The sequence below is a fragment of the Phascolarctos cinereus genome, unplaced genomic scaffold, assembly GCF_003287225.1.
Source record: "Phascolarctos cinereus isolate Bilbo 61053 unplaced genomic scaffold, phaCin_HiC Scaffold_2;HRSCAF=192, whole genome shotgun sequence".
Taxonomy (NCBI): Eukaryota; Metazoa; Chordata; class Mammalia; order Diprotodontia; family Phascolarctidae; genus Phascolarctos; species Phascolarctos cinereus.
This window is the reverse complement of record NW_027555625.1, coordinates 58,136,833-58,401,191: the sequence shown is the minus strand read 5'-3', so window position 1 is coordinate 58,401,191 and position 264,359 is coordinate 58,136,833. Positions and strand designations below refer to the sequence as shown.

Here is a 264,359-nt window from a genome sequence, read left to right as displayed (position 1 = left end):
GTTTTTACCACACCCCAGAATGTCTCCAGTAATCTCAAGGGGAACCACAATTGTAAGATTAAATTCCCTGAACCAAATTCATTTTAATTTACTCTTTCAAAAAAAATCTGCCATATATATGGAATAGAGTACAGGCATCACAAACCATACAAAAGCACTTATGTTCCTTCTCCCATCTTGCCCCATCTTAGAGATTATCTACTGTTAATAGCTAGCCTTTATATTGTTCCTTAAAGTCTGGAAAGTGCTTTACATGGAATATCTCATTTGATCCTTACAGTACTATGTAAGGTGGGTGTTATTATTATCTCTGCAACTAAGAGAGGTTAAGTGATTTGTCCAGGGTCACACAACTATTAAGAGTCTGAGGCAGGATTTGAAGAAGTCTCCTGGTCCCACACTCTATCTACTGTGCCTCCTAGCTGCCTGTGGTATGCTACCGGGTTCTGTCCTTGGTCCTGTTCTGCATTTACATTTGCCTATTTGAACATCTGCCTGCTGTTCCTAGGTTTGCCCTCAGGAGTCAAAAAGACCAAATCTAATCAATCTTCCAGGGGTATCCCTTCAAATACTTGAAGACAGATCATGGTCCCCCTAGATCTTCTTGACTCCAGGTTAAACATCCCTGGTTCCTTCTACTGATTAGACTTCATATGGCATGAACTTGAAGTCCTTCATGCACAGTGGCTGCCCTCTTCTGAATGCTTTCCACATTACTGATGCTCTTCCTAAAATCTGGTACCACGGGCTGAATTCTCCAGCTGCCATCTGGCCAGACTGCGTTAGGTACTATCATCTCCTTATTACTGGAAATGATGCTTTGCTTATGTAGCGCAAGATGACGCTAACCTTTTTGGTGAGTCATATCGCTGTTATCTGTTGACTCAGTAAGCTCATGATCCAATAAAATCCCCAGATTTTGTTCTCTACCCTCAATTCTGTGTCTAATCCCTTGTCCAACCTTAATTCAGCTATGCCTTCTCTGTCTTGTACTTCTGAAGTTAATTTTGAAAACTTAAGTGTAAAAGTTAACATTAAATTTCCTTTTATTGGAATCAGCTCAGTGCTCTAGACTGTTGAAGTCTTTTAGGATCCTGTCTCTGTTACCCAACCTGCTAGCCATCCCACCAGCTGTGTGTGACCTGAACATTTGAAAAACCACCTAAGACTTTTATCCAAGTCATTGGTAAAAAATGGTACACAACACAGCATTCTCTGTGAAGAATGGCACTTCACTGGAGACTTCTTTTCTTTTTTAGGCAATTGGGGTTAAATGACTTGCCCAGGGTCACACAGCTAGTGTCAAGTGTTTGGTCTGAGGCCGAATTTGAACTCAGGTCCTCCTAACTCTAAGGGCAGAGCTCTATCCACTCACCACCTAGCTGCCCCTGAGACTTCTTTTGAAGTTAACATTACACAAACAGTGACCATTCTCCCAATGCAGCCATTTGACTGATTTCTGAATCATTTTCATTTACAGGGGCTGCTAGGTGGCTCAGGGAATAGTGTGCTGGACTTGGAGTCAGGAAGACCTGAGTTCAAATCTGGTCTCTGACACTTACTAGGTATTTGACCCTGGGCAAGTCACTTAACTTTTGTCTGCCTCAGTTTCTTCAACTGTAAAATGAGGATAATAATAGCACATATTTCCCAAGGTTTTTATAAATATCAAATTATATAATATTTGTAAAGCACTTAGCACAGTGCCTGGCACATAGCAAGTGCTTAATAATAAGAACTAACACCAATACAGCTTAACAAATACCTGTTTCCTTCCTAGACTGCTGTTAAGTCTCTCCATTTCCCCCCACCCCTGCCACACCCATTGCAAACATGTATAATTCAAGGCAAATTTCCATATTGACAATGTCCAAAAAAAATTTCCTGTCTCATTCTGCTCTCTGAGTCCTTGACCTCTCTATCAGGAGGTGGCTAACATGTTTTATCAGTAGTCCTCTGGAATCATGGTTGATCATTCTGCTAAGAAATCAGTGCAATAATATTCCATCATAATTATATACCATAACTTATTTATCCATGCCCAAATTTACAGGCACTCCTCAGATGCCCATTCTTTGCCATCTCAAAGAGCTATAAATATTTTTGTGTGTCCTCAGAGTTTGTTTTGCTTAGGACTAATCTGCCCCTCAAATCTCCCCTCCCCATTTCCCTTTCCTTCCTAGTTCCCTTTGGAGCGAAATGTATTCCTATAAACATCTATGTGTGTGTGTGTGTGTGTGTGTTGTTTCTTCTTTTTTTTCTTTTTTGGAGGCAATCGGTGTTAGATGACTTGCCCAGAGTCACACAGCTTATTCTTTCTTTTTTTGACTAGTTTCTTAAAGAGGCCTATTTACTGAATGGGGGTTACTTTACTCAAAGTGAGAACCTGAAAAGACCTTAGCCTAAAAGGGCCAGCATCTCCCATTGTGTCTTGGGCTATCTCCAGTTGACCTGACGAATATCTGGCCCCTGGACCCAGAAGGCTCTGGAGGAGAAAGCGAGGCTGGTGACCTTGCACAGCCCTCCCTCACTCAAATCAAAATCAATGGCAAGTCATGTCATCACCTCCTTGACATCATGGTCCTCTTCAAGAATGAAGGCAAACAGAACAACAATCAGGTGAGAGCAAGGCTCACGTTAGCCTCTTCTCCCAACAGCCTCCTTATTTGTGTAGATGTCTATTTGTTTACCCTGATTATGGAGGATCGTTTTCCTCAACCTTCCCCTCCCCTCCCCTGCAGTGTATTTCTCTTCCCCTCTCATTCCCTTCTTTTCTTAAGATCCTCAAGACCAGACAGAACCACTCCCAGGCCTTGATGCATTGAACTCCTTTTGTGACCCTTGAGGCACATGTATCAGCTCCCTGTTCATCCTTGCTTAGTCCTTTATCGCTGTTTATTCGTATCTGCCTTTTTATGCTTCTTTTAACTCTGCTGTTCACACTTCAAAATTTCTATGCAGCTCTGGTCTTTTCATTAGGGATCCTTGGAAATCTTCTATTTCATTAAAAGTCTCTTCCCTTCCCTCCAACCCGAGGATCATACTCAGTTTTGCTAAGTAAATCATTCTTTGTTGTAAGCCTTAAGGCCTTCGCCTTCTGGAATATCACATCTCAAGTTCTTCACTCTTTTATATTTGTGGCTGCTGTCTTGTGTAATCCTGGCTGTGGCTCCTCAGTACTTGAATTCTTTCTTTCTGGCTGCTTGCTATATTTTTTTCCTTTGACCTAGAAGCTCTGAATTTTATCTGTGATGTTTCTGGGAGTAATCCTTTTAGGGTTTCAGGGGATGAGTTGGTGGATTCCTTCTGTTTCCACTTTGCCCTTTGGCTCTAGGAGATCTGGGCAGCCTTTCTCACTCCTGTAACACTCTTGAGCAACTCTGCTTCAGGAGCTACCATCCCCACCCTCCCTCCTGCCCTGACACTAGCAGATCTCTGAGCTGCCACGATCTCTCACCCTTACCCCTTAGCTGAACATGTAGCCGTATGAAAAGCTCAATGGCTTCAGAGTCAGAGGACATAATTCAAATCCCTAGTCACTCAGTTTCCTCATCTCTAAAATGAGGGTTTAGGAATAGATGGCCTTTAAGATGTCTTTAGGTGATACAGATCTTGATCACCCCTGTGCTCTGGATGAGCCAGGGAAAAGTGCAGGGGAAAGCCTGAGATAGGAATAGAATCTTACTTCAGTTGGACAGGGATCAGGGATTTCCTTGGGGTAGGTAATCTCTCCACTGATGGAGACTAATTGCTCTAGAACCTAATAGAGGGCCCTTCTAAGTTACTGTGGCTGAAATAATCCCTTACCTTGGTGACTTTGCCTCTGGTGCCAAACTTCTGCACCCTTCACTAGTCTGATCCCCTAATAATCCGTTTTTAGACTTTCTAAATTGGTAGGACCTGCCTAACTCTTAGCATCAGAGGACGTCTCTTTTACTAACTTGAAGAGGTGTTCTTCTTCCTCATATCTCCACCCTGTCCCTCTTCCTCCCCTTGCTCCCTCTGTGACTTATCCCTCCCCACCACCCAGCCCCTGGAATTCCAAACTGGACAACAGGGAAAGAAGCTAAGGAAGTCTGTGTGACTTAAAAAACTGTTTCAAGCTGGCCATCTCCTGGTGTTGTGCTCATAAATAAGTACTTAGGGAGAAGTAAAGAGATATAATAGCAGGGAACTTGGGCAGCAGTGACAAAAGCAGCTTTCAGCCCTCAATCCAGACACCGTGAGAGGCTGAAAAGATTTGTCAATGAAAGAACAAAGGATGGGAGAGACAGGTCTCTGAGCTTTATTGTCATTTCTTTACTAACTATGGTTACTAACTCCTATACATTTTTTGGAAGAACAATTTTTTATTCTGCACGTATGCATCAAAAAGTAGCATCTCCATACATACAAGCAGATAATAAAAAGGAGATTCTATATGAATCTGTGAATCCTCATTTTATATCATTTGCTTTTTTTTTTTTGGTGAGGCAATCAGGGTTAAGTGACTTGCCCAGAGTCACACAGCTAGTAAGTGTTAAGGCTGGATTTAAACTCAGGTCCTTCTGAGCCAGAGCTCTATTCACTGAACCACCTAGCTGTCCCTATTTGCTTTTTTTTTTAAAGTATATAATATATTCTACATGTTGCTTTCAAAACTCTCTTCTTTGTGCTTCTTTCTGAACTTTCTTCTTTCTTTTTCTGTCAATTAAAAAACCATTACACTGTCCCTTGTTTAGATGGGGCATCACTATTGTTAATTCCCTCCCCAGCCTTCTTCCCCACCCCAATTAAGAACGGAAGAAAGAAGAAAAATAACTCTAGTAACAAAATTAGTCAAGCAAAATGAGTCCACGCAATGACCATGTCCAAAAACGTGCACCTCTTATCCTTCAATCCATCCCCTCTCTGTCAGGTAACCTATTTCATCATAGGGTCTCTGGAGATACACTTGGTGATTTCATTGATCAGGGTTTTTAAGTCTTTCAAAGTTGTTTTTCTTTACAATGTTGTTATTCTTGTACAAATTGTTCTTTTAGGTTTCTCTGGACTTGTGATTGTATTTCAGAGTTTCTGCTCAGTCTGGTCTTTTTGCCAGAGATGCTTGAAAGTCATTAATTCCACTAGAGATCCATTCCCCCACTCCCAGCCCTATAGTAGGATTTATAATCAGCCTTGCAGAACGTTACTCTTGGCTAAAAGTCTATCTCTTTCACCTTTTGGAATATAGTGTTGCAAGATATCTTATTTTTAGTGGAAGCTACCAGGTCTCATGTTCCTCGATACTCAAACTACTTCTTTCTGGATGCTTGCCATATTTTACATGTGACATGGAAGCCCTGGATTTGGGTTATCACATTCCAGAGGCTTTTCCTTTTGAAATTCCTTTCTGAAGATGATCAGTGGATTATTTCTATCTTTTCTTTGACTTGTGGTTCTAGTAGATCTGGACAGTTGTTATTTATGGTTTCTTGAAATATAGTGTCCAGGCTACTTTAAAAAAATCATGATTCCTAAATGATCTTTCTTTGGCCTATTTTCCAACTCAGTTGTATTTCATATCAGGTATCTTACATTTTCTTTCTGGTTTTTCAATCTTTTAAATTTGTCCTATTACTCTTTGTTATGGCATGGAGTCATTGACTTCTCTTTCATCTCTTCTAGTTTTCACAGAATTCATTTCTGAGGGGCAGCTAGGTGATGTAGTGGTTAGAGCACCAGCCCTGGATCAGGAGAACTTGAGTTTAAATCTGGCCTTGGACACTTACTAGCTGTGTGACCTTGGGCAAGTCACTTAATTCCAATTGCTTCCAAAAAAAAAAGGCAGAGAATCCATTTCTAGGGTAAAGTCTACCACTTGCTTTTCTAAATAACTTTTCTCCTTCAGATTCTTTCCTCTGTGGCTATTATTTAATTTTTTCTCTCCCCCCCAGGTATTCATGTCATTTTTGTAGAAAATCTATTCTTTCTTTTAGGTCTCTGCTTGAGTTTATATTCATTCTTACTTTTGAGAGATCTTTAGATTTCCAATGTATTTTCTATACTGGTCAGTGTTTTCTTTAATCTACTCATTCATTTACATATCCCTTCATCTTTAGTTATTGAATTGGGGTTTTGCTCCAGGACCAGGCTCTGCCCTCTGTCCTGCTTTTGGTCAGGGTGGTTCTTCCTGCTTAATCTCACCCTGTATCGCCTAAAATCTTGGCAACAGGAATGGGCTTAGGTACAATGGTCTCTCTTTGAAAGCTGTTCCCCGGCCATCAGCAGCCCAGGAATGATGAGGGCAGCGGCATTTGGACAGCACCATCAACACAAGAAGATGGTGAAACAGTGATGCCTTGGCCTGTGGGCTAATAGCCTGTGTTAATAGCCCCACCAAGAGTAAGATAATAGGAAAACAGTGACCCTCTGGCATTGGCAGCAGTGAGACATTGACCCTGGCAGTGATGCCCAGCCTGCAAACAGCTGCTCTTGTCGCACTCGTAACAATAAAGTGGAGGGAATAGTAGCAAACAATAAAATTACAGAATTTTAGAAGTAGAAGAGGGATCCTGCCCACACATTTTACATGAAAGAAAATAACTAAGGCTGAGGGGAAATGGCTTGTCCAAGATGTCACATAGATAGGAAATGGTATAGCCAAGAATGAGAGTCTTTGCAGAACTGCAACCTGTCAGTAGTGCCTGAGGCAAGCAACAGTAGGGACTCCCTCAGATTAGCTTCTAAAGACAATTTTACTCGGTTGAGGAGCACTTTGAGACCACTGCTAAGGAGGCCTTAACTTGGGAAGGGATTAGGGTGGGGCCAAAGTGCTAAGGAATTCATCTGAGGTGCAGGGTGCAAATGAGGCCCAGAGAGAAATCCCTTTCCTAAAGTATCCAGCTTCCTATTTTAATTAGTTATTCTTTCTAAGTAGGTGCTAAGGCAAATTCTTTCTGTTTGATGGAGTGGGAGTGCTTTAAATTTCTGTGCCTTGGGCCAAAGCCCTGCTTGCACCACCCTAGTTATGTCTATGGTCTTATGACTTCTTGTTGTTTTTCCATTAAGCCAAGATCCCCTTGGGGCATTTTTAACCAGGCCTTTCCTCACATGGCAACTCTGGCTGTGGAATTTCAGCTTTGCCAGTAGGTGGGGAGTGCTTGGAAGCCTTCTCAGTAGTCCCTTAAAATAAGTGCCACCAGAGTATGCTCAGGGCAGCTAGGTGGCACAGTGGGTAGAGCACCAGGTCTACAGCCAGGAAGATGAGTCTTCCTGAGTTTAAATCTAGCCTTTGACACTTACTAGCTGTGTGACCCTGGACAAGTCACTTAACCCTGTTTCCTCAATTTCCTCATCTGTAAAGTGAGCTGGAATAAGAAATGGCAAACCACTCCAGTATCTTTGCTGAGAAAATCCCAAATGGGCTTATAGAGAGTCAGACACAAATGAAATGACTGAACAGTAACAACAGAGTATGCTCAACCCTTGACCTATAGTCCAGCCAGCTCCTCTTTATGCCCAAGGAAGGGCCTTCATTCCACAGGCTCAGCGCTTTTAGAGTTGTGGTATTTCACAATCTGTAAAGCCTTGATTGAACAGCTTCTCTCCTTTATTACTTACTTCTCAAACCCCCCCCCAAGTAGCATTTTCATCTGAGTCATCCGTTTTGAAAATTAACAACCAGGCAGAGTATCGAATCATTCCAGTAGCAGACAGTGGGCTAATGGGAAGCAGGCTCCGGGGCTCTGCCACAGAGTGAGTCATTGGGTCCCCACGGAACTTGAAGGGAAGACAAAGGAGCCATCATCCTTATTAGTACCAAGCTTGGCTCTCACTCTCAGGTTGTGCCCCTCAGGACTGTGGACCACCCAGGGCCCTTGCTGGTGGTTCACCGTATCTCCCTGGACCCCAGCAGTGGAAGGAAAGAAGGAATGAGGTGCAAGTCCACTGCAGGCCTGGCATTTGGTGACCTATTTCAGCTCTTAGTCTGGGGCTGAAGGAATAGTTGACTTCATGGTACAAGATGGGGGAGACTTAGTTACTTGGGGGTTTGAACAGACCACAAGTGAGTCAAAAGCATGACAGCACAATTAAATGAGAGAAGATTTGCAAAGCGTCTGGCCCACAGTAGGCACTTAATAAATGCACGTTTCCTTCTTTCCTTCCTTGACCTCTCAGCATTCTAGACTAAGACTCCAAACTACAGAGATGATGCTAACCTGCGCTGATAAGAGTTTCTCCCTCCAGACCCCCTAAGCTGATGAAATCACAGATTCAGATAAATCACAAATCAAATGAGTCTCCAGCTCCGCCAGACTGAAATGTGTTTCCCAATAACTTCCACTCATCACTTCTCCGTCCTGCCTATGTCTGGAAATGCACAGAATAAGTCAGCGTTGTCTCCTGCCCTTTAGAACAGCTGTAATTTGCCGTATTTTTAAGGTGTGATGCTGTCGGCTGCATTTAGGCTTTGACTTCATCTTCTGCCCTGAATGTGCTGAACAGTCTCCAAGCAAAGGGGAAGGAAAATGAGCCCCTGGAGGGCTGCACGAGGCAGACTTATTTTAGGCTAGGGCAAATAGGATCCCTTCAGCCAAAGGGTTTCAAAGTGAGTGCCCAGGTAAGATAAACACCAGAAAATGCAGCCATATGACTCACTCCCACACAAGGAACTCCTATACTATATATTTAGCTGTAAGTCCCAGAGGTCTTTTATACTCCCTGTAAAGCACAGGACTGAGAGGAACCACATGGGGAGGTTTTTTTCCCTTTTGATTCACAAGTTGACATCAGCCAACCAAGACAGCAGTGGTGGGGAGAATCATGAAGTCACCAACGAGGCAATGAAATTAATTCAGTTCAATAAGCACTCATTAATCACATACGCAACAAGATTCAGCCTCAGCCTGGTGCTGGGGTTCTTAATTTGGAAAGAAAGAAAGGTGTGGGGGAGGGAAGAAAGGAAGGAAAATGGATGGATAGATAGATAGATAGATAGATAGATAGATAGATAGATAGATAAACAAATAGATAGATATTGATATCTATATGTAAGGGGAGGTAGTGGGGGGGGTTGTTTTGTTTTAGCCCACGTAGGTCATGTAAGTCTACATGGGTCTCTCTAGAAGTGGCTCACAGGGAGGCAAGAATAAACATCTCTAGTATCTCTTTACCTCCCCCCAACTCTTCTCCAAGGGAAACTTTGATTCTTCCCAGGATGGGAAGTAGGAGGTTGGGGGGTCAGAGACTGGCTACTGTGTTCTCTTCAGAGAAAGGGGGGATACTGGACTAGAATGATATCTGTCAACCCCTCAAATATTATTACTTTAGGGGAAGTAGTTTTCAGGTTTAATGATCATAACAATAGCTAACATTTATATAGTGCTTCATAATTACTATCACATTTGATACTCATAACAACCCTGGGAGGTAGGTACTATTATTATCCCCATTTTACAGCTAAGGAAAAAGAGGCAAACAGACATTAAGTGACTTGTTCAAGGTCACACAGAGTCCCTGAAGCCAAATTTTAGCTCAGGTCTTCCTGACTCCAGGCCTGGATCTCTATCCACTGTACCATTTCAGCTCCCTTTTTAAAGCTACATTTCTAATAGTCATTAATGGGGAAGGAACGTCCCAAGCTCTATATCCAAGGTTTGCTACCCCCCCATACCAGTTCCACAATGAATTCGTGTAGCAAATAGCAAAGACCCCATTAATCCAAATAAATAACAAAATGGAAATCAGAGAAAGTACGTGTAAGAGAATGCATACCAAACAATACAAAACAAATGAGTTCTCTTCTTGGGAGTGCGATCATTCAGCTCAAACAAGAGAGAGTGCGACGTCTCCCGAGGAGAAATTCCTCAAAGTTTCTAATATAGTACACTGGGAATAGGGACATGATCAGTTCTATGTCTAAGCTTTTTCCCAGAATCTTTCTCCTTTCATGGACCTGAAGAGAGGTTGGAATTGCATGTCTTCTCTCTTGATGCTAAAAGCCAGTAGAGCCCAGATCTCTCATTTCTCCCACTCTCCTCAACTCCAACACCAGTCAAGTATGGAGCGTTTGAGTAATCAAACTCCACCAAAGAGGAGAGTCTCATGCAATTGCTCTTTGAGCCAAGGGTTTTACACACACACACACACACACACACACACACACACACACACACACACACACTCACACACACATATACGCATGTAATATATGTATATATAATTGTATTGCAATTTCCTTTGTAATCATACAAATTTTATTTTATGAATTTAAAAACATGATTTCAATAAGGGCCAGAGAAAGGTCTGAGGTCACTTATACTTACACATTGCAAATATATCACCATATTTCCATTTTGTCACCTGGGGAATCGCTGTATTATTAGCCTCAAACTTAATGTTAGAGAATCTTCTGATGAGCAGAGGGGGAGGGTTTTTGAGAGACAGAGCACCTTCCCAAGAGTCCCTGATATGGCAATCTATAGGAGCAGAGGACTGAGAACCGGAAGGGACCTTTGAGATTATCTAGTAAGGGACTGCCACAAAGTGAGGTGGTATAAAACACACACAGGCATAAAACTAATAAATGTCAGAGCCAGAATTCAGACCTTTGACTTCTGACCCCAGATACAATATTCTTTTCACTATATCATGTGGCTTCCCATAATTGTGATAACCCAGAGAACAATGTGTGTGTGTGTGTGTGTATGTGTTTTCTTCCAGAAATGGCAATGATGGACATTAAAAATGATACACATCTGACATAGCACCTACAACATAGCTTCTAACAAAAACTAAGCTGTCATGAACGCCAGGTAGTAAAATAGTTTACTTTTATACCAAAAAATTTGGAAAAGCCCCCAAATCAACCTAGAGGTGTTTGTGCTATGCAGTAAAACCAAAAAAATCATATGAGACTAAGACAAAACAATCGTGTCTTCAGGGAAGATGGTGGTTCCACATGGGCTAGCTGCTAAGGCATGCTAGAGTCATTTTTTTTCAGGCTTAGGAGAGCTGATTGTTAAATTTCCAGTGTGAGCCTTTATACCTTGGAAATTGGCTAACAACAAATCAGAGCTTGATTTATTGTTTCATTGATTGCCTGGCTTGAGAAAGTGATAATAATACAAATTAAACATGTGCTGTGCATCCTTTTTTTTTCTCAGAGAGCTGGTTGTTAACATTTACAACACACCCCTGGCTATATATGTCTGTGAAAAGTTCAAGAGTGCTTTCCTTATTGAGGAGCACAACGCTGTTGGGAAGATGTTGAAGGCAAAAGCTCAGAGCTTTAAAAAGTAAGTAGAGGAGATGATTTTTAAATGATAAAGAAAATCTTTTTTCAAAATTTTAAGAGAAGAAGAGAGATGATTTGGAGAGGGAGCATGGAACACTGACTTCAAATACCTTAAAGTACTTTCTGTTCATATTACAACTGCCCTAGTTCATGTTCTCACCACCTCCATTCTGGTGTCTTTTTTCCAAAATCAATTTTATTTTTGTTCAACAAACATTTATTTTTACTTTCTCCTACTTTTAACTACCTCCACGTAACAAAAAGAAAAAAGAAAAACCTCATAACAAATGTGTGCTGTCTTTTAAAAAATTTAATATTATTTTTTCAATAAGGAAAAATCTACCTTCTCTCTATCCTACCTACCCCCTCCAATTTCAAAAGAAAGAAAAACTAACCCCCTGTTACAAACATGTTTTAGCCATACAAAAGAAATCTGCATTGGCCATGTGAAAAAAAATTCTTCTTTTGAACTCTGAGTTGTTCACCCTTCTGTCAGGAGATGGGCAATATTCATTGTCAATATTCTGGAACCATGATTGATAATTTCATCGATCAGAGTCCTTAGGTCTTTCAAAGGTGTTTTTATTTATTTATTTTTAAATTTTTTTTAGGCAATTAGGGTTAAGTGACTTGCCCAGGGTCACACAGTTAGTAAGTATCAAATGTTTGGTCTGAGGCCAAATTTGGACTCAGGTCCTCCTGACTTCAGGGCCAGTGCTCTATCCGCTGCACCACCTAGCTGCCCCTGTTTTTATTTATTTTTTTAATTATATTTTTCTCGGTTGTCAAGCATCTATTTTTTTTTCTCCTTTCCATTTTTTTTTCTCTCTTCCCCTGTGGAGGACATAGAGTAGGAAAAGACAAAATACTTAAAACAAGTAAGTATAGTCAGTAAAACAAATGCTCACAATCACTGTGTCCAAAAAATGCATGTGTCATCCTGCATATTGGTCCATCATCTCTCTGTCAGAAGAGAAGTAATGTTCTTTATCATTAGTCATCTGGAATCATGGCTGATTACTATGCAGATCAGGATTCTTAAATTGTTCCAAATTATTACAATGTTTATGACATAATCTAAATTGTCCTCCTGGTTAGTTTACTCTGCATTGGTTTATACATATCTTCCCAAGTTTCTCTAAAACCATCAATTACATCATTTCTCATGGCACAGTAATATTGCATTCCTTTCTTATTCCATAATTTGCCTAGACATTCCTCAATAGATGGACACCCCATTAATTTCCAATTTCTTTTTGCTTCTACAAAGGAAATAGTGGTCCTTTGCTTCTTTCTTTGTTCTCTTTGGGGGTGCGGTTCTAGCAGTCACAGCTCTACGTCAAAGGATACTCACGGTTCAGTAACTTTTTAGGTATAGTTCCAAATTGTTTTTTAGGATGGAGCTGGAACCATTTAGGACAGAGCATATGCACCATTTGCCATTACATATGCTAACTAGTATGACAGAAGCACCAATCTGATTTATACTTTTTGATGCTAGCAATTGAACTTTATTAATCAAATGAAGGCAAAAATTAGTTTATGTTATCTATTAGACAACCTAAGCATCTAGGTGACAAAGTGGATAGAGCACAGGGCCAGGAATCAGGAAGACTCATCTTGGTGAGTTCAAATCTGTCCTTAGACACTTCCTAGCTGTGTCACCCTGGGCAAGTCACTTCACTCTGTTTGCCTCAGTTTCCTCATCTGTAAAATGAGCTGGAGAAGAAAATGGCAAACCACTCCAGGGTCTGTGCCAAGAAAAGTCCAAAATGGGATCACGAAGAGTCAGACATAACAAAAACAACTCAACAACAGCAAAAAAGACAACATAAACTTCAGTCCCATAAGGAACAAAGCACCAATCTGATTTCTTAGGGCTTCCTAGGAAGCATGGCTCATACTGTCATTCAATAAGTTTCTCTCTCTGCTCAGCCAGAGGCTGTCTCCCTGGGAGGTAGTTGCCTGGTGATTCAGTTCTCCATAAGTCAGTTGGCACTGCTCTTGGGTGAATGAGCTGTTGCTAGAGTCTCAGGTGTGAGGGTGGCAGGAGGCAGGCCTGGTGTGACCCAGGAGCAGGCTGAAAGCTGGGGCCTCTGCTGGTTTCTTGGAGCTCTGGCTACAAGCATTAGCCAGTTATATCCAAGTTCCGACTGGTGGTCAGTGACTTAATTTGTTTACCAATTCACTGGATTGGGGCCTGAAAAAATAAGTTAATGACAAGGTTGTTTACCAAATTTTCCAGTTCATAGTCTGTCCTATCTGAGGGGCCTGTATTCTTGCCCACTGTTTATTAACGCAAACGTGCTATTTACCAACCTATGCCACATGTATGCTTAGGCTAATATTGAAAAACAAATCATGAAAAACAGACATCAAAACACTTCATCATGAAATGGTGGTCCAATACAAAATAGAGTTGGTTATGCCCAGGCAAAAAACTTATTCTCATCACAGATGGATGAACCAATCTGCCTCTCTACCAACAGTGCATCAACGCGCTTATCTTTCAGTAATCTCTGCAAAAAAATAGGCATTTTCCTTTTTTGTTATCTTTGCAGAACCTTAGAGTTGCCTTAAAATTTTTATTTCTTGAATTATTAGTGATTTGGAGCAGTTTTTCGATAGCTTGGGTTTCTTCCTTTGTAAGCTTCTTTGACCATTTATATCAATTGGGGATCCCCTAGACTCTTCTAATTCTCTCCTAATTGGTCTCCCCAAATTCAGTTTCTCTTCTGTCCAATCCATCCTCCACACAATTGTCAAATTGATATTTCTTTTTCTCTCTTTCTTTCTTTCTTTCTTTCTTTCTTTCTTTCTTTCTTTCTTTCTTTCTTTCTTTCTTTCTTTCTGTTTTTGGTGAGGCAATTGGGGTTAAGTGACTTGCCTAGAGTCACACAGCTAGGAACTATTATGTGTCTGAGGTCAGATTTGAACTCAGGTCCTCTTGACCCCAGGACCGGTGCTCAAATTGATATTTCTAAGACGTCAGTGTGACCACCAATCAACAAACTTTTATTAGGTACTTGCCATGCTCCCAGAACTTTGCTTGGTGTTGGGCATACAAAAGCCAGAAAATGAGAGTCCTTGCCCTCAGTCCATTCAACTGGCAAGGAAAATACGTATAGTGATAAGCCAAAGTGATACACATTAAAAGTAAGTACAAAAATGACTAATATGGAAATGGTTTACATAATTGCACATATCTAACCCATATCTGATTGCTTACTATCTCAGGGAGGGGGAAGGGGATAGAGGGAAGGAAGGATAGAATTTGAAACTCAAAACTTTAAATAAAAATATTAATACAAAAGAAAGTAAGTATAAGATTATTTGTGGGGAAGGCACAGCTAGCAGCTAGGGGAGATTAGGAGAGGTCTTAGGGAGGAGATGCTCCTGGAGGGGGTACATTTCAGGCGTGAGGAATAGCCTGTTCAAAACAGCGATGGAAGATAGAATGTTAAATGTGAGGATCATAAGGTGTTCAGTTTGGATTTCTTAGCTTAGGAATTTACAGTGGGGGCAGCTAGGTGGCGCAGTGGATAGAGCACTGGTGTTGGTGTCAGGAGGACCTGAGTTCAAATCCCATCTCAGACCTGACACTTGACACTTACTAGCTGTGTGACCCTGGGCAAGTCACTTAACCCCAATTGCCTTGCAAAAAAAAAAAAGAATTTACAGTGGCTTCCTGATGCCTCCAGGATGAGAGAAAATTCCTTTGATTGGCATTTGAAGCCCTTCACACACTGGCCTCAGCTTATGTCTCTAGCAGAATTGCATATCACTTCCTCCTCCTTCCACATTCTATACTCCCAGCTGACCTAGGCTTCTTGCTGCTTCCCATCCTGGACATTCCACTTATATAGTGTTTGCACAACACTTTAATGTTAACTCATTTGATGCTCATAATAATCCTTTGAGACAGGTGCTCTGGTTATCTCCATTTTACATATGGGAAAACTGAGGTACCGAGAGGTTTATGAGGGAGTTGGACAAGAAAGCCTCTGAGGCCTCTTCCAGGTCTAGGACCTTCTAAGTGCCAGAGCCAGGATTCAAACTCAGGTCCTTTGCCTCTGAATGCAGGTCATTTGCCATGACAGCCACGCTTTATTGTTGTCTGACTTTTTGTGACCCCATTTGGGGTTTTCTTGGCAAAGATACTGGAGTGGTTCATCTCTTCCTTTTCCAGCTCATTTTAGAGATGAGGAAATTGAAGCAAACAGGGTTAAGTGACTTGCTCAGGGTCACACAGGTAGGAAGTGTCTGGTCCTCAGGCCAGACTCAGGTCCTCTGATTCTGGACCGGGCACTCTATCCACTGCACCACCTAGATGCCCCCAAACCCAGCCTACTTCTCTGTTGAATCAAGGCCCCTTTGCCACCACGGCGACAGATCTATGACCAAATGGGAGGGTATCCAAAGAGCTATCTTAATCAAAATCTTGGGCCTTGGGATGGAAATTGCTTCTATATGATTGAGAAGGGGGTGACTGGACCCATTAGAATGTAAGCTGCTAACTAGTGAGGAGGGATCATTTTGTTCTTTGGACTCATAGACTCAAAACCTAACACAGAGCCTGGCAAATAGTGGGCACAGAAATGCTTACTGACTGATTGATTGTATTCCTGGATTGAAGGGACAGCTGTATTGTTCAAATGTTTTGGCTGTCTTTAGGTAAGTTTGCAGGGGATAGGGTGAAGTGAAGGACTCAAGTGGGAAAAAGGATCACTTTTGTGAAATAGATGTTTAAAATTATCCATACCCCTTCCATCAAGACAGGGAAAAACCATCCTGCCATTTTGTGGACTGAAGCCTTGAAGTTGTAGGCTCAAAAAAAAAAAAAGAAAAGAAAAGAAAAAGGGGAAAAAAAGCCCAAACTTGAGCTGAGTTTAAACAGAAACCCAAAAGGTTTGTCCAAGGAGGGCCTTTGGCTACCTCTTGGACAGTGAGACAGCAGCCTCCAGGAGGCCTTCAGGACAGGACAGCTAAAAAAAGACTTTTCTAAAATAAATTCCAGTGAGTCACCAAGTTTCAGGGAAGCCACACTAGAACTAGTGATGTATAATTTGGTTAATACAAATATTAGCAATTTCTCTAAGACCCAGTTCTTGCACAGACAAGCCATAAAGAAAAGGGGGTGTGTATATACGTGTCTACTTTCTCCCTCCCTCCCTCTTGCTCTCTTTTTTTCTCTTTCTTCTTGTTTCTGTCTCTGTCTCTACCTCTCTTTCTCCCTCTCTCTCCCTTTCTCTCTCTCCATCTTCCTCTTGCCTCTATCTCAGTCTCTCTCTGTCTCTCTTGTTTTTGTCTCACTCTGTCTCTGTTTATCTCTCTCTCTTCTCCCTTTTCTCCTTTTCTCTCTCCATCTTCCTCTTGTTTCTATCTCTGTCTCTCTCTCTTCCTCTTGTTTCTGTCTCTGTCTTTCTCTTCTTCTTTTTTCTGTCTCTGTCTCTCTGTCTTTCTCTTCTTATTTCTGCCTCCATCTCTCTTGTTTTTGTCTCTGTTTATCCCTCTTCCTCTCTCCCCCCTTCTTTCCTCCTTCTCTTGTTTCCATCTCTGTCTCTTTCTCTTCTTCTTGTTTCTGTCTCTGTCTCTCTCTCTCTCTCTCCTCCCCTCTCATTCTGTTTGCCTGTTCCAAGCTGCTCCCTCTCTCACATCAGAGGTTGGCACTAGCCCACTGTCTCTGGTGAAATGGGTTGACCACGTTTGAAGTCCCTAGAGGACAGCGGTCAGTTCTGGAAAACTTCTGTGTCAAACGTAGTTCTTCTTGGCAAAGCCAAGGAAATTTATTATACCAAGGCCTAGTAAGACCCGCAGACAGAGCGGTCAGCCCAGGTTAGTAGGGAGGTCAGGAGCAGGACAGGCTAAGGAAGAATGAAGAGCCTGCCTCACAGTTTGCTTGGTTACTCTGAGACAAGGTATATATTTTGGTCTTGATCCTAGGCTGAGTCATGATTTCATGGATGGAGGTATTCTCTCCGTGGATACAAATTGCAGCCCCTCCAAGCCATGCAAGTAAAGTCATCCTATGTCACACTTGTCCACATTTTCCTATGAATCCCTTAATGCAAGTCTAGCCAATGGACATCTTCTCATTCTTTTAGTAGTTCAGGGTGCTTCATGACAATCCTCTTCTTTTTAAATTAAATCAATTTTTTTTTATAATCCTCTTCTATTACTTCGTCATGATGCAAATGTAATCCTGGCTTCAGGGTAGCAGGAAGCTCATTCCTATCTAGCTGGCTATAGGGGGATGAATTTTTTTGCCTGAGCAATTTATTAAGGCTGTGATGTTGAGGTTGACTTATGTCAGTAATAAGGGTCTCCATACAGATGGAACCATTGGATTCTTAAAGCCTTGAAGTGAAGTACCTCAGGAGTACTAATGCATCTCTGTCCACCTGTTGCTTTATATTCTTGTTTCATAACCAGCCTATTTTATCCTTTGTCACTCTGTTTCTAGGGCTAACCATCTTTTAAATCACTGAAGTGATTTTTTTTCACTTGCCTTTCCTTCCCATTTCTGCCCCCTTTCCCCCTCTTTTATACTTCATCCCATCAAGTGAGCAGTCTTCACATGGTGTCCCATGATCCCTGTTAGGAGAAGTTGTGTTTTCAAATCCTGACTCTACCACTCCTATTTGTGCAACCTTGGACAAATTACTTCCCATCTCTGGGCCTCAGTTTCCTCATCTGTAAAATAAGAGGGCTGGCCTGGGGTGATCTCTGAAGTTCTGTCTAGCTCTGATCATATGATCGTATGGAGGTGCCTATGAAAGGTAACGTGACTCACAGAAATGAATCACCAATGGTGGAATATGGGTTGGGAAGACATTTTGGGGTAAGGAGACCACATCACTAGAGTGGCTGCCTATGCTTCCTATGCTGACTGCACTGTAGAATGCCCCGTCATGGCCCAACAGTTAGATCAGTAGTGAGAGTTCATATTCATTTACATAGTATACAAAGCACTTTTGGGAACATTATCTCATTTCACCTATACTGTTGGGGGTAGGGTAGTACAAGTGCAGTTACTATATCTTTCCTTTACTGATGAGGAAACTGAGGCCCACAGTGGCAAAATTATTTACCTGAGACTGCACAGCCAGGAAATAGCTGAATTCAGACAGGCACCTGGCTTTTCTTATACATGACACACATAGAAATGATCAGGGTTTGGATGATGATTTAAAATAGAATCAGAATCAAGCAGAAAGAAAGATGAGATTAACTTAGAATTGGAGACTTATACAATATTAGAGCTGGGAAGACCTTAGAACATAAAATATCAGGGCCTGGAAGGGATCTTAGAATGTAGAATATCAGATCGGAAAGAAGCCTTAGCACAAGGAATGTCAGAGCTGAAGGAGCCTTAGAATACAGAATGTCAGAGCTAGGAGGGTCTTTAGAACATAGAGTGTCAGATCTGGGAGGGTCCTTAGAATAGGGAATGTCAGACCTGGGAGGGTCCTTAGAACATAAAATGTTAGAGCCAGGTAAGATTTTAGAACATAGAAAGCTGGGACGGAGAGGCGTCTTAGATATCACTTCACCCAATTCTCTTCTTTTATAGGCAAGGAAAGTAAGAGGGAAAGAGATTTTCTTCCTTCCAGAGGAGGGAGAGTGACTTGATGAAAGTCACACAGCTACTACTCAAAGGAAGAAGCAGGATCTGAATCCCGATCTCCTGCCCAAAGGTCCAAGGCTCTCCAACATGGCTCTGTCTGTGAGAAGAGCTTTTCCACTGAAGTAAATGGGATCTTTTGATGGACAGAAACCTCCAGGAAGGGGAATGGCAAAGACAATAGAATCTCAGGGAGGTTCTTAATGCAGAGCAGGAAGGATTTAACATCCCTATTAACAGCATTGCAAAATCCAGAGGGGATATGGAGCCAGGCGCTAGCTGAAGCCAAACACGGAATTCTTGGATCCCTTGGAAAACTGCACTGGGCCTTGCTCTGCCACCACATGGGTGGCCCTTGGTTCTGTTGGTGTATTGTGTTGATACATTGTTGTGTTGTGTTGTGTTATGTTGTCAAGTTGTGTTACATTATCTTTCCACCTTTTAAAAATTTCAGGCCAAACCACGACCTGTCCTCAGGCGCCATCAGAACCTAAAAGCATTAAGCCACATTAAAAAGTAATAATAAACTACAAAAATATTGGTACAAAAGGCATAGGTTTGGAAAACCTCAAGTTTTTTTTCCTTCTTCTTCTACTTTCATCTTGGCAAAGTGGATTGGTACCTTTCCAAGAACTGGGGAGATGTTCACCTGAACAAATTTCTTCTGTCAGCCCCGGGAGGGCTTCCAGGGCCAGAGAAAGGCCTCCCTGTATGTCCTTGAGCAAACATACCCGTGGCCACAGAGCTGGCTGGGGAGAGAGCCTGGTGTCAGGAAGTGTGCTCTCAACTGACCTGCACTCACCTCTATACCCCATTTGGGACTTAAGAACTCAAGAAAGCTTCTTCTGCTAGTTCTGCAACCAACTTGGGTTAAGACCTCTTCTTATCTCCCCAGCCTCCCTGACAAGCTGCCCTGCACATGACCACTAGACTGTTTAAACAGCTTAGACTTAGGGCTGGGAGGGAGTATGGGGGTCACCAAGTCTAGCCCCCTCAATTTTACACAATTGTAAAACTATGTCCCATGGGCCAAGGTCGCATAGCTAGAAATGAACAGAATCAAGAGTTGCACCAGCACCTCTGAGTCCAAAACCACTGCTCTTTCCACAGATTGATTTCTCCCACCCATTTCTATTCCTTCATTTGCCTACATATGCCACTCTGAAGAGGGGAAAAGGAAACCCACACATTAAGCTTATGGGTACAAAGGAAATTTTTTGGTACTACTGGCTGAAGATGGTATAGAGTGCTTTGTCATTGCTCAGTTTCAGTCATGTCTGATTCTTTGTGACCCCATTTAGGGTTTTCTTGGCAAAGATGCTGGAGCAGTTTTGCCATTCCCTTCTCTAGCTCATTTGACAGATAAGAAAACTGAGGCAAACGGAGTTAAATGACTTGCCCAGGGTCACACAACTATTAAGTGTCTGGGGCCATATTTGAACTCCTAAAAATGAGTTTTGCTGACTCTAAGCCTGACATTCCATCCACTACACACCGTAGCTGCCCCTGTATAGGATGCTATAGGCAGATGGGATTGGTGTGGCATCTCCAAAGATAGTTTCCCAGATTTCTTTTTTTTTTTTTTGGGGGGGGAGAGGGTGGGCCAAGGCGGATGTACAGAGAAAGTCTCATCTTTGAGATATATTAGAGACATTCACTCTTTTTTTAGGAGGGCCCCAGAAAGGAAAAACCCTGGACTTTCCCACATGCCCAAATCTCTGGCATTTGCCTGAGGCTATAATCCTCCCCTCCATTGTCTTGCCTACCTATGGCCCCAGGCCATTTCCCACCCTTGGTAATTCTATTACCTCACCACTACCTGGCCACTCCTAGATCCCTCCCACAAGCTTTCTGTGTATAAGGTCCATCTTGTCTCCATTAAGAGGCTCTGATTCTTAAAATCTAGCCATTGCTTACCTGTGTTCAGACTCCTTAAGAGTCTGCCCAATATGATGGATATTCTAATAAACATTGTCTTTGGCTGAAAGAAGGCTTGGGTAGAATTCTTTTGGACAGGACCTGCGTGTTGTGATTTTGGGGTCCCAGGATCCCCTGAAACCCTAAACTGCTTCAGAATGATGTCCAGGATGGTGATTAGTAGGGAGCAAGATATTATGTGATCCTTTTCCTTCCAAGTCTACGATTTGAAATTTTTGAGGATGGTAATTGGTTGAGAAGAATGGAAGTAATAAGAGTATAATATTCCCTGTTAAGGGGAACATGGCACCCCATATCAATGTCACCAGATGGTATGAGAACAAATTCTAAGAGCAAAGCTATACAGGGAACCAGATAGATACTTTAATTATGAAGTTAGCATTGAGGAAAGAGGAGGAGATCTTCTGGACTGTTTTGGGAGGTGAAAGCAAAAAAGAAGGGACAATGAACACATAGAATACATGCCAATTATCTGACAAGATTCAAGAGAATTGGCCTTGGGTTATTCTCTCAAGTGAACAAACACCTATTGTCAATTTAGAGGTGTTTAGGGGATTTCCTTTCTCTCCTTTGGGATTGTAAATTGCAAATTGTTAACTCAGATTCCCTAGGGAAGGGGAAAATCAATTTCCAATACACAAAAAAACTAGCAAGAGAATAAAAATCTTACTTATTAATACAGTGATATATAAGTATACTCATGTATAAATGTTTGTTTGCATGTGTAACACCCTATTATAATAATTATTTCATTTAAGTCTAGAGAGCAATATGATCCCTAATGTCCACATAGTTCTCTCCTCTTCAGCTTTAGGTAGTTTATTTTAGATGAAAAATTATGAGTTCAATCATAATTGCACTGAAGCTGCAGTAAGGAAAATTCCTAATATCTAGGCAGAGGTTGTATAATCTGCCTAACTTTATATTTCTATTTATTTATCTCTAGTTAACGCCTGACTTCTTTGGGATGGAGGCAAAATTCCATTCACTGGAAACATTTGAGAAACAACACATCAGATTATACTAGAGTGCCTATGGAGAGACAGACCTGGAAGGACAGTTAAAGAAAGAACTTACCTTTCTTTGGGCCTTTTCTCAGCTTGGATTTCCTGCTCTTAGATACTTGTAGACCGGATGATCTTAATAGCTCCTTTCTCTGCCATATCTAAGTCCAAGCTTTGCTCTCAGAGTTATACCTACTCCTTGCTTGCTCCAAAACACAGAGGGTAGGAGTAAGTAATTGACATGGGGGAGGTGGCAAATCTGGAGAGGTGGCAGCATGGGGTCTGAGAACTCAGTCCACAAACATTTATTAAGTGCTTATTATGTACCAGGCAATGGGCTATGTGCTGAAAATAAAAGGAGAAAGACAGACCCCTATTCTTGCAGAGCTTATATTCTAATGGGAGAAGACAGCTTATAAAAGGGAACTTAAAAGGAAGAGGAGGGGGCAGCTTGTGTGAGAAAGTCTGGAAGGCTAGGAATGAAACCTGGAGAGGGACAAGGCTGACCTGAGCATTTCCCTTAAAATGGAGGCTCTGGGAGGAACCAATCCGAGGAAGTATCTGTTGCAGGCTGAGAGGTTGAGAGATTGTGACCCCTCAAAGACCGGAGTACAGGACGGGCTGTCTGGAATGAATTCACAGACTCAAGCATTCTTTAATTCAAGGTGGCAAAGATTTATTGTTACACTTTTCAGCAGGCAAGGATTCTTAAAGAATTCTGCAACCTTAGAGAGGTACAGTTAAAGTTTATATAGGATAAAATACAATGAAACATGTGCCCAATATGCTAACTAGGTGAATCAGGGTGGGATGAGGGAGTGGTTAAGGAGAGGTTAGTTCTCAATTGAAACTCAAGATAAGAAAAATCCCATTATTCAGGAGAGTATCTGGTCCCAGACATCCTGGGCCCAGGGATAACAAACAGGAAGAATACTGATCAGCTCTATCTGGTCCTGGAATTTGCTTGACACAGGAAGGGGTGTTTTAGTTCACTCAGAGAGAAAAAGATTAATTTAGGTTTTTGGCCCTTATTGGAGCTCAATTGATCTTAAATGATCATCAAGGGACAGTGTTTCTGAGGCTAGGGAGAAATTGGGGTCTGAGTACAAGCACCCAAACATAAGCACCCAAGCATAAGCACCCAAGCACCCCAACATATCCACAGGGGTGAAATGTACTTCCAGGGTGAGGTGAGGTACAGAATGACTTGCCAGGGTAGGAAGGTTGCCATGGCATGGTAAAGAAAGTCCAGAGACTTAGGAGTGGAACCCAGGCAGAAAAGGGTATGATAAGGGTGATTTGCTATATTATCTAGTCTCTGAGACTAGAGGAAAGTGGAAGGGGAAGAGTGGGAGTGAGGACCAAGGCTTGCTAGGATGAGGAAGGACAGGACCAACCTGTGAGATGAACAATATGGTATTGTATATGCACATCAATCTTTCAAAGAGCTATAATTTCTTGGGAGGGGACACTCCAAAGTTGCAGCTTATGACACCTCTCTGACTTAGTGGCTGGTCTCTAGAGAGTTGTTGTGGCCAAAAAATTCATCACCTTGGAACAAATTTAGTGGTGAACTTTCTCCTGTTTAACGAAGTCATCTTGTCCTAAGTTGGTCCTCTGACCACGGACACAGAGTTTGCTTCTTAGCCAGAAAATCTCTCTCTCTCTCTCTCTCTCTCTCTCTCTCTCTCTTCTCTCTCTCTCTCTCTCTCTCTCTCTCTCATCTACCTATTTAATCTATCCATCTATCCATCCAACTATCCATCCATCTATCTATCTGTCTGTCTGTCTCTATCTCTTTGTCTGTCATATAGCTAATCTGTCCATCCATCTTTCCATCTATCTTTCTATTTATCTATCTCTGTCTGTCTATCTAATCTGTCCATCTATCAATCCATCTATCTATCTATCTCTAACCATCTTTCTGTTTATTTTTATATTTATGTATTCATTCATTTGTTTTTTTCTGGCTTAAGTTGGTATTGATGTCTTGTGTTTCCACACCATCTGCATTTCTGAATATATCTTTGGCATTGTCCAGTGGTTTAACATGAAAAACTGATATGATCTCATCAGTGGAGATGACAATGAAGAAGAGGCATTAACGTCTGCTTTGCTGCTGCACCCTAAGGACCATGGGACTTTTCCATCTGACTAGCAGCTGAAACCTTCCCAGTGTGTTGTCCTTAAACCAGGGACTGGCTTATTTTCTATTTAAATTCACAGTGGGAGGCTAAGGCGCAGTGATTTGCACTTAGTAAATACTTAATAAATGTTTAATATATTTGTTATCTCTCTTCCTTTGTCATTGTTGTCAGCCCTTATAACAAAGAATAAAAAAGAAGGGAAAAACTCATTCAGCAAAATTAACCAGCATATCAAAAGTTTGACAAATGGAGTGTTCTACCCCCATAGTTCCCTACCTTTTCTTTTCTTTTCTTTTTTGGTCTTTCTTTTTATTTCCAGCACTTAGCACAGTGCCTAGCACATATTAAGTATTCAATAAATGCTTATCGGCTGCCTGACTGACCTCTAAAAAGAAGTAGAGGGGGGACATCTATTTGTATTTAATTTAGTATGCCTGTAGACAGAAAATCTTTCTAGCCAAACCCAAAGAAATGACACTGCAATGTTAGGCAGGTGGGTGGAGAATGTAAGTGCTGGGGGGTCCTTCTTGGCCACCAGAAGGGCACCCAATGGCCCCAAAAGGCAAGAAATTGTCCTCATGTAGGATTTTGCATAGGGGTAGGGTCTGGACCTGCAATTTCATTGATGTCAGAAACTTCCAGATGAGGAGACTCCCTCTCCTGATGCAAGTCAGTACCTTTTCAGAAACCTATGGTCTTGGAGCATTGCCTGGCTAGATTTCTGAGAAATTAAAAGACTTGCCTGTGGTCATATAGTTAGCAATGGGGTTAGGATCTGGACCCCAGAAAGGAAAAACCATGGACTTTCCCACATGGCCAAATCTCTGGCATTCCAGCTGAGGCTATAATCTCATCAACTGACCTTTCATTGTGGCTACACCCAATCTCCCAATTCTTTGTTACCCTTAACCTAGCCAAGCCCTCCATTGTCTTATGGCCCTATGACCCTGCCCATTTTCTCACCTTTAATCCTGGCTAGGCTCCATTCTCCTTTGGCCATGTGATCCAGGTCCCAGGAGTTCTGTTCACCTCAGCTTACAGGCCATTTCCATCCAGATCATCCTTAGACCCCTCCTTCAGTCACCCCAAACTACTTGGCCACTCCTAGATCCCTCCTACAGTCTTTCTCCATCTTGTCTCCATTAAGGGGCTCAGATTCTTACAATCTAGCCAATAGCTCACTAATATTCAGACTCCTTAAGAGTCTGCTCAATATGATGATTCTAATAAACCTTATCTTTGGCTGAAAGAAGGCTTGGGTCAAATTCTTTTGGACAGGACCTGCATGTTGTGATTTTGGGGTCCCAGCACCCCTAAACCTTATCAGTTAGTATGTGTCAGAGCTGAACCTCGAGCCCAGGTTCTCCTGGCTTTGAGGCCAGATCTCTATCCACTACAACACCTTCTCACAGTTACATATATGATCTCTGCATAACTCTGTCAGGTAGCTAGGACAGATAAGGAAATTGAGACTAAGGGGACCTGAGACCCTATTTTACAGGTGAGGAAACTGAGACCAAGAGACCTAGATTACCCAATTAATAAGTGATTCAGCTGGGACTCAAATCCAGATATGGGCACTCCCAGTTCAGTGGTCCTTTTTACCACATCACCTTGCTTCCCATCTACTCAGTCTACCCATGAGGCCATTTTGGGGTAGGGCAACTTCACCAGCTGTGGCCCGCTCTGGGTGTGTTCATTAAATCATTTCACTTGAGCCATGAGAGCTGAGCTCAAAACGACAGGCAGCTGGTGTCCAGCTTGCTGGAGCAGGGCCTCCAACGCCCTCTCTGTTTTGACATCTCACCCGTGGTCAGCAGCCTGGTGTAACAAGTCGGAGAGAATGAGAAGAGGAAAGAATGAAGAGATGCAGAAGGAGCAATATGGTTTGTATTACTTTGTTTATAAGGAACACCTTCCAGTGGCAAATAGCTGCACCCTTTGAAAAGTGTGGTTTCAATTTTCCATTTGAGATCTTGAGTCTTCCAGGGCTGCCAATGCCGAGTGACTTTTCTGGAAGGGCGGAATTTGTGGCAGAGTCCTTGAGCAGTTCTGGAAAGTATTGTCTTTTGTATTGACAGAGTGAGCACAGGCACATGGCCAACTTTCTAGGACCCAAATCATAGGCAGTTTGGTGAGTTAAGCTGACCTGAGTAAGAAAGGAGGGCTAGCAGGTGTCAGGCAAAGATTTCTCCCTCTCCAAGCAAATTGAGATCATTGGGACCCCCAATGTTTCTGGGCAGTAATCCTTGCTCAGCTGTAGGGAGCTGTCTTGAGGGACACAGGGGTAGGGAACCTGCAGCTTTGAGACCACATGTGTGGCCCTCTAGGTCCTCTGGATCCTATTGACTGGATCCAGACTTCACAGACAAATCCTTTTATGAAGGGGGATTTGTTTTGTGAAGTTAGGATTCAGTCAAAGGGCCACACTTGGGACCCAGAGGGCCACATGTGGTCTTGAGGTCACAGGTTCCCTCCCCCTGAACCAGGTCAGTACTATGTTACCATCCAAATTCCTAGGACCACTGTATTTGGAACTGGCAGAGGCTTTAGGGTCCCTTTAGACTAGCCCCTCTGTTTTACAAAGGAAGAAACTGAGATATCACTGTCAACTGTTGTTAAAAATACTTTTGGCTCATACACATCAGACTAACTCTGGGGTCAGAAGACCTGGGCTCAAATCCTGGTTCTGATGCTTACTGCCTGGCTGACCTTGGGTAAGTCCCTCAGTTTCCCTGGGTCTCAGATTTCTCACCAGTAAATGATAAGATGACTTCTGAGGTTGCCTCCAAGTAAAGATTTATTATTCTATGTATAGCCCATAAAGGACTCTGGGAGCCCTTCTCCCAACTCCTACTTTCACCAACAAGTCAGGTTCCCAGAGGGCAGCTGCATCTCCTTCTCAGGGTTCTAGGGTTCTAACCTTTAAGGGTTATAAGATTCTTCTAATGCAATCATCTTGTGTTCCCATTCTTGTGTGATCTCCTCAATATCAATCACCAGTTAGAACTAGTATCTCTCCTATATCAACATAGTGATCAGCAACCCACCATTATTTAACCAACTAGCATCAATTAACTTTTACAATATATATATATATATATATATATATATATATATATATATATATATATATATATATATATACACCAAATAAACTGATCCTGTTCTAGAAAGAAAGAAGGAAGAAGGAAGGAAAGAAAGAAAAAGAAAAAAAAGGGAGGAAAGAAGGAATGAAAGAAAGAAAGAAAGAAAGAAAGAAAGAAAGGAAGGAAAGGAAGGAAGAAAGAAAGAAAGAAAGAATGAAAGAAAGAAAAGGAAGATACGCTAAGAACCAAAATACAAAACATCCCCCGAACCAGGTGGGGCATGTTCTTCCTTCTAACCTCTCTGTCCTTGGAGACAGTGAATTTGAACTCAAAGCAGATGGGCCCAGCCAGAGACTCTCTCCCATCCAGTGGCTTACAAGAGTTCATCATCCTTACTGGAACACAGCCAAGGAGTGAGATTAATGTGGCCACTCGGTGCCTTTTCTTTGCACGATTCTGGCTCAGCAACTAATCAAAAGATGTCTCCTTGGTAAAACAGACGATTTTAGAATATCTGCACATGCTCTGAAGGAGAGAATAGAACCTTCCATCATACATGTCCAGAAGAAGGCTCACTACCAAACAACCCCATCAAAGATTTTCTCATGAGACTGAGAATGCTAAGCATCCTTCTGATGACTGGGCTCTCGTTGGCCAGTTCCCCTCTCCATAGGATACGATGATGCTATCGCCAGTACATAAAGGTCACCGAGGACTCTGCTTTTGTACGCACACACTCATCTCTGTCTGACTTTTCCCTTTCAAAACCGACCTTGGTATTGCTTTTAACCAATAGGGAAAAAAGAGGGCAAATATTTTTTCACAGTTCAGATCACAAACCACTTTCCCCACAAGATATTTCCTGATCTTGGCTTGTCTACCCTCCCTAATTACTAGCATTTTATCCCTTATGAAATTACTTCATACATATTTCTATTTACTTGCTTGCGTGCATGTTATTACCCTACCCCCACAATCCCTAGTAGAAATATAAATTCTTTGAAGGCAGATACTGTTTAATTTTGTTTTTGCATCCTTAGCACCTAACACACTTCCTTGTACTTGGGATGAGAGGAGAGGAAAGTATAACAGGGAACAAGGGACTATTGAGAGTGTCTCACAACACTTTGTGAGTAATTTGGTAGGTCTATTTGGAAAAGCTAAGTCATTTCCTAAAAACATATAATATTTACTTAACTGAAAAAAATTACATTGATCTTGCTTAGTTTTTTTAAATAGTCCCTCATTTGTCTGTAAACCATTAGGTTACTATGAGATAGCACATAGCAGGTGATAAGGTTTCCACATTCTTCCAGAATTTAATGGTAAAATGGACTCTTGCTGATAGAATGGGAATTGAACTGAGTTACTTTTCAGACCTCCTGTTGAATGGCTTTCAACATTTAATTAGTTCATTTGAATGTTCATGCATTCAAAAGACATTTAAGTGCCTACTATGTTTAAATCATTGTCCTGGGTCCTGGGGTACAAGAAAGAGGCAGCAGGGCATTAGAGAGGAAGGGTGATATAATGGGAAGGATTTGGTATCAGAGGATCTGATCCCCTGCTACTTGCTATCTGGGTGACCCTGAATAAGTTTCTTTATCTCATTTCCCTCATTTGTAAAAGAATGGGATTTGAGTCATTCCTAGAATCATATGTTTAGATCTGGAAGTGACCTCAAAGCCCATTTAATCAAACTCATTTTCAGATGAGGAAAATAAGGGTCAGGAAGGCTAACGACTTTTGAGATCCTTTCCAGCTTTAAATCTATCATCCTTAAAGTAAGCTCATAGTAGTCTCTGTGTAGCAAATAGGGAGGTTGACCAATACACATAAACATAGTTATAATGCAAACGAACATGCATGAATAAGAAGTTATGGTATATAATTAAAATAACTTTATCCTGACCTATTTGAATAAACTGTGGGGGGAGGGGAATGAGAAATGGATAAAAGAATAGAAATTGACACAGACTAGCACCATTTCACAAAGAAGTTTAACTAACATAAATAAATAGCCACGGCAATGGAGTCAAAACAATCTAAAAACCATCTTATCCAAAGATTTAATCCTGCCAGATACAAGATATGGCATCCAAGGACAACACACTGGTTTATAATTGTATGCTTATTTAGTAAAAATCAACAACAACAACCTTTTTGAGGGAGGAAGATAGAGGATTATGAACAGCACCACCTTATAAAACAGTAAGAAAGGACACCATCATCCTCTTCATTAGCCAAGTTCACAACCTAGGTTTCACTCTTGACTCTTCATTCTCCCTCACCCACAATATCCAATCAGTTGCTAAATCCTGTTAATTCTACTTTCACAACATTCTCTCTGATATTGCCACCACCCACGGGCAGGCTCTTGTTGCACCACATGTAGACTACTGCAATAGACTTTTTTTTTTGGGTGAGGCAATCAGGGTTAAGTGACTTGCCCAGGGTCACATAGCTAGTAAGTGTCAAGTGTCTGAGATCAGATTTGAACTCAGATCCTCCTGACTCCAAGGCTGGAGCTTTATCCACTGCACCACCTAGCTGCCCTTCCAGTCCTTCTGCTGAGCTATCAAATTGATCTTCTTAGTGCATAGTTTTAACTATCAATAAATTCCAATAACCCCCTTTTAACTCCAGGATCAAATATAAAATGTTCTGTTTGGCTTTTAAAGCCCCTCATACCTTAGCCTCTTCCTCCCTTTCCAGTCTTCTTGTACCTTCTTTCTTCTTCCCCTTATGTACCCTTGCAATCCAGTGACATTGGCTTCCTTGCTTTCCTCAAACACCATTTTCATTGGCTATCCCCATGCCCAGAATTTTCTTCCTCATCATCTCTACCTTCTGGATTCCTTGACTTTCTTTGGATCCTAATTAAAATCCCATTTTCTGCAAGAAATCTTTTCTGGTCCTTTGTAATGCTAGAGCCTTGTTTCTGAGACTATCCCTAAGGTATCCTGTGGATAGCTTGCTTGTTCATTGTTGGTTTCATGTTGCTTCCTTAAGAGAAATGCTTTTTCTTAGTATCTCCAGTGTTTAGCACAGTGTCTAGTATACAGCAGGTACTTATTAAATTCTTGTTAACTTTACTTGACTCTCAAGCACTAACCATATTAGCAATCCATTGCCTTTAGTTTCTCTCCAGGCTCCATTTTCCTCAGGGTATTGACAGTCTCACTATTTCCAGAGACGATTCATGTAGACAAGAACACAGGGAACTGGCATACACACACACACACACACACACACACACACACACACACACACACATACAGAGAGAGAGTTCTATTGTGTTTTTGTGCATTGACTATTTTTTTAAAAAGTGATTTATTACAGCAAAATTTCATCTTACAGGTTATCATCCAACAAAGTATATTCCATATGTATGTTAAAATAATTTGAGATTCCCTGAAAGATGCAAACACGGAGATAACTTTGTTCAATGGCTGGTTATTAATATCAAATGAGGCCATTCTCAGTTAAGATATCCAGCAAAATGTCTGAATAGAAAAGAGATTTCCTATACAATGATGAAGTCTTCTAGATGCTCCTGTTCTGTGACTCATATTATCTTGATTTACATCAATCCTCAGAATGTTGTAGAGCTTCTTAAAAGAAATTCTTATTCACTTAAAGTAGTTCAGCTTAACCACCCACAGATATCAAACCAAATAGATGAAAAATACCTATTGTCCAGACCATGATACATAATTGGACAGACAAATCATCAGTATCGTATCTTAAATAGGCATTGAAGTGGAACAATTAACAAGGCCCAAAATGAATAAAAGGAAGAGGAATTTGAGAAAACATGTCATCTTTTTAATGATCCCAAGTTTCTCCTGGAAAAAAAGGCCCATCTTTTTAACATCAGTATTCTTCTAGTTGTACTACATGGTTAAGAATCATTGAATATTACAGTTTCCAAATAATTTCAGTTGCAGGTCATCCAAAGGGCTAGGAAGAGACACATGGTAGGGGTAAAAGGACCACAACATATTTTCAACAAAGTGCTACAGTGTTAAAGATGTCATTAAAAAGGTAGGGACTTGAGACAGCTAGGTGGTGCAGTGGATAGAGCTCCAGCGTCGGAGTTAGGAGGACCTGAGTTCAAATCTGGCCTCAGACACATGATACTAGCTATGTGACCCTGGGCAAGTCACTTCACCCCATTGCCCAACCCCTCAAAAAATGCTGTCTTACTTACAAGAAAGGACGTATTTAGACTCCTGAGTTCTTTGATAAATTCTTGTTATTTCCCTCTGTTTATTACTTAAGTTCTTCAATGAATAAAAGGAACCATGGTTGACCTTGAACAATATGAAAAAAACAACAACAACCCATTCTTTCCCCCTGTTATATGCTGAAACATGAAAGGGATGTCTTGATGAATAATGAATAAGGTGATATCTTTTTTTTTCTAATTCCATTATGGATATGACTCACAATTCATGTAGTATTTTTAGTTTCTTGTACACAATGGGTACCATATGGGAAGGGACTTGCATATTAGTTTATTGGTACTTGGAGGGAGGGAACTTTACAAAAAATAATTCATCGCATTCAAGTTCCTTTCCTCCAACCTAACCCTTCCTTTCTTCTAACCCCAACAGACCTAAGATCCCCCACCCCTGGGGACCCTCCTTAGAAAGCCTTCATATTCTAGTTCTTTCGTGACGTCTATCCCCATCTTCATCAACACTGATTCAGCTGGCATCTCATTCCCTTATTAGAGCCAGCCTTTTTGACAACAGCAGCAGCTAGCATTTATATTATATCTATTATGTGCCAAGCACAATGCTAAGCGTTTTACAAATGTTATTGCTTTTGATCTTCACGACAATCCTGGGAGGTAGAGGCTATCATTATCCCCATTTTTTACAGATGAGAAAACTGAGTGGATAGATATTAAGTGACTTGCCTAGGGTCACACAGCTAGGAAGAATCTAAGGCTAGATTTGAACCCAGGTCTTCCTGACTCCAGGCCTAGTTCTCGGTGCACTGTGGCACCACTTAGCTGCTGTTTAGAGCTAAAAGGAACCATGAAATCCAATCCTCTTCATTTTACAAGTGAAGAAACAAACCCAAAGAGAGGAAATGATTTGTCAAAGACCCAGTAGGCCAAGTTGTGTAAGGGGGCAGGGAGGAGATTTTTTTTTTCAGATGTAAGCAGGAAGTAGGTAGACTCTATTCAAATCCTGAGATTCTGTGATTTTGGAAGAACTATGGTTGGAAACCAAGTGTCTTGGTTCCAAGCCCAATGTTCTTTCCATGATACCAGTTGCCTCTTTGTCTAGTATCATTGTCTTTGCTGTATATTGATTTTAGATCCACCACCCCTTCCTCTTCCCCACAACAGCCAGATTATGAGTAACTTGGTAGCAAGGACTGTCTCATATCCTGGGAACATAGCAGGCACTCAGTCAGTGTTGTTAACTAATTTATCATTTGTTCCCCTATTTACCTTGTAGTTCAGAAGAGTATGACAGGACACTGGCCAATCAGCCCAGTCCTTACAAGCATTTACAATGAGCACACAGACTTGAGCAGTCCTAGGTACAGTTCCCAGTCTGCTTACCTACCACGTGAGAAGAGGAGTATTGGCTACTCAGCTGGAACTGAGAATGTGTTCAAAGGGCTGAGTTTGAGGGAGAGAGAAATATGCTATGAGCCTCCGGATGAGGGGAGGTCTTTGCACCCTCCCTAGTCAAGACCAGCACGTGGCCCATGAATTTGTTCTTTCCTTCTTTTAGGTGAAGGAATATTAGAGATGGCTGTGACCCTGTGAGCTTTGAAAGGCTAGAACTGCTGATGCTAGAAGTCTAGAAGCTAGAATCTATGCATGGGTGAGGTGGCAAGAAAGGCCCTGAAATGGCTAGCATTTTTATCTTGTTCAGTCGTTTAAATCATGTCCAATTCTTCATAACCCCATTTGGGGTTTTCTTGGCAAAGGTACTGGAGTGGTTTACACTTCCTTCTTCAGGTCATTTTACAGATGAGGAAACTGAGGCAAACACGATTAAGTGACTTGGCCGGGGTCACACAGCTAATAAGTATCTGAGGCCAGATTTGAACTCAAAAAGACGCATTTTCCTAATTCCAAGCCCAGTGCTCTATCTGTTGCGCCACCTAGCTGCCGTTCCATATCCCAGCACTGTGCTAAGCACTTTATAATTATCTCATTTAATTCTCACAACAAACCTAGCGTGTAGGTATTATAATTTTCCCCATTTTACAAATGAGGAAACTGAGACAAGCAAGTTAAATGACTTGCTCAAGGTCACATAGCTAAGAAGTATCTGAGGCTAGATTTGAACTCAGGTCTTCCTGACTCTAGGTCCAGTCCTCTATCCACTGCAACATCTTTCTATGTACACAGGTTAAACCACAGATTCACTCAAGCATCTACTCTACATAGTTGTTCACTTGTTATCTTCCTTATTAGACTGTGAACTCCCTAAAGGCAAGAGTTGTTTTTGCATTCCTTTGCATCCGCAACACTTAGCACAGTACCTGGCATATAGAAGATGCTCAATAAATGCACGTCAACTTCACTACAGCAGATCATGTCTTTATCCTCACACAGTTAACTGAAAGGTATCGTTCCATACTGCTATTGTATGTTGGCTGTAAAAAATCATTTGGTTCAGTAGAGGCAACAGTGGCCTTAAGGGCTTGTCTCAAAGAAGATCTATCCATAACATATGTTAGAATCATGCACAATTCCTCGCAAAGTGAAATAAAAGAAATAATGTTTAGTGGTGGCCTTATGGTAATTCATGTCAAGTAATGCATTAAACCAAGAGAGAAGCACTCACCGGGTGTTTGCCGCTGTCATGGAAGACATCTAGTACAGATCCCAAAGGGAGAAAGATTTCCCTAGAGATGGTGAAGCCCTTCCAACCATCCTGATCTGATTTTTATTGTGATGATTCCATTCCAGCCCAAAACATTTCAGGACCAGTAACTAAATCTACAGTTACTCAAAAGAAGTCAGCCTAATTATCCATACAGAAGGGAGGAACTCCAAGCAGATGAACAAAGAATGCTTATTGTCGAAAATGTGCCCTGCTATGTAGTTGGGTAGGCAACTCATTAATGCAGTCTATCAGCGTGGATCTCTAATAATAATAATAATAATAACACTAATAATAATAGCTGGCATGTATACAGCACCTTAAGGTTTGCAAAGTACTGTACCTGTGTCCTCTCATTTGATCTTTAGCCAGACACTGTGATGGATGATGAAATGTGCCAAGAATTGAATAGGAAAAAGAAAGTAGTCTAGATTGCCTTTGAGCAATTACTTTGTGCTTTTCATGACCCCAGCTTCTCACTGTAGCAAAGACTTATTATTTTAACATCAATATTTTCTGATGATATGATATGTTTGCAAGTCAAAAAATACCAGTTTCTAAAGAACTAGTCTCAGGTCACCTAAAGGGTAATGGAGAGGCAGGTGGTAGGCATGAGTACACTCTAACATACTACCGATGAAGAATTACATGGAAGATTTGGCATAAAGGTCATAATTTGAGATACTTATGATGTGCAAAGGGGGTGGGTAGGTCGTGTAGCAAGAGTAAAGGCTAGCCAATGGACGGCCTGAATGTTGCATTGGTAACCATGTGATGTCAAGAGATTTTCATGTAGGCATCATCACATTGGGCGTGGACAAGCATCATGCTGGATGATGGTGGGAACGAGGTGCTATCCTGCCAGCGGAAGCATTAGAGGGAATACCCACATAAATGAGATCACAGATCCATTGAGTATTGAGATGGGTGGGATGGGATGGGTGGGAGCAAGGAAATGTATTTGTATATTTTTTACTTACATTGTAAGTAAGCATTTCACAAAAACTCCTGCTATTCCTTGTATTAGGTAGGGAAATAGGACACTAGATAGTAAAACTAGGTAGATTTGGATGGTTGGATGGCCAGATCCAAAGACAAGTCAATGGTTTAATGTCACCTGGGAAGGAGGTTTCTAACAGAGTGCTCCTGAGATTTGCAGTAGGTGCTGTGCTAGTTAACATTTTTGTCAATGCTTTTGATACAGACGTATATGGTAGGCTTATGAAATTGGCAGATGATACAAAGCTGAGAGAGAATGAGCTAACATACTAGATAATTCAAAACAACCTCAACAGTCTATAATATTGAATCAAATCCAATAAGATAAAATTTAATAGGGATACATCTAAAACATTACAATTGGATTCAAGTGTAACTTCATTAGTACAAGAAGGAAAAGAGATGGCTAACATCAGTCTGACAGAAAAATATCTGGGTGTTTTAGTGGATTTTGAGTTCAATATATGTCAATAGTGTGATATGTCACTAAAAAGAGGATGCAGTTTTAGGCTATATTAAGAAAGGCACAGAGTCCAGGACCAGGGAGGTAATAACCCCATTTCCTTGGGTAAGGAAATAAGGTAATAACCCCATCTGCCTTGCTTAGACCACATCCTGAGTCTTTTCATTCTCTTTTCAGAAAGACATTAATAAGGTGGAAAGCATACACAGGATGGTGACCAGCAGGTAAAGGGTCTTGATACCATACCATGTGAGGACAGGTTGAAGGATTCAAGGATATTTAACTTGAAGAAGATAAGACCTAAGGGAAACATCATAGGTGTCCTCAAGTTCTTGAAGGTCGTTATTTCAGGAGATACTCGGGTCATCCAGGCTTGCTTCTCTCAGTTCCACTCCTGACTCTTTAGGCTTTTCCACATCCTTCCTAAAAGGTCCCCCAGCTCTTTCCAGCTCTCTTCTTATGTGTTGTCTTCTGCTATTAGAATAGAAGCTCCTTGAGGGTAAAAACTATCTTGTTAGTCTGTCTTTGTGTTCCCAGAACATAGCACGCTGCATGACAGACAGTAAGCACTTAATTCTCTATCTACCCATCAAATGAGATCATACTTGTAAAGCACTTAGCACGGTATCTAGTTCATACAAAGTACTTAATAAATGTTTATTCCCTTCCCTTCTCCTCTCCTCCTCATTCTTCCTCTTTCCCTCCTTCTCTTCCCTTTCCTTCTGTCCTCCTCCTTTCCTTCCTTCTTTCTTTCTCTTTCTTTCTTTCCTTCTTTCTTTCTTTCTTTCTTTCTTTCTTTCTTTCTTTCTTTCTTTCTTTCTTTCTTTCTTTCTTTCTTTCTTTCCTTCCTTCCTTCCTTCCTTCCCTTCCTTCCTTCTTCCTTCCTTCCTTCCTTCCTTCCTTCCTTCTTTCTTTCTTTCTTTCTTTCTTTCTTTCTTTCTTTTCTTTCTTTCTTTCTTTCTTTCTTTCTTTCTCTTCTTCTTTATCATCATCATCATCATCATCATCATCTTCTTCTTCTTCTTCTTCTTCTTCTTCTTCTTCTTCTTCTTCTTCTTCTTCTTCTTCTTCTTCTTCTTCTTCTTCTTCTTCTTCTTCTTCTTATCTCCTCCTCTCTTCTCCTCTCCTCCTGTTTAGCTCCAACACCAGAAATAGGAACAATAGTGGAAGTTGCCAGTAGGAAATTTAGGCTTGACATATAATTTCTTAATAATCAGAGTTATCCAAATGTGAAATGGACTACCCTGAGAAATAGTTAGATGCCTCCTAAATGGAGAATCCTTTGTTGGGTACACTGGATAGACTTGATCATATATGGGTTGGATAAGTGACCTCTAAAGTACATCCTTTCCAATTCTAAGGTTCTGTAATTTTGTGAATTATTAGCAGAGGTAATAGGGATGTGAATTTTGAAAGCTACCATGTATGATTCAGACAACAATCAGAATTATCTGTTACAAATATGAAACAGATGTTTGCTGGCCATATCCAAATAAGCTCTTTAGTTCAGGCCGCAGTAAGTGGAATTTGAGGAGTAAACTACTTTGTTACCAGCGAGTTGGAGAAGGAGAAACTTATTTCACTCGATTTACATCAGCTGCTGAATTTTCCTAGAAACAGTTGACTTACAGTTCAGTCGAATAGCTTAGAAAACAGCACTGTTTATTCAGCTTTCAGGAAATAATTCGACCTTTCCTGATGCAATCACTGACCCTGCAGGTGGTTGACCATTATGCCAATGGATAGAGCCCAAAAATGACCTACCTAGTCCTATTCACCTTATTCTGGGTTTGCTCCAGTTCAATTTCTTCAGATTCTGGATGTCAAGCCTTTGGTGTTCTTACCCTTCCTTTCATCTCTGTGGGCCCTGTGTTCTTCAGCTTTGAAAAGGGAAGACTGGACTAGATTGTTACTCTCCTATTTAACAAACTCTAATAGCTCCCTATTGACTCTCTATAAAATATAAATTGCTCAATTTGGCTTTTTAAATCCTTCACAACCTGGTTCCAACCTACCTTTGGAGACTTAGTGTTCATTACTCCCATTTTCTCATTTTATGGTCCAACCAAACTCATCTTGTTGCCTTTCCTCATACAATACAGTCCTCATCTCTCACCTCCTTGCCTTTGTACTTCCTGTCTCTCATGACACCCTCGTTTTCTCCACTTCTTGGAATTTCAGGTTGCCTTCAAAACTGAAGCATTCCCTTCTCCGTGAAGTCTCTCCTGATCCCCCACAACTCCTGGTAATTGCCCCACAAAATGACCTTGCGTTTAATTGGTTTATATTTCATACTTACTCATATGTGTATTGTTGGCTCTTTCAATAAAATGCAACTTTCCTGAGGTAATAGAGATAGATATGCATTTATGAAACACTTGCTGTGTGCCAGATGCTGTTATAGGTGCTGGGGGTACAAATGAAGACGAACAAGGCAGCCCCTCCTCTCAAGGAGCTTAAACTCTACTAAGGGATGACAACCCATAGGGTAGTTCTAGCTGAAAATATCCATTTCTTGATGCACAACCTTGAAACCAAGTGAGATTAGGTCAAAGTTGGTCTTAAAAGCCCAGAATGGTGCAGGGGGGCACAGGCCAACTACTCTATGGAAAAAGAGTAAAGATGCTGGCCTGAGTGGAGACCACATGTTCTAGGTATCCAGAAACAGTAAGGAAATATTTCATTTTTTTCCCTTTGTATACCCAGAACCTAGCACAGTGCCTGACACATAGTAAATGCTTCATTCAATAAACACTTATTAATCACCTACTATGTGCCAGGCACTGTGCTAAGTGCTGGGGATACAAAAAGAGGCAAAAGACAGTCTTTACCCTCAAGGAGGTTACATTCTAATGGGTGAGACAACATGCAAATAAATATATACAAAGCAAACCAAATACAGGATGGGATAAATGGGAAATAATTGAAAGAGATAAAGCACTGCAATTAAGAGCTGCTGGAGAAGGCTTTCTATGAAAGGTGGATTTTAGTTCAGACTTAAAGGAAGTCAAGGAGGTCATTTGTTGGAGCCCTCTTAATTCTAGTACTTCCCTTTGTTAATTACTTTCTATTTATCTTATACATGCAATCAGTCCTCAACTTTGGGAGGGGGTAATGTTCCTGGAAAACAGCAGAAAAGTAAAAAAAAAATGTGAATGTTGATATATTGAACCCCATGACCACCAAAAACTGTCATCTTTTGCTAGAGATTGTTGAAAATATACTTTTCTGCATAAAATTATTTCTAATAAAACATTAATTCTGATATGCGCTTTTACTAACTAGCACACTAACCATAAAATAACCTATAGTAGTACACAAAATAAAATTGGTAACATGCAAAACATGTTTCTTACTACTAATTCCCTAGAATTCTATGTTGTTTTGTGGTAACATCTCAATTTAAAACAAAACAAAACATTGATTTCAGACAATACTATACTGCTATAAATCTCTACCTTGGCCATCCTCTGAAAACCAAGGGGGGGGGCGTTGCTGGGAGTTTAGTCACTACTATTAGAAATTGTTGAGACTGGCAAGATCTTGACATTACCTCAGACAGTCGAAATGCACAGGGAACTCTTTACAATGTTAGAGTGAGTAAAGTGAAAGGTAGAGAGCTGGGGCAGAGAGCAGTGAAGCACTTAGTAGTATTCCAGCCACTCCACAAACTTGCACATATTATGCCTTTTATTTTTTTCTCTGTTGTGCGCAGCCAATTGTGTTCAGTTGCCAACATGAAAGTGAAAATGAGAGCAAAAGTTAAATGCCTGAATATTAAAGATTTATTGTAGCTTGCTCGCATATATTTATTTGCTTGTTGCCTCCCTCAATTATATTGTGAGTTGCTTGAAGGCAGGAACTGTCTTTTGCCTCTTTTTGTATCCCCAGCTCTTAGCACAGTGCCTGGCATATAGCAGGTGCTTAATAAATGTTTGTTTTCTGACTGACTGACACTTCTACTGTCATGGTTGAAGCTTGAGAAGACAGAAAAAAGAAGGTGAGGAGTTCTTTCTTGATGAAACTGCTTTAATGAAGAGAATTCTTGAGGAGAGATTTTTCTTGGTATCTGGAGCGAATTAAATGGTGTTTCCATAAGTAAAGAGAAGTCACCTGCAAGTATAATGATGGTTAGAGGTAACTCAGGTGGCTCTTTTTCTCACAGCTACAATATTGTAAATACTCGTCTATGCCTTTTTTTTTTTATTACTGAGGCCATAGTGAACAAATTACATTCTCAGTAATTTTAGTATTGATTTAATCTTAGAAAATTAAGGCATTTAATATATAGAGAGATATGCATAACTGCTTTGGGGGGAATCTCTCATTTATTTTTTCTCATTTATTAAATAATATTTGATGAACTAGATAAGGGCTCAGAGCTTAGTTGATTAATTGAATCAGTTGCAATTTAAATAAATTAGTTGAATTAGTTGAAATTTTATTAATTGATGAGGAAATAGCTAAACATATTCCCTGGATTATCCTAGAGCTCTGGATAATGAGGTTACACATGGAAATTAGTCAAGTAACGGAGTGAAGGATGACTTGCACGCGCCCATGGCATACTTTGATCAGCTTTCTACACATAGGGCCCATGCCTCAGATTTTGGAATACTTTCTTTTCTCATAGAATCATTCATGCAAAGTGCCTCAGAGTGCTGCAGACAATTATTGTCAGGAACTTGTCTGGTTTACTATTTCATTTAATGCATATTAATTGCATATAACTATTATTTCATGGTTTATTATTGCGTAGGGTAACTGTTTAATGATCAGTTTTCAGCATTATTACTTTACTAAATATGGATTTCATGTTAACACTTTATTAAAAATGGAAACTATCACATATATTAACTATTGTAGTGTTTTTGAATAGGAAACTAATGGCGGTGGGGGGTATCTTCTAATTTTGGAGTTAGATATAGAAACTCAAAATGCAGACATTACAAGAATATTGAAAAGAAAGATAAAAGAATTGGAGTTCAGGGTAATTCACAATCATGTCAGGGCTAGGGAATCCATTCATTCAGTACTCTGAATTATCTGAGCTACTGCATCTCTCTCTTGTACATATAAACACACACGTATGTGTATTTGTGTGTATACATATATATATATATATATGTATATATATATACATATATATATATATGTATATATATATATATATACAGTTATTAACAACTCTCTATAGGTGGACTTGGTCTTGAATATTACATATTACTACAAATATATATTAATATATATTATATTAGGACAGCTAGGTGGCACAGTGGATAGAGTGCTGGCCCTGAAGTCAGGAAAATCCTGAGTAAGTCATTTAACCCTATTTGCCTCAGTTTCTTCATCTGTAAATTGAGCTAGAGAAGAAGAGGGCAAACCACTCCAGTATCTTTGCTGAGAAAACCCCAAATGAGGTCACAAAGAGTCAGAAATGACTCAACAAGAAAAACAATATCGTATTAATGTTATGAATGTAATATTATTAATACATAAATGTATTTTTTTCCCCAAGACAAAAAGATATAGTTCACCAGGAAGGGAGGCCAGAGCTAGGCCTATTGCTTTGGAAAAAGACATTTCACCCATCGATGGGTCCCCTACAGTGGAAAGACAAATCTTGCATATGTGCAAGATGCAGGTTAGTTCCTCCGAGATAAAACCAATGTGAGGGCTGGATCTTGCTTTAGCAGGCCCTTGATAAATATTTCATCATAGACTGCACAGAAAAGCTCAAGGTAGGAACTTTCTTAGAAAAAAACTTTCTTGTCTTCTTGAGGAAAGACTTAGCCAGTCACATAATAAACTTTCTATAGGACTGGTGTACTACTGATAGGGATGAGATGAATTATTTCATGTAAAGCCTTGAAGGCCATACTTTTTTAACCATCAGAGTCTAAGGAGAAGGAAATCTAGACTCACATATCTGGAGTGCATACAAAGACCTGAGTTGTTCTACGGCACTGTGGCCAAAAGACCACAGTGATGATGACTAATTTTGGTGATGTAATTCAGTCCAAAGGGGAATTGCCATCTGGACTTCTTTTTTAGCTGCACATCGAGTTAGCCAGATTGGTAACAAAGGGAATAAAACTCTCTGAAGCTGCAGATGTGACCAGAATGATCCAAGAGGTCAATGAACTTGACTTAAGGATATTCCTAAAGAATATCTAAGCATTGAAACAGTCACTGAATAATGGTGACGTGATAGACACCTTGAAATCATTTGAGTGCTATGAAAGAGTCCATAAAATAAGCAGTATTTCAAAGACCCTAAGCCTAAATATCACTGGGCCATTTTCTTATGCATGGCCCAAGAAAGGATCAGCTGAAGGATCTCACAGAAAATCTGATAAGGGACCTATGATCAAATATTTTACATCTGGAAAGGGAATTGGACAAGGGAATGGCAATCACAGACTCAAGACGTAAAAACAATACAAGGAGACCATCAGACAGTCAGAGTCACCCATCGGAATTGCAGAATGCATTGTCAAACACCGAAAGAACACACCTATGAAGAGAATTCAGCATTAGTGCCATGGATGTGAGGTCAATAAGACCAACATCAGGAAATAAAGATGAGGATGGAGAGCTTTCCAGAGACTGGAAACAGTAAGAATGCTCTCATCAAGAATTGGATCCAACATTTGTTACAAGAATACTACTGTGCAGATATAACCAGAGGACCAGAACTGTTGTCCTGTTACAAATGTGGATTATGTGGCCATAAATATGACAAGTGCATTTGAGAAGAGAGTTTTCATTTGGTTCAGAGGAAGCCCAAGGAACTAGTATTGAGTAATCATGGCTAGCGTTTATATAGCACGTTAAGATTTATGAAGTGTTTTTACAAATATCTCATTTTATTCTCACAACAGCTCTGGGAGGTGGGTGCTATTATATTACCCCCATTTGACAGATAAGGAAACTGAGGCAGACATGGGTTAAGTGACTTGCCTAGGATCATACAGCTAGAAAGGGCTAAGATTATATTTGCACTCAGGTCTTCCTGATTCCAGGTCCAGAGCTTCAGTCACAACACCCCAAAGCTGCCTCCTAATTTCTCCTATCGAGAAATAAGTTGCCTGATGCAGCTGAAATTTGCTTTCAAAAATAGAAGCAAGGTGACTAAATCTTGCTGAAAAATGTTAATGCTTAGAAAGCATTGGAGAGATTTAAACAGAAATTAAGCAGAGATTTAGTGACTAGATAGGAAGGTTTAAATGTAATGTGTATCCACTGAAAGAAAAATTGGAAAAAAAGGCAAAGTCAAGGTCTACCTTTACGTGCAATGAAACAAGTTACCAGCTTGATACAAAAGAATTATGAAAAGCTTAACCAAAAGAAATCGCTACAATAAGGCAGCTGCTTCAGACTATGGACGACCAGAGGGTTTCCCAGTCAGCACCAAGAATGGCAGAGGAGGCTGTTAGCTTAGGGTAAAGTAGACAAGAAAGAAGAATTCAATACCTTTGTCTAGAACTAAGGACCCCAATTCAGATAAGGAGAAGGGGGAAGCTGAAACCAGAGGCAAAGCCCATCTTGTTTAGAACCCCACCTACAAAGCCCCCTAGGACTCAACAACAATGCTCAATACCAAGATTTTAAACTTTTGGGGGGTCATGGGCCCCTTTGGCAGTCTGGTGAAATCCACAGTCCTCTTCTCAGAAGAATATTCTTGCATGCATAAAATAAAAGGCAGAAAATTACAAAGGAAACCAACTAAATCGAAATGCAATTGTCACAAAATTGGGGAAAAGATGTTCACAAGCACTGGCCCTAGAGTCAGGAGGATATGAGTTGAAATCTGTCCTCAGACACTTGACATTTACTAGCTGTGTGACCCTGGGCAAGTCACTTAACCCCTGACTGCCTCCTCAAAAACAAAACCAAAAGCAAACAAATGAAAAAGACACTCAAGTCCAAAGTTAAGAACCCTAGCCATAGAAGTTAAAAATGTTGGAAGTGAGTGATGAATTCTTTGGCTGCAACAATTCACAAAGACAAATTCCCAAATTTACTCACTGTGGAGAAGTTTGAGATGATCATTCATGGAGGATCTGGCTCAGGGCTTGTACTATTCAACACCCTTTTGTTAGTACCTTAGATGAGGCAGAGATATCAGGCTCCTCAGATTTGCAGATAACATAAAGTTGGGAAGGAGAATTAACAATCAAGATTCAGATTACAACAGATTAGAACAATGATACAACCTTACTAAGATGAAATTTAATAGGAATAAATGCAAAATTCTCTACTTGGTGCTGTCCAGGCACACCCTGGACCTGGAGTCAGAAAGACCTGAGTTCAAATCCAGATTTGAACTTACTAGCTGTGTGACTCTGGGCAAATCACTTAACTTATATTTGCCTCCATTTCCCCAATCGTAAAATGGAAATGATAACGATACTCACTTCCCAGGGTTGTTGTGAGGATCATATGAGATGATAAATTGTAAAGTACTTTGAAAGCCTTAAAGTACTACATAAATGCTGTTGTTGTTATTACTAATATAACTCACCAGAATTGCATAGGGGAGACATAGATATGCAATAGTCCTTGTGGGAAAAGATCTGGGGTCTTATTGAAATGCAAGTTCAAAGATGAGTTAACGTCATGACCAGGCAGACCCAAAAAAACCAATGCAATTATGGACTGGATGGAGAGAGGCATATCATCCCCAATGAGGGATATGACTGCCCCACATAGTCCTCTGGCCAGCAGAGACCACATCTGTAGTTTCATATAATATCCTGGGCACCACATTTTAGGCAGGACATTTACAAACCAGAGAGCCCCCAGAGGTGGGTAACTAGGCTAGCAAGAGGTCTAGCTTAGCATACTGCCTGCCACATAGTAGATGATTTGGTTGTTCAATAGTTCTTCACACATGTCCGACTCTTTGTGACCTCATTTGGGGTTTTCTTGGCAGATACTGGAGAAGTTTGCTATCTTCTTCTCCAACTCAATTTACAAATGAGGAAACCTAGGCAAGTAGGGTTAAATGACTTGCCCAGGATCATGCAGCTAATAAGAGTCTGAGTCCAGATTTGAACTCAGGAAGACTCATCTTCCTGATTCCAAGCCCAGTGCTCCATCTACTGTGCCACCCAGCTGCCACAGTAGATGCTTATTAAATGTTTATTGATTTATTGAGATGATATCATACATATATCAGTTGAAGGAACTGGGTTTGGTTTTTGTTTTTAACCCCAGGAAAAAGGCTATTTAGGGATAAAATGGGAGCTGTCTTCAAGTATTTGAGAGGCTGTCAAATAGTAGAGGGATTAGGTTGGTTCTGCCTGGCCCCAGAGGACAAAACCAAGAGCAGGGGGCAGCAGTTGCCAAGAATCAGATTTGGGCTGGATGTCAAGGGAAATTTCACAACAAGTAGAGCTAGCTGTCCCAAAGTGTTAGCACCTTCTCCTCAAAGATCACCTTCCGGCTGATCTGTACATATCTTCTACGCACCTGGTTATTTACCTGTCTGTCCATTTAGAACGTGAACTCTCTGAGGGCAGAGACCACGTTTTTGCCTTTCTTTGCCTCCCCAGTGCTTACTACAGTGCCTGGAACATGGTAATTGCTTTCAATGAATCTTTGTTGATTAACTGTCTAACTGACAGAATGGAATCGTCTGCCTTGGAAGTTAGTTCAATGGCCCTCACTGGGGGTCTTCACACAGGGGCTGGAAGACCATTTGTTGGGGATTTTGAAGAGGGATTTTCTGCTCAAGTCCAGGTTGAATTGAATAACTTCTGAGGTTTCTTTGTACTTTGAGATTCTGATTCTCTTGGAATCACTGGGGGGAGGGGGCAATCACAAAACACCATACACTGATTCCTCCCTGGTTTGGCTCTAGGAGAAGCCCAAGACTGCTGACTTCTTAAAAATGCCCCCTCAAAGTGCCAGAATTTTCTTCCTTTGAAGACAGTCAAAAGTATGTGTCATTAAGTGAAGGCCCTGAGCTGGCCCCTTGTCATCACCTGCTACATGGACCCATCCTCTAAAATCACCTTCCATCTCCTCTGAACATATCTTATATACACCTGGTTATTAATATACTGTCTCCCTATTTCAAATGTGAGCACCTTGGAGGTGGTGATCAGGTTTTTGCCTTTCTTTGCCTTCCTCAGTGCTTAACACACACAGTATCTGGAACATAGTAAATACATAGTAAGTATGGTTATCCAAATGGAGAGCCAGGATATGTGGTCTGGCAAGAGATAATTCCTTTTGGAAAGCTTTGGTAAAGCTGTACCTTTTTTTTCTTGAAATTGGGCCATGTGGTCACCATACCTCTTACATCTTGAAAAGAATTTTGGATTTGGCATCACAGGATCCGGGTTTTAATCCCATCTCTGTTATTTACACCCTGTTGGACGTTAACATCTGTGGGTCTCAACTTCCCCCTCAGTAAAATGAAGAAGCTGGATTAGATGATCCCTAAGGCCTCTTTTGGCTGTGCCAGATGGTGAGGATGTTGGAGGCCATTTGGAAAATAAGGAACAGCTGTGTGGCAGTGGCTGCAGGGTATGCAGCTGCCTGCAATGCCTGGGGCACAGTTAAGGCCATTGGGCAGTAGCCTAGGGACTGCTATTGGTTATGGAGTGGAGAGAGGTAGAGGGGAAGAAGGAAGGAGCTCAGGCTGGGGGTTAGTATTCATCTGAGAGTTCTTTCAGTTGGGTTGAGGAAGCATGGGGAGAGGTTTAATTATGGGAGCTTGAAAAGAGTGCATAAGGGAGTGTTCAGAGTAAGAGGATTCCGTGTTTAGAAGAGAGAGAGAGAGTCTAGGAGAGCGTGACTGAGTCATGAGTGTCTCCCCTCCTCCCTACCCTAGTATATTTAGCAACATAAAGAGGCCACTGATGAGAAGCTGTTAATCAGATTTGGGACTCACAACTCTAAAGGGCCCATGCTTCCCAGGATCACGTATTTAGTATTAGCGTTAAGAGGTTATCTCTATTTTGAAAAGTCAAATAGGATGGTAGTCCTAATAAAGTCTGAGCTGCTGCATCAAATAATTGCAGATGTAGACAGGACCTAAGCACTCTGAGTAGTGAGTCCCTTTTTCCACAAGGTCAGCTGAGATTTCCCTGGTCCCTATGTCTCCTAGCCTTTCCTTTTAGAGACAGGCTAGATTTCTGTCTAGGGATATGAATCACTCAAAATTTTCTTATGGCTTAGCCACTATCCAAATGAAATTCTGGTCACTTTCCCGATTTTTTGTGACTTGAAATGATTAGTCATTTACTTTTTTTGTTGTTTGTTTTTTTTTGGGGGAGGGGAGCAATCAGGTTAAGTAACTTGCCCAGGGTTACATAGCCAGTAAATGTCAAGAATCTGAGGCCAAATTTGAACTCAGGTCCTCCTGACTCCAGGACCAGTGCTCTATCCACTGTACCACCTAGCTGCCCCTGATCAATCATTTACATGGAGCTTAAATGGATTCTTTACTATACCAAAAAACAAAATCAATAATGTCAGTTTTAACATTCCCAAGCAGGGTGATTCTGAAATCTTAGTTCCTACCATCCAATCTCCTACGTCTGCTATTTCTTGGGAATTCTCAAAGACTGTATTGGTAGAGGACTGCTTCTTGAGCATTGTGATCCTAAATGTAATGCAGGATGAATTCTGTTTCATGTTACAATATTCATCTAGCTGGAGCTTTAGTGATGGACACTAAATCCATTACAGGCTCTTCTAGCTGTAAGTTAGAAATGTCACAGACTGGTCATCAGAAGTCCCTCAGTTATGCCATCTTAGTGTCTTCTCTTGCAGGGCTCTAATGTGTTTCTCATGCATCCTCCTCTTGGGGCCATCTTCAGTCCTCCTGATCTATATCTTGCCACTGGACCCAGATGGCTCTGGAGGAGACAGTGGGGTTGGTGACTTTGCACAGCCCTCCCTCACTTAAATCCAATTCACTTGCAAGCCACGGTATCACCTCCCAGATCTCACAGTCCTCTTTGAGAATGAAGGACAAACAGCGACAACATGCATCCTCCTATGATGTATCCTCCTATGATGCATCCTCCTATGACGCCTTCCAGTGACTTCTCCATAAAGCACCATGGCTCTCTTTTCAAATGCCCCCCATTGCTTGACATTAAATAACTTTATGCAACTGCCTTAACATTAAATATCCCAAACAATTCAATTTTATACTTCTCACTTTTCTCTGTAGAGATGGCAAGAAAATGCAGAGGGAAAAAAAAACCAACCCTGGCCAAGGGAGGTTATTTATCTCAACTAGGCATTCTCTGCGCCTCTTTAGTCATGCATGACTGTGAATGACAGTTTCCTGACACCAACATTCTATGATGGGTTTAGACTATGTCATCTCTCAGACCTTGTCAAGTTCTAAATCCTGTCTTTACTCCCCAAGGGCATATGTCCTGAAGAACTCATCTCACACTGACATCATTCACTCCTCCCCAATCTACCACACCCATCCCTTTCCCATTTCTTCCTCTAGTATCTGAGGAAGACATGGTCCTTAACCTCTCCAAGGCCAATCTTTCTAGTGTGCCCTTGATCCCATCTCCCTCATCTTCTTTGGCAGACTGTGCTCTATCATCCCCCTCTCTGGTCCTTCATCTTTCTACTAGTTCCATCTACTGGCCTTCTTTCTACTTTGTATTGATTCTTTCTTTGCTCTCTACAGACACACCAAAATCTCCCTGTTTATAAAAAACTCTCACTAATTGACATCATTCCTGACCTCTGTTAGTTACCTTACTATATCTTTACTCCCTCTCTCAGCCAAACTCATAGAAGTTGTCTGTATTCAGTGTTACCACTTCCTCTTGTTTCACCTTCTCCCAGACCGTCTGCAACCTGGCTTCTGATGTAATCATTAAACTAAAATGCCTCTCCAGAGTTCCCATTGATCGCTTCATTGCTGAGTCCAATAGCCTCTTCTCAGTCCTCATCCTTCTTGATGTCTCTGCAGCGCTGATCTGTTGACCAGTGCTGTTTCCTGCCTCAGTTTCCTTATCTAATCTCTCCTCAGTCTACTTGCCTGGATCAGCATCTGGGATGATGTGAAATATGGGTGTTCCTGTAGATGGTGGGATTTTACTTAGAACTTACTTATAGGAAGCCAAGGAGGTCAGTAGTTGGAGCAGAGAAGAAAGAATGTTCTAGGCATGGAGGCCAGCCAGAGACAATACCCAGAGCCAAGAGATGGAGTGTCTTGTTTGTGGAACAGCCAAGAGGCCAGTGCCACTGAATCAAAGAGTACTTGGTGGGGATTCATGTATAAAAAGACTGGAAAAGTGGGAGGGAACTAGTTAATAAGTGGATTAGAATGCCAAACAGAGCATTTTGTATTTGCTCCTGGAGGCATTAGGAAACCACTGGAGTTTTGGGGTTTTGTTTTTGTTCATAAACACTTATTTTATTGAAAAGTGTTTATTCCTCAATAACATAGTATGGTTTTGGACAATGAACGTGGTACTCAAACAGATAGACGAAGTGAGAAGTGGCATTTCTTGGGCTCCCAAGCCACACTTTGCTCCTCCTTGGCTGGATAGGAGCAGCCTTGGCAGGACACTGGTCCAAACGATGTTAGAGGAGCAGGAAGGGCAGCCAGTGGTAGGAGGAGATACTCTAGGCGGAGGCCCTTGGCAAGATTCTCCAACGCCACGTTGAAGCTGGGAGAATCCTGATAACCCAGACTCTACTAGGGAAGGCTGGGGACCAGCAGGGACTCTTGATAATAACATAGATCCTTCCCACACCCAGAAACAGCCCTAGGCCCTGCACTATGAAAACACCAATTCCTCTTGTATGTACTCAATAAACTATATATAAATACACACATATGTAATATAAATATATATATATATATATATTTAGATAATATATGTATATGTATATATATGTGTGTGTCTATGTGTGCATATATATGTATACACACACACACACACACACACACACACACACACGTATCTTCTCCATTGTCCTTCAAACTCCCTAAGGAATTTCATTTTTGTCTACTTCCAATGCTTTTTGAATGATTAATTGGTTGAATTGGTTGTCAGTTCTCATATTTAGTGAAGATGCCCTCTCAGCTCATTTAAGAAAGCTTGACCTTAATTCTTTTCCTAATAGTCAGGGCTCCATGTCTGCCCTGTTCTAAGGAAGGGCTCCCTAGCTCTAGTATTTAGGAGTTACTAACAATCTCATTCCCCAATCTATAGCCTTCATCATTTTATAGATTAGAATTATGTTCTCCTTCAAACTTTTTGTATTCCAAACTAAATGGACCTCATCTTTTCAGCCTATCTTAAAAGCCAGTTTTATTGCTCCCCCCATCTAATTTGATTACATAAGACTTCTCACTTCCCTTGACCTCCCCCTGCTACAAAGAAATAAGACCTACTCCTGCCATTTTAGCTTGGGCTAAGATATGGATTTGTATAAAGGATGGAATTATCCGTTTTGCTTTCAATTCCTAAAGACACCTGGCCTTTTTTGCCTCAACAATAAATTGAAACCATGTTTTTCAGAAACTGCCAACAGTGTTTCTAAGTTCGGCTGGTCTTGGAGGGAGAAGACATCATTACAAATCCCAGCTCTGTTACCCACTGCTTATGTAACATTGGGTAAATTATTTGACTTCTCTGGCCCTTAATTTCCTCCTCTGTAAAATGGGAGGGTTGGACTAGATCAGAGGTATCAAACACCTTGCCCAAACTGGACTAAAATTGGGAAATATTTGATGAAATAAATAAAAACACAACAGAACATGTTGTTCAGTTATCTCAGGTTTTCATGGCCCCATTTGGGCAAAGGTACTGGAGTATCCTTCTCCAGCTCATTTTACAGATGAGGAAATTAAGTCAAACAGGGTTAAGTGACTTGCCCAGGGTCACATTGCTAGTAAGTATCTCAGGCTGTATTTGAACTCAGATCTTCCTGACTCCAGGAAGTACTCTATCCACTGTGCCACCTAGCTGCCCACAATAGAATATAGATAATGTTAATATGTAATTTTCTAAGTCAATATGCAGCCAGCAAGCATCCTCATGTACAGCTTACTGGCCCAGTTTCTGTTTGAGTTTGACACTGCTTCCTTACATGAGCTGTGAGAGTTCTCCCAGCTCTCAATCTAAGATCCTATAATCTCTTTCCTGGTCATGCTGGAAAGTTCAGAGTCCATCATTTTGCAAGTATAGTTTATGCTACTTTTCCCTAAAAGAGTTAGTTTACATGGAAACACATTTGCCACTTTTCTTCATGCTTATGAAATATTATGAGATTTTTGTCTAGTTAGCATTATCCACAAACTTGGAGGATTTTTAATTATTTTTCTGAACTCCCTTTTCCAGAGCTTTACAAAAATCCAGAAGGATTTCTGGGTGACCCCACTATTTATATTTCTCCATCCAGAGAATTGTCCATTTATCTCTCTCTTTTTTTCTCTGAGCCAGATCCTTATCTTTAACAAACCAGTCTCCCATAATTTCTCCAAAAAATTCTCAATACTATTAATTCCCTCCAAAGGGAGGGAAATTTTGCCAAAGTCTTCATAAATATCTAAACAAAGTGTTCAGCTGTGTTGGTTGGACTGTTGGAAATAACCACCAACCATATAGAGCCAAGTGTGGTGTTTATTCACCACAGTCAAGAGAGGACCAAGAGAGGAGTTTGTTCAAAAACAAGGTATAAGGTCATTGAGACTAATTTTCTTTGTTTTTTGCACTAGGAGGTCCTCAACAAATACTTCTTGGAAAGCTGAACTTTCCACTAAAATCCCCCTCCAGCACCTCCTTGTGGCATGGAAGGTGATTTTTAGTTCCCAAAGACTATATTGGGAAAGCAAAAGGTCTGGTAGATTCCATCAACTTACTGCATTTTGACAAGTTTTAAATCAAAAAAAAAATTAACACGCATATTCTTCTATTCCTCCCATTAGAAAAGGAAAAAAAATTGTGAGAAATATGCAGTCAAGCAAAACAAATTCTCACGTTGGCCAAGTAAAAATACATGGATCATTTTGCTCCCTGAATCCATCCCTTTTCTCCAGAGGTGAGCAGCATGTTTCAGCTTGGGTACTCTGCAATCCTGATTCATTACTGCATTGATCAAAGTTCTTAAGTCTTTAAAGATGTTTTTCTTCATGTTGTTGCAATATAAATATAAATTATATACAATGTAAATAATAAATTATAGTATAAATTATACAATTATAAATAAATTCTGGTTCTATCCAATTCACCATGCATCAGTTATATTAATCTTTTTTTCTCTGAACAATCCTTTTCATCATTTCTTGCAACACAATAGTATTCTATTAAATTCAAATCCCATAATTTGTTCAGCCATTCTCAGATCAATTAGCACCCCTTACTTTACTGTTCTTTGGCATCACAGAAAGAGCTGCTACAAATATTTTTGTACATATAGGTCCTTTTCCTCATTCACTGAACTTTTTAGGGGATAATAGACCTATATTGGTATCACTGGGTTCAAGGACGTGCACAGTTTTGTGACTACTGGGTCATATTTTAAAATTGTCTTCCAGAATGGCTGGACCAATTTATAATTCCACCAACAGTGCAGTAATGTGCCCATTATCCCCAGACTTCTGCCAACAGGCACTTATTAAACACCAGTTATGGTTCAGGCACTGTGTTAGTTACTAGGGATAGAAACATAAAAACAAAACATCCCTGACTTTAAGATGCTTACATGTATTTTACTGTGACTGGAATGACTTTGTCTATTTAGCCACCAGAATGTGTGTCTGTTATCCTGGGATGAGCTGATCTAAGTTCAAAGAGATTCATTCAATATGGGATGGATTTTTTGGGGGGGTGAAGGCCTAGAAACTCATGAAAGAGGCAGCATGACAAAATGGATAGAGAGTTTACCTTAGAATTAGGAAGACCAGGAGCAGCTAGGTGACACAGTGGATAGAGAACCGGCCCTGGAGTCAGGAGGACCTGAGTTCAAATCTGGCCTCAGACACATAACACTTACTAGCTATGTGATTCTGGGCAAGTCACTTAACCCCAATCACCCCCCCCCCCAAAATTAGAAAGACCTGAGTTCAAGTCTGGCCTTTGACACACACTAGATTCATGGCCCTGGGCAAGTCACTCTACCCTTAAATGCACCCAGGCAACTCTCATAAGAGAGTAATTTACAGAAGTGTCACTTGTCTGCATTTGTGGAGAGATTTCTCACACCAGGAGTCCCTTACATGGATTAAATCACAAGACTATTGCCGAAGGCCCGAGGCAGGATTTGAACCCTCATCTCCCCAATCCTAGGAGCTCCTCAGTATCTACTCTACCCTCATTACTTTTATGGAAACAGAAAATCAGTTCCTCCATAAAGCCTTCCTTGAGTCACTCCCATCCACAATGGCCTTTCCATTCTTTGAATTTCCCTAGCTTAGGGTCAACCATACACCCTTTCACATGAACATACACCAGTATGGCTATGAAGTTTAGTAATTTTTAAAGTTTTATTTTCATTTATTTTTAACTTTTTTCCCAAATTTTGTCCCAAATTCTCTCCCTCCTTCCCTCCCCTCCCCCACCCATTGAGAAGGCAAGCAATATGATCTTAATTATACAAGTGATGTCATGCAAAACATATTTCCGTATCAGCCGGGTTGGGGGGAAAAACCCAAGAAAACACATGAAACATAAAGAAAGCTTTTAAAAGTATGCTTCAACCTGTAGTCAGAGTTCAGTTTTCTCTCTGGAGGCGGATAGCATTTTTTATCATGGGTCCTTTAGAATTGTCTTAAATCATTGCCTTGATCAGAGTAGGCAAGTCTTTTTCAATTGCTCATCATTGTAATGGTGCTGTTACTGTGTCCAGTGTTCTCCTGGTTCTGCTCACTTCACTTGGCATCAGAAAATTTTTTTTAAATTAAGGAATTTAAACATCAATATGTGTGTGACCACCTCTGGGGGGAGGGGCCACACATCAAGTCCAAGGATGACACCAGTGTTGAAGACATCCCTGAAATTCTCTGACAATTGTCTTCAGAATCAAGGCTACAAAGCAGAGAAGGGAAATCAATGTGACTTGTCCCATTCTGGTCCTATATTGTACAATTCTTCAACATTTCAGGGATCCACAGTTTTGTTAATAGATCCCTCTACTGCTGCAGATTAAACACCCAGATCCCATGGAGTCAGTGATAATAAGAATCACAGAAAGTCAGCATTGAAAGGGATGGGGGGAAGAGAGGACATCAAATTTAACCCATGCCTGAAAAAAAAAAGACTTCCATCTATAACCAACCTGAGAAGTGGCTATGAGAGATATGTGATCATGTGCAAGTTCTCTTCTCCCGGCTTCAGTTGCCTTATCTGTAAAATGGGAAATAATGATGCCTCTAAGCACATTATGCTGAGGACCAGGTGAGATGTAGGATACAGTGAGAGCACTGTATTAAGTGTCTACTATGTGCCAGACATTTACTAGCTATGTGACCTTGGGCGAGTCACTTAACCCTATTTGCCTCAGTTTCCTTATCTGTAAAATGAGCTGAAAGAGGAAATGGCAAGCCATTCCAGGATCTTTGCCAAGAAAATCCCAAATGGGGTTCTAAAGAGTCAGATACAACTGAAAAAACTGGACAAAACCAACTTCGGGCCAGGCACTAAGCTAAGTGCTTTTTACAAATATCATCTCGTTTGACGCTCACAACAACCCTGGGGGTAGGTGCTCTTGTGATCTCCATTTTACGGTTGAGGAAACTGAGGTAGACAGACGTAAAGTGGCTTGTCCAGGATCACACAGCTAGATAACTTCTAAGGCCATATTTGAACTCAGCTCTTCCTTACTCTAAGCCCGGTACTCTATATACTGCACCACCTAGCTGCCTCAAAACTGTACAAATGTCGGTTATTACTAGGATGTTTATAGCAAAGGCGAAATCTGAGCAAGGCCTGCAGGTCTCCCATAAAACGATCTGTAGCTCCTTGGGTAATGATCCCCAAATTATTAGCCATTTCCTTCCTCCAACACCCATACCATCTGGGACCAAATTCAATTTGGGGCATAGCTCCTGGACAGTAGCTGATCTTAGATTACAATATAAGATGGAAAGGACTAAAGGAAAATCTTGAGAAGAGTGGATCTAAAGACCTTCCTGTCCCTGTCCCCTCCTTTTTAGAGATTCTATGAGTCATCAGCATTTTGGGCCTTCTCTATCTGCTCTTAGGATAATTCCACAATTTTTTTTTTACTGATTATTATTAAATTCTTTTAAGTACCAACATTGCTACATGATACTGTCCATATTCAAATCTCCAGGTTCAAACTCTCAAGTCATTCTTTCCATTCTATGTCCCTTGGAAGCAAACAAATGAGATTTATTGGTGCACTTCTTTTAAAAGTGATGTTTATCTTTTTGTTTTTTTCTTCTTTCTCGTGGTTCCTCTCATTGGTTCTAATTCTTCTTTACAACATGACTAATGTGAAAATAGATTTAACGTGAATGTATATGTAGAACCTATATCAGACTGCATGCTGTCTTTGGGGGGGAGGAGGAGGGGGAGAAAATTTAGAACTCAAAATCTTATGGAAGTGAATGTTGAAAACTAATTAATAAAAACAAAAAAGAAATTGAAAGAAAAATTTTAAAAAGTGATGTTTAATGCCCAAATCCCATCTTCCTATGGAACTAATATCCCTCAGCCAAAGGTGAGGAAGATTTTCTCTTTCAAGGATTGTAGCCCACAGGGAAAAATCACTTGAGGATCACATCAAATTAAAAAGCCACTTTTGTAATAGAGACACGCCCATCTGACATTGCCTGTAATGATAGGGGCTCAGAGAACATTCTTATTGAGAGAAATTCCTAAGACTCTATGTCCTACCTTTTCTCTTTAGAAGAAAACTTTCCTAGTAATTCCTTCTGAACATCATAGACATTCCCCATCATCTCTCCTATTTTTCTGCCCATCCCCACCAGGTAGAGCCATCCCTTATCCCAGAGCAAAACAGTTGAGAAAAACAAACCAACAGAGTGTCCACGTCTGACAGTACATACATTTGGCTCCTATGGTCTCCCACAACTCTACTAAGAGGAGAGAGATGAGTTTCATCATCTTTTCTCTGGAATCACTTTTGGCCATTACTGAGTTATTTCCTAGAATGTCTAGGTACAGTGTTCGCAATATGAGGTGAAGCCTCTAGGTGACGCAGTGGAGAGAGCGCTGGACCTGGAATATCAGGAAGCCGAGTCACTTAACTGCCTCAATTTCTTCTTCTATAAAATAGGGATAACAATAGCATCTACTTCCCAGGGTTGTTGTAAGGATGAGATGAGATATTTGTAAATCACTTTGCAAACCTTAAAACACTATATAAATGATAGTGGGGTTTTTTTTATTATTTTTATTTAGGGAGTTTTGTGAGAGGACAGTGGTCTACAAGGTAGAACAATGTGAACAGAGCACTCCGTGGAATTAAACCAGACAAAATGTGGTTGGCACAAGGGAAAGGAAGAAGTACCACATGGCACGACACTGCCATGGTGTCCCCAGACCAAGGAATTCTGCTAGGAACCTGATGAGCCAGTTCAAATGTCTACGCCTTTGAGGCGGACTTCATGGCAGCCACTTAGACCAAACTGAGCAGCAAAACTTCGAGGCCAAGTGCCGAAACCCAAGCCCCCTCTGAAATTTGCCCGTGAGTTTCAGAAATGGGGGAGATTAGACTATAATCCTTTTAGACAAGCCTTTAAGAGAAGGTACTCATTTGTGAAGTAGGGCTGAAGCTGTTTTTAGTGCCTGTTATTTATTGTGAAATTCTTTTCCAGTTAAACATTTTGCTCTTTGTTTAAAATTTGTGTCTGGCTTCTTGGTGGACAATTCCCCGGGATGGGCGCAATGAGCCATATATTAGCCTCTGTAGAAGTTCCAAGTAACTCTAGAGGTGCATAAGATATTCAACATGGACTCAGAGATTCTTAGTGAATGGGATGTCCCAGTGAAGACTCCTCAGTGTAATTAAGGTTTGGGATAAGGCTGAGTGGGATGAGGGGTCCCATGAAAACTTCTTAGAAGAATAAATAGAAATTGTATTAAACTCAAGGCAGGCATAGCAGCCTGACAGGCCTAAGTTTCGGTTTACTAGAAATCACCTGATTTACGGGAATTCAACCCCAAGTACCGCCCCCCCCATGCCATTGTTAAGTAGTTAAAATTTGCCAAGCCTGAAACTCCTGAAGAAGCCCCCCCTGTATTTTGTTGATGCACCTGTTGCTATGTTTTGGTCATGGTGACCTGGCTGTACAGTACAGTGTCTAGCTTGACTGCATATCTTTAATTGCTTCTTTGGTAATACTGCAGCAAACTAAGAAATATAGATATGTATACTATGTTCATTGTTTTGTTTTCAGTTTCTATGGACGTTGAGAATGTGAGCCAAATAGTGCACAGTTGGTGGGAGGGGGAATTTGCCCATTTGGGCTATTTAATCAGGTCCTTTGCTCCTGTACTTTGTCTCCTCTCATCAGAGAATTCTGGTGGAGGGACACCCAAATCTCGAGGTTTGAAATAATAATAAATTAGCTTTCTGCTTCTTCTTGGATAACTTTGTGTGTTCTTTAATTTGAGTGGCATCCCACACATTAGAATAGGAAGAGACTTAGTAATTATTTGGTCCAACACCTTTGTTTTTCAGATGAGGAAATGGATGGTCACCCCCACTTCATATATGCCTATCCTTACTTCTGTTCCCTCAGCTCCTGATCTCTGTTAACAGCAGGTTCTGGGGTGGGGAGAGGGAGGAGGAGCAGGTAACATTTTCTCTGTCCCAAATTAGGAGGTAGATTTCGATGAAGAAGGCTGTATTGGCTTCCCCACTGCTGGGCTTGTCAAGAAAGAGATCTCAGTGGTCACTCTGAAGAATCATAGAATTTCACACTTGGAAGGGACCTCTGGCCATGTAATTCAACCAGAACCCGAAAAGAATTCCCATTCCAACCCACCTAACATAATTATCCAATCTTTAGGAAAGAGAAGGCAAGGCAACAAGTATTTATTAAGCACCTACTACGTGTCAAGTACTATGTTAATCCTGAGGATAAAAATACAAGCAAAAACAAAGATAGTCCCTGCTCTCAAGGAATTTACAGTCTAATGGGAAGAAACAATACTGAAAAGGGAGCTGAAAAATTGGGGGAATTGGGAAAGATCCACATAGGGGTATAGTGTTGAAACCCCAAAAGTCAGAAGCACAGCTGGAAGGGGATTGAAAGGAAGCCAAGCCTGGCCCTTCACCAAAATGGAGGCCCTGGGAAGAACTCATCAATAGCAGAAATGGAAGGATGTTCCAGAGTGAGAAGACTGCAGGGACAGATGGATGTCGCAAGGTGAGGAGGCCACAAGAACTGAGGGGAGTTCTAGGATGACTGTTGCTAACACTTGGCATTGAAGTCTGGAAAGTCAGAAGCTGGGCCACAAGGGAAGACTTCATTGGAAGTAGTGAGCTCACTCCCTGCTAAAGCATCCAATTCTACTTTTGGATTATTAGGAAGGTTTCCTGACATCAAGCCTATATTAGTCTCTTTGCGGCTTCCACCCATTGCTCCCAATTCTTTTCACTAGAGTCAAACAACATTTTTCATTCCCTCTTCTATGTGATAGCCCTTTAAATACTTAAAGAGAGCTATTGTGCCCCACCCTCTGAGTCCTCCTTTCTCCAGGCTAAGTCTAAATTCCTTCCAACAATTCTCAACCCTGCTGTAGCCTTGAGTACCTTCAGCATTCTAGTTGGCCATGTCTGGATGGCTATATATATATATATACATACATACATACATACATACATACATACATATGTGTGTGTGTGTGTATGTGTGTGTATATCCAGCTTGTATCTGGGAATGCTATAGCTATAGGTACATTATATTTTCTGAAACATAAACCCCCTCTACATTCTTTCCTTTCATTGTTGTGATCATTATTTTTGTTTGTCCTCCTCTTTCTTCTTCTTCCTCCTCCTCCTTATCCTCCTCCTCCTCCTCCTCCCAAAAGCTTAAATGTTTACAGCTATCAAACACAAGATTTCTATAATATTTAGTACTGTGTATTGTATAGGTGCTCCATTCCACTGATCTACCATTCTATTTCTTGGCCAGTACCAGATAGTTTTGATAATTACCACCTCCTACTACAGTTCAAGATCTGGTACTGCTAGGTCTCCTTCCTTTACATTTTTCCCCATCAACTCCTCTGATATTTTTGGTAGTTTAATGACTACCTACGTATTCTTAAAGATTACCCAAGACCCATGTAATGACCTCGAATGTCTTCTCTAGTTTCTCTCATGTCTTCTGAATTTGCTTTGTTTTTCTTAAAAACATAATCTCACAGGGCAGCTAGGTGGTGCAGTGGATAGAGCACCGGCCCTGAAGTCAGGAGGACCTGAGTTCAAATTTGACCTCAGACCAAACACTTGACACTTACTAGCTGTGTGACCCTGGGTAAGTCGCTTAACCCCAATTGCCTAAAACAAACAAACAAACAGACAAAAAAAACCCCCATAATCTCAATGTGATTCCCCACTGATTTCTCACCCTTCCCCCCTCTACTTTGTCCTCTGTACTGGCAGAGCGTACAATGGTGAAGAGACCTAAGCTCACAGTTAAGAGACTGAGGTTTCTATTCCAGCTTGACCTCATGGGAGACATTTTCACTTTCACTTTCTGGGGCTCAGTTTTCTCATCCCCAACAAAGACTAGCTTTGCCTTGATAGCATTTCCTTTAGGCCCAATGGCAGGGTCCCCATGTCCTGCTCAACTCTCTAGTTGCCTGAAATTCTGCATTCAAAGCTTCTGCTTTGGGGAAAGACCTTTTAAAAGAGAACTCCTTTATCCTCCCTGCCCTGAAACATTTTGATTTAATGGAAATAGCATTGGACTGGGAGACAAAAGACCTGAGTTGTCTACTTTGTCGCATATTAGATACATAATCCCTTGGGCAACTCATTCTCCTTTTCTGGACTAGAGTTTCTTTCCTAAAATGAGAGGCTGGAATCAAACTATTTCTAAGCTGCTTTCTAACCCTGATGTTCAATGTCCTAAGGTTCCTCCCAGCTCTAACACTCTATGTCCCAAGCCACCTTCTGAGCTCTGATATTCTGCGTTCTAAGGTCCCTCCCAACTCCAACATTTTGCATTCTGAGGCCCCTTCTGGCTCTGACATTCTGTGTTCTAAGCTCCCTCCCAGTTCTGACACTCTAGGCCCTACGGGCCTCCCAACTTTGACATTCTGGGTTCTGAGATCCCTCCCGGCTTTGACACTCTTTGGTTCCATGATTTTACTACAAAGTCCTCTTTCAGCAAGTGTGCCACATACGGACTTGATTTTGTGGGATGCTCAATCCATTCCTGGCTCTTGGGGGTGATGCATTATCCAACCTGCCAGTCTCCACAGTTACATAATTGTTCCCTGAGGCCTGTAAACTTCCAGATCGACCTGAGGTTAGCTCAGCCGGCTGGTCCTTGTGAAGTCAGCTTTGGCCCAGAAAGAGCATGTGCCGGCTTGCTTGGCTTGTCTGCTGCTGACTCTTAAGGTACCCTTGAACCCTTGTACTCACTGCCTTGCACAGAATCCCCCTTGACTCTCTCAGTCCTTGGGTTGCATCCCAGCAGAGGGCAGCTGTCCCAGCAGCCATGCTTAAAGACCAGGCAGGCCAAACAGGATGAAGGGGTGGGAGGAAAGACCCTCCCTTCTTCCCCCCCCTCCAATTTTCAAATTTGTTTGGATTCCTTGTTGACAGCAGATGGGACGAGGAGAAATTCAGGCTCTAGGGTAAATGCTCTGAGCTGCTGGTGCTTCTAGCAGGGTCCACATGACAGAAAACATCTGGATACAAACAGAAAAACATCCACTCTTCAGATGAGCAGCGAGCTGTTTTAGTCAGCTAGTATCGGGTCCCTTTTCCCAGTAGTGGCCATTTAGGGAAATGGAGCAAATCTCCCCACGTTGTTCCCTTTCTGGCCCATTGCATTTTACTTCGATCTCACTTGGAATCCTACAGGGCCATCCTTCAAAGTCCAAGCCCATAAGGGCTGGCTTCAGCACGTGAGACCTCTGGGAATCCTTCCCATCTCTGACTTCTTGTAGCCCTGACTTAGGGCACTTAGCACACAGTGTCTTATGCTACAGCCCATTTGGTCTAGATTGTCTTGCCTTCCCAATTAGATGTAAACCACTTTAAGGACCACAGGCAGGAATCCTCATGAGCATCCCTTACTCATTCATCTTTGTTTTCCCCACTGTGTTCAGTCTGCAGCCTTGCAAACAGTAGGTGCTTAATAAATGCTTGAAAGCGGAACAGCTGAGGCACTGCCGGAATAGAGGGTTTGTTATTGTTGTTGCTGTTGATAAAGCTCATAGACTCACAAAATTCCTAAATTAATTAGAGCTGAAAGGGAAATTGGAGACCAGTCCACCAACTTCCTCGTTTTCATAGATGAGAAAACAAGGGTTCAGCATGGGGATGAGAGCTTCTCTAGTCTTTAGGCTGATGCTTGGCATTCCTGTCACACAGACAGATAATTTTATTGCAAAACTAGAGAGGAGGCTTATGCGATCTCCTTGGAAGACAGTCACTGTGACAGTCATTCACACTAAGGTGTAAATGATGTCAGACTTGAATCCGTCCTGCCCCCCATACTCCAAGTAGGTTTAAAAAGGTGGGGGGGGGAGTAGAGAAGAGAGGCTACAGAGAGGTGCTTACAAAAGGGGGAAGAAAGGAGAAGCTAGACTCCCTGAGTGCCAGTTCTGCTGATTTCACAGTTTTCCTGGGGCTCAGCCAGCTTTAGTATGTCTCCTTGGGATGTCCTTTAAACACAGGTGGGATGCTCCTGTCCCGTTTCTGAAAAAACATTGAAAAATCCATTTGAAAACAGCCCTGGACAAGGATTCTGAAGACCTAGCTTCTAGCCTTGACTCTGACACTAATAGTCTCTGTGACATCAGACAAGTTAAGCCCCATTACAGGCTTCTTTCTTATAAAATGAAAAATCTAGACTAGACTAGAGATTCCTCATCTGAAGCCCACAGACCACAGGGGGTCTATGAATGTGTTGTTATCTTTTTAAACTTTGATACTGGTTTCCTTTGTAATCTATATTTTATTTGAATGCCCTTAGAAAGATTATTCTGAGAAGTGCTCCCTAGACTTCAGCAGACTGCCAAAGGGGCCTACCACACAAAAAAGGCTAAGAACTGCCACATTGGATGTTTTCTCTTCTCAAAGATCTCTTCTGGCTCCCGTAGTCCATGGAAAGGATTTGGAAAGAAAAGGAGGAGCTCTCTGCAGGAAGGCAAGGATTTCAATCATACCTGTCACCTGCACCATTCTTAAACCAACGAACAGGGGAAGACATTCTTTTGACACCCCACCCCCTCCCCCAGCTCCCCTGCAGACCCTTGATTAAATTCTAGAGTCATAATATTGGTTAGGCTGTTGGAAGCCCTTGTAGGAATCCCATTCATGACCTCTTGCTCTTACAAGTGCTAAGGAACAAAGTAAATAAACATTTTATTGGCAATTTTTTTTTCTTAAAAAAGAGAAAGTGCCCCAGTCACTTGAAAAAACATCGCTCAGCGGTTTATTTAGCTCCTCTTACAGTTATAGATTCAGAACTGAGAGGGAACCTTGTGAATCAGCACGGTAGAGTAGAATGAGTAGTATTTCTATATTCAGAGGACCTGGGTTCAAATTCTTCCTCTGAAGCTTGCTTGCTACCTGTGTGACCTTGGGCAAGACATTTAACTTGCCTGGGCCTCAGTTTCCTCATCTGTAAAATAGGTGTTCAGGTTGTGAACTAGATGACCTTTGAGGTCCCTTCTCTAGATCTATGATTCTGGTCCATTCCTCTCTTTTCAGGATCAGCAAGGTTACATGAATTATTTTTACACAGTCACACAGCACTGGTCTCACACGTGGACAAATACATGTCTCTAAGGGGACTCAGAATGATCAGTAAGCAAGGAGAGCATGACTCAGATTCTGAAGGCAGTTCTTTGTGTCTTATCTCTGGGAGGAAATGTTCTTTCAGTCCTCAGGGTGTTTATAGTAGAAGATTCATCCAAGCAAAAATCCAGAAATGCAGGAAGCCAAACATAAAAGCCGCAGCAATAAAAATCACAACAAGTAAACTTGCAGAGCTAACATTCCAGCAGAAATCAAGCTTTTGCTTTTCTGGTGAAAAGTCCCACTACCATTGCCAAAAGAATCAGCCCAGCTCAAGGGAGGACCCCTGTTTTCCAAGATGTGGGCAGCTACCTGGATTAGCATTAATCTATGGAATGAGCCCCTTTTAGGAATGTTCTGAGGGAGAAGGAAAGAGATGGAATGGCCCCTTGTCTCATGCCCTTTCCGGTTCTAAGTTGATGATCTTATTAGCCATGAACCTCAGCCATCCCATCAAAGGGAACTCATAAGAGTAATAGATTTGGTCAACGTTTTTGTCCAATGCAGGAATATCTTCTACAGGGACAGCTAGGTGGCACAGTGGATAGAGCACCAGCCCTGAATTCAGAAGGACCTGACTTCAAATCTGGCCTCAGACACATAACACTTACTAGCTGTGTGACCCTGGGCAAGTCACTTAACCCCATTGCCTAGCCAAACAAACAAACAAAAAAGGAATATCTTCTACAGCATACCAACCAAATGATCACCTAGTTTCTGATAGTTACCCTTCCCCATCCTTAACTTCAATTGTTAGAAAATTCTTGCTTCAGCCAAAATCTGTCTGGCTGTGATTTTCACCACTGGAGGAATCTGATTACTTTTTATAAATTTATCTATGTAGCCATTGTATCCCTACAATAGAATGTAAGCTCATGAGGACAGGAGTTACCTTTCATGTTGTCTTTGTGTAATACCTGGGCCACCCACTCTCAATACATGGGTACCCAAAAAAACTGTCCCAAGTTCAAGGTACTCTATGGATCAGCAGTCTTACACATGGCCTTCATTGCTGTGTTTATCTTTTATCAGACAACCAGAGGTCATGTTAGTTCAAAACAAAAGGCATTTAATTACTCAATATTTCTAATTAAATGACAACAAAAGATTATTAATGTACAAATGGAGCGCACAGTCAGTCAGTATTTATTAAGTGCTTATTTCCATTCCAGGAACAGTGCTAAGTGCAGAAAGAAAGACAATCCCTGCCCTCAGGGAGTTTAATTTCTAACAAGGGAAGACACATAAAGGGAAGCTGAAAAGGTGGAAGGGGGAGGCAAAGGTACTTGACATAAAGAAATTCTATAGTGCAGCCTAGAGAGGAGTAAGACATGACTGGTCTGGGTGCCCTCTTTAAATGGAGGTTCTGGGAGGAGCCATCCAATCAAAGGGAGAGGCTGCAGGGGCCAGAAAGTGCTTCCAATGCATGAATTCCTGGGCTGGAGTGAGGATGAAAAGCTAGAGATGGTATAAGAAGTCTAGAGTACAGCCTCCTTTGGGGAGTGCACATATGCAGAGAACAGTTACAACAAAAGAAAATACATGGAAGGCACATATAAAGGGAAAGTGGGTGGTTAGGATGTATGCTGCAGATATATAGGGACGCATATAGCCAGGATACATTTGTGGCCAGGACAATTTACATGTGCTGACACCAGAACTGCCGATGATGATAGCATCATGCTAGACATTACATCTTTGCTCTTAAATGAGCATTTGATTTCTGCCAAATATTTCCTCTCCACTCTCTGCTTGGCATTATATTGTGTCCAGTGGACACCTTTACTGGTAAAGCAAAGCTTCTCTCTGATACTTTATTCACTTCTTCAATAATATCTACATTCCCTACTCCTTAATATTCAGGTGTAGTGCCTAGAAAGCCTCTTCTTGACAAGAATTGACAGATTTTTTTCAGCAATAGCCAAAGCTATGAGCTACCATGACTTGGTAAAGGTAGCTGGCCAAAAGGATGCCCCTCCCCCATATGAGGTTAATGTTAAGTCCATTCTTTTGACTGACTGTATATAGTGCTGGTTTAAAGTCTATTTTCCCAGGCAATTACATGATTTTAAGTCAGAATTTCTTTATAACTTTCTATTAACTTCATATGGAGATCCTGTGTTAACAAAACCCATTTCAGGAAGATCTGGTCAAACAAATAACCTAGAACTGTTTGGGGCTTGGGTCTACAAAAATCTACTTCCTTCCCAAGAACCTCTCCAGACTGGCATTCAAATGAATCTAAGGAAGAACAAAAGCTAAGCAAATAAGGCAAGGTCATTAGTGTATTTGGGGTTCTGGGTTCAGTTCTATTAGAGGAACAAATTAATTAACATTTCAAGTAGTTGCAGTGAACATTCTTGACTGACATAGAGTTCCTACATTGTGCGAGAATCCTGATTTACAGAGACACTAGAGGTTTTAAAACCTTTCCAAGAGGATCCTAGGTGGTATCTCTAGTTTTACATCTATATAGAAAAGTTAAGAATTAGGACAGAATGTTTATTCAAAGGAAGGAGAAAGATCTTTGTGGTGGGTTTTTTAAAATGATATAATACATTATTACAAGGACTTCTAATGAGGTCTGAATAGTTGCAAAATCTCCAACAGCTTTAATTTTCCTCTTACATTCTTAGAACAAAAAGCATTTGGTTCATTTTATCACTGTACTTTCCTGGTAGCATGAAGATGATCAAGCTTAAACTGGCCTTAGTCTGTTAGCTTATAGCCTTGAGTCCTTAATTTCTTATTTAATTATGGTTTTATTACAATATGAGGCTTTTGCATTGCTCTCAACACCCTGACCCACATTCCTGCCTTTGTTGTAAATATCTGCTAACAACAAAAACACAAACTCCTTACTTCTGTACAATAGCTACTTACACTCTCTCTTCTCCAAGAAGAAATTTGCAGCCCCTGCAAATTAAATAGGGTATACCATGTTATAGATAAGCATGCAATGTAATCATTCCAAGTATATAGTACACATGTAGGTAGCTAATACACAGAATTCACAGTAGAATTTCATATAATTAGCAACATGCACACGACAAGAGCTTATGTGGCAATATCACATATATTAGACAAAGTATACAAGTCTTATGCAGTACATGACAGCACATATTGTTACTCAAAACATAGGTCACATGCAAAAACACAATACATGACATGTAGCAAAAGTTCATACATAATACTGCTTACCAGCATATACACCAAAAAAACCCCAACATAATACAACAAGGAAATTATCCTACAGAGCAAAACATAGTCATGTAAAACAGTCTAGTAATGTATATTGTGGTTGTATATATAGTGTTTTTCACAAGTACTGCTGTGATGGCTATTGTCTGGCTAAATGGACAACCACTGCTTCTAAAAGAGGCATTCCTAACCTGGACACCCATGGAAAGATTTCAGGGAGTTTGTAAAACTAAATAGGAGAAATTACATTTTTATTTTCACTAACTTCTAACTGAAATTAAGCGTTTCCTTTAATTATTCAAAAACTGTTCTGAGAAGGGGTCTATAGGCTTCACCCAACTATCAAAGGTGTCCAGGACACAAAAATGTTTGACATCCCATGCCCTAAACATCACAAGTAACCTTGGTCTAATGGTCTTAGCGCTTTTTCTGTATTCCTTAGAGTTTATATATAGGCCGGGGTGATCATGACCATTCCTAGACCTACCAGCCCACAGCCCCAGACCTGAGCTTGTGCATGGTCCAGATTGATTATTGCTTTCTTCAGGCACTGGGTATTCCCTCTGTTCCCTAGGAGACTCCAAAATTAGAGTGCAAGACAAAAAAGGGACTTTCTCTGAATTCAGGTTCCTCTTTTCCCCATCTAAACCGAGGAGTCCAGACAGATTCAGCCAATTTCTCCAACCCTCTAGTGGGTACCATTACTCTTTTTCTTCTGCATCTAAATCAGTGTCTTCCAAACTCTTCTGTAGTTCAGACAAGCCTCTTTGCAACTTGGGATAGGGCCATTCTAAGTCCACCTAACTGATTTTCCATCATTTCTTTCTGCCTGCTCACTAGGAAGTCAAATTAACTTCTCAGCAGGCAATGTCAGTGGTTTTGATGAATTTTCTTGTTAGGACCCTAACCACTCCCTAGGGCTAGCTTGCAAATTGGCAAGTTGCCTACTTTTCCAGCCACTTGGTATGGCCTCATAAGTATGCAAGGAGTCTATGTATATACAGGATGATGTTGTGTGTTCCACTCACACCAAGACTTCTTCAGAGAACTCCATTGTTTTCCACTGTCTTTACAAAGACAACAATATCATCAAGGAATACCAGCACCTCAAGGCTTTTCATATCTATGACCACCTTCTACATAAGATGTTGAAAAGCATCACATGCCTCAAGATTCCTCGGAGCAGATGTTCAAACTGGCTGTTTCTCTTTGTCTTCTTCTGCCCTAGCAACCTGATATTATCTACTGTGCAGATCAACCAATCAGTCAACATCTATTAAGTGCCTGCTATGTGCCAGGCACTATGCTAAGTGCTGGGGATGCAAAAAGAGGCAAAAGACTGAGAATTCTTTTCCTAGCAAAGAACACAAATCTTCTCCAACTCCTGACATAGCATATTGGTCCACCTTAATATTCTTTGTCAAAGTCCAGGAGTCTACGTACATCAGGATTGTCTCAGTCTTCTTCCTTACTATTACTGTGGGTGAGGTATAGGGAATATATACAGTTGTTGTTGTTCAGTCAAGCCCATTTTGAGGTTTTCTTGGCATAGACAATGGAGTGGTTTGCCATTTCTTTCTCCAGCTCATTTTGCAGATGAAGAACTGAGTCAAACAGGGTTAAGTGACTTACCCAGGGTCACACAGCTAGTAAGTGTCTGAGGCCAGATTTGAACTCAGAACGATGAGTCTTTCTGATTCCAAGCCCAGTGTTCTATCCATTGGGCCATCTAGCTGCCCAATATAGGCAGTGGTGGGCTGGTAAATATTTAACAACCAGTTCTCTGGAGGGGGGGAAGTACGCATGACACACTTTTAACTTTATTATTGTATTTATTATTAGTAACACTATTAACATTTTCTTCATCACTTTACCAAGTCCGAAGAATCAACAAAACAATGAATCAAGCCTCGATTATTTTGTTTGCTGATTTCCAAGGTGTAAATGCTCACACTGGACATTTAATAACCAGCTCTCACAAGCTGCCTCCATCATACCTCTGACTATGGGACTTCATGATGACGCCATTGAATAATCGTTCTTTTGGATGACTTCTAAGGTCTTCCATCTCTGAAACGGCAATTTTCTGAGATTGCCATCAAAATAGTTGGGAGCCGTTGAAGTGGATTTGGAGGGTAGCCCATGGGCACACCTTATATTCCAGGCATGTGAAGAGAACACACCTTTCTTGTGGTCCTTTCATTCCTCTGGTATGAGGGAGCCATAGAAGTCCAGCTTTTCCAGATCCACTGTAGAATGGGAAGAGACAGTACTTCTTTGACGCTCCCTGTTACCATGGCATCTATCACACAGTGACCTTCCACATAAGAGACGTGAACTCTAAGGTGGCCAAGTGTTGAGCATCAGCCCTGAGTCTTCAGTTTTCTGCTAATTTTTTAATAGCCTGGAGTCAGTCTCAGTCAATGACAGCACAATGGAGATGTTCACCATGTTGTGGGCCAGGACATTAGTGGAACCAGGATAGCTTGGGTTAGCTTCCATCCTTCTATAACACCAACTGGCACTGTTGTAAACCAAGACTCTCTGGAGGAGATCTGGAATAATTTTAATTAACTTTGTCCCTGGGTGGATTGCTCCAAGGCCCATCTGTGGAACCTTTGGGCAAAATGGATACAAAAGTGTTTACAGACATCGGCAGACAGCTTCTGAGACCCAGGGAACTTCCCCTCTCATGGGACTTCATCTCCTTGCCAGTGCCTTCTGTTTACTTTCCTTTCCCTGACATTTGCTTTTTGTCTTTTTACCTGAGAGTTTGGGGATCTGCTTCTAATAATGGAATTGTTTATCTGAATACTCCAAGTCTGAGCAATTCATCGTGCCAATCTTGAACCTAATCTGGAATACACCAGAGCCATGTGTCCACTTTCTCTAGTTTTCCTGGAGAATTTCAAGCTTACTTCTACATAGATCACATATTGAAAATCCTTCTCATCTACCTTATAGGAACTTATGCCCTATGTAGGCTTTAAAGGTATATTTTGTGAATGTCTTTCATAAAATGACTGGAATATGAATCACCGTTGAGATCTACTATCTAATAATAATAGCAATTGTAATAATACTATTTAATAATAATTACTAATAATAATAGAAATAGTAATATAATGATAATGCTAATTGTTGCTATTATTAGATAATAGATCTCAATAATAATTGTTATTATTATTATAGCTAGCATATTGCAAATCATTTTACAAATATTATCTCATTTGATCCTCACAACAACCCTGAGAGGTGGTACTATTATAATCCCCAATTAACAGATGAGAAAATTGAGGCAGACAGAGATTAAGTGACTCCCCCAGGGTCTTCAGTCTAGTCACTATTATATGAAGTTCTACAGTCCAAGGGTCAAAGCTTTAGGTATGGTCACTGATTGGACCCAGTTTCAGTTCTTTGGGGTCTGAGACAACCTGTATACCTGACCCCACTACCATTTCCCCTGGTTTGGAGGACTTTACTTTCTGCCAAACCAAGTCTTCATTTGTTGTTCAAGGATATTCAGTGTGTGCATGTTCATCTAGTCCACAGTGGTAATAGGACCCAGCTTTGCTTCTTTTCTTCTTGTGTGTGTTTTCACTTGGTTGGGGTTTTTTGCATCAGGATGCTGTGATCCCTGGTCCCATGATCCTATGTCTTTCCAGGAGAAGGGGTTCTGCCCACTGTCCTACATCTAAACAGACTTTCCTTGAGTCTGAGTGGGTGAGGAGAAGGGAGGCTCTCTTTGAAAAGATGTTTTGGAATGAGTTGAAACTGGTTTTGTCTGGCTCTGATATCTTTCACTCTGGCCTCCGTTTTCTGTTTGTAAACTTCCCTGTCTGCAGGACCTTTGATCCAACTTTCTTTCCTGCTGCCTCCAGCCTCAATAGGTTTGCCAATAGCAACCTTCATTCTGCAACCCATTCTTAGTGGAGCCAAACTGAAGCATCCCATTTCTTCTGCCTTCTCTGCTCTGAATAGCAATCTTTGAAGCAAGCTTTCCACACTCAGTGAGAATTCCTAGGACTTCTCTCTGTGTCTCTCTGTCTCTATCTCTGTCTGTCTCTCTGTCTCTCTCTGTCTCTCTCTCTCTCTCTCTCTCTCTCTCTCTCTCTCTCTCTCTCTTTGTCTCTCTCTCTGTCTCTTTTTCTGTCTCTGACTCTGTCTCTTTCTCTCTCTCTCTTTCTGTCTCTGTCTCTGTCTCTTTGTCTCTCTTTTTCTCTCTCTCTGTGCTGGGTATAAAGAACATGGACATCATCTTGCTGGGCATTATTGTTTCTCTAGTCTTTCCCAGCATTCCCTCACTGTGAACTCGAAAGCCTTTAGAGAATCATGGGCTTACAGAGCCAGAGCCAGAAGAGACCTCAGAGACTGTTTGGTCTAACTCTTTCATTTGACATTTAAGAAAACTGAGAGCCATGGATTTCATATTCCTTACATAAGGTCACATAGGTGTCACAGGTGGAATTTGAACCCAGGTCCTTGGATTCCATGTTCAGTTCTCTTTGTTCAAGCCATATACCAGATAAAATGCAGGTCCCTTGAGGTTTTCTGGTAGTTTCTTCTCTGTATCAGTTTCTTCACACTGCTATAAAATTTCCATGGCATATCTCACTGGAATTCAAATGGTTCCTTCACAGAGGGGACAGAGGTATGACTATTCTAGTGAGAAGCTTCTTAACTTTTCAGTTGTTAGGTACTTGAAATTTCGGTGTCAGTTCACAGGCTGCTTACCATTCCCAGCTAGTCTCCTGACCATTTCACCAACAAGACAATCTTTCTCTTGCCGCAGATATTGCCCACCATTTCTGAATTGCTCTCATTTCTACCTACTGACTTCCTTGGATTCCTTTAAATCCCAACTAAAATCCCATCTTCTAGAGAAAGTCTTTCCAAATCTCTCTTAATTCTAGTGCCTTCCTTTTTAAAAATTATTTCCCATTTATCCCATACACCTTATTTATATGAATTTGTTTGCTTGTTGGCTCCCCCGTTAGACTGTGAGCTCCTTGAGGGCAGGCATTGTCTTTTGCCTTTTTTTTTGTATCCCCGGTACTTAGCACAGTGCCTGGCACATAGAAGTCCCTTAATAAATGCTTATTCACTAACTGATTGTTAGTGAGAGGGTCTTGCCCTGTCTTCACTGTAATTCCCTCTTTAGGAGAATATTGAGCCTTCTTGCTATTACCATGTCCTCACAGAAAGTTCAAGTAACCAATGTCCAAGTATCCTCCCAAGTTTTTATCTTTGCAGGGATGCTGGAATGTACCATTAGTGTAGACAGTTTACGTAACATAGATAGTGCATTCTTTGACTCCTTCAATGTCATGGAAAGTAACTAATGTTATCCCAAATTGGCTACTGCTTCACAGAAAATACTCTCCATGTCCTTGCCATGCTGCACTAAGCATGTCCAAGACCCAGAGTCCCCTGTAGTAACCTAAGACCATAATTTTGCACCAACGCTCTAATATTGGTGCACACATGGTGCTAATTTTAGTTTAAATCATACACAACAACAATAGCAACTGTGAAGCCTTACACATGCCACATTACTCAAAGGACAATGGGGCAAAGGGCAGGAAGCCATCATGTATTTCTAAGGGCGACTTACATTCAACAGTGAATATCAATCTGTAACCATAGGACCTCCCACCTCAGACTCTGGGAGGATATTGACATCAGACGGGAAATGGAGTATAAACTCTGTCCCAGTGTTCACTGTCTTGGTCATGTCTTTAGAACTTGACTTTAGAGGCTTCCAGGGAAGAGGAAATAAAAAGAATCATCCGTCTTGAACCATATGGGAAGAAGCATGGTGGGTAGAGTGGGACAAGGTTGAATTGGGCATCCATTCTAATTATTTGCTGCTCTTTGTCCTACGTGGCCCAATATGGATAACTGTTTTCCGTTATATTCTTCTCAGGGGTCTCCAAAGTCAAGTTCTAAAAATATTACCAAAGTGGTAAACTCCAGTGCAGTCTATATGCTATTTCCAAATATCTGTGTATTTCCAATATTTGTAAAGTGTTTCCCATAGTGCCTGGCACATGGCACTTAATAAATGCTTGTTCCCCTACCTTCCCATCTGATATCTCTACAGCATTCCTCTCTGGCCAGGGTTACAAATTGACTAACATTTATTGAGTACCTTCTGTGTGCCAGGCACTGTACTAGGAATATAAAGCCAAAAACAAACCAACAATCTCTGTTCTTAAGGAGCTTACGTTCAATTGGGAAATCACTGAAGAAATGTGTGCTATAAGAAATGACAAGCAGAATGATTTCAGAAAAGCCTGGAAAAATTTATATGAACTGATACAGAGCGAAATGAGCAGAATATTGTACACAGTGACAACAACATTGTATGATGATCAGTTGAGAAAATTACTCAGCTAATCCAGCAATACAATGATCCAAGACAATTCCAAAGGAATCTTGATGAAAAATGCTCCATCTCCAGCTTCACAGAAAGAACTGATGGAACCAAAGCATATGATTTTTCTCTTTCTTTCTTTCTTTCTCTCTTTCTTTTCCTCCTTCCTTTCTTTCCTTCCTTCCTTCCTTCCTTTTTTCTTTCCTTCCCTCCTTCCTTCCTTCCTTCCTTCCTTCCTTCCTTCCTTCCTTCCCTCCTTCCTTCCTTCCTTCCTTCCTTCCTTCCTTCCTTCCTTCCTTCCTTCCTTCCTTCCTTCCTTCCTTCCTTCCTTCCTTCCTTCCTTCCTTCCTTCTTTCCTTCCTTCCTTCTTTCCTTCCTTCCTTCCTTCCTTCCTTCCTTCCTTCCTTCCTTCCTTCCTTCCTTCCTTCCTTCCTTCCTTCCTTCCTTTCTTTCCTTCTTTCTTTGAGTTTTCTTCCACAAAATGACTAATATGGGAATATGTTTTCCGTGATTGCACATGTATTACTTATATCAGATTGCTTACCATCTCAGGCAGGGGGAAGGGAGAGAGAGAGAGAGAGAATTTGAAACTCAAAAAAATTTTAAGTTAAAAATTATTTTTACGTGTAATTGAGGAAAAAAATAAAATATTATTTAAAAACGAAATGCATGATCAAAAAAGAAAGGGGGATAATCATAGGGTGAGAGCTCAAGGTAGTGGATCGATAGCTTGAGTGTTTTGTTGGTACCCTGGATATGCAAAAAGCCTCAAGGGAGGCTTCTAATATATGAGGTGTCTCCTCTGTGGAGGATGTATGGAAGAGTAGAGAAAAGAATTACACAGGATTAAAAGCCATTGCTGATTTGCCATCTACTGATGGAGAGAGAACCCACAGTGAGATCACAGCATTACAAGATATTACAGCATACAGGAGACATTGTGCATTAGCAACAGAAAAACTCTCAGAGACAACTGAGAAAGAAGTATATTCCAGTACCCAAGGAGAATTTGAATAAAGGTAGAAGAAGGTAGGATTAATGCTCTCAGTATAGTAGGTAGAGTGCTGGACTTGGAGTCAGAAAAACTTGAGTCTGACTCCTGCCTCAGACACTTACTAGACATGTTACCCCGGACAAGTTGCTTGATTTTTGCCTGCTTCAGCTTCCTCATCTGTAAAATGAAAACAATAATAACCCCTACCTTCCAGATTTGTTGGGAGGATAAAATGAAATCTTATGCTTAAAGCACTATATAAATGTTATTTATTAATTTTTATTATTACTATCATTAATATTCAGGGAATAGTAAACTAGAGTCATTGGAATAAAGATTACTTGAAAGGGAATAATGTAAGATAAAACTGTGAAGGTAGAGAAAGGGAGTACTGTGAATTCGAGAGTAGGGAATTTGGACTTCATCTCGGGGAGTGGAGGGATGCTGAAGACATTTGAACAAGCGAGTAACATAATCAGAGGTGTGCATTGGGAAGATGATTCTGAAAACAGCGATGGCCAGGAGAGGGGGAAGCATGGAGTGAGTAGGAGAGACCAGTTTGATAACAACTTGAATGAAAAAGAGAAGATGGCTATTTGTTGTCCTGTCATTGAAGACCTCATTGTAACACTCCCATCCAAATTGGGCTCATTTGTACAGTGGCATAGCAGATAGAATGCTAGTGTTAAACTTGGGAAGACTACAATTTGTATCTGGCCTCAGATACTTATTAGCTATGTGGCTCTTGTGAAGACTTACTCCAGTGGAATGGGTGGATGAGAATAATTTGTTCCAAAGGCCATGAAGGCAGCTGAAGCAGGTTCTGTGGAGAGCTTAGAGCTTGGTTGGACATGGAAGATGCCAAGGTCATCCACTGCATCCTGGGCCATTGCCAGTCATCTTGACTTTTGTCTTGCCAGCGGACTTCGATGACTCTGGAAGAAAGAATGAGGCTGACAACTTTGTGCAACTGTGCCTTACTTAAATCCAATTCACTCACAAGTCAAGACATCTCCCTAGGATGTCATTAAGTCTTCTTCAAAAATAAGGGACAAACAACAACATGTGACTGAGCAAATCACGTACCCTCTCTAAGTTTGTCTCCTCATCCATGCAAGGAAAGTAACAATAGCATCTACCTCACAGGGTGGGTGGAGGTTTTAAAAATGAATTAATGTAGGTGAACTGCTTTGTAAACTTGAAAGGACTATGTAAATGTAAGCTATTATGTGGCTGAATGAATGAAGGTAGAGTGTGTAATTGTATCCCAGCTGCACCTACGTGATGCCAAAAGAACCAGATGACAATTCAAAATTCAGCAGCTCATCCGGTTATTACAACTCTTCAATAGCAAACATCTGGATGTTTGTCTCTGTCTTTTCCCATTTGGATATTTGGCTTGGGTGTAGACAGAGCTCCAGGTTCCAATCGCTCCCCTCCCCTAGTACTTGCTAGAGCAGAGGAGAAGGGGAATTCAAACACTGCCCCAGAAGGTCCCACAATGAAGGGTTCTCTTTTTCTTCATAATGCCATTTGTTGAGGGAAGACAGGCCTCATAGGGAATTTCCATTAGCCACCATAATAGGAGCCTTAGGCTATCTCTCCAGGATACCACAGGAGAAATGACTTCCCATTACATTGATAATTTGTTTCAGTGTTATGTACGGTGTCTTTATGAGTCAGTCTCCAACTACATTTAAATGCCATTACTAAATCTTCGTCTACCTGCCAGAAGATGCCTCTAATTCAAAGGAAAGAAGGAAGGAAGGAGTGAGAGAGGGATGGAAGGAGGAGAGAAGAAAGGAAGGAAATAAACATTAATTAAGTGCCTCCCATATGCCAGATGCTATATTAAGTGCTTTACAACAATTATATCCTTTGATCTTCACAACTATCCTGGGATGAAGGTGCTATTAGAAATCTCCATTTTACAGTTGAAGAAACTGAGGCAGAAAGAAATTAAGTGACTTGCCCAGGGTCACACAGCTAGTAACTGGCTGAGGTTGGATTTGAATTCAGGTCTTCCTGATTCCAGGCCCAGCATTTGGTCTACTGTGCCTTGTTAGTGATTTTGTCTCTTATGATACCAGTGCCATCAGAGGGGCATACTCTAAGCTATTCATTCATCTATGGATGTACATCCATCAAATGAGATAATATTTGTAAAGCACTTAGCAAAGGGCCTGGCATATAGTAGGCACTTAATTGAATATTTGTTCCTTTCCATTTCTATCCATTCATTTGCAAGTGTATATTAAGGAACATTGGTGAACAGTTCAAATCACTGAGGAAGATATATAATTTAGCTAAGGCAAAGTCCCTGCCCTGAAGAAACCACTGGTGGCTAACACGAACAGCTTTAATCCCCTCCACTGCATGAAAAGTGATTTCTAGAGTTGGAGAACAAAATGTGAGGGGGAATTAGCGGGATTAGGGAAGGTTTTAGAGAACAAAGTTTCTCTTCCTGCCTATAATCATTTTTTTTATTACCCTTGTCCAATGTCCTAAAGTCAGCTATGTGGGGAGTGACTTAGGAATTTTCTCTGAGAACTGCCACTACCAGGGAGGAAATGGGAGAATCAGGGAGATGACCATGAGGCATTGAGGTAGAATCTGGGCTCTTAAGCCTAGCTTCTAGGGGATCATTTGAACATAGTCTTTGGTAAAGGGCTTTTTGGAAGGAGTGACTCCTTAGAGGCCAATCCTACAGGGCTTAGAAGGACTCAAGCCAGAAAGAGGGCTTAAAATGCCTTTGCTATTCAGAAAAGCAGAGGATTTAGAAAGCTAGAGAAAGCCTAGACAGCACCGGGGATTTTGGGAGTGCAAGGGGAGAAAAAGCAGACTAGAGAGTAGAACATTGGGTGTGGATGAATATCAAAGAAAAAATCAAAGTCACTTAACCTTTCTGTACTTCAGTTTCTCCATCTGTAAAATGAGAGAGTTAGACTATATTGCCTCTAAGAACCCCTCCCAACTCTAAATGTATAATCCTACATTACCTCGTTAAACCTCTGGAGAATGCTCTCAAATCTGATGGAGACCCCGTGTTTAATTAGAGGAGACCTGCTACTTAGGCTTTGTGTAACCTGGGCAAATAACCTCCTCTCCCTAGGCCATTTGTAAAAGAAGGATTGCATTAGATGGCTTCTAAGGCCCTTTCCAATTCAAACACTATGATCCCAGGCAGAAGGTTCATGTTGGTCTTTAAAGACATGTTCCACAAGTTATGGCATATGAATGTAATGGAATACTATTGTGCTATAAGAAATGATGAGCAGACAGACTTAAGAAAATACCTAGGGAGATTTGTATGGACTGATGCTGAGTGAAGTGAACAGAACCAGGAGAACGTTATACACAGTAACAGCCACATTGTGTGATGATTGACCTTGTCAGACTTAGCTCTTCTCAGCAATGCAAGGATCCAAGACAACTCCAAAAGATGATGCAAATTGCTATTCACATCCAGAGAAAGAAATCTGGAGTCTGAATGCAGACCAAAGCATACTATTTGCTCTCTTTTTCTTTTGTTGTTTTGTTTTGTTTCTTCTTTCTCATGATTCCTCCCATTTGTTCTAACTCTTCTTTACATCATGACTAAAGTGAAAATGTTTAGTATGAAGTATAAGTAGAGCCTATATCAGATTGCACGCCATCTTGGAGAGGGAGGGGAAGAAAATTCAAAACTCAAAATCTTGTGGAAGTGAATGTTGAAAACTAAAAATATATTAATTAATTATTTAAAAAAATAAAGACATATCCCAGGGGACAGAGAGCTGTCCAATTTCTTTGGTGCAAAGTAGACTAGGTGTGTGTCAGTGACAACTTGTAAGGGTTTGGGGAGAGCCAGAGGAGGACACATGCGCAGAGGGACTCCTGATGTGCAGGGCGGGGCCCACAACGGCCAGTGTCCAGGGCCCAGAACTGGGAAACCCGACAAGCAAACAAGCGGTTTCCTTTTTCCCAATTTTGCCAAAGGCCACTGTGGTTCCTCAGACAGAGCCTGAAACCAGTGAAGGTTTCTGTGTCCCTCTGTTCCTTCTGATGGCTCTGTGCCCGGGTCAGATCCTTGAATGAGATCCATTTAAACAAAGCCCCTCCAGCCCATCCATCTCAGGAGGTCAAGCCTCTCTGAAGCCAAATAGAAAGGCGTCCCAAGTTCCAGCTGTTCCTTTGCTGACTCATTTGGTCTGGCTCGGGAGCCGGCCAGCTTCATCTGGCCATTGTTGAACGGATCCACCCCAGAAATGAAGCTTCTCCCTCTGCCTCCCCCTGCCCTGTGCTCAGAGACACTGACTCCCTGGGCCCTTCTTAATTTTATTTCTTCCTTAGACAAATGAGGGGAAGCTGCCTTTGGAAGATGAAAGCTGACTTCTTCTGAAGGTCATTTAAGAGGGATGCCGATCCACAGAATTCTTAGAGGCTCTTCCTGAAATTGCTTCAGAGTAGGGGAGGACATATTTCAAAATCTGATGGGCAAATCAGACAGTGGGCATTCCAGGCATCGGGGACAGTGTGAGCAAAGGTTCAGAGGAAGGAAAGAACTGCTAGATGTTTTTAGGAAATTTTGAGTGGTTTGGTTTGTCTACAGTGTCAAGCATAGGTCAAGGAGTCATACTTAAGTACCCGTGACTTTATCAATGGTACCTCCCTTCCCAGAGATAGATGAAAATCTATGCATGACTTAGAAGTAAATCTTAGAGACTTCTATCAGATAGGTTATAAATGATATGGTCATACATACTCAGCAAGTGTCAGGGCAGAGGGCAGATGTGAACCTAGATCTTCCTAGTTAGTATTCTGTCTACCATACTCTGCTGTCTCTCTATTACGGAATAGGGTGAGACACAATGGAGAAGGCAATGGCACCCAGCCTTGAATGCTGGGCTAAGGAGTTTGGATTTTCTTTGGGAATATTTATCCATGGAAATCTTTTAATAAGTAGGGTGAAATGGTCAAATCCAGGCATGTTGTGTTGGAGAAGTTAGAAGGGGGAAAGACAGAATTTGGGGGGACATTGGTGAGGAAGCTGTTGAGATTGTTAAGGCAAGAAGTGATGAGGGCCTGAATTGGAATGGTGGCAGTGGAAACCTGTTCTTGTTATTCAGTCATGTCTAACTCTCTATGACCCCATTTGGGGTTTTCTTGGCAAAGACACTAGAGTGGTTTAGCATTTCTTTCTCCAGCTCATTTTACAGATGAGGAAACTGAGGCAAACAGGGTTAAGTGACTTGCCAAGGGTCAAACAGCTAGGAAGCATCTGAGGCTGCATTTGAAGTCACAAAGGTGAGTCTTCCTGACTCCAGGCCTGGCAATTTATCTACTACACCACCCAGCTGCCCCGAATGGGAGTATAACCTAGCATATAGAACATTGTCCTTGGCATCAAGAAGAATTGGGTTCAAATCCTACCCCAGACATTACTAGTTCTGTGTGTCTCTGAGCAAGTCACATAACCTCCTCCTGCCTCAGTCTGCATGTTATCTCCCACATTCAATCATGAGCTCTTCCAAAGCACAACTCATCTGTAAAATAAACAATGGCTCCTTCTAACTCTAAATCCATGATTCTGTGGAGTGGGACCCGAGGGACAGACACGGAATTTGTAGGAAAAAACAGTAAGGGCTTGACAGCCTGTCATGTGAGCTCATGTTGGGTAAGAGTGCTCCCAATTGTTAGCGCTTTCAATTTTCTCAAAATCCTATGTGTTAACTTCTCTGTGCACAGGCTGTATCTTCCCCCAAAAGAATATAAGGCCATGGGGCACCTAGGTGGTACAGTGGATAGAGCAGTGGCCCTGGAGCCAGGAGGACCTGAGTTCAAATCTGGCTTCAGACATATAACATTTAGTGGCTGTGTGACTCTGGGCAAGTCATTTAACCCCAACTGCCTCACAAAAAAGAATAAATAAACAAACAAACAAACAAACAAACAAACAAACGAATGAATGAATACATAAATAAGGCCCTGGAGATCAGGGGCAGGTTTCCTTTATTTTATTGTCTCTGTATCCCTAGCACCTAGAATAATTCCTGGCACATAGTAGGTGCTTTATCTGTTGAATTTGTGATCACGAGGGAAGAGTCAAAGAAATTCCAAGGGGAAGCCACTTTCTCATAAGAACCAGGTCTGGGGGAAACCCTGATGTTCCTTTCACTATTGCCAGCTGCACCTCCACTTTCTCTGGGCCTCAGTCTCCTCCTCTGTACATGAGAAGGCTGTGGTATGCTGCATGCTCTTTGCAGCCCCTCCCAGTTCTAACATTTATTCTTAGCTTTGGAAACGAGCTTAACGACCTTCGAGGTGTGGGCCAGTTTCCTAGCTCCAAATCTGGAAAAACCTAGCTTTGACACCAGTCCCAAGAATTCATTTCAGGAAGCGCAAAGCAGCTCTGATCTCTCCAGGTCTGAAGGTTAAATTAGGAATGAGGATTTATTATTCCTTTGTTAAGTGCCGGAGTTTGAAAACCAAATCCAACTTTTGATACTGTTAAGAATCTGGCTGGTTTCTGAGAAGCAGGATGGTGCAGTGAGTAGATAGCAGGCCTCCACATGGGAAGACCAGAGTTCGAGTCCAGCCACATTCTGTCATAATGGTTTCCCCATAATGGTTCTGTGAGTCTGGGCAAGTCACTTCCTCTCTCACTGACTCCAGCAGCTCCCTAATTCTCTAACGTGCTGAGACCTGTATTGATGGCAGAGGTCCCTCTCTGCCAGTTCCTGATACTCATTGAATTACAAGTCTGATTCAAAAGAATTGGTTTCTGGTAGCAATCATAGAAACCCAAAAGCAAAATTCAATTGAAAACATTGTTGAGGAATCAGTGGATTATCCAGTTTAATAATAATAATAATACTAATAACTTTAATTTTTGTATTGTTTTAAGGTTTGTAAGTGCCTTACACATGTCTATTTTGAAATTTGCACCAACCCTGGGAAGTAGATATTAAAGCTATTGTTATCCCCTTTTTTACAGAAGAAGAAACCGAATCTCAGAGATTAGAAGTAACTTGTCTAGGGACCCACAGCTAGTAAGTATCTGAGGTGAGATTTGAACCCGGACTTCCTGACTCTAACCCCAAAAGTTGATCCTCCAAGATGAAGGTTCCCACAAACCCTCCCAAGGAGCAGGAGGATGGATTTCATCAGGCCTGTGAATTTGTTTTCTTAATATTTTAGTAACTATAATTCAGTAGCATTGGTTTCCTTTGCAATCCTATGTATTTTGTTTTGTGAATTTAAAAACATGATTGTGAGAAGGGGTTTATCATCTTTACCAGATTCTAGCCCACAGGGTCCAGTACACAAACAAAGTAAAGACCAGTAGTGACAGGCTACCTCGCTCTACCCACTGGTTTATGCTAAATGGAAGTTTACAAATTATTTTTTCAGGAATGATCTATACCAACAGTGTCAAGGCCCACAATACTCCTAGAGTGACGCCCAACCAGAAGCAATTGTAATTGGAAAATATTTAACAAAATAAGTAAAAATACAATAGAACATAGGTAACGTTAATACATAGTTTTCTAGGTCAATATGGCGCTGTAGGAATCCCCACAACTGCTCTACACAGTAGCAAGCAAATGCTTTACAAGAAAATAAACTGTGCATAGAATAAAGGAAACGAGGATTTATATAGCACCTACTATGTGCCAGGCACTGTACTAAGCCCTTTACAATGATTATCTCATTTAATCCTCACAACAACCCTGGGAGGTAGGTGCTGTTATTATCCCCATTTGACAGGTGAGGAAACTGAGGCAGACAGACTTGCCCAAGGTCACACAGCTAGTAAGCGTCTGAAACTAGACTTGAACTCAGTTCTTCCTGACTCTAGACCTGGCGCTCTGTCCACATGCACTGCCTCTATGAATGGATATTTGTGAAGTCGAATAGAAAGTAAGTCTGTGTCCAGCTTTGTCTGAAATAAGTTTTTGGATAAGCCTTCCTTGCAGCAAGTTATCTAGACCTAAGCCTTCTGATTAGCTGCTAATGGCCTCAAAGGCCTTTTGCGTGTTAGGGCTGGCATGCAGCACGTGTGGGTGTGGGCCTGCAGGGGACATCCCAGAAAGCGGGCCCCAGAGCTCCTCTGACAGCTTCCAGGGCCAGGGGGGGCTTAGCACCGAGATGCTTTGAGATAATAAAGGAATCTGCTTATCGGCTACCAGGCAGGGAAGGCTGCTGACTCAACAGACCTTTACAAGGGGGTCACGTACTCGTGGTCTTTCTCCTTCGCAAATGTCATGTTAGGACTATTTGAACCTCTCCCATGAGAGGTGGGAGTTAGAAGTGCCTTTTCCCCCACATCTGGCCCCACCCCAGCTGACAAGAGACTAGGCTTGGCTTGGCTAGGGGAGCCTGAGTCCTCTGGCCCCAGGCTGCCTTTTCCTCTGAATGTTTCCTTCCCTCTATATAGGTGACTGAACAGAAGGGCATGTCCGGCATTGGAGGCAACTTTGTATGTTGTAGAGGTCTGCAGATTCTGAGTTCTTGGTCAGAGATGACTGGTGGAGAGGGAGGAGGGTTTCTACATCATAGAGGATGACCACCAGCAAAGGGAGGCGCTCCACCTCTGGCCGATCTTACCAAAAGACATGACCTGGTTGGAAGTGTTTGGACAGTGCAGAGCTGAGATGATGTAACACACCTATTTTGTAGTTCTGCAAACTACATCATGTCTTGATGTTTCAAACAACTTTCCAGGAGAGTGTAACAATCATTATATTACTGCTGTGGCTTATTTTTAGTCTTTGTTAATGGGCACTTGTGAGAGCCTTCTGTGTTGAGCATTTCTTTTGTGCGTAGGAAACAAATAGTTACCCTATACCTGATTTATATTGAACATCGAGCATCTTTCTACTCCATCCACCTTGGGGAGACCCTAGAAATCAGCCAAACCTAAGCTTTAAGTTATTTTCCCTGAAGGTATAGAGTGGGGATAGAAAGGGCTAGAGTGCAATAAAAAGGATCCTAACTCCTCTCATTAGAAGCCAGGCTCTCCCGGGACTGAACCCACCAACAACATGCATGGGTCTTGAGCAGAGGGTAATCTTAGTCTATTGAGATAGGGTATAGTACCCAGTCCCCTGGATCCATTACTAGTTATAATTGTTAAATTTGTACCTGGGACAAGAGGCAGGAAAACCGTGCTGAGTTGTTCAAAGGAGTGATGGTGATATGGAGTAAAACAAGCTTATCTGACATTTTCCAAGGACAACTAACTATTCTTACTAACTAGGTGCTAATTAGATAAGGTGTGACAGGTCCAAGGGCTCTGGCATGGGGTTGTGAAATGGAGGTCTGATACTCTTCATTCACACGCCTCTCATCCTTCACCACCATTTTTGACCACACACAAGAATGAACACCCAAGCTGATGGTGGTTTGTGTGGCCTTGCTCCAGGTAGGGAGTGAAAAAGAGCCACAATCCTCCACAAAGATGAAAAGAGTTGGCATAAGCAGAAGATTGCAGTGGCTGAAGACCCAATCCTATCCGGACTGAGTCACAAAACATCTTTCCAGTGTGTAGGGGGAGGTTGGCTAAAGGAAACACATGGTGGCCTAGACACTTGGGGGTGGATGGAAGGGTCATAGCCCTAAGCACCTGTCTCTTCTTACAGAGGTTCTCTTCCAAAGCGACTTTTAAGAGGTCTCCCCCTCCTCCAGCTTTATTCCCCAATGCTGATTGGATGCTCTTTCTGCCCAGCCCTACCATCTAGCAGCAAGGGAGGGTCTGGTTACTCTGTGGGTCCTCTGGTCCTGGATCCCAAACGAAACTGAGCCTGCTTCAAATGAGAAGGAGGTCCTGGGCTCTACTGGAGCCAGGATGGACAGTATAATATACAGCAAAAGCCCCATTCAAGCCTGTTGTTTGGTGATGGGATAAGCCAAGCTTTTGCCCACCTGTGCCCAGATACCAGTTGCATCCTGTAGCCTGGAGGTTTAAAGATTTAGGGGACACCAACTAATTCTATTCCTATATCCTTCTCCTGATCCCAGCTTTGGGGGAAGGTGCCCAGGGTGTTGGTGAACTTGTAGAGAGAGAGGATACCTGGCTCCAGCTTCCTTGGGCCTTGGATATAGGGTGGTGATGGCCCTTAGTAGGGACAGTTCTGTGGTACAAAAGCTGAAGTTTCTGGAGTAGATAGGCATGCTGATTGATTTGGCGTCAGGGAGGTCACAGAGAATTTCATTATATTTTTGTCATCACTATTCTCTCCCCTTTGTTCTGCCCCATTGATCCATGTGATTATTCCACTCAGAAGGAAGCCTTTGAGAGTCTAATGAGAGCAGCCAGTACTGAGTGTGACTTCCAAAAGTAACTGTCGTTCACCACTCTTTTCTCTTACTTCATCCCTCTTTTCAAGGCTGAATTTATACAACATCAGAGCATGTCAAACAAAAACATTTAATTCAGACATCCACATTTCCAAAGAAGGAATCCATAGCCAGGACAAAGTAGAGGTCCTAGGCTGTGTTTCTCCATATCAGGATATCTGTCTTTGAACAATCAAGCATCTATTACAATACCTAGCACTCACATGGGCCTTACACATAGTAGGTTGTTTCTTTTTAAAATTTGTTGGATTGAATTGAATTGAGTGATTACCTTAATTTCTCACTGTCTGGCTGAATGTGCAGCTAGCCCTTCAGTTTAGTCTGTTTTTCAGAACTTGGCTTAGCCATCAAATGTGACTTACTGAAATCTGATTTTGCTTATGAGCTCTTGTTTTTGTGTTTAGGGGTTAGTCATGCAACCAAGTTCCTTGGACAGTGATTGCTTTCATTCTGCAAAGACATCCCCTTTCCTTAAATCCCTCCCTTGCCCTTGGACATCATCAGACCAGGATAATGTTGTTGCAATTCTGATATCAACCAGTGAAGATTGAGAAAGGATAACTGATTCCAGATGTCCATTAGCAAACATGTGCCTCTGCTCTCAAAGAGAATATTTGTTCGGCTTCTTATGCTAACAACACCAGGATGACTTGGGCTCTTCTGATGGGGTGGGAAGACTGGAGATCTCAAGTGATGTCGTGAGCCGAGGAAGAAGGTGACAGAGCTGCTTGGGTGTAATGCTCCTGGTTCCAGGTCAAAAACCATGGTTTCTCTTTCATTTATTCAAAGCAGTATTGCCTGTCTACTGATTCTAGACCTTCTAGATCAGTTGAACTTGTTTTGTAAGGGCCCACACTCTAGGGGAGCTTGGTTAGGGTCTTTTCATGACAGTGTATTAAATCAGATCATCTTCAAGTTGGAATGTACTTCCAAGGTCATCTACCTTAACCTTTCCCCAAAACATGGATTCCCCTCTGCTGAAAATAACTTTTATTTCTAGAGCAAGTGGTCTAGTGCCTTCCCCCCAAAGACCCAGTGAAGTGAGTAGTGTAAATATTATTATCCCCATTTTACAGAGAAGGAAGTTGAGTTTCAGAAAGGAAGTGACATCACTCCATCATGGAGGCAGGTCTTCTGACTCCAACTTCAGTGCTTTTTCTGCTTCTCTACATTCCAAACAGTTCCAGTGATGCTAAGTTCACTATTTCAGAAGGTAATTCATGCCATTTTTAGACAATTCTAGTAGTTAGAATTTTCTTAGGATCATAGGGTCAAAGTTCATATGTAGCCCAACTAAGTTCTGCCCCCCCACCTCATTTTAGAAATGGGGAAACTGAGGCCCAGGGAGATTATGTAATTTGTAAAGTCACACAGGTAATAAGTATCAGAGGCAGCATTTGAACTCAGGTCTCTTGACTCTAGAGATAGTACTTGTCTTTATATTGAGCAAATACTTCTCTCCTTGGAACTCTTCTACCTCTTGGTCCTAGTCCTGCTTTTTGGAGCTATGACAAATAAATCTATTCTTTCTTCTCTGTGGTGTGCCCTAATGCATCATTGTCCTCCATCTCTCCATGTCTTTTCCTTTGGGACAATTTTTGTCCATCTTCTCATTATTCCCTACAAGGAGCCCACCCAACATGTTTGAAACCATTCTCTAGACCCCTTGAGTACCAATGGAATACTCAACCTGTTTCCTTTATTAGCCTTCACTCATGACATTGCCAGAAATCTAATATTTCTTTGAAGAGTACAGCAGTGGAGTAATGGTATACGGATGGCCTGAGAGACAAGAAGTCCTATCTCTGTCACATACTGGCTACGAAACTCTGGAGCAGTCATATAACCTCTTAGCATCCCGAGTAATTCTTTAAGGCTACAAATTATAGGTGATACGCTATTTTGCAGCAGGGAAGGGAGTTTTCATTTACTTTACCTAAACTGATGAAATCATGTTTCCCCACCCCTGGTCTAGAAAACCAATCTCTCTGGTATATTTTTTAAAAATATGTATTTATATTGAAGTCTTCTGTTTCTTTCATCACCATAGTTATCCCAAGCGTCTCTCTTTCTCTCTCTCTCTCCCTCTCCCAGAGAGCCATTTCATAGGACAACTATTTTAGAGAGGAAAAAAAATCAGCACAACTGATCAAAACACTGAAAAAAATCTGAAAACTTGTGTAATGTGGACCTGTGGACCTCTCACTGCCTTGAAAGCATAGGGTGAGGGTGTCTCCTCACATCTCTTCATTTGAGTCCTGCTTGATCCTTATAATTTTGTTACATTTACTTTTCATGTTTCAGTGTATAATTGTTCTTTCTATTTATATTGTTGTAGTCATTGTATATATTGTTTTCTTGGTTCTACTGACTTCATTCTCTATTAGTTCATAAAGATCTTTCCAGGCTTCTCTATAATCATCACACATATCATTTCATTCATGTACTACATTTTGTTTAACCATTCTCCAACTGATGAACATCTGCCTTGTTTCCAATTCTTTGCCATCACAGAAAGTGCTACTATAAACATTTTGTTGTATATGGGGAGTTTTTTCTTACTGATAGCCCTTGAGATATAAGCCCAGTAATGGAGTCTCTGGTTCAAAAGGTATGGACATTTTAGTCCCTTTATTTGCATAATTCCAAATTGCTTTCCAAAATGGTTGCACCAATTCACAGCTCCACCAACAATGTATTAGTGTGCCTATGATTCTACAACCCTTCCAACACCGACTATTGCCATTTTTGGACATTTTTGCCAATTTTCAGGGTATAAAGTGAAACCTTAAGGTTGTTTTTATTTGAATTTCTCTTATTATTGGGAATTTGGAGCATTTTTTAATGTGATTGTAAATACTCTGCAATTCTTTGGAGAAGTGTTTGTTCATATCCTTTGACCATTCCTCTATTAGAGAATAGCAGAGCCATCTCCAGTCTTCCTGATCTATATTTTACCACAGGACCCAGGTGGCTACAGAGTAAAGAGTGAAGCTGATGACTTCGCCAAGCTCTGTCTCACGTAAATCCAATTCACTTGCAAGTCATGACATCACCTTCCTGATGTCATTGGTCCTCTTTGAGAACAAAGGACGAATAATAATTGGGGAATGACTGTTAGACCTGTATATCATATGTTGTTGTTCAGTCATTTCAGGTATATCCAACTCTTCGTGAACCCATTTTGGAGTTTTCTTGGCACAAATACTGGAGAGTTTTGCCATTTCCTTCTCCAGTTCATTTTACAGATGAGGAAACTGAGGCAAATAGGGTCAAGTGACTTATCTAGGGCCACACAGCTGGTAAGTGTCTGAGGACAGATTTGAACTCAGGAAGGTGAGTTTTCCTGACTCCAGGCCCAGTACTCTGTCCACTGTGCCACCTAGCAACTCCCTATATATTATATATGTAATATATGATAGCATTTGTAGCATATATATCATTATATTATATAATTTATAACATCTATACATGTATGTTATATGTGTACGTGTATACACATATATACAGTTTCTATATCTCAGATACCAAACTCTTATCAGAGAAATTTAATACAAAGACTTCTTTTTTTCTATTTGACCACTTCCTCTCTTATCCTCTGTGGTATCATCTTTAATGCTACTTCTAGGACACAATTCACTCTTGGTCATATGCTACAACCTATTTCTATCCACCATACATCTCTCTGCTGCTCTCTATGTGACCTGCAAATAGAATTTTTCTGTGACTGTGGTATCCCATGCTTTGCAGTCCTATAACATCTTCTTCACAGAGTACTAAATCACCATATGTTTTAATGCCCCATGAAGAACAGAGAGTCATAGGATAGGAAGGGACATTTGGGGTGTGTTCTTGATTCCAGCGTGTTCCTCCTTATTGTTCCTGGAACCCATCATCCCATTTCCTGACTCCAGACATTTCCACTGTCTGTCTGTCCCCCATGCCAGGAACTCTCCCTCCTCCTCTCCAATGCCTGGCTTCCTTCAAGCCTCAGTGAAAGCCCGACCTTCTGCAAGAAGCCTTTCCCAGTTCTCCCTAATTTTAGTACCTTCTCTTTGAGATTATCGCCAGTTTACCCTGTATACAGGGTGCTCCAAAAAGTCTTAGTGTACATTTTAGCTTCAGTAGCTTGAAACTGCACTAAGACTTTTTAGAGCACCCTATATATCTTGGTATGTAGTTGTTTTGATGTTTTCTCTCCCATTAGACTGTCTTTTGCCTTTCTTTGTATCTGAAACAATTAACTCAGTGTCTGGCACACAGCAGCACTTAATAAATGCTTACTGATTTGGTAATAACCCCATGAGGTAAGGTGCACAAAGATTATTGAGTCTATTTTACATTTAAAGTCACTGAAGCTTAGAATGGTAAAGGGTCTCACTGCTAGGAAATATTACAATTGGAGCTTTGGACTCTAAATGTTCTTGCCACTACCCATGATACTTTTCTATGATAGCCTCCAGCAGAGCAGTAACCAAGAATTTTTGCACTTAAGGTAGCTGAGGACAAGCCCCAGTCTCAATTGAGGGGCTGGAGAGGCACTAATTACTTCCCATAACCTATTCCCTTAACCCACCTCATCCACATACAAAGATGGTCATAACATTGATCTTGGTACTGCCCACAAATGCACCAGCTCTCTGTTCAAGAATTCTGAAATCTCCTTCTCTGGCCATAATCTATTGGCTTTTTAAACTTCTCTCTGCCTTCCTGTACAAAACTCTCCTCTTCATCTGTATTGTGACTGCCAATCCCTTGACCCCTCAGTTATCTCAAGGCCATCTCCTTTCTTTTCTCCATCTAGACTCCATGGGAAACCAATCCAATTCTACACTTACCTCTTGAATCTTGAATCTCTTATCCCACTTTTCATTATCACTGATTATTCCCAGCCAATCTTCAGCCTTGGACCCTTCCCACCATTTGTCACCTTCACTCTTTTTTGTTTTTGAGATTTTATATTTTTATTTAAATGAAGTTCAATTTAGTTTTCATCCACATTGACTGTCTGTAAACTTTTGAAAGTGGTGCCAGGTGAGTAAGTAACCAATGCCTACAGCTTGTTTGGTGAATCTTCATCCTCATTGCGTTTCCTAGACAAACACACTCGGATACAGTATGGGACATTCCTTACTCCTTTGGCCCAAACAGCTTTGTTGAGTCTGGTAAAAATACGGAACACTTCACAAATTTGTGTGGCACCCTTGCGCAGGGGCCATGCTAATCTTCTCCATATCGTTCCAATTTTAGTATACGTGCTGCCGAAGCGAGCACTGACACCTTCACTCTTACATACGTGCTTTTGAATGAAAATGGAGAAAATCACATCACTGTTCTGAACGGGTCCACTACTGGGCCCTCACTGCTGCTAGGCAATCTTACTATATACCCCCTTATCCACTCACTCTCTCACTCTCCACAGTGGCTCTTCCAAACTTCTTCATCCCTCCTCAAACCTCTCATTGTTCCCTCTAACCCCATTATGTCATCTGAGAACCTTGCCTCACATTTTACAGAAAAAAATTGAAGTCATTTGCCATGTGTTCCCTCTTTTTGTAAGGTGATTTTTCCTAAAGTGCAGGTCTGATCATGTCAGCCCCTTACTCAATAAACTGCAATGGCTTCCTACTGCCTCCAGGAGCAAACAGAAAGTGCTCTCTTTGGCATTCAGATCCCTTCAGTAACCTACCTTACTCCTACCTTTCCATTCTTCTTACCCCTTACTCCTCGACATCTACTTTTTGATTCATCGACACTGGCCTTCTGGCTGTTCCATAAGCAAGACCCTCTATTTCTAAGCTCTGGGCATTTTCTCTTGCCATCCTCCATGCCTAGAATGCTCCCCCTCTTCTGCTCTGAATACTAATCTCCCTGGCTTCCTTTAAGTTCCAACTAAAATTCCATCTTTTGCTGTAAGTCTCCCCTAATCTCTCTTCATTTTAGTCCCTCTGTTAATTATTTCCTATTTATCCTGTATACTGGAGTGGTTTGCCATTTTCTTCTCCAAATCATTTCTTTTTTTGGTTCTACAGTTGAGGAACTGAGGCAAACAGGGTCACACAGATAGTAAATTTCTGAGGCTAAATTTGAACTCAGGAAGATGAATCTTCTTGACTTCGGGCTCAGTACTCTATCCACTGTGCCACCTAGCTGCGCTGGCAGAATGGGCAGACGAGAACAATTCATCCCAACAGCCATGAAGGCAGCTGAAGCAGGTGGTGGGGCTGTGGAGCACTTAGAGTGTGGTCAGACACCAAAGATGCCAAGGTCATCCACTGCATCTCGGTCCATCACCAGTCATCTTGACTTTTGTTTGCCCCTAGATTTCTATGACTCATGAAGAAAGAATGAGGCCAATGACTTTGTTCCACTTAAATCCAATTCACATGCAAGTCAAGCCATCACCTCATGATGTCATGGGTCCTCTTAGAAAATGAAGGACAATAACTTTCATTAATTATTCTTGATAACTAGTTGATAAGGTCTGTATCTACATTGTAGGGGGTCCACCAGTGTTGTCAGGTGCTCCCTCCAAATGGGGAATCTGCTTGCCACACCTTAGTTAGAGGCTTGGTCTCTAGGACAATAATAATTAGGACCAGAAGGGATTGAGGTAGTGTGCCAGAGTGGAGAGAGTCCTGGAGTTGGAGAAAAATCTGGGTCCAAATACTTCTCTAGATATTTATTAACTGTATGACGTGATCCTAGGATCAGAGATAGGACCTAGAAGGGACTTTTCTGTTAACAATGAGGAAATTAAGACCCCAAATGGGGAGGTGACTTACCTGAGGTCACACAGGTGACCACAGAGGTGGGATTTGAACTCAGATCCTTTGATTCCAAATCCAGAGGTTTTTCCCTACACTGTATTATATTGTCTCAACTATATTACTGTCACCCACGACTCAAAGCCTGTGTTCATGGAGTATTGAGTACAATTTCCACCAATGAGGAGAGTCTTATGCAAATGAACTTTGAGCAACATAATGTAATGACACCCTCAGGTCTACTGAGGGGCATGACACTGTTTGCCCCTGAACCAAAGTGGCCCTGACTACCAGGTTTTTTGTATTCTTCTTTCTAGTTTTTCTATCTCCTTCACTAGTATTGTCTCTTTTCATGGTTGCCAGTGAAGCCTTTCTAATTTGCTGCTTTAAGTTTAAAGACATTGTATTTAAGGGTCAATTCAGGTATTTCCTGGAGTGGATGATAAATATTTTATATAAAGTTAAACCAGCTGTTTCTAGAAATTAGGACAAGAGGGTGCTGGTAAATGTTTAATGATCAGTTCTTGGGAAAAATAATGAACAGATTAATCTGCATTATTAACATTAAAATTCAACATTATTAACATTTAATATCAACATTATTAATTTAATCAGCATTATTAGCCTTCTTATATTTAATTATATCACGTTCTTAAGTCTAGGCAATCAACAAAATAATAAATCAGGCCCCGATCTTTAGTGTCCAACGTGTACATGCTCACACTGAAAATGTAACAATTGACTCTTTTCCAGCCAGTCAGAGCTGACTCAGACCATCTTACAAAAACGTTGCTTTTATCCTTTCTCCCCTCTCAGACACTGTAAGGACAGGAAATCCTTATAGGGAGCTGTAGCCGTGTGGACACAGCCAGCCCATTCTTCCTCCTGAGCTCTAGATCTCTGTCTCCAAATGCCTGGAGACATCTCCACTTACCTATCCCATATACACCTCAAACTTAACATGTCTAAAACAGAACTCATTGTCCTTCTCCCCCAAACTCACCCTTTTTTCCTGATTCCCTCATTTCTATTGAGGGAATCTTTCATACTTCCAGTAACCCACATATGAAACTTAGTAGTAATCTTCCAATCTTTACCCTCTCATACTACATTCACTCCAGCTAATCAATCGCTGAGTGTTGTTCGCCTCCACAAAAACATGCATGTGTCCTTTCCACTCACAGGGCCACCACACTAGTGCAGGGTTGTTTGGGGGGTTCAAGAAGGATCACCACTTCCGCTGGGAGGGCTTGCTCATCTGTCTTTGGTGTCTACCTGGCCACTCAACTCTCGCCTGTGGCTCCAAGAAGCTGTTGCGTATGCTGCGGCCACACCACGCTAAACCATCTGGGCAGGCTGCTAACCTAGGCTGAGGGTGACTGACAGGTCTCAAACCCATTGGTGAGTTAGGGGGTGTCTACCCCAAGCACGTGAAGGCTTCCCCCAGCAGAATGAGCAGATTAGGACAATTTGTTCCAATGGCCACGAAGGCCATGAAGCAGGTGCTATGGAGTGCTTATTGTAATTGTTATTGTTGTTTTGTCCTTTGTTCTCAAAAAGGACCAATGACATCGGGAGAATGATGTCTTGACTTGCAAGTGAATTGGATTTCAGTGGAGCAAAGTCATTGGCTTCATTCTCTCTTCACGAGTCACAGAAAGTCAGGATGACTGGTAATGGCCAGGGATGCAGTGGATGACCTTGGCATCTTTGATGTCTGCCCACGCTCTAAGTGCTCCACAGCCACAGCACCTTCTTCAGCTGCCTTCATGGCCGTTGATATGAATTGTTCTCATCTGCCCATTCTGCCAGGACAGCTAGGTGGCACAGTGGCTTCCTATTGCCTCCAGGAGCAAAGTCATCCGCTGCTCAAAGTCATCAGCCTCACTCCTCCAGAGTCATCAGAATCCAGTGATAAGACGGAGGTCAGGACTGGAGTTCTTAGAGCTTGGTCAGACATCAAAGACACCAATGTCATCCACCGAATCCCCTGTTGGTCATTCTGATTCTTGTCCTGCTGCTGGTCTTTATTGACTCAGGAAGAGAGAGTGAGGCTGACAACTTTGTGTAACTCTGCTTCACTTAAATCCAACTTACACATCCCCTATAGCGTCATTGGTCCTCTTGGAAAATGAAGGAAAAACAACACCAACAGGCCTTTGTCTCCTCTTCCCTGGATTATTGACATAGTCCCTTAAATGATTCCCCTTCCTCAAGTGTCTCTCCCACTCCAATCCACCCTTCACACAGCTACCAAATTTATTTTCCTAAAATGTACTTCTGATCATGTCACCCTTCTCCCCCCAAAAAAAGGTTCTCAATGGTTCCCTCTTTCCTCTTCAATAAAATACAAACTCCTCTGTTGGGACATTAAATGTCCCTTCACAATCTGGTTCCAGTCTATTTTCCCCAGCTGACTGCACTTCGTACACCCCGTGTTCAAGACAAACTGGTCTCCGTGCTGTTCCTCACATACAGCATTCCATCTCTGCCTCTGACTTTTGCGTTGGTTTCCCCCTATGCCTGGAATGCTCTCTCTCTATCTTCTCACCTCTGCCCTTGGCTGCCATCAAAGCCCAACTCAAATGCCACCCCACTCTATGAGGTCTTTCCTGATCCCCTCCCCCCCAACCCCAGGTGCTGTAACCTCACCCCCTCACAAACCCTCTGATAAGAAATTACATTGTGCATAGGATTATGGGATCATAGATCTAGGTTAGAATATGGTATTTGCTTTATATCTGGTTATATGTGTTTATGTTGTTTTTGCTCCTGTAAACAGCTTGACGCTGTTTCATTTTTGTTTCTGTATTCCCAGTGCCTAGCACATAGTAGGTACTCAATAAATATTTGTCAAAAGCAGGATGATTTCAGAAAAACCTGGAAAGGCTTACATGAACTGATGCAAAGTGAATCGAACAGAACCAGAACATTGTACGATGAAGAACCGTGAATAACTTTGCTATTCTCTACAATGCAACAATCCAAGACAGTCCCAAAGGACTCATGAATGAAACATGCTATCAGACTTCAGAGAAAGAACTGATACTGTCTGAATACAGACTGAAGTGTGCTATTTTTCACTTTCTTTTCTTTCTTTCTTTTCTTTCCTTCTTTCTATCTTTCTAGTCTTTTTGTACAAAATGACTAATATGGAAATGTTTTACATGATTGCATATATATAACCTATATTAGATTGCTTGCTATCTGAGGGTGGGAGGAGGAAGGGATGGAATTTGAAACTCAAAACTTTTTTTTTTAAATGTTAAAAAATGTTTTAACATGTAGTTGGGGAAATAATAAAATAATTCTTGTCAAATGAAAAGAAATATCATTCTGGAGTCTTTTGTAACCCATGAATTAATGACTTTTTTCTCTGATTGAATCTGTAAGCCATCATTTTGCTCATCCCATCTCCTTCAAAGTCTCTTGACTGCATTCAAGAATTGAACTGATAGGTGAAGCCAGGTGAAGAGGATGGGAGTCAGCATCCAGTACCACTGAAGCTCTGGTAGCCTTCTTGGAGTCATATGGGAGCTGACCCAACCATCAGACAGATTTGTTGTAGCCGTGTCAGCAGCCCAGATCCCCAAACCTGGACCCACTGTATGCTTGCTCCCCACCACACCCCTCCATTGGTGTCTTCTTTTTAAACCTGATTGACATTTCTGTTAAAAAAAAAAAGTTCTGTAGCTCCAAAAAGCCCGGAGGCATGCTTCCTTCCCAGTGCTTACTCAGCTTTTGCACTGAAAGCTCCGCTCTTGGAATCCTATTCTACGTGTCCACTTGAATAAGTGCCTTCCACTGGGCTCTGGTTTGATTCCCGTTCTCCCTGATCCTATTTTAGCTCACTTTGCTCTGACAGCCCCTTTACCTGCCATGTGCAAGTGATTTCCATCCCACAGGCCGCCCCTCACCTCTCATTAACAGGAAGCCAAAGGGAACGGCCTCAAGAAAGATGTTGGAAGCAACAGGAACCGGCAAAGGCAGAATTATGTGAGGTGGAACTTGACAGACTTGGCAGAGATGAACCCACCAAAAATATAGGCTTTGTCTTGATCGTATTTTAATTCCATCTTCATTCCCTACCTTGGTTAAAAAAGAATGTACTTGATTTAATGCTACAGATGTTAGCCAAAACCAATTGGAGAGGACCGAGGGTGGGTTGAGTAACATCGATGCCTTCGGAGTTCATGATAGAACCTTCACTGTAACTCTGAGACTTGGTGTCAAGCCTTGGCCCTTAGCAGGTTTTCGTTTTTGCACCTACAGCCCACCACTGCCCTTCTGCAAATATGTAACCAACTCCGCTGCTGGGCCAGGACTCACTGGCCTCTCTCTGTGTATTTTTACCTTCTAGTGCCTTGGAGCTTAGAATAAAAAGGTCTAAAAGAAATGTCTTTTAAAACTTTTGGTAAACACAGGAATAGAACCCATGGACAAAAGCTCTGAGTGGAAAAAACGTCTCTCAATCTAGGTTAAGTGAAAGAGGCAGGCTGAAGTGGATTTTCAGGAACCCATGACCTGAAATGGTCCCACTTCTCCCCAAATGTCTTCAACTCTCCTCCTTGTATGTATCATAGTAGTGCAAAGAGAGTGAACTAGGTATGCCCAGGTGTGCTGGCAATCCATGGAACAAACATTATTATTGGCCCTTCCCTTCAGAGGATCTTACTTTGTAAAAAGGGAAGAACCCAACAGTAATTTTTGTCCCAGGGTGGGTAGGTAGTATAGGCCTAATGTTTCATGTGCATGTATGATGAGCACTAGAAAGACAATGGAGTGTGGAGGTAGAGCAGAGGACAGGCAGTCCCTTGAGCTGGCCATGAGATATTTTTCTGGTGCCTCATTCAAAGCCCCAATAGCTCACATATGTCAGTCATGGCTAACTTTATCAGCACTTCTATGAGGGTATTTAGGAGAGCCAGATTACAGGAAGCAGACTGGGTTCTCTAAGACTAAATTGACGTAGTGGTACAAGTGTCTATACTGACAGTTAATAGAGTGACAGAAATGGAAAAAATAGTTGAGTATTTTTCTGAGATCAGAACCTGCACACATTCTGCACCAGAATTAGGAAAAGAAGTATAGAATTTGGGGAGCTCTCTTTTCACAGGTGAGGCCTTCTGAAAAGCTATCCCAAGTTCAAAGTATTCTGTGAGTATTCATCCAATCAAAACCATAGCTCATGAGCCCCCACTGGTGTGTTCGCTTTTACTAGTCAAAGAACATATTTAATTCAAAGCAAAGGCAATTACTGAAATAGAGTATGGTATGAAAATAGTAATAGAATTTCTTCACCATTAACCTGGGGACATTCTCCCACAAATATCTATATCATCCATGGAAAGAGTGAACACACATAGGAAACATGCGTGGAGGAGTACACACATAGAGAACATACATGACCAAAAAGCATCTATGGAGAGCACATATGTAGGGAACATATGTGGTCAGGGAATATATGCTAGGGCATATACCAGGAATGCCATGGGGCCAGGGAACACCTATGGATGGCACGCCTGGAGGGCACATGTGTTCAGGGAACTTGTGGGAGCAGGGAGATTCACACCTTATATGTGGCAGGGCAGCTGAAGTACTTTGGTGAGATTTTCCCGTTATGCTCTCTGCTCTCTGTTGGGCATTTCATCTCTTCTTGAAATTGTTTCACTCATCTCATATTTGCTGCTCTTGCGGTCTTGCAGTCCCTGAGTATCAATATGCTCATCTCTTTGGAGCCTCTTGTTAACCATCTGGCCTGCTGCCTCTTCAGGCTTCCCTGCCTTTCTCCAAGACAGTTCAAATCCCACCTTCTGCTTGACTTTCCTCATTGCCCTCACCACTGGTTCCTTCTCTCTGAAATTACCTTCCATCTACTCTGTATGTATCTTGTATATACATAGCTGTTGGCAAGCTGTCTCCCCATCTGAATGTGAATTCCTAGAGGACATAACCATGTTTTTTGCCCTTATTTCAAACCCCAGCACTTAGCACAATGCCTAACTGAAAATTTCCCCCTGAGGAAGGCAGGCTGACTTTTTTTTTTTTTAGTCCATAGCTATGGTGAGTATAAGCCACAAACTCAGCTGAAGACTTGGAAAAACAAAAGCTAGGTAGAGGGCCCCCATGCTAAGTCTATCATTTGTGCTCTCTATGTCTGAAGCTGAAATATGGTCCATTGCTCTGACTTTGGGTCAGAAATTCCCACACTCCTCTCCAGTTTCACATGCAAATGAATGTGAGTCAAAACAGAAGTTAAACAAAGTAGGCCTTAACCCACCTGGCCTTGTCTTTATTATGCATATCTATCAGAGACAAACCCTCCCAAATCTGATACTGTATTTTGGGCAGGGAAAAAACTTCCCCATTTTCTTTTAGTAGTAATGATCAGATCCAGCTGCCTATATGAATCATACCAGCTGGATTTATTATGTATTCCCCATTCATAGAGAAGGATGCTTGGCTGGTATATAAGACACTTATGCCCCTAGGGGGAAGAAAACCCCTAAATCTGTGCATAAGTAACGTAAGTAAGATGGCCCAGCAGAGAGAGTAGGTAGGGCCTGGAGTCAGGAAGAACTGAGTTTAAATCCAGCTTCAGACACTTACTAGCTGTGTGCACCTTGGCAACTCACTTAACCTTTGTCTACCTGTTTCCTCATCTGTAAAATGGAGATAATAATAGCACCTATTTCTCAGGATTGTTGTGAGGACCAAATGAGATAATATTTGTAAAGTGCTTAACCCAGTGCCTGGCATACAGTAGGTGCTATATAAATGTTAGCTATCATATTCATTAATAATAGTCACAGTTTTAGCATTATTACAGAGGATCCTCCAATAATCTGTTAGTAGAGTTAGTTAACCATATGGACACATAGGGCTCAGGGATTTTTTTTTTCATGCTGTAGAACTGCCTGATAGAATAACACACATAACACAGGAAAAGAGAAATAAGTGAGGGAGGGCAGGAAGCTCTATAGAACTAGGAGGCTGAACTAGAAGATTTTGGTTTAAATTCTCCTGTTACTGCCCCGGGTGACCTTGGGCAAGTCACTTCATCTCTCTGGGCCTTGGCTTTCTTATCTGCAAAATGAAGGGCAGGACTAGATGATCCCTAAGGTCCCTCCCAATTTTGCTTCTTATGACCCTCTGAAAATGGAAGGAATCCTGCAAATCAGCTTAGGAGCATCACCTGGATAAAAAGTGAGAGCTTGCAGCGCCACCTACTGGCTGAAGGAGTCTGACAGCATCCACCTGCGAAAGCATCATTCCCTAGTCATGGCTTCTCCGCCATCACTTCTTTCAATCATCCTGTATTTACCGAATGGCTATTACATGTCCAGTTATTTTGGGGAGACATAAAAGAAGTTTAAAAATTAATTCTGAAGATGCCCTCAGAAACCTCTTCACACTGGAAGCTCACTGCACCCCTGGGCTTCACATATTGGAAGTACCCCGGCTACCCCACTGTGGTCTATCCCTCTGATTGGCTGATCCCTTCCAGAGCATCCATTTTAAGGAAGGTGCCTAGGTCATCCATGTCTTCATTTTTCTCTCCCCCCAGTACCTTCAACTCTACCTATCCTTATTCATCTTCCTGTGCAAGGGACTTTCTTTCTGTATCTATTTGTATTCTCCAAGCTTAGCCCAGTGCCTGGTAAATTCTTAATAAATGCTTGTTGACTTGATGTAATCCTGAAAACTAAAACATCCAACCACAGAACAGCATTGCTTCAAGGAACCTTGAAGATTCTAATCCTGATTCCACCACTGACTATCTGGATAACTTTGAATATGGCATTTCACTTTCTGGGCCCATATTTCCTCATCTGTAAAATCAGATGGCTACAGCAGATGACCCTTAAGCTCCTTTCCTTTCTAAATGCTATGTTATTTTCTATCGCCCGGTCTTAGCGCTGGAACTCTGAGGCCAGCTAGGCCAAACGCCTTATTTATTTATTCATTCATTCATTCATTCATTTATTCATTCATCTATTTATTTATTTATTTATTTATTTATTTATTCATTCATTCATTCATTTATTCATCCATCCATCCATCCATTCATTCATTCATTCATTTATTTATTCATTTATTCATTTATTCATTCATTCATTCATTTATTTATTTTTGCTTGTTTATTTGTTCATTCTTTTATTTATTCATTTATTTTAGGCAATAGGGGCTAAGTGACTTGCCCACGGTCACACAGCTGGTCAGCATCTAAGGCCAAATTTGAACTGAGGTACTCCTGACTCCAGGGCCACTCCACCAATTAGCTGCCCCCAAACCCCTCATTTTTACAGATGAGGAAACTGAGGCTGAGAGAGATTAAGTGACAAGCCCACAGTTGCACAGCTAGTGAGTATCACAGTTGGGATTTGAACCCAGGTTTTCTTTTGTCCAAGTCTAAAACTCCAACCACTGTACCATACTGCCTCTCCTATCCAATACATCACTTTAAGAGAGGTTTCCCCTGAGGGAAAGTGACTGGTCCAAGGTCACACAGCTAATAAGTAGCAGACCTAAAACTTCAGCTCAAGTTTTCTGACTTCTTGTCTTATTCCCCTACACCATGTTTCTTTCAAAAGATAATAGAAAGCACCTCCATTGAAGCAGTTTTTTTTTTAATTAAAGCTGCGTTTTCCTAACATCAAAATAACAGGCAGTTAAAGGGGGGAAATCAATGGCAACTTGAATGTATACAAGCAACAAATAACCGCTCATCCTGGGCAAATGAACTGCCACCTGGGCATCCCCAAAAGAACAGACTACTTGGTGCCAACAGAAGGTGATCTTAAGTAGCCTCGGGTATTTAAGGGCCAATTCTGGGCAAAATTATGAAGTACTGAGAGCTAGCCTTTGCATAGCACTTTAAGGTTTGCAAAGCATGGTACATGTTATCTTTTTTTTTTTCCTTTTTTAGGCAATTTGCCCAGGGTCACACAGCTAGTAAGCATCTGAGGCCAGATTTGAACTCAGGTCCTCTTGACTCCAAGACTGGAGCTCTATCCACTACGCCACCTAGCTGCCCCCACAGTATACATTATCTCTTTTGATGCTCACAGCTCTAAGAGATGGGTGCTGTTATTATCCCCATTTGACAGATTAGGAAATTGAAACTTGAAGAGGTTAAAATGTTACTTACCCAGAGACAAATAGCAAACGAGTGTCAGAAGAAGGGGGCCAGGAGTAGATTTTAACTCAGAGCTTCCTATTTCCCAGTTCACGCATTGCATAACTTCTAGGTAGAATTTACCTCTGGCATCCCCAGCCTACACCTTTTTCTCCTGTCAATACCTCTTCTTTGCCTTCACTCCTAACCTCAATCTCCCAGTGTGAGGGGTGTACCAGAGGCAGCTGGAGCTGGCTCAAGAGCTGATTGCTTACAATGATCCAAGACAATTTCAAAGGACTCATGATGAAAAATTCTATCTACTTCCAGAGAGAGAACTGATGAACTCTGAGTGCAGATGGAAGCATATTTTTTTCACTTCCTTTATTTTTCTTGCTTTTTTTTTTTTTTTGCAACATGGCTAATATAGAAATGTTTTGCATGAAAAAAATTTAATTTTTTTAAAAGAGACACCTTGGAAGTCAACAAATAAGATAGATTAGGACTCAATTTGTTCTGTTGACTGTAGACTTAAGAAAGTGTTGGAGAAAATGTTAATAATGCAAATTAACCTTAAAAGTATGTCCTATGTATGTTCTTTTTCAAAGAGTTGATTTTGAAACATTTATCAGTATGCACCATTACTCAGTATCCTCATGCTATCTTTCCCCTCTGTTCCATTGGTGATTCATGAGTCTTCAATGACTGATAATTACTAATAGTGAACTTTTAATAGAGAACAAAATCTTTTACGGGATTCAGACGAAATTTTGATGGTGGAATTTCAGGCATCGAGATCAGGATACTATTTATTGTTCCGATTATGATTTTATCAGGATGATTTTCTTGAGCAATGAGCTTGTCACCACCCCAGAAATCAGACAGCATAGCTGGCTACCCACTATGGCTCTCAGAACTGTTTTGGCCTACTCTGAATCCAAAGGGCACCTGTAAAGTCCACCCCTGTTACTAAGGCCACCAATGAGATCTGAGGGCATGAACTTGTGTGACCATGTTGCCAAAGGCCTGAGGTTCTTGGCTTAAAGAGCATGGGCCCACAGCTGTTCTGTTATTGGCCGGGTGAAGGATGGCTGTCTCTGAACAGCAGCAAACAGCCAAGGGGAAAATGGGAAAGGCAGAGGATTTTGAAAGGTACATCTGGCACACTGCTTTCCTTCTACAGTCAAGGTGAAGACTGAGCACACACAAAACGGAAAATTCAAGGCAGTGAATGTTTCTGAAACCTGATTACAGATATTCAGATGTGCCACACCATTGTATTGCTATTCCACTAACACGAAATGCACATAGATCATAGTAAAATAAATACAAAAATAAAAGGTTAGATTTCTATAGCATCTTAGAGTTTTCAAAGTACTTTCCCAGTACGATCCTTTGGGATAGGTAAAGCATGTGTCGTTAAGACCGTTTTGCTATCGCTCAGTCATTTGCAGTCATGCCTGACTCTTCATGACTCCATTTGTGGTTTTCTTGGCAAAGATACTGGAGTGGTTTGCCATTTCCTTCTCCAGCCCATTTTTACAGATGAAGAAATTGAGGAAAAACCAAAGACAGTTGAATGACTCAGCCAAGGTTCTCATAGCTAAGTAGAAGCAGAGCCAAAGGTTGAACCTTGTCTTCTGGTTCTCTCTCTGTCTTTTCCCTAATTGCCCTGTTGGAGAAGTAGCTTGTATTCCTACTGATTCATATAACTAACTTCCTCTGGCCTCCCTTCACACACCCAGTGTTCCGGTTAAGTAGGACTGCCACCTCCTTTCCAAACTTGACATTCCCTCTCTTCATGCCTTTGTCCCATCTGTCCTCTAGTTCCCAACTGTACTCTCTCTTCACCTCCATCTCCTAAAATCCTTGGCTTTTTTCAAGGCTCATTTCAGAGGCCACCTTCTATCTACACCATGCCTTTCCTGACATGCTGCCCCCACCCCCAATTGTTAGCACTATCTCAGTCCTCAAATTATGTTGTATTTAATTACCAATGTATATGTCGTATTCCCTCTCCTCACCCAGAATACAATCCCATTGAGGGCAGGAATAATTTCCTTTTCTTTTTTGTATCCCCAGAACATAGCACAGTGTCTAGCCCACTGAAGATATTTAATAATAATGTTTGCTAAATTGAAAATATGTTTTCCAAAGAAATGCCATTTCCTGATTCTCCACATCTCTCACTATCTCTACTGTTTATCAGCACTGGTAGAGTCAGTCATTTTTCCAGTGAGTTGGTTCTGTCTTCTCTTATAGGCTCTATGCTCTTGGAAGGGAAGGATCCTTTCTTTGTGATTCTCTATTCCCTGGGCATAGGGAATATTTCTCAAACAAACAAATATTACACTTCTCTTGGACTCCACTAAGAGTTCTGCTGCTTTAGCTTCCTCTGAATGTATCTGGAGTTTTGAGAAGGAAGAGCTTTGAGGGTCTTGAGAGTGTTAGGGAATGAGCAGAGCTTCTTTCCTTTCTTGGCACATTTTCCTACCCCAAGTCCTGAAATTGTGGGTCAAGCAGGTAAATCTCAGGTATGCAGGCTTCTTTTTTGGTCTTTCAAATCAGTCATTGGACAGATTGTACCAAACTTGAGATACATCATTGGGGTAAGGAGCTGTGGGTAATAAAACGTCCTCTACCAATGCAGATAAGTACTTTTTCTGCAACTTAGTCTTAGGGACTTGCCTGGACCACTCAAAGATACAGATGGATAAGGAGTATGTAATAAGTTTCCAGCCTCTGTCTGAGGCTTCTTAGGCCCCCAGCACTGTGATATTTCAGGAAAGAGACAAGAGACAGACAGGCAGACAGAAAAAGGGAGACAAAGAGAGAGAGAGACGAGAAATACAGAGACACAAACATAGAGAGAGAGAGACACAGAGAGACATAGCCAGACAGAAAAGATGATAAACAGAGAGAGACAGAGATAGAGACAGATACACAGAGAGAGAGAGAGAGAGAGAGAGAGAGAGAGAGAGAGAGAGAGAGAGAGTGTGTGCACAATCATCCAGCCTCACCAGAGGCAGTTGGAACTGACTCAAGAGCTGATTGTTCACAATGATTCAAGACAAGACAAACAAGGACTCATAATGAAAAATTCTATCTACTTCCAAAGAGAGAACTGATGAACTCTGAGTGCAGATGGAAGCACATTTTTTTCACTTCTTTTATTTTTCTTGCTTTTTTTTTGGCAACATCGCTCATATGGAAGTGTTTTGCATGAAAAAAAATGAAATGAAAATTTTTAAAAGAGCCGATTGTTAAATTTTCAGTGTGAGTATTTACACCTTGGAAATCAACAGATAAGACAGATTGGGGCTTAATTTGTTCTGTTGACTATAGATTTAAGAAAGTGCTGGAGAAAATGTTAATAATGCAAATTAATCTTAAAAGTATGTTCTGTGCACATTCGTTTTCAGAGCTGATTGTGAAACATTTACCAATATGCTTCATTACTCAATACCCTCATGCTGTCTGTTTGAGGAAGATTTTCAAAAATAAATGAAACAGAAAAATGGCTTCTCTCCAGAGCTGTCCTTTGATAAAATTCTGAAAGAGAAAATTTCTCCCCCATCCACACCCTTCCTATTCCCCAGCCCAAACCTTACCCCTTTCTTCTCCATTCCTGCCACAGCATCACTAGGGAGGGAGCCTGGTGTCCCTTCTGCCCAGCTACTCCCCTCCTCCCCACCCCCGATCCATTAGCCACTCCACCTTTCTCTCGGGCTTATCTTCTCTCTCTGGAACATTATCAGGTCCCCCTCTTGTCACAAAGGGTCCTTCACCCACACAGAGGTCTCCCTCAGCTTGTAAATCCTTGGCTTTGATGGTCTTGTGTGCAGTATGCTCTTCAATGCCAGTTTCTATGTCAGTGTATTCCTCAACCTGGCCAACTTCACAACCCTCTTCCCTCCTGAACCTTGGAACCCTGATGGCTGTCCATTGGGGATGGCATTCTCAAAGGTCACACACGGCTTCTTACCCAACGTAATCACCTTGCTGAGTCCTTATTGTCTTTCCCACTTGCATCCATGGCACTGGACACTCCTTCCAGAAATTCTACTTCTCCTACCTCTCTGATGGTTCCTTCTCTGTTTCTGTCACTGGCTCCACTTTCTGCTCCCTAACAATAGACACTCCTCCAGGCTCAGCCCTCGACCCTCTCCTCTTCTCATAAATCTCACTGTTAGCAATGATACTCCTCTATTCTCTTTACCATGCGAATGACTGCAAAGTCTCGATTTTCAGCTTCTGCCTCTCTTCCTAGCTCTAGTATATACTTTGAACTACCCGTGGCACCACATATATGAAAACTATCATCTCCATTTCGACATCATCTTGTCACTTCAAACTTAGCATGTTCAAAAACAGAAATATCCCTTTCACTCTCGAAATAGCCTCCTCTAACATTCCCATTGCTATTGATGGGACCACCATGATCTGAACTCTTTACCTTTCTCCTCCCCTCCCATTCCTTCCCACCTTCTGAACTTCCTCTTCTTATCAAGGTCACTGGCAGCTTCCCACTCAGCCTTCTACCCTGGGTGTCATTCTTGACTCCTCCCTCTTACCCCTCCCCCCCAGCCCCCATCTGTCACCAAGGCAATACCTCTTCTATATATCTGCCTTTCTCCACTCTCACAGTGACCTACCTGATGCAAGATCTCATTGCAACACTGCTCATACAAATAAATTTCAAGCTGGTCTATTTTTTCTCAAGTTTCTCCCTACCCTAATCCATTCCCTACTTAATTGCCAAAGTGATTTTTTCCAAAACAGCAGGTCTGACCACGTCTCTTCTTCTTTCTTCCTATAGACTGTGGAGGAGAGAATGAGGCTGGTGACTTTGCACAGCCCTCCCTCACTTCAATCCAATTCACTTGTGAGTCATGGCATTACCTTCCTGATGTTGTGGTCCTCTTTGAGAATGAAAGACAAACAACAGTATGGCACTTTAAGGTTTGAAAGCTCTTTACAAATGTGATCTCCTCTGATCCTCACAACAACTCTGGGGGATAGGTACTATCATTAACCTCATTTTACTAATGAGGAAACTGAGGCAAACTGAAGTTAAACATCTTGTTGAGTCACATAGCTAGTATGTATCTGAGGCAGGATTTGAACTCAGGTCTTCCTGACTCCAGGCTCAGAACCCTATCTACCATGTCATCTATCTGCATCTGGGTGACCCCAGCAAGTGGGTCCCAAGCCTCCATTTGCAAGCCTTCAACGAAAGGGATTACAGTACCTCCCAAGACAGCCCTTTCTACTTTCAGGTGGTTCCAAACATTGTGAAATTTTTCTTGAAATCAAACCTAAATTTGTCTGTGGGTAACTCCTTTCCCCAACCTGCCCTGGTTCTCTAAGTCTATGATCCCATGATACTAGGTCCCCTCCTACCTTTCCAGACTCCTTACACCAAGCACAATAAGTCAAATGATTTTTTTCTAGATAACAGCTCTGCCAAAACTTAGAGGAAATGTCCTGCAGAGGGTAGTATATAGAGTGTTGGGCCGAGGGTGCTGAGTTCAAATCCAATCTCAAATACTTACTAGCTGTGTGACCTTGGGCAAGTAACTTAACCTCTGCTTGCCTCAGTTTCCTCAACAGTAAAATGAAGATAATGACAGTACCTACCTCCCAAGGTTGTTGTGAGGATCAACGGAGATCATATTTGTAAAGCACCTGGCACATAGTAGGCGCTAAAATGCTTCTTTCTTTCCTTCACAAGGTTCAACGTCATATTCAATGTCCAGTAAATCTTCACAAAGTATGGCCACCCATTCCCCATCTTATACTTGTGAAATTAATTGTTTGAATCCAAATCTAGATCCTTGCTTTTATCCCTATTAAATCTTATTGGATTTGTCTTGTAATTCTGGCTTATTGAGTTCTTGTTTTATTCCTATCCTGTTATACAACCTTTTAGACGTCCCTCTGAAATTTGTGTAATTTGAAATTTTGATAAGCATTGCTTTTTTACCTCCTTCCAAATCAATGATAAAATGTTGACTATTTCTATTCAACAGAACAGAGTTCTAAAATAGCTCAAAAGAAATGCGAGGTGCACAAATTTAGCGAATCCACCCCAAATGCTCACATGAACTATTTGTGCCTGACCTGTGGTATAGCATTCTGTGCTCATATTGGTCTGCTCAGCCACAATCGGACACAATGAAACTTGACTCTCGCATAGTGATGTCATTTTGGTCCTCTTCGAGAACGTAAGACAGCAAGCAAGCAACCAACCAAAGACAAAGACCTTGGCGCTCTGATAGCCAATCATTCAACAGATTATTTAGTGGGAATGGGGAAAACAAAGATGAAAACAAACCTTTCTTTCCTTTTTTGTTTCTTTTCTTCTTCCTTCCTTCCTTCTTTACTTTATTCCTTCCCTTCCTGTCTTCCTTCCATCCTCCCTCCCTTCTCATTCTTTCTTTTTCTCTCCCTCTTTTCCTTCCTTCCATCCTCCCTCCCTTCTCTTTTTTCTTTCTTTCTCTTTCTTTCTTTCTTTCTTTCTTTCTTTCTTTCTTTCTTTCTTTCTTACTTCCTCCCTCCCTCCTTCCCTTCCTTCCATCCTTCCTTCTTTCCTCTTTTTCTCATCCTCTCTCTCTTCTTTTTCTTTCTTCCTTCCTCCCTCCCTCCCTCCCTCCTTTCCTCTCTCTCTCTCTCTCTCTCTCTCTCTCTCTCTCTCTCTCTCTCTCTCTCTCTCTCTCTCTCTCTCTCCTTTCCTTCCTTCCTTTCTCTATTTTATCCAGGCTACAAGTACAGTGGCCATTCATGGGCTCAGTCTCATTACTGACCAGCACAGAAGTATTGACCTGCTCTGTTTTTCCAACTTGAGTTGATTCAACCCTCTTTAGGCAGCCTGGTAGGCCCCTGCTCTTTAGGGATGACTATATTATTGTTTGACTTCATATGGACACCAATCAACTTAACCCACTGAAACCCAGTGCACCTGAGCTCCAGTGATCCACCAGCCTTAACCTCCCTATCAGCAGGGATTACAAGCATGCAGTACCAGGCCTGGCCAAAAACAAGATATTTTGAAGGAAGAGTATATTTGAGAGAAGCCAACAGTAATTGTAAACCAAATAACACTTGAATTTTGCAAACCAAGGGTGGTTCATACTGTTGAAAATATTTTTTCCAAAAAGACTACATATATATTAGAGCAAACACTTTAGGCAAGTGTGGTGAAGCATGAGAGGGAAATTTGCTTCCCCACCCAAATATCAGTTACATAGTTCTCATTATTCCTGATGACAAGTGCAGTTTATGATATTGACACTGGAGCAGGGTGTGCCTGATTTTATACAGCTATCATTTACAGCCTTAATGGTCTGACCACCTTATCTTTCACAAAACTGGGGGTGTCACTAAGGAACAAAGTTCATCCAGATTTCCCAACCAGCCCCTCCATAGGGACCAACACATTCACCCATTCTAGTCCCTCAGAGGCCTCACAATGAAAAGGCTTCAGCCCTGAGAATCTAGCAAAACACCAGGAATCAAGATGGTAGTCAGGGTACTCAGGGTGTGGAACACATCAGCTCTCCAAAGCCCTGGTAGAAAGGAGCTGTCTTCTTGTAGAGAAGGCTGTTTTTAGGACATAAGTGGAGAATCTTAGATTGTCCCTAGCTATTGACCAAAATCATCTTTCACAAACAGAGCTATTTTTCTCCATGGGGTCTAGCTCTGGATTGGCCCTTTAATGGCATCTTCTAGTACAGTTCTTCCATTTTACAGATGAGGAAACTTCTGAATAAAAGGCTAAATAACCTACCCAAGTTTATACAACTTGTAGTGATCAGAGCCAAGATTCAAAGCCACGTTTTCTGACTCCAAATCCAGTGTTCTCCCCCCTCCCCCAAACCTCCTGTTTGGCTTTTTATTCTTCTGGATCAGTCTGTGACTTCAGTTGAACTAATATGTCAACACTTCTGTGCTGGCCAATATTGAGATTGAGCCCATGAGTGAGCACTGTACTGATACCTGGGTAAAATAGGGAAAGAAAGAAAAAAAAAAAAAGAAAAAGAAAAAGAAAAAGAAGAAAAAAAAGAAAGAAAGAAAGAAAGAAGAAAAAAGAAAGAAAGAAAGAAAGAAAAAGAAAGAAAGAAAGAAAGAAAGAAGAAAGAAAGAAAGAAAGAAAGAAAAGAAAGAGAAAGAAAGAAAGAAAGAAAGAAGAAGAAAGGAAGGAAGGAAGGAAGGAAGGAAGGAAGGAAGGAAGGAGAAAAGAAAGAAAGAAAGAAAGAAAGAAAGAAGAAAGAAAGAAAGAAAGAAAGGAAGGAAGGAAGGAAGGAAGGAAGGAAGGAAGGAAGGAAAGAAGGAAGGAAGGAAGGAAGAAAGAAGAAGGGAGGAGGAAGGAAGAGAAAGGAAGGGAGAAGAGAAATGGAAAGAAGTTTTGGTTCAGTCAGATGTGGTGATGTCTACATGAGGCCCAACATCTGAGAATTACAAGGACAGGGATGAGATAAGAGGGCTTAACCAAAACTCCCTTCCGATCCCCATCATCCACTTCCCAAGAATGTGCTTCCTTTTAATTTCTCACTCTCCATCCTGTCTTTTTGCCTGTTGGGTTACAGTGCAAATTCTTTTATTCCTCTCCAACCTCTTCTCCTGACTTTCTAGACCTCTTTCTCCATCCCACCCTTTCAGCAGCTTTTTTCACTTGGAAGATGCCTTTACCACCATGGCTTAGAAATCTTTTAACCCTAAAAGATCCCTCTACCCTCATGGCTCTTTCCTTTGGTCAGCTCTTCCCATTTTAAGGAAGGGCCCAGGCTAGTTATATTCACTCCCCCATTTCTTTCCATATTCTGTTCCTGGCTGTCTCTTCACCATGCTCTAACGGCTTTCTCACCCAGGAGAATCTCTCCACTCTTGCATCTGCTCCCTCCGATTGGACATTTCCTCCCAGAACTTCCACTTTACGGGTATCCACTCCTTCATTCCTCTCTGGACTCTGCTCCTGACTCTCAGGATTTCTCCATCATACCTTTGCATGAGTGCCCTCCTCCATTGCTTTTCAGCTTTCTTTTATGTGTTGTCTTCTCCTATTAGAACATAAGCCCCTTGAGGGCAGGGACTGTCTTTCTTTTTACTTCTATTTGTATTCCCAATACTTAGCACCATGCCTGGTACATCATAAGCACTTAATAAATGCTTGATGACTTTACCTGTTGATTTGGTGAGCAAACAGGGAAGGAATGGGCAAATATATTTCTAATCCCCTCTCTTTCCAAAAAAAAAAACAAAATAAAATAACCTCTCAGACCCCAGAAGGTTCATATAAGAAGAGATCTGGGTTCTACTTCCTACTGTGCACATCCATGGAAGTTAGCCTCATTTGGAAACAGATATAAGGCATTTGTGGATCAGGCTGTGATTTCTTTGGTTAAGTCATGGTGGGTCATGTCTACATGAGCCCCAACATCTGGCTGTTTAGAAATAACTGGGTAAGTGACTACTTTTCCATTATTGGCAAGCTGTTGAATGTTATATTGACACCAATCAAGGGGACTTTCCATTAGTTAGTGATGCAAACTACTGGGCAGTAAGATACAATGTGCCTTGCCAATTCAATTTGACAAACATTTATTGAATGCCTATTATAGCCAAGGCCAAGAAGAAATGTAGCACAGTGGATGGAGAGCTGCCCTCAGAGTCGAGAACCCCTGGGTTCAAGCTCTGCCTTTGACATGTACCAGTTATGTGACTCCAGTCAAGTCACTTTATTTCTCAGCATTCCAATGCTCTAAATTATAAAAAGGGAGCTGACATGCATCAGTGGAGAGCTTTTGCTCACTGGGAGTTCCCTATACCAATGAAATCACAGGTTTGGACCCTGCTCCCCTTCTTGGAAGATCTCTAGAATTAGTGAAAGAAAGGGGAATCTACCTTCTTGGAACCTCGTGGACATCTACCCACCACTCTCTGGGAGTTCATTAAGGGCAGGGATATTCCTTGCCTCTTCATATCCCCAGCACTTAGCACAGCACCTGGCAATCAGTAAGTGCTTAATAAATGTTTTCTGATCAACTGATTGACATAATTTGGTGGTTAGGATGCCAACAGCTCAGTCATTGGACTTAGTGGGTTCCTAGGCTGTAGAGTGGAAGGGGTCTTCAAGACTGTCTAGCTATTAGATGAGGGGCAGGGAAGCTGCAGCCTTGAGGCCACATGGGGCCTGATGACCACAGGTTCCCACCCTCGATTTCTAGTCCCTCCCAGCCCCACCCCTACTCATTTTATGTGGGAGGGAATTGAGGCCCAGAGACAAAAGACTCACCTGAGGACCCACCTCGGAAATAGCAAAGTGTGAATTTAATCTATAACCAATGTTTGTACCATTAATAAATCTACCATCTCTATGCCTTTAGTCAGTCAACAAGCCTTTATTAGTGTCCACTATGTATCAGACACTGTGCTAAGCTTTGGGGATACAAAGAGAGGCTTCACCCCCAAAACAGTCCCTGCAAAGAGTTCATATCCTAATGGGGAAGACAACATGTTAACAAGTACATAAATGCAAGGTATACACAGCGTGAATGGGAGGTGATCTCAGAGAAGGCACTAGCAGTTGGGGGGAGGGGGAGAAGGGAGACAGGAGGAACTGGGAGGTGCCCACCATAGAAGGAAGATATAAGAATGGAAAGGTAAGAAGGTGTAGGTGGTAAGAGACATTTTATTTGCTCATTGGCCATGTCTCTGGACTGAGAATGGTGCTAAGCAAGATGGTCAACATCATTCCCCCTCCCCATGGAATCAAATCAGGCATCAACTGAGGCATGGAGTCCCCAAAGGAATCATGTCCTCAGGGCCCCCAAGGTGCTCTTAGCCACCTCTTGGGAATCCAAGGTGGCTCTGAATAGATTTCAGATTTGCAAGAGAAAAGCTTCCTGGACAGATCAATTTAATTCAACTCAATTAATTGAGCAGGCACTGGCATCACACTTATTATGTATCAGGTACTGGGGACAAGGACAAAAACTATTAAGGATAAGATTGTGAAGTTTTATCATTTTGCTGGGGGAGGGGAGAGGTGCCATGAAGTAATACACAGTCCAGGCAAGAAGTTGGGAGTCTGCTCATTAATTTCCCCCTGGTGGCCCTGTCTTACTGACAACCTTTCCTGTCCACATGTCGTGATTAGTTATGTGGTGTAAATAAGAGCAGTGGTTTCCTGCTCCTCCAGCATGTCAAGACCGTGAATATGGGTTGCCACATGTCCTGTGTCAGCTTTTCTTAGGCACTTCTCAGAAATGGGACCAACTGATACAAAGCCTCAAGTATTGCCCTGGTGACGTCAGGGTTCCCGATCAGATGCTGAGGTGAATGGGGTTGGTGCTGCTGGAAGCCTTGGGGCAGAGTCCAGAGCATAAATTCTTATCTTACCAAGGGAGCTTCTGAATTATTCATGGCAGAGCCAGAACTGGGGCTGGCCTCTGTGGAAACTGATATTGTCGGGGGCCTAGAACTCTGTGTTACTGGAGACGACATCATGCGTTCAATCCCCAGCAATCATACGGGAAAAAACCATGACTTTCAGGCGGAAGACATGGATTAAAATCCAGGCTCTGCCACTTGCTGGTTATGACCATGGGCAACTCATTTGCCCATTCTGCTATTCCTCAGGTGCAGAGTGCTAGATTCCCAATCAGGAAGTCCTGAGTTCAAATCCTGCTTTGGACACCTAATTAGCTATACGACCCTGGGCGAGATATTTAACACCTCTCAAGGCTTAGTTTCTTCACCAATAAAATGGGAGTAACGATAGCACCCATTTCACAGAATTGTTATCAAGATCAAATGAGTTACAGCAATACAATGTGTGTCGGAAAATGCTATCCCCATCCAGATAAAGAAGTATGGAGTCTGAATGCAGATCGAAACATGCTATTTTCACTCTTTTGTTTTGTTTTGCTTTTCTTTCTCCTGATTTTTCCCTTCTGTTCTGATTCTTCTTTCCCAACATGACTAATGTGGAAATATGTTAAACATGATTGTACATGCATAACTTATATCAGATTGTTCACTGTCTTGGGGAGGGGGGAAAGAGAGGGAGGGAAAGAGAAAAATCTGGAACTCAAAGTCTCACAAAAATGAATGTTGAAAACTACCTTTACATGTAATTTGAAAAACACTAGGTCCAAAAATAAAAAAAAGAAGATTAAATGAGTTAATAAATAAAAGCATAGCATTCTGTAAATAGTATTAACCTGAGTCTCAGTTTCCTCATCTGTGAGTAGGGATAATAACATACACTCCCAAACTAATGGGGTTATTCTGAGAAAAGCACTCCATACATTCAAGAAATCCAAGAAATTAGAACAATTATTTGCTTCCCAGCCAGGGACCAACAATGTAACACCCTAAATGTGGTCCTTGGTCACAAGGGTCTTGGGAAGGAAGAGGAGGTAGATACTTGTACAAAGTGAGCCTAATTATAAGCATTTATTTAGCATCTATTGTGTACTCAGTGCAGCTAGGTGGTGCAGTGAATAGAGCACTGAGCATGGAGTCAGGAAGACCTGAATTCAAATCCAGCCTCAGACACTTCCTAGTTGTGTGATCCTGGGCAACTCACTTCACCCTGTTTGCCTCAGTTTCCTCATCTGTAAAATGAACTGGAGAAGGAATTGGCAAACCACTCCAGGGTCTTTGCCAAGAAAACTCCAGACGGGGTCATGAAAAGCCTGACATGACTGAAAAACAACTGAACAATAACAAAACATACACCTGGTGTATGCGAGGCTCTGGGAACACAAGGACAAGTAGTAAGAATTTAATTATGAGGCGTCATCTTTTTGCCGAGGGAGAGAGGGCGGGTTCCATTCTTCCACTTCCACTTTTCACAGTCCTTTGCTTCTGTCTAACAAATATCTTCCCTTCTTTCTGCTTTATCTGCTCAGTAACAGTTTGCTTCCAGTGAACACCAAGTTGTAAAAATGAGCCGCTTCTCCCAAAGCCTTTGGCTCCTAAGATTTAGACATGGTTTTGTCCAGTCCTCTCATTTTATAAAAGAGGACACTCAGGCTCTGGGAGTTTTATTGGTTTGCCCAAAGCAGCAGGGAAGATTCAACATAGCAGATGCAGAAATACAAAGTAGTGGAGAGAAGACTCCAGCCCAGGATCTTTGCAAATCTACAGAATGGTTCGGTGAAAGTGTTGAATTTGGCCTTGGAAGACCTGAGTTCAAATCCTGAATCAGTCATTTCCTAATTTTGTGACCATGGACAAGTCATTTCACCTCTAAATGCAGTAATCATGGGAGAATGCCCATCTTCATCCAGGAGCAATATATTTGTTCCCCAGAATAATCAAAGAGTAGCAAGAGAACAAGAGTTGCCACATTGAAAATGCTTACATTTGTCTTAACCACCACTTAGATAAGCAGCAGCCCAAAAGGAAAAAAACAATATGATATTTCAATCATCGGCTAGTTGGCCAGTGGATAGAGCACTGGACCTGGAGTCAGGAGACCTGAGTTCAAATCCAGCCTCAGACACTTACTAGTTGTGTGATCCTAGGCAAGTCACTTCACTCTGCCTTAATTTCCTCATCTGTAAAATGAGCTGGAGAAGGAAATGGCAAACCACTCCAGTATCTCTGCCAAGAAAACCCCAAAATGGAGTCACAAAGAGTCAGTTACGACTGAAAACAACTGAACAAAAATCATGATCATCATGGTTGTAACAGGTAGAGTTCTGGGCCTGGAGTCAGGAAGACCTGAGTTCAAATCCAGCCTCAGACACTTACTAGCTGTGTGACTCTGGGCAAGTGACTTCACTGCTTCCTGCCTCAGTTTCCTCATATATAAAAGAAGAATAATAGCATCTGTCTTCTGGGTTGTGGTAAGAGTCAAATGAGATCATAATTGTAAAGTGCTTTGCAAACCTTAAAGTATTGTATAATGCTAACTATTACTATAGTTGTTATTATTATTATTAAAGCTGGAAGGGACCTTAGCAGAGGCCATCTAAAATCAAGATTTCTTGAGGGGGAAGATAATAAGGCTTGCTCCAAGGTACACGGGTAGTAATAAGATTTGAACCCTTTGGTTTTAAGTCTAGTACTCTTTTTATTTTGTCATGCTGCCCCTTTAAGCCCACCTCTGACCTCACTAAGCTGTTATAAACACTGTGTAGCTGCTTTTGCAAGCCAATGTTGTTCTGCTGACAGTTCCTGGCTATAAGTCATGGACCAGCATGGTCTCTGGAGAACTGAAGCTAAGGACCATACCCAAACCGATGCAGAGGCTTATGGCTCAGGAATGGGCTGCCATATACTCCAAAGAAGAAATTGGGAAGGAGGAAAGGTGGCAAAGATATGACCAAGGAAATGTAGGGTTGAAAAAGAAGGGTCAGTCACATGAGAAATAACTGTAGGATGGCACCTGTGGGTGGGTGGGTGGCTTGGTGTCTGAACTTGGAGCAGAGCCCAGCAACTTAAAGGATCCCCTATGGCAAACTCATGGTAAGATGTGAACAGGAATTAAACAGGATAAGCAAGGGTGAATGTGTGGCAATCTGCATTACTGGTGGGACTATGTACATTAAGAAGTTCACAGATTCATTGGAGTCATTTTGTTTTCATTGTTTTTTCAAACCCTATCCCACATTAGTCATTGACTGAAAACTAGTGTATATATGGAGATATATATATATATATATATATATATATATATCCATATGTGTGTGTGTGTGTGTGTGTGTACATATGTAAAATATCCAAATTCAAGAATCTCTCCACTGTACCATTCTATAGGTTTGGAGTCAGAGGACCAGAACAGTCAAGACCAGGAAGAAGGTTTGAATCTTCTCTCTGATATGTGTGGTCTTGTGTTGTTGTTATTGTTGTGGTTGTGTTGTATTGTTGTTGTTGTTGTTGCTGTTGTTGTTGTTGTTGTTGTTGTTGTTGTTGTTCTTCTTCTTCTTCTTCTTCTTATTCTTCTTCTTCTTCTTCTTCTTCTTCTGCTTCTTCTGCTTCTTCTTCTCCTTCTCCTTCTTCTGTCATTTCAGTCACGTCCAACTCTTCATGACCCCATTTTGGAGAATTTTCTTGGCAAAAATACTGGAGTGGCTTGCCATTTACCTCTCCAGCTCATTTTGCAAATGAGGAAATGGAGGCAAATAGGGTGAAGTGACTTGCCCAGGGTCACACAGCTAGTAAATGTCTGAGGCCAGATTTGAACTTGGGAAGATGTCTTCCTAAATCCAGGCCTGATGCTCTAGCCACTGTACCACCTCTCTGCAGATAGATAGATAGATACGTAGATAGATAGATAGATAGATAGATAGATAGATAGATAGATAGATAGACAGATAGATACAACAGAGGAGAGAGAGAGAGAGAGAGAGAGAGAGAGAGAGAGAGAGAGAGAGATCAGATTAAATGATCCCTTCTAGCTCTGACATCTAAGGTTCTTATGAATTTTTAGAAAATATTCTATGACAGGAGCAGCTAGATAGCGCAGTGGATAGAGTACTGGTCCTGGAGTCAGAGGACCTGAGTTCAAATCTGCCCTCAGACACATAACACTCACTAGCTGTGTGACTCTGGGCAAGTCACTTAACCCCAACTGCCTCACCCCCCCCAAAAAAAAATATATGTATGTATGTATGTATGTATTCTATGACTTGTCAATGTTTGGAAACCCCCTGGCCCAGATGTGACCATGCACAGTCTGAAGGGGGAAAGGCTCTGTCATATCCATCTAGGAATTATACCAATTAGCCTATCAACAGTAATGTCGCATAAGAACATGGACTAACATTTTAAAACCTTCATAGCGCCAGTGAAGTAATTTAACTTCTGACCCTACTTATGACAAAGCTGATTGACAAATTCAATGGGAAGAGAGTCAAAAGCCCGAGGCACACAGAGGTAAAAACCGTTACCCCCTCAAATTCTTCCCCCAACACCCACCAGCTTGACTGCCCCAGAAGAATGATCCGGCAGAGGAGAGACAGGCTGGGTTTATCTGCCTGCACACTGTGAGGCCAAGGGCCATTCCTTTAGGGCTCAGTCATAAAGCACATTGTTTTGAACCAGGGATACAACCCAAGTTGTATCAGCATCATACAATCCCAAGGAGACACCAATACCCAGGTAGAATGAGCTAGAAGATAGAAAGAGAAACAAGCAGGCTTGTCTTCCCTCCAGCCTCATTGTAGGAGGGGAGGGAGGCCAGGCCAGGAGAAGGGAGGGAGCTAGATAATGATTTGTTGTTTGGGAGGCCTAAGGCCTGCGTTTTCTCCTGAGTAGACCTTGCCTGTGATTGACACCAGGCTGTTGTGGTCTCAGCCCTGACTCTTGACAGGCGATCATGAAGCTTCATGAAACCATAATGGATATGGATATGCCAGATTATAGTGTGTCGCTGGACTCTTCTTACACCATGTTAGAGTTTGAGAACCTGCGGGTGCTACCCACAAACTCAGGTGAGTGACCGGCTGAGCTCTCCCTGGCTTTTGCTCTAATGGCAATACTTGGGAAGATGAATTCGTATTTTCAATTGGTCCAGCTACTTAAGTAGCCCGTGAGTCTCTCCAAGAGAGAATTCTTGGTTGATAAATGTATGTGTATGTGTGTGTAATATATATGTATATATGTATGTGTGTATGTACATGCATTTTTTTACTAGTTAAGTACAAAATGGAAACCTTCCTTCATTAAAGGACTTTCTAAGTTCTTATCAGCCCCGGACTCATAGTCAGAGAATATGGGCTCAAAATTTCAGTTCTACTACTTATCACCCAATGACCATAGAAGCCTCTTAACATTTCTGGGAGTCAATTTCCTCATCTTTAACATGAGAGAGGTCAGATTACATGATCTCTATTCCCTCTCCACTGTAAAATCTGTGACTCTAAAAGTTTGCTATCACCTATCTGAGTCTCAGTTTCTTCACCTATAAGATGGCAATAAAAATATCTTATAGTCTCTAATTCATGGGATTGTAGGGAAAGTATTTTGTAGACTTTAAAGTACGATAGAAATAGAAGGTTTTATAATTATGTTTCTTGAAAGCATAATTTATAATGATGACTCTTTTTGCAATACTGACCATGGAGTAGACAAAAAAAGGAAAAGAATCATAAAAAATGTTGTTTAAGCAATTTATTTTATGGACGACCTCCTCCTTTTACTAGCCACATCAGTGGCTTTTCCTGAGTGCCTTCTATGGGGCACAAATAATGATGTATTTGTTATTTGCAAAATCATTGAATTGGAGGCTAGAACCCAGCTCCATGAGGACTCTCAGAAAAGGCAGACTGAGGGAAAAACTGAGGCCTTAAGCAATTGATTTTCTCATTTTGTGCCAGTCAATTAGAAAACTATCACTTTCTTCTTCTTCTTTTTTTTATTTGATTGGAAAGATGCCCCCAGAAAACCCAGAGGCAGAGGCTGCTAGAAAACCCGGGTTCTAGTTCCAGATCTGCCACCAATGCTACGTGGCATTAGGCAAGGCACTTACTTCCCTTAACGGACCTCAGTTTTTTCATATGTACAATGGGGTGGGAGTTGGGGGATGGGGAGGACTGAAGGAACTCTTCTCAAAGGTCCCAGACATTCTATGATTCTAAGTCTATTTACTGTAGCGAATACAAAATATAGTTGTTACCAAATGACTATCTTTCTGCCTTCTGGGCTCTGCTTCTTATGGGTTACCATGACATTTGGAGAAGAGGAGGGTTGTTTTGATTAAGTATACAAAGTATACCTACATCCATCAGCTCAACAGAACATTTGATTCCTGTAGGGGTGGGGAGGGGGAGGGAATGGGGGGGAAGTTAAGAGGGAGGGGCCTGAAATTGACAGGATCTCAATTCTAAAGGCATATGCAATCTAGGTCAATGTTGACCTGTTTGTCTTCTTGTTAATGAGTAACTTGGCTCTCGCAGAAGCTAGCTGTTTTGAAATGTGTTTGTCTTGGGCTAGGATCCCTCTGCAAAAGTTGGGGGGGGGTGAAGTTTATTAAAAAAAATTCAATCCACTCTGTAGTTGTGAAAAGTAGTCTCCCTCCATAGAGGTTATGAGTGGTGTATGAAGACAGTTGAGATCACCCCCAAGCAGCACGCCCTTCACTGTAGGGGTACGCTGGCTTGTGGAGTGGAGTAGAGAAGGAGGAGGGGCTCTGGCCTGGGAGGGGAAACTACTGCACTCTGTTTACAGCCACAAGATTTTATTCTGCAAGGGAGAAAAGGGATTCAGTCATTAGGCATCATCACCTTTCTCAGCAAATACTCTTCGAGAGCCTGCTATGTGAAATACCGAACTCCTCTGAAAAGGGTCCAAAGATTTAGAGCTAGAAATGAGCACACACACACATACACATATAGACATATGTGTATATGCACACATGTGTGTATAGCTATGTACTGTATGTATAGAATTGAGCATATGTGTGTACACACACCACATTTAATTCTAGCTATGTATATGTATGTGTGTATATACTGCATATACACATATGTATATGTATATAATATATAAACATATGCATATGCCTATGTGTATATATACATACATATACATACATACAGAGAGTATGATATATATAATCCAGTAAATTAGGAGTTCCTTGAGGGTAGGGACTGTCTTGCATTCCCAGGGTTTAGCAAAGTACCTGGAACATAGTAGGCATTATACATGAGTATATATGTCTATATAGGTATATATATATATGTGTGTGTGTGTGTGTGTGTGTGTGTGTGTGTGTGTGTGTGTAGTGTATATGTGTGTGTATATCTATATAGTGTATGTGTGTGTGTATATATATATATACTAAGTATAACATATAATCCAGTAAATTAGGAGTTCCTTGAGGACAGAGACTGTCTTCTGCATTCCCAGGGTTTAGCAAAGTTCCTGGACTTAGTAGTCATTATACATGGGTATATATGTCTGTGTATATAATGTGTGTGTGTATATATTCACACACACATATATATACACACACATACATATATATGTGTGTGTGTGTATATATATATATATATATATATATATATAAAATTTAGTTTAAATTACATTTTATATGTGGGAAAATTGAGGTCCAGAATGGAGGAGTTGACTTGTCCAAGGTTCAATAGGTAGTTTTTGGTTTGTTAGTTGTGGTTCTACAATTGATTTCTGGTTCAAGACACTCCCAGGGTAGAAACTCCTTCCACAGATACTCGTGTAACCCCTCCCTCACTTACTATAGAGAGCTGCCTGGAGCACTTAATATTAAATGATTTGCCCAGGGTGGCACCATCAGGATGTTTTGGAGCCAGGACTTGACCCTAGGTCATATCACAAAATTATAGAAACTCAGAATTAGAAGGGACCTTAAAGGCCATCTAGTCCAACCTCTACTTGAACAGAAATTTTTCCTTTCATATTCTTTGTTTGTTTGTTTTGGGGAGGGGGGGTTAAGTGACTTGCCCAAGGTCACACAGATAGTACATTTCTGAGGTTGTATTTGAGCTCACATTCTCCTGACTCCATGGTGGGTGCCATATTCATTGCATCACCTAGCTGCCCTGAGTCTCCCTATTTCACCCAGGCTAGAAGTAGAGCAGCCTTTTGCCAACCCAGTCCCCCCCATAGATCAACATGGGAGCTTTGATCTGCTCCATTTCCAACCTGAACTAGTTCACACCTTTTAAGGCAATTTGATGGCTCCCATTCCCAGAGGATCACCATGTTAGTGGACTTAGTATGCATACCCACTTGGTGTTAGCCCTACTGCAGCTCAAAACTCCTGAACTCAATCTGCAAACCTCAGCCTCTCAAGTAGCAGGAATTACAGGTACACTATTACAAGATATTACAGCCTGGCTTTAATATTCCCAACAAGTCATCATCCAGCCTCCATTTGAAGACCTCCAGTGATGGGGAACTCACAATGTCCTTCAGCAGCCCATTCTTCTTTAAGACAGCTTGATTTGCAAGCAAGTCGCTTTTCACATCAAGCCTAAATCTGCCTTTCCTCAACTTCTACCCATCATTCCTAGTCCTGTCCTTTGGGGCCAAAGAAAGTCTGACCCTCTTTCACGTGGCAGCCCTTCAAATACTTGAAGACAACTATCATGCCCCTACCTAAGTCTCCTCTTTGAACATTCTCATTTCCTTCAATCCATCATTGGATGGCATATTCTCCAGTTCCCTACAATTCTGCAAGGAACTGAAGTTACAGCATCAGGGATCCAGGGCTGGCAGTGACCTTGGAGGACATCTAGTCCAACCTGCACCTAAGGAAGAATCCCCACTCTACAAGACCCCCCAACAAATGAATGAGTATCCAGCCTCTGCTTTTTTTTTGGAAGACCTTAAATGGTGCAGAAACCACTTGGTTTGGATTCAGACCCAAGTCTTTTGACTCCAAATCCAGTGTTCCTTCCACTACCTCATAATTAGTCAAGGAGATAGAACTGATGCACCATAAATTGAAAGCCAAAGGTCTGAGAAGAGAGTCATTAGATGCCTTCATGGACAATGTTGGTTTTGAATGACAGGTAGAATGTCTTCAAGGATAGAGAAAGCAGAGAGAAGATTCCAAGCAGGAGGAAGCAGGAAACAGAATTCAGAGATGGGGAGGAACATTGTTGGGTAGGGTGAACTTGGGAAGACTTCACCCAGGAAGTGGGATCATAGTTAAGCTTTGAAGGATAGATAGGATTTGAATAGGTGGAGAAGATGTAAGAGGAAAATGCAGGAACAGCCTCAACTGAGGCTGTTGGGATCTCTACCTGTTCTCAGATTGAATAAATGATTGAAAAATCATTTATTAAATGCTTACTATGTGTTAAGCACAGGGAGAAACAAACAGAAAAGTTGGGACCATCTCTGTTCTCAAGGACATTGCAACACAGAAGACAACACAGAAGAAAATTCAGCTGCGGGGCAGATGGCAAGGACCAGAAGTTCTAAGAGTTAGTCCATCAGCTGGACAGATGGCAAGGGCCACATGATCTGGAAGTTATAATGATAGACTCATAGAATAATAGGGCAGGAAAGGATCTGAGAAGATGTCCTATGTAGCCCAACTGCCTCATTTTACAGATGAGAAAACAGAAGCCCAGAGCAGGGGACTTGACTTTTCCAAGGTTACACAGGTAATTAGAGGAAGAACTGAGGTTCAGACTCAGCACTTTGAACTTCCGGTTTGGTGCCCTTTCTAACAATGCTGAGATTTTCTACCAAAATTCTAGCCTGCCCCTGCTTACTATACTTTTTTTTGGTGGGACAATGGGGTTAAATGACTTGCCCAGGGTCACATAGCTAGTAAGTGTTATATGTCTGAGGCCGGATCTAAACTCAGGTCCTCCTGACTCCAAGGCCAGAGTTCTATCCACTATACCACCTAGCTGCCCCCTACCATACCTTTTTACAATGGCTTTCCTGTTTCCTGGACCTACCTTGTGACTTCAGTCAACATGGTTTAGTGGGAAGACCATTAGACCTGAAGTCAGAGGCTCCAAATATTTGTTGAACAGAATTGGGTTAGCAATCTGCCTCTGTTACTTACTATTTGTCACTTCATCTCTGTAGACCTCAGTTTTCTCTTCTGCCAAGGGTTGTGCTAGATGATGTATGTCTCCTTCCAGTCTAGATCTATGACTCTACAATCTTGATATCCTGGACTTAGGAATCAGTCCACAAGATCAGTTTATCCATTGCCCCCATGCTATGACCTTGTTCATTAAAAAGATTATCAGTAACTACTATGCATATTTGTTATACAAGTTTTGTTTTCCTTTTTTTCCTTTCAAGGGGCGGGGGGCAGTGAGGTGGGAAAGAAAATTAACAAATGCTTGTTGTTAACTGAAAAAAAAAACATTGGATTTGGAGCAAGGCAATCTGGAGATGAATTATTTAACTATTTGTATGACCTTAGGCAAGTCATGGAACCATCTGTGTTTCAGTTTTCTCCTTTGTAAAATGAGGGGGTTGAATAGTTGATCTTTTAGGTCCTTTGCTGCTTGAAATCCTATTCTATATCTCCATAGGAGAAAGGGAAAAAAGCAAACAAAATAAAAGCTTCCTGGTAACAATGAGTAGCTGGAAACTGGGAAAAATCCAAATGATTAGGCGATGTATTTTAGCTGTCAAAGGACAGTGGAGTCATTTGGACAGACTATACGTTAGTTCCTTCTCGGTAAAGCAGGGAGAAATAATATTTTCCACCAATAAATTCACAGTGATTGTATTGTTCCTTTGTGTAATCTATTTTTGTCAGTTAGAATTGTCCTGATTTTCCTTCTTTAAATTTCTAGAGGCTAGATATCTGAAGTGCTAAGATAAGTGACCCTATTAGTAAATACATGTGGACAGAGGTAGGGTCACTTTAGCAGGGATCTGGTTAAAGCAATGAAGGGCCCTTTTTCAGATGTTTTCTATTCTATATGGTCATATTTGGGTAACCACAACCCTCCTGGGATAAGGAAGTCAAGAAGGGTTCACTCAAAACAGTTGCCATAAAGCCCATGCACTAAAGCTTTCATTTTATTCCTGACACCAGGGACTCCAAGTCTTCTTGACTTTAACTGAAGGTATGATTCCAACAGGCCTTGTGTTAGAAGCAACAACAACCACCTAATGGTGATGCCATCAGGAGGCAGTGGCTTAGAACTACATTACTATGCAATATAATCAACCTTCCTAATGATAAGTCATTAAGAAAATATTAATTTATGTTCAGTGTCTGAGGTCCCACTTCAGTGATTTCAATCCTCCATTCAAGAAGGAAGTGAGGTATATTTTAGATAGAGTTCCATACAGAACGATTTTTTTTTCTAAAGAAAGCACTTTAAGAGGGTAAGCTATGGTTCTCTTGAAAATTCAGTTATGTTGGAAAACTGAGTCCCCAACCCATACCAATATGGATAAACCGTGACTGGACAAATATTACTCCTCCCTCTCTGTGTCTCCTACCTTTAAAATGGGTAAGCCTGTTATCCTCCTTTATGGTCACCCCCAGTAATGGCTTTTTAGAACTCCTGGCTGGCACAACCTATAATCTAACTAATTATAAGTAACTTCCAAGAACCCTATAATTACATCATTTGATATTTTAAGTGAGGCCACAGCACTGATTCTGTTTGCAAACAGAAGTGCTATAAGTGGATAGAGGCAGGGCCATTTTATGGAGATCTGCTAAAAAGCCATGAAGGTCTCCCTTTAGTTGAAGTACATCTTTGTCCAATGTTTTTAAAAAAAGAACTTTCCATGGGTCTTGCTGCCAGGGTCTCAGGATTGACTGACATTCTTTAAGTCCTGTGGCCATTGGCTCCCTTGTCCCCCCTCCCCACCCACTGAGAGGTCACCAGCTGAATCAGTAGATGCAGGGCCAGATGTCACCCAGGGGAGACGTAGGGAATGCAACTGAATGGCCAGCTGTTTGCCATTCTCTGGTCCAGATCTGGCTGTACTCTGGGTTCCTCATACAGATGTACTGGCATCTGGGGAATAGAACCATTTTGTAATTGCCCCCGTAGAAGCCAGAGCAATGTTTCCTGGGACCTTGCTGAGTGTCATTAGTTTTTCATGGAATGTCAGTCCTGGAAGGGACCTTCGACATAATGTAGTTCATTGATGTCAAACTCAAGCAAGGATATGGCCATTAAGCTTTCCATCAAGACCCCCCGTGGCCACATATTTATTGACTTAGAAAAACACATATTAACATTATCTATGTTCTATTACATTTTTTATTTATTTTGTTAAATATTTCCCAATTATAGTTTAATCTTGTTGGGCAGCACTGGGATGTGATGCCTCTGATCTAGTCCAACCCTCTTCTTTCACAGAACAGGAGCACAAGAGTGACTTGGCCAAGGTGACAAAGATAGTTCAGTCTCCCCAGAGTACAGATCTGAGGTGAGGGTTCTATTTGCAAGTTTCTCCTTTTGGGGGAATGGAAAATGGAACAAGGAAGTAGAGGACCTAGAAGTGGCGAACAGATCAAAGGACCATCTCTTGGGGAAAAGGCTGTGCAGGGCAGAGGAAAGAACCCTGGATTAGGAGCCAAAAAGCTGCATTAGGGTCTGGGTTCTCTCACTAACTAGCTGTATACAGTAACGATCCCTTCAAGTCAGCCTCCATCTGCTGTCTGACTGAAGCCTGCAGTGTCACCTCGTACTTAAATCTTTGGTCTTTCTTTGTGTCCCCAGTGCTTGGCATATTGCCTGGCACATAGTAGGTGCTTCATAAATGTTTCTTGTTGACTGACTAATGGACTGGTATAATAGAGGAGTCAGAACATGGAAACCAGGCCTCTTGCCCCTCAATATTCAACAATATTGTCTAATCTCCTCCACTTTTCCAGTTGGGTTGTTGAAGAAATGGAGTCAGGATACATGGGCTCCGCCACTCTGGAGCTGTATGACCTTAGACAAATAACTTCCTCTCTCTAGCTCTGTTTCCTCCTTTGTAAAATGAAAGGGTTGGGCTATACGTGGAGTTCATGAACTTGTTTTTAAAAACATTATGAGAACTGTATTTCGTTATCATTGGTTTTCTTTGTCATCCTAAGTATTTTAAAAAACATTACTCTGGGAAGGGGTCCATAGGCTTCACTAGACCACCAAAGGGGTCCAGGACACAAAATGGAGTAAGAACCCTGGATAATCTCCAAGGTTCTTTCTGGCTGTGGTATCTTATTCAGCCCTCTATAATTTACAAGCTGCTTTCACTTTCATTATCTCATTTTATCTTTGTTTGCCTTGTATATAGAAGGTGCTCAAAAAGCGTTTATTGAACTGGATCCTAACAACATCCCTGTAAAGCAGGCAGGGCAGGACTCACTGACTCCATTTTAGAGAGGAGGAAACTGAGACTCAGAGAGTGCAGGTGACTTGCCCCGGGGGGACATGGTCAGTGCGAGACCCATCCAGGCTAGCCTCATGTGGAATGACTGCCAGGTCAGTGTTCCAGACTAGATACCCTGATGCTTCCTATATCTTAGACCATTAGGAACAGGGGAACTGCAAGAGAACAGAGTGAGCCCCCTGAGTTACACGGGTTGTCTGAGCCTTCTTTCCAAGGAACAGCTTGGAATTCCATTGGCCTTTGGCTTCCAAACTCCTTTTAAAATAAAATAAACTTTCAGAATCGTGTATTTATTCTTGTTTGAATCAGGGCTTTGATCTGCTGGCTAGCTTTCACCCTAGGTCTCCTGCTCTTCCAACTTAGGTAGTAGGAGGCAGAGAGAAGTAGAGGGGCAAACCTTGAAAAGTACACATCCCCACCCCAGCGCCTCCCTTTTGATTTGGCCATGGGGCTTCTCACAGGAAAGATGGGTAGACTATTCTACCAACCAATATTAACATAATCAATCAATTAGCAAGTCTTTATTAGCCCCCTACAATTTACCAGGCACTGTGCTAGGTGCTAGTGATACAAAGACAAAAATGAAATAGATCCTGTCCTCAAAGAGCTTCCATTCTGTACTACGCACAGATAAGAAATGCAAAGTAACAAATAGCTAATATTTGTATGGTGCTTTAAGATTTGCAAAATGTCACATGCACATCACATATCTCCTAGGGTTGTTTCATAATATATATGTTTATATATGTATATATATGTATGTATACACACATATTTGTATGCATACATATATATCTATACATATTTTCATAATATGTATGCATATTATCTCATTTGATCCTCACAACAACCATAGGAAGTAGGGAGGTAGTGCTGTTATTATCCCCATTTTAAGGATGAGGAATCAGGGCTGGGGGAGGTTAAATGACCCACCCATACAGCAGGAAAGTATCTGAAGCAGAATTTGAACTCAGGTCTTCCTGACTCCAGATTTAGCACCTATTGTTCTACCTAGTTGCTTCTGATAAGCTTTTGTTATTTTCCTTACATTTATTTGTCTGAAAAATGAATTTTAGAATCTCAAAACTGTTGTCATAAATGGGTCTCAAAAACCAAAATGGCCCGTCTTCTTATCTTTCACCTGGGATTTAAAGAGGCTAGGATGGAATCCTCAAAATGCTGACCATCAGAATCATTTTATGTCTTTGTAGAATTTGCATAAAGAAACTAGACATTTTACATTTGAAAAGAAAAAGGTGGGGAGAGAAGGAGGCTAAAGGAGGCAGATGGGAGAGGTTGAAGGACCAGCCCCAATGATCACGGAATCAGGTCCATTTCTACTTGGCTTTGCATTTTACAAAATATTTCCATTATGACAAGAGGATAAGGAGAGAAGTGAAAGTGTTATCTTTATGATAAGGAAATTGAGTTTCAGGTAGATGATGGGAGTTGAGAGTCTCACAGTTAGCAGGGCAGGGTCCCTGGGCTTGAACAGAGGCTATGTGGATGAGTGGATAGAGCATTAGACCTGGAATCAGGAGGGCTTGGGTTCAACTCCAGCCTCAAACTTTTGCTAGCGGCATGAGCCTGGGAATGTCAACTAATCTCCATCTGCCTCAGTCTCCTCATCTGTAAAAACAGGAGTAATAATAGGGCTGTTTTGAGGAAATGAGATAGTAATTATAAAGAGCTCTGGAAACCTTAAAGTGCTATATATAAATGCTGGCTATTATCATTTAGACTCTCAAATCCAACAGTTCTATTCCCTGTACCATGGAAAAAGATTCAGAATTATAGTTTGTCAAGGAAATAGGATTTTCAGAGAATAGATAGAAAGGAGAAGGAATGGTAGGGAAAAAGAAAACAGAGAAGAAGAGGATAGCATTGGTGGCATTGTTAGTCAGTCTTTTCCAACTTCATGATCCCATTGCAGGTTTTTTGCTTTGGTTTGGCTTGGTTTTTTTGGCAAGTGGTTTACCATTTCCTTCTCCAGTCATTTTACGGTTGAGGAAACTGAGGCAAACAGGGTTCAATGATTTGCCCAGGGTCACACAGCTGGTTTCTGAGACCAGATTTAAACTCCAGTCTTCCTGACTCCAGACCTGGTCCTTTATTCACTGTGCCACCTAGCTGCCCTAAATCATTTTATTCTGGTTTTCTCATCTGTAAGTTGAGAGGGTTGAACTAGATGGTCACTAAGGGCTTTCCTGGCTCCCACATTCTGTCTTTGTGTAGAATGAGCTCCAGTTTGAAACCAAACGTGTCTGAGGTCCATTTTGAAAACAGAGGAGAGGAGAGATCCCTGAAGGAACCAGCTGTCAAAATCCCTATCTCATATCAAATGTGGGACATCTGGTGCCCTTACCCAAAATGAATTACTGGGTTTTGATCACTGCTGCTTGACCTCAGCTGGCTCTCCAACTTGACTGGGTAAAATATTAAGAGCAGTGGTTTTACGAGCATACATTCTATTCCTTCAGGGCTGGCTCTTGACAAAATGATAAAGTCAATATTGAGAAAGCTGTGTGTAGTAATAGAAAACAGACTGAATTGGGAGTCAAGATACCCGGGTTCTAGCTAGGCTCTGATGTTAATTCCCTATGAAACCTTAGGCAGGTTATTTCTTGGAACTTAGTTCTACCCTCTATAAAATGAGGGGGAGTTGAACCAAGGGTCCTTTTACATATAATATTTTTTAAAATTTTAACCAAATTTCCTTGGATACAAATGATAGGTATTTGTATTATTTGCCCTAGCCCTAGTACCCTAGAAATAGCCTTGGGCCCCTCTATGTGCTTTTCCTAGGCATAGGCTTATTTACGCAGTATATTAATCCCAATTTTCCATAAAGAGAGGCCCTGGGAGGAGAAAAGTTGTTGACCCAATTCAATTTAACAAACTTTAAATAGGCACTTACCTTGAATAAGACACCATGTTATGTGCTAAGGACATCAAGATTAAAAAAAATTATATAGTCTCTGCTTTCTAGGAGCTTTATAGTCTACTGGGAGAGGATATCACTTGTACCCAGATAAGTATAGTATAGGATAGAATGTAATGGGGTAAAAGGACGAACTCAGACAAAACACTCTAGGAAGACATTTCTGTATAGCATCTTAAAAGCCCTTAGAATGCTTACAGAGTAGCTCTATGGCCATTACCTCATTTGATTCTCGGATCAATTCTATGAAACAGACAGAACAGGGGTTATTATTTCCATTTTGCAGATGAACAAATAGATGTTCAGAAAGACATAACTTGCTCAGGGTCTCAGAGAGGCAGAGTAGAAGGGAAACTTAATGTGGTAGGTATCAGGAGACCTGGGTTCTAATGCCAATTCTCCTGCTTACTACTTCTGTGATCTTTGGTGTGATGTTTAGAATCAGAAGGTATGGAATCAAATATCAATTCTGCCACTATGTGGCCTGGGGAAAGTATCTTCCCCTTCCTGGGTCTCTGTTTCCTCATCTACAAAACGATGGAACTGGACTAGAGGGTCACAAAGGTTTCTGTGTACATGGGTGAGAGTGTGTGACCTAAATTTATGACTGCACTGTTATATTTTGATTAATCCTGCTTTTGCCTTCTATTGAGTAAATGTTGCGATTATTCTTTCTATTGAGTAAAGGTTATGATGAGTCTTTTTCTTGCCTTATCGTTAAGTAAACGTTTCATGTTTAAGGGTCAATGATGTCAATGTAACTGATTTTGTGTAAATAGGAAGCACACTAATGGGGGCTCAGGCACTACACCAGTGAGAAGTAGACTTACCTAATACTGTAGAGGAGTCTAGTCTCAAACATAGGTCTTCTGACTTTTAAAGGAGCAATGCCGTAAATGAAATGCGTTTGGTTTTTCTGGCCATACATCTCACTTCAGAGCATTATTTCAAAAAGCTGCCCTGTTTGGGGAGACCACCTGCCACATGGAAACAAAAGAGCAGCTAAGATTCATTCCATTTGCTCAGGCCTAATGGGATCAGACCTATCTCAAAGCCCTTGACCCAATTACCCTAGCAGAAATCCTCTGCTACTCAGAGAGCTTTCAAAGTGGCAGGAACCAGCTGTTGTTTAAGGGGGAAGAAAGGGTGGAACTGTGTTTCAAGAGAGCATTTAAAGGGCCATTATCAAAGTAAGTGAGCATTTTAAAGCACTTCACCAGGTTTGTAACGACAGCCTACATTTCACAAGCGAAAATAAAATTTAAAACCAAGTTCCTTTGTCCAGCATCCCTTGCTCTCTGGCCCTTTGGGCTTGGCTAGGAAAACAACATTCTTTGAGCTTAGAATTTGACTCTCTTCCATGGGCCAAGCACTGTTTGGCTTTGGATTTCGGGCTTGTTGGAGGAGGGGGTGGCCAAAGGGGAGGGAAAGAAGGGTCTCTCTTGGAAATTTCCTAATAGATTTTGTTTTGAAGCTAAGGTCAGGCAACCTCCACCCCCATCACCCCCTCCCCCACCCTGAGGCGCCTGTTTGACAGTGTCTCTTTGAAGAGAGGGAAAGCAATGGGAGCCTGGGGAAGCAGTCTGGGTAGGGCTTTGGATTTTAAATGGGATCCTCTTCTAGGAAAAACGGTTGGCAACAGCTGTGTGCAGGTAACCCTCATTCCATGACATAGATGTGGTCCAGAAAAATTGAGTCTTTAAAAAAAAAAAGAAAAGAAAAATTGGGTCTTGGACGAATCTTGATTTCCCCTCCACTTGAATGATAAAACTGGCAATGCATTCCCATAGCAAAATTCTCTGACTGACTTTGGGTGAGAAAAGGGTTAAGGAGCACCATGGAAAGAGCCCTGGGATAGGAGTAAGGAGACTTGGGCCTAGGGCTGCCTTTTACTAGCTATGAGACCTGGAGGAAATCATTTAACTGGACTGGGCCTCAGTTTTGTCATCTGTAAAATGGAGATGTTGAACTAGATGGCCCCTAAGGGCCCCTCCAGCTCTATGACTATGATTCTACGACCTCTGAGTCTTCTTATAGGACTTTTCCCCCAAAAGGATAAAATGTAAACTCTTTAGCCTGGTTTTTTAAGTCCTCCATGATCTGGCCCTAAACTACCTTTTCTGTTATGTTTCACTTTACTCACCTGGATGGACTCTATGTTCCAGTCAAACTCATCCCTCCATCTCCTAACTTTATGCAGATCATTGATCATGCCATCAATATAATCATTCTTATAGAAATCTTCTCCCTTCAAGTTCCAACCCAGGTGCCACTTCCTCTCTGAAGTCTTGCCTGTCACCACCATGCATACGCCCACACACTAAAGTGAAAGCGTTTTCTCTCTCCTCAGATTTTTTTTCTCTCTCCTTTGCCTACATTATGTTCTACTTTATACCATACTTAATACACGTGCATGTCATTTTCCCTCCAATACAGTGGCATGTAAGTTCCCTGAGGGCAAGTCTCTTGCTATTATTTTTCATCTTTGTCTTCCCAGTTGTGAATATTGTGTTTCCCCCATTAGACTGTGAACTCCTCAGGGGAGGAATCATCTTTGGCCTTCCTTTGCATCCCTTGGTGCTTAACACAGTGTCTGGTATGTGTGAAAGGCATTTAAATGCTTATTGGCTGACTGACTGACCCAGCATCTACCGCCGGGCTTAATATGTTGGCCTAATAACTATTTGTTGAATTTAATTGGTGAAGGAACAGAGAGGTGTATTTTTGACCATTGTAATTAGACAAACATAGTACGTTGCCTGTTAGACTGTGAGTTTCTTGAGGATAAGGACTATGTCATAAAATCAAAGAATGGCAGAACCAGATGGTATCTTAGAACTCACCTCATTTAATCTCTTCATTGGTAACTCGGCCTATAGAGGAGAAATTACTCTGCCAAGATTAAAGCAGGCTGGGATTTGAACCATGTGAAGTTCCTGCCTTACTCATCTCTGTAGCTCCTTCACCAAGCATAGTGCCTTGTATGGGCAGGCAATATGTATTTATTAGGCATTTACTATATGCCAGGTGCTGTGCTAAGCACCGGGGATATAGACAAAAAGAAAGGTAATCCCTGCCCTCCTGGAGCTCACATTCTAATTTAGGGAGACAACCCGTAGAAGGGAGCCTGAAAAAAGGGAAGTTCCAGCATAAGAGGGCAAATGAGTCAAGGTGTCCAAATCGTGAGAGTGGGAAGCTCAGCCGGGAGGGGGATGAAGTCTGGCCAACCTGAGTTCACCTCCCAAGTGGAGGCCGTTTGGAGGCGGCGTGGAGGACCGAATCTGTGATTTCCAGCATGGAGGGAACTCATGATGAAGAACCTCCTATCCTTGAGGCAGATAAGTAGTACTCATGTTAGAAGTTACCTGGAGAACTTGCTCGTGGTCACAGAGCCAGTCTGTGTCAGAGGGACGAGTTGGACCCCGTCATTGACTCTGAGACTAGCTCTCTATTCACCAGTCTTTGGCAGCCTCTTTGCCTTGCCTTGCACCCAGTACCAGGTGCTATCTCAGGACTATTTCATTGATAGGAAACTTGCAGATGAACAAAATCTCTTGACCAATGCAAATTAGCATTGATCCCTGGCAGCTTGGTCTTGGAGAATTGCCTAAAGTACCAAAAGACAAAATGACTTCCCTAGGGGGATGCAGTCAGTATGAGTCATCAGCAGGACTCAAATTCGGGTCTTCCTTACTCTAAGGTCAGTTTCCTATCCATATGGCAAACTGTATAGAGTAATTACTTACTAAATAAGTGTTTATTTAATTGAATTGTCAAAGCGACAGAGACGGAAGTGCCCTCTGCTTGGGTAGCATCGTTAAAGACCATCCAGGCCAATGGAAGCCTCTCCATCATCATCTTTACCGATGTTGGACCATGTCTCTTGAGTTCCCGGCAACTGGGAGAGGTGCACAGGCAATTTTGGAGCTAAAATTAAAGCTGTGAATTTTGGCTTTCCCCCGTTTTTGTGGGGGAAGAAAAGTGAGTTTTTGTGGCACAGTTTGGTTGGCAGGTTTCTCAGAGCCACAAGAGCTGGGCTGTTTTTCCTGAATGGGCATTGCTCTGTGCTTTATGGGAACAGAAGCCTCCAGGCCAGCGGAGGCTGCCCAAGGTGACACCCAGACAACGGGTCAGGTCAGTCCACTGGGACAGCCAGTCAGTGGAACAAGCAAGAAACTGAACTTTTCACTTTCTGGGAGAAGGCTCCAGACGCTCTTATGTCCAGGCAGAGGAACCCCTGCCATTGCCTGATAGGCAGCTTTCTAAGACTGCCAATATGTAACTAAAAAGAAAAAAAGGCTTAACCCTTAAGGGAGAGAAGCCAGGCTTCCTGCTTCTTTCTCTTGCTATAGCAGGTACTGACTAACTCCTCTGTCCAAGATGCCCAGAGGTCACTGTTTAGGGGACACACCGAGCCTGTTGGGTAAAAGAAAATCCCGTTTGTGTCAGCATGTCTGTGACCACATAGTAGCTGGGCCACTGTGTTCTTCAGAGCTCTCAGAGATGAGTATGAAAATCACACTCATCAAAGGGAAGGGATAAGATCAAGGTTGCCTTGATCACTAGCTCCATTTTACAGATGAGTAAGTAGAGGCCAGGCAAGGGGAAGGGACTGAGCTGAAGAAGAGTCCAGAGAGGGAAACTTCTCTGGAGCGCTTGTGACCTTCTACTGCCCTTGACAGTTTGAGAGGAAGAAACAGATCGAGACAGGATTTGAATCTGCTTTGCAATGAGAAGAAGCTTAGTTTGCTAAAACTGATTAGACAAAGGAGAATTCCCTGCTGTTGGAAAAATGGATTGGGAAAAGGCCGATGGCCCAGTTGCTACCTATAATGAGAGGGAGAAACTCCTGCTCGAAGCCACAAAGCAGATTTGAGGTGTTTGGCAGTTCTCTGGCTTAAGGGTACTGCCTGTTACTGAAGAAGCATAACATTTTCTCAGCACTCTGCCAAGGGTGGCTGTGTGCTAAAAGAGTTTTTGTTTTGTTTTGGGTTTTTTTTTTTTACCACTTCAGCAGCCTGAGAATAGCAGAAAATCAGCTTTGCCCAGGGAGTTAATAGCAGAGGAACAGATTTGCCTAGCAGGCAACACATGGTACAAACTGTTCTCTGACGAACCCTAAAACATTGAGTGCCAGACATGCAAATTCTCCCCGGGCAAATGAGTGTGCCTATTCATGTACCTCTCCGCTAGATTTCTGTAAATACATGCACCATCCCTCCCATGGACACTGTGTGCAGTCTAGCAGAGCATGACCCAGGTTTCTGAGTATACTTTTACATATTAATTATTTCCGTTCTTGCCTTCAATTGAGTAAATGCTAAATGATTTCTGCTCTTATCTCCAACTGGGTAAAGGTTATGATTATTTCTGCTTTTACCTTATTGTTAAGTAAATGTTTCATATTTAAGAGACAATGGTTAGAAGTAGAAACGTTTTGCTCTCTGCATACACACTAGGATTACCTCTAAAACCCTGGGAGTTGTGTTAAAGTAGCCAACCTTCTAGGGACACTGTCCCTACCTATCAAAGTGAACACAGGTGAGGGAGCCCATCAAGCTCAAAGAGATAAGGGGGGCCTCGGCACAGTCAGGGTTCAGTGCCGTCACTAAGCTACCTGTAGATAGACAATCTATAGCTTGGTCATAATGTACAACTGGACTTAATTCTTTGTACAATGGGGAGCCATTGAAGGTTGGGAAGGAGGCTAGTGGTTCAATCAGGGCTGTGCATTGAAAAGATGATTGTGCTAACATGCACAGGCTGCTCTGACTTTTGAAGGTTACTCTCAGGAAACTCTAGGATTCTAAGGTTCCTTCTTTGAAGAGTTACCTGAAACAGGAGAAGAGAGGTCATGTTATTTATAAGGAATAAGGCCTAGGTCAGTGAATAGGACCCAAAGGGATGGCTGCTGTTGCTCGGGTTTCATTTTCTCCTTTTCATTCCTCCTCCTTCTTCATTTTAAAGGACACAGAGACTCTGGCCTAGGCCCCCCAGAGGCCACATCACCAGAATCCAGCCAAGCCAACTTGCTGACTAATGGAATTAATTCTCTCTGTTCCATCTGTGGGGACCGTGCTACGGGCAAACACTATGGTGCATCCAGCTGTGACGGGTGCAAAGGATTCTTCCGGAGGAGTGTCCGCAAGAACCACATCTATTCTTGCAGGTACTGACAACAGCATCATGGGCTCTTCAAGTTGGAAGGGACCTCTAAAGCTATCTGGTTCCACTTGCTGGGGGCTGTATAGGAGCTGCCCAGGCAGACAGTTTTCTAGCCTCTTCTGAAATAATTCCATAATTCTGGTAGCAAGATCTTCCTTTAATTGAACCAAAATTAAAATGTGAGTTTCTTGAGGGCAGGGACCACACATTTGCCTTCCTTTGAATTCCCAGCTCTTAATATAGTGCCTGGCACACAATAAGTGCTTAATAAATGCTTACTAGGGGCAGCTAGGTGGCACAGTGGATAGAGTACCAGCCCTGAAGTCAGCAGGACCTGAGTTCAAATCTGGCCTTAGACCAAACACTTGACACTCACTAGCTGTGTGACCTTGGCAAGTCACTTAACCCCAATCGCCTAAAATAAAAATGCTCACTGACTGATTGAAATCTACAATTTCCCCCTTCCCCATCTCCCACACTCCCATTGGAGCCAATTCTCTGCAATCAGTTACCAAATCTTGTCACTTCCACCTTCACATGCTATTCCTTTTCCAACTTAGCTCCCACTTTCCTTCAGGTTTTCATCACCTCCCTCCCTCATTATAGCAGCTTCGGTCTTCCTGCCTCAGATTTCTCCCCATTCCAATCCATCCTATACACTACCACCACATAATTTTCCTCATGCACAGCTCTCATCATATGACTCCCCTGCTCAGTCAATTAGCTCTCTGTTGGCTCTGTGGTAAACTGTAAACTCCTCTGTCTAGCTGACCAGGCAGGAGGGGGCTGGCAAGATGAATCACAGCTATGCCTTGGACAATGGCTTCTCTTAACAAACAATCTGTTTTCTCCCTTAGGAAAAAGGACTAACCAAAGAGTTTGCTTATCTATGGGCTGGGTTCACACAGTGCCACAAAACCCAAAGATTTTGTTGTTGCTGTTCTGTGAATGAATGAATGAATGCATGGGGGGGGGAAGCATTTATTAAGCGCTTACTATATACAAAGAAGTGTACTAAGAGCTGGGGACACAAACTGAAAAACAAGACAGTCCTTGGTCTCAAACAGCTCACATTTTAATGAGGGAGATAATACATATGGAAAATTTCAGCTGCAAGTCCCATGGAAAAGTCCCATGGTCCTTAGACTGCAAGGACAAGGAAGATGGTAATGCCTGTCCTTCAATGTCATTTTCCCTGATAAAAATGATATCAGTTGACCTTGGGCAAGTCACTTAACCCCATTGCCTAGCCAAAAAAAAAAATTTCACTTTCTGCTGTTGAACCATTTGACAGTGGAAGGACTTGGGTGGGGGCTGGAGGGGGCAGGGTAAGAACTCTCCTTTCTGTAGCTGAGGCTAGAGTATCTGCAGGAACAGTTGCTGGGCTCTGTTGCCATGGAGATTGCTTCCCAGGATGCTGGCTATGGGCACTGGGCTGGAAGCATTGTTATTCATGAGGCTCTTGGGCTCAAGTCCTAGGCTGTCTCCATCAGGGTCTAAGGGGAATTGGTGGTCAAGGTGGTGATGGCAGTTGGACTTGCCTGGCATATACTGCCTCCTGTCTCCCCCTGAGCGAGCCCAGCTGCTTCAGCTTGGCTGACTTGCCTGCCACATGAGTGACAGTTGGTTGGCAGTTAGTGGGCACAGCTGACCCCCTCTCTACAAAAGTTTCTTCCCCAAATGATGGCTCTGAGAGCTGGTCTGGAAGAAGGACTGGTGGTCTGGGGCCAGGGGGTTGGGTGTTAGTGGCATGCTGCTACTCTCAGTACTCCTCTGCTTATTTGCCTTTTGGGAGCAGATGGACAGTAGTTGTTGCTGCAGATGGTGATGAGGAAGATGGGCCCTTCTCCACAATAATTTCTTCCCTCAATGATGGCTGTGGAACTAGGTCAAAAACAGGTCTGGTGATCTGGGGACACTGCTAGTCCCAAGACTCTGGGGTTCAGGGTCCTGAGCTATCTCCATCAGAATTTGAGAAGAGATAGTGGTCAAGGTTGTGATGGGGGTCTGATGTGCTTAACACATGCTACCTCTAGTCTTTCCCTCAGGGGGCCTTTCTGTTCCAACTAGGCTGGCCTGCCAACTTATAATGGCAAGGACATGTTGTCCAGGGTAAACGGAAACTTTTATCTGTGCCTGCTAACTGTAGGCTTCTTAAGGGTGAGAACCATGTTTGATCCTTCATTGTATTACCAGAGTGCTTTGGCACATAGCAAGTGCCCCAACAGTGCTTGTAGAATTACTGAATAGATAGATGGATGAATGAAATGGTTGGACTCACTTAATGTCAGGGGTTTAGGTTTCCTTACCCAATTCAGAACAAGCCAAGAACCCAGAGAAGTCATCTGGGTGGCTTTGTAAACAAATCTAACAATGACTATTAGTCAACCAATAGCTATTAAGACAATATGCTCTGTGCCAGGTATTGTGGGGGACAAAAAAAATAGTAAATAGCAGGTCCTAGTTATCCAGTCTAGCTAATAGGATCACAGATCCAAAGCTGAAAAGGACTTCAGAGACCATTCAGTTCAACCCTTTCATTTTACAGATGAAGAAACTGAGGCCCAGAAAGGCTAAATAACATATAAAGTCACCCAGATCCTCTAACCTCAGAGTCAATGTTCTCTTCACATATCACTGCCTCCCTAATTAGAGAAACTTACTTATGGACTCATGACTTTATTGTTGTGGGCACTTCCTCTACCAACACAGATCCCATGGCTAAACAAATTGTGACACATGAATGTCAAGTGGGTCCTAGGAATCATTGCTAACAACAAAGCTACTGAGGGGAAGGAATCCCAGAGGAGCTATTTCAAACCCTAAAAGACAGTGCTGTTAAAGTGCTACACTCAATACGCCAACAAATTTGGAAAACACAACAGTGGCCACTGGATTAGAAAATATCAGTTTATGCCCTACTCCTAAAGAAAGGCATGCCAAAGAATGTTCCAATTACCAAACAATTACATTCATTTTATATGCCAGCAAGGTTATACTTAAGATTCTGCAAGCTAGGCTTCAGCAATATGTGAACCAAGAACTACCAGAAGAACAGGCTGGTTTTCAAAGAAGCAGAAGAACTAGAGACCAAATTGCCAATATTCACTGGATTGTGAAGAAAGTGAGGGAGTTCCAGGGAAAAAAAAAGTCTACTCCTGCTTCATTGACTACACTAAAGTCTTTGATAGCATGGATCACATCAAAATGTAACAAGTCCCCAAAGAGATAAGAGTACCAGATCATCTCACTTGTCTCCTGAGGAACCCATATGTGGGTCAAGAAGCAACAGAACTGAACATGGAACGACTGATTGGTTTAAGATTGGGAAAGGAATATGACAAGGCAACATGTGGTCTCCTTATTTATTTAACTTATATGCAGAGAACATAATGTGAAATGCCAGGTTGGATGAATCAAAAGCTGGAATTAAGGTTACCGGGAGAAGTATCAACAATCTCAGACATGCAGATGATACCGCTCAGGTGGCAGAAAGTAAAAAGGAATTAAGAAGCCTATTAATGAGGGTAAAAGAGGAGAGTATAAAATCTGGCTTGAAGCTTCACACACACACACACACACACACACACACACACACACACACACACACAAACCAACAAAGATTTTGGCAACCCATCCTATCACTTTCTGGCAAATAGAGGGAGAAGAAATGGAAACAGTGTCAGATTTCATATTCTTGGGCTCAAAGATCACTGTAGATGGTGACTGCAGCCACGAAATTAAAAGATGTTTGCTCCTTGGAAGGAAAGCTGTGGAAAATCTGGACAGCACATACTAAAAAGCAGAGATATCACCTTGTCAACAAAGTTCTGTATAGTCTTTCCAGTAGCAATGTATGGCTTTGAGAGTTGGACTATAAGGAAAGGTGAGCACTGCAGAACCAACACTTTCCAATCATGGTGCTAGAGAAGACTTTTGAGAGTCCCTTGGATAGCAAGGAGATCAAATCAGTCAACACTTACAGAAAGCAATTCAGGCTATGCACTGGCATAGAGTGCCGAGCCTGGAATCAGAAAGACTTGAGTTCAGATCTGGCCTCAGACACTAGCTGTGTGCCAGGCAAATAACTTAATCTTGTTTGCCTCAGTTTCCTCATCTATAAAATGAGCTGGAGAAAGCAATGGCAAACCACTCCAATATCTTTGTCAAGAAAATCCCAAAAGGGGTCACGAAGAGTTGGAACCAACTGAAAATGGTATCACCCCAATATAATGTCAACTTGTTGAGGGGAAGGACTGTTGTTCATTTTTTTGTTGTGACTCCAGCTTATATCACATAGTAAATATTTAACAAGCAGCATGATATAGTGGATAGAGTATTGAGCTCAAAGTCAGAAAGCACTAGATTCAAATCCTACCTCTGATAATTTACCACTTGTATGACAAAGGACAATTAATCAACAAGTATTAAGCACTTACTGTGTGCCAGGTACTGTGCTAGGGGATACATTTATAAAGAATGAAAAATCCCTACTCACAAGGAGCTGACATTCTAATGAGGGAGACACGTGTGTGTGTGTGTGTGTGTGTGTGTGTGTGTGTGTGTAAAATGTATATATACATATAGCATAGATACGATGTTAATAAATACAAATATATACAGAATAGCTTAATACAAGGTAGTTTGGGGGGAGGGCACCAGCAGTTGAGGGGAATAGGAAAGGCTTCATATAGAAGATGGTGCTTAAGCTAGAAGGGAAACTTGAAAGGAAGAAGAGGGACTGTATGAAGTGAAGGGAATGAAGGAATGCATTCCAGGCATGTAGGAAAGCCAGTGCAAAGACTTAGAGGTGGGAGATGCAGGGTTGTGTGTGAAGATCAGAGAGACCATTTGTCTGGATCACAGAGTCCAAGAAGGAGAGTGATGGCCAATGAAGCTGGAAAAATAAATATGTAGATGTCTTATTGTATAGTACTTTAAAATCTAGATAGAGTAGATTACAGTTTATTATGGAGGTAATAGGAAACCAATGGAGTTGACTAAGTAAAGGAACAGCATGATGAGAGCTATAGTTTAGAAAAATTATTTGGCAGCAGAGTATAGAATGGACTGAGCTGGAGAGAGACTTGAGGCAGGCAGGCCAAGGAGAAGGATGATGACTTAAACATGGTAGTTGTATAAGTGACAAAAAGGGATAGGATACAAGAGATATTGTGAAGATACAAATGTCAAGATTTGGAAACTGACTGAAGATGGGTGGTGAGGGTTTACGAGAACTCCAGCATAGCACTAAAGTTAGGGACCTGGGAGGTTGGAAGAATGGTGGTACTTTCAACAGAAGTAGGGAAGTTTAGAAGCAAAGAAGGGCTTTTTGGAGGGAAAGGGGAGAAATTGATGAGTTTAGTTTTAGACATGTTGAGTTTAAGATGTTTCTGGGATTTCCAGTTTGAAATATCCAAGAGTCTATTGAATAGACCAATGAGTGATGTGGATCCAAAACTCGGGGTAGAGACTGGGGCTGAATATGCCTCTTGAATCTTCGTCTCCTACTCTATAATAAGGGGGTTGGACTAGATGGCCTCTGATGACCCTTCCAGCTCTAACCCTATGATTTTAGATAATAAATGTGTGTTGGATCAGGTAGGAAAGAGAGCCCCTCTTGGAAATTTCAGGCTGGACATATTTTTGAAGGTTATTTACCAGATGACAAACCATTAACAAAAGCCATCATCTTGAGTAACCTCAGAAAGATGGGGAAATGATGCAGACGTTTGAGAGAGGGTCTTGGTATGTGATTTCATCAGTGTGGAAACCGCCTTTTCTGATGTAAACCAGTACCTCACCTGCAACTTAGAGACTTAGAGGATGGGCTGGGGACACTTGCCCAGGGGTCACACTATTAGTATGTTCGAGGTAAGATTTAAACAAGGTCTTCATGATGCCGAGAAGAGTCCTCTAACCATGCTGCCCTTCACTGAAGGCATCACATCATGTATTTCTGGGAGTTCCTGGCGTACAATAGTGCCATTCTTAATGTGGTCAGAACTAACAGAAGACTCCGCTTTGCAGACTGTTGGCAAAGGTCTGCATTTTGAACTTGGACAGCTTTGCTTTATGTGTCTATAGCAGTATAAAGAATATAGCCAGAGAGAGAAAAGAAATATTTATTAGCTGGAAATGAATAATTTCTTTAATGTAAGCAAGCCAACGGAATGCTGTCATCTATATGGGGATTGCTTTGCTTCTGTAGGCAAATTTTATGTTTCTCATAGTGACTCTTGTGGTTTCCAGAGTGGCCCATGGGCTGCTCTTTTAGGCTCTACTACATACCAAAGTCAGAGTCCGTAGAGGCAGGACCAACAAATCAATGACTTCCCCCCATTTTACAGAGTGAAAGCCTCTTCTTAACTTCTCCGTCACTATTGGCAACACCACCATCCTTCCAGTCTCCCTGGTTCACAACCTTGGTTTCCTTGTCTCCTCACTCTTCCTCATTCCACATTTCTAATAACTCACCAAATCATGAACCTTTCTACCTCTATGCTTCTCTCACACTCATCCCCTTCTACACACACTCACACAGACGTCAGTCTGGTTCAGATTGTTCAGACACCACCTATTGTCTGGGCTCACTATTGCAAGAGCCTCTTAAGTGGTCCCCCTGTCTTACATCTCTCCCTCTTTTAATTCGTTGTCCTCACAGCTACCAGTGATTTTCCTAAAACATAGGTCTGACCGTGTCATCACATCATCACCATCGTCATCATCATCATCACCATCATCATCATCTTTATATAATGATCTAAGACACAGTAATTTACAAATATTGTCTCATGTTATCCTCACAACAACTCTGGGAGGTTGCTGTTATTCATTCATTCAGTCATGTCCAATCTTCATGACCCCAAGGACCATAGCACACCAGGCCGTTCTATCCTCCACTATCTCTTGGAAGTCTAGCCAAGCTTATGTTTGTTGCTTCCAGGACACTATCTATCCACCTCACCCTCTGCTGTCCCCTTCTCCATTTGCCTTCAATATTACCCAACATCAGGGTGTTTTCCAATGAGTTCTGTCTTCTCATCACATGGCCACAGTATTTAAGCTTCAATTTCAGTATTTGTCTTTCCAATGAGTAGACTGAATTAATTTCTTTAAATATCGACTGTTTCATGTCCTTGATGTCCAAAGGAACTCTCAAAAGTATTCTCCAGCACCGCAGTCGAAGGGTGGGAGGTAGGTCTCTTATTATCTCCATTTTACAGCCGAGGAAACTGAGACACAGTGAGGTTAAAGCGATTCAGTGTCACACATCTAGGAAGTCTCTAAGGAAGGATTTGAAATCAGGTCTCCTTGATGCCTATCTACTTCCCCCCTTGGATACCTACTCAATAAGTTCTAGTGGCTCTTCTAGGATAAAATATAAACTTCTGTATTTGGACACTCAAAGTTCTTCCCAAAGTGGTCCAATCTTGCCTTTCTAGCATTATTACTTAACATTCACCTTATCATGCTCTACAATCTAGCCAAGTTGGCTTTCACACATACACACACACCCAGGAGAACATAAGTCCCTGGCGAGTAAGGTGTGTCTCACTATATTCCACCTCCTTCCCCTCCAGTACTTAGGACACAAACCAGTGTGTCAATATGTGGGTCTTGTCAAGTGCAAACCCTGTAGTCTTAAAGAGCTGTGCAAGGCTCAGAGAAGGTAGGACTTGCCCATTGTCCCACAGCTACTACATATCAAAGGCATGACCAGAACTCAGATCTTTTTGACTTGAAATCCATCAATTTCTTCTTGATTCTTTTGAAAATGGTAGGCACTGAATAAATCTTGGTTGAATTAAATTGAATTACAAGTGTATACGGCATATAGGAAATATATACTTAGAACACAGTAGATAAAGCACAGGGTTTGGAATCTGGAAGACCCATTTTCTGGGTTGGACTAGATGGCCTCTGGTGTCCCTTCCAGTTTTCTCACCTGTAAAATGGGAATAATTAATAGCACTTACAAGGCTGTGGGCACTGGGAATCCAAAGTCCCTGCCCCCAGTAACCAGTCAAGCTTCCCAGTCCTTATGGTTGTGAGGAGCATGATCTCAGAAGATAGGCTGCCTGGCTTAGAGAAGCCCCTCAGGGAAAATCAGTAACTTTCTCCTCCTCTTTCCTTTCAGGTTTAACAGACAATGTGTAATTGACAAAGACAAGAGGAATCAATGCAGGTATTGTCGATTGAGGAAATGTTTTAGAGCCGGAATGAAGAAAGAAGGTGGGTCCAACATTCTGTTCTTTCCATTTTCTAGGCTTCATGATGTCCAAGATCCTAATGCTGCTTAAATTGCCCTTGTAATTCAGTGTTTACCTGGTATTTAAACACCTAGTAGATCAAGATCCAGCCTCAGAGCCAGGAAGACCTGGGTGCAAATCCTACCTCTGACCCATATGGGTTATGTTACCTTGAACAAGTTATCCAGTCCCTCAGTGCTCCAGACAATTCTTGAAGTCTATGAAGTGCTGAGGAAGATGGCAATTGGTAAATAGAGTTTCCTCACCTGGGAGTTCCCTATACCAATGAAGTCAGAAGTCCAGGCCCAATCCCCATCCCTAATGTGCTCATGGTTTCATTCTAGGCACTATGGGTCAATGCTGCACCAGAGATCCTTAAATCCCTGTCTGCAAGAACACAATTTATTAGGGAAAATAGGACAGGTAACCCATAGCCCAGAACCCCAAGTTCTGATTTTTTTTAATACCAAATCTGCAATATCATCTGTATAAAGAACTCCCAGGTAAAGAAACCCTCTCTGCCAATACAAGTTGGCAACTCCTCTTCAACTCATAGTTTTAAAAATTGTACAGGTCATTGAAAAATTAGCCTGCCGGGGCTCACCCACGTAGTATCAGTGGCAGAAATACACTCTCTATCCACTATGGTAGTTCAATGTTCAAGGGGTGCTCCACCCAAATCATCTCTGTAACTGAGCCTCTTCCCTTCTATAGGCTCTGCCCAAAGTGGTAACTCCAACCCATAATAACCCAAGTCAATGAATTGATCCTCAGTGCATGAGACTTAAGGAGACATCCTCATCCTCAGTGAAACATAACTGAGCTTCTCCAGTTGTTGTCCCTTGGTCCTCTCAACCAATGGTCTGTAGGCAGGTCCACACCCTCCGTAGGTGGATGCAATCCAAAATCCCAAGCACAATTTATTACCTGTAAGTTCATCAAGCTTATGGAACATGAGCTTCCAGAGGCCAGTGAATAGAGCGCTGGGCCCAGCGTCAGGAAGACCTGAGTTCAAATCCGGCCTCAGATACTTACTGGCTGTGTGAGCCTGGGCAAATCACTTAACTACTTTGTGTCTCAGTTTCCTCATCTGTAAAATGGAGATAATAATAGCACCTATCTTTCAGGGTTGTTGTGAGGATCAAATAATATTCCAAAGTGCTTTGAAGACCTGAAAGTACTATGGAAATGCTAGTTATTGTTAATTTTTTTGGTTTTGTATGCCCAGCACCTAGTAGGTATTTAGTAAATGCTTGCTGGTTGATTACTTGATTCATCAACTCGCTACCAATATATGTATAAGAAAAGCTTTGACAGTCGGAGGATCTGGGTTTGAATCTCAGCTCTCCCTATGAACAGGTCATTTTTCTTCTTGGGGGAAATAAGAAGGTTTTGCTAAACTGAGTTCTTGGGTTCCTCCTAGCTCTATGGTCCAGCCACTCTGATGAAATATCTGACAGAACAAGTCAGTGTAACAAGGCCAAGTAAGAGCCTTAGAAAATGAGAGTAGGGGCAGCTGGGTGGCACAGTGGATAGAGCACCAGCCCTGAAGTCAGGAGGACCTGAGTTCAAATCCGGCCTCAGGCCAAACCCTTGACACCAGCTGTGTGACCCTGGGCAAGTCACTTAACCCCAAATGCCAAGGGGAAAAAAAATGAAAATAAAAGTGGGAGAGATTACCGTCAGCTGGGATGATCCATGAAGGTGTCAGGGAGCACACAGGGAACAGAACTGGGCTTCAAAGGGCGAGAAGACATAAATGGGGGAGAGAAGAAGCCAAGACATCGGGGAGGAGCAGTGACGTGCTCCATGGAGCATGTGCTGGAGTGTTAGCTATCTGACCAGGTGGAGGATTCTTGTAGGGGTGGCAGCAAATGTCATTGGGGGTTAGGCTGTAGCGAGTCTGGAATTGTAGGTTCAAGAGTTTGTAATTTATATAATTGGGCAGCTAGGTGGCCCAATGAATAGAGTGATGGGCTTGGAGTTAGAAAGACTCCTTGAGTTCATATCTGGCCTCAGACACTAACTGCATGACCCTGTTTGCCTCAGTTTCCTAATCTGTAAAATGAGCTGGAGAAAGAAATGGCAAGCCACTCAAGATCAAAAGAGTCAGACATGACTGAAAAATGACTCAACAACAACAAATTTGTAGAATTAATAATAACAACAACTAATATTTTCATAGCATTTAAGATTTGCAAAGCACTTTCCAATTATTTACTCACTTGGTCCTCACAACCACCCTGGGAAGTAGGTGCTATTATTATCCTTCTTTTTCAGATGAGGAAACTGAGGCAAATAAAGGTTAAGTGTCTTGTCCAGGGTCGCACAGCTAGTTAAGTGTGTCTGAGACCGCATTTGAAAGCCATGGAGATACATTCGTGATCTTTGAGAAGAAAAGAGCCATACTTTAGAAAGTTTGATTTGGTAGTAGTGAGCAAGATGGATTTTTTTTCTCATTTGTTATTGCATCCTCAGTTCCTAGCATAATAGTCTTACATATAGCGTTTAATAAATATTTATTGGCTTAATGAGTCCATTTCCCCCTCATTTTACAGATGTGAAACTGAGGATCAACATGGTTAAGAGGCTTGCCCAAGGTCACATAGCTAGCAAGGATCACAAGTGGGATTTGAACCCAGGTCTTGACTCCACAAGCCTCTTTCCACTGGATGGATTAGTTTGGAAGGGGTGGAGAACAAAGGTTATTTCAATTTGAGTCCAGGTGCAAGATGGTAATGGCCTGAATTAGGGTCATGGTAGAAGGAAGATATGGATGGGAGAGACATCGTGGAGAAATAATCCACCCACCTTGGCAGCTGGATTGTGGAAGATGAAGGAGAAGGATAGCTCAGGGCTTGAAGTGTGGGTGACTCATCCAATGATGGTGCCATGAAAAGACGATAATGAAGGAGAGGAAAGAGAAGGGGGCTTTAGTCTTCATGACTCACTAGTGTGCTATGTCAAACCCACTGTTTGGAGAAAGATCAGTAAGGGTCCTGGGGGAATTTTTTGAGGCTAGGAAGGGAGGAGGAGCAGGCAGTCGAGAAATATGTAGGTTGTAGAAAAACAGCAAATGTGGCAGTGGAAACAAGGGAATGTGGGCCTGGAAAGAAAAGCTGCTTAGGTTGGTGTTTTCCTGTCTGGTGCCTCATGGCAAGGCCACAGGCAACTACAAGCTCATCAGTGGGCCACAGTAAATGGGCATTCAGCAGCTCCAGCTGCCTCAGAGTCCCAGACATGGCTGAGCCACAGCAAAGTGGTCAAGGAGACCAAAGACTGAAGAAGGTCCCAGAATCCTCTTTCCCTCCTGATTGTACCCCCTCCCCTTAGCATCTCTCTCTCTCTCTCTCTCTCTCTCTCTCTCTCTCTCTCTCTCTCTCTCTCTCTCTCTCTCTCTCTCCCTCTCCCTCTGTGTGTGTGTGTGTGTCTGTCTCTGTCTGTCTGGTCTGTCTCTCTCTGTCTCTGTCTCTCTCCCTATACCCAAAACAAAACAAAACAAAAAATCCCAAAGATTTGGGATCAGTTCTTTCCCTTTCAGGGTGAAGTTAAACCAAAGATACCTTTCCCAGAGGGTAGCTTCAGTTAAAACCTCATCTCTGTTTATGGAAGAGGGGACTTTGTCTTCTGTTAAAAGCCATAGGCATTTGTATGCCAGGCACTCTGGTGGATTCTAGGAATACAATAACATAATAAAATGGCCCCTGCCCTCTAGTAGCTTATATTCTGTTGCAGGCTTATAATACATCCACAGATAAGAAAATACACCTAGGAGAGCAGGGAGAAGTAGAATGATTGGAGATGATGGTGACCATGGAGAATAGGTTAAGGAGGGGTGAGAGATGGAAGAACTAAAGGTTATGGTCACATTGAGGAATATCTAAAACAAAGAGATTTAGACCTCGCCAGGCCAGAGGGTAACCTTGAACTCACACCAAAGAGGTAGACCCGTCTGCTTAGTCAATGTGTAAGGCCACTCCTAGTCTCAGGCACAAGTAACTGAGAACAGAGGATCTCTTTCTGCCGTAGTCCAGCTGGGCCATGACTGAGTTCCTGGCCTAGATGGGTGTCCCCACCCCATTCCTTGACCTCTCTGTCCATAAGTAGCATGGGTAGAGTCAGAGAGACGTGCTTAGGGGCAGCTAAGTGGTGCAGCAGGGATAAAGCACCGGCCCTTAAGTCAGGAGGACCTAGTTCAAATCTGGCCTCAGACAAAGCACTTGACAACTTACTGGCTGTGTGACCCTGGGCAAGTCACTTAACCCCAACTACCTAAAAAAAGAGAGAGAGAGAGCACCCAAGAGAGAGAAAGCCATGACTTGGTTCCCTTTCCCCTGAATGATTTGATTTGGCTCTTTGTACTCCACTGCCTCTTCTTCCTCATCCCCCTCTCTCTAATTCCTGCCCCCTCTTTCAAGTCCCCACACAAGCCCAGCCTCCTTCGGGAAGCCTACCCTGAGACCTGCAACCTTCACTCCTCTTTCTTTTCTCAACCCTTACCAGGAGTACTCAGTGTACTTATAGTCTAATACTCCAGAGTGGCTCATATCTCTATAGCACCCGAAGGTTCACAAAGTATTCTCTTGACAATAGCCTTGTGAGATAGAAAGAGTAAGTAATATGATCCTCTCCGTTTTATAGACAAGGAAAATGGCACTCAGAGATAAAGTGATTTCCCCAGGGAATCACACAGGAAGTGACAGAGTCAGGATTTACTTCTGGGGGTTTCTTGATCATAGACACACAGATTTAGGGTAGGAAGGGACCCTAGTGTCACCTGGTCCTCTTCTTTTTATAAATGAGGAAAACTGATGCCCCGTGAACTTAAGCAACTAACCTATGGTAGTGGGCTAGTCTCAGATGCTAAGATAGTCAGTAGGAGAGCCAAGATTTGAGCCAGTGTTCTCTGACTTCAAATTCATCCCTCTTTGGGAATCAAAAGATTTAAAAAAAAAAAACCTGGACTTGAGCTCAGTAAAGTGAGATATAAAGTATTTTTCTCTCTAATGAATGTGTAAATTTTTTTCCTGAAATTGTCTTATTTAGAATGTTTCTCTGAAGTGGATTAGAGTACCTTTTTTCCCATGAGGCTGGGGATGATATCACATATGACTTCCCCGTTCATGTGCGTCTCTCAGAAGAACGTAAATTCCTTGAGGGTCAACACTATTTCATTTCTCCCTCTATATCCCCAGGGCCTACCAGAGGTGGGGAACCGGAGGCCTCAAGGCAACATATGGCTTTCTAGGTCCTCAAGTGCAGCCCTTCACAAGTTTGGATTCGGACGGAGGGCCGCACTTGAGAACCTAGAGGGTCACATGTGGCCTCAAGGCCACAGGCTCCTCACCCTGCCTAGCCCTTGGTAAGGACTTAATAAACGTTTATTGAATCCAATTAAATAGGCACTTGATTAATATTTGTTGCTGGTGAAGGGTGTAATAACCAGTCTCTTCTCTGAAGAAACTAACAATCTCTTTGAAAAGAGAATTTGTGTACACTAATACCATATTTTGTCTTTTTTAAATAATTAATTACCAAGACGAGTTGTAGGGAGGAGACAGAATGGACTGGTGTGGTTAGGAGAGGGCTTCTCAAAGAAGTAGGACTTGAGCTCAGCCCCCCCCAATGGACTGAATTTCATTAGGAAGAGATGTGAGTAGGAAAGGAATTCTAGGTATGGAGAGTGGTGTAAGCGAAGCAGGGGAAGCAGGAAGGAAAGCTTGATGTCTCTTATATAAACGGTACATGACCAGTCTTAATGGAACAGAGGGTTTGTGCACAAAAGTACTTAGGACATAAGGCCAAAAGGCTGGATCCAGATTGTGAAAAACCATTTATGGCATGTTGAACAACTCAGATTTTATCCCAAAGGCAATGGGGAGCCGTTAAAAGGTTTTTGAACCAAATCAAAGCAGTGATTTAAACAGGACAGCAGTGATGAGAATGGATAAGGTAGACTGGAGATGGAGGCTCCGGTTAGGAGGCTTTGGTGACAGGCCAAGAATATGAGGATGAAAACAGTAGCAGAGGGAATAGACCGAAGAAACCAAGGAAACTGAGATTGTAGGAAATGGATACATGAGGGGAGAATCATCCGAACTTAGTGACACACAGTAGGGAGGAGATAAAAGAGAGAGGAATGTCAAAGATGACCACCTAGATAGCTAAGACTGTGGGAGTACCATTTATAAATAACAAGGAAAGCAGCAGGTACATGTTTGGAGGGAAGATCAAAAGCTTATAGAGTTGGGGGGGAGGGCAAACCTCCCCACAATATATCATGACGTGGCTATAGGGACACCAAAATGTCAGGTGTGATTCCAGGGGTGGAGTCTTGCTTCGTCTCATCTAAGAGGGAGATAAACCTTCAACAGCAAAACCAAGTGAGGGTTGACCTCTGCTCTATTTAGGAACATAATAAATATTGCAGCATTAGAGGACACAAAATTTGCCTGTTTTTCATAGCAGGTGAATCATTAACAACTGTGTTAGGGCCCTAGCCTAACTTCTAAGGAAATTGTAGTGATCATGAGGGGAAAAAAATCACCTTGAGAAAATCTTGAAGCAATCCATAGTGGCAATTAACCTTATCAGAGTATGTGCCATATATACAGCTCAGAAACTTGAGATAAGTTGGGAACGCTTGAGATGTTTTCTTTTAAAGAAATATTAATAATGCTTTATCACCACTTTGTTATAGCGAGGCATGACCAACACCTCGCCCCACCCCCCGATTCACTGATAAAGTATAGCAAGAAATTGGCATGCGATCACAATTAGCAAGGTGCTTGAGTTTACTCAGCCACTTCTCCATTTTGCACTGCACCCAAACTCCTACCTCCTTAGTGAAGACTTCACTGACCACCCAGCTCTCCCTCTTTTGATTCTTCCAATGCCTAGCTGTTTGACCTGGTGCTATGATGTAGTGGGAGGAGACTGCAGTAAGAAGATTCGGTTTGAGGGTTGGCCCTAATTATGAATCACATGTCATCAGCAAATCACTTCACTTTGCTGAGTCTTGGCTTTCTGAGCCAACATGGTTAGGGTAGAAAGAGTCTTGGACTTGGAACTGCAGAGACCTGGGTTCTGAAACTGCCTCCAGTATTTACTTTGTGACCATGGGCGAGTCAACTTAACCTGTTTTAGTGTTAGTTTACTCATCTGTAAAACAATCATAGCAAACATTTATATAGTGCTTATTACGTGCCAGGCATTATACTAAGCTCTTCAACAAATACTAACTCATTTGATTCTCACAACAACCCTGAGATGGAGGTGCTGTTATTATCCCCATGTTGCAAATGAGGAAACTGAGGCAGAGAGAGGTTAATGGAATTGCCCAGGGTCACACATCTAGTAAGCATCTGAGGCTGGATTTGAACTAAGGTCTTCATAACTCCAGTCCCAACAATCTATCCACTGTGCCGCTTAGCTGGAGATGAAAATTTAATGCTTTACTTCACAAGGTAGTTGTGGAGATCCAATGAAATTACAGGATGACTGAAACATAGATTTAGAGCCAGAAGAGACATTAAAGGACCACAATCTAGGTGCCATATAAATTTGAACTGATATTTTTATTTTATCTCCTGAAAAATGAAGATAATAATACCTATTCTCCCTACTTCACAGGGTTGTTGTGAGACAGGTATTTGAACCATAAATCTCTATATAAACATAAACTTATTATTATTATTATTATTATCATCATCATCATCATCATCATCATCATCATCTTCATCAAACACTCCCTTGTAGCCTTATTCCACCTTGGGGTGTGTACCATAAAGAGCTCTGGATTTTTCACCAAATGGCTTAAGTTTGAGTCTTGGATATGCCCCTTACTAAATACATGACCATGGGCAAGTTACCTTTCTTGGCCTCCTCTGCAAAATGAAAGGGTGGGACTTTCAAGGTCCCTTCCCATGCTACACCTGTGATCCTCTCTCTCAAGTCATATGATGAAATCATAGAATGTTTTTTTGTTTTGTTTTGTTTTGGTGAGCCAATTGGGAATTGCCCAGGATCACACAGCTGGTAAGTGCCAAGTGTCTAAGACCAGATTTGAACCCAGGTCCTCCTGACTTTAAGGCCTGAGCTCTATCCACTGTGCCATCTAGCTGCCGTGATATCATAGGATTTTAAAGCTTGTGAAAGGGAGTTTAGTGATCACTTAATCTGAATTTCCTTTTTGATAGATGAGGAAACTGAGGCCAGGAGAAGGGAAGTCACTTGTCTAAGGTCTCCCCAACTAGCCTGTCATCTCCTTTGGAGCAGTACCTTTTCCTGTATTTCTTTGTATCCCTCCCATAGCCTGCCTCAATGTTAGCACATGGTCCCTACTCAATGGATTGTTGTTAGTGGGTCAGCTGGTTGTCTGTTTGGTGGATTCCATCAGTAGCTGGGCAGATGTCATGGATCAGGAATGGTTTGACATGATTCCAGCTTATGCTCCATTGACTGTGTGTATCTCCTGCTCAAAGCTGTACAGAATGAACGAGATCGGATAAGTATTCGCAGGAACAGCTACGAAGACAGCGGATCCCTCTCAATTGCCATCCTGACTCAAGCAGAAGTGATGGCAACCCAGGTAGGAGAATACTCTTATTATTATCTCTTCTCAATCTTGGATTTCAAATTTGGTAGCTATTAAAGTGGAGGAGAGAGAAAAGGAGAAAGAAGAGAAGGAAGGAGGGTAAGAGGAGGAGGAAAAGGAAGGAACTGCCTATTCTCTTACATTCTGGATTCTGAGGTTCTAAGGCTTTCCTAGGTATCTCTAAAGAAAGGGTACCAGTGCCATAGCCTCTATTTACTATGTATCCTGGACTCTTCATTGAGTCTGGGGCTACAGAAGGTGGAGAGTCCCCTCAGAGACTATGATGATCAGATGTTGCCTCACACTGTTCATTTCAAGACAGATGTTAAACTTACTTCATGAAGAAAGGATCTCATAGGACACACAGGAGAGGTATTTCCAGGGGCACCCTGGAGCCAATTCACACTGGCTCTTGAGAGTGGGTTGTTAAATTCTCAGTGTGAGCATTTATACCTTGGAAATTGGCAAACCCCCAAATCAGGGTTTAATTTCTTGTTTTGTTGGTTATTTAGATTTAAGAAAGTGATAGAGAAAAATAATAACATAGATTAAACTTTAAAATGTGTCACATATACTTTTTTCAGAGAGTTGGTTGTTAAACATTTACTAGCACACCCCTGGGAATTATTTTGTTTCCTTCTCCATCTCATAGGCAGCTACATTCTCTGTTCCTCAGCTGATTCCATAGTAACTCCTCACATTTTCAATGGATCTTATTTTTTTTTTGTAAGACACTTTCACATCTGAGACCTCTTCTGACTCTCACAAGAACAGTGAGAGGATGAGGATTATAATCCCCATTTTTCCTATTCTCATAACTAACATTCACATGGCACTTTGGGAACCCAAGATCTGTTTGGAAATGATGGGATCAGAGAATATCCTATTAGGAGGGGACCTCATAGGCCATCTACTCCAACCCATACTCAAATTAGAAACCCCCCCTTCAACATTTCTGATATGTGGCCACCAAACCTTTGCTTGACAACCTTGGCTATCTCTTGAGGAAGCCCGTTCCACTTTGGATAGCTATAACAGTACAGATAGTTTCTGTACATTAAGCAGAAACATAACTTCAATTTCCACCCACTGTTCCTAGATCTAAGTGCAATCCTGTATTCATATGATCATCCTTCAAATAGTTAAAGACAATCATGTCCAGGCGCCCCACCCCCTTTTCTTCTCCAGGCTGAATACCCCAGATCTTTCAACAATCATTAATATAGCCTGATCTCACTGCCCTTCGCATCTTGGTTATACCTTTTCTAGAGCTAATCTTCTTCCTAAAGTGTAGTGCCCAGAATTAAAAACAATAATGCAGATGTGATCTGGCTGGAGCAGTTTTCAACATCACTATCCCCTCCCTCGGCCTGGACACTGCCTGTCTTCAAGCAGCCCAATATCCCATTAGCTGTTTAGGCTCCCATAGCCCACTATTGATTATCATTGAGCTCAAAGTCTCCTGATTCCTCTCGAGTTTCTTTTTTCTTTTTCAGACAAACTGCTGTCTCTGTCTCTCCACCTTTTACTGGTATAGTTGATTTTTTGGACCCAAACACATGACTTTGCATTGATCCCTATAACATTACTTACAGACCATCTTACACTTATATTTACAGACCATGTAGTCAAACACGCACATTTTACAGAGAAGAAAGCTACACCCTGAAGTATTGAAATGATTTTCCTGAGACCACAAGCGTAGCAGAGTCAAGTTCAGGGCATCATACTTTAAAGTTTAGAAAATGCTTTATGTAAGTTGCTTCATGTGATTTATTAATGAAGTCTGGGTATCAGGGAGACAACTAAGGAATCACAAAATGATAGAATCATAGAATTTTAGGGCTAGATAGTGTGAATCACCACACAAAAATCACAGCTGTAGAGAGTGACTCTGGTGAAGCTGATGAGTAGCCCAGCTCATTTCAAATCTGTCACCAGCATCCTCTCTCCCAGTCCCCAGCCACACAGCAACACAGAAGAGAAGCCAGAGAAAGTCTGCCTCCCACCAAAATCATCAGAGCCACCCATGATGAAGTTGGGATGGGAGAGAAGGGAAGGAGAGGACAGGGCAATCAGCCCCCCCGGAGAGGGAACCCAAGTTTGTAACAACCTGGCCAGCATCTGGAGCTGCTCCCCAAAGTTACTTCCACCAGCACAGAGGCATAATGTGTGGTCCTCTGGTCCTCTTGCTACCCACCATCTCTCCCCACAAAAAGTGACCAAAACAGGCAGGGGGGCCTAGACATGGCTGATCCCTGCCCCACCATGAATAGAGAATCCTGTCTAAGGCAGCTGTCAAAAAAAAATAAAAAATAAAAACCAGGCTGTCTGGCAGTTGCTGACTAGCTTGGTCTCTTTCCTGAAACCACCATCAATCTCAGCTCAAATGTCTTTTTTTTTTCTGAGCTGATCCCCCAAGGGATAGATTCGACAGGGTCTTTTCCCCTCTTGATTATGGGTGTCAACTTGACTAGCCACACAGCGGTATTGTTCCTTGTTTCTGGGGTTGTTCCACTGAGGCTGGGTTGGGGGGGGGGGGTAGGGGAATGGAGATTTGTAAACTGCTCCACACAGTTTGGATGGAAGGAGGGAGGAAGAAGTTGCTGGACCCTGCCAAGGACAGGCTCTTACCAATAAATCGCTCAGTAGTCGCCGTTGTGAAATGGGGACAGCGGGTGCCAGGGCACCAAATCGCCAAGGTCACCACCAGCCAAAGGCATTTTTTTGGAAGTCACAGTGTAACCAGAGACCAAAAACACATGGAATTTCACATTTCCAATAAATCTGTCAATGCTGCTTCAGAGAAAATGGCCTGTGGCCTCCAAGCTAAACAGCCCAGTGGGAAGTGAAGGAGCCAGCACAGTCTAATGGAGAGAACACATGGGACCAGGAGGGAAAAGGCCTGGGTTCCAGTCCTAAATTAAACTGGGTGACCATGAGGAAGTGATTTTTCCTGTTTCTGGGCCTCAGTTTCCTCCTCCATGAAATGGGAACTGAGTTCTAGTCCTAAATTAAGCTGGGTAACCATGGGGAAGTGATTTTTTCTGTCTTTGGGCCTCAGTTTTCTTCTTTATAAAATTAGGGCTTTATCTTATAGGGCTAATGGACAGTGGGAAAGGGAAAAGGGAAGTAAAGGCATTACACACACACACACACACACACACACACACACACACAGACACACACACACACACACACACACATATTACAAAGGTAATAGACCCAAAGGGTATCACTTTCCAAATCCATTTACCTATCAATCATGGGGCAAGAATATTTTCTGGGAAAAGGCTTGTAAATATTTGTACTCCTATGACTGATCTAGAAGGAAGTGACTGGCTTTATTTTTATTTTTTCAAATTAGATTTAGAAAAAAAAAACAATAAAAGCCAAGCCCAACTTAACTGTCCACATGAAAACAGTGATGATCAAAACAAAGCAGGAGTCAGCCCTCCCAGTGCATCTTGGATCCCATCCTTTTACTGGGAAGTGTTAAATAGTGGCAAGAGGGCCAGACCCTGTGCTCCAATCACAGCTCTGTTATTTACTAACCCTGTGGGAGGAATGAACATTGGCCCTAGAATCTGGGAGCTTGGGTTCAGCTTTGACTTCTGACAGATGACAGGTGTGACTTCAGTCAAATCATAGCCTCCCTGTAGCCTCAGTTTCCTCAACTGTAAAATGTGGGAATTGCTTAGATGTCCTCTGAAGAACTTTGACCAACAAGAGCCAAGACATTCATCTAACCCCTCCTCGTGCCAATTTCTTCCTCTATAAAATGAAAAAAATCATCTAAGCTGTACTGACCACAGTGGATTGTTGTATGTAAAGCCTTGTGCAAGCCTTAACTGTTATAGAAGTGGGAGGTGGGGTGATTCTTGCCTCCAGAATATTCGGAGAATGTTCTAGGTGGCTCAGCTTTTGTAGACTCATAAAAGGACACAGCGAGATAGGCCTCTTAGAAAAGAGAAAGTCAGAACTGGGAAGACACCTAGAGATCCTCAGAGAGGGGAATTGATTCACCCAAAATCACACAGGTAACAAATAACAAAGCTGTAGTTTAAACTGAGGCAGTTTGAATTCCAGTCTTTCTGTCTATCACTGGTCACTGTAGTCAGTGTCTTCACCTGTGTGCTACTTCCTTTTTCTGATTTGCCTTTTCCAATTTATTGTTGGTTGGGAAACCAGACAACCAAGTTTGTTACAACTATGTGTAAACTGAGAATTAATAGGCTCTCAATGGGGCGGGTAGAGTTTTCCTGTAAAGTGAAATGCATGAGCCTGGAAGTGAGTACTTTATGACAACCATTCTGGTTCCTCAAAGGTCTTTTTGTTTCCCTCCTCATTCTCCACTCACTTTTGCCAGACACCTCTGCTTTTTAGATAACTAAGGTGTCACCATGCCTGACATACCTTTTAACCTTTCTTTTTCTCTCTGTCTCTCTCTCTCTCTGTGTATGTGTCTCTGTCTCTGTCTCTCTCCCCTTACTTTGGGGAGCAAAACTTCTGGAAAGATGTTTCCAGATGCAAGAGTAGAGAAATTAATGGGGCTCACCAGCCTGGCTGCCCTGATCCCTGCCCAGAGAACTGACATGATGAAAGTTGGCAAACACCTCCTGTGGCCAAGGCTGTTCATTATCCAGGAGGCCATGCTGAGGGGACTGGCAGTGTTATTCTTCTTCAAATAAACAAAGAGCTATCACATGGAAAGAGGGATTCAACTAATTCTGTTTGGCCCTAGCCAGCAGAACTTGGAACAACTGGGGAAAGTTGCATAGAGGCCAGCCAAGGCTCAAAGTAAGGCTAAACATTGGGAGATGCCCCAGACGATAGTAAGATAGTAAGTTTCCCATCACTGAAGGTATTGAAGTGGAGAAGAGTCCACCTTTCATCAGGTACATAGAGCATTGTACTTAGGGTCAAGAAGACCTGAATTCAAATGTGGCCTCAGACACTTAATAGCCGTGTAATGGGAATTTGGGCAAGTCATTTTGCCTCTGCTTCACTTTCTTTGCTGGAGGATGAGATGACAATAGTACCTACTTCCCAAGGTTATTGTAAGGATAAAATGAAACATAATTTGTAAAGCACTATTTAATGCTTTATTTTTATTTAATGCTTTATTATTATTATTGTTATTATTATGTGGGAGCTGCCCTCTCCACTTCCTAGCTCTGGGAGAAACCCTCCTCTCCACTCAGGAGTTAAGAGCAATTTCTGGTGATTCCAAGAGAATTGGCCAAACTTGCCAGGTAAGGGTTGGGGCAGGCTGGCAAAAGCACTGGAGCCTAGCAGGAAGGGTGGGGTCTCCTAGGCCTCTGGTACAGGCTGGCAGAGCCTGTGGCATCCTGAAGGCCCAGCTAGTGAATCAGGATGAGTCCCAATGAGGCCTGAGGCTAACTGTTTCTGTCTGTTTCTGACACCAGCTTGGCCCCAGTTGAAAGGAAAGTTTTAAGCATTTTGTCATCCCTGACAGCAGCATGAGTCAACCTGTCTCCTGGACCTTATGTCTGCCTTATGTAAAGGTATATTTGGATGCCCCAAGTTCATTCCTGTCGTTGGCTGATGCCTAGAATTCTAACATATGAGTTTCACTGCTTAACTCAAGGATTTCCCAAAAACTCTAAGTTAGGAAGCTCCTCAAAAGTCCACTGGTCCAATCCATTCCTGAGAAGAACTCTACTCTACAACATCTCTGAGAGGTTACAGCCTTCACTTCAAGGCCTCCAGGGAGGGGAAACCTCCTACCTTCTGAGCCAGCTCATTCCATTTTTAGACAGCTCTGACTATTAAGAAGTTTTCTCTTCTACCAGATTTGCAGTGTCCACCCAATTTGGTCCATTGGGACCAAGGAGAATAAATCTTTTTCTCCTTGTGGTCCCTTATTAAGTACTTGAAGACGTCTTTGTTCTTGCTCTCCTACCACTAGCTCATCCAATTATTCTCTTCTCCCCCCTAAATGGCCCAGATTCTTCCACCCAGTTCTCAATGTGCCATGGTGCCTGGCCCTTTTACCATTTTAGTTGCGTTCCTTTTTGGATGGTCCCCACCTTTTCAACATCTCTCCTAAAATGCAAAGTCCAAAACAAAACCCAATACCCAGAAGTGGTCTGAACAGAGAAGTGTACAGTGAGATGGTCCTCTCTCTAATTCTGGGCACTATGACAGGGGTTCTTGATCTTTCTGAGACTTAGACCCCATTGGCAGTCTGATGAAGCCAGAATAAGGTTTGAAATGTCTAAGGTAAAGCAGAAAGGATGACATAGGGAACCAATTATATTGAAATATAGTATCAAAATATTTTTTAGAAGTTCCCGACTCCAATGAATCTTTGCTTTATGCTTTGATCCATGTAAAAACACCAACCCTCCCTGAAAGGGAGCCCAGACTCACCTGGTTTTGGTCCTTTATGCCTCACTGTGAATGGAACCAGTTTCCAAGGTGGAGAAGTGGTTGTGAGGATGTTTCTGATCAGTCTTTTAGAAGGATGTCAAGTCCAGACACAATACCCCAATAAAATCACCTGTGGTAGCAGCTACTGCAGTTCTCTGAATCAGCCCCTCAATCATCAGCTGCTAAATGTTCTTAATGAAAATCACTCAGCCATGGGCACTGAATGCACAACAGATCTGTTACCTAATTTCACCTGTGCCCTCACCACTGCACAGCAATCTTTTGTTATTCCTTGATTGGCTCCCTATCACATTCTCCACAGTGGCTATTCTAAATATCCTCTTCTCTCCTCATATCTCCTAAACCATCTCCCCACCTTCCTTTCAGGAGAGGATGTCACCTTCTAGGTGGACTGAGGAAATAAAGAGTCAATTCTGAACTCTCCCTTCTCTCCCAATTCCATCCCTCAAAATGCTTCTTCATCATCCTCACTCTCTTCTTTGCTCCAGGCTCTAAGATAGGAATCTTCTCTTTGCTAAGGCTAATTCCTCTACTTGTTCCTTTGACCCTATCCTTTCCTGTTGCCTCTAGGAACTTGCGACGTCAATCATTCTGTCTTTTTCACTCATCTTTATCTCTCTTTAGTTATCAGAACCTTCCCAGTCACCCACAAAAAAAAATGTTCATAGCTGTGTGATCCGGGCAAGTCACTTAACCCCAATTGCCTCGCCAAAAAAAAAAATGTTCAGGTCACACTCATCCTAAAAATTTATTTTAATTAAAAAAAACCTCACTTGACTTTTCCATTCCCTGAAGCTATGAGCCTATATCTCTTCTCCCTGTTTTAGTCAAACTTCCAAGAAAAATTGTCTATACTTTTCTTACCTCCTATTCACTTCTCAACCCCTTGAAATCTGGCTTCTGGCCCCACAACTCAGCTAAAACCTCTCTCTTTCAGGTTACCAACATCTCCTACCTGCTTTAGACCTTTTCTTGGTCCTCATCTTTGTTGACTTCTCTGAGGTTTTTGACACTCTTGATCATGCCCTCCTCCTGGCCACTCTTTCCTCCCTTGGCTTCAAATAGTTCTCTTTACCTATCTGACCATTCTTTATTAGTCTCCTTTGCTGTATCATTATCATCCTCTTGCATCCCCAAGGTGGGCATCCCCAAGGTTCTTTCATATTTGATTCTACACTATCTCTTTCGGTAATCTCACCAATTGAAATGGACCCAGTTATCTCTATGCAGATGATTCCCATGTGTATAACTCTAGCCTTCATCTTTTTCCCAGACTCTAGTCCCACAGCCTGCTAGACATCTCCACTGGCTATGTCTCCTAAGGTATCTCAAACTCAACCTTTCCAAAACAGTACTCATTATATTTCCCTTCAAAATTCATCCCTACTCCAAAATTTGCCATTTCTGCTCATGGTACCACTATCCTTCAATTGCTGAGGTTCACAAACTTGGAGTCATCCTCAATTCTTCATTCTTCCTCAACCCCCAACAGGTGCCAAATCTGGTCAATCCTACATTCACAACAATCCTCCACTCCTGCAGCCTCTTAGTTCAGATGACCCTATCACTTCCAACCTAGTTCAAGCCTCTATCATCCTTCTCTTGAACCATTGAAGTAGTTTCCTATTGCCTTCTCTGCCTCCACTGTCTTCTATCTCCAATTCATCCTGTTTTTGTTGTTGTCCAGTCATTTCAGTGATAACTTCATGACTTCATGACCCCATTTGGGGTATTATTGGCAGAGATACTGGAGTGGTTTGTCATTTCCTTCATTTGACAGATGAGGAAATTGAGGCAAACAGGGTTAAGTCACACAGCTTGTGAAGTGTCTGAGGCCAGATTTGAACTCATGAAGATGAGTCTTCCTGACTTCAGGCTTGGTGCTCTATACCCTGTGTCATCTAGCTGCCCTAACTCACCCTATACATGACTGCCAAATCTGCCTTCCACATAACCACCTTTACTGGCATATTTCATGTCATATCATCTACATACTCTCCATCACAATAAAACTAACTACTAGCTGTATCCCATACCAACTTTCCACCTTCAAGCCCCATATCTTGATGTTCCAAGTCTGGAATGCTCTCCTTCCTTGCCATCCCCTCTTAGATCCCTTGGCTTTCTCCAAAGAACCATTCCTGAGCCCTCTCCTATAGCAGACCTTTCCTGATCTTCTGGTTATTGGCACACTCTCCCTTCTGAAGCTCCTTTGTATTTACTAACTTGGATATATGTTATATCAATATCCCTCATCCCAGCCCTAGAATAGTCTAAGCTCCATGAAGGCAGGGACTAATTAATTTCTGTCTTTCTATCCTCGGTGGCTAGAATAGTGCCTGGCCCAGAGTAGGCACTGAATAAAAATTTGTTGGTTTGAATTGGTTTGAAATATGACTGAAGACATAAAATTATTAAAACACCAGCCAGTAGGATGAGGTCTAAACACCAGAGTCAGGTTTTCAATTCAATCCAATGAGCATTCACCAAGTACCCACAGAATGTATGCAGGGGGAGCAACTAGGTGGTGCAGTAGATAGCACCAGCCTTGGAGTCAAGAGGACCTGAGTTCAAATCCAGCCTCAGACACTTGACACTTACTAGCTGTGTGACCCTGGGCAAGTCACTTAAATTGCTTAGCCAAAAAAAATATATGCAGGGACCTCCTATAGGTATTGAATGAGACAGAGAGGCTTAGATAAGGTCCTTACCCTGCCCAGTCTAGTGGGGGGGACATGACACACTGAATGGGGGACATAGACAACTGAAATACAAAAAAAAAGTGTGTAATTGCATAAAAGAGTGTGTAATTGCTAACGTTATTACTTAAAGCCCTCTACCACTCTCTGGCTCCATTTTGTAATAATAAAAACTCACATGTTGATAGCATTGTAAGATTTATAAAATTATTCCCAATCCTTGGGTGGGGGAGCTAGACCAAATATTATCTATCTCTATTTGTACTATGATATTATTGTATACTATGTTATGTAATATTATAGTATATAACATATATTATAAATATCCCCATTTATGCTACTATACTATTATCCTATCCCTGTTTTACAGATTAGGAAACTGAGGCCTAGAGAAGTAGAATGACTTGCCTAGGGTCATAAGGTAGTAAGTGTCAGAACCGTGTTCTTATGCAGACACTGCCTCCAGTCCTCTTTTCGCTCCATCATGTCATCACCCTGCTCTGACCTTCTTTTTCTATATTCAGATCCCCTCTCTTCAGTCACCATGTGTTGGCCCCCAGCTGCCCCGAACCCTAGAGTATGGTATTCCAATTGGGTCAGCCCAAGTGCCAAGTGCTCAGTGCTCAAATATTATGCTCCATATCCTGATTACCCACAAAAATGTCTATTTCCTTAGGGCCCTCCCCTCAGGTGGAGCAGAGCAATAAACCCCATCATAGCTGAAGGTAAATAGCCAATGACAAATTTATTTACTGAGTGGCATTTGCTGCTGAAATAGGCATCTTTTGGAGATAAATGCCCAAAGGAATGATTCTCTAATGGTTGGATTTTGGTCAGCATGGTGGAATTGTGATCCTGTGAATCCCCAAAAGAGAGTCCAAAGCCTAGGACCTTCCTTACCCTACACACCACACAAATGGCACCTGCTCTGCCAGTGGGTAAGGCTGGTCCAAGTAATGCCAGATCCAGGTTCAGGAAATGGGTGACAGCTTTGTCATGAAGCAGCTGGTAGATTACCATCGGCATGCTTTAAAGGAAGGTGCACTAGATTTAGAATCAGGAGACTTCGGAGTTGGAATCCCACCTCTGAAACTCTGTGGAACCCTGGGCACATTATTTCATTTCTTAGAACTTCAGTTTCTTCCTGTGTGAATGGGAATAAGAGTGACAATTGGTGCATCATTGAGGTATTGAGGGGTAAGCGTTTTGTGAGCCTCAAATCGGTCATTATTTTACTTTGTTTCTTGCTAGTTCCCTTCGGTTCCATCCAGAACCTGAAGGTTTGCTATGGTGTGCATCTCTGGATGGCTAAGTACAGCGACTGTATACGCAAAATATAGAGAGACTCACAGGGCCCTGGTGGACAATCACGCCTAATCAATTCACTGGAAAACATCAACAAATTGGTTCTTTGGCAGTGAGGGATAGAGGCCTAAGCTCATTCCCATTTCTCCTTGTTTTATAGGAGGACCACAAGTTGATCTGGGAGGTCTGCCCGAGGCTTGAGGGGGGCTTGGCTCTGTTCAGCTTGTACAGCTTCCCCAGAGCACAGAGTGGGTAGGCTGCTGACCACAAATGAACGGCCTTTCACAGCCCTTTCAAGTAGTAATTGTCTGCTTGTATTACACGGGCTCTGGTGTTCCAGCCAAAGATCAGACACACACACATAGACACAGACACAGAGAGAGGCACAGAGAGACAGAGAGGGACAGAAACAGAGACACAGAGATGGACAGAGATACAGAGAAAGAGACACAAAGGGAAACAGAGTAGACACCCAGAGAGACAGAGAGGGATACCGACAGAAACATAGAGATGGAGACACACAGATACAAAGAAACAGAGTAGGTACCCAGACAGATACAAAGAAACAGGGAGAGATAGAGACAGAGACACAGAGAGGGACAGAGATGTAGAGAAGGAGACACAAAAGGAAACAGAGTAGACACCCAGAGAGAGACAGAGAAGGAATCAGAGACACAGAGACAGAGACACAGAGAGGGCCAGAGATACAGAGAAAGAGACACAAAGGGAAACAGAGTAGACACCCAGAGAGACAGAGAGGGATACCGACAGAAACATAGAGATGGAGACACACAGATACAAAGAAACAGAGTAGGTACCCAGACAGATACAAAGAAACAGGGAGAGATAAAGACAGAGACACAGAGAGGGACAGAGATGTAGAGAAGGAGACACAAAAGGAAACAGAGTAGACACCCAGAGAGAGACAGAGAAGGAATCAGAGACACAGAGACAGAGACACAGAGAGGGCCAAAGATACAGAGAAAGAGACACAAAGGGAAACGAGTAGACACCGAGAGACAGAGAGAGGGATACCGACAGAAACAGAGAGATGGAGACACACAGATAGACAAGAAACAGAGTAGGTACCCAGACAGATACAAAGAAACAGGGAGAGATAGAGACAGAGACACAGAGAGGGCCAGAGATGTAGAGAAGAGAGACACAAAAGGAAACAGAGTAGACACCCAGAGAGAGACAGAGAAGGAATCAGAGACACAGAGACAGAGACACAGAGAGGGCCAGAGATGTAGAGAAGGAGACACAAAAGGAAACAGAGTAGACACCCAGAGAGACCCAGAAGAGAAGCAGCAGGAGAACCAATAGAACTTGGTTTTTTAGTGCCCTTGAATCATTCAATCCAGCTCCCACTTTTATAGAAAAAGAAACTGAGGCTCAGAAAGAAGCAGTGATTTCACCAAAGTCAGAAGCAGCGTGAGAAACTAGAACTCAGGTCTCCTAAGCCCCAGTTCTGTACTTTTCTCTCTTGCCCCACCTTGTCTTTTCTCATTGCTTCTATGTTTTGGCCCTGGACCCAATACTGATGCAGAGAATGTTCGTGTGTCCTTCCTCAGGCCCTATCTGTATAACTTTCAGCGAATCATTTGGTCTTCTTGGCCTCAGTTTCCTCATCTGTAAAATGAGGGGGACGAGACTGGATGATTCCTGAGGCTTTTTCCATTTAGGGGATATGAGTTGTTAAACTTTGCTATCTGGGGCATAAGTGTAATAGAAACAATGTATAATACAACTAGCAAGTTACTATTTCTCTCAAGCCTGCAGGATGGTGGAAGGGGTGTGGGGTGGGAAGCCTCAGTTTCCCCACATGTAAAATGAGAGGGTTGTCCCAGTACAGAGGTTCTTAAGCTTTTGCTGTGTCATGGCCCTGCTTTGGCAGTCTGCTCAGGGTCATGTTTTTAAATATATAAAATAAAAACATAGTATTACAAAAAAATCATTGGAATACAAGTATCAGAATAGTTTTAAAATAAACAAATAAAAACAAGCCCATGGACCTCAACTTAGGAACCGCTGAGCTAGATAATCTCTAAGGTTTCATTCTGTATTCTCCTTTAAAATCAGAACTTGTCCTCGTCTTGCTGGGACAGACACTTTGATAGCTCTGAGCTCCCTCTTCAGGACGGATGGCTAAATGACAGCCTTTGCCTTTTCTCCTTTGCTCCACAGCCCTCCTCCGTAAGCCCCACGAGTGGAACCAATATGGCCACAAAAAAGGTGGCCACCATCAGTGACGTGTGTGAGTCCATGAAGCAGCAGCTGTTGATTCTGGTTGAATGGGCCAAATACATCCCAGTGTTCTGGGAGCTCCCGCTAGATGACCAGGTAGTGACAATAATCAACGTGATTGTGACATGTTTTCATACACCTCACCTTCCCTGAGCTCCATTACAACATCCTCAGGATCATCAGTTGGGCAGAGATCAGAAAGGCAAAGTTCTGTAGCTTCTCTGAGCCTCATTTGTAAAATGGGGATTATAATAGTACTTACCTCTCAGGGTTGTTGCCAGGATTAAATGAGTAAAGTGCCTGGTATACAGTAGGTGCTTAATAAATGTTTGTCCCTTCCCTTGAAATCACAGACAGCCCTGTGCAGCACTCCAGGCCCAGGCTAAAGTTGAGCACTGAGTGGAGAGATAGTTACCTGTTAACGCTTAGATCCCAGTTTAACATTCCCCAAGTACCCTAATCCTATGCCCTGCACAAAAACAATAGCTTAAGAAAATGGGGCATCTAGGTGGCACAGTGGATAGAGTGTCAGGCCTGGAATCAGGAAGACTTCTCTTCTCAAGTTCAAATCTGGCCTCAGACACTTACTAGCTGTGTGACCCTGGGCAAGTCACTTAACCCTGTTTGCCTCAGTTTCCTCATCTGTCAAATGAGCTGGAGAAGAAAATGGCAAACCACTCCAATATCTTTGCCAAGAGAACCCCAAATGGGGTCCATGAAGAGTCAGACACGACTGAAATGACTAAACAACAACATAGAAAAAATAAGGACTCGATGGTGCTGGGCCTGTTCCTACTACAGCTAACAGAAAAAGGGAAAGGGATTTACAGTAAAAAGGTTCCATAAAAGAAGGGCATTACCCCCCCAAAAAAAAAAGCTAACACAGAGATTGAGAAAGTAGGAGAAATGGATAAACAGTTGCAAAAAGGAGCCATTAAGTTGATCAGATACTAAATAGTCTAGAAAAATCCCCGAAGGACAAAGTTCTGTCATAAATTTTTGCAGACCACCAGAAAGGACAGTGCAGTAACTGTAAGAAGCTCTAGAATGGTTGAGAAGACAAACAGAAGAATTAAAAGAGGAAATAAGGGTGAAATTAATACAGGAACTAGAAGTCTCAAGTTAATAAAAACAAGTAAGAAAGTTGAGAACTTAGAAGAGATGACAGAGAAAAATCACCTTAATAGTAGATTCTATTATAGATATTCAATATGAAATCTGCAGAGATAGAAGAAAAATTAACTGAAAAAAATGAAAAGGAAACAAAATTGGAAAAAGATATGATAGCTTCACAAGCTATGGAAATTGCATAAGCTGGGATGGGAAGAATAATATTAGAATTAAAGGTGTCCTGGACCAGAGGTGTCAAATTGCAGCCCTCAAAACTCAGGCCAGATTAAAATATAATTAGGGAATTAAAAAAATTAAAATATGATATAACATAATGTTAATTTTCTAAGTCAACCATGCAGTCACTAGGGATCTGTTTCTCTTTCAGTTTGACACCACTCTCCCAGACAAACACAATGATATTAAAACCATAGAAAAGAAAATAATTCAGGAAAATTTCCCGGAAGCAACGGTAAAATTATTAAAAACTAATGGAAAGAAGGCAAAATTCAAATTAGTATCCAGAGGGCATCACTCACAGAGAAAAATCCAAAGTTGAACTCTTCAAGAAATGTCACGGCCAATTTTGAGTCTTGGACCTAGTGACCAAAGATAACTCACAAGATAAGACAATAAAAAACAGTTCAAGAGAGCTAAGCAAGGAAACTACATTTTGTTTGAAGATACCATAGACAATGAAACTATAGTATTAAATACATATTCAACAAAATTATTAGATTTTTTTCAATGCTTTGATCAGTTTGGGTGTTTTTTTTTCTCTTCCTCTTTTTATTTAAAAAAATCTTTCTTATAAAAAAATGGCTATCTGATGGGATTGGAGAGATATGCAGGAGGAAATTTAGGTGATGTAAAAACAAAAGATATCAATAAAATTAATTTGAATATATGCAACAAATGTCATATCTTCTAAATTCTTAAAGTAAAAGCTAGTCAAATTGCAAAAAGGCCTTGATGGCAACATAATAATTGTAGGAGATTTTAACATTCCTTTTTGAACTGGATAAATCCAACAGAAAGGCTAAGAAAAACACAAGAGATGAACAGAACGATGGTACAATAATATTTTAAGACCTTTGGTGATTTGTGAATTACACATTAAAGAACACAATACTTATTAGAATCAGAGGGTTACTTTACAAAAATGATGATTTGTTAAGGCATAAAGAAATAAAAAAATAAACATAAAAGGTTAGCAATAGTAAGTAAACTTTTCAAATAAAAGGGCATGATAAAATTATAATTAACAAAGAAAAAGCAAAAGAGACTAAGTAATAGCATATTAAACAACGAACGGGCCAAAGAATAAACATAGAAACAGTTATTCTGAAGAGAACGATAAGAAGACACTATACTAACATTTGTGGGATCCCCATAAGTGGACTGCAAAGCAGTCCTTAGAGGAAAATCTAAAAATATTTCTATTAACAAAATAGAAAATTGGAGGAATGAGGAGGCAGCTTTAAGAATAAAAGGATCATGAAACTGATATGCAAAACAAACTACTATATTGTACTAACAAAATCAATAATGATGATTAAATATTACTTTGATTTAAAAAGATCAAATTATTAAAATGATAAACTCACAATGAGCAAAAAGAAATAAGAAATGACTATCATAAACTACTCTGTACAATGATGTGCCAGAAAATTTATGAATTTTAAGAAAAAATGGATGAACATCCACAAAAATACAAAACTCTCAAATTAACAGAACAAGAGCTAGAGATCCTATCCCAATCTCAGAACATCAAAGAAGGAAAAGAAAAGTGTTGGTTCAGATGGATTCACAGTAGAATTCTATCAAATATTTAAACAGCAATAAATAGCTGTGCTACAAAAATTATTCTCAATAATTGAGAAAGAAAGCATTCTATCAAACCCCTTTTATGGAACAAATATGGTCCTAATAGCCCACCCAGCTAGGTGGCGCAATGGATAGAATGCCAGGCCTGGAATCAGGAAGACATGAGTTCAAATCCAGGCCGAGACACTTCTTAGCTATGTGACCCTGGGCAAGTCACTTAATCCTATTTGCCTCAGTTTCCTCATCTGAAAATGAGCTGCAGAAAGAAATGGCAAACCACTCCAGGATCTTTGCCAAGAAAACACCAAATGGGGTCACAAGGAGTCAGACGCAACTGACACTCAACAGCAAAAACTTCATTTCCAGTTCTTTGATAGCATGAAAAGTGCTATGATATATAAATGGGATATTTCTTCCTGTCTTTGGCTTCCTTGGGGCATGTGCTTAGCCAGGGAACCTCTAGGTCAAAAGACACAGACATTTTAAGCACTTTTAAAAGTGAAAAATTGCTTTCCAGAATGGCTGGGCCAATTCACAGCTTCACCACTAATGTATCGATAAGCCTGGCTTCTTAAAGCCCCTCCAACACTGATAATTTCTATCTCATGTTGTCTTTGCCAACCTCTCTTAGCAATACAGGAGAAAAGTTAAAGGCATAAACAACAGTAAAGAGAAAACAAAATTTGCAAATGCCTTGATCATTTATCAATCAATTAACAAGCATTTATTAAGTGCCTAGTATGCTAGGTACTACAAATAGAAATATAAATAAAGGACTGTATCGTATTTTGAGGAACTTATATTTTAATTGTGGAGATAAGAAATACACATACATATACGTATGTATGAATATATATGCATAAACAGGATGAATATAAAGAGAATAAACATAGAGTAGTTAGGGAAGGATTAGGAAAGGCATCATATAGAAGGGGTCAATAAACATTTATTAAGCACCTACTACGTGCCAGGCACCATCTAAGCACTAGAAATACAAAAAGAGGCAAAAGTCAGTTCTTGCCTTCAAGGAATTTAATGTCTATAATAGTGGAAACAACATGCAAGCAACTATGTACGGGCAATTCTATACAGGACAAATGGGAAATTATCAACAGAGGGAAAGCACTAGAACTAAGAAGGATGGGGAAAGGCCTCAGTGAAAGGTGGGATTTTACCTGGATCTTGAAGAAAGCCAGGAAAGCCAGGAGGCAGAGATGAAGAGGAAGAACATTCCAGGCATTGAGGACAGCTAGAGGAAACACCTAGAGCAGAGAAATGGAGTGTCTACTTTGAGAAAAAGTCAAGGAAACCATTGTTACTGGATTGCAGAGTACATGGGGTGGAGGGTGGGGATGAAGAGGAGGTAGTGTGTGTGTTGTGTGTGTGTGTGTGTGTGTAAAATGTGTAACAAGATCGAAAAGGAGTAGGAGGAGTGTCTTATGAAGGAGCTGAACAACAAAGAGTATTTTATATTCGAGCCCAGAGGTGATAGGGAGCCACTGAGTTTATTGAGTAGAGGGTGACATGGTCAGACTTGCTTTAGGAAGGTCAGTTTGACAACTGAGTGGCAGAGAGACACCAGTAAGCTATTGCACCATAAATGAGGTGATGGGGACCTCCACCAGGGTGGGGAAGATAGACTAGCAGAGAAGGGGTGGATACTTATAGTAAAATTGACATTTTGGATGAAGAGAGGGATTCTCTGAGTTGGAGGTGAGGAAGCAGTGCATTCTTTATACAGGGAATGGCTAGTGTAAAGGTGTGTAGATGGGAAATGTGACAAACAGAAAGAAGGTGAGAAAACCCCATTGAATCAGTGAAGAAACAAATCAAGATGATTACTAGCTTCAGCAAAGAAGCAGAATATGAAATAAGTCTATAAAAAAAATCAGACTTTCCATTCACTACTGACAAAAACACAGGAGAAAGTGATAGAAAGAGATATACCATTCAAAACAATTCCATAAAATATCTGAATTGAAACTACTGAGACACATACAGGATTTATAGAAATTCAAATATAAATCATTCCTTACAGCAATAAAGGAAGACAAATAATTAGAGTCATTGCGGTTGGGCTGAATCAGTGTAATAAAAATGACAATATTATCTGAATTAATTTATAGGTTGAGTGCTACACCAATTAAAATTCCAAGGCGCTATTTTCTAGAGCTAAACAAAATAACAAATTTCATGGGGAAAGTAGAAATAAAAGGTGTTGAATTTCAAGAGAAATAATGGAAAAGTATAAATTTATGGGGCATAATAATAATAACATGTATACAGTGCTTACTATGGACCAGTACTGTACTAAACACTTTACAATTATTTTCTTATTTGATCTTCACAACAACCCTTGGAGGTAGGTGCTATTATCACTCCTATTTTACAGATGAGAAAACTGAGGCAAACAGAAATGAAATGATTTGCCAGGGTTGCACAGCTAGTAAGCATCTAAGGTCAAATTTGAACTCATGATTTCCTGTCTCCAGGCCTGATGCTCATCCCCTAGCTGCCAAGAGAAGGCTTATATGAGCTGATACGGAACAGAGGAAATAGAGTCTAGAACAATGTCTATAATATGTAATATTTATATAATGCATAATATTATCATGCCTAATGTCTATGACAATGTAAACAAAAGCAACAGGAGTATGCTACCAAACTCAGATTTAGTCAAGACAAGTCAACAAGCATTTAGTTAGTGCTTACTGTATGTCAATACTATGCTAAGCCCTGGATACTCTTAAGCATTCCCTTTCATTGTTCTATCTTGGTCCCAGAGAAAAGATGATGACACATTTCTCTCCTGTCTTCTGAAAGGGGAGAATCTTGCAGGTGTACAAGGTTTGCTAATGCTATTTAGATATGATTCCTTTTTCTTGGGTTTTATTTGGTTCTTTCCTCTTTTTCTTTAGAGGATGGAATGTGGATAAAAGTAGAAGAGATAATCCTGGGAAACAATTATAACATTGAAAAGAGAAGACAGGGGCAGCTAGGTGGTGCAGTGGATAGAGCACTGGCCCTGGAGTCAGGAGGACCTGAGTTCAAATCCGGTCTCAGATACATGACATTTACTGGGCCTTGTGACCCTGGGCAAGTCATTTAACCCCATTGTCTAGCAAACAAACAAAAAACAACAAGAAAGCAAAAAATAAAAATAGAACTTTCTTCTTTTTTAGAAACTAAAAAGAATACTGTACAAGAATCCTTGGGTTCTGGTCCTAGCCCTGCCCTGAGCTATGTGATCTTAAATAAGCCAGGTCCCCGTCTAAGTTTTGGGTTTTCACCTGTGAAATGAAAGGGATGAACTAGACAGTCTCATTCCAACTCCAAAGGAATCCTTGGCTACCAAGCTAAAGGAAGGGCAGCATGATTCAGAAGGGAGAAAAAAAATGGAAAGAGCACCTTGGCTTCTAGTCCTGGTCCTGCCTAGACCTGTATGAAAATAAAGAAGTTACCTCCTTTCTCTGGGCCTTGGATTCCTGTAAAACGAGAGCAAATTAATTAACATTCTAAGACTGATTAAGAAGTTAAAATGTGACTGAATCAACGCACTTATTTCTTTAATCTTCCTTTCTGCCTCAGTTTTCCCATCTATAAAATGAGGGGATTGGCCTAAATCTCAAAAATCTCTTAAGCTCTTCTTCAGATATGTAATCAATTCTTTTCTCTCTCTTATGTGCCTTGCAGGTAGCATTATTAAGAGCCCACGCTGGAGAACACCTTCTTCTTGGAGTTGCCAAACGATCTATTCCCTACACGGATTTCCTGCTTCTAGGTAAAAAGAATAAACATTCCAGGATTCTCTCCTCTTGCTCTGCTCCGACTTCCATTGTAAGTCTTTTATTGACATTGAGCGGCACCACCACCTGCAGTGCTGACATGAAAGTTAATTACTCTGGTCATGAATCTGTAGTTAGGAAGAGCCATTAGATAAGGCCAACGATACAGTCTGGAGTAGCCAGGCCAGTGTTACAGTCTGGAGTAGCCAGGATAAATTACTTGGAGGAGAGATGGGACTCAACCTGGGCCTTGATGGATGGGGGGATGTTCAAGCTGAAAGAGAAGAGGGAGTAAGATATTTCTGGTAGGTGAGATAACCAGAGATAAAGAGGCAGATATGACTAGAAGGGTGTGTGTGTGTGTGTGTGTGTGTGTGTGTGTGTGTGTGTGTATGTGTGTGTGTGTGTGTGCGTGCATGTACATGTGCATGTGTTTGGAGAGAGTCACAGAATCCTAGAATTTTAGACTTGGAAGGGACCGCAGTCCAACCCGTACCCCAGATAAGAACCCCTACTACAAATATATTTGACAAGTGGTCATTTAGCCTTTGCTTGAAGAACCTGAAGGAGGGAGAGCCCATTACAACCTGAGGCAGCCTCTTCCATTTTTGGATAGCTCTAATTGCTAGGAAGTCTTCCCTGACATCAAGCCTAAATTTGCCTCTTTGTAACTTTCACCCAGTGCTCTAATTTCCTCTTGGCCAAACAGAACATGTCAATTCCCTCGTCCATATATTAGCCATTTGAATACTTGAGGACAGCTCTCATTTCTCTCCTAAATCTTCTCTTTTCCAAGCTGAGCATAGATCATAGGATCATAGTTCTGAAGGTAGAAAGGACCGCAGAGGTCAACTAGTCTAACTTTCTCACTTTCCATATGAAGAAACTGAGGCTCTGAGAATTAAGTGACCTGCTCACTTAATTCATAAGTCACACAAGTACAAAGAGGCAGAACCAGGGTTCAAATAGGGGTCCACATTTAGTGGACTTTGCCATACACCATGCTGCCTGCCTATATCTATAGTTCCTTCAAACAGTCTTCATATGGTGTAGAGTAGACTCAAGGTCCTCTACCAGCTTTGTTGCCTGCCTCTAAACACTCTCCAGTTTACCAATATCCTTCCTAAACTATGATGCCCAGAACTAAACATATTCCAGCTGTGGGCTAACCAGGGCAAAGGATGGTAGGGCCATCTCATTTTTTTTAAATATAAGATCTTTTTTTTTGGGGGGATTAAGTGACTTGCCCAGGGTCACACAGCTAGTGAGTGAGTATCCTGTGTCTGAGGCCAATTTGAACTCAGGTCCTCCAGGGCCAGTACTCTATCTACCATCTCCTTATTCTTTAAAGCCTCCTAAGATTGCATTAACTTTTTGGACTAACACATTCTTGACTCATTGAGTTTGTAAACAATGATGCTAAGACCCCCCAGATCTTCTTCAAACTATTGCTTAACCATGCCTTCCCCCATCTTCTACTTCTGACCTTGATTTCTTTGAACCAGGTGTAAGACTTTAAATCTCTTCATTCTAAGTATAATTCTCTGTCTAGTACATCATGCTGCCTCCCTTTTGAAAGAAAACAGCAAGACAATATGGAAAGAACACTAGATTTGTAGCCAAAAGACCTGGGTTTGAATACTGGCTCTTTGGTCCTGTATGACCTTGGGCAAGTCATTTCCTCTAAGCTCATGTTTCTTCTATAGGAGAAGGGAGTACTTACCATTCATATGTCACACTCTATGCCTAGAATATATTTCCTCCCCATCTCCACCTCTCAGAATTAGACAGATCATGTGCAAAGAGAGCTAGAAGATTTTAATGGACTACAAGTTCAACATAAGTCAACAGGGTGATACAAAAGCTACTGCATTCTTGGGTTGCATCAAGCAAAGCAGTGTCCAGCATCTGAGACCAGTTCTGCTCTATTCTTTCTACAAATAAAGTATTAGGCTCCATTCTGGACTCAACATTTCATCAAGGACATCCAGAGAAGTGATAGGGATGGTGAAGAGCCTTGAGATCATGCCATAAGGGACTGTTTGAAAGAAAGGGAGAATGTTTACTGAAAGAAGGGAACACTTGGGGGGTGAGGGGAAAGGAAGGGGGGTGTCACAGTGGCAGCGTGAGCAGCAATAGCACTGTTAACCTGGCTTCCAAACCTGCCTCTGATGCTGACTACCTTTGTGCCTTCAGGCAAGTAAGTTAACCTTTCCAAGTCTCCATTGCCTCGTCTAAAAATGAGGAGTTGGATATAATAGCTTCAGAGGTTCCTTCTAGCTCTACCATTATGATTTTATGGTCATCTTCAGGTATTTGATGGACTTTCCTTTAGAAGAGAGATTTGCTCAGGTTGACCCCAAAGTGTAGAAGGGGGAGCCCTGCGGGAATGAGTGGAAGCAGTGAAAAGAAGCAAATTAAAACTTTGTCTAGGAGCACCAGCCCTGGAGTCAGGAGGACCTGAGTTCAAATCCAGCCTCAGATACTTGACACTTATTAGCTGTGTGACCCTGGGCAAGTCACTAAGGCCTGATTGCCTCACCCTCCCCCCCCCAAAAAAAGAAAAAACTTCATCTAAGAGAAAATGTCTTATTGCTATGCAAAAGTGAACTGGTCTGCCCCGGGAGGGAGTGGGCTCCCTCCTGACTTGGAGACCTTTGTAATGTATAAAAAGTTTGAGACTTAGTTTCTGGGTAATTAATCATTTTATTAAACATGCTAGCTTGTAATTTATAAAAGCGGTCAGTGACACTCTTAAGTACCGAAGACCTCTCATGGAACCCATTCAATATTTATATGGCTTTGGAAGACTAGGTGTTCCTGAGAGTGGCAATCGGCTCTGATTGGTTAATAATTAATGAGAGAATGAATATTATAATGAGAAGTGGGCTAATTCTAATGAGGGTCTGGGAGATGTGACTGATCACTCAGGCTTGGTCAAAGAGACTTATTTGCACCCATATCACCCCCTCTGTGATAATCTAGACAAAAGGGAGAATCCACGTTTTCCCAGACCTGTCTGAGTGAAACACAATGGGCTAGAATCCATCAATTCACCTAAACTAAAATTTCTTTACCTTTTGAACAGATCTCAGTTTTCCCTCTCCTTAGCTCTATACTTCAAAAACTGCCTGAATAAACTACAGGGGCTGATTTCTGAATGAGGAAGTAGAAAAGGGAAAACATCTTTATCCTAATTCAATAATTGGTTATTAATATAAGACAGAAATAATCCTTTCTCTCCCCTTCATGCAAAGGTTGGATGCCCACTAGTTGAGTATGCTGCAGAGAGATTCTACTTCAAGAATGGGTTGAAGTAGACCCCTTCTGAGGTCCTTCCAACCCAGAGATTCTGTGATTCTATAAGAATGTTGATCATCCTTCAGATGTTAACTATTTCATGAAGTCTTCCTTGCTCTTCCCAGTTGTCAAAGCCCCCTCCTTCCTCAAATCACCTTGTATTTACTGATCTGTGCAAATATTGTATCATGCATATATTGAGGGTGCAAAGACTAAAAACAAAACAGCCCAGATGCTTTAGATTTTGAGGTGCATTATACTGGAGGGAAATGGCATTGTAGTACACAGCATGCACAGAATCATAGGCATTAAAGACAATATATACAAATATAAATAAGTGCAAAGTACACGGAAAGTATTTGTTTTTACAGTGATGGTATAAAGGATCTATGAGATGAATAGGGAAAAGCCTCATGTTATAGGAGGTGGGATCTGGACAGACACTTGAAAGGAACTAGGGACTCTAAGAGGTAGAATACAGACTGTGCAAAGAGAGAAAGGGAGGAGATGGAATACCATGGATGGGGAATAGTCATCGGGTCATTTGGGCTGGACCAAAAAGCACACCAGGGAGAATAATGTCACATCAGCCTAGAAAGTCTGAAGCCAGATTGGGAGGGGCTTTAAATACCAGTCATGGGGAAAGCTGTTTATGCTGCAGGCAGTAGGCAGCTTTTGAAGCTTCTTGAAGAAGGGAGGGACGTGCTCAGACCTATGCTCTGAAGGATAGCCATTTGGGACTGCAAGATGATAGATTGAAGTGGGGAGGAGAGGAAGGGAATTCTGTCAGGAGGTTATGTCTAGAAGTGATGAGGGGTCAACCTAGAGTGGTGACCAAAGGAGCAGAGAGGAGAGCTTGTGGGGGGTGGAATGGAATCCTGGTGCTCCCTGGCAAAGTCTATTCTAATGCTAAGGATCCAGCCAGCACTTTACGAATGTTGGCTAAATCTGTTACTAACTGCCTACTACTGTGTCTCCATTGTATAAGAAGGCATTTACAAAAAAATCAGAGACATGACATTTACTTAATAAATGAGTCAGTCCCATAGGCTTTAAGAGATTTTCTTGAGTTGTTTTTTTTGTTTGTTTGTTTTGGTGCTGAATCAAGTTGCATAGCACAGCAAGGAAGGAAAAAGGATAGACTGAAGTAAAAAGAGAAAAATAAAACATCTAACACTTCATCAGGTTTCATCAGATTAGCAGAGCATATCCTACAGCACCACCTGCTGTCAGGAAAAGTTATTACATTGTCCAAGTTGGTCTTCCCCCACCTAGATTGATTTTACTAATCAATCAATAAATATCTATTAAGCTGGCATATCTACTATATGCTGGCATTATGTGCTGAGGGCAGCTGGGTGGTGTATTGGATAGAGCACTTGGGTTGGAGTCAGGATGACCTAAGTTCAAATATGGCCTCACACTTACTAGTTGTGTGACCCTGGGCAAGTCACTTAACCCCTATTTGTCTCAGTTCCTCATCTGTAAAATGGGGACACACTGGAGAAGGAAATGGGAAACTACTCCAGTATCTTTTCCAAGAAAACCCCAAAAATGGAGTCACAAAGAGTCAGAACAACAACAATGTGGCAGGCACTGCGCTAAATGTTGGGGATTATAAAATAGAGGCAAAAGACAGTCCCTGCCCTCAAGGAGTTTATAATCTAATGGGAGAGACAAGAAGCAAGCTATGTACAAGATAAATAGGAAATAACTGACAGAGGGAAAGCACTAGAATTAAGAGGGGTTGAGAAAGGCTTCTTGTAGAAGATAGGATTTTAGTTGGGATTTAAAGGAAAGCAAAATTTACTTGTTAAATGTGAGCTCTTTCCTTATCAGTATTATAGAGAGCTAGATGTAATCATAAGTAAAAGAGGCAGCTACCTGAATTGTGCTAGTGTGAAATTACCAGCTCCTCACTCCTTGCCCCCACATACACCCTCAAGCAAATCTAATTTTTGCTTGAAACTTAACCATTACAATTCAGCAATAGCACTTCTAGGGCTGTATCCCAAAGAGATCATACAAATGGAAAAGGACCCACATGTACAAAAATATTTACTGCAGCCCTTTTTGTAGTGGCAAAGAATTGGAAATTGAGGGGTTGCCCATCCATTGGGGAATGGCTGAACAAGTTGTGGTGTATAAATGTAATGGAATACTATTGTGCTATAAGAAATGATGGGCAGGAGGACTTCAGAAAAACCTGGAAAGACTTGTATGGACTGATACTGAGTGTAGTGAGCAGAACCAGGAGAACATTGTACACAGTAACAGCCATGTTATGCAATGACTAACATTGATAGACTTAGCCCTTCTCAGCAATACAAGGATCTAAGACATCTCCAAAGGCCTCGTGATGGAAAATGCTCTCCACATCCAAAAAAAGAACTGTGGATTTTGAATGCAGATGGAAGCATACGATTTGCTATTTTTTTCTTCTGTTGTGTTTTGTTTCCTCTTTCTGGTGGTTCCTCCCATTAGTTCTAATTCTTCCTTACAACATGACTAATGTGAAAATATGTTTAATAGGAATGTATATGTAGAGCCTATATCATATTTTGCGCTGTCTTGGGGAGGGAGATAAGGAGGGAGGGGGAGAAAAATTTAAAACTCAAAAGCTTATGGAAGTGACTGTTGATAAATCAAAATAAATTAATTTTTAAAAAAATTTTAAAAAATAAGAAACTTGACCATTATCATACTACATTCCTAATAATCCTCAGTCCTTTTGGTTGTCATTATTCAGTTGTATCTGACTCTCTGTGACCCACTTTGGGTTTTCTTGGCAAAGACACTGAAGGGGTTTGCCATTTCCTTCTCCAGTTCATTTGACAGATGGGGAAACGTAGACAAACAAGGTTAAGTGACTTACCCAGGTTCACCCATCTAGGAAGTGTCTGAGGTGAGATTTGAACTCAGGTCTTCTTGACTCTAGTTTGAGCACTCTATCCACTGAACTACCTAGCTGCCCTGCATTATGCCTTCAGTCCTATATTAAAATGCAAATACCCAATCAGAAGATTGGATTTGATTAATAAATGAGCCAGTCCCATAGGCTTTAAGAAATTTTTGATTGAATTTTAATTGAATTAATTTGATTGTGGTTTTAATTGAATTTTAAGATTGATTAGCCATTTATACTTTGCGACTGTACCTCTCCTGAGAACAGGGTTTAGCAAGGGGAGAGGACTGCATCATGTGAGGTGTGGAGAGGAGGGGATGTACCTACGAAGGATTGAAAAGGACCCAAAGGAATGGCTGGCTAGCTCCATGATTTTTGCCCCAGAGTAGGCTTCAGTACCAAATGATGATTACTTAAATGCCAAAAGGTCTGTTTATTCAAAAAGGATCGTGGGTCAGGTGGTCATTTTCTTACAAGTTCATTATCCTATGAGGTTCTCTCCCAGGCCCCAATCTAGAAGAGATTTAGTATATCTACTTGTAGTAGTATATCTACTTGTAGATATACTAAAGGTCAGTTTCTTATGTTCCATTCTCTGTATATAGGCTTTCATGTCAAGTGTACCTGTTGACAGAGTCCAATGCAGATGGTTCTATAGCCTGCAGATGATATAGCTGTTCTCACTCCTCCCCAGGAAATGATTTCATTATTCCTATGCACTGCCCAGAACTGGAAATTGCTCGAGTTGCTATAAGAATACTGGAAGAGTTGGTCAAGCCCTTGAGAGAAATCCAAATTGATGACAACGAATATGCGTGTCTTAAAGCTATTATATTCTTTGATCCAGGTAAGAGAACTAAAAGTCACTAGTTGCTGACTCTGGCTATGCATTAAAACAGAAGAAAGAAAGAAAGAAAAAGAAAGAAAGAAAGAAAGAAAGAAAGAAAGAAAGAAAGAAAGAAAGAAAGAAAGAAAGAAAGAAAGAAAGAAAGAAAGAAAGAAAGAAGAAAGAAAGAAGGAAGGAAGGAAGGGAGAGAAAGAAAATAAGGGAGAAAGAGAAAGATAAAGAGGGAGGAAAGAAAGAAATGAAGGGAGGGAGGAAGAAAGAAATAAAGAAAGAAGAGGGAGGAAAGAAAGAGAGAGAAGGAAGAGAGGGAGGAGGAAAGAGAAAAAGAAAGGAAGGAAGGGAAAGAAAGAAAAGGAGAGAGGAAAGAAAGAGAAGGAAGAGAGGAGGGAGGAATGAGAAAAAAGAGAAAGACGAGGAAGGAAAGAAAGAAATGCAAAAGAAAGGAAGAATGGGAATGGGTTGGTGTGATAGAGAAGAGAACCCAGCCAAGGGAAGAAAAAAAGGTGGGGAGAAGGACAAAGGGAAGCATTATGCTATAAAATGGATGGAAAATCCTCTGTGCTCATTGATGTTGCTACCCACCTAAGCAGGCTTAGTACAATACTTGGCATACAGTAAGAACTTAAGCAATGCTTTTTGCCAACCAACAGAAAGGAGAAGGGGAAGGGAACAAGCATTGGTTAAGTGCCTACTGTGTACCAAGCACTGTGCTAAGCACTTTACAAATATTATCTTATTCGTTCTTCACAATAACCATGGGAGGTAGGTACTGTTATTGTCCCCATTTTACAGAGAAGGAAACTGAAACTGACAGAAATTAAGTGACCTGGATCACACAGCTAGTGAATGTCTGAGGCCAAATTTGAACTCGGGTCTTCCTGACTCCAGGCCCAGTGCTCTATCCGTTGTACCACCTCGCTGAAGGATTTGGGGGTCTCTAAGGTTGACGGGGCCCTAAGAGAACACCCTCTTCCAGGTGTTCCATGTCTCTGCTTTGGTGCAGTGATGGTTAGGGAACTTGAAATCATGTCCAAAAAAAAAAAAGTTCAATCAGACAGTTGTCTTCAAATACCTGAAGGGCTTGTGATGTGGGGAGAGAGATTTGGCTCATTTCACTTGGCCCCAGCAGGAAGAACTGGGGTGCATGGGTGGAAGTTACAGGGAAACAGTCTGATAATAAGAAACACTGTTCAGCCTGTGATAGGCTAGCTGTCTTATAAGGAAATGAGACCTGTCACTGGGCAGGATTCATACATTAGGCAAGCAGGTGGCCTCGATGACCTTGAAAGTTCCTTCCAAATTTAAGAAATTGTCTACACTTTCAAGGGAGGGGGGGGAAATGTTTACAAAGCTTTATTGGGAGCAGCTAGGTAGCTCAGTGGATAGAGTGCTGGGCCTGGGGTCAGGAAGACTCATCTTTCTGAGCTCAAAGCTGGCCTCAGACACTTAATAGCTGGAAGACCTTGGGCAAGTCACTTCACCCTGTTTGCCTGAGTTTCCTCATCTGTCAGATGAGCTGAAGAAGGAAATGGCAAACCATTCCTGTATCTTTGCCAAGAAAACTCCAAATGTGGTCACCGAGAGTAGACATGACTGAACAAGAGGTCCAGTGTCTTTAGCATAAGGAAGACCTGTATTCAAGTCTTGCCTCTGACTCATCTGATATACTACTCCATGACCCTGGGAAAATCATTTGATATCTCAGTGCCTCTCAGAAACCTCTCTAAGACTGCAGAGTTTCCCCACCCAGAGTTCTCTAAACTGATGAAATCACAGGCTCCAAGCTTCAGAGCTAGAATAAACGCTAGAGGCCATCACATCTAAACCCCTTCATTTTATAGATGAGAGTATCTTGCCACCACTAGTTAGAGCCTGAGGCATTTGACCTTGGGTCTCCCTGATCCCAAGCCCAGCGCTCTAACCCACTGAACTGCCTGGAAAATTGGAGGCCTCTGGGTCACCCAGACCGACTTTTGTGCTCGTAATCCCCATGTCAGTTAAACCCTCTAAACTTCTGGAGGTAACCATCCAGTTGCCAAGGGTGAATGCCTCAGCCTACTGATGTACACAAGGAAGTACTAAAGTGGGGGAGGGAAGTAGAACCAGGAACCAGGCCCTGTCAGCTGCCTCATTCTCTCTAGAGGAATTCTAACATTTATCTGAAGGAACTCTTTGGCTGACTGGACTCCTTTGCAAAACAATGTTTGTAAATTCGTAAACTACACACAAGGAAATGAGTTATATTGAAATGCACATCATAGCATTTTTTAGTTGACAAGATTCAACTATAGAGGTTTTAATTAGTAGTCTCCAATAATGTGGCACAGTGGATAGAGCGCCAGGCCTGGAGTCAGGAATACTTGAGTTTAAATCCAGCCTTAGACACTTACTAGCTGTGTGACCCTGGGCTAGTCACTTAAGCCTCTCTGCCTCAATTTCCTCAATTGTAAAACAGGGATAATAATAGCACCTTCCTCTCAGGGTTATTGTGAAGATCAAATGAAGTAATATTTATAAAGCACTTGGTATAGTGCTTTCTTTCCTTCCTCCCTCCCTCCCTGTCTCCCCTCCTTCCTCTCTTCCTTCCTTTTTTCCTTTTCTCCTTTTCTCCCTCCCTCCCACCCTCCTTTCCTTCCTACCTTTTTTCTTCCTTCCTTCCTTCCTTCCTTCCTTCCTTCCTTCCTTCCTTCCTTCCTTCCTTCCTTCCTTCCTTCCTTTCTTCCTTCCTTCCTTCCTTCCTACCTTTCTTTCCTAGCTTCCTTCCCTTCTCCCCTCCCCTCCCCTTCCGCATTGCAGGGGGCTGGAGATGTCTTTGTGCTGCACGTAAAAAGAAGGCAGTGGCAGCCTTGGACATTCCTAATCTGGAGCCCAGAATTTTAAGCAATGATCATTCCTTTTCGTGTTTACATCCTTTAGTGCCCAGCAACAGAGAAGGCTCATTGATTGGTGCCAAGTGTGACTGAGGCCAGTCAGTGAGGCAGCAAGGGTGTAACAGCGGACAGACACAGGCTTGGGCATCTGTCCAATGAGCTGAGGCGCTCAGCGAGAACTTTCTGTGATTCTGTGATGTTGGCGTAGGATTTTCTCCAGGGATCACGCCTTAGCAGGGGAGTGCGGCGCCCCCATGACCTGACATTGTGCCTTCTCCACTCTTTCTCTCCCTCTCCCAGACTGCAAAGGCCTGAGCGACCCTGGAAAGGTGAAACGAATGCGCTTCCAGGTGCAGGTGAACCTGGAGGACTACGTCACGGACCGGCAGTACGACTCGCGGGGCCGCTTCAGCGACCTCCTCCTCCTGCTGCCCCCGCTGCAGAGCATCACCTGGCAGATGATAGAGCAGATCCAGTTTGTGAAACTCTTCGGCATGGCTCGCATCGACAGCTTGCTGCAGGAAATGCTCCTGGGAGGTAGGCAAGGCCCCCACCTGCTCTCCGGGTCCCTCCCGGCCCCGCCCTCTCAGGGCCCCCCCCCTCGTGCTTGGTTCCTCCTGGTCCTGTCCTTCAGCTACCATAACAACCCGGTGAAGACCGACAGAGTCAGCTACACCCAGACTATGGGCTGCTGTGGGGTCTTAGGTGAATTTTCACCAAGTCCTCCCAGAAATGCTCAGTTCCCATTAACAGCAACTGATGGAAGAGTTGGAGGTGATACAGCGAACAGAGCGCTAGATGTGGAGTCAGTCAGGCCCGAGTTCAAATCCCACCTCCGACCCTTTCTAGTTCTGTGACCCCTGACAAGTCAGCTTCTATCTCAGTTTCCTCATCTGTAAAATCGGTAAAATAGTAGCACATATCTCAGGGTGGTTGTGAGGATTATATGAGTCAATATATGTCAAGTGCTTTGCAGACTTCAAACCACTATATACATGTTTGCTTACGAAACTGGGGGGTGGGGGAAGGAGATACAGGGAAGATGGGCAATGGACAGCCCGAGGCTGGAACCGAAAAGGTATGGTAATGGTAACTGAGAGGAAGCAGGAGTTGAAGAGACCTTGGGCCAGACAGATAGAGTCAGGGTGGCAGAAAAAGGGATGGAATCAACTTCTGCCCCTTGAGTGGGAAGTGTGGTGGGGCTAGGGTACAGAGATGTTGGATAACAACAGCTGATAATAATAATAATAATAGCTTAAATAATTGGTTACCTACTTCTTTCTTTTGAGCCTCATGACTACTCTGTGAAGTAGATGTAATTATCCCCATTTTGCAGATGATAAAACTGAGTCTGAGACTTGCCCAGGCTCATCCAATTAGTAAGTGTCTGAGGGAGAATTCCAATTCACTTTGTCTCAGGCTTTATTTGTCATCTACTCTGCCCTTGGATACACAGAAATTGGAAGGAAGGCAGAAGGATTAGCTTTTTATTTCTTCCCATTTCCCCCCATTTCTTGATATTCCTTTCTACCTTTCCCTTTTTTCTTTTATGTTATATTAATGAAAATCTGATTTTTAATCATTTTTAAAATTAATTTTAGTTAATGAAAATATTTTATTTTCACTTCACCATTTATTTCCAGGTTCATCCGGCCTTCCCTCCTGTCATCCACTGTAACAGTGATTACAAACTATTTACTACACCTACAGCCTTGACCCAAACTCTCCCTTTGTGTTTGCTTACAGGGAACACCACAGAGATGCCCCAGTATCATTCTGGGATGCCCAGCCTAAACCTGGAGCCAGACACAAGCCATATCCTTCCCAACACCCTCAGTTCAGTGATCCAGGCTGCCCCTTCGGCAAGCCAGAGCTGCTCCTTTACAGAAGGTCATGGTGAGGACACCAAATAGGGTTCTTGGGCTGAAGTTACAAAAAAACAGAAGAGCAATTGGAATCACTGGACTTTGAGGATGTAGAAGACGGTCTCTATGAGAATAGCTGTCCCTAGCTGTGCTTTAAGGGGTCCCTAATCCCAAATCTCAATCTTGCCATGAGTCATGGTGCCTGAAATTCCACCTTAAAGTTGCATTTGGGTCTGACAGGGAACTTAAAGATGGCGGCATCTATTAATTGCAAATACTCATGGGAGGCCTCACATTAGCAAGGTCTAGCGAGCAGCTAGCTAGAAGCAGGGCCCTGTAGGACTGAGATACAGATGTTGGAGGTGTCAGGAAATATTCAAATCAAAGGTTGTTTACCTGGGGTCTGTGAACTTTAAAAATTAGACTCTTCAATATAATTGGTTTAATCCTATTTTATGTGTTTAAAAACTTTATTCTGAGGAGTCCATGAGCCAAAAAAAGTTAATTACCCTTAACTTTGATAGAAAAATCTTCCTTCTTTGAGAATCAAGTTGATCTTTTTTTTTGGGGGGGGGAGATAGTCAAAAGTCACTGGAAGCCAAGTTTGATAAATAAGCATTTGGGGCTATCAGACTTGTCAGCCAATTTAGCAAATAGGTAATTAGTGTGAGCTGTGGTCAAAAAGCTCATGCTGCTCTGAGTTTTCAAAGTTTACATTTTAACTGGGAGAGAAGAGAAGAATCTGAACTAACATCTTTTTCCCTTCTCAGCATCTCCAGACACATCTGTCTCTTCTACAAGCCCTGGGAAAGAAGATTATAAATTGGACCCTGCCAGAGGGACCTGAGATGCCCATTCAAATACTGCCCCAGATCATCATTCCTAAGCAAGAGATTTTATAAGCCACGAAAGGGAAGAGACTTAAGCCCCCTAGGAAGTCAGCTACAAGCCAGTCTCCTTACCTTTCCAGGTGTGAGCCCCCATGACTGCCTCAGCTCCACAGCCCACTCAGATTTCAGGGGCTGAGGATTCCAATGGTCACATCCAGTTGGCTACCTGGTTAGTACCAGGATTTTTGTTGGTCCCTGGATTGGTTCCCCAGGGCCTCTTTCCCTCTTGAAAATATAAGATGGCCAAACTTTGGAGACACTTTAAAGTAAATGTCTCCAAAAGCTGTCCAGCAGAACTGAAAAGTCACTATGGTCTAACTCTATTTGGCAGGATTGAAATCTCCAGCTTCTATTAGCAAAACACAAAGCAACAGGGATCCAACTAATTTATGTCCCCAGCTTAAGATGTTTTTAGACCTGGAGGCAGAACATGAAGCCCATACATACACAGAGAACACACATTGAGTGTATTTTTAAAAATAGCCCATTTGCAAATTGGGCAGAGGGGGTATACTCAGGAATCCACCTGCCAGTTTGAAGAAGGGCTCAGCTATCTTTCATCCAATTCCTAGAAACATCTGCTAAAGATGCCTACTACGTGCAAGGTACTGCACTAATCACTGGACTGATTTTACAACATATGGGCTCTAACATCCTTTCCCTGTTTCCTCCTTCCTGCCAGTCACACCTTACCCCATCTTCTCAAAGTATTTCAATGCAACATCTACAAAAGACCATGCAATTTCCCCGCCTCAACCACATCACATCAATACCTTAAAACAGTTAGGAATAATTGGTTATCGATGGGGAATTTTGGTTTGGTTCTGATAAGACAATATGTCCATTACAAAGGGATGTAGTGCCAGTTGTGTGGCCATAAAGGAGTCACTGAACCCCACTGGCCTCATCTGTAAAATGGGGGTAGTTGGCAGTTCCCACCTTGCCAGGTTGTGGTAAGGATCAATGGAGATTATGTATGTAAAGGGACAAGTGTGAAGTGAATATCTGCTATTAATATGAAGTCATGAAACCTCTCTGCATTTTAACCACCCCATCCCTGCCTCCATTCCCAGTTTCAGACCTCCTAATCTCTCAGACTTCTGCTAAACCAGCTTTTCTCAGTGGCTGAGTACTTGAATCAAGCTTCACGTCACAAAGACCCTTTTGCCTGACACAGATGAAGTGTGACAATAATGAGACAGAGGTTCAAATAGACAGATGTTGAATGTGCAAATATGTGTTATCCCCATCTATGCGTGGGAAGCAACTGACAGAACTAATTCTTGCTCAGGGCACTTCCTCTCAAAATTACCTTTAGAGCCAAAATCATTCTTTTATTCTCAGGGATGACAAATCTGTCCTATGACAATGGATTTGAGTTTGGAAGCGGCAGAGTCATTCTAGGTCATAGCAGGGGACTGAAGCAGGGGACCAAATTGGATACAACCATTTAGGTAAAAAAATGAGGGGTGATATATAAAAGGAATGACTCTGGTGTCAGCTCTGCTTACTAAAGACTCAAATCAAAATAGACTGGCTCCTGAAGGTCACACATATTTGAAGCAAAGACAGAATCTTCAGCACACATATAGCTTCCCATGGTGACTGCCTTGAAGGGAATAATATTATCCCTTTGGATATGTAAATTCTAATCTGTTAAAATAAATCTGTCCCATGACTTCATCGTCACACCTTATATATGAGCAATATAATTAATGCAGGTATTTTCCACATTAGTCAAGAGTTGTGAAAATGTCTCATTACTGATGTCCTTTTTATAGCTGTATTTTTTTTAAAAAACTGAATATAAACATGTACATTTAGATTTTCAAAATATACAACCATATATATTACATACATATATGTATATATATGTATATGTGTATATATGTATTCAAACACATATCACTATAGGAACAGAAAAAATATCTGATCAATGTTCTCACATGCGTAAAGCTGCATATCTGGAACCTCTTGACCAATTTTCCACGTACAGTATTAATGCTCAAAAATCTAGAAAGTCAAGTGATATTTCTGTTTGCTGAGGTTAGCCTACAGCATGAAAATGTCATCATTGCAATGTGTGGCTTGTTTTCATGGCCTTTTAAGATTTTTAAATCTTGCTTCTTCCAACTGGAAAGACAGAAATCACATCAATATTCAAAATGCCTGGTGCCTTGAACTTCATCAAGCCAGAATATGGCAGTAAAACTGAAGACACGCTAATGTACCTCAGCTAAGCCTGGCATGGCAAACACACCACCCTGTACCACCTGTGACACTAAATGGTAGCCAATGAAACCCAAAATTTAACTGTTGATTTTTGCAAATCATTACTTAACAAATGGCCAGTGATCACTGTCATACCAGAAAATGAATTTGACTATAATCATGCAATGATCAAATCACAGTTTTCTCTTGAACTCGGGAGTCATTTTTTCAGGCATTAACTCATGAATCTTCAATATCTTGCAAGGCAAAGGAGTGATTTTAGGTGGAGGACTTTTTTTCCAGACTGATTTGGCAGATCAGGAAATGGAAACCATGTCAATAATTCAAAATCATTTTTGTGCATCTCACAAATTACATTGGTTCTACACAACCATGACTAGATATCTGAGGGAAGGGGCAGAAATCCTGAGCGCCACACTGCCGAGAAGGGCACATTCCATTTTCACTGACCCCAGACCTTACAGGTCCCCAAATCCAGTGCAATGGTATAGGTAATTCTCCCCAGTTGTAATCATACTGGTGAGGAAGAACCCAGAAGAGGTCTGTGACAGCAACAGAATTCTCAGGATGTCCTAGGACCAATACTGTATGTGTCCTAGGACACCTAACTGGATGTGGGCTCACAGTGGCCCTCTGCTAGTTACAGCTCTGCTTACCAAACACTCAAATCAAAATAATGAGATGCAATACAAGAGGAAAATTAGTGAAGCCCAAGAAGTGTTCCGTTTTTACTAGATCCCTTTCTTACCAGTGTGATGTTGAAGCTAATTCTTGTTCCCCCAAGGGTCTCTCAAAAACAATATTTACTGACTACTTTCTGGAAGGAGGTAGATAGCTGCATGTACAGGTATCGTAGGCATCATTCTTGAATTTACTTGTCTTTACAATTTCTGGGTTTCTTTTTCCAAATAAAACACAGGACCATTATATGATACAAAATGTGCATTTGATTCTTTTATTAGCAAATGGGACATTTTGCTCAGAGGATTCTGGCTCTTTAGTTTCATTTGCTATCACCAGAAGCAAGGAAATAAGCATTTATTTAAGTGCCTAGTATGTGCTAGGCACCATGCTAAGCACTTTACAAATATCTCATTTGATATAGAGAGAGAACCTCTCCTTGCCAGGTACTAGGGCTGACTGGAAGCTGCTTCTGGGTTCTAACGCCCACTGTTCCTCATAGGTAAGGATGTTGATGACCCACAAGACTTCAATGTCATCACGTATGGGGGGTTATTAAGGCAACTGGAGGCAACTGTCTAGAGGAACTGGGGAGAGGGATGAGGGATAAAAGAAAGCATTGCTGAGCAAAATGGTGATATTGCCAGCAGATGGCGAGCCTTTTTATCTCAGCCAATTCTAAGAAAGTAAGACCTACTGTTGTCTATTCTAGTAAAAATACACAACTATTCTATATCTTCATTCAATCAAAGATGGGACACCTGTTATGTCAAATAGATCCCAGAGTCTTTAGTTAGGCTTGAAAAATCAATCCTGTTCCAAATGCAGTGCTACTGAAGGCAATTCAATCAACAAGCATTTATTAAGCACCTATGAGCCAGTCATTGAATATACAAAAGCAAAAAATAAAGCTTTTGCCCTCAAGTTTACAATTTATTTGGAGGGGGGCAGGAAGACTGTGTTAAAATCTTGTTTCTATGCCTCTCCTTCAGCAAATACCGGCTCACACTTAAATAGCACATAAGGTCTGAGAAACACCTGATCAAATTATTTTTTATCTCCACTTGATCATCCATAAAACTTATTTTTTCAGTATGTCAGAGGATTGTGGTTTTGTCAGCGTGGGAACTTTCTCTACTAAGATCAGTACCTTGATAGTATTTCACGAGTTTCTGTGTCAAAAATTGCTTGTGACCTAGTCACCAATCTTTTGCACTTAGCTAGGCTGGCCCTGGTACAACCTTCTGATGCCTGGCTCATTCAAAGCCTTTCTGGTTTGATAAGACCAGCAATAGCTAATGCCCCACTGGCATAACCCTTAGGGAACCCAAAGTCACCTCTACACCAAGGTAATACATCAGAGAACTTTGGATGAAGACAGACGTTAAAAGAAGAGAATGCAGCATAAAATCTTACTGGAGTTTTTCTAGGGTCCTGTCATATGAACTGACCCTTCAGCTGAATTTGTTATAAGTAAAAAATAATAATAATAATAATAATAATATTGGCCTATTTTGAAGTAGCCTTCCAAAACTATCTTTTCCTGACTCTTGCCCTTATACAGGCAGGTTAAAGAAACTCAGAGAATCACAGATTTAGAGTTGGAGGGGATTTTGGAGAACATCCAGTTTGATTCCCTCATTTTACAGAGGGAGAACAGAGACCCATAGGAGGAAACTGAATTGCCAAAGGCTAAACAGATAGCAAGTGTTTGAGCCAGAATTTGAACCTCAAGCCTGAATCCAAATCCAGCCCTCTTCCCAGTGCTGACTCCTGCTTTTTACAGACATAATAAATGCTTGGGCAGGTTTCTCACACAATGCTTATCTGCATTAGCCTTTGCTCTGCATAACTTCTAGTTCTGACATAGCCAGTTTCCACACTTCACCTCCTCTCCATTGCTTTGCATAGAAGCAGCTACTTCTTTCCTTTGAAGAGCTCACAATGAGAGCTGAGGTCCCCAACTGACAGGCAGAGCTCGACCTATAAATCTCAAAGCTTTACTGGGTCAACCTCTCCAACGTCATCACTGCTCTGAAATCTGTCAGGACTCCCAATGAAGAGGGCCCCTAGCAGCAACATTCACCTTATAACCCTGCCTTCTGGAGGGACTGGGCACGTTTCACACATTCCGAGGTAATTCACATCAGGTTTCCTATATTCTGTCCTCCTTTTCCTCACCCAGTGACCTGAAAGTTTCAGGAAAAAGCTAAGTGGTCCCAATCTAAGAGGGTTGGGATGGTCCAATTAGAGTGATAATTATCTATTTCTTCATCACAGATGGCTATAATGGGGGACAAGAGTAAAGGCACTGTTTGCCCTTTAAAGGTATGACTTTAAAGTGTAAAACCAACAGTCTCAGTTGTCTAGAGCATACTTTTCTCTTATAAAAAGTAAATGTGTGTAAACTTAACATCACGCCAACTTCTCACCCTTGAGTAAGACATCTATGACCCTCATCCAACAAATTCAGCCAGTGAGCATGTTAGTGCTGCAGACCATTAAACTCAGCTCAGAAGATGCCTTTCAGTGTGCATGGGCTTCAATAATACTGAGTCAGGGAGCCCCCACATCAGCTGAAAACTTCTAAAAATAGCCACAAAATGAGGTAATATTCCACTAAGCCAACTAATTAGTATTTGACCCTATTTGACCAAAGTCATTACACTGAATGAAACTTTTTTTGTTATTAAAAAAGACTTTTAAGTTCCCATGTCACTAGAACTTTAGGAAACAACCCTTCATTTCTAGCTAACAAGAAATTTGGCCCTCACTGGTAAAGAGGAAGCTAATGCCATTCTCCCCATTCTCTGCTGGAATGCCAACACACCCTTACTGTTAGACGTCTTTCTGCACACCAGCCTGCTGGTTTTCACTGACTCATCCACAAGCATTTATGAAGTATTTACATGTACACTGCATATGTCTTGCAAGACAGAGAAGATCAGCCTCTTAACTGAAATCTACACAGAGTTAACTGTTCTTAGAGCTGGAAGTGAAAGAATCTGGTTAGCTCCTTTTCTTCAGGCAAGGTGAAGCACTGTGCCCACTTTACAGATGAGACAAGAAGGACCAGAATGGCTAAGTGACTAACTCACAAGGGTGGAGTGGAATAAGGGAGGAATTGGAACCCAAGGTCTCCTACCTGCTGAAGTCAGCCAGCCCCCTTTGTTATATTGAACGGCCTCTCGACTACCACTGACTTTTCCTCTAAGAGAAATAAGCACCTTACCACTGGAAACCAGTCCCTGTCTTTCCAGTCTGATTTCATATTACTCCACTTCCACATAATCTGCACATTCCTTGAGTTCATCCTATCTTCCCTCTTCTCTTTGCTTATGCTCAAACCACCTCATCATGCCACAAACTGCCCTTCCTGCACCCCTGCCCCAAGACTGTTGAGGTTCTTCCTTAATGGCACTATATCACATGCCACCTCCTCCATGAAGCCTCCCTTGACCATCCCTTCCCATTAAAATGCTCTTTTCTTCTTAAATACTTTTAGCACTCTTAGCATTAACCCTCTCCCTTGCGTACTATCTCTGTACATGCCTTTTTTCTCCTGGCAGGTAGATTCTACATCTTCTATATCTTTGTATCCACAGGGCTCAATAGAAAGCTGGGCACACAGAAAGTGTCTAATAAATGTTTGTCCAGGGAGCACTTAGATGGATCCATGCCTATCTCAAAGGTTCCACACTTCGCGGCACATTTATGTGCTGCAAGAAGACTTGCTCCTGGAGCAGCTAAGTGGAGCAGTGGATAGAACTCTGGCCTTGGAGTCAGGAGGACCTAATTTCAAATCTTGCCTCAGACACTTGACATTTACAAGCTGTGTGACCCTGGGCAAGTCATTTAATCCCATTGCCTACAGTGGGGGGAGAAAAAGATGACGACTTGCTCCTAAAGAATCTCTGAGCATAAATTTCATTCTGCTGTAACAAGGGGAAAGAGTAAACATGCACAGGTGTATAGTCACCCATCAACCTTCATGAAACACACATCATTTCCACTACTCTGTTTTTTTAAAATACACCCCAGGGACATTTTCCTGCATGTAGTGATACTGTATTTACACTGATTCTACAATTATCTGGCGTAGATGTGACTGCAGTCAAGACAGATTATGAGGGACAAGCCAAGAAGCTGTGAATATTAATGGAAAATACCTCATTGGTAATGAGGTTGAAAAATGTCAAGGGATTTTTTTTTCCAGCTAATTTAAGCCAATTCCTCAGAGCACTTAAAAGAAAATTACATTTGTTTTAACCATTTTTGACAGAAATTCATCTAAAATAAAATGTGCACATCCTTACAAACAGAACGATTTAAGTCTTTTCTCGGTTACTTGCGAGCATTATGATGTCATGCTGTAATTCAGGCCTGTGGTGTGACGGGCTATCTGCCCCCAAGTTAAATGACCTCAGAGCGCTGTGCTGAAGGAGAAAGCAGACAGAAAAATAATTCTCCCTCTGGTTGGCTATGACTTTTGTCAGTTACATTCTGCTGCCTTATTTTAAACAGAACTCTTTGGGTTGAATGTAGCTCCAACTTCAGAGAAGTCCTGGGATCACAAACACATTCTAGAGAGTTGAATTTACTAGAAATTAGAACTCTTCAGCAGTCAATAAATACTCTTTGGCAAATTCAGCTCAGATATTAGAATTATTCCACAGGGCCTGAACACTGTGTTACTAAATACCATAGACTTCCTTGAAAAAAGAAATTCAGTGAGCCAAGGAAAGAAAGAGACTAAATCCAATGAGACCTGATATCATTTAATTACCAACTTTGAGAAATGTCAATGAATGGCTTTATTTTATATAAAAATTACAATGAAAGGGGTTGAAAAAGCCAAGTAGACCTGATTTCACACACACACTTGCTAGTCTCACAGGATTCAAACTCTTAATAATTTTCAACCAACAGACTATATCATTTTAAAAACCTCATGATGAAGCCTAACATATGCTCCCAACAGATGTGCAAAAAAAAAAAAGATTCTTTTGGAACTTGCCTCCGTTGTCCATCATGCCACAAATCTAAGTTTTTGCTTCTCTGGCTGCTCTTGATCAATTTCCTACAACGTATACACATTTTTATGGTGATCTTTTCACCAATGAATTGCTTTGTTCATTTGGCTTTTGTGTGCTGGGCTGATCTCTTGATGAATTCCATCTAGACTAGTATAAGGTTAGAATACATGTGTTCTTTGAAGATCTTCACAGATAAACAGAAAGGCATAGCGTCCAGAAGGAAAACATCAAAATGTTTAGCGTGGCAGATCAATCTGAATAAGGAAGACCTCTTAGCATGTAATAAACTGCTTCCAGATGCTTCTGACAAAATATACACAAGCCCGGTGAGTTTAAGGCAATATCCTCCCTCCCCACCCATCCCATCCCACCCCATTCCATCCCATTCCACTCCTCTGAAAGGAGCTGCTCCCCATTCAGGCATAATTCTCCACTACACACCTGGTTCTCCTCAATTATAGTGTGAGCAAAGAATAGCAGTGATGAGAGGCGTTCTGGTCGTTCAGTTTTGTTTCTGTTTCTTTCTAGGAGAGTTACAGACGTGTGCTCTGCTCTCTTCTGCACCAAAGCCACAAAAAGAAGAGGTGATGCCCTGCGATTTACTTCTCTAAAGCTGTGGTGAGATGCACACTGGTCTGCCTTCAGTGTGGGGTTATATGATCTCCTCCTTGCTCAGACTAACCATGCAGCATTGCGATGCACAGAGATGGAGGTTCTCTAAAAAGAGGCCTGACTCTTCTCGATCAAGAGTGACATTTGCCCAGATAATGCTAATTTAGCTGAAAAAAAAAAACCAGTTCCAGCTGCTTTCCGTTCTCAAAATTTTAAAATAATTAAACCCACACAAGATCTTTTTTAAAAAGGGAAGGGGGAGGGGAGACAACTGATTGTTCTTTGGATCTGCAGACTGTCCAATTGGCAATACATTCATAGTTAGTCACAAAGGAGGATATCATAGCAGCTTTTTTTCTCTTCCCTGAACATAGGTTTTTAAAAATAGCTTGTCATTAAAAATAATAATTTTAAATTTTAAAAAAAGGAAAAACTTACATATATTAAACTTGCTGCTAGGATCAAGAAAACATTTTGTTCCGGGGTTGGACAGGTGAGAGGAAAAGGAAGTAAGCAATGATAAATGGGGGGGGAGAAGTAATGAGTGTACCTGACATTTATCTATGCTGCTCAGTGCACACAGATCTTTTGCAACTTAATGATGAGAGACAATAAAAATGAAAGACCGAAATGTATCTCTACGAAAGGGTCCCCGTAGAGTTAAGATACAGGAAAAGCAATAACGGAATGGAATTACATGGTAAACAGAAACTCCCTGATGCTACTGGCTTAAGAATTCTTATCCACTGGGGATTTTTTTTCCCATGATTGACAAATGCAGCTCAGTACACAGGATTTTTAATAAAATATCATATGTAATACCCCAAACAATATTTGATCAAATGAAAAAGATTTAACAAAAAACATAATCTCACAGTAGAATAATGACATTTGGCTTCTTCAGTGTGGCCACATGCCTTTCATTAGTGGTACAGCTGAAAAGTTCATTACAGGTTCCAGTTACCATTTTGGAAAATTTGTGATCTCTGTGACTATAAATGTATAAAATTCTGCTTGCTACAAGCAACTGGTTTGTGTTGGTACAGTCCCCATTGGTCACAGAGTATATGTCGACAGGCTTTCAAACCCCAAATAAATATCCTAGAGTACATTTGCAAGTTCCAGTATGGGAAAGTGGGCCTCACACGGAAAATTCTGGACCACCTCTCTTTGACTTCAGTAGGAATCTTCTGATTCGAAATCCTGCAAAAGGATTCATCCATAAAATTGAAGGCTGGCCCCCAAAAACAGACTTCATCCCTTCCCATCGGAGCCTCCGTTCCCAAGTTGGCTTTTCACTTTTCAGTCTTTCAATTTCCTGCGAATAAATAAATAATAACATTACTGCTCGACAATAGTCAGTTAACACTAAATGGAAATTCAGAGAAGAGTTAACTGTGCTTATTTTTTACAATTACTAAAATAAATCAAATAATATATTTTTGTTTAGATTCAATATCGGATGCTTAAAGGAGACAAATGTATAAATATATATGCTTTAGCATAAATATAAAGTTAATAGTACATGTATGTGTATACCTACACACATGAAGTACTACTAAGTACTATGGGAAATAAAGCACAAACACAGTTGGGGCTACCAGGAAAGACTTCATACAGAAAACGGTGTCTGAGCTACATCTTACAAAAAAGGATAATAAGGCTGAGGGTGGGAGGGAAGTGCATTCCAAGCACAGGGAATGGCCAGCAGAAAGGCACAAAGGTAAGAGACAGGTGTCACTCATGAGGAACAGAGACAAGCCAGTTTGGCTGAATTGTAGAGCAAGAGAAGAGAAGTAAAGTCAAGTGAATTCCTATCAAGATAAATCGGAGTCAGGCTATTTAGGGTTTTAAAAGCTAAAACAGTTTATATTTTATTCTACAGGCACTAGGAAGTCACTGAAGTTGACCATGTCGGGGAATTGCATGGTCACATCTACACTTAAGGAAATTATTTTAGTAGCATTCTGTAGAGCAGACTAGAGAGGTAAGAGACTCGAGGCAGGGAGACCAAGCAGGAAGTTATCACAATAACCTAGGGAAGGGGTGGTGAGAACCCCACCTGGAGTGGTAGCTGTGCAGCTCACAAGAATGTGGCAGGTGTAAGAAATGCTGTTACAGTTGAAAGCACAAGATCTGACAAAAGAATGGATGGGTGGGGATAGGGAGAGTGAAGAGTGGAGGATATTGCCAATATTATGCACCTGAGACAATGGAAGAATTGCGTGGCCCTCAAGAGAAATAGGGAAGTGTAAAGTGAGAGAGTTAGGGGAAAGTTAATCAGTTCTGTTCTCCCCAGTCGGTACTAAAAACAGTATACAGTCAGGTCCTTTTACTTAAAAGGAAGTTTAATGGAATAATAAAACAAAAACACCTTTTGGGATTGGGCTTTCTTTCTGTTCTGAGTAACTTCACTATAACACACTCAATAGTACCCTGTCTCCAAAAAGCCATCTCCTGACAGACAGAAAGAGCTTTGTAGTAAAGGTAGCATCCCTGCTCTGCTAATGGAGGGCTATTTAAAGAAACCTAGGTTTCAAATCTCATTGATTTTACCTACTCATCTGATGGTTCCCACCAACAATATTAAACATATCCGAGTCATACTAAGTTACATAAAATGTTTACATTACACACACATTGGAGGGCCCATTTATAAGAGTATTAGTAAGGAACAGAAAGTCTTTTGCAAGTGATATTCCACAGTAGCCACATCTTTATCAGCACACAATTGATTGAAAGATGTGGAGAATACCAATTCATTCTGTGCTTACTGTCAATTGATTATTAAAAAAAAGTATCTGACATTCTACCTAAATGCCCTCATCCAACAAAGTATTTCCCATGCAACTATGAAAAATTATTCTTGATTCCTTAAAAAATATAACCACAGAAACAACCTTGTTTGACCACCCTCAGGATCATTAATAACAAGCAAGGCAGAAACAAGGAAATGTATATTTGCCAAAAGTGTTTGCCACTATCACAGAGGTCCTCTGGGAACAGAGTCCAACCTAAGAGGGGCTCCCTATAGATGGCAAGGTCCCCTAGAAGCTACCACTTATCAAGGAGAGGAGGAAAAGGGCAAACTGGAAAAAAACACCAAAAGTCCAGCAGACTCCAGTGGGATTCCTCACTTGCTAGCGTTGTGTGAACTGTATGCAGAAGATGGCTAAAGCATGCCTGTCTCTTGGAAGTATGGTTCTGGCACAGAGAAAAGCACCTGTAACTTTATCACAGGTCCAGACAAACTGCTTTTTCTCCTTTTCAGGAAAGGAAAGAGCCAATTGAACCGTGTATTAGAAGACAAGCACCAAAGAAAGATAAAATAGGAACAGAAAAGCAGGTAATTCTGCTGATGAGCAGCACCATACAGAGCTTCTTGTGGCAGACAATAAGATGGCTGAGGAGAGAAAACAAGTAACTCAAAGCTGGAAAGGCCAGACTTGAAAAGAAAGTGGATATAGATTCTGACTTTTTAGGAAAATCTAAATTACAGAGGCTGCTGCCACATTCAGAAATTACTACAACTTCTCCAACCTGGCATATGTTTGCAGCAAATAGAGGGAAAACTGAGGACAATAAAATGCCCAATCTCGGTCCCTCAGATTTCTCATCCCCAAAGCTTCCTCCCATGTTGCTCCACAGGGATATTCTGAAAGGATTTATGAATAGTTAAGTTGAAAATTGTAAGGATAAGATGCAGTGAGAAGAATGGAAAAAGAAAACCTATACGTAACACAGAAAAAGAAAGGAAAAACTACCAGGTTAGGGATGGTCTGGGTAAAGCATCACCTGAAGAAGCAGTACAATGACTTAGAGAACAACTGGGGAACAGCTGAACTGCAGTACATGAATGTAATGGAACAATGCTGCAACCACTTTAAATTACAAAAGGGTTGGTTTTAGAGAAACCTGGAGCAGACGTGCATGAACGGATACAGAGTAAAGTGAGAACAACTTAAGACAATAAGTGTTTTTTTAAAAAAAAGAAATACATAAGAACTCTGAAGAATCCAGTGACCAACCAGAGACCCTCCAGAAATGTAATAGACTCAACGTACAGAATGAGACAGAAATTTTTGGACTAAGCCAATATGGGAATTTGTTTTACTAGCTTATGCAAATTTGTTTAAAGTTTTATATTTTTCTTTTTTTTTTCCTTCTCAATTGAGGGGGGTGAGGTAGGAGGAGGGTGAGGTGGGGGTAGCGAAAGAGGGAAGAAGGGGGAAGAAAAGATGGAAGGATGGGGACTAGTGACAGATTTGTCTCCCAAAAAGAAAAAATAGAGTTATGGAAGCATTTTTTAAAATATACAAGAAGAAAAATGAAGTAAACAAAGCCAAGCAGGACAGCTTTGAAAGTTACATATTGAATTTATTATATACTTAACAGGAAAAGCAACCTATATATAACAGAGCTTTATAGTTTCACATACAATCTTTTTTCTGGTCTATTACAATTGAGGAAATGCTCATTTTGTTTGGAATGTTTTAAGTTCAGAATTTTTTAAAAAAATTAAGAAAGCACACAATCTCTGGAGTCTGTTAAGCGTTCAAATCCTCCCTCTGATATGTGTTTTCTAACACTGGGCAGTCATTTAAGCACCCTTGGCCTCAACTTTCTCATTTACAAAAGGAGTGGCTGGACTAACTTCTCTCAGAGGACCCTTCCTGCTCTGATCTATGACCCAACGGTGTGAAGACCCCTAAAACCTCCACCTCCGAGAACAGCACAAAAAGCAAAACTGTGACCCTACCGTCTCGTCGTTGCATATTGAGTGGATCTGAGTGCCAAACATGACTGCGGTGAAAGCGAGAAAGAGCAGACCCTCAAGGCACAAGAAGATCAGCAGGATTACAGTTACAGGTGGAGAAAAGTCACTGCATTCTGTGGAAGAGGTCGAGAGAATCGTTCATTAAAGCAGAGAGCATGTCCCCAAACTTTGTCACTGTGAACAGAAAGTTCACCTCCCGATGGTACAGGAAGGACTGCATCCGTCTGGCAGAAAGGCAAACCCGCCTGCAGAAAAAGGCATGCGCCAGGGCCGCTCAGAGAAACAAGGCTTTCTGTCTGGGCGTCTCGGAGGCCTGGCCCGCTCCACCCTAGGCCAGTACAGAATACACCTGACAATTCTGTTTCCTGGTCAATGGTTTCACCATCTGATTAGATGGGAACTACTCGGTTTTTGTGAATTGTTTAAAAAAAAAATAAGCTGGGATTTTTTAGTTTGTTTTATACTACAATAGAAATTATATTATTTTTTAAACTGTGTAGGAAATTTAAAAATAATTTACCGTCTAAGAAAATACAAAAAGTAAGCAACCTGCACTTTCCACAGTGAAGCTCTGATTACTAAACAATCTTTGTACTTGAGCAAAGCTGGCCTGTCTCATTCACAAAGAGAAATAACCATGATAACACGCTTCTCTTTCTTTTTGCACGTTACAAATACTACAAACCCATTTGTAGTTGAGCATATCACCACTTGTGAACCACAACATCATTTTTAGCCTCAAAAATGGAGAAAATGGCATAGCACAATCAGGCAATTGTAAATGCAAGAGGTAATTAATTCAAGGTAGTCCTCACAGGGCTAACCAAGAAAATTATTGGTTTAGATCTCACTCTAAACAAATATGCATATGTTGCCTCACATCCTAAACTATTTGAGTTAATTAAAATAAAGTTATTTTTCCTTATATGCCTAGTCCTTTTAAACAAAGAATGACTTTTTCAATTATATACAAAACTATAGACATACATGATACATGCTTAATTTTGGGCACTGAACAAATTAATCTTTTTACTTCTCAATCTCATTCAGCTTGAATGACGGACTGGACATTAGTTTCTTCCACACTTGGGATCTAAATGAGAAGACTGACAAAATAAAAGTCCAATACTTTTCTGTTTCTTCTCATATTAAAGAAGTGTCTGCGTATTCAGAACTTTCTCACAGTTCCAGCCTAGAAGCACTGTTCCTGGTGCCCCAGGCTGCGATTTTCACCTCTACCTACAGTTAGCTCTCACCTCCTCAGTTGACTAACTGCTTGCGGTCTGCAATTCAGCAGAAGCCCGAAGAAAAGTTTAGAGAGAGCGGAGGAGACCACTGCATCCTTGGACAGCATTTCAGTTCAGTAACTTGGAGGTGTCTCTCCTCCCCTCACCCTGATTCATCCACCAGGAAAGGCCTTTTAAACAAAATCAGAATTACCAATCCTAACCCCTTAACTCGCCCAGGGAAGAGCTAAACCAGACACACAGTGAACTGATGCAGGGAAGGGAGAGCTGCTCAAGCTGGCATTTCTAACACTAGTCTGAGAGATTAATGCCACACATCTCTACATAGAGCTGAGGGAGTAGGGGGATAAGATGGGAAAACTGGATTATTTTCCAGTTCTTCCTTTGTTGAGCTTTTTTTTTTAAAGTGTTATAAATTTCCAGGATATCAAAGTCAAGCCAAATATAAATGGTTTTCTGATTATTCTTAGCGCTTTCTTCTAACAGATATGAGCCTTACCTACTGTGTCATAAAATTTCTCCCTTCTCTATAGTAAATGCTTAGGGTAGGCTTTAAGAAAAACTAAATGTCTTTCTCTTGAAATTTTTAGCAAAGACAACACAGCCAGCTTTCTAAAAATGGTTTAGTGTCAAGTCTTATCCCAAAGAAGAAAATGAATTTCTCTTAAAAGGAAACAAAAATGTTGACAATGGGTAAAAGAAATGTAAAAGAAATGATTATCTAATTTATTTTGCTATCTCTCCTATTAGTGAAGGTAATTTGGTTAAAAAAAAATCAGTGTGTGCTGGTAATATTTTGCACTCATTTGCAAGGCCATCCTAATCAATGATGCTACCATTCAGAGCTTACATAAAATCTAAACTATATCCCTGAACCAAGTCAGTAAGATGTCTGACATGCTATCCTCAATCAGAACCAGTCTTTTTGAAGCAGTTACTATTGGCATCTAAGGACAACACTCAACTTCAACAAATGGGGATTCACACTAATACATACACATTACTAGATAAATGCTTTTGAGGGCTTGTTTGGTTTTTTTCAGCAGTGATCATAAATTTGCATTGACCAGGCCCGTTGTAACCCATCACTGGAGGTACAAGAGAACTGCCTAAGAACAGTGGGAGGTGCAGTGTGTAGCTATGACAAAGCCAAGGTAACTGGGCACGAGGGGACACAAGTCTCCAACCACTTTAACAAGATTAGGCTCACGATCTCACTAATCACACTCACACACTGCACACATGCTCTCACACACTCACATGCTAAAATAAAAAGTATGTGGCTAAAGAAGTCAAGAGGAAGAGGGTAAGAAAAATAAATTTTACTAAAGTAGGACAGGCCTTCATGTCCACACTGTAAAGAGTATTAAAAAAAATTTTTTTTTAACAAATTGACTAAGAAAGGGAGAGATTTTTGCTAGGAATAATACTCTAATAGGTGGCAGAAAATAATATCAATTTCTATCTAGACACAGTATCTGCAACAAGCAACATAACCCCCCACAGAGCCAAATACGTATCTGATTATAAGGGAAAGCTGATTACATGGCTTCACTGTGGTGCACAAGATGGCAAGTCTTGGTGTTATGATGTAAAGACAATCTCATCCCAGAAAACCACCCAAAGTGACAACAAAAGATGTTCTCCCAAATCCTAAGTGTATTTTTTTTCTTTAAAGTATTTGCCACTGGGTGTAATATTTTGTTTCTTTGCACATGCAGTAGTATGGTAATGCTATTTCTGTATTTCTACCAACAATTTTTATACACCCACGTATGTGCTTACCAGTCCACTGCCCTCGGACACAGGAAAAAAACTGAAATCCACACAAGATCAGAGCATGAGCTGAAGACAGGGCTATATACATCTGGATAAGAGAAAAAGTAGGAGGGAATTGTAAGGCTGTGATCCATTGTGAACAGAAAAGGCTGACGGACGATAGTTTTCTTTCTATTCAGTTCCAACTGTCAAGTAAAATCAATGTACTAAGCACACAGTGAAAAAAGTTTAAAAAATAAATCCTTAAAATTAAATAGTATGACATTTATTAGCACCCCAAGGTCACACCGGAAAAATTCTTCTGTGGAGAGCAGCAGAAGGTAAGCATTTCTCATCTATGATGAGAGAGACCATTTTGGCCCAGGCCCAGAGAGAATACATGCAGCAAATAACTGGCAGCCACACAATTGCTACAACTTGTGCTTCCCTGGGAAGGACAGCTAGGGAGGAACTGGCTCGGTCCTAGGAGAAATATGGCGGCCAGAAGCAAATCATAGTCAAAAGAGTTTGACAATCACCATAAACCATCAAAAATTAATTTTTACTCACGGTAAAGAGCACAAAAAACCTCTGATTTTTTTCTCCCACACAATTGTTCACCCATGGGCAGTGGTGATCCATCTTCCGAATACATCGTTTACAAATACTGGAAAAAGGAAGTGGTTTTTATTTTATTTTTAATATTCTAGTGTAGAAGACTATCAGAATAACATAACTAAAACAAAAGCGCAAAGAAAATAAGGAGAAAGAAAATTAAATGGAAATATCAACAATTACATTAAGTCTCCAATTTACAAAACAGGTTGGGTTTCAAAAACTTCAGAGCATAAAGAAACAATGATTCCCATAGTACCAGGTTCCCAGGCCAGGCCACAGATCTAAAGTGGTAAGAATCTAATCACACCATTTACAAACATTTCTGCAGGGACATACGTCCTTAACTCCAGGCGGCAACAAGAAGATTTCCACTGCTGCAGCTGCTCCACTAGCCTCAGTCATGTCCTGCACTGTTTTTCTGAGGGGGCAGGCAGAGTCTGAGGTGAAGAGCCACAGGAAGTTGGGGTCACTTGACAGGACAGCACTCTGCTGGGAGCCAGTCTTTTTCTTCAGAGGACCCCAAAAATCAGCTCCATGAGTGGTCGTTTGGTTTGTAATCAAGATTTCTTTCTCCCCTGGTAACCACAGCGGACCAGAATAAAGTCTCAATGTTTCTTTCCTGCCTTCCTGTTCCTGCAGCAAGCCCTTCTCCCTTCTGGCATCTTCTAGTCTTCCCAGTCACAACTGGAAAACAAAGCTTTTATCCTAGGCTCCTCACCTTAGACTATGGAGGGAAGACAAAAGGTGCCCACAGATAATTATGCTGAGTCTTTTAAAAGCTGACAAAGGACAGAGGACTTTTGCAAGGTGATCTGCTCACAACAACCTTGAGAGGTAAAGCAGTACCAATATTTTCATCCCCATTTTTTGTACTGAGGAAATCAAGGCTGAAAGAGGGAGTCTGGCCCAGAGTCACACAGTAGCCTGCACCTAAACTTAAAAATCTAAGTCTGCTGACTCCAAGGAGGACTGTTGTTTCTAGTTAAAGCAGAGAGCCTCTCTGGGCACAAAAAAGAACTGAAGATTCACATACCTATCAAAAGAAAACTCACTAACAGAAACTGGAAGAAAGGAGAGAAAACATCGGTAAGACAACACTGGCCACAGTGGGTACCGATGGGGGATAGGGAGGAGAGGCCAATGAGAATGTACCTCATCCAACCCCCTGCCCCACAAGTCATGGAAGAACCTGCTCTGTCTAGGTTTAGGAACTGGGGTTCAAGGAGGAGGGGAGATTCTAGGCAGCAGCAGATCCAACAGCAAGAAGACTCCCTGGAACAATACAGCCGGAGCAGTCATTTCAAAGTGGCTGTTTCTATGTCTAAGCTCAGTACTGCCTGCCTTACTGCACCCATGCATATTTATAGTTACATCTCTTCAAAGCAATGGCTTGCAATCCAGGGGCTCTGGGATTCCCAGAAAAGGCCTGTGAACCTAGATGTGTACCAAGTATTGTTATTCTGATGCTGACTAAACAAATCTCAGATCTCAAAAAATCTCACACTTATGTAATTTTTAAACGTAAATACTGTTATTCATAAAATATATTATTGTTATAATGAAATGCATTAATGAATTCATAGTAGCCTTCTAACATGAGCTATTTCTTCAGGAAACAACTACCAACAATACAACTACTAACTAGGAGTGTCTGAAATTTCTGACATTATGATAGGATCGCTGTGGTTGAAAAGGCCAGAAATCACTGCTTTAAAGGTCTATGCAAATATTCTGAGTGGACACAAATTATTTTTGTAGTAGACTATTTTTTTAAAGGCAATGGGGGTTAAGTGACATGCCCAGGGTCACACAGCTAGTAAGTGTCAAGTGTTTGGTCTGAGGCCACATTTGAACTCAGGTCCTCCTGACTTCAGGGCTGGTGCTCTATCCACTGCGCCACCTAGCTGCCCCGACTACTTTCTAAGTACTACAGATATCTGAAAAAATGCTAAGGATACAATAGAATCACATTACTGAGAATTTGATGACAGATTCACTGCTAAAAAATAAAATACAGCCACAATTCCAATACTTTCCATATTTCCAGTTGGAATTCAGACAGCCATCCAGCAATGTATAATGACAACAACAGTGGGCCTGGAGTCAAGGGGGACCTGGTATGAATCCTCGTTCTGATCCCTGACCTCTCTGAAGCCTCAGTTTCTTCAATTATATAATAAGCATGATAATATTAACACAGCTCACTTTATAGGAGAGTTATGAGGGAAATAATTATGCAAATCTTAAAATGCTAAATAAGGATGCCTCATTATTATTACTATTGGGCTAATATTTATTTTCAGGCCTCTCAGTTTTAAGTGTATTAACATGATAAAAGCACCTTATAAGTACAAAGAAGGATAAATGCTAAGTATCTCCAACCACACATTAAATACCAAATCATACCATCCAATCACATTCAGAAGTTTTTGCATTAAATGCCCCATTTTAATAGCTCTAACAATCAACTGACTAATGATTAATTTGAAGGGTAATAACAGATCAGACTAGCAGGAAAGGCCTTGTGTGGGAGCATCCTTGAATTATTCTTTGAAAGAGGCCAGGGTACTTTTTTTCTGAGGTTAAGAGACTTGCCCAAGGTCACACAGCTAGTCTGAGGCCGAATTTGAACTCAGGTCCTCCTGACTCCAAGGCTGGAGCTGCCCCAAAGCTAGTGTGTTCTAAGAGGCATGTGAGAAGGGAGTACAGTAGAGAGCAGCTTGGGCAAAGGAACCAAGGCAGTAGATGGGATATCCTGCATAAGGACCAAGAAAGCCAACAGAACCCTCACTCACATTATCTCTGTGAAAGGCAGTAAAGGTCCCTAAGTCTGCAAAGGTTGGGGCCAGATTGTAAAAACACAAAACAGAAACAGGGTACTGATCAAAGCAGCGACAAGGGGCCACTGGAGCTGGCTGAGCAAGATGAATGAAACCATATCTGTGCTACAATTATCATTTGACAGCTGGGTGGAGGACAGATTGAAGAAGGAAAAGAACTGAGGAAGAGAAACCAATGAAAAGGTTCCCACGCTATTTTAGGGGAGAGATACTGTGTGGTGATCCTGTTAGTGGGTAGAAGGGGATGGATGCAAGAAGTGGCAGCAGTGATCTGACAGAGCACAGAGGAAGCGGAAGAAGGAGAGGACACCAAGGTGGAGAACCTGGCAGACTGGAAGAGCTGTGGTGCTCTGGAAAGAAATACCAAAGTTAGAAAGAGAACTACATGTGGGGGCATTTTGGACTTGTAATATATGACAGAGAGTTGGCAGCATGGGAAGATGGCACAGGGAGAAGAGAAAGGAAGGCTAAATAACCTTAGAGCCATCTACACAGAGATGGATGATAACTGAACTCATGATATCTGATGCTATCATCAAAAGGGCAGAAAGAGAAGGGGGCCCACACGAGGCCTGGGAGGAGAGTTAAAGTCAGGCGATCAGACTTGACCCATCACCCAGCCAAGGAGACTGAAAAGGAGCAGCCAGATAGGAAGGAGGGAACCAAGAGAGAGCAGTGATATAAAAGCCTGAGAGGAAAAAGTATCCAGGAGAAGAGGGCGGCTGACAGTGTGAAATCCTCCAGAAATCAGAAGGATGAAAATTAGGAAGAAGCCACTGGATTTGGCACTGAGACACCATCGGTAACTTCAGAGACAGCAGTTTCAGTTGAATGATGGGACTGGGTGTGCATGGATGATCAACCTTCCTAACAGCATGCAGCATACAATAATGATAAAGTGTCCATAGGAGAGAAGTTAGAAATCATCTAGTTCAGCCTCTTCCTATTACAAATGAAGAAACTGAGACCCAGGTAGCAAAAGTGATTTGCCCAAAGTCTAGGCGTTATCATCTCATAGGTTCTTAAAAGCTTATTTCTCTTTTATGGTCAATAAAGCACTTTCTTTACAACAACCCTTTAAAGTGGCTCAGAATTAGCTTTATTAGAGCAGCTAGGTAGTGCAGTGGATAGAGCACCAGCCCTGGACTCAGGAGGACCTGAGTTCAAATCCAGCCTCAGACACATAATACTGACTAGATGTGTGACCCTGGGCAAGTCACTTAACTCCATGGCCTAGGGCGCCTCCCCCAAAAAGAATTAGCTTTATTAACCACATTGCACAGATAAAGAAACTGAAGCTCAAAGGTAAAATGACTTGCTCCAGGGCACAGAGCCAGTTAAGTCAGAATTGGAACTCAGGTTTCCTCAATACAAATCAAGCATTCTAGCTAACTACCCCCAATCACCACCTCCTTTGGTGTCCAGACCGTCAATATCCAAATACTTTAAGCAGCTTAATATTAGCCTTGAATAACTGCATTTAAGTGCAAGTCTGCTCCAATTCCTTTCACAGAATCTGCTGCCTACCCCACTGACGTGATCAAAACTTGGTACTGCAAAGCCAAAGCCAAACCTGGTACTGTCAGCCAAACTAACTATGGGGATGATCTGAGCCACTACTTTCCTCCATGAACACATAAGGCTCAGTGTGATCTATGTAAATGACTTTAATATCACTTTAGTTATTAGTTACATCTGATGAACATATTATGAAATTTCAACACTAAAATTTATGAACTATTTCTGAGTAAACTAATATATTCTTGAATAAAAATCTAAAAATCTAAACAGCACTGCCTTTGAGTTTTTGTCTACTAGGTTTTTCTACTAGGTCTCTTCTAGAGAGTGGTCTGGTGGCCTAATTGGAGTTTGAGTTCACATTTTTTAAGAGGGAGAAGTACAGGGCAGTGCCAAGGCTGTTGTTCAACACCCCACCAGCCCCCAGGAGCTTCTACCTGCAGTGGTGTGCACGCTCGGGCTTGACACAGCAACATTTGGGACACTTGTAGATCACCTCACCAGGCTTTAGCTGCAGACTCTCCATGTACTCTTTAGTAGCATTGCCTTTGGGCACCGCCCCCTACAGGGTGAGAAGTCAGAGAAGAACCATCAGAAATGTGTCTTCACGGATACAACTGCTTCTGAACAGGTATTCTATATGAACACAGCCTCTGCCACTTCCACAAAAGGACACCATCAAAAGACTTCTGTGAAGAAGTGCTACGACATTTCCTAATCTCAAACCCTTCTCAAGTCAAATAAACAACCTCACTTGTTTTCTAGGCTTAACCAAGAGCCAGGAATACCTTAAAGTATTCCAACTTAACAGCAGTTTAATATTAGAAATAATAAACTTCTCCCAACTCCCCAGCCCATTTGAATGAAAAGTAAACTGATAAGTATTGTTCATATACAGCTTAGTGCCAAGTACAAATGAGAAAAGTTGTGAACATTTGCCTTACATTATTTTAGCTTACATTCTAAAATCTGTATACATATCTAGCTCAATCTACCTTGAAGAACATTCAAAGGTTCCCCAATCAATTTACCTTTGGTTCTAGTTACCCAAATCTTTTTTGTTGTATCCCATAGACACTTTGCTTGTTTCTACTGTGTCTCTGCTCATGTTGCTCCCTCCACTTTAAATGACTTTGTCTTTTTAAAATTTTTTTCTTTTTCTTTTCTTTTTTTTAACCAAGAATACAAACTTTATCTCAGGAAATTGATTGAAGATGTTGGACTAAAAGGCTCAGAAGCAGTAAGGTTCTTCTGTGCCCTCAACAAACAGAATACACATTAAAAAACCCCAGAGAAGAAAAATGGCTCAAAAAAAAAAACCCTCCCACCCAAAATTAAAAAAAAAAAACTCTTTTAGTATGATACAGTAGAAAAAGTACTGGATCTGAAGTCAGGGGGGGCGCACTAAGAGGCAAAAGTAGAAAAGGTCAGAAACCTAAATTGAGTTTAGGTGGAATACAAGAGGCAGTCATTAGGACCAGCTCATGAAAAAAGCAACCATTATTTGAGGGCATCTTGTGTCCAAGAAAGGAAACAGCTAACAAGCCCAAATGCTATACTGGTACTACCAAAACGTAAAAAGAATTCAGGGAAAACACCTAGCATATTAGGTGGTTCTTCTGAGGAGAATTTATTAGTGTGAACATAGACAACAATCATATAAGGTCAGATGGCATGAATAAGCTGTAATCCACACTGACGGAGAGAAAAATCTACCTATGCTGATTAAATTATAGATACACCAAAGTACTAAAACGTTTATTTCTTGAAGCAAGGGAATGGTATGATGTGATTAAAAAAACTATTTGAGGCTGATTTTCGAGGAGGGATCTCAAAGAGTTAAGGAGATCCAATTAGTGAAAATCAGTAAGATTGTATACTGCCTAAGGCCTGGAACTCTGACTCTGTATGTAACCCAAAGAATATCTCATATAGAGAAGATTCTCTGCAAATATTTGTCAAATAAATGACTTTGTTGAATAATAATGTCTAAGACCCTGTTATGGTGCAAACTCCAGATGATGAAAGTATAGATTAAACTGGTAGCTTTGGAAGTGGACAGGAAGGGGAAAATCTGAAATACTTCGAAGTGGGACAATTGGAAGATTTCATAAATCTAGTATACCAAGAATAGGGTGATGTTAGGGACAGGAATAGTTAAGTTGTAAAGGATGAAAACAGGCAGGAAGAGAACATATAAACAGTCAGCATGTTAAATTCAGTGGGGATATATATTTCCAAAATATATTCTGATCAATCATGACATCATTATGATCAATCCTTATGAGCAGGTATGCTCAGAGGAGCATAGACAGATATGATTAGAGGAGACCAAGACATCTTGGAGACCATCCAGTCAAATCCCTTTGTTGTGCAGGTGAGGAAGCTAAGACACAGAGAAGTTAAATGTTTTGACCAATGTCATACTTTTCACTGTAGCTGACCAAAATAGTTGTGTCTATGATTTAGCAAATTTCAATTAACTTAGTCTAAACCAATCCAGTTCTTTGCTAGCACCTAGCACAGTGTTGGTATTTACTAAATGTTTGTATCAAACTGAAGGTATATTATTAAACTTCTAATCATTTTGCATATAACCACACAAGAAACTGGTCTGAATACCCAGTTTTATAATAGGGACTGTATGGACCAAGATTTCCAAGTGTCACCAAACACCTTCATTTTTGCAACTAGAATGCAGTTTAGTACAGGAAAAAATGAATATTTCTGAAACTGACATATATACATACTAAAAAAACCCACAAATTTATTTATATGTGTGTTTATTAAAGGCATTGTTGTTTACTCAGTTGTGTCCAACTCTTCATTACCCCCAAGGCCTACAGCATGCCAATAGTGTCCGTGGGGTTTTCTTGGCAAAGATATTGGAGTGGTTTGCCATTTCCTTCTCCAGTAGATTAAGGCAAACAGAGGTTAAGTGACTCGCCCAGGGTCATACAGCTAGTAAGTGTCTGAGGTCAAATATGAACTTCCTGATTTTAGGCCCAGCACTCTATCCACTGAGCAACCTAGCTGCCTCCCAACTAAAGGTACCCTTAACTGTATTCATCTCCCAGGGGAGCAACTAAGCTTAATGACCAGATCATATGAAAACACATGATAATCTTGTACTTGAAGTACTAAAGTACTAGAAAAGAATTTTTTTCCCCAATTTCTTCAAGGATTCAATTATATTTATTTATTTTTGCCTCAGGCAGAATGCTAAGTCCTAGGAATGAAATGCTCAAAGATACAGCTCTACCACAGCATGGCTCTAGTTATTTCGAGAAACATAGCTTAGTTTTCTGCTGACCTTTTGCAATGTTTTGGGTCCCCAAAGATACAAATGAGATGGGGTAAACTTCCTAACCAAGCACAATCACCTCAAGCAGGCTATTTAAACAATAACCCTGACCATCAGATGCTTACATGTCTAACTTCATATATCATGTCCCAGAGACAGAAACATATCCTGATAGGTTTAGAAATAACCCTCCCCCCATAAACTTCAGGAACATCTCACTGACCCAGCATAAGTAGCAAAGATGGAATCTTTTCAACAATAACTACTCACATTAATCTAGCACTTTTACATATGTGATCTTATTTAGGACCCTCATGAAAACTCTCCCATTATGGAGGTTCAAATATCTGTCCTACAGTCAGGAAAAACGAGGCTCAGAGAATGAAGTGAGTTGTATGGTCAAACAGCCATGTGCCAGAGGCCAGATGAAGCGCCTGGCCATTCTGACTCCAAACAGATGGATTCTTTTATGCCTTCTTCGACAGAGGACATTCAACATGTTGCACTTTTCTTCATCCCACAGGGTCATCATCCCAGTAAGGGACAGCTGGGGGCAACGTCAAGCACACTGGTCTTTGAGTCTGTATTCTACCTTTGATACATGCTAGCTCTGTGATCCTAGGCAACTCACTTCTGTGCTCTCAGCCTCAGTTTCCTTTGCTGTCAAACAGGAATAATAATAGCCCCTATCTTCCAGGGTTGTTGGGAGGACTAAATGAAGTACTTTATGTAAAGCACTTAACTTTAACATGCCTTAGACACACTAGAGATTCTCATTGTAACACTCGTTCCCTGATTCTGTACCACAATGCAGGGAGGTATCAGAGGCCACTCAGTTATAAGTCCCATCAGCCTTGGGACTGCCCCTGTCCCCACGCTTTGTCTCTCTGGCGGAAGGGGGAGCCACGACCTCCAAACCCCGCACTGAAGGAGTGAGCTCACCTCAGACATCTATCTCATCGTTCTGCACCCCCGGCTGCAGTACTTGAGGATTTCTCGGATTGCTCCCATGTCAGGCACCTTCCCTGCTTTTTGGCCTTCTGTGTATTGTTTTCCCCCATTAGGCTGTAAGCTCCTTGTGGGAAAGGATTACCTTTTTTTGATATTTGTATTCCCAGTGCTTAGCATCGTGCCTGGCACAAAACATGGCCTTAATGTTTACTGACTCTGCACTATATTGAATGATCCCTAGAGAGGTATACTTTTGTCTTTGTCTGGGTCTTTTATTTTTGTTTTAAATTTTCCTAACTATCAATTTATTACTTCTAATCTGTTCTGGGCTGGGAAACCAGGTAACCAAGCTGGTTATAACTAAGGACAACATATAAGTATGTTATATATAAATATGTATGGTATTTTAAAGGTTTACAAAGCACTTTCCTCACAACAATCCTTCTAAGTTGTCCCTGTTTTCCAGATGGGGAAATTAAGGCTCTAAGAAGCATGACCACACTCACTCTCCTGGTTCTGAATGAGCCGAAGCATCCCACTTGGGTGCAGCACTTGTGTGGCACTTAGTAGGAGCTCCTTGTAACAGTACTCATCTTCGCAGTGGATAGAGCTCTGGCCTTGGAGTCAGGAGGACCTGAGTTCAAAGCAGGCTTCAGACACTTGACACTAGCTATGTGACCCTGGGCAATTCACTTAACCCTTATTGCTTCACCAAAAAAAAAAAAAAAAGAAAAAAAGAAAAAAAAACAGTATTCCTCTTCTAATGCATAGAGAATGCATCAGGAAGCAGTGCTAGGCTTGAAGCAAAGGAGACCAGGGCTTTAAATCTCACCTCCAATGCTAGCCAGCTTTGCAAACCCAGAGAGATCACTGAACCTTGACCCGTACTGAGGCATACATCCTATCTAACCAACTAAAATACTGGGTCCTAAGAGCAAGAGCCTATGTTTTTTATCTCTTTGCATACCCCAATGACTAACACAATGACCTATGAACATGAGGGATGCTCAGTCAAGGTTCATTAATAATGATACATTTAAAATAATACCAACAGGTTCCAAGGGCTTCTGGTATGGAGAGAACCACAGGCAATAGTACATGGACTATTACAGACACCTAATGACCCTTTTCACTCACTTTCGAGTTATTAACCAGGTTCTAAAGGAGGTTCCTGGTGATCTTTAGATAAGAGTGATTTTAATATACTGCTCCATCACTGACTCAAACTTAACTCACTCTCTGTCCCTTACTCAAAATGCCAAGCAGAACTCAAAATGTTAGGGACTAAATATTATTAAGTCTCTGCGACCAAAACCACAGCCACTACACCAACTTCAGGACTGGGGATTTGGTAGCAGTTAAAAAAGACAAGAACAAGTCCAGAACTTGGGTAGGTCATGCCATTGCAGAGCTCAGGCCACAAATGAAATCCATTCCATTGAACACTACAAGGCCTCTCTGTAGCATACTAACAAATAAAGAAAAATATTTAAATCCAATGGAGAAAGGTTCACTTCTCCTGAAGCTCTCTGATCTTTTGTGTTTTGGAGATTTGTGAAGGATGGCCTAGAATGAACCTGAAAGTTTGAGTAAAGAAGGATGTTGAAAGGTAAATGCTACTTGATGACACAATAAAAAGAAAAATATGAAGAACTGTTACAATTTAGCTCATCTCTCCTCTTAGCACCATATAAACAGCACACAATTTAAGCGCTTCAGAAAGGATGGTTCTGTGTAAGTTTTTCCATCTCTTGGAAGATGTGTTTATAGAGACAGCTAGGTGACACAGTGCATAGAGTACTGGGCCTGGAATAAGGAAGACCTGAACTCAAGTTCAGCCTCAGACACTCACTAGCTGTGTAACCCTGTGCAAGTCACTTAACCTCTGTTTGTCTCAGTTTCCTCAACTGTACAAAAATGGAGAAAATAACAGTCGTTGGGTTGTTGCGAGGATCTCATTTGAGTAAATGAGATCCTTGCAACATTTCTAAAGCCCTTAGCACAGTGCCTGCTACAAAACAGATACTTAACGCTTATTTTCTCCCTCCCCTCCCTTTATAGTACAGTTATACTCCAAACAATTCCAAGGCACAAGGACAAAAATCACAGCCAAAAGAAGAGGGAACAGAAGAGGTCCAAGGACCCATACATCAATATAACATTGCAACCCCACCCCCACCCAATTTATGTGATCAGAACTTTCCAGACAAAAGGAACCTGACAGAGATTACCTAGTTGAAATCTGATTTTATAAAGGAAAGTGACTTGCCCAAACTTGCTCAGCTAGTGTGCCCAGCCTCCTAACTCCAGGCTAGTGTTACTCCCACTAAACTGTGAGGACCCCCACCTTTAAGGAACAGTTTTCTTTTCCAATTTAATAAAATTAAAATGCCATGTATTCAGGAAATTCATATAAATAAAAATTTAAGATCAGATGAACAAGAAATACTTAGCTGTAGACTCAAAGGAGCCAGCTAAATTTAGCACAATAAGAGAAAATATCAATAAGAACACTAATATACTTACAGGGTCAGTTAGCATAGTTCTCAGATGAGATGACAGGGCTAGAACTGCCAAGCAGTTAAAAACCACACCGTTGATCACAGAGTACCAAAAGTCTTTGGAAGGTAGCAACATGACAAAAGTCACCACAAAGTCTGCATAGACAACTAGAAGCCATGTCATGACAGCGCAGACCATACCACAGCCATCCCGGATGAACCAAATTCTGTCTGCTACGTCAGCTTCAGATGAGGATGAGGATGAAGAATCATAATTCTCATTTTCACCAAGAAGGGGATGATGTTCCACATCACGGAACCTGTGCCCTGATGACTGCATGATTTCCTGGGCTTACCCTGAATTCGGGAGAAAGGCAGTGTTTATGTACACGTAAACACAACATCAAAATCAATAAACAACAGAGCTGTCCATTGTGCTAGAACATACGCCATCTTGAATGTAACATGTAAAATGAATTTTTTCTGTGGTCATTTAAAAACGTAATTTAGGTTTGAAAACAGACATCAAAGAACCAAAAATAACTCTAATTACTTCTGCTCTAAATTCCAATGGTTTTGACATTCACATCCTTGTCCACACCAATCAATACCACTGATCTTACTCATATAAACTGTGTCCAAATGGCAGTCACATCTACACTATAAAAAGAACAATATATCTTATAAAGAAGTTACATATTCACATGTAGTATAGTTTTTTCCTACTCTTAAAGTACCACACTGATTCCCAAGTCCACAGGATCACAGAATTTATGTCTTGAAGGGACCTTATCTAGTCCACTGTCTTCATTTTACAGACATGGAAACTGAGATTAAGTGAGATTGAGTAACTTGCCCAAGGCCACAGAGATACGAACTATTGAGTCACAGAATCTCAGAGTCAGAAACAACCTCAAGGTCCATCTAATTAACATTTAATTACCTGATTTTTTTTTTAAATCCCTTCTACAAGAACTCCCATAGTGATCACAGAAGTATGACCTCAAGTTATCCAGTGACAGGGAAGTTGATACCTTATTAACAATGAAAGTAACTTTGTTTTAGAAATGCTCTAAATGTATGCATTGGTTTTTACAATGCTGAAATTTCCGTCTCTTCACTATCTAGTCATTGCTACCCTAGTACTCTAAAAGGAAGTAGAACAAGTAGTGTCTTTTCTAAACAAAAGTCTATTGAAGTCTTGAAGACAAATGTCTTCCTAAGCTTTTTCTTCACCAAACTAATTATCTTTAATTCCTCCTGATGGGGATGGGATCTGAACACCTAAAAGGACAATGCCACATCTATAGGATCCAGACCCCAAAAAGGAAAAACCCTGGACTCTGCCACATGGCCAAACCTCTGGATTTCACCTGAGCTATAATCCTATCATCTGACCTTACATTATCACCTACGCCCAATCTCCCACTTCTCAGTTACCTTTAACCTAGCCTAGCTCTCCACTGTCTATTACCTCCAGAAGGCCCCCTGACTACTTCCCACCCTTGACCCTAGCTAGACCCCATTTTCAACCTCTCAGTCACTCCCATCAAGATCCTCCCTAGATCCCTCTCACAGTCTTTCTGCATATAAGGTTCATCTTGTCTCTATCAAGGTGCTCAGATTCTTCAAGAGTCTAGCCTACGGCTCAGATTTTTATAATGTAGCCAGTAGTTCACAAATGTTCAGATTCCTTAAGAGTCTGGCCAATATGGCAGGTCTTTACTAAACCTTGTCTTTGGCTGAAAGAAGGCTTGGATCAAATTCATTTAGGCAGGACCTGTGTGTCATGATTTTAGGGTCCCAGCACCCCTAAACCTCAACACCTCAATCTATCCTAACATGGTTTAGTTTCCATTCTTCTCACCAAACTGGTTACTCTCCCATGAATGTTCTATATCCTGTCAATATCCTTCCTGAAATACATTAAGAAGTGAACACAGTACTTCAGATGTGCCAGAACCAGGTACGATGCCACCACCCCCATCCCACCCCACCCTTTTGGGACACTATTACTCCATTAAGCCTACAACAGCATCTTTTTGGATGCCATGTCGCATTATAATAACTCTAATTTAGTCATATACAGTGGCCTTATCCTGTAATTTTAAGGATTAATTTTTTTAAAATCCAAATCAAGGACTTCAAATTAGTGTTAGTGGAGAGAATGCTAGATTTGGAGTGTGAAGTCCTGCTGGCTCTGCAGCCTACGTGACCTTAGGAAGACATTTCTGAAGGACAATTCTAAAAGCTCTCTAGTCCAATCCCTCATCTGTCTAATGAAGAAAGTGAGGCTACGGAAGGGAAACCTGGCCTCTGGATGACCTTGGGCCAAGTCTCTTCACCTCTTTGTACTATAATTTGCCATCTTCGTTTTGACATGAGACGTAGACTGGGATAGTGGACAGAGAGCTGGTATTGGATCTAGAAAGACTTGAGGCTGAGTCTTCAAGTATGCCTCTGACAAACTGGCTGCGTGACCCTAGAAAAAGCCACTTCATCTCTCACCGCCCTGGGCAACTAGAAGCCTATACAACTTCAGAGTACAGGTGAGTACTAGTGGAGAGGGTTTCCTAAAGCAATGAATCCCATCCCTATTCTTTAAGTCTGACATCACTTAATGGAAAACAGTGTAGACAGACAGCTGGCCTTTTTAAAGCTGGACAGCTGAGTTTGGGTGCTGCCTCTGAAACATGCTAGCAATGGGACCTAAGGTCAAGTCATTTTGTCTCTGGGTCTCAATTAACTCTCAAAATAGAAATTATAGATGAACCACAACTGCCAGATCTGTATTATGGAGGGTGTTTCCATGCCAGGAAGTTGTTTATGTTGATGAATTCATAGGCCCAGACAAAAAAAAAGATATAATTTTTAAAAATATTATATCCTATTTTCCAAGACCCAGAAAGGGAATCACCTTACTCAGTCCACATAATTACTCAAGAAAAAAGTTTACCTACACCTTCGCTAATGTTTTCTCTTCATTCCTACTTTCAGTCTGAGTCAAGGTTTTTCTACTTTGCATCTCCTTAGCAGTACATACATTAAACAATAGCAACATTGGTCTCCACAGTTAACTGCAATCCATTAAGTTTGGTGGAATGACAATGTGTAGGGGACAAGTGAAAGGGAGAAACAATTTATCCCTTTCTGTTATGACACATAATACCAAGGGAAATCCAACTACATATTGCAAAAGCTAGATACAGACAAAAAAAAAACAACCCAAAACACTGGACTTAAACCTAGCCATGTCTCTTGAATTCAACAAATATGTGTACTTATGTGCAACACTATGCTAGCTATACCAGCAAATCTATCATAATCTATAAACAGAATTTCCTGTTTGGGGCCAACATTTCTTCCCTCAGACTATATACCTAAGGAATTAAAACAGAAGTCAATGAGAAAATACAGCATGTTTCAGAGAAAAACATCTTTTAACAGCTTTATAGGAACACATCTATTTCACTGAGTGAAGCACTATTCCTACCAAATCTTGAAATGAATTGCTTTGCCCCACCCTGCTTCTGATCAATCATGCTGCTGCCAAGCCAGGCATGTTCTCCTGCCCTGTCTTTGCTTCCACTTTATATCCTTCCAGGCTCCATTTCACTGCTACCTTGGTCATGGTCTCTGCCAACCCCACCCACATCCCCCACCCATCAGAATTAATTTCTGCTTTGGATCTGCCTTGTCATTCTGTACCACTATTTACATATTTATAATTTTCATTACAGTTGTCTAGGTCCCCATATTATCACCCCTATTAAATTATTAATTCCTTGTTTTATTTAATTATAATATTCTTTACCACTTAGTATACTAACTTATAATACAATAATCATTTAAAGCTTTGGTGAATTAAGACAAGCTAATACCATTAATATTCTAGTTCAATGATAAAAACATCAATTCAAAGAATGACTAATACGGACGGGAAAGATGTTACACCATCATCACTCAGAAATATTTTTCCATATTTTCTAAAAGCAGGATGCTTATGCCTCTTGAGGCTTCTGCTGGCAACAAAACACTAGGCAAGATGAACTTTGGAGATGATCAAGTGTGAGTATTCCTAACAGTACATTTTATTTTTGCAACTCCAAAAATGTTTTTAATATCAATTTTCTGAAGATAATATTTATTCATTTTAGCTGCCCATGGGTAAGAACAATCTTACATGAATGACCAATATTAACAATATATGCCTCTTGTGTAACTCAACATTCAAAGAGTTCAGAGGAGATTCTGTAGAAACACTAGTGGTCTAAATAATTTAGCTTTTTGCCAAATGGTATTGCCCTCCACTTCAGGGAGGGGCAAAAATTAACTCTCTTCAGTGGCAGCGCAAACAAGGAGATTAGAGTACCAGCCAGGCAATTAACTGTAGGATCTGGGCTTTGTTAATGTACTTGTCATTTAGGATAGGAGAGAAGAAACAATCTAAGTCCCTTTCATCCTGAGAACAAATTATTTCATCCAAGAGGATGTTTCAATTCTAATAAAAGATTTTGAAAATGCCCTGAAAGTCTTTACATGAAAGACAAAACAAATTTAGTGCTAAATTTTTTCTTCTATTTATCATTTGCCATAATAAATAAATAACAAAAGGTTATATATGTAAACAAGGAGCCAAAAAAACAAAGCTACAAGTACTATTAAGAATAGCTAATATTTATAATCGCTTTAAGGTTTGCAATGAGCTTTTACATATATTATCTCATCTTATTCTCACAACCCTGGAAGGTAGGTGCTGTTAATATCATCCCCATTTTACATATTTGCAAACTGAGACAAAGGTAAAGCACCGTGTCCAGTGTCACACATTTAGTAAGTGTCTGAAGTGGGATTTGTCTCCCTGACTACAGGTCCAGCACTCTATCCAGTGAATCACCTAGATGCCCTCCTAGTAAGAAAGGAAGACTTGACTTAGAGGTTTCTTTAATCTCCTTTTCGAAAGATGCTTATCAGGTTCTATAAAGGAAATCTGATTAACATAAATAAAAGACTTAATGCACCTAGCAGAAGCTGGGGGGAAAAAATCCTTCCATGAAATATTTCTATATGTGAGCTCACTTAATACACTTGAATATGTTTAAAAAAAAAAAGAAATATTTCTATAGATAACTAGTGATTAGACTAAGCACCATTCTCCAATGAAAAAATAGTCAAAGGATATGAAAAATGCTCAAAAGAATTACAAACTAACAACCATGTGAAAGACTGCTCTACACTAATAATAAAAGAAATGCAAATCAAAACAACCCTGAGGTTTCACCTCACATCCAGAAAATTGGCACAGATTGGAATAGTCATTGTAATGAAAGGGTTGTGGGAAGACAGGCACACTAGTGTATGCAGGTACAGCTATAAACCAGCACAATCACTCTGCAAAGCAATTTGAAATTAGGGAAATAAAGTGTCTAAAATGTCCATATTCTTTGACCTGGAGATTCCACTACTAGGCTTATTATACCCCACCTAATTCATAAACAAGAAGAAATGCCCCATAAACACTAAAATATTTATAGCAGTACTTTTTATGGTAGCAAAAAAAAAAAACAAACTAGAAATAAAACAAATGCCCATCAACTGAGGAACTGCTAAACAAATTGTGCTACATGAACATAACACAATATATTATAGTGTTAAAAGAAATGACAAAGATGATAAATCCAGAGAAGCACAGACCTACATGAACCGACAGAGTGAAGTAAACAGAAACAAGAAAAAAAACCGCAGTGACTATAGCAATGTAAATTTTAAAAAAATTAAAAATTAAAAGTGAACACTGCAAAAAAAAGTGAATATTACAAAATTACAAAGAATAATTACTGCTCCAAATAAGAGAAATGAGAAGACACCCTCACCCCACTTCTTGCAAAGGTGGGAGGTCCATGGGTGGATACTCTGCACATATTTTCAGACTGCTTTCTTCTCTTCTTCCTCTTTTTCTTTTCCTTTAAAAATATTATTTGTTATATGGGAAGGCATTCTGGGAAGGGGGAAGGGATATTGGCAGAAATTCTGATGATGTAAAAAAATTAAAAGATATCAATAAAATATGTGCTAATAAGACACTACTCCAAATCACTAAGAAATATGCAAATACTGAAGGGGATGCAAAAAGACAGGCGCACTAAATACACTATCAGTGAAACTACGAAGTTCCACCATTCTAGAAATCATTTTGAAATGTCCATACCCTCTGATCCCAGAAATACCACTACTAGGTATATATTCCAATAGATTAAAGACTGAAAAAGAAAGGTCCATACACACTAAACTATTCACAGTAGTCTTTTTGCCATAATAAAGACCTGGAAAACAAATTAGGTGACCCATGACTAAGGAATGAATAAACAAACTCTAATACACGAATTAATACAACATTACTGTGCTATAAGAAACTATAAACGAGGATTCTATTAACTGATACAGAGTGAAGTAAGCATAACCAGGAAAACAATATGCGAAATGACTATAACAACATAAACAGGAACAACAACAAAAAGGAAACTGAACACTGGATAATTCTAAAGACCAAGCTCGGCCCCAGAGAAGAGCAGAGAAGATGCATCCCCTTTCTTTACAGAGGTGTGAAATACTGGACATGCTAGCACAGCGGGGTAGAGAGAGCACTGCACTTGGAGGCAGACAAACATGGGTTCCAATTTTTTCTCGGATACTTTCTGAGTGATCCCTGGGCAAGTCACTTCACCTCGGTTAGACTCAATTCTTATCTGCAAAATAAGGATTTTAGATTAGATGACCTTTATGGTCTATTTTGATTGGTTTTGCTCAATTATTTCCCTTCCTTTAAAAAAAATGTTATAAGAGATGGATAAGGAAAAAATTACTCAGAAATAAAAGTAAAACTAAATGTAAAAAAATGTTAAAGGTATCAATACTTTTTCTTTTAATTTTAGAATAAAAGAATTTAATATAAATGAAGAAAACCCACAGTGGATATAGAGCTCCAGCTTTGGGGGCAGGAGGACCTGAGTTCAAATCCAGTCTCAGACACTTGACATTTACTAGCTATGTGACCCTGGGCAAGTCACTTAATCCTGACTGCCTCACCAAAAGGAATAAATAAATTATTAATTAATTAAGAAAACCTTGAGAGTAAGTGGAAAATGGAAAGGGAATTCTGGATAATAGGAAAGAGAAGAAAATTTTAGTCCCAGATTACAGGATGTACAAAGAGCACAAGAAAGTCTTGTCACAGAACAAGTCAAAGGAAAAAGAAAAGAATTAGAAGAAAGTTAAAAAGTGGTAAGAACTGAAGCAAATAAGAACTAAAAACTCAATATGAAATAAGTTTACATAAAGCATAAGAGCACAGGGTTAAGTGGACAGATAAATGAGATTAAATTCTAAATACATTAAAGGGTTACAGACAAAAAGCTCCCCAAAATCTAAATATGCTGCTGACTAGCTGTAATACAACTCAATAGTCACTAATACCTAAACATACAGAAAACCACACAACATAACAGCTTTTAAAAAAGGTATTTAACCTGTCCCAGCACCACACAACACTCTTTAAACTTTAAAGAAAAAACTTGTTCTTAGTGCTATGGTATCATGGGAAGAACATCAGATTTGGAATCAAAGAACTCAGTTTCAAATTCCAATTCTGCTATTATCTTATCTATAAAATGAAGAGAATGAACTAGGTGACTGAAAAGCCTCTTCTGGCTCTAAATCATAGAATTTTATGCTGTGATTTATATATGTAAAACTGCTAAATGGCTAGAAATAGGAAAATCCAAAGAAAAAAATTTACAAATGTTAAAAAAAAAAACCAAAACAAAACCAGAGAAAGACGGAGGAGTGCCAGAAGATGACGGCACAGCCCAACGGCAATAATGCAGTTAATCACGGTTTCCAAACAACTCTTCCTAGTTATTTCAACAGTATTCCATCACATTTAAAACCAAAACTTATTCGGTCGCTCCTCAACTGATAAGCACTTTCCAGTTTTTTGTCACCACAAAAAGAGCCATTACAAATAGTTTTGCATATATGACTTTTTCTTCTTTTTCTAATCTCTTCTGTACATAATTCCTAATTGCTTTCCAGAATGGTTGTACCCATCCATAGTCCAACAGTGTATCGATGTATCTGTTTTTCCATAGTCCCTCCAACATTAATAATTTTTTTTTTTTTCTCATTGGTACCCTGGTGAAAAATGAAATCTCAGAATCACAAAATGGATTCCAAGAATTACTTTAATTTGCATTTTTCTAATTAGTAGTAATGTAGAACTTTTTTCCTATGTAGTAATTTTTCATTTTTTCATTTCTTTCATGGCTATAGATAGACTATGTTTCTATTTTTGAGAACTACCAGTTCATAACCTTAGACCACTTATCAACTGGGGAATGGCTCTTTTTCTTATCAATTTGAATCAGTTCTCTTGGAAATAAGACCTTTATCATAGAAGCTTGCTGCGTAATTTTTTTTCACGGTTAGTCATTTTGCCTTTTAATCTTAGCTTTTCTAGGTTTGTAAAAAAAAAAAACACAACTCAATTTTAAGTAATCAAAATTACTCATTTTATCTTCTGTGACCCTCTCTATCCCTTGTTTGGTTGTGAGTTTTTCTCCTATCTAGAGATCTGAAAGGCAATTTTTTCCACGTTTCCCTAATTTGTTTATGATATGACCTTTTCTATCCAGGATACACACCCATGCTATCTTGGCGTAAGTCATGAGGTATCTGTCCTAATCTAATTTTTTCCATACTGCTGTCCAATTTTTCCAGCAGTTTTTGTCAAATAGTGAGTCCTTATTCTAGTAGTTGTTTTTGTGTTTATCAAATTTTGAGGTACTAGACACACTGCTTCTATTATATCTCTAATCTGTTCTATTGATTGATCTCTATTTTTTAACCAATACCAAATAGTTTTGAGAATTAAATATTTTGTAACAGAATCTGATATTTAGCACTGCTGAACTCCCTTCATTTGCATTTCTTTCCATTATTCCTCTTGAGATTCGTGACCTTTTTTTCCCCTCCATATGAATTTTATTATTTTTTGCTAGTTTTATAAATTATTTCTTTGGTAGTTTAATTAGTATGGCACTGAGTAAGTAGTAAATTAATTTAGGTAGAAGTATCATTTTTATTATACTAGTTTTTCTACCCTATCCTTGAGCAAATAACATTTTCCCAATTATTTATTTCTGTAAACAGTTTATTATAGTAATAATTATATAGTTCTTGTGTCTTAGAAGGTTAATTCCCAAGTATTTTATTCTATAGTAATTTTAAATGGAATTTCTTTCTATCTCTTCCTAATGAGTTTTGGTTTTATAAACAACTACTGATGATTTAGGGGCAGCTAGGTGGAGCAATGAATAGAGTATGAGGCCTGGAGTCAGAAAGAACTGAGTTTTTTGGAGAGCAATTCGGAACTATGTCCAAAGGGCTATAAAAATGTGCACACCCTTTGACCCAGCAATAGCACTTCTAGGGCTGTATCCCAAAGAGATCATAAAAACGGGAAAAGGACCTACATGTACAAAAATATTTAGAGCAGCTCTTTTTGTGGTGGCAAAGAATTGGAAATTGAGGGGATGCCCATCAATTGGGGAATGGCAAGAACCAAGAGAAGGCTGTACACAGTAACAGCCATGCTGTACAATGACTAACATTGATAGACTTGGCTCTTCTCAGCAATGCAAGGATTTAAGACATCTCCAAAGGTCTCACAATGGAAAATGCTATCCACATCCAAAGAAAGAACTATACAGACAGAAGTATAGTATTTGCTATTTTTTTTTCTTCTGTTTTGTTTTGTTTCTTCTTTCTGGTGGTTCCTCCTATTGGTTCTAATTCTTCCCTACAACATCACTAATGTGAAAATATGTTTAATAGGAATGTATATGTATAGTCTATATCAGATTGCATACCGGTTTTGGGAAGGAAGGGGGGAGGAAAAGGGAGAAAAATTTAAAACTCAAAAGCCTATGGAAATGATTGTTGATAAATCAAAATAAATTTAAAAAAAAAAGAACTGAGTTCAACTCTGGCCTCAGACACTTAGCTGTGTGACCCTGGGCAAGTAATTTACCCTGTTTGCCTCAGTTTCCTCATCTGTCAAATGAACTGGAAAAGGAAATGGCAAACCACTGCAGTATCTTTGCCAAGAAAACCATTTAGGGGTCAGAGTCAGACATGACTGAAACAAATGAACAATATAAACCTGGGAATCACCTGCATAAAAATAACTAAAATCTATGGGAACTGATGAAATCACCAAGTCAGATAGTATAGAGAAAGAAGAGAGCCAAGGTCAGAGCCTTGGGGGACAAGCCATGGTTAGTGAATGTAACACACACGAATAATCAGCAAAGCAGACCAAAGAGACATCAGTCAAGTCAACAAGAAGCATTAATTACGTCACCTAGGACAACAAGGTGGTGCGGTAGATGGAGTTCAAATCCAGTCTCAGACATTTACTGGGTAGGCAAGTCACTTCATTGCCTCCACTTCCTCATCTGTAAAATGAGGATAATGAACAGTGCCTTCCTTGAAGGGTTATTGTGAGGATCAAATGAAGTATCTGTAAAGCATGTAGCACTTTAGTACCTGACACATAAATGTTAGCCATCACCATGTGACAGGCTCTGAGGAGTGATCTGAGATAAGAAAAGCAGGAAAGCAGTCATTAAAATTTAATGAGATGGGAGGGTCCAGAAAAGGTTCTGACCACATCAGATGCTGAAGAAGGTCAAGAAAAATGAAGACTGAGAAAAGGCCATTAGATTTGACTATTAAGAAAACATTGGTAGCTTTGAAGAAAGCAATAGAATGATGAAAGTAGAAACCATAGTGCAGACAGTTTAAAAGAAAACGAGAAAAAAGGAAGTCAAGGCACTGAATGTGGAGAGCTTTCTTAAGGAGTTTAGCCATAAAGGAAGGAGGAAAGATAAGAGGATGAGAGCTAGCTGGAATGACAGGACCAAATGATTAGGCAGGGAAAAGAAGAAGTACATAGGAAGAGACTGAAGATAAGAAAATAAAGATGACAGTGGAGGCAACTTGTTGGAGAACTCAAGAGCATATGGGATCAAGAAATACATGCAGAATATTTACCAACTCTTCATCCAAGACTGGAGTGAAGAACATTGAGGGGGAAAGTGTCTGAATGGCGTGAGATGAAGAGGAAAACGAAGTTCTCAGTGAAAAGGCCTGATTTTTTTCAGTAAACTATGAGATGAAGTCCTCAGATATAAGGGTGGGAATTTTGAGGAAGGAAAGTCATCAGTCCAAGTGGGATAGCAAAAACTTTCCCTGATCCAGTAAGAGTCCAACTGATATAATATAGCATAAATTTGTAGCAGACCCAAGCAGCACAGTTTCATTATTTTCTCTAGCTATTTGACAGCATGTAACTATAAAAAAGTACATGATAGGAGAACTCCAGAGTTCGGATCTGGAAAGATTCTGATCACTGATGGAACAAATGAGCAAAAGATTTGAGAGTACAGGATACTATAGAGTTAAATTGGCTCACCAAGTGGCCAAGACAGGAAAGGGAAGACAGTGTGAACAGTACAGGGTTGAAGACTTTGGGAAAGAACAGAGGGATGAAGGGTATGAAGGTCACCATGAGAACAAAGGACAGAGCTTGGGATCACTAGACATTAGGAAAGATGAAATGATAAAAAGATTCCATCAGAAAAAGTAACCTCAGAGTTCATTAACAAGGAAGAAAAAGACACAGGCAATGACAAGATTAAAGACATGGCCATCTCGATGTGTAACTGAGCCAGAGGAGAGAAGAAAGTCATGGGAACTGAGCAGAATGAGGAACTGAGGAGTCAGGGTTGGCTGAGGGAGCACTGATATGTATGCTGAAATGTCCCAAAAGAGGGCACAAGATGGAGAGGAGAGAAAAATGGTGAGTCAAGTATTAAACTCACTGAGGAAGGAAGAAAGTCTTGGAGGTTGAGGGTTAACCACCAGGATCTGGATTGCGTGATAAATATGGACAGCTTAAAGCTCAAAGGAGGAGAGGCTGCTTAGCCAAGGTGAAAGAGAGAGTGCCTGGAAATGGCAACGGGAAGCAAGGAATATTAAGATTTCCCCCAGAGCAAACAGTAGGTCCTGGGATATAAGAGAAAGAGTAGCCAGTACTGGAAATAGTGTGTTCTTCATTACAAAGCAGGCATTCTAACCGGCACAGAGAAAGATGTGGACAGATCTGGAGAGGAATTTTGGAGATCAACTAATTCAACTCCATCTTTATTTATTTATTTTTTACTTTTTTTAATATAAATTTATTTATTTTTAGTTTTTAATATTCACTTCCACAAGTTTTTGAGTTCCAAATTTCTCCTCCCTCCCCCCACCCCAAGATGGCATGCATTCTGAATACCCCTTCCCCTGGTCTGCCTTCTCTATCTCTCCCCCCTCCCTTCTCTTATCCCCTTCCCCTTCTATTTTCCTGTAGAGCAGGATAGACTTCTGTACCCCATTTCCTGTATTTCTTATTTCCCAGTTGCACGTGAAAACATTTTTTTTAAAACATGTGTTTTTAAAACTTTGAGTTCCAAATTTTCTCCCTTCCTCCCTCCCCACCCCCTCATTGAAAAGGCAAGCAACTCAATATAGGTTGTACATGTGCAGTTATGCAAAACACTTCCTTAGTAGACATGTTGTGAAAAACTAACTCTATTTCCCTTAATCCTATCCTGCCCTCCCATTTATCTATTCTTTCTTTTGACCCTGTCCCTCCTCAGAAGTATTTGCTTCTGATTACCCTCTTTCCCAATCTGCCCTCCTCTCTATCACCCCCTGCTCTCTTGTCCCCTTCTCCCCTATTTTCCTGTAGGGTAAGACAGATTTCCATACCCAATTGAATGTGTATGTTATTCTCTCCTTAAGCCAAATCCTATGAGAATAAGATTCCCTCATTTCTCACCTTCCCTGTTTCCCCTCCACTGTGAGAGACTTTTCTTTTGTTTTTTTTTTGTGAGATAATTTACCCCATTCTACCTCTCCCTTTCTTCTCCGAGTATCATCCTCTCTCATCCCTTAATTTTATTCTCCAGATATGACCCCTTAATCTTCAACTCACCCTGTGCCCTCTATCTATATACATACATACAATTTTTTCCTTCAACTACCCTAATACTGACAAAGTTCTCATGAGTTACAAATATCATCTTTCCATGCAGGAATGTAAACAGTTCAATCTTAATAAGTCTCTTATGATTTCTCTTTCCTGTTTACCTCTTCATGTTCCACTGGAGTCCTGTATTTGAAAGTCAAATTTTCTGTTTAGCTCTGGTCTTTTCATCAGGAATGCTTGAAAGTCCTCTATTTCACTGAATGACCATTTTTTCCCCTGAAGGATTATACTCAGTTTTGCTGGGTAGGTGATTCTTGGTTGTAATCCTATCTCCTTTGCCCTCCGGAATATTATATTCCATGCCCTGTGGTCCTTTAATGTAGAAGCTGCTAAATCTTGTGTTATCCTGATTGTGTTTCCACAGTACTTGAATTGTTTCCTTCTGGCAGCTTGTAATATTTTCTCCTTGACCTGGGAACTCTGGAATTTGGCTATAATATTCCTAGGAGTTTTCCTTTGGGGATCTCTTTCAGGAGGAGATCTGTGGATTCTTTCCATTTCTATTTTGCCCTCTGGTTCTAATATATCAGGGCAGCTTCTCTTGATAATTTCTTGAAAGATGATGTCTAGGCTCTTTTTTTGATCATGGCTTTCAGACAGTCCAATAATTTTTAAATTCTCTCCTGGATCTATTTTCCAGGTCAGTTGTTTTTCCAATGAGATATTTCACATTGTTTTCTAATTTTTCATTCTTTTGGATTTGTTTTACAATGTCTTGATTTCTCATAAAGTCACTGTCTTCCAATTGCTCTATTCTAATTTTTAAGGAAGTATTTTCTTCAGTAATCTTTTGGACTTCCTTTTCCATTTGACCAATTTTTCTTTTTAGGGCATTTTTCTCCTCATTGGCTTTTTGGACCTCTTTTGCCATTTGGATTAGGCTGTTTTTTAAGGTGTTATTTTCTTCAGTATTTTTTTGGGGTCTCCTTTAGCAAGCTGTTGACTTGTTTTTCATGATTTTCTTGCATCACTCTCATTTCTCTTCCCAGTTTTTCCTCTACTTCCCTTACTTGCTCCTCAAAATCCCTTTTGAGCTCCTCCAAGGCCTGGCACTGATTTATATTTTTCTTGGAGGCTTTGGATGTAGGAGCTTTGACTTTGTTGTCTTCTTCTGGTTGTGGATTTTGATCTTCTTTTTCGCCAAAGTAAGATAATATAGTCTGACTCTTTTTGTGCTGTTTGCTCATGATCTCAGACAATTACCTGAGTTTTAAACTCCTTGTTAAGGTAAGAGTCTGCTTCCAACGTGGAGAGTGTACTGTCCCAAGCTTCAGGGGTTTGTATAGCTGTTTTATGAGATACTTGTAGGGACCTGTAAATTTCCAGTTCTTCCAAGGTGGTATGATAAGGGGCGAGGTGTTTACTCCTTTCCTGGCCTGTGACCACAAGTATTCTTTTCTGTCCCATAACTGTGAGGAGGGGTTCCTCTCCACAGCCACTACAAGCTCCACCACGCCAGTGCTCCTCCTCACCCCAGCACTGCCGCCCAGAACTGTGACCCAGATCCACACACAGGCAAAGCAAGAGATTCCTGCCTCAGCACTGGCAAACAGATCCCTGCAGTCCCTCTCTGATCAGCCACTGGATTCCCCCTCAGTCTGTGGGTTGGAAGCTCGGGAAGCAGCTGCCCCCCCCCCCGGCCAGGCTCTTGGGGAATGGAACTGAGACCCCGCCTTCCTCTCTGTCCACCGACAGAAACAGACTTTTCCCACTGACCTTCTAAGTTGTCTTTGGCATTCATGGATTGAGGAGTCTGGAAACCTCCACGGCTGCCCGCAATTCAGTCCTCTGAGGCCTGCTCCAGGTTTGCTGCGGTCTGTGCGCCCATGCTGCGCTGCTCTGCGCTCCCAGCCTGGCGCAATACACCTTTCTGATCAATCATCCAGGTTGTCTTGGGCTGGAAATTTGTTTCACTCTGTCTTTTTGTGGGTTCTGCTGCTTCAGAATTTGTTTAGAGTCATTTTTTATGAGTATTTGGAGGGGTTTGGGGGAGAGCTCAAACAACTCACTGCTTTTACTCTGCCATCTTGGCTCCGTCCCCCCTCAACTCCATTTTTAGAAAAGGAAACTTACGTCCAAAGAAAATAATAACTTGCCCAAGGTCACAAAGGTTTATCAAATACAAAAGTCAGCATTTGAATCCAAGTCCTCTAGCTTTACATTCATTCAAGTATAATCAACATTGTGAAAGTTCCCAAAGAAATGGAAAACTACTGGGACAGCTAGATGGCACAGTCGATAGAGCACTGGCCCTGGAGTCAGGAGGACGTGAGTTCAAATGTGACCTCAGACACATAATACTTACTAGCTGTGTGACCCTGGGCAAGTCACTTAACCCCCAATTGCCTCAGGCCCCTCCCCCCCAAAAAAAGAAAGCAATGGAAACTACCAACTGGTATACTTGAATAGATGTGTCTTTAAACACATGCACAAATATCATATGGATTGGCTCATTTTAATTAACTTCCTTCAGTGCCTTACACATACTGGGTGCTTAATAAATGCTGCATGAGAAAATTCAGAAGACAAAAGGCAAAACAGAACATTCCTTGATGTAAATATCACAGTATGGTTGTATGTTTTAGGGCCGATATTTTTCTAAGAACATCTTTCTGAAATTATAACAAAAGCCAATGAGAAAATGATTCAATATCCAAAATTATTCAGACTTTTCAAGAGAGCAACTTACGTGTAAAACAGTATCAAAGTTATACAAGTTTCTTCACTACTATAACAAACTAGTGTAGCAGTCTGCTGAGTCATTGTACTACTTTCAGCAAAAGCAACAGGACAAAAGCAGTAGGGAAGTAAACAACTCCTTTGTCCAGACTCTAACCTAAGATTAGCTGAGAACGTACAAATGGTATAATAATGAGAATTTACAAAAGACATGCTACTAAAATACTATGCCCATTAAATTCTAATATCAAAATCACTACTGTTTCATACTAATTAAAGTTCACTTCTGAGAGAAATTTGAAAGCATTCCACTGATTGATAGTAGTCAAGAAGATGCCAGATCACCATTTCTCTGCTCTAACAGCAACAGCATGATTTCTTATGATTGAGATTTAATGGAATTTTGACTCCATGCCCAATCCATGGTATTTATTGTCATGTTAAATAAAAATATCACCCACTTCTCAGAATATCAAAATTAAAGTTAAGTTTCCTTTACTCAAGGAACAGTTTCTAGAGACTAAGAACTTTCGATTACAAATATTATATTAGAACATACACTTAGAGCTGGAAGGGCCCATAGTGGCCATGTAGCCCAACACTTTCATTTTACTACTTCAGGCCCAGAGTTTAAATGGCTTGCCCAAAACCACACAAGTACAAAACAGCAGAGCTTGGATCTGAAGGTAGGTCTTCTGACTGCAAATCCAATGCTCTTCACAACATATCAAACTTGAAAGGCAAAGGTTTTTAATTTATATCGTGTGTGTCCGTGCATGTAGTATTTATAGTGCGATACTGGCTGATATTCTTATTTTAATCCAACTCACTGCATACTAGAGCTAGAAAACCTTAGAAATCACTTAATCAAATTTCCACATTTTACAGATAAGGAAACCAGAATAAGAAGTTGAATTTTTGGCAAGCAGGCTATGGGACACTAGCTTGTAAGAGTGATTGGAATATCTAAGACAGAGAAAGTGAAAATGCAGGGGGCAGCAAGGTGGCGCAGTGAATAGAGCAACAGCCCTGAATTCAAATCCAGTCTTAGACCAAACACTTGAAACTTACTAGCTGTGTGACCCTGGGAAAGTCACTTGATCCCAACTGCCTTAAAAAAAAAAAAGGTAAATGCAGCTTTAGGGCAGAAAGAAGTTCTTAGGCTAGCTCTTCTCTCTATGCATTTTAGCCTAATGACTTTCAAATACAAAGGAACCAGAAAAAGAGGGGAGGCTGGGCACTCCCCCCAATACACAAAGGATTATTTACTGTAGATAAGTAGATCTGAAGATCTACTTATCTGAAGATCTACTTACTGAAGATCAGAAATGCACAGTCCCTGCCCACCTAGGGCTCCCAGTGTCCTCCATTTACTGGAACGATTATATTCTTTGGGTTCCATTTACTGAATAGAGAGCCATTATATTCTTTGGAATGGAATTATATCCTATGGAATATAATGAAACAAAAGCTTGGACATCTACTGACCTGTTAAAAGATTTAAGCGGCATTCAAAAGTCTAGAGACAGCCCAGTAAGACAGCCAATGAAAGTGGATTTTTAGCTTCATCTAAGGAAAATGTCCACAATAAGGGCTCCCCAAAGGTGGAACGGGATGCTCCACTGGGTCCTACATTCTCCCCTCATTGGTTGTCATCAAGCAGAAGCTCATGCCAGCTAGTTAGGGATACTGTAAAGGAACAAGTTTGACTAGAAGGCCCCTGAGGTCTATAAAATGGGTAACACTATTTAGGATAAGCTACAATTCCGAGCAGACAAGACAACAAAGCTAACTCAATTCAATTGAATAAATATTTATTAAGTGTCTATTATGTGCCTGGCACAGTGCTAAGCACTAGGGATACAAAAAGAGGTAAAAGACAGTCTTTGCCCTCAAGAATGTCACTGTCTAATGGGGCAAAACTATACACAAAAGAAAGCTGAAAAGCAGGAGGAAGACTACCAGGACATAATGTTCCATGGAGTCAAAACCAAGCAGGACCATTGATCGAAAATAGAGAACTAAGAGGACACTAACAACAACCAGCTAAGAATATCTAAAACAAATATTCTTTTTTCATTTATGCTCAGGTCTGAAAATCCCTTTATAGGAACTGAATTCAAATATAAGTCTCCATACAAAAAAGGAGTTTAGTCCCTGGGTAACATAGCTGAAGAAAGCTTATAAAATGTAAAGGGTATAACAAGAAAGACAGGCCACTAGAGTAGTATTAAGAGATCTAGAGACCCCCGTCTGTTCTTTATTCCTTAACATCTCCAAACAAAAAATACTTATTATTTTCCTATATAAAATGTGGAAGGTAATGGTTTTAAGAAATGTGTTTTCTAACTAAGAAAATGTACTGAGAGAAAAGGAAAGGAGGAGGCAGACAAGCATAAATTACATTACAGGAAAAGGCACACAAACCTATTACAGCAGAGGGAAAGAAGGGAGAGAGATGAGCATTGTTTGAACCTTACTCTCATCAGACTTGGCTCAAAAAGGGAATAACATAATCAGTTAGGTTTAGAAATCTAACTTGCCCTATAAGCAGTAGGAGGAAAAAGGGGAAAGAAAAGGGAGGGAAGAAGTGGTAAGGGTAAAGGGGAGGAAAAGGGAGGGGGCTGATATAAAGGAGGCAGGAATGAGGGCAGAGGATCAAAAGCAAAACACTAGTGAGAGGGGAAAAGAAGAAAGGAGAAAGAAAAACATAAACGGGGGGGAAAAGGATGGAGAGAAAGACACAGATAGTAATCATAACTGTAAATGTGAATGGGATGAACTCTCCCACAGAACAGAAGTAGATAGCAGAATGGATTAAAAACCATAATCCTACAATATGTTGTTTACAGGAAACACATTTGAAACAGAGGGACACACACTGGGTAAAGGTAAAAGGCTGCAGCAGAATATATTATGCTTCGGCTGAAGTAAAAAGCAGGGGTAGCAATCCTGATCTCAGACAAAGCAAAAGCAAAAACAGATCTTATCAAAAGAGATAAGGAAGGAAACTACATACTAACATTGATAGACTTAGCCCTTCTCAGCAATGCAAGGATCTAAGACATCTCCAAAGGCCTCATGATGGAAAATGCTGTCCACATCCAAAGAAAGAACTATGGAGTTGGAATGCATATCGAAGCATACTATTTGCTATTTTTTTTCTTCTGTTGTGTTTTGTTTCCTCTTTCTGGTGGTTCCTCCTACTGGTTCTAATTCTTACCACCTCACTAATGTGAAAATATATTTAACAGGAATGTATATGTGTGTGTGTGTGTGTGTGTGTGTGTGTGTGTGTGTGTGTGTGTGTATACACACATATATATACTACATCAGATTGTGCACCATATTGGAGAGGGAAGTGGGAAGGGAGAGGGAGAAAAATTTAAAACTCAAAAACTTATGGAAGTGATTGTTGAGAAATCAAAATAAATTTAAAAAGTAAAAAATAAAGAATACCTATATAATAAATACTTTTTTAAAATGTTTCAAGATGCATCTCCCATTTGAAAAGAGGAATCACTGAGAAATCAAAATCTTCCCCCAGCCCAACTGTAACTATCACTTGCCTGCTCCTACAAGTCCCTGTAAGACAAAGACTATAAAAGAAAAGAAAGTGAACCAGAACTTGGCAAGAATCACAAAAACACATTATATCAAGACACATAAACGACAGCACATTGTACCAAAACCTGTCACAGATGCGTACTTTGACAGGCTGCTTTTAGACATTATTTTTCAAAGGGACAAGATAAGGCAAGCTGGTTCAGTTAAACAAAGATGTCCCTCTGAAAAGATTTTACCATTATATTGGCTGTATGAAAGGGTCCAGTTTTCTTAATTTTATTTATTTACTTGAAGCTGAGTTTCTATATCTAGCCCAGCTGTAAATACAATGGCCACTCAGGGACCCAATTCCAATACTGGTCAGCATAGAAGCTTTAACCTGATCCATTTTTCTAACCTGTGCTGGTTCTCCCCTCCTTATGCAGCCTGATGGCCCTCTGATTCCCAGGGCTTACTATACTGGGGTCAGGCTTTGTACTGACACAATCAGCTTTAGCTCTTCTACAACTCTGAATTCCCTAACTCCACTGACATGCCAGCCTCAGTCTCTTTGGCCATGCACCACTACACCTGGCAAGTCTTCTTAACTTTAAAGTAACAATTGGACCTACCTAAAATAATTCTCTACTTTTCATAAAAAAAAAGAAAAATGACAGATTATATCCACAAACTGACTTAACTTACCTCACAGACTTTTTTTTAATGTTACTTGGACATTGCGCCTTTTCTTCAGGCTAAGGTGCATATTGTCATATATGATATGATCTGAAAAAGGAAAAATCCAATTAGTAAAAATTATGATCAAGGACACAAGTACAAAAATCTACTGACAGAAAAAAATTAATTGGGTTGGTTTTTTTTTTTTGGATCACATATATAGAGCTTAAAAGACCTTAAAAATAATTTGGTCCAAATTCCTTGTTTTACAAATGAGAAAACTAAAGTTATGAGTGTCTAAGAACACATAGGTAGTAACAGATCTAGGATTTCAAAGTCAGTTTCTGATTGCAAACATAACACACTTTCTACTGTAGCATACTTACTGCCTTCACAGTGGGTTGTTGTTTTTTTTGGGGGGGGCGGTGAGCATAATTAGCCTACTCAGCATTTTAAGCACATATCACAGAACCATACAGTTAAACGCTATCAAGTGGAATAAGAATAAGCCTTCTTTTGCTCGTCTCTGAAAGGATCACTAGAAGCAGTGGGCGGGCGGAAGTTACAGACAGTCTCAGGCCAGACAGAATGGAAAAAAGATTTGAGCTATCCCAGAGTGAAATGGGGCACAGAAGGGTGGGTTCCCCTACAGGACTTTAAGAAAAGGCTGGATGATCAATTACTAAGTTGTAGAGGGGTTTCACTCTGGTAAGAATGAGATTAAAGGTCCTCTTCATTCCCTTACAACTTTGACTAGAGGCAGGTCAGTATCAGAGTGAATAAACTACTGAGTTCAAATACTGCCTTAGATAGTCCCTAGGTGTGAGACCCTGGGCAAATCACTTAACTTCTCTGTGCCTCAGTTTCTTCATCTCCAAAATGTGGCTAATGCAACTAACTCTGAGGGCTGCATGAGGACCAAATGAGTTAACAAATGTAAAATACTTTGTAAGCCTAAAAGTGCTGTATGTAAGATAGTATTAATGTTAGTCAGTCAGTCAATAAACATTTATTAAGCATCTACCATGCACCAGGCATTATATGCTAAGAGCTATGAGGCAAAGAAGACCAAAGCCAATCCCAACTCTCATGAAGCTCAGTCTAATGAGGAATACATGACAATTACAAACAAACAAGCTATTTGCAGGATAAATTGGAAAGGAACACAGAAAGAAGGCACTAGCATTAAAGAAGATATGGAAAGACTTCCTGAATTGTAGGATTTTAGCTGGGACTTGAAGTCAGGGAAGTGAGGAGGCAGAGATAGGGGGGAAGAGAACATTCCAGGCATAGGAGACAGTTAGTGAAAATGTTCTAAATCAGAAGAGGGATATTTGTGATTTTGTAAATATTTAGTCCTTTGTTTTAATATTCAGAAAAATTTTAAATGAGAGGAAAAGGTGCTACTCATAATTAGAATAACCCTACCCTGTCAGTCTTGGCATAATTACTATCACATTTTAATGGAAGGTCATAGGTAAATAAGTTTTTCTTAAATGTATCCACTATCTTCTCTCTGAACCTCTAGTACAGAATGAAAATCTGGCAGATAAATTTCCTCTTGGAAAAGAAAAAGTCACATCATCCACAAGGATTTACCAAACCAAATCTTCAAGCACTGCGCTCCCAAGTTCACTAAATTCATGGTCCACTGGATCATGAAAAAAGGAGTTTGAGAATCAATGCTTTTTATGCAAAAAAATCCAGATGGGGTACAACAAAATGTATATGACACAAATCCAACAGTCCCTGCCCTCAAGAAGCCCACATTTTATTGGGTTAGATAACATGTATATGTATATTAAAGATATATATAATGTACATGCATATATATAACTATACACATATTCATATGGGAATACATACTTCACATATGTGAAATACATTCCTACATGAAGAAATATACTATATGAATATAGGACTGTTGGGTTTATGTCTTTTGTCTTCTCCAAAACCCAGTAGAGCAACTGGCACAGAACAGGTCCTTAATAAATTTTTGGTTGACCTGATTTACCTTCTCTATGCCTCAAATTCCTCATCTGTAAAATTAGGGCATTAAACTAGGTGAGCTTGAAAGTACCCTACCAGTTTTAACCTTCCTATAGTAACCATCTCTTAGGATTAATGTAATAAGCATTAGCTTATTAAGCAAATAGAAAAATTCATTTACAGAAAAATATGGACTGTTCCTTAGATCATAAATTTAGAACACTAAATTTATAAATAATTTAGAACACTCCTAGGCCATGTGGTGAGGCGCCAGGGACCTTCCTCTTCCCTAGCTTAACTCTCATTACCCAGTTCCCCTAAGATACTGGTATCCCATTCTGACCTGAATACTGACCTCTATCCCACAACCCCTACCTCTACTAACCTCACAGCCACTGTTCCCCAAGATGCTTAGGATCTTGCTAACTGTGCTGTTAAATCTTAAATACTGTCTGGTCTTTCCATCTATGATGATACTGAACCACCCCTCCTTTATGTGTTGTCTTACCCAATGAGAAAATGAGCTGCTTGAGAGAATGAACTGACTCAATTTATCTATTTCAAGTACTTAGTCTCTACCTCACATCTGAAGGTAGAGTACGTTTTATTCTAGCATTTTTATTCTAAAACAAAACAAATAATGTGAAATCCTTTAGGATACTCTAGCAATAAATTTCCATTTTAATGAGATATAAATATAATGTAGTAGTTCTGATGCCTAGCTTGACTTGTTCAAAAAAAACTTGTGACAGTATAATGAGGCTGTAAGTCAGGAACCCTGACTTGAATTAGATATCCACTTTTAGATGGGACTTCAGGTGAAGTTACTTAGGCTCTCCCTACATTTCATGCTTTCTTTTGCAGTGAAAAAGAGGATGTCAACACTGAAAAATAATACTAAAACAAATTAGATAATAGGTGAAAGTGCTTCAGGTTCTTTTGGGGCAAAGGTGCTATAAAAATCCAAGGTATAATGAAGAGCTTATTATCACTATTACATATACCAAAGTGGCTGCCCTGGATTTTGGTATTTTAGCATCTGCAATGTGTTGCACAAAGTAGGCACTAAATTCCACTACACAAGTATTTTTAAAGCACTTGTCACGACAGGCTCTATTTTAGGGACTGGGGATGTGAGCTGAATGAAAGCTTGTTAAAGTATGGTCCTCACCATTCACATGTACACTGACTACCTGTTTAAAAAAAAATCCTTGGGCCTTTTCCCTGCCTAAGGAAGAGAAGCTAACTTCAACATCAAGCAATCAAGTATTGACTAAGGACTTTCTAAATGCAACACTGTGCTAGGCATGGAGGGGCAGTAAGGCAAAAAAAAAAAAGAAACCATCTTGAAACTGTCTCCTGGCCTTTGAGGAGTTTACATTTTATGAAGAGGAGAAGGCACTTACACATATATGCATAAACAACAACAAAAATACGAAGCAATAGCTTGGGAGAGGTACTAAGTAGACGACAAAATCAGGGAAGGCCTCAGAAGTTGGTATTTGAGCCAAGCTATAAAGGAAACCAGGAGTAACAAGGATATAACTTTCAGATGATCAACTAAAGTGCATTTGTAGCAATTATGTTCTTTAAACATTCTTTCTATCAATTTGCCATCATGAAATATTTAGTTTGTTCTTTAAAAGCACAGCAATTATCTACTGTACACAAAACCCACTATTTTCCTCTCCAATTACAGAATCTAAAGAATGTTTAAGAGGAAGGAACAATATTAACTTATCATGCCAAGTGTAGTCAACTCTCAATTTTATACCAACATATTATCCACAGTCTATATTATCAATATCAAAATACAGCTTTCAACTTCAAGAAAGATTTTTAAATCAAGAGTTTTAAATCAAAACACTTCATTATCCTGGAATCTCCTTATGGAAGTTGTAAATCAAAGAGGCAAGTTAAGGAGATTGTAAAGTAAAGGCAAATTTAGGGAGACTGAGAAGATACTTATATTTTGAAAGAGAATGAGAGGAAAATTTCAACATATAATGTTCATATCCATTAGCAGGTTGTAGGGCAAAATTTTTACTTTAGTTCTTAAAACTTAAAGCACAGCTAAATATATCATACAAGAAAAGCAGGTGCAATAGCCAGCAGAGTAACCAAACTAAAAAAATCTTAAATTTACAAAAATCTTAAATTTACAAGTGAAAAAAGCCCTCCACACTTGCACACCCTGGAGCCAGAATCTCTCCCCAAGTACCAGGTCCCCAAAGATAACTAAGCTAGACTTTTCCAGATCTTCCAGAGAAGGTTTCTTTATTTTGCTTGAAGTGAATTTACAGAGAAACACACCCACCCATATTTAAATAAGTAGCATAAAGATTTTAAATCCAAATGTACTAAACTCTCAATCATATCCATGCTAATGGAGGGACAGAGATAGCAAATGCCATAGAGAACAAATGTTCACTGTATCTGGCTTCAGAAGGTACTTTAATTTAGATCCATCCAGGAGAGTCTCTAGTTCTGTGAAAACTCAAAGGACTTCAACAAAAATAATACTATAAAAGTCTGATGGGAGAAACTGGTTCATTTCTCCCTTTATATACCTTCAAACTGACATAAAGGAGACTAAAACAAAGCTGCACTCCCTCTAAATTTGTTCAGTAAGTATTGAAGGATATTCAATAATGTCCTTGAAACAACAATTATAAAGTGTCTATTTCATGGCTCAAGGATGACTCTGTATGCATGAAACAGCATAAAAAATGCTAAATATCAAGGAAACTGAAGTCCATAAAAAAAAGCCAGTTGATCACAGAGGGAGAGCTTGGAGTTACAACTGAACAACATGAATGTGGCACTGGTATCTCTAAATTAATAAAACACCTACAGGAAGGTCTCCAGCACACTGGATAGATACCTTCTCTATCATCCAGTAGTGGGTCACCTTAGTTGCCTAATCACCCTCTTCAAATCACCTTGAACTAATCTGCACATGTTGTTAAGTTCAATTGAAAGTTAAGCTAACTAAAGGCAGGGACTGTTTGGTCTTTTTTGTCTCTGTATTCCCAGAACCTACAGGCACGACACCTTTCACACTGCAGGTGCTCAACAGATGTTTAATGATTTGAATGAATGGATTTTCATTTGGAGGAATGCAAAAGAAATGTCCACAATAATATTACACATCATCAAATTTAAGTATTCGGTGTATTTGGGAGGGTATATGCCAACCTGTCTGAAGGATACAAAATTATACATGGGATATTCAATACATAACAGTATATCAAAGTACCATGTGACTAGTACAAAGTTAAATGCTTACATGAGGGGCAAAAATGGAGGGGCCAGTTTTTCCCAGGGGGGTTGGTACCAACAAAACCACTTGGGGAGAAGGTGATAATAGAGCTGGATCCTGAACTGAGCTCAAGACTCATTCCTCTGGGCAGAGAGAATAGCATAAACAAAAACATAGAGAAAACATGTTTTAAGACAAGGAGTATTCCAAGTTGACTAGAATGTAGGGTTCACTTGGAGAAGTGGGACATAAGGCTAGAAAAAATTGCACGGTGGCCTGTAAAGAACATTAATTAGTAATCCTAAAACCTAGGTGCTATTTCTACCTGTGTCACTAACTTTGAGCAAGTCTATGACTTTCCATTTCTTCATCTGTAAAAATAAGGATTATAGCTCACCTTTAAACAGCATTTTCACTTGTCCTGTGAACCTCACAGGGTTACTGGATCACATATTTAGAGCTAAAAGGGAATCTAGAGGTGATCTAGTTCAACCTGCTTATTTAACAAATGAGGAAACAGAGGCCACAAGAGGTTAAAAGATTTGCCCAAAGTCAAGAGGTAGTAAAAGTGGCAAAGCTGAAATCTGAACCCACATCCTCTGACTACAGCATTCTTTTCACTTCCTCCATCAAAAGAGATATAGTAGCAGAGTGCTTACTGGCATCAGTTAAGAGTTACAGACATCCATACACATCATCCCAGTTATTTTTAAAAATAACTGCAATTTAAAAAAGTAACTGCAATTTGAACTGCAAACTAAAAAAAATAAAGAGGATGAATTCTACCTTTATTGACATTCTGCGCTACAGAAAAATTAAACATACTTATAAAAGACCTTCCATGGTATCTTTTTACTTTTAAGGGAATATTGGCATGCAGGTATAAAATGTCCTTCTAAATTACCACACTGGATTATACTTCAAAAGTCTTCCAATTTTATCCTGCTTTGAAATTTGTTTTAAAAATCACTCTTTAGTTGGTTATTGGAGACCATCTAATCAAGTAAATTTTAGATGAAAATCAAATCTCACTGGTTTCAGGGAAATTATTAATAACAAGAATGATAACAGAAGAAAAGTAGCATGGTGGGTTATAGAGGTTAAACGTGGCCCCCAGCCACATGCAGCCCATAACACAGTACAGCCTAAACCAGATTAAAATGCAATTGAGAAATATTTAACAAAATGAATAAAAATATAACCAAACAGATAACATTACATTTTAAAAACTAAATTAACATGGGTGCCACAGGGATCCTCGCGTACAGATTAACAGCCCCCTTTTCTATTTGAGTTTGACATCCTTGTTGTATGGATAGAGGGCCAACCTTAAAGAACTGGATTCAAGTCCCACCTATGATCCATAATAGTATACGACCCTGGGCCAGTTGCTTAATCTCTCCATTCTCTTTCTCTGAGACTAAATTGCAAAGAAGTCAACCTGGAATGGTAGAGGGAGTTTCCTCAATCCAGGAGTTTCCTATACCAACATTTTTATATCATTTTAAAGGTTACGAAGCACTTTTTATATGCTATTCCATTTGATTCTGTAGGATTGGTGTTCCTATTATTATCCCTATTTTATAGATGAGACATTATGAATTAACTCCCACATAATCTTAGTGTTAGAAGCAACATCAATGGCCATCAGATCTAAATTTAAAAAAAAAAATCCCTTCCTACAATATATTAGATACTTGCTTCCAGCCTTTGAGAAGGAACCCACCATCTCCCAAAGGATTTCATTCCACTTTGGTACATCCCTATTAAGAAGCTTTTCCTTCCTACCACTCTTCTCTGCAATGTCTGCCTAAACAAGACTAAATCTAATTCTCCAGATTTGACAGGTCTCTATATGATGTCTTCGAATATTTGATAAGCTATCGTGTCCCCACCAAATCTTCTTTTCTCCAAACTGAACACTTTGCCAGCTCCTTCAAAAGATCCTCATCTGCCAAGATCTCCAGGCCCTTTATAATTTTCTTCCCCCTCCTTTGATGCTCTTCAGCTTATCAATGTCCTACTCTAAATTTTGCAACTAAATACAGTAATACAGATGTGATCTAAACAGAGACAAATACAGTGAGATTTACACCTCCCTAGTCCTGAACACTGTATCTCATAAGCTGACTGCCATAAAACACTGTTAACTCTGAGTCTGAGGTAAATTAAGGCCCCAAGATCTGATATCTGAACTGATATCTAGCCTTTCTTCCTCCATCTTATATTTAGTGAAGTAGATTTTTTTAAATTCTCAGCCTAACATTTTACATTTATCCCTATTAAATTCAGCTTACTAGATTCACCCCCAATATTCCAGCCTACGGAGAAAACTTTGAATTCAGACATTCCTATCCAATAGCTATCTTTCTAGTATTCTCTCCACTATACTATGCTGTCTCAAACCATTAATAACTATTCGTTGGATCCAAATCCAGTACAAAGAGATTTCATATTAACCTTACGGTCTATCACTAAGTTGTCATACAAGGATTACTAATTCTTAATCAGGTAGTGTGGCGTATTAGAAAGAACACTGGATCAGGAGTCAGGTGTACTGTATTTTATTTTAGTTCAAGCTTTATCACTACCACAAAGTAAATTACTCTAATGACCTTCTCTGTAAAATGAGAGGGATTATCTAGAACTTCACAGTTCTAAAATGTTACCTTCTATTACTATGAATCTAAGATTCTGAACAAGCACTTTAGAAGAATGTCTGCAACCACTATAAGCAAAGAGCTATAATCAAAAAGTTTTAGTAAAAATTTTTACTAAAGATTGTTTGCAAATAAAAAATAAAAATGAATTCTGATTACATGGTAGTCTAACCTAAAATGGAAAATTACAAACACCACCAATTTCTAACTCTCCGTTTAGCAACAGAAAAACAAAACTGCTTTTATTCAGGTCTCTCCAATGGCTCCACACAGCAATAAGAACCCACACCCATTTTGTAGAGTACCTACTAGAGAAAGGGGTGGTGCTCAAGAACTTGGGAACAGCAAGAGCACCTTCAAGGTGATGAGAAGAGCCCTGACCATAGGCAGAAAAAATGCAAAAACTCCAGGTGAACTTGATTTCCCAGTCACAGAAAGTTAGACTTGGAAATACTTTAGAAATCATCTAATCCAAACCTCTTATCTTACAGATGAGGAAAGCTAAGGCTTATATGCAGGAAGGCTTGCCCAAGGTCAAAAAAGGGTACTGGAAAACTGCACTGATTGTTGGAAAAGATAAAATTTCGATATGACATGATTGCTTGCCCTCTTTACATACATTATCTCAACTGATTTTCATAACACAATATCCTGGTATCAAGTCCCAGCCCTGATTTTTTTTCTACTTAGACCTCAGGCAAGTCTCTTAACCTTCCTTAACATCAGTTTCCTCCACTGTAAAAGACAGGGATTGGAGCACATGGTTCGGAGGTCCTTTTTAACTTTAGATCTACGAGGCTATAACCCTATTACTAAGTACTCAATGCGCTCTTCACAGGGCTACCGCTAAATCTGATAAAGGGAAAGACACCAATAATACAAATACATGACATTGTGAAGGATAGCTAAGTGCGTTAGAGAAAGTACAAGAAGTGATGTGAGGTTCTGAGGGCGAAGGTCGTTTATCATCTAGAGGAAGATACCAGGGGAAGGCTGCCTGAAGAAAGTATAATCTGAGTTATACTCCAGAAATCTATTGGTCCTTCCCTACCATAGTTTTTTAAACTTCTTCACTACAATTAATAGAAAAAATGACAATATTTTCTATGAAAAGAATACAGTGAAACATTTTCCGTACTAAACCTAATGCAGCAAAAAGAGCTGAACTTAAGAGTCAATCCCAGTTCTATTACTGTCTTCCTGCTGATCTTGGGCCCCTTTAAATCTCCAACTTCCTTACCCATCCAATGCAAAAGGTCAGACTAAAATAAAGGGGCTCTTAATTTGGGATCTTGTGAACTTTTAAAAAAAATCTGATAACTGTATTTTAATATAATTGATTTCCTTTGTATTTTATTTTTTGCTTTCAAAAACCTTACTCTGAGAAGGGGTCCGAAAACAAAAAAGGTTAAGAACCTCTGAACTAGCTGGTCCCTTCCTGCTCTAAATCCCACGGCACTGTATCATATTCAGAAAAAAAAAATTTCACACCAGAAACAAGCAAAAATGATGGAAAGAGAGGGAAAGAGAGTAGAAACGTATAAGATTAAAGAGAAAATGGGATTTGGCAACTGGTGTAGAAAGGGGGAGGAGTGTAGTCTCAAAAATACAAAGATAGGAGGGGGAAAAGAGTCGAATTACAACTGGGAAAGTGGCAGAGATTAAGGAAATTAAGAAGGGCGCCAGGAAGAGAGAGACAGCTAAGAGTGATGGGGGAAAAGGGTCCTGGACGACAGAATTTAGGGCTGATCAGTGAGGCCAACCCTCTTAGAGTAAAGTGAACTGAGGAGGTGGGAGGGGGTGAGAGCAGAGAGAGGGAGAAAGAGGGAGAGAGGGAGTGAACCTCTTCTGTGGACCTTTGCTAAGAATTAGGCTTTAAAAGCATACAATAAAATACAAAGGAAACCAGAGGGAAGAAGGAGGGAGGTGAGAGGAAGGGAAGAGAAAGGGAGAAGGAAGTGAGGAAGGAGACAGTGGTGAGACAGGAGAGAGAAAAGAGGGATGGGGGAGAGGAAAAGGAGAGGAAAGAATGGGAAGTGAGGAGGGGAGACGGAAGAAAGGGAGGCAAGAGGGAGGAAAGGGAGGAAAGGGAGGACGGGGAGGGGAGAGGCGGCCGCTCACTCACCCGGCTCCCCGGGCCGGGCTGGGCGGGAGCCCCGGGGGTCCGCCCGGCGCAGCGGCTCCTCCTGGCCTGCGGGCGGCGACGGCGGCGACAGCCGGGGCGGGCGGGCGCACATCATGCGGCCGAGCTCATGACCCGGCCGCGGGCGCCAAGAGGAGGAGGCAGGGCCGCCGGCGCACGCAGGCTCCCTCGTGCCCGGGCTCGCTCCGGCTCGTTCGCGGCCTCTCCTACACAGAGCTCGACGCCGCAGCCGGCGCCTCACAGGCGACCCCGCCGCCCAGGGCTCCGCTAGCCGAGCGAAGCTCCCGGAAGTGATCTCGCGGAGGCACGGCGCATGTGCGGCATTCTAGGCACGCCGTTATTAAACTTCCGGAACAGGTTGGGGAGGAGTGAGGGGATGAAGAGCGCGAGGCATAAAGCGGGCGGAGCAAAAAGGACTAGGAAAGGTGGGGTTTAAGTTCAGCTGGTGAAGACGAACGTTTCCGACGGGGCAGGGAAAATCCATTAACCAATAGCAGACTTCCCTTGGACGTTTCCGCCTAGAGAAACAACTCCTCGCTGGGTTGGGAGACTTGAAAAGGGACTACGGGTCGCCGCTCCGCCCAAACTCTGACGTTTGGCGAATGTGCATGCTGACAGCTTTTGGGCGGTGGTGGGGACTCCTCCTGCTGCTGCCTATGTTGTGTGTCCTGGGACGAGTCCCCTCCCTTCTCGGACACTCTGTTTCCTCTCCTGTCCTGTAAAAGGAGGATTGGTTGGAAGGGCTTCTTGTGATTCTAGGAGGGCATTTGAATTCTTCAAAAGAATGAAAAGCGTGCCCAGTTAAAGAGATCGCCCTTCATTTTACAGATAGGGAAACTGAGGCCATGAGAGGGGAAAGTAACGACACCCAGATAACACAGGTCCCAAAAGTAAAACTTGAACTCGACTCCTCTGCCTCCAAATTCATGATGGGGGGAAGGAGGAACAATTCTATTTAAAGGGGCTAAGGAGCCCAGATTTGGCTAAACCCAAGGAGGGGGGAATAGCCCCATTTTTATTTTTTTATTTTTTGGCCGCAGCAACTACTAAGGAGACTCCACCTTGGCTGGAAGGGTTTTGTTTTGGTTTCTTAATTTGTTGGTGAAAGGAAAACCCACGCTAATGAAATTGTGAATGCTTGACTTATTGAATTAAGTCAGAGACAGCACCCTGCATGCAGAGAAGAGTATCCCCTACCTCTCAGGACGCCGGTTTCCCCCTTAATTAACTGGAGGCTACGAAATTTGCAAACCTGTTCTGCCTTGACATACCCGCAACCCAGCACCTAAAATAATGACTGTCGGCAAGCTGAAGGTTGGAAGAAAAAAAAGTCTTCCAGACTCCATTCCTTACCTGAGATTATATGGGAATATAGTTTATGTGTGTATAGTTTCTATAATTATATAATATGTAGATCGTTTGTACATATATGTATTTAATAAGCATATATGTGCTTATTATCATCAATTAGGATTTTTAATTGCCTCCTTTGCTAAAAAGCCCCAGAGGAAAAGCATCATTAAATCAGCCATTAAGATATTTAAGACTGAAGCAGTAACAATAGAAATAAAAACAGACCGTTATCTCATTTTACCAAACCAAGGACATTCACTAATTCAAGCCCTGACCTTCTTTTCCTTCAATAGTCTTTACTTTCCTCCTTTATAAAATGCTAGGGTTAGTACTAAATTCTAAGATTCCTTTAAGCACTAGCATTCCTCAATTCAACTCAACAAATATTTATTTGTATATGGTCAGTCAAGGAGCACATTTAAGGTACTGTGTTCCAGCCACCTCGTGCAAGTCTTTCAGATACAAAGAAAGATGAAAACATGGTCCACTTTCTTAAGGAGCTCACATTCTAATAGGGATGACAACCTATAAAATGACTATGAACATATAAGATCTAAATGGAGTAGACAGAAAGTAATCCAAGAGGGGGAGGCTCCTGTGGAATGTGACATTTGGGGTCAATCTGGAAGGCAGCTAGGCAAGCTCCGAGGCACAGATAAGAGGGAGAACATGGCAGGTGTGGTGGATGGGGATGTCTTCACATGCTTGGGGTAGACATCCTCCTAACTCACTATTGGGTTTGAGACCTGTCAGTTACCATCAACCTGGTTTCAGCCCATCTGCCAAAATGATTTACCAGAGTGTGGCTATTGCACATGCTCCAGCTTCTTGGAGCCATGGGTCAGAGGTGAGTACCACGTAGATGAGCAGCCAGGAAGCCCTCACACTAGAGATGCTAGCCTTCCTTGAACCCCCCATATACCCCACTAAAGACTACCATATACTTGAGAAGCTGTAGTGGAAAGTGCTAGATTGGAGTCCAGCCTGGATTCAAAACCTGCTTTGGGCAGTTTTTGGCCATGTAAACTATGGGCAAGCCACTTAACCTCTGAGCCTCAGATTTCTTGTCTATAAAATGGGGACAATCATATCTGTGGTGAATTCCTCACAGGGTTGTTGTAAGGAGCAAATGAGATAATTTATGTAAAATGCTGAGCAGAGTTTAAATCATTGTTCAGTCAGTCTCTTCATGACCCCATTTGGAATTTTCTTGGCAAAGATACTGGGGTGATTTGCCATTTCCTTCTCCAGCCCATTTTACAGATGAGGAAACTGAGGCAGACAGGATTAAAGGACTTGACCAGGGTCACACAGCTAGTTAGTATTTGGGGGTCAGATCTGAACTCAGGTCTTCTGGACTTCAGGCCCATGCACTATCCACTAGGCTACTAGCTGCCCTGCAGAATTTAAATAAATAAATGTATAGAAATATCAATTACAATATTATTAAGTAAGTACAAAGTGCTATGTGAAGTGCAAGAGGGGAAAGGCCATTGTAATTAGGGGGTGTGAACTGATACTGGGGTTTTATTTTCATTGCAGAAGGCAGCCAGCTGTCACAGTCTATAGAGCATTGGATCAGGGATCAGGAAGATGAAATCAAATGTGACCTCAGATCTTTTCTCATGGTGTGACCCTACACAAGTCACTTGAGTGCTCTCTGCCTCAGTTTCCTCAGCTGTAAAATGGGGATAATGATAGCACCTACCTCCCAGAGTTGCTATGAGGGTCAAATGAGCTAATAATTGTGGAGTGCTTAGTATAGCGTCTGATGCACAGCAGGTGCTTAATAAGTGCCCCTTTCCTCCCTCCCTTTAACAGGGTACCCTCTCAAGCATGATCAGCAGAATTTTCTGAGACAGTTCCAATTTCAAGTGAAAGTGAACTTTCACTGAGATTCTGCAGAAACAATGAACCCCAGGTCAGACCCCAAGGGTGGTGAACCTGGCCTCCAGGACACACATGGCCCTCTAGTCCTCAAGTGCAGCCGTTTGATTGAATCCAAACTTCACAGAGCAAACCTTTTTAGTAAGGATTATTAATTATTAGGTCTCTTCTCTGCCCTATTAAAACACGACAAGTTAAAAACTGAACAGCCAGTGGTAAGTGGAAGCCTAGATCTCCCAGCTTCTGGGAGGGGGAAACTTCTAATCCCCTGGGTATAGTACGAGCCCTTAGGCAAGTACTGTACCAACAGAGGATTCAGCTCTGGCCGTAGCTGCCACAAAGCCAACAGAACAGATTCCAGATGCCTCTCTCCCTTCCCAGTCCTGCCGTGGGCTGTAGCTACCCCCATCAAAGCACATAGCTGCTTCAGGACCATCGACAATGGCCTGGCCTGGGCAGAGCCTCCTGCTAACTGGGCATCTCCCTTCCTGTCTCCCTCCTTCTCTCTGTGTTTGTTATTGTTACTTTCCATTATCAATATTTGATTGAAGAGGAAGGGCAGAACAGTGAAGTAAGGAAGAGCTGTCTTCAAACTATAGTCTGCACCTAATAATTATCATGACAGCATAGTAGATAAGGCACTGGGCTTGGCATCAGGAAGACCTGATTTCAAATCTTGCCTCAGACCCTTCCTAGCTGTGTGATCTTGGACAAGTCACTACATTTCTATGGGACTCTGTTTCCTCTTCTGTAAAATAAGATATTTGGGCTTGATGACCTTAGGGGTCCCTTCCAGCTCTGAATCCATGATTTTAAGATTCTGTCACTTAACCTCTTTGTGCCTCAGTTTCCTCAACTATAAAATGGGAGCTAAAAATAGCACCTATTTCCCAAGGTAGTTGTTGTGAGGACCAAATGTGAAAGTGTTTATAAAGGGCTTAGAATACTGCCTAGAACATAGTAGGCACATAATAAATGCTTATTTATATGCTTCCTCTTTTCCTTCTGCTCTTCATTCTTTCCTTCTTTTCTCCTTTATTTCCTTCCTTCTTTCCTTCCTCCCTCCCTTCCTCATTTCTTTTCTCTCTTTCTTCCTCCCTCTCTCCCTTCCTCCCTCTCTCCCTTCCTTGTTCCCTCCCTTTCTTCTCTCTTCCTTCCTTCCTTCCTTCCTTCCTTCCTTCCTTCCTTCCTTCCTTCCTTCCTGTACGGGAATGGACCTCAGAGAGCACCTAATTCAATCTCCTCATTTTAAAAAGAAAGGAATTAAGGGTGTGAGACAGTGTGATATAATGGAGGGAGCCCTGGAAGTGGGTGCACAGCTTTGCCACTGTGTGACCTTGGGCAAGTCACTGAACCACTCTTGGGCCTCAGTTTCCTTATCTACAAAATGAGGGCATTGGACTTCACTAGATCATCTCTAAGAATGTTATAAGCTCAGAATAGTTAAATAATTGGTTCCAGAATACACAAGGAGTAAAAAGAACAGATGCTCTTCCCATTATATGGAAACTGAGTCACAGAGAGGTCAAATGACCTACCTAGGGTAGCACAGTTAGTAAGCATTAGAGCCAGGTCTTGTATTAAGATCTTTTACCACCTTCTACCACCTTGTTCTTTTTACTCCATCTCTCTCTCATATATTGACCATGACACACAGTTTTAATTTATCAAAGAAAAAAGATGTAATGTAACATCTTTCAAATGTCAATGGGAGATGAGGAAAGCAGAGAAGCTAACCAAGGCTTCAAAGCAAATTTCCTGCGGACATAACAAAACAACAATGACAACAACCCCCCCAAAAAAAAAACCCCACAGTATTCCATGGGGGCACAAGCCTTTATTTCCTAAGTTAAATTTGAGATACAGAAATCATAAAAATGGAAAAGCTAGACCAAAACAGGATGTGATTGCATAGTTTGTTGAGTGAATTAAAAATTGTTCCTGAGGGCAAAATGAACAGTTTTAAATTGCTGGAGAACTCCTATCCCTCAAATATCAGGTGCCAGTTGGTAACGCACTCAGCTGCTCATTACCTGCTAGAGATTGCAAGGTGGGACCTCCTTAATACTAGGGCCCAGGCAAAAAATGTTCACTCCTTCAACAACTAGTTACCGAGCACCTCTCGTCTGCAGAGTGTCATGCTAAATGAGGGAGAAACAGAGCTTAGAGAAGATGCACTCCTGCCTTCATGGAGTTTACAATCAAATGCAGGGATGCAGTACAAACAACATATGGTAGATACCTTAGTGGAGTGCATAGAATTACAACGAAGTAAGACATCGACTATATTAAGACTTTGGGAACACTGTCATAATTCTTTTTTATTAATTTATTTTGATTTATCAACAATCACTACCATCAAAATTCTTTAGTAAGCTTTAGTAGCCTAAAAATGCACTAAGACTTTTGGGACACCATGTATGCGGCTCAAGGGAGAAAGTTCTTACAGTCAGGTAGGTGGTACAGTAAATAGAAGGCTGGACCTACAGTCAGGAAGACCTGAGTTCAAATTTGGCCTTGGACATTTACTAGCTGTATGACCCTGGGTAACTCACGTTACCTCTGTTTTCCTCTATTTCCTCAACAGTAAAATGGGGATAACAAGAGCACTTACGTCCCAAGACTGTTGTGAGAATCAAATCAGATACTTGTAGAAAGTGCTTTAGCACAGGGGCAGCTAGGTGACACAGTGGATAGAGCACCAGCCCTGGAATCAGGAGAACCTGAATTCAAATCCAACCTCAGACACATGTCAGCAGCGTGACCCTGGGCAAGTCACTTAACCCTGTTTGCCTCAAAAAAAGTGCTTAGCACAGGGCCTGATACATAGTAGGTGCTATATAAATGCTTAATCCCTTCTCTTCCCCCCTCCCTTACTAATGAGGAATCAGGAAGAGCTTCCAGGAGGTGGTGGCATTAAAGGATGAGTAGGAAATAGGGAAAGGGGAAATCCAGACATTCCAGGCAATAGAGAACAGCATAAATAAAAGCTGTTGCTAGGTGGTGCTGTAGATGGGTAGAGCCCTGGATTTGGAGTCAGAAAGACTTGGGTTCTAATCCTGCCTCAGACATTTGCTGCCTATGACCCAGGGCAAGTCACTCGGACCCTCTGAGACTCACTTTATCTGTGACATGACTCAATGACCTCAGAGTTCCTGTGTCTATGTTCCTAAGTCTATGATCTGTAGGGTATCTATTTCCAACAACTAGCTATTCACTTGGAAAAGGCAGGGAGTATTTCATTTTGGCTGGAGCATAAAATACAGGAGTAAGTAGAGGAGTGAGGTCAGGCTGGAGAGGTAGAGTTACTCCAGGTTACAGGCATTATTAACCCTTTAATCAAATCCCATTTTCTACAAGTACTCCATCCATGTTACCAATGCTGTGCCATCTAGCTCAAGGTTCCCATCTAGACTAAAGGACCTGGAAGGGACTGTGAGAGGCACAGTGGTTATAGTTTTAGTTTAGGCCTAACGTGGGAATACATGGCATTAAGAGGCAGCTCCCTCTGCTACTTAGTCACCCCAGACCCCGTGTTTCATTTCTGGGGTTCAGAATCATCTGTATCAACTAGGACGTGCTTGGCATCGTTCAGGACAATCACTCCAGGAGCCAGTGACCCAACTGGCACTACCACCACGCAAGCTTTGATATCTCAGGGGAAGGGCTGGAGATTCCAAACAAGTGAAGTGGGTGTGATCACACACACACACTCACACACACACACACACACACACACATACTCAAACCCTCACACATACTCACACAAGGTTGTAAGGTAGAAAAGGACCCATTGGCAGAAATGCAGAGGAAAGCTGGCATATATATAGTCTACTAGTGGACAGCACACTAGGGGCAGCTAGGTGGCATAGTGGATAGAGCACTGGACCTGAAGTCAGGAGGACCCGAGTTCAAATGCAGCCTCAGACACTTGATACTTACTAGTGTGTGACCCTGGGCAAGTCATTTAACCCCATTGCCTAGCAAAAACAAACAAAACAAAACATAAAAAAGAAAGAAAGGCTCAGAAAAAGTCTCTTTGCCACAATTACACACTCCTCTCAGTAAAAATAAGTGTAATTCCTGCAAATCATAGCTGATGCACATCAAATATCCACTAAATTACTTATAGAAGAGTTTTATGCGCACTACATGAGATACAGAGGCCGTATGTATAGTTACAAACCTCACACAACAAAATTACATTGATAAGGGGGCAGCTAGGTGGCGCAGTGGATAGAGCACTGGACCTGAAGTCAGGAGGACCTGAGCTCAAATCCAGCCTCAGACAAAACATTTGACACTTACTAGCTGTGTGACCCTGGGCGAGTCACTTAACCCCAATTGCCTAAAAAGGAAAAAATTTTTTTAAAAATTACATGAATAGATCAATCAAGGAGGTCATAGGTAATGTATAACACCCCACGTTGGGCTCATATACGTACAGTGTTATATAGTCTCCTACCAGTGGGCAGCATCTGGTGATATGCATGACATGTTTATTTTATGATGCCCTCTTACCCTGGGGCAGTATATGCCAGGTTAGTCACAGTCACTTCCTGGCACTTCTGTTCTGCCATCTTGGTGTCTCATACCCTGCTGTCCCTATGCTAAGACTGTAGAAATCAGGCTAAGCCCCACTATCTCTAGCATCTAATAAATCAGACTCTGAATGGCATATCAGGAATTCCAGAGCAAGAGAATTAAGCAGAAAAGGAATGGCTTCTGGATTAAGGGATCCTCCATTGTCTAGAGAGAGGTCCGCTCAGCCCATGGAAGTCCTAGAAGGATTCTGCTCTTCTCATTGGTGTATCGGAGCACCATTTCATGAGGGGCCTCAGCTCTGCTTTATTCCTAGTTTGACACCCCCTGGACTTCATTTCCCACCCTTAGAGATACCTCCGCCTATCTATCTCTCTATCCATTTCTCTCTCTTTCTCTCTGTGTCTCATTCACTCTCTCTCTGTGGTTCTCTCTGTGTTTGTGTGTATATGTGTATTTCTGTCTCTCTGTGGTTCTCTCTCTGTCTCCCCATGTGTGTCTCTGTCTCTGTCTCTTCCTCCCTCCCTCCCCTAACCCTCCAGAGGATACCAACCTTCTCTTTCCTCTTCATCCAGGTCCTGAGATAGCTCCTCATCATAGAGAACCTCATCTAGTGCACCCGGTGTGTGAGACTTCCCTTGCTGTTTCCCCTGCTCTCCATTGATCCCAAGTAAATTCTAGTTACCTAGAAGTCCAACTAACTCCCTTATGGGCACCTGATAGTTGTGATATATTGTCTTTGCAGGGACTCAACCATTCTCTAGGGCTTTTTCATGGACTGAAAGATGGCCTTATACTACTTGGTATGGGGTGGTTTCCCACCAGCTGTATTCCTTGGATTTGACTCTATCATCATCATGCCCCCGTGCTGGGTACCTTTACTTTTCCTCCCCTAGGGGGCACCTAGGTGGTGAAGTGGATAGAGCACCCGCTCTGAAGTCAGGAGGACCTGAGTTCAAATCTGGCCTCAGATCAAACACTTGATACTTACTAGCTATAGGACCCTGGGCAAGTCAGTTAACCCCAATTGCCTAAAAAAAAAAATAGTCTTTCATTTTTCCTCCCCCATCCTTCCTCACCATTTTTAGTTTCCTTTTATGTGTTGTCTTCTTCCACTGGATTGTAAGCTCTTAAAGGGCAGGGACTATTCTTTAAATTTGTATCCCCAGCTCATAGCAGAGTGCCTGGAACATAGTAGGTATTTAATAAATGCTTGCTGTATTGTGTTGTACTGTCATATCACATTATAGTTCCTCACCAGTCTACCAGCCTGTGTTTTCCCTGGATGCTAAGAATTAGCTGCAAAACTCTATCCATTGACTGGAGTTCTTGACAGTGTCCTTGAATGTCAATGCCATTCCTTATTCCTCTCTGAGGAATTATGGTACCTGGTACTTGCTAAATACCTGTTAAATTGAATTGAATTGAGTTCTTCTGAGCTGAGCCTTGAGCTAACTGGCAGGACCCCTTCCACTGATCTCTCAGCTGGAGGATGGATGGGTTATAAGTCTGCCCATGTCTGCCATGTCCAGAGACTACAAAGCACAAATCATTAGGCCACGCATCTCTTGTTTAAACATCAAAGAGGTACAGAGTAAAGCCTGTTCTTGGTGACCTTATATGTGAAACTGCTGCTGCAGGAGCTTTGTGCCTCAACATCTGTATCTGTTTCACACATACACACACACACACACACACACACACACACACATTCCAGTTCTTAGAAGCCAAAGACAGATGGGAAGACATAAATTTAGAGCTGGAACAGCCTCAGGGATACTACCACAAGGGGAGGGCTGGCAGAGTTACATTTTCCTGGGTAATTAATAATCAATGTATTAATTAGGCTAGCAAATAGTCAATAAATTGATGGTCAGTGGTCTCTCTTGGTGAGCAAAAACTCAGGGTTACTTACATTTTAAAGGGCCAGACAGGACTTTGTGATGCACTCTCTGGTTTCCAGTATTCATCTGCTATACAGATGTTAAGAGGTAGAGAAGATTGGGCAGGGGAGGGAAACTTGGCCTTTTCAAAGGCCATTCTGCTCGAGCATGAAACAGCTTGCTGTTGTATCAGACTATGTCATCAGATTTGCATGGCAGATGGCCAGGAGTTGGAGTCAATAATTGGCCACCAGCAAAGAAGACAATGGTGTGGGATGATTGGGTGAGCCACTTTAGCTTTGGAGACCAAGAATGTTAAGAGCACTCCAGTACCAGAACAGCCTTTGGGTGCATCTCTCCTCACCACAAGAACAAAAGGGCAGGGGGTAGAACAGTGGATGGTGAGGAACTAGGAATTCCCACTCTACCAAAAGCAATTTTAATATTATTACATACTACTTTTACAATTTTGCTTTAATAAACACATTTATATTTTATGCAAATGAGTTCATTCTTTGGGGCTGCTCTCAGAAGGGCAAGGGAAGTAAGATTGGGAATTCCATGTGAACTGATCCAACCATTCTGGAGACCAATTTGGAACTATGCCCAAAGGGCTATAAAACTGTGCACCTGTATCGCAAAGAGATCATACAAATGGGAAAAGGACCCACATGTACGAAAATATTTATAGCAGTTCTTTCTGTGGTGGCAAAGAATTGGAAATTGAGAGAATGCCCATCAATTGGGGAACGGCTGAACAAGCTGTGGTGTATGAATGTAATGGAATACTATTGTGCTATAAGAAATGATGAACAGGCTGACTTCGGAAAAACCTGGAAAGACTTGTATGGACTGATGCTGATGAAGTGAGTAGAACCAAGAGAACACTGTACACAGTAACAGCAACACTATGAGATGACCAACTTAGACTTGGCTCTTCTCAGCAATGCAATGACCTAAGATAATTCCAAAAGACTCGTGATGAAAAATGCTATTCATAATCAGAGAAAGAACTTTGGAGTCTGAATGCTAATCAAAGCATACTATTTTCTTTTCTTTTTTTCTTTCTTGTGGATTTTTCCTTCTGTTCTGATTCTTCCTTCACAACATGACTAATGTGGGAATATAATAGGATTGTACATGTATAGCCTATATCAGAATGTATGCCATCATGGGGGAAAAAAAATTTGGAACTCAAAATCTTATAAAAGTGAGTGTTGAAAACTATCTTTACATGTAATTGGAAAAAGTAAAATATTATTAAGTGGGGGAGGAGGGAGGGAAGATTGGGAGCTCCAAATGGTGGAGGCAATAGGAATCAAAGAGAATTATGATTTTTGTTTTCTGTGAATTAATCCATCCTCCCCAGAATGGAATGTCAGACAGAGAAGGTTGGGTAGGCTACAGAGGTTCAGAGATGTTAGGAAATATAAACTATGTACACTCAGTTTGCTTAAGTTGGTGTTGTTCAGACTCCAAGCACTACCTATTGGTGCTTATACTATGTAGCAGTTGCTCCAAACCATTCACAAGAAACTGGATGGTGAGCATCACCCACAAATACATGGTGGCAGGAGAGAGGGGACTGGTTCATATATTAGAAATATCATGTGCTGACTCCATTGAACCTTGTTTTCAGGTCTCAGAATCTTCCACTTGTTCACTAGAGGTATGATTAAAACACAACTGTGAATGACCTTGAGGAAGGGAAGGTTTAGGTCTAGAGTCTGTAAGTTCCCAAAGTGGGCAGTATTGCCCCTTGGGGGGCACTGGAATGATCCAGGGAGCAGTAGTAACCTCGGATGCAATTGGGTGGTGTTGGATAAAAATAAGGGAGCCGCAGAAGCATAAGGAAAGAAGAGTTGATAAGAAAATTTTGAAAAACCATTTGTGTGTGTCATCTGTTGTATAACAGAGTTAAAGTCATAGTACAACAGAGTTAAAGTCATAGTGATTACATTATTTTCCAAATAAACATACAAAATGCAAGTTATAACAGATCAGTGGTCATGTCTGGCGGGAGGTCTTAACAGGCAAGTGTTGGCAGGGAAGCATGTCATGCATTGTTGGGAAGTCCAGCATGCATGGGCAGGAATATCTGCATGTAATGACTTGTTTACAATAGGATACTATACAGTTACATGATGCAATGCTGTGTCATCAAAATTTCAATGCAGGGAAAAAAAACAAATTTACAATAAATTATTAAATTTAAGATGCATCATTTTTTTGAAAAAATATTTTATCTGTTTTTTGAAATGACACAAATTTTTTTTTTTAAATAACTATTAAAGGGTTAAAGAAAGTAATTTCCAGTGGGGCATTGAATAAATTTTTTTGAAAAGCAGACAGTAGGCCAAATAAGTTTTTGAACCTCTGATCCAAAGCATATGACTGACTGATTGAGCTTGTTTGTGTTCACCAAGCTAAGGTACCATACCCTGTTATCACTTAAATGAAATGGGGTGGGATGACTTGATTGATTACTTAATCAAAATCTTACATACTCTCTCCTCATCTCTACCTCCCAACTTCCCTCATGTCTCAGTTAAAATCCCATTTTTTGCAAGAAGCTTTTTGAAATCCTTCCTAATAAGATTATCTCCAATTTATCCATTATATATGTTGTTTCACATAGTTGTTTGCATTTTTTCCCCCTCCATTAGACTGTAAGCTCCTCGAGGGCAGGGACTTTGTATCCCCAGCACTTCGCAGAGTGCCTAGCACTTAATAAATGTTTGTTGACTTGACATGCTTGTTGTCCTTCATTCTCAAAGAGGACCAAAATGGCATCACTATGTTAGAGTCAAGTCACAATGTGTCCAACTGTGGCTGATCAGACCAATATAAGCTCAGAATGCTCTACCACAGGTCAGGCACAAATAGTCCATGTGAACACTTGGGGTGGAACATCTTGTGTTTCTTTTGAGCTACTTCAATTCTGCTTTGCTCATAGAGCACAGCACCTTCTCTGATGAGGGCAAATCATGCTGGGCATTCCATGCCAGTGTCTACCATGTCACAAATCAATTTCAAAGTTCTTAAGAGAGACCTTGAGAGCATCCTTGTAGTGCTTTTTGACTTGACTTGCACTTATATTGAAAGCAGCTCACAGCTCAAAGAGAAGGGTTTTGGTGCTGAATCACTGGCTGATAGGGAAGGTACCCCTACCTTCAGTTGGCATTTGAAATTGATAGCTTGGGGGCAGCTGGGTGGCGCAGTGGATAGAGCACCAGCCCTGGAGTCAGGAGGACCTGAGTTCAAATCTGGCCTTAGACACTAGCTGTGTGACCCTGGGCAAGTCACTTAACCCCAATTGCCTTTAAAAAAAAGAAAGAAAGAAAGAAAGTAAAAAAGAAAAAGAAATTGATAGCTTGAAATTCACTCATCAACTCCTGGTCAGTAGTGGAGGGTTTGGTAACTAATTTCAAAGTTCCCTTCTCACCAGTTAACTGTTCAAGAATCTGGGAATTCCTGATAAACAGACAGAACTGCATTAAACACTTAGTATTTGCAGGGCATTGGGCCAAACACTGGGACTACAAATTAAAACATGCAAGGAAGCCCCTGCCCTCAAGAAACTTACATGAGAGATTTTGTTCAGTTATTTTTCAGTCATGTCTGAATCCTCATGACCCCTTTTGGAGTTTTCTTGGCAAATATACTGAAGTGGTTTGCCATTTCCTTCTCCAGCTCATTTTATGGAGGAACTGAGGCAGTATTAAGTGACTTTCCCAGAGTCCCACAGCTACTAAGTGTCTGTGGCCAGATCTGAACTCAGGAAGATGACTCTTCCTTATTCCAGGCCCAGTACTCTATGCACTATGGTGCCACCCAACTACCCCTCTAATGGGAGAAGACAACATAAAAAGAAAGGCTGGAAGGGGATTGGGGAGATACATTCATGCTTCCATGGCTAGAAATGCTAGGGAAAGCTAGAAAAGTGTGGAAATAGACAAGATGAGGTCAAAGCTGTCCTATCAAAGCCTAGGGAGATTTCCTAAACAGTAGGGGCTGAAGGCATATCCTAGCAGGAGATGTCAGAGGAGTACTGTTCCAGGGGGCTCACAAACACTGAACAAACCACCTTCCTTCTTGCCTGTTTTGCTCCATATACTATGTCCTCCCAAGGAATCTACAGCATGGCATAAAATCCCTTCAATATTACATGAACTATGGGTCCCTGTTCAATAGTCTCAGCTGAGAGACTAGTCCCACAGCTAAGCACCAATTAGTCAACAACTGGGTAGCCATAGTCACAACAGCTCTTCAACAGGATATGCAATATCCCTTTAACACAATTATAGATTGGTTCTTTGAATAAAGGTGCTTGGATTGATGAAAGGGTCTGCATCAGTAAAAGCAAATTGCTACCAAATTATAGCCTCGACTTCCTTTTTTTGTTTGTTTTTTGGCAAGGCAATTGGGGTCAAGTGACTTGCCTAGGGTCACACAGCTAGCAAGTGTCAAGTGTCTGGTCTGAGACAGAATTTGAACTCAGGTCCTCCTGACTCCAGGGCTAGTACTCTATCTGTTCAGGTTTAGAGGTTTAGGGGTGCTGGGACCCCAAAATCACAACATGCAGGTCCTGCTTGAATGAATTTGACCCAAGCCTTCTTTCAGCCAAAGACAAGAAAGATTTGCCATATTAGCCAGACTTACAGAATCTGAACACTAGTGAACCCTTAGATAGACTCTTAAAGAATCTGAGCCCCTTAATGGAGACAAAAATGGACCTTATATAGAGAAAGACTGTGGGAGGGATCTAGGGAGGATCTTGATGGGAGTGGCCAGTAGGCGGGGGTGAACAGAACACCAGGGACCTGGACCATGTGGAGATTCTCCAAGGGAAAATGGAGTCTAGGTAGGATTAAATGAAGAAAGTAGCCAAGGGCAATAGGGAGGTAAGACAATGGAAGGCTAGGCTAGATTAAGGGTTAGCCACCATGAAAGGCCAGTTGATGGGATTATAATCTCAGGGGAACACCAGAGATTTGGCCAAGTGGGAAAGTCCAGGGTTTTTCCTTTCTGAGGTCCAAATCCCAACCCCATCAGAACCATTGATCAAATGGCAAAACTTTTCGTTAGACCAGAATAACAAAGGGAAAATTCCCCTTTGCACAAGGAGTAAAAACCATAGAGAATCAACACCCTTTTTCCCTTCTTGTAGTAAATTGTCCTACATGCCCAGAATGCACTCTCTCTCCAAGGGTTCTGAACTGCCTTCAAAAGTCAACTCAGGTACCACCTCCTCAGGGAAGCATTTTCTGATTCTTTGAATTATTAAAGCTCTCATTCTCCTCAATTAGATTGTATTTATCTGTTTAAATGTTGCATTAGCTCTCCCCCATTAGCATATATACTTCTTTAGAAGGACAATTTTTTAATTTTTTCTTTGTTCAGGTGCAACCTGATTAGTGTGAATAATGAATCCCCTGATTGCATTCAAGTTTGCACTATTTAAAATTATTATTATGTAAAATATGGTAATTGGTCTCAGCCCAATGGAAATATGAAATGTGACTCACAATAATATGACACTTCAGAGGATTCTTTGTTTACACTAAGGGGGCTCTAGCTGTATTCCCAGGGTTGAGCTCAGTGTCTTTCGCATAAGAGAAATTAAATGTTCATGAACAGACACTTTATTGTCTCTGGTTTGTTGTTGTTGTTTTAAAGTCCTGAAGCATAGAGAATTGGACTGCATTTTCTTCTTTACCTCAATGCTTTCCAGAAAGAAAGAAAAAAACATCCCTATCTCCTAAAAAGAACATTAGAAACCAGTTCAGACATTATAGCAATCGTGAACAAACAATCCCTGTATGTCACCACCAGAAGGCGCTCCTGCGGCTCTTCAGAGGTCCAATCCTTGAGAAACAGACACTGACCAAGCAGTACCATAAGGAACCTGATGGCCGTGTCAGCTTTGACTTGGAGGAGAGATGCCATCATGTTGTCTTATTTTCATCCTCTTTATGTTCTCATATTGCGTGTTCTAACAATGTTTTTCTAGAATTAAAAAAAAATCCCCTGATTGGGCTTTTATTTTAGACTTTGCAAAATCACGGAAATATCAAAAAGCTGAGATGATGTAAGAGTGAAGTGTTTGGATTTATTTGAATGATTCGGTTTGCCTTGATCTTTGGGTTTGGGGCTGATGAGATGGGAAGAAGGAAGAAGATAGGAAGAAGACTTCGAGAAGCATTTTTTTAAATTATAAATTTAATCATCAGCAAATACAGGTATTCAAGTGGGAAATATTCTACAAAAATTTCATCATTTAAAGTTTGCTAGGTTGCTGGGGTTTTTTTTTTTTAGTGAGGCAATCAGGGTTAAGTGACTTGCCCAGGGTCACACAGCTAGTGTCAAGTGTCTGAGGCCAGATTTGAACTCAGGTCCTCCTGACTCCAAGGCTGGAACTGTACCCACTGCACCACCTAGCTGCCCCTAGGGTTTTTTTTTAATACACATTTTTCCATTCTATTATAATACTTCACAGTTGTATTTTCAAATATATCTCTTCACTTTACTGTGATGTAATGGAAAGAATATTGGGTTGGGAAGCAGAAGACCTAAGTTCAAATCCCAAATTTGTTATTTGTTACCTAGGACACTACTGATCTCCCCCACCCCAGCCACCAGCCAGTGTCTTCCCTTTGATGTTACCTTGCCTTTGTACAATATTCAGCATATCTTTTTTTAATTTTAATTTTTATTAATTTATTTTGATTTCTCAGCAATCACTTCTGTAAGCTTTTGAGTTTTAAATTTTTCTCCCCCTCCTTCCCCAAGACAGTGCACAATCTGATATAGGCTATACATATACATTCCTATTAAACATATTTCCACATTAGTCATGTTGTAAGGAAGAATTATAACCAATATAAGGGACCACAAGAAAGGAAACAAAACAAAACAGAAAGGGAAAAAAAGCAAATGGTATGCTTCAATCTGCATTCAACCTCCACAGTTCTTTCTTTGGATGTGGATAGCATTTTCCATCATCAGCATATCTTTTTAAAAGAAGTTTTTATTAATATTTTCTGTTTCTTCCATCATCACAGTTATCCCAAGTGTCCTTTCCCCTCCTTCTCCAAGACAGCCATCCTATATGACAAATATTATTGTTTTTAGAGAGGAAAAAAATCAACAAAACTGATTGATACATTGAAAAAGTCTGAAAATGTGCTAAGTTTAACACTTGTGGATTTCCCACCTCCCACCTCCACAAAGGGATAGGTTGGAGGTGTTTTTTCTCATATCTCTTATAAATCTTGTATGTAAAGCTGTTTGCAAGGGTATCTCCATTAGAATGTGAGAGCAAGGACAGCATTTGCCTTTCTTTGTAACATCCTCACTTAGCACTAAACCCTCTTAGCCTCAAAATAAGTCTATGAGGCTTTAACTTTTTCCACTTTGAAGAGTAGTTAAGGGACATAACTGAAGCCACCCAACTAGTGAGTAGCAGAGCTTCCTTTAGAAACTTTCATCTCCTAATACCCAATTCAAGATTCTGTCTCCCATATCATACCCTTCCATTCCCTTGCTTGAGTAGCAAGACGACCCTGTGATCACTCCCAATCACCCCTTAGTGGGAGCTCATAGAGTAGTGCACAAATAGAGACCTGTTTTTATCAGCTGATACTTCTCTCTTGGGCTGCTTTGCTGTAAACTACAATACCCAGCCAGTTTACATCTTTTGGGCGTGCAGAAGCCCACAGATCTGCCTGGTCCCAAAGAAAGAGATGCAAGGAATCTAGCAACAAGTATTTTCAAGTAGTACCTCCTATGTTCAAGGTACTGTGCTAATTCTAAAAATCAAACAATTAATGTATTTGAGAGCTTATGTTCTCATTAGTAGCTAGGAGGTACAGTGGGTAAAGCATTGGGCTTGCAATCAGGAAGACTTGAGTTCAAATCTGGCCTTAGAAACTTACTAGCTTGGGCAAGTTACTTAACCTCTTGTCTTCCTCAGTTACTTTACCTGTAAAATGGGGAGAATAATAGTACTTATCTCCCAGGCTTATTGTGAGGATCAAATAAAATAATGACTATAAGGCACTTAGCACAGTGACTGGCACATTATAGGTGCTATATAAATGCTAGTTACGGTGGTGATGATGATGATGATGATGATGATGGAAACAATATATGCCTATACAGGTAGAAACAAAATAAATGCAATTTTTCTGGTAGGCACTAGCAGCTGGGGTGGGTCAGGAAAGGTCTCAGTACAAGGTAGCACTAGAAATGAGTTTGGAAGGAAGCTAGGGACTATAAAAGGCAGAGTGCATCCTAGGCATGAAACACAATCCTGTAAGAAGTCATAAAGGTGGGAGATGGAATGCCATGTGTGAGGAACCTCAATAAGTTCGGTTTGGCCAAGAGTGTGAGGAAGGGAGTAATATATAATATGTCTGGATTGGGAAGGTTTATATTTAATCTTAGAGGAAACAGGAAGCCATGGGAGTTGATTGAACTACCTTCTGAGAGCAAACAGGGTAGGGTAATCAACTACTGGAGTTTCTGGCTTGCCTGCCATCAGGGAACTGATAAGGAAATTGAAGGAAGATTGTGGGTTGGGGATTTATGCTTGCTAGGAACATCGATTTTTTTTTACTATTCTGATTAAAACCTGTATGTAAGTATGTCCTTGCCAGGTCTTTAAAGTAATTCCTGTAGTGGGATGAAGGGAGGAACTAGTGGGATTGGTGGAAACACCAACTCATACCCTAGAGAGACAAGAACATGGCCACCACTGACGAAAGGGACATACATAGTCAAGGGTCAAGTTGACTCAACTGTTCTCAGAATTAAGAAGGTTGACAGTTACCCAAATATACCCTTAGCTGCTGGGTGTGGGTACAGCAGAGGTGGGCCTGAATGAATCACTGAAGAGGACTAGGCACTGATCATAGCACCTCCTGACGGCATCATACACATAGATGCAGGAGCTGAGACACACTAAGACGTGGCTTGCCCAAGGAGCACCTCCCTCCCAGGGATCAAATAATATGATATTTATTAAGCACTTGACACAGTGCCCAGCACACAGTACGTACTATATAAACACTTGCTGCCTTTCTTCTAAGGTTACACATCAGATTAATGACAGAGTCAGGATTAGAATTTAGATCTCCTAGGAGAAGATCCTGGGAAAATGGTAAAATAGGTCAGAAAATTCCAGGTTCTCCAGATTTTCCCCACAAAAAAAGACATAGCATATCTTTAAAGTCAGCATAGAGTGGCAGAAATAAATAGAAGTTGGGGGTAAAGCAGTTGTCCTCCTAAGACAACTTGAGAGGATCTCAGGAAAGACTGTCTCCGCTCACTGAGCAGTGAGTGCAGTAACAGAGAGGCAGGGATCTTGCTGGCTGTGGGCAGAGTCTCTGGTTTCAGTTCTCAGGCAGAGGGGAGAGCTAAAGTTTGCAGCCAAGGGAGGGAACACAGGGAGCAAGAGTGTTTGAGGGACAACTTGGCTGGCCTTAACCATGGCTTAGGGGTGGAGAGGAGTGCCTGTGGTTGGGCCTCTGGACAGAGCTCAGAAAATAACTGTAAGAAGGACCTAAGGCCGGGAGCACCATTCATACCCCAGGACTAGAGATGATTACGATAATAAGCCGCTAAAAATAAAATGAAACAAAATAAAAATGGAAGTGAGTAAGCAAAGGAAAAAGAACCTGACCATAAACAGCTATTATGGGTACAGAGAAGATCTAGGTTCAAAAAGCCACTCCTAATTCAAAGAGAAATGTTAAATGGTAACAAGCCCAAAAAGAGTTCTTGGAGGAACTTAAAAAGGATTTCAAAAATAAAATAAGAGATTGGGGAAAACTTAGGGGGAAGAAAGAGCAATCCAAGAAAATTAAGCAAATGACGAAAAAAAAAGTTCTTAGAAAAAGAGATCCAAAAACTTAGGGAAGAAAATAACTCCTTGAAAACTAGAATTGGACAAGACGAAGCTAATGACATTATAAGACACCAAGAAATAATAAAACAAAATCAAGAGAATAAAAAAAAAGAAGAGAATGTGAAACATCTTATTAGAAAAACAACTGATCTACAAAACAGAATGAGGAGAAACAATATAAGAATTATTGGATTACCTGAAAGTTACAACGAAAAGCAGAGGCTTGATACAAAACCCATTGTTACACGTCATTATTAAGGAAAATTGCCCTGAAATTTTAGAACAAGACAGTAAAGTAGAAATAAAAAAAAATCCACCAATTACCATCTGGAAGAGATCTCAGGATGAAAACTTACAGAAATATTTTTCAAAGTTTCAAAGCACCCAGGTTAGGGAGAAAATACTACAAGCAACAAGAAAAAAACAGTTTAAACATCATGAAGCTGCAATCAGGATCACGCAGAACTTAGCAGCTTTTATATTGAAAGACCATAAGTCTTGGAACATAATACTTTAAAGAGCAAAAAAGCTAGGGTTGTGAACAAAAGTAATTTACCTAGCAAGGTTGAGTATATTCTTGGAATGAAAAAAAAAAAGACTTTCAATGAACTGAAAGACTTTAAGGTATTTGTGACAAAAAGACCAGAACTCAGTGGAAAATTCAACATATAAGATTCAGGAAAAACATAAGGTAAACATTAAAGACCAAATATAAGACTTATATATAATTATAAAGACCAATTATAAGACTTAATAAGGTCAAACTGTTTACCTCTTATATGTGAAAATATTAAGAAGGTCATCATTACTTGGGTAGTTTGAAAGAAAAACTTGGGCTGAGATGAGTATGTTGGGTTGATTCTAAAAAATAAAACTGGGTAGGGAGAGGTAAAAAGGAGTAATTATCTCATACAAATGAGGCCTGAAAGGAAGAACTGCTATGGAAGAAGCAAGTGGGAGTGGGGGGCTGGTAGGCCTGGAACTTTAGTCTCATAGGAATTAAGTTAAAGAGGCAACAACATATACGTCTAGAAGGGTATAAAAGTCTTCTAAGTTTATAAGGATAGGATAATGGAGGGATTTATAAAAGGATGTTTAGATTAAGAATTAGGAGGGTGGGGGAGAGGATAATGGAGGGACTCTTAAAAGGGTGGGTAGATTAAGGAATGGGAGGGTAAAGTAGTAGTTAGAAGTAAATTAAATGAGGAAGAAGGGATAGGGTAAATTGGGTGAGGATAAATAGGAAAAACAGGATGGAGGGAAATACACAACTAGTAATTATAGCTTTGAAGGTGAATGGGATGAATTTCCTCATAAAAGAAACAGATGGCAGAATGGATTAAAAATAAAATCCAAGGATATGTTGATTACAAGAAATATAATTAAAAATGAGAGCTCCATATAGAGTTAAAATAAAGAGCAGGAGTATTACTATGCTTCAGCTGATGTGAAAAAAAAAAACAGGTGTAGCAATTACGATTTCAGACAAAGTTAAAACTGAAATAGATTTAATTAAAGAGATAAACAGAGAAACTACACTATGTGTCACCAATATTATTCAATATTGTTTTAGAAATGCTATCAATAGCAATAAGAGAAGAAAAAGAAATTGAAGGAATCAGAATGGGAAATGAGGTAATAAACTATTTCTTTTTGCAGACAGCATGGGAAAATCCTAAAGATTCAACTAAAAAGTTAGTTGAAACAATTCATAACTTTAGCAAAGCAGCAGGATGGAAAATGAGTCATCAGCATTTTTGTATATCACCAACAAAACCATACAAAAAGAGAAAGAGATGCCCCATTTAAAATAATTGTAGACAGTATAAGATCCTGAGAGTATATCTGCCAAAACAGACCCAGAATCTATATGAACATAATTATACCAATCAAGTCAGATTTAAATAATTGGAGAAATATTAATGTGTGTGTGTGTGTGTGTGTGTATTCCTGTTTAATTATAGCCTTCTCTAGGTGAGGTAGGGAAAGGAAGAAAAAAATAAAAAGAAGTACACAGCAGAGAACAAAACAAAAGTTAGGAGGAAGCACAGAAAAGCTGGGTAGCACTGAAAACAATGTGTAGTATTCATTACAGTTTTAAAAAAAATAAACAGTCTGAAATGAAAATTCATGACTTTGTATTGAATCCTCTATGTTCTGCTGTATACATGGAAATGTTCTCTTTTTTTCCTTTTTCTCGTTTTACATTTAAGTTTAAAATAAATGAAAATTAAAGGGAAAAAAAAGTTAGCTCCCCTAGTCCTCAGTGCAGGGCTCTTCTCATCAAACTACCTCATCAGTGATCAATGTCTCCTGCCTATGTGCCAAGCACTATGTGAAGCACTGAGAACACAAACACATGTGGAAAGAAAGGCAACCCCTGCCCTCAAAGGACTTACGTTCCCACAAATAATGCAGATAGAATTCTGAAAAAATGCTGAAAATATTTATTCCTACTTAAACCATACTAGACGACTGGGGCATTCCTATTTTCATGGAATACCAGGAAATGTGATGCATAAAACACTTCCTGAATTTAACAGGAAATTCTTTAACAAGCATTTATAAGCACTTAGTGCAAGGCATATCATAGGCCCCTGACAAGGTGCCTGAAGGGCCCTTATGAGTTTTGGGGAGCCCTTTCAGAGAAAGAAATAGAAAGTCTAGAAATAGGGATCTGCTCTAGACCAGTGGCCTGTCATCCAAAATTGTATCCAGAAGTAGAGGCTGTCATTGATGGGGCTGGAACTAGTGTGGGCTTCCTTCTGCAGATACTGTAGGCCTTGAGATTTCATCATATTCTCATGTGGGCTTCCGTTCTGCTTCTTCCCATTCCATTCACTTAGAGGTGGTAGGGGATGGTAGAAGGAGTTTGGCTCCTGGGGTCAGTCAGAAGAGAAGGCTTCAAAGACTTCTCGCCTACCATTTGTGCTCCCCTGGGCCAATCACATGCCCTTCAGTTTCAGCACTTGTGAAATGAAGATAAATATTACTCACATCACCTAGCTCACTGGGTTGTTGGGAAGGAGCTATGTAAGCCCTAATATGCTATAAATTTATTGGCTTTACAACTCTTTGTGGTGGCAAAGAACTGGAAATTGGGAGGATGCCCATCAACTGGGGAATAGCTGAACAACTTGTGGTATATGAATGAATGGAATGGAATACTATTGTGTATAAGAAATGATGAGCAGGCAGACTTCAGAAAAACCTGGAAAGACTTGTATGGACTGATGCTGAGTGAAGTGAGCAGAACCAGGAGAATGTTGTACACAGTAACAGTCACATTGCGCAATGACTAATTTTGATAATAGACTTAGCCCTTCTCAGCAATGCAAGGATCTAAGACATCTCCAAAGGAGTCATGATGGAAAATGCTACCCACGTCCAAAGAAAGAACTATGGAGTTTGAATGCAGATAGAAGCATACTATTTGCTTTTTTTTCCTTCTATTTTGTTTTGTTTCCTCTTTCTGGTGGGTTCCTCCTACTGGTTCTAATTCTTCCTTACAACATGACTAATGTGAAAATATGTTTAAAGGAATATATATATGTATAGCCCATATCAGATTGCGTGCAGTCTTGGGGAGGGAGGTGGGAAGGAAGGGGGAGAAAAATTTAAAACTCAAAAGCTTACGGAAATGATTGTCGATAAATAAAAATAAATTAATTAATTTAAAAAACTCTAGAATTCCATGAAAAAAATTATTTCTATTTTTCTTCTAAAAATTTATCCTTTGGGGCATAACTCTTGATTTCATATATTTTTGTCAGATCCCTATGTATTCTGAATATCATACTTTTATCAGATATTTTTAATGCAAAGATTTGAAGCATGTGACAATTTCTCGTTCTAGTTTTGTGCGCAAAACCTTTTTAATTTTATGTACTCCAAATTGTTTTCTTTATCATTTATGAACACCTCTTTCCTTTATTTAGTTCAGAATTCTCCCTACAGCTCATAGTTATGAAATGTGTCTAATTTTTTTGTGCTATAATCTTTTATATTTATGTTTAGGAGATACATGGTCATGGTAGTCATGACAAGACACTCCATCTCTGTTATCATGGAGGATGCCATCTAATAGGGAGATCAAACACCAAAGTAGATAACTTGAACACACCCCAGTACTTAGTAAATACAATAGAGAGGAATATCCATCTGACTTCTTCTCTCCAGTCATTCAAACACCACCCTAATTCAGACCCTCATTATTTCTCATCTAGACTAGGGTGATATTCCACTAATTAGTCTCATGGCCTCCAGTGTCTTCTCTTGTCAATCCATCCTCAACCAAGTAGCTAAAGATATTCCTAAATATCATCTGGCTTCATCACTCCTCTGCTCAAAAAGCCCAAGTAGCTCCCTATCGCCTCCAGAATCAAATACAGACTACGTGTTTTATTTATGGCCCTTCAAAATCTGGCTCCAGCTGATTTGTGCAGACATTGCTCTCCTTTGTGCCCTCTCTGTTACAGCTCTTTGTTGCATCTGTCCGTGACATGCCTTTGCCCTGGCTGTCTCCATTGCTTCCTCACCTCTCTGTCTCTTAGAATCCTTGGCTTCCTTAAAGATTTAGCTTAAATACAG

The 264,359-nt window shown here is 41.1% G+C and overlaps 2 protein-coding genes and 1 non-coding gene across 5 annotated transcripts; 1 reads left to right on the top strand and 2 right to left on the bottom strand.

The window, feature by feature from the left end:
- Positions 1-88,445: 88,445 nt before the first annotated feature.
- Positions 88,446-88,552, bottom strand: LOC144456111 (U6 spliceosomal RNA). Its single transcript, XR_013485012.1, has one exon. It is a non-coding gene; the product is annotated as a U6 spliceosomal RNA (small nuclear RNA).
- A 26,848-nt stretch (positions 88,553-115,400) lies between these two features.
- Positions 115,401-185,170, top strand: LOC110210351 (hepatocyte nuclear factor 4-beta-like). 2 transcript variants are annotated; one of them, XM_020989248.1, is made up of 10 exons: positions 115,401-115,611; positions 132,897-133,098; positions 141,235-141,329; positions 149,830-149,936; positions 162,551-162,706; positions 169,241-169,328; positions 176,232-176,384; positions 179,555-179,791; positions 181,001-181,144; positions 181,890-185,170. In XM_020989248.1, exons 1-10 carry the CDS (start codon positions 115,497-115,499, stop codon positions 181,964-181,966), a joined length of 1,374 nt encoding a protein of 457 aa, XP_020844907.1. In that variant the 5' UTR covers positions 115,401-115,496; the 3' UTR covers positions 181,967-185,170. The 2 variants fall into 2 exon arrangements, with proteins under 2 accessions (XP_020844907.1, XP_020844906.1); XM_020989247.1 differs by having other exon boundaries at positions 181,001-181,150.
- A 4,509-nt stretch (positions 185,171-189,679) lies between these two features.
- On the bottom strand, positions 189,680-240,500 carry ZDHHC7 (zDHHC palmitoyltransferase 7). Of its 2 annotated transcripts, XM_078149401.1 has the most exons (9): positions 240,177-240,500; positions 230,168-230,248; positions 224,954-225,175; positions 210,110-210,441; positions 203,766-203,890; positions 198,923-199,019; positions 198,380-198,461; positions 195,330-195,460; positions 189,680-191,888 (listed from the first exon to the last, which is right to left on the bottom strand). In XM_078149401.1, exons 4-9 carry the CDS (start codon positions 210,422-210,424, stop codon positions 191,712-191,714), a joined length of 927 nt encoding a protein of 308 aa, XP_078005527.1. In that variant the 5' UTR covers positions 210,425-210,441; positions 224,954-225,175; positions 230,168-230,248; positions 240,177-240,500; the 3' UTR covers positions 189,680-191,711. The 2 variants fall into 2 exon arrangements, with proteins under 2 accessions (XP_078005527.1, XP_020844904.1); XM_020989245.2 differs by lacking the exon at positions 224,954-225,175 and having other exon boundaries at positions 240,177-240,499.
- Between the last annotated feature and the right edge of the window lie 23,859 nt (positions 240,501-264,359).

Bases quoted from the DNA above. Each gene is read 5' to 3' on its own strand.
- LOC110210351 (XM_020989247.1), top strand. From the start codon at position 115,497: ATGAAGCTTCATGAAACCATAATGGATATGGATATGCCAGATTATAGT. The intron at 169,329-176,231 runs GTAAAAAGAATA...ACTCCTCCCCAG, and splicing joins CACGGATTTCCTGCTTCTAG to GAAATGATTTCATTATTCCT. The intron at 181,151-181,889 runs GTGAGGACACCA...TTCCCTTCTCAG, and splicing joins CTCCTTTACAGAAGGTCATG to CATCTCCAGACACATCTGTC.
- ZDHHC7 (XM_078149401.1), bottom strand. From the start codon at position 210,424: ATGCAGTCATCAGGGCACAGGTTCCGTGATGTGGAACATCATCCCCTT. The intron at 203,891-210,109 runs GTAAGTATATTA...CTCACCCTGTAG, and splicing joins GAACTATGCTAACTGACCCT to GGGGCGGTGCCCAAAGGCAA. The intron at 198,462-198,922 runs GTGAGTAAAAAT...TCTCTTATCCAG, and splicing joins GGTTTTTTGTGCTCTTTACC to ATGTATATAGCCCTGTCTTC.